Source organism: Scyliorhinus torazame, chromosome 2 (genome assembly GCF_047496885.1).
Source record: "Scyliorhinus torazame isolate Kashiwa2021f chromosome 2, sScyTor2.1, whole genome shotgun sequence".
In the NCBI taxonomy this organism is placed as follows: Eukaryota; Metazoa; Chordata; class Chondrichthyes; order Carcharhiniformes; family Scyliorhinidae; genus Scyliorhinus; species Scyliorhinus torazame.
Window position 1 is genome coordinate 14,578,045 of NC_092708.1, and position 220,683 is coordinate 14,798,727.

The following is a 220,683-nucleotide window of genomic DNA, read 5'->3' on the forward strand; positions in this document are numbered from 1 at the left end:
TTCCCCAGGGTAGAGGGGTCAATTACTAGGGGGCATAGGTTTAAGGTGAGAGGGGCAAGGTTTAGAGTAGATGTACGAGGCAAGTTTTTTACGCAGAGGGTAGTGGGTGCCTGGAACTCGCTACCAGAGGAGGTGGTGGAAGCAGGGACGATAGTGACATTTAAGGGGTGTGGTAGTATGCATTAGGGGTCATGTGGGACTGTGAAGCCATGATGTCATTGGCTGACAGATCCCGGGTCCTGGTTGGACGTTGACCTCTAGCTCCGCCCTGAAGGCGGAGTATAAGTACCTGGAGTCCTCCCCCGCAGGCAGTCTACTACCGAACTGCGGGGGAAACAGTCACGCTTAATAAAGCCTCATCGACTTCACTCTATTCGTCTCTCGGAGTCTTTGTGCGCTACAATTTATTAAGCGTGACTAAAAAGGACTATGGAGCTCAGGATCATCCCGGAATGCCTGAGGATCAGCCCCCACGCAGTGAACGCAGCAGCAGCTTTCAAGCACTGGCAGACTTGTTTCGAGGCCTACCTTAGAACGGCCACCAGCCGGGTCACAGAAGACCAAAAACTACAGGTCCTGCACTCGAGGTTAAGCACGGATATTTTCTCTCTCATCGAAGACGCAGAGGATTTCCAGACGGCATTCGCAGCACTAAAAAGTCTCTATGTCCGCCCAGTAAACCAGATCTACGCTCGCTATCAACTTGCAACGAGACGGCAAAGTCCCGGAGAATCGATAGATGAATTCTACGCCGCGCTACTAATTTTGGGACGAGCCTGCAGCTGCCCGTCGGTGAATGCAAATGAACACACGGACATGTTAATGCGCGATGCTTTTGTGGCAGGTATGAACTCCTCCCAAATCCGCCAAAGACTTCTAGAAAAAGAGTCGCTAGGACTCTCAGAGGCACGGGCCCTAGCAGCCTCCCTAGACATGGCCGCGCGAAATACCCGCGCCTACAGCCCCGACCGCGCGGCAGCCCATTGGGCTCCGTACGTACCCGTCGCGACAAACCCAGCCCCCCTCCCCGGACACCCCACAGGCTTGCGCGGTCCAAACGCCAAGTCGCACCGGGGGCGCCCGCTGCTATTTCTGCGGCCAGACGAAACACCCCCGGCAGCGCTGCCCGGCCCGCGCAGCAATCTGCAAGAGCTGCGGGAAAAAGGGCCATTTCGCGGTTGTGTGCCGGTCCCGCGCGGTCGCCGCTGTCCCGGGAGAACAGGGAGCCCTGCACGCCGCTTACGCTCCCCAACCCCCCCCGCGCCCCACGTATGACCCGCCGGCGCTACCAATTTGGGTCCCGACCACCGCTGTCCCCAGGGATGAGGGAGCCCCGCGCGTTCCTAACGCTCCCCAACCCCCCCAGCGCCCCATGTGCGACCCGCGGGCGCAGCCATTTTGGGTCCCGGCCACCACAAGGGGAGGAAGGGCGCCGCCATCTTGGACCACCCCAGACCTGTACGACGCATGGGGGCTGCCATTTTGTCCACCCCCGCCGCCATCTTGTGACCTCCCAGCCATGTGCGATGCATGGGGGCAGCCATTTTGTTCACCCCCGACGCCATCTTGGACGGCAACAACGGACCTCAGTGTCGACGGCTCCACGGGGTTCGAAGAAGACGCTCAACTACTACAACCACGTCTCGCTTCAATAACGCTGGACCAAGCTCGGCCGCGGACACTCCAGACGACGACGACAACGGTGCTGATAAACGGGCACGAGACACCATGCCTAGTCGACTCCGGGAGCACGGAGAGCTTTATCCACCCCGACACGGTAAGACGCTGTTCTTTGACCACCCATCCCAGCGCACAAAAGATTTCCCTAGCTGCAGGATCCCACTCCGTACAGATCAAAGGCTTCTGCATAGTTACCCTAACGGTGCAGGGGAGGGAGTTCAAAAACTACAGGCTCTACGTCCTTCCCCAACTCAGCGCCCCCACATTACTGGGATTAGACTTCCAGTGCAATCTACAGAGCCTTACCTTCAAATTCGGCGGCCCAATACCCCCACTCGCTATCTGTGGCCTCGCAACCCTCAAGGTGCAACCCCCGTCCTTGTTTGCAAACCTCACCCCGGATTGCAAACCCGTCGCCACTAGGAGCAGACGGTACAGCGCCCAGGACCGGACCTTCATTCGGTCCGAAGTCCAGCGGCTACTAAAGGAAGGCATAATCCAGGCCAGCAATAGTCCCTGGAGAGCACAGGTGGTAGTAGTAAAGACAGGGGAGAAGCAAAGGATGGTCATAGACTATAGCCGGACCATCAACAGGTACACACAACTAGACGCGTACCCTCTCCCCCGCATATCCGACATGGTCAATCGGATTGCCCAATATAAAGTCTTCTCCACCGTGGACCTCATGTCCGCCTACCATCAGCTCCCCATCCGCCCAAGTGACCGCAAGTACACAGCCTTCGAGGCAGACGGGCGATTATACCATTTCCCAAGGGTCCCATTTGGCGTCACAAACGGGGTCTCGGTCTTCCAACGAGAGATGGACCGAATGGTTGATCAACACGGGTTGCGGGCCACGTTCCCGTATCTCGACAATGTAACCATCTGCGGCCACGATCAGCAGGACCACGACGCCAACCTCCAAAAATATCTCCAGACCGCTAAAGCCTTGAACCTCACGTGCAACGAGGACAAATGCGTTTTTAGCACCAATCGGCTAGCCATCCTGGGCTACGTAGTGCGCAATGGGATAATAGGCCCCGACCCCGAACGTATGCGCGCCCTCATGGAATTTCCCCTCCCGCACTGCTCAAAAGCCCTGAAACGCTGCCTGGGGTTTTTTTCATACTACGCCCAGTGGGTCCCCCAGTACGCAGACAAGGCCCGCCCCCTAATACAGACCACGACCTTCCCTCTGTCGACAGAGGCTCGCCAGGCCTTCAGCCGCATCAAAGCGGATATCGCAAAGGCCACGATGCGCGCCATCGACGAGTCCCTCCCCTTCCAGGTCGAGAGCGACGCCTCCGACGTAGCTCTAGCGGCCACCCTTAACCAAGCGGGCAGACCCGTGGCCTTCTTCTCCCGAACCCTCCACGCTTCAGAAATCCACCACTCCTCAGTGGAAAAGGAAGCCCAAGCCATAGTGGAAGCTGTGCGACATTGGAGGCATTACCTGGCCGGTAGGAGATTCACTCTCCTCACGGACCAACGGTCGGTAGCTTTCATGTTCGATAATGCACAGCGGGGCAAAATCAAAAACGACAAGATCTTAAGGTGGAGGATCGAGCTCTCCACCTTCAACTACGAGATCTTGTATCGTCCCGGAAAGCTGAACGAGCCGTCCGATGCCCTATCCCGCGGCACATGTGCCAACGAACAAATTAACCGCCTCCAAACCCTCCACGAGGACCTCTGCCACCCGGGGGTCACTCGGTTTTACCACTTTATCAAGTCCCGCAACCTCCCATACTCCTTCGAGGAGGTCCGTACAGTCACAAGGAACTGCCACATCTGCGCAGAGTGCAAACCGCATTTTTTTCAGGCCGGATGGTGCGCACCTGATTAAGGCTTCCCGCCCCTTTGAACGCCTTAGTCTGGATTTCAAAGAACCCCTCCCCTCCACCGACCGCAACATATACTTCCTTAATGTGGTGGACGAGTACTCCCGCTTCCCATTCGCTATCCCCTGTTCTGACATGACCGCGGCCACAGTCATTAAAGCCCTTAACACCATATTCACACTGTTCAGTTGCCCCGCATACGTCCACAGCGACAGGGGGTCCTCCTTCATGAGTGACGAGCTGCGCCAGTTCCCGCTCAGCAACGGGATAGCCTCGAGCAGGACGACCAGCTACAACCCCCGGGGGAACGGGCAAGTAGAGAGGGAGAACGGCACGGTCTGGAAGACCGTCCTACTGGCCCTATGGTCCAGGGACCTCCCAGTTTCCCGGTGGCAGGAGGTCCTTCCGGATGCTCTCCACTCCATCCGGTCACTACTGTGTACTAGCACTAATCAAACGCCTCATGAGCGCCTCCTTGTCTTCCCCAGGAAGTCCTCCTCTGAAACGTCGCTGCCGACCTGGCTGGCGGCCCCAGGACCCATCTTGCTCCGAAAGCACGTGCGGGCGCACAAGTCGGACCCGTTGGTCGAAAGGGTTCACCTCCTCCACGCGAACCCGCAGTACGCCTACGTGGAGTACCCCGACGGCCGACAGGACACGGTCTCTCCGCGAGATCTGGCGCCCGCCGGCAACACACACACCCCCCCGACACCAATCACCCAACCCCCCCCTTCCTGCCACCGCCGCACCCCGCGACCGCCCCCTTCCCAGGAGGATCAGTCCTCCTCCCAGGCCCGACCAGGAATAAAGCCCAAGCTGAAACCATAAGGCTCCCGGAGAAGACAACACCGGAACAAGCACCACCACCACCGGGGCCGAGGTGATCGACACGGACGACCAGACCGCCCGACCGACTCGTGGCGTCGATCTAACAGTACAATGTGGACTTTTTAACGAGAACATTTTGTCTTTTCCTGACGATTACTGTAAATAGTTTGAAACAAAAAAAAAAAACCTTGTACATACTGTTATAACATGTGAAAGTTTTCCTCCCAGGACCAGCCTTGTAAACCCTTACCACCATGCGAAGCATCACCCCGCCGGGTTCATTTTTAACAAGGGGTGAATGTGGTAGTATGCATTAGGGGTCATGTGGGACTGTGAAGCCATGATGTCATTGGCTGACAGATCCCGGGTCCTGGTTGGACGTTGACCTCTAGCTCCGCCCTGAAGGAGGAGTATAAGTACCTGGAGTCCTCCCCCGCAGGCAGTCTACTACCGAACTGCGGGGGAAACAGTCACGCTTAATAAAGCCTCATCGACTTCACTCTATTCGTCTCTCGGAGTCTTTGTGCGCTACAATGGGCATCTTGACAAATACATGAATAGGATGGGAATAGAGGGATACGGACCCAGGAAGTGTAGAAGATTGTAGTTTAGTCGGGCAGCATGGTCAGCACGGGCTTGGAGGGCCGAAGGGCCTGATCCTGTGCTATACATTTCTTTGTTCTTTGTTTGTTCTTTGTTCTTAAGATCTTGTCATTCTTAATTTTGCCCCGCTGTGCATTATCGAACGTAAAGGCTACCGACCGTTGATCGGTGAGGAGAGTGAATCTCCTGCCGGCCAGGTAATGCCTCCAATGTCGCACAGCTTCTACTATGGCTTGGGCTTCCTTTTCCACTGAGGAGTGGAGGATTTCTGAGGCATGGGGGGTCCGGGAGAAAAAGGCCACGGGTCTGCCCGCTTGGTTAAGGGTGGCTGCCAGAGATACATCAGATGCGTCGCTCTCGACCTGGAAGGGGAAGGACTCGTCAATGGCGCGCATCGTGGCCTTTGCGATATCCGCTTTGATGCGGCTGAAGGCCTGGCGGGCCTCTGTCGACAGGGGGAAGGTAGTGGACTGTATTAACGGGCGGGCCTTGTCTGCGTACTGGGGGACCCACTGGGCGTAATATGAAAAGAAGCCCAGGCAACGTTTCAGGGCTTTGGAGCAATGGGGGAGGGGGAATTCCATAAGGGGGCGCATGCATTCGGGGTCGGGGCCTATCACTCCATTGTGCACTACGTATCCCAGGATGGCCAACCGGTTTGTGCTAAAAACGCACTTTTCCTCGTTGTATGTGAGGTTCAGGGCGTTAGCGGTCTAGAGGAATTTTTGGAGGTTGGCGTCGTGGTCCTGCTGATCGTGGCCGCAGATGGTTACGTTGTCGAGATACGGGAACGTGGTCTGCAACCCATGCTGGTCAACCATTCGGTCCATCTCCCGTTGGAAGACCGAGACCCCGTTCGTGACACCAAATGGGACCCTTTGGAAGTGGTATAGCCGCCCGTCTGCCTCGAAGGCGGTGTACTTGCGGTCACCTGGGCGGATGGGGAGCTGGTGGTAGGCGGACTTGAGGTCCACGGTGGAAAAGTCCTTGTACTGGGCAATCCGATGGACCATGTCGGGAATGCGGGGGAGAGGGTACGCATCTAGCTGTGTGTACCTGTTGATGGTCTGACTATAGTCTACGACCATCCTTTGCTTCTCCCCGGTCTTCACGACCACCTGGGCTCTCCAGGGACTATTGCTGGCCTGGATTATGCCTTCCTTCAGCAACCGCTGGACTTCAGACCGGATAAATGTCCGGTCCTGGGCGCTGTACTGTCTGCTGCTAGTGGCGACGGGTTTGCAATCCGGGGTGAGGTTTACAAACAAGGACGGCGGTTCAACCTTGAGGGTTGCGAGGCCGCAGATAGTGAGTGGGGGTATTGGGCCGCCGAATTGGAATGTTAGGCTCTGGAGGTTACACTGGAAGTCTAATCCCAGTAATGTGGGCGCGCAGAGTTGGGGAAGGACGTAGAGCCTGTAGTTTTTAAACTCCCTCCCTTGTACCGTTAAGTTCGCAATGCAGAACCCTTTGATCTCTACGGAGTGGGATCCTACAGCTAGGGAAACCTTTTGCGTACTGGGATGGATGGTCAGAAAACAGCGTCTTACCGTGTCTGGGTGAATAAAACTTTCCGTGCTCCCGGAGTCGATCAGGCACGGCGTCTCGTATCCGTTGACCAGCACCGTTGTTGTCGTCGTCTGGAGCGTCCGGGGCCGCGATTGATCCAGTGTCACCGAAGCCAGTCGTGGCAGTAGTGTCGCGGCGTTTTCTTCGGACTCTGTGGAGCTGTCTATGCTGGGGTCCTTTGTTGTCAACCAAGATGGCGGCGTCCATGAATCGCACGCGGTCAGGGGTGGACAAAATGGCCGCCCCCATGAATCGCACGTGGCTGGGGGTCACAAGATGGCGGCGCCCATCCTCCCCTCATGGTGTCCAGAACCCAAAATGGAGGCGCCCGTGGGTCGCACATGGAACGCTGGGGGGGTTGGGGGGTGTTCGGGATCTGTTGTCCTCGTTCTTCTCCGGGGATTGCAGCGACCCCCCGGGACCGGCACACTGCCGCGTAATGGCCCTTTTTGCCGCAGCTTTTACAAGTAGCTGCGCGGGCCCTGCAGCGCTGCCGGGGGTGTTTCACCTGCCCGCAAAAGTAGCAGCGGGCTCCCGCGGGATGGTCTGGCGCTCTAACCGCGCAAGCTTGAGGGGGGGTGGGGGGTGCCAGGGAGTCGGTCGCGACGGGGGTCCATGGAGCCCAAGGGGCTGCCGCACGGTCAGGGCCGTAGGCGCGGGCGTTTTGGGAGGCCACACCAAGGGAGGCCGCAAGGGCCCGTGCCTCTGAGAGTCCGAGCGACTCTCTTTCTAAAAGTCTCTGACGAATTTGGGGAGAGTTCATACCTGCCACGAATGCGTCTCGGATTAGCAGGTCCGTGTGCTCGATCGCGCTCACCGGCGGGCAGCTGCAGTTTCGTCCCAAAATCAGCAGCGCGCCGTAGAATTCGTCGAGCGATTCTCCGGGACTTTGCCGTCTCGTCGCGAGTTGGTGGCGCGCGTAGACCTGGTTAACGGGCCGAACGTAGATGCCCTTCAGCAACGCGAGCGCCGTCGGGAAATCCTCTGCGTCTTCTATAAGCGAGTAAATATCCGGGCCTACCCTCGAATGCAGGACCTGCATTTTCTGCTATTCCGTGATCTGGCCGGGGGCCGTTCGAAGGTAGCCTTCAAAGCATGCTTGCCAGTGTTTGAATACTGCCGGCGAGTTTGCTGCATGGGGACTGATCCGCAGGCACTCCGGGGCGATCTTTAAAGCTCGCTTAATAAATTGTAGCGCACAATGACTTACGAGAAATGAGAAGCGATGAAGTCTATCAAGGCTTTATGAAGCGAGACTTGTTCCCCAGCAGCTCAGTTACAGAATGAGGCTGCGGGGAGAACTCGAGCTCTTATACTCCGCCTTCAGGGCGGAGCCAGACGTCGGCAGATCCAACCAGGACCCGGGACCTGTCAGCCAATAGCCTCTCGGCTTCACAGGTACCATATTACCCCGAATATTTACCACCACACAGCACTCCCTCAGTACTGACCCTCTGACAGTGCAGCACTCCCTCAGGACTGACCCTCTGACAGTGCGGCACTCCCTCAGTACTGACCCTCTGACAGTGCAGCACTCCCTCAGTACTGACCCTCTGACAGTGCGGCACTCCCTCAGTACTGACCCTCTGACAGTGCAGCACTCCCTCAGGACAGACCCTCTGACAGTGCGGCACTCCCTCAGTACTGACTCTCTGACAGTGCAGCACTCCCTCAGTACTGACCCTCTGACAGTGCGGGACTCCCTCAGTACTGATCCTCTGACAGTGCAGCACTCCCTCAGTATTGACCCTCTGACAGTGCGGCACTCGCTCAGTATTGACCCTCTGACAGTGCGGCACTCCCTCAGCACTGACCCTCTGACAGTGCGGCACTCCGTCAGTACTGACCCTCTGACAGTGCGGCACTCCCTCAGTACTGACCCTCTGACAGTGCAGCACTCCCTCAGTACTGACCCACTGACAGTGCAGCACTCCCTCAGTACATACCCTCTGACAGTGCAGCACTCCCTCAGTATTGACCCTCAGACAGTGCAGCACTCCCTCAGTACTGACCCTCTGAAAGTGCGGCACTCCCTCAGTACTGACACTCTGACAGTGCAGCACTCCCTCAGTACTGATCCTCAGACAGTGCAGCACTCCCTCAGTACTGACCCTCTGACAGTGCGGCACTCCTACAGTACTGACACTCTGACAGTGCAGCACTCCCTCAGTACTGACCCTCTGACAATGCACCACTCCCTCAGTACTGTTTCTCAAACAGTGCAGCACTCCCTCAGTACTGATTCTCAAACAGTGCAGCACTCCCTAAGTACTGATTCTCAAACAGTGCAGCACTCCCTCAGTACTGACCCTCTGACAGTGCAGCACTCCCTCAGTACTGACCCTCTGACAGTGCGGTGCCCTCAGTACTGACCCTCTAACAATGCAGCAATCCCTCAGTACGGACCCTCTGACAGTGCGGCACTCCCTCAGTACTGACCCTCTGAAAGTGCAGCACTCCCTCAGTACTGACCCACTGACAGTGCAGCACTCCCTCAGTACTGACCCTCTGACAGTGCAGCACTCCCTCAGGACTGACCCTCTGACAGTGCGGCACTCCCTCAGTACTGACCCTCTGACAGTGCAGCACTCCCTCAGTACTGACCCTCTGACAGTGCGGCACTCCCTCAGTACTGACCCTCTGACAGTGCAGCACTCCCTCAGGACAGACCCTCTGACAGTGCGGCACTCCCTCAGTACTGACTCTCTGACAGTGCAGCACTCCCTCAGTACTGACCCTCTGACAGTGCGGCACTCCCTCAGTACTGATCCTCTGACAGTGCAGCACTCCCTCAGTATTGACCCTCTGACAGTGCGGCACTCCCTCAGTATTGACCCTCTGACAGTGCGGCACTCCCTCAGCACTGACCCTCTGACAGTGCGGCACTCCCTCAGTACTGACCCTCTGACAGTGCAGCACTCCCTCAGTACTGACCCTCTGACAGTGCGGCACTCCCTCAGTACTGACCCTCTGACAGTGTAGCACTCCCTCAGTACTGACCCACTGACAGTGCAGCACTCCCTCAGTACATACCCTCTGACAGTGCAGCACTCCCTCAGTATTGACCCTCAGACAGTGCAGCACTCCCTCAGTACTGACCCTCTGACAGTGCGGCACTCCCTCAGGACTGACACTCTGACAGTGCAGCACTCCCTCAGTACTGATCCTCAGACAGTGCAGCACTCCCTCAGTACTGACCCTCTGACAGTGCGGCACTCCTACAGTACTGACACTCTGACAGTGCAGCACTCCCTCAGTACTGACCCTCTGACAATGCACCACTCCCTCAGTACTGTTTCTCAAACAGTGCAGCACTCCCTCAGTACTGATTCTCAAACAGTGCAGCACTCCCTAAGTACTGATTCTCAAACAGTGCAGCACTCCCTCAGTACTGACCCACTGACAGTGCAGCACTCCCTCAGTACTGACCCTCTGACAGTGCAGCACTCCCTCAGTACTGACCCTCTGACAATGCAGCACTCCCTCGGTACTGACCCTCTGACAGTGCAGCACTCCCTCAGTACTGACCCTCTGACAGTGCAGCACTCCCTCAGTACTGACCCTCTGACAGTGCGACTCTCCCTCAGTACCGACCCTCTGACAGTGCAGCACTCCCTCAGTACTGACCCTCTGACAGTGCGGCACTCCCTCAGTACTGACCCTCTGACAGTGCAGCACTCCCTCAGTACTGACCCTCTGACGATGCAGCACTCCCTCAGTACTGACCCTCTGATAGTGCAGCACTCCCTCAGTACTGACCCTCTGACAGTGCTGCACTCCCTCAGTACTGAAACTCTGACAGTGCAGCACTCCCTCAGTACTGACCCTCTGACAGTGCAGCTCTCCCTCAGTACTGACCCTCTGACAATGCAGCGCTCCCTCAGGACTGACACTCTGACAGTGCAGCACTCCCTCAGTACTGACCCTCTGACAGTGCGGTGCCCTCAGAACTGACCCTCTAACAATGCAGCAATCCCTCAGTACTGACCCTCTGACAGTGCGGCACTCCCTCAGTACTGACCCTCTGACAGTGCAGCACTCCCTCAGTACTGACCCACTGACAGTGCAGCACTCCCTCAGTACTGACCCTCTGACAGTGCAGCACTCCCTCAGCACTGACACTCTGACAATGCAGCACTCCCTCGGTACTGACCCTCTAACAGTGCAGCACTCCCTCAGTACTGACCCTCTGACAGTGCAGCACTCCCTCAGTACTGACCCTCTGACAGTGCGACACTCCCTCAGTACCGACCCTCTGACAGTGCAGCACTCCCTCAGTACTGACCCTCTGACAGTGCGGCACTCCCTCAGTACTGACCCTCTGACAGTGCAGCACTCCCTCAGTACTGACCCTCTGACGATGCAGCACTCCCTCAGTACTGACCCTCTGACAGTGCAGCACTCCCTCAGTACTGACCCTCTGACAGTGCTGCACTCCCTCAGTACTGAAACTCTGACAGTGCAGCACTCCCTCAGTACTGACCCTCTGACAGTGCAGCTCTCCCTCAGTACTGACCCTCTGACAATGCAGCGCTCCCTCAGTACTGACACTCTGACAGTGCAGCACTCCCTCAGTACTGACCCTCTGACAGTGCAGCACTCCCTCAGTACTGAACCTCTGACAGTGCAGCACTCCCTCAGTACTGACCCTCTGACAGTGCAGCACTCCCTCAGTACTGACCCTCTGACAGTGCGGCACTCCCTCAGTACTGACCCTCTGACAGTGCAGCACTCCCTCAGTACTGACCCACTGACAGTGCGGCACTCCCTCAGCACTGACCCTCTGACAGTGCAGCACTCCCTCAGTACTGACCCTCTGACAGTGCAGCACTCCCTCAGTACTGACCCTCTGACAGTGCAGCACTCCCTCAGTACTGACCCTCTGACAGAGCAGCACTCCCTCAGTACTGACCCTCTGACAGTGCAGCACTCCCTCAGTACTGACCCACTGACAGTGCGGCACTCCCTCAGTACTGACCCTCTGACAGTGCAGCACTCCCTCAGTTCTGACCCTCTGACAGTGTAGCACTCCCTCAGTACTGACCCTCTGACAGTGCAGCACTCCCTCAGTACTGACCCTCTGACAGTGCAGCACTCCCTCAGTACTGACCCTCTGACAGTGCAGCACTCCCTCAGTTCTGACCCTCTGACAGTGTAGCACTCCCTCAGTACTGACCCTCTGACAGTGCAGCACTCCCTCAGTACTGACCCTCTGACAGTGCAGCACTCCCTCAGTACTGACCCTCTGACAGTGCAGCACTCCCTCAGTACTGACCCTCTGACAGTGCAGCACTCCCTCAGTTCTGACCCTCTGACAGTGTAGCACTCCCTCAGTACTGACCCTCTGACAGTGCAGCACTCCCTCAGTACTGACCCTCTGACAGTGTAGCACTCCCCCAGTACTGACCCTCTGACAGTGCAGCACTCCCTCAGTACTGTCCCTCTGACAGTGCGGCACTCCCTCAGTACTGACCCTCTGACAGTGCGGCACTCCCTCAGTACTGACCCTCTGACAGTGCGGCACTCCCTCAGTACTGACCCTCTGACAGTGCAGCACTCCCTCAGTACTGACCGTCTGACAGTGCAGCACTCCCTCAGTACTGACCCTCTGACAGTGCGGCACTCCCTCAGTACTGACTCTCTGACAGTGCGGCACTCCCTCAGTACTGACTCTCTGACAGTGCGGCACTCCCTCAGTACTGACCCTGTGACAGTGCGGTACTCCCTCAGTACTGACCGTCTGACAGTGCAGCACTCCCTCAGTACTGACCCACTGGCAGTGCAGCACTCCCTCAGTACTGACCCTCTGACAGAGCAGCACTCCCTCAGTACTGACCCTCTGACAGTGCAGCACTCCCTCAGCACTGACCCTCTGACAGTGCGGCACTCCCTCAGTACTGACCCTCTGACAGTGCGGCACTCCCTCAGAACTGACCCTCTGACACTGCAGCACTCCCTCAGTCCTGGCCCTCTGACAGTGCAGCACTCCCTCAGTACTGACCCTCTGACAGAGCAGCACTCCCTCAGAACTGACCCTCTGACAGTGCAGCACTCCCTCAGCACTGACCCTCTGACAGTGCGGCACTCCCTCAGTACTGACCCTCTGACAGTGCAGCATTCCCTCAGTACTGACCCTCTGACAGTGTCGCACTCCCTCAGTACTGACTCTCTGACAGTGCGGCACTCCCTCAGTACTGACCCTCTGACAGTGCAGCACTCCCTCAGTACTGACCCTCTGACAGTGTCGCACTCCCTCAGTACTGACCCTCTGACAGTGTCGCACTCCCTCAGTACTGACCCTCTGACAGTGCGGCACTCCCTCAGTGCTGACCCTCTGACAGTGCAGCACTCCCTCAGTACTGACCCTCTGAAAGTGCAGCACTCCCTCAGTACTGACCCACTGACAGTGCAGCACTCCCTCAGTACTGACCCTCTGACAGTGCAGCACTCCCTCAGGACTGACCCTCTGACAGTGCGGCACTCCCTCAGTACTGACCCTCTGACAGTGCAGCACTCCCTCAGTACTGACCCTCTGACAGTGCGGCACTCCCTCAGTACTGACCCTCTGACAGTGCAGCACTCCCTCAGGACAGACCCTCTGACAGTGCGGCACTCCCTCAGTACTGACTCTCTGACAGTGCAGCACTCCCTCAGTACTGACCCTCTGACAGTGCGGCACTCCCTCAGTACTGATCCTCTGACAGTGCAGCACTCCCTCAGTATTGACCCTCTGACAGTGCGGCACTCCCTCAGTATTGACCCTCTGACAGTGCGGCACTCCCTCAGCACTGACCCTCTGACAGTGCGGCACTCCCTCAGTACTGACCCTCTGACAGTGCAGCACTCCCTCAGTACTGACCCTCTGACAGTGCGGCACTCCCTCAGTACTGACCCTCTGACAGTGTAGCACTCCCTCAGTACTGACCCACTGACAGTGCAGCACTCCCTCAGTACATACCCTCTGACAGTGCAGCACTCCCTCAGTATTGACCCTCAGACAGTGCAGCACTCCCTCAGTACTGACCCTCTGACAGTGCGGCACTCCCTCAGGACTGACACTCTGACAGTGCAGCACTCCCTCAGTACTGATCCTCAGACAGTGCAGCACTCCCTCAGTACTGACCCTCTGACAGTGCGGCACTCCTACAGTACTGACACTCTGACAGTGCAGCACTCCCTCAGTACTGACCCTCTGACAATGCACCACTCCCTCAGTACTGTTTCTCAAACAGTGCAGCACTCCCTCAGTACTGATTCTCAAACAGTGCAGCACTCCCTAAGTACTGATTCTCAAACAGTGCAGCACTCCCTCAGTACTGACCCACTGACAGTGCAGCACTCCCTCAGTACTGACCCTCTGACAGTGCAGCACTCCCTCAGTACTGACCCTCTGACAATGCAGCACTCCCTCGGTACTGACCCTCTGACAGTGCAGCACTCCCTCAGTACTGACCCTCTGACAGTGCAGCACTCCCTCAGTACTGACCCTCTGACAGTGCGACTCTCCCTCAGTACCGACCCTCTGACAGTGCAGCACTCCCTCAGTACTGACCCTCTGACAGTGCGGCACTCCCTCAGTACTGACCCTCTGACAGTGCAGCACTCCCTCAGTACTGACCCTCTGACGATGCAGCACTCCCTCAGTACTGACCCTCTGATAGTGCAGCACTCCCTCAGTACTGACCCTCTGACAGTGCTGCACTCCCTCAGTACTGAAACTCTGACAGTGCAGCACTCCCTCAGTACTGACCCTCTGACAGTGCAGCTCTCCCTCAGTACTGACCCTCTGACAATGCAGCGCTCCCTCAGGACTGACACTCTGACAGTGCAGCACTCCCTCAGTACTGACCCTCTGACAGTGCGGTGCCCTCAGAACTGACCCTCTAACAATGCAGCAATCCCTCAGTACTGACCCTCTGACAGTGCGGCACTCCCTCAGTACTGACCCTCTGACAGTGCAGCACTCCCTCAGTACTGACCCACTGACAGTGCAGCACTCCCTCAGTACTGACCCTCTGACAGTGCAGCACTCCCTCAGCACTGACACTCTGACAATGCAGCACTCCCTCGGTACTGACCCTCTAACAGTGCAGCACTCCCTCAGTACTGACCCTCTGACAGTGCAGCACTCCCTCAGTACTGACCCTCTGACAGTGCGACACTCCCTCAGTACCGACCCTCTGACAGTGCAGCACTCCCTCAGTACTGACCCTCTGACAGTGCGGCACTCCCTCAGTACTGACCCTCTGACAGTGCAGCACTCCCTCAGTACTGACCCTCTGACGATGCAGCACTCCCTCAGTACTGACCCTCTGACAGTGCAGCACTCCCTCAGTACTGACCCTCTGACAGTGCTGCACTCCCTCAGTACTGAAACTCTGACAGTGCAGCACTCCCTCAGTACTGACCCTCTGACAGTGCAGCTCTCCCTCAGTACTGACCCTCTGACAATGCAGCGCTCCCTCAGTACTGACACTCTGACAGTGCAGCACTCCCTCAGTACTGACCCTCTGACAGTGCAGCACTCCCTCAGTACTGAACCTCTGACAGTGCAGCACTCCCTCAGTACTGACCCTCTGACAGTGCAGCACTCCCTCAGTACTGACCCTCTGACAGTGCGGCACTCCCTCAGTACTGACCCTCTGACAGTGCAGCACTCCCTCAGTACTGACCCACTGACAGTGCGGCACTCCCTCAGCACTGACCCTCTGACAGTGCAGCACTCCCTCAGTACTGATCCTCTGACAGTGCAGCACTCCCTCAGTACTGACCCTCTGACAGTGCAGCACTCCCTCAGTACTGACCCTCTGACAGAGCAGCACTCCCTCAGTACTGACCCTCTGACAGTGCAGCACTCCCTCAGTACTGACCCACTGACAGTGCGGCACTCCCTCAGTACTGACCCTCTGACAGTGCAGCACTCCCTCAGTTCTGACCCTCTGACAGTGTAGCACTCCCTCAGTACTGACCCTCTGACAGTGCAGCACTCCCTCAGTACTGACCCTCTGACAGTGCAGCACTCCCTCAGTACTGACCCTCTGACAGTGCAGCACTCCCTCAGTTCTGACCCTCTGACAGTGTAGCACTCCCTCAGTACTGACCCTCTGACAGTGCAGCACTCCCTCAGTACTGACCCTCTGACAGTGCAGCACTCCCTCAGTACTGACCCTCTGACAGTGCAGCACTCCCTCAGTACTGACCCTCTGACAGTGCAGCACTCCCTCAGTTCTGACCCTCTGACAGTGTAGCACTCCCTCAGTACTGACCCTCTGACAGTGCAGCACTCCCTCAGTACTGACCCTCTGACAGTGTAGCACTCCCCCAGTACTGACCCTCTGACAGTACAGCACTCCCTCAGTACTGTCCCTCTGACAGTGCGGCACTCCCTCAGTACTGACCCTCTGACAGTGCGGCACTCCCTCAGTACTGACCCTCTGACAGTGCGGCACTCCCTCAGTACTGACCCTCTGACAGTGCAGCACTCCCTCAGTACTGACCGTCTGACAGTGCAGCACTCCCTCAGTACTGACCCTCTGACAGTGCGGCACTCCCTCAGTACTGACTCTCTGACAGTGCGGCACTCCCTCAGTACTGACTCTCTGACAGTGCGGCACTCCCTCAGTACTGACCCTGTGACAGTGCGGTACTCCCTCAGTACTGACCGTCTGACAGTGCAGCACTCCCTCAGTACTGACCCACTGGCAGTGCAGCACTCCCTCAGTACTGACCCTCTGACAGAGCAGCACTCCCTCAGTACTGACCCTCTGACAGTGCAGCACTCCCTCAGCACTGACCCTCTGACAGTGCGGCACTCCCTCAGTACTGACCCTCTGACAGTGCGGCACTCCCTCAGAACTGACCCTCTGACACTGCAGCACTCCCTCAGTCCTGGCCCTCTGACAGTGCAGCACTCCCTCAGTACTGACCCTCTGACAGAGCAGCACTCCCTCAGAACTGACCCTCTGACAGTGCAGCACTCCCTCAGCACTGACCCTCTGACAGTGCGGCACTCCCTCAGTACTGACCCTCTGACAGTGCAGCATTCCCTCAGTACTGACCCTCTGACAGTGTCGCACTCCCTCAGTACTGACTCTCTGACAGTGCGGCACTCCCTCAGTACTGACCCTCTGACAGTGCAGCACTCCCTCAGTACTGACCCTCTGACAGTGTCGCACTCCCTCAGTACTGACCCTCTGACAGTGTCGCACTCCCTCAGTACTGACCCTCTGACAGTGCGGCACTCCCTCAGTGCTGACCCTCTGACAGTGCAGCACTCCCTCAGTACTGACCCTCTGACAGTGCAGCACTCCCTCAGTACTGACCCTCTGACAGTGCGGCACTCCCTCAGTTCTGACCCTCTGACAGTGCAGCAGTCCCTCAGTACTGACCCTCTGACAGTGCGGCACTCCCTCAGTTCTGACCCTCTGACAGTGCAGCACTCCCTCAGTACTGACCCTCTGACAGTGCGGCACTCCCTCAGTACTGACCCTCTGACAGTGCAGCACTCTCTCAGTTCTGACCCTCTGACAGTGCAGCACCCCCTCAGTACTGACCCTCTGACAGTGCGGCACTCCCTCAGTTCTGACCCTCTGACAGTGCAGCACCCCCTCAGTACTGACCCTCTGACAGTGCAGCGCTCCCTCAGTACTGACCCTCTGACAGTGCAGCACTCCCTCAGTACTGACCCTCTGACAGTGCAGCACTCCCTCAGTACTGACCCTCTGACAGTGCAGCACTCCCTCAGTACTGACCCTCTGACAGTGTCGCACTCCATCCGTGCAGGTTTTTTTAATAAACATTTATTGAGGTATTTTTGGTATTATAAGAACATCTCAGTAAACAATGTACATGAAACTATAAACACAGTGCAAAACCCGTCTCCCTCCCTCACAGTTCCCACCTTTATTAACCGCCTACTCTAAACTCAACTAACTCCCCCCTCCCCCCCTGGCTGACGATTAATTTTCCGCGAAGAAGTCGACGAATGGTTGCCACCTCCGGGTGAACCCTAACATTGACCCTCTCAAGGCGAACTTGATTTTCTCCAAACAGAGAAAGCTAGCCATGTCCGATAGCCAGGTCTCCGACTTCGGGGGCTTTGAGATCCTCCAAGCTAATAGTATCCGTCTCCGGGCCAGCAGGGAAGCAAGGGCCAGAACCTCTGCCTCGTTCTCCTCCTGGATTCCCGGGTCTTCCGACACCCAGAAAATCGCCACCTCTGGACTCGGTGCCACCCTGGTTTTTAACACCGTGGACATGACATCTGCAAACCCCTGCCAAAATCCCCTAAGCTTCGCACATGCCCGGAACATGTGGACATGGTTCGCCGGTCCTCCCGCACATTTTGCACACCTGTCTTCCACCCCAAAGAATCTGCTCATCCGGGCCGCTGTCATGTGAGCCCGGTGAACGACCTTAAATTGTATCAGGCTGAGCCTGGCACATAGAACATAGAACAATACAGCGCAGTACAGGCCCTTCGGCCCACGATGTTGCACCGAAACAAAAGCCATCTAACCTACACTATGCCATTATCATCCATATGGTTATCCAATAAACTTTTAAATGCCCTCAATGTTGGCGAGTTCACTACTGTAGCAGGTAGGGCATTCCACGGCCTCACTACTCTTTGCGTAAAGAACCTACCTCTGACCTCTGTCCTATATCTATTACCCCTCAGTTTAAAGTTATGTCCCCTCATGCCAGCCATATCCATCCGCGGGAGAAGGCTCTCACTGTCCACCCTATCCAACCCCCTGATCATTTTGTATGCCTCTATTAAGTCTCCTCTTAACCTTCTTCTCTCCAACGAAAACAACCTCAAGTCCATCAGCCTTTCCTCATAAGATTTTCCCTCCATACCAGGCAACATCCTGGTAAATCTCCTCTGCACCCGCTCCAAAGCCTCCACGTCCTTCCTATAATGCGGTGACCAGAACTGTACGCAATACTCCAAATGCGGCCGTACCAGAGTTCTGTACAGCTGCAACATGACCTCCCGACTCCGGAACTCAATCCCTCTACCAATAAAGGCCAACACTCCATAGGCCTTCCTCACAACCCTATCAACCTGGGTGGCAACTTTCAGGGATCTATGTACATGGACACCTAGATCCCTCTGCTCATCCACACTTTCAAGAACTTTACCATTAGCCAAATATTCCGCATTCCTGTTATTCCTTCCAAAGTGAATCACCTCACACTTCTCTACATTAAACTCCATTTGCCACCTCTCAGCCCAGCTCTGCAGCTTATCTATATCCCTCTGTAACCTGCTACATCCTTCCACACTATCGACAACACCACCGACTTTAGTATCGTCTGCAAATTTACTCACCCACCCTTCTGCGCCTTCCTCTAGGTCATTGATAAAAATGACAAACAGCAACGGCCCCAGAACAGATCCTTGTGGTACTCCACTTGTGACTATACTCCATTCTGAACATTTCCCATCAACCACCACCCTCTGTCTTCTTTCAGCTAGCCAATTTCTGATCCACATCTCTAAATCACCCTCAATCCCCAGCCTCCGTATTTTTTGCAATAGCCTACCGTGGGGAACCTTATCAAACGCTTTGCTGAAATCCATATACACCACATCAACTGCTCTACCCTCGTCTACCTGTTCAGTCACCTTCTCAAAGAACTCAATAAGGTTTGTGAGGCATGACCTACCCTTCACAAAGCCATGCTGACTATCCCTGATCATATTATTCCTATCTAGATGATTATAAATCTTGTCTCTTATAATCCCCTCCAAGACTTTACCCACTACAGACGTGAGGCTCACCGGTCTATAGTTGCCGGGGTTGTCTCTGCTCCCCTTTTTGAACAAAGGGACCACATTTGCTGTCCTCCAGTCCTCTGGCACTATTCCTGTAGCCAATGATGACATAAAAATCAAAGCCAAAGGTCCAGCAATCTCTTCCCTGGCCTCCCATAGAATCCTAGGATAAATCCCATCAGGTCCCGGGGACTTATCTATTTTCAGCCTGTCCAGAATTGCCAACACCTCTTCCCTACGTACCTCAATGCCATCTATTCTATTAGCCTGGGGCTCAGCATTCTCCTCCACAACATTATCTTTTTCCTGAGTGAATACTGATGAAAAATATTCATTTAGTATCTCGCCTATCTCTTCAGACTCCACACACAATTTCCCATCCCTGTCCTTGACTGGTCCTACTCTTTCCCTAGTCATTCGCTTATTCCTGACATACCTATAGAAAGCTTTTGGGTTTTCCTTGATCCTTCCTGCCAAATACTTCTCATGTCTCCTCCTTGCTCGTCTTAGCTCTCTCTTTAGATCCTTCCTCGCTACCTTGTAACTATCCATCGCCCTAACCGAAAATTCACACTTCATCTTCACATAGGCCTCCTTCTTCCTCTTAACAAGAGATTCCACTTCCTTGGTAAACCACGGTTCCCTCGCTCGATGCCTTCCTCCCTGTCTGACCGGTACATACTTATCAAGAACACGCAGTAGCTGATCCTTGAACAAGCCCCACTTATCCAGTGTGCCCAACACTTGCAGCCTACTTCTCCACCTTATCCCCCCCAAGTCACGTCTAATGGCATCATAATTGCCCTTCCCCCAGCTATAACTCTTGCCCTGCGGTGTATACTTATCCCTTTCCATCATTAACGTAAACGTCACCGAATTGTGGTCACTGTCCCCAAAGTGCTCTCCTACCTCCAAATCCAACACCTGGCCTGGTTCATTACCCAAAACCAAATCCAACGTGGCCTCGCCTCTTGTTGGCCTGTCAACATATTGTTTCAGGAAACCCTCCTGCACACACTGTACAAAAAACGACCCATCTATTGTACTCGAACTATATCTTTTCCAGTCAATATTTGGAAAGTTAAAGTCTCCCATAATAACTACCCTGTTACTTTCGCTCATATCCAGATTCATCTTCGCCATCCTTTCCTCTACATCCCTAGAACTATTAGGAGGCCTATAAAAAACTCCCAACAGGGTGACCTCTCCTTTCCTGTTTCTAACTTCAGCCCATACTACCTCGGAAGAAGAGTCCCCATCTAGCATCCTCTCCGCCACCGTAATACTGCTCTTGACTAGCAGCGCCACACCTCCCCCTCTTTTGCCTCCTTCTCTGAGCTTATTAAAACACCTAAACCCCGGAACCTGCAACATCCATTCCTGTCCCTGCTATATCAATGTCTCCGAAATGGCCACAACATCGAAGTCCCAGGTACCAACCCACGCTGCCAGTTCCCCTACCTTGTTTTGTATACTCCTGGCATTGAAGTAGACACACTTCAAACCACCTACCTGAACACAGGCCCCCTCCTGCGACGTCAAATCTGTGCTCCTGACCTCTATACTCTCATTCTCCCTTACCCTAAAACTACAATCCAGGTTCCCATGCCCCTGCTGCATTAGTTTAAACCCCCCCAAAGAGCACTAACAAATCTCCCCCCCCAGGATATTTGTGCCCCTCAGGTTCAGATGTAGACCATCCTGTCTGTAGAGGTCCCACCTTCCCCAGAAAGAGCCCCAGTTATCCAAAAATCTGAATCCCTCCCGCCTGCACCATCCCTGTAGCCACGTGTTTAAATGCTCTCTCTCCCTATTCCTCATCTCACTATCACGTGGCACGGGCAACAACCCAGAGATAACAACTCTGTTTGTTCTAGTTCTGAGCTTCCATCCTAGCTCCCTGAAAGCCTGCCTGACATCCTTGTCCCCTTTCCTACCTATGTCGTTGGTGCCAATGTGGACCACGACTTGGGGCTGCTCCCCCTCCCCCCTAAGGACCCGGAAAACACGATCCGAGACATCACGTACCCTTGCACCTGGGAGGCAACATACCAAACGTGAGTCTCTCACGCTCCCACAAAATCTCCTATCTGTGCCCCTGACTATAGAGTCCCCAATTACTAATGCTCTGCTCCTCTCCCCCCTTCCCTTCTGAGCAACAGGGACAGACTCCGTGCCAGAGGCCCGTACCCCATGGCTTACCCCTGGTATGTCGCCCCCCCCACAAGTATCCAAAGCGGTATACTTGTTTCTCAGGGGAACGACCGCAGGGGATCCCTGCACTGACTGTTTTTTCCCAGTCCCTCTTACAGTTACCCACCTATCTCCAATCTTTGGTGTAACTAATTCCCTGAAGCTGCTATCTATGACCCCTTCTGCCTCCCGAATGATCTGAAGTTCTTCCAACTCCAGCTCCAGTTCCCTAACTCGGTCTTGGAGGAGCTGGAGATGGCAGCACTTCCTGCAGGTAAAATCAGCAGGGACACTAACTGCATCCCTCACCTCAAACATCCTGCAGGAGGAACATTGCACTCCCTTCCCTGCCATTCCTCTAACTTTCTACCAAGATCTGGCTAACAACTAAATTAAATTTTTATAAAAAATAATAATATAATAAAATATGGTACTTACCTCAGACCAATGGGTTTTATTATTAGGTTAGAGGAGGAGGGCGGGTGGGAGACACTACACATGTAGTGTCTCGGGTTTCCTCTCCACCAGAATTAATTGGTGAGGGTCTTCCCAGACGTCCGCGGGTCGACTTCCTGTTCCCGCCTAAAACACTAATTTAAAAAAAAAAAAAAAAATTCTCAGCTCCTGCTGAAATTGACTAACCAACCAGCTCCACTCCCGCCGAAATCGACTGGCCTGCCCCTGCAAAGACAAGTGCTTTTAAAGGTTGACTTACCTCCCAGCAACCTCCTTCTGCACTGCTCCCGCTGAAACTGACTCACCAGCTGTTCTCCCGCCGAAATCGACTGGCCTGCCCCTGCAAAGACAAGTGCTTTTAAAGGTTGACTTACCTCCCAGCAACCTCCTTCCGCAATGCTCCCGCTGAAACTGACTCACCAGCTGTTCTCCCGCCGAAATCGACTGGCCTGCCCCTGCAAAGACAAGTGCTTTTAAAGGTTGACTTACCCCCCAGCAACCTCCTTCCGCAATGCTCCCGCTGAAACTGACTCACCAGCTGTTCTCCCGCCGAAATCGACTGATGCATGTTGCAGACGCGTTGACTTTACTCAACTCGTCCACCCGTAGACCATCCTCTATCGCACCTCCCAGCTCCTCCTCCCACTTGCGCTTCAGCTCCTCAGTCTGCGTCTCCTCTGACCCCATGAGTTCCTTGTAAATGTCAGAGACGCTCCCTTCTCTTACCCACCCTCTGGAAACTACCCTGCCCTGAACCCCTCTTAGCGGTAGGAGCGGGAAGGTTGACACCTGTTTACGTAGGAAGTCCCGCACCTGCAGATACCCAAATTAGTTTCCCCTTGCCAACCCAAACTTCTCCTCCAGCGCCCTCATACTCGGAAAGCTCCCCTCTATGAACATATCCCCCATCCTCTCAATCCCCACTCTCCGCCATATCCGGAACTCCCCATCCATACTTCCCGGTACAAACCGGTGATTTTTCCGGAAACCCCCCCATCCATACTTTGCTCATGAAGTGTTAAACTGGACAATGGGCTGAATTACTGCCGTTACACCTGGACTGACAACATTTTGATGCAGCAGCGAGAATGCGAAGCATTGAGCCACAGGTGACGCTCTCAAGTAAAGTTGGACGCTATCCAGGTGGGAGGGAGCCTGATGAAAACGTTGATGTTGAATTGCTAATCTTTAATCACCTTATCCAAAGGAACTGTCGAACCTTTGAGCTCTAGGACCCTGGGGCAAACACTTGCTGCGGATCAGCTTATATTTCTGTCACGTGCAAGAATTTCAGCATTTTGTTAGTTTCTTTCAAAGCTCCAAATGTATCCCATGAAGAGATCTCTGCTAATGAGGTGGTTCCTTTTGAGGAAGGATTGTTCAGGTGGGAACGGAGGTCATCTTGTAATCTTCCACCCCTCTGTCATCAGACACTCTGCAAACATCCCGGTACCTTCCCACAGCTCAGCCACTACGGCCAAACCCCTGCAGGAAATCCCAGGACGCAGTGTGTGGAGCACATTCTACTGGCTCTTCATCAAGGGATATTTCCACAGATTGCATCTATTCCAGGTAAAGGGAAAAGTGACTTCACCTGGGGCAGGTGTCCAGGCATCGGGTACTCACCTGGGGCAGGTGAAGGGGTATCAGGAATATATGCGGCAGGTGAAGGGGGATCAGGGACTCACCTGGGGCAGGTGAAGTGGATCAGGATCACCTGGGGCAGGTGAAGTGGATCAGGATCACCTGGGGCAGGTGAAGGGGGGTCAGAGACTCACCTGGGGCATGTGTCCGGGATTAGGGACTCACCTGGGGCAAGTGAAGGGGGCTCAGGGACTTACCTGGGGCAGGTGAAGGGGGATTAGGATCACCTGGGGCAGGTGAAGTGGATCAGGATCACCTGGGGCAGGTGAAGTGGATCAGGATCACCTGGGGCAGGTGAAGCGGGTGGTGTTTGTGCAGTGTGTCCAGGAAGCTTTTCTAACACAGTATGTAGATTGTCCGACCAGAGGAGGGGCAATATTGGATTTAGTATTGGGTAATGGACCAGGGCAAGTGATAGATTTGTTAGTGGGGGAGCATTTTGGAGATAGTGACCACAATTCTGTGACTTTCACTTTAGTAATGGAGAGGGATAGGTACGTGCAACAGGGCAAGGTTTACAATTGGGGGAAGGGTAAATACGATGTTGTCGGACAAGAATTGAAGTGCATAAGTTGGGAACATAGGCTGTCAGGGAAGGACACAAGTGAAATGTGGAACTTGTTCAAGGAACAGGTGCTACGTGTCCTTGATATGTATGTCCCTGTCAGGCAGGGAAGAGATGGTCGAGTGAGGGAACCATGGTTCCTCTTGTTAAGAGGAAAAATGTGACTTATGTAAGGCTGAGGAAACAAGGTTCAGACAGGGCATTGGAGGGATACAAGATAGCCAGGAGGGAACTGAAGAAAGGGATTAGGAGAGCTAAGAGAGGGCATGAACAATCTTTGGCGGGTAGGATCAAGAAAAACCCCAAGGCCTTTTACACATATGTGAGAAATATGAGAATGACTAGAGCGAGGGTAGGTCCGATCAAGGACAGTAGCGGGAGATTGTGTATTGAGTCTGAAGAGATAGGAGAGGTCTTGATCGAGTACTTTTCTTCTGTATTTACAAATGAGAGGGGCGATATTGTTGGAGAGGACAGTGTGAAACAGACTGGTAAGCTCAAGGAAATACTTGTTAGGAAGGAAGATGTGTTGGGCATTTTGAAAAACTTGAGGATAGACAAGTCCCCCGGGCCTGACGGGATATATCCAAGGATTCTATGGGAAGCAAGAGATGAAATTGCAGAGCCGTTGGCAATGATCTTTTCGTCCTCACTGTCAACAGGGGTGGTACCAGGGGATTGGAGAGTGGCGAATGTCGTGCCCCTGTTCAAAAAAGGAACTAGGGATAACCCTGGGAATTATAGGCCAGTTAGTCTTACTTCGGTGGTAGGCAAAGTAATGGAAAGGGTACTGAAGGATAGGATTTCTGAGCATCTGGAAAGACACTGCTTGATTAGGGATAATCAGCACGGATTTGTGAGGGGTAGGTCTTGCCTTATAAGTCTTATTGAATTCTTTGAGGAGGTGATCAAGCATGTGGATGAAGGTAAAGCAGTGGATGTAGTGTACATGGATTTTAGTAAGGCATTTGATAAAGTTCCCCATGGTAGGCTTATGCAGAAAGTAAGGAGGCATGGGATAGTGGGACATTTGGCCAGTTGGATAACGAACTGGCTAACCGATAGAAGTCAGAGAGTGGTGGTGGATGGCAAATATTCAGCCTGGATCCCAGTTACCAGTGGCGTACCGCAGGGATCAGTTCTGGGTCCTCTGCTGTTTGTGATTTTCATTAATGACTTGGATGAGGGAGTTGAAGGGTGGGTCAGTAAATTTGCAGATGATACGGAGATTGGTGGAGTTGTGGATAGTAAGGAGGGCTGTTGTCGGCTGCAAAGAGACATAGATAGGATGCAGAGCTGGGCTGAGAAGTGGCAGATGGAGTTTAACCCTGAAAAGTGTGAGGTTGTCCATTTTGGAAGGACAAATATGAATGCGGAATACAAGGTTAACAGTAGAGTTCTTGGCAATGTGGAGGAGCAGAGAGATGGAGTTTAACCCTGAAAAGTGTGAGGTTGTCTATTTTGGAAGGACAAATATGAATGCGGAATACAGGGTTAATGGTAGAGTTCTTGGCAATGTGGAGGAGCAGAGAGATCTTGGGGTCTATGTTCATACATCTTTGAAAGTTGCCACTCAAGTGGATAGAGTTGTGAAGAAGGCCTATGGTGTGCTCGCGTTCATTAACAGAGGGATTGAATTTAAGAGCCGTGAGGTGATGATGCAGCTGTACAAAACTTTGGTAAGGCCACATTTGGAGTACTGTGTACAGTTCTGGTCGCCTCATTTGAGGAAGGATGTGGAAGCTTTGGAAAAGGTGCAAAGAAGATTTACCAGGATGTTGCCTGGAATGGAGAGTAGGTCTTACGAGGAAAGGTTGAGGGTGCTAGGCCTTTTCTCATTAGAACGGAGAAGGATGAGGGGCGACTTGATAGAGGTTTATAAGATGATCAGGGGAATAGATAGAGTAGACAGTCAGAGACTTTTTCCCCGGGTGGAACAAACCATTACAAGGGGACATAAATTTAAGGTGAAAGGTGGAAGATATAGGAGGGATATCAGAGGTAGGTTCTTTACCCAGAGAGTAGTGGGGGCATGGAATGCACTGCCTGTGGAAGTAGTTGAGTCGGAAACATTAGGGACCTTCAAGCAGCTATTGGATAGGTACATGGATTACGGTAAAATGATATAGTGTAGATTTATTTGTTCTTAAGGGCAGCACGGTAGCATTGTGGATAGCACAATTGCTTCACAGCTCCAGGGTCCCAGGTTCGATTCCGGCTTGGGTCACTGTCTGTGCGGAATCTGCACGTCCTCCCCGTGTCTGCGTGGGTTTCCTCCGGGTGCTCCGGTTTCCTCCCACAGTCCAAAGATGTGCGGGTTAGGCGAATTGGCCAATGATAAATTGCCCTTAATGTCCAAATTGCCCTTGGTGTTGGGTGGAGGTGTTGAGTTTGGGTAGGGTGCTCTTTCCAAGAGCCGGTGCAGACACAAAGGGCCGAATGGCCTCCTTCTGCACTGTAAATTCAATGATAATCTATGATTAATCTAGGACAAAGGTTCGGCACAACATCGTGGGCCGAAGGGCCTGTTCTGTGCTGTATTTTCTATGTTCTATGTAAGGGGGGTCAGAGACTCACCTGGGGCAAGTGAAGGGGGCTCAGGGACTTACCTGGGGCAGGTGAAGGGGGATCAGGATCACCTGGGCAGGAGAAGGGGGATCAGGGACTTACCCGGGGAAAGATAAGGGGGATCAGGGACTTACCTGGGTCAGGTGAAGGGGGATCAAGGACTTACTTGGGGCAGGTGAAGGGGGATCAGGGACTTACTTGGGGCAGGTGAAGGGGGATCAGGGACTTACCTGGGGCAGGTGAAGGGGGATATGGGACTCACCTGGGGCAGGTGAAGGGGGATCAGGGACTTACCTTGGGCAGGTGAAGGGGGATCAGGGACTCACCTGGGGCATGTGACGGAGGATCAGGAACTCACCTGGGGCAACTGAAGGGGATCAGGGACTTACCTGAGGAAGGTGAAGGGGGATCAGGGACTTACCTGGGTCAGGTGAAGGGGGATCAAGGACTTACTTGGGGCAGGTGAAGGGGGATCAGGGACTTACCTGGGGCAGGTGAATGGGGATCAGGGACTTACCTGGGGCAGGTGAAGGGGGATATGGGACTCACCTGGGGCAGGTGAAGGGGGATCAGGGACTTACCTTGGGCAGGTGAAGGGGGATCAGGAACTCACCTGGGACAGGTGAAGGGGATCAGGGACATCCCTGGGGCAGGTGGAGGGGGCAAGGGACTTACCTGGGGCAGGTGAAGGAGGATCAGGAACTCACCTGGGGCAGGTGAAGGGGATCAGGGACCTACATGCGGCAGGTGTCCGGGGATCAGGGACTTACCTGGGGCAGGGGAAGAGGATCAGAGGCTCATCTGGGGCAGGAGAAGGAGGATTATGGCCTCACCTGGGGCAGGTGAAGGGGGATTAAGGACTCACCTGGGACAGGTGAAGGGGATCAGGGACCTACCTGGGGCAGGTGTCTGGGGATTAGGGACTCATCTGGGGCAGGTGAAGGGGATCAGGGACTTACCTGCGCAGTTGTCTGGGTATTAGGGACTCACCTGGGCAGGTGAAGGGGGCTGAGGAACTTACCTGGGGCAGGTGCAGGAGGATCAGGGACTTACCTGGGGCAGGTGAAGGGGATCAGGGACTTACATGGGGCAGGTGAAGGGAGATCAGGGACTTACCTGGGGCAGGTGAAGGGGGATCAGGGACTTACCTGGGGCAGGTGTAGAGGATCAGAGGCTCACCTGGGGCAAGTGAAGGAGGATTATGGACTCACCTGGGGCAGGTGAAGGGGGTTCAGGGACTTACCTGACAGGTGAAGAGGGTTCAGGGACTTACCTGGGACAGGTGAAGGGGATCAGGATCAGCTGGGGCAGGTGAAGGTGGATCAGGGACTCACCTGGGGCAGGTGAAGGGGGATCAGGGACTTACCTGGGGCAGGTGAAGGGGGATCAGGGACTCACCTGGGGCATGTGAAGGAGGATCAGGAACTCACCTGGGGAAGGTGAAGGGGATCGGGGACTTACCTGGGGAAGGTGAAGGGGGATCAGGGACTTACCTGGGGCAGGTGAAGGGGATCAGGGACTTACTTGGGGCAGGTGAAGGGGGATAAGGGACTTACCTGGGACATGTGAAGGGAGATATGGGGCTCACCTGGGGCAGGTGAAGGGGGATCAGGGACTTACCTTGGGCAGGTGAAGGGGGATCAGGAGCTCACCTGGGACAGGTGAAGGGGGATCAGGGACATCCCTGGGGCAGGTGGAGGGGGCAAAGGACTTATCAGAGGCAGGTGAAGGAGGATCAGGAACTCACCTAAGGCAGGTGAAAGGGGATCAGGGACTTACTTGGGACAGATGAAGGGGGCAAGGGACTTACCTGGGGCAGGTGAAGGAGGATCAGGAACTCACCTAGGGCAGGTGTCCGGGGATTAGGGACTCACCTGGGGCAGGTGAAGGGGATCAGGGACTTACCTGGGGCAGTTGTCTGGGTATTAGGGACTCACCTGGGCAGGTGAAGGGGGCTCAGGGACTTACCTGGGGCAGGTGAAGGGGATTATGGACTCACCTGGGGCAGGTGAAGGGGATCAGGGACTTACCTGGGGCAGTTGTCTGGGTATTAGGGACTCACCTGGGCAGGTGAAGTGGATCAGGGACTTACCTGGGGCAGGTGAAGGGGGATCAGGGGCTTACATGGGGCAGGTGAACGGAGATCAGGGACTTACCTGGGGCAGCTGAAGGGGGATCAGGGACTTACCTGGGGCAGGTGAAGACGATCAGAGGCTCACCTGGGGCAGGTGAAGGAGGATTATGGACTCACCTGGGGCAGGTGAAGGGGATCAGGGACTTACATGGGGCAGGTGAAGGGAGATCAGGGACTTACCTGGGGCAGGTGAAGGGGGATCAGGGACTTACCTGGGGCAGGTGTAGAGGATCAGAGGCTCACCTGGGGCAAGTGAAGGAGGATTATGGACTCACCTGGGGCAGGTGAAGGGGGTTCAGGGACTTACCTGACAGGTGAAGAGGGTTCAGGGACTTACCTGGGACAGGTGAAGGGGATCAGGATCAGCTGGGGCAGGTGAAGGTGGATCAGGGACTCACCTGGGGCAGGTGAAGGGGGATCAGGGACTTACCTGGGGCAGGTGAAGGGGGATCAGGGACTCACCTGGGGCATGTGAAGGAGGATCAGGAACTCACCTGGGGAAGGTGAAGGGGATCGGGGACTTACCTGGGGAAGGTGAAGGGGGATCAGGGACTTACCTGGGGCAGGTGAAGGGGATCAGGGACTTACTTGGGGCAGGTGAAGGGGGATAAGGGACTTACCTGGGACATGTGAAGGGAGATATGGGGCTCACCTGGGGCAGGTGAAGGGGGATCAGGGACTTACCTTGGGCAGGTGAAGGGGGATCAGGAGCTCACCTGGGACAGGTGAAGGGGGATCAGGGACATCCCTGGGGCAGGTGGAGGGGGCAAAGGACTTATCAGAGGCAGGTGAAGGAGGATCAGGAACTCACCTAAGGCAGGTGAAAGGGGATCAGGGACTTACTTGGGACAGATGAAGGGGGCAAGGGACTTACCTGGGGCAGGTGAAGGAGGATCAGGAACTCACCTAGGGCAGGTGTCCGGGGATTAGGGACTCACCTGGGGCAGGTGAAGGGGATCAGGGACTTACCTGGGGCAGTTGTCTGGGTATTAGGGACTCACCTGGGCAGGTGAAGGGGGCTCAGGGACTTACCTGGGGCAGGTGAAGGGGATTATGGACTCACCTGGGGCAGGTGAAGGGGATCAGGGACTTACCTGGGGCAGTTGTCTGGGTATTAGGGACTCACCTGGGCAGGTGAAGTGGATCAGGGACTTACCTGGGGCAGGTGAAGGGGGATCAGGGGCTTACATGGGGCAGGTGAACGGAGATCAGGGACTTACCTGGGGCAGCTGAAGGGGGATCAGGGACTTACCTGGGGCAGGTGAAGACGATCAGAGGCTCACCTGGGGCAGGTGAAGGAGGATTATGGACTCACCTGGGGCAGGTGAAGGGGGATTAAGGACTCACCTGGGACAGGTGAAGGGGGATCAGGGACCTACCTCGGGCAGGTGTCCGGGGATTAGGGACTCACCTGGGGCAGGTGAAGGGGATCAGGGACTTACCTGGGGCAGTTGTCTGGGTATTAGGGACTCACCTGGGCAGGTGAAGGGGGCTGAGGAACTTACCTGGGGCAGGTGAAGGAGGATCAGGGACTTACCTGGGGCAGGTGAAGGGGGATCAGGGACTTACCTGGGGCAGGTGAAGAGGATCAGAGGCACACCTGGGGCAGGTGAAGGAGGATTATGGACTCACCTGGGGCAGGTGAAGGGGGTTCAGGGACTTACCTGGGCAGGTGAAGAGGGTTCAGGGACTTACCTGGGACAGGTGAAGGGGATCAGGATCAGCTGGGGCAGGTGAAGGTGGATCAGGGACTCACCTGGGGCAGGTGAAGGGGATCAGGGACTCACCTGGGACAGGTGAAGGGGGATCAGGGACATACCTGGGGCAGGTGAAGAGGGTTCAGGGACTTACCTGGGGCAGGTGAAGACAGTTCAAGGACTTACTTGGGACAGGTGAAGGGGATCAGGATCAGCTGGGGCAGGAGAAGGTGGATCAGGGACTCACCTGGGGCAGGTGAAGTGGGATCCGGGACTTTCCTGGGGCAGGTGCAGGGGTATCAGGATCACCTGGGGTAGGTGAAGGGGTATCAGGAACTCACCTGGGGCAGGTGAAGAGGATCAGAGGCTCACCTGGGGCAAGTGAAGGAGGATCATGGACTCACCTGGGGCAGGTGAAGGAGGATTAAAGACTCACCTGGGACAGGTGAACAGGGATCAGGAACTCACCTGGGGCAGGTGAAGAGGGATCAGGGATTTACCTGGGATAGGTGAAGGGGGATCAGGGACTTACCTGGGACAGGTGAACGGGATCAGGATCAGCTGGGGCAGGTGAAGGCGGATTAGGGACTCATCTGGGGCAGGTGAAGGGGATCAGGGACACCTCGGACAGGTGAAGGGGGATCAGGGACCTACCTGGGGCAGGTGAAGAGGGATCAGGGACTTAAATGGGGCAGGTGAAGGAGGATCAGGAACGTACCTGGGACAGGTGAAGGGGATCAGGATCACCTGGGGCAGGTGAAGGAGTATCAGGAACCCACCTGGGGCAGGTGAAGAGGATCAGAGGCTCACCTGGGGCAGGTGAAGAAGGATTATGGACTCACCTGGGGCAGGTGAAGGGGGTTTAAGGACTCACCTGGGACAGGTGAAGGGGATCAGGAACACACCTGGGGCAGGTGAAGGGGATCAGAGACTCACCTGGGGCAGGGGAAGGGGGATTCAGGACTCACCTGGGACGGGTGAAGGGGATCAGGAACTCACCTGGGGCAGGTGAAGGGGAATCAAGGACTTACCTGGGGCAGGTAAAGTGGGATCAGGATCACCTGGGGCAGGTGAAGGAGCATCAGAGACTTATCTGGGACAAGTGAGGGGGATCAGGACCTCACCTGAGGCAGGTGAAGGGGGATCAGAGACTCACCTGGGACAGGGGAAGGAGGATTATGGACTCACCTGGGGCAGGTGAAGGGGGATTGTAGACTCACCTGGGGCAGGTGAAAGGGGATCAGGGACTTACCTGGGGCAGGGGAAGAAGGATCAGGGACTTACCTGGGGCAGGTGAAGGAGGATCAGGAACATACCTGGGACAGGTGAAGAGGGATCGGGGACTTACCTGGGACAGTTGAAGGGGATCACAATCAGCTGGGGCAGGTGAAGGCAGATCAGGGACTCACCTGGGGCAGGTAAAGGGGATCAGGATCACCGGGGGCAGGTGAAGGGGGATCAGGGACATTCCTGGGGCAGGTGCAGAGGTATCAGGATCACCTGGGGCAAGTGAAGGAGTATCAGGAACTCACCTTGTTGTCAATATTTTCCTGCGTCTGTAGTAGAAAGATTCAACAACGGGTCAGTAAATTTGCAGACGATACGAAGGCTGGTGGAGTTGTGGATAGTGAGGAGGGCTGTTGTCGGCTGCAAAGAGACATAGATAGGATGCAGAGCTGGGCTGAGAAGTGGCAGATGGAGTTTAACCCTGAAAAGCGTGAGGTTGTCTATTTTGGAAGGACAAATATGAATGCGGAATACAGGGTTAACGGTAGAGTTCTTGGCAATGTGGAGGAGCAGAGAGATCTTGGGGTCTATGTTCATACATCTTTGAAAGTTGCCACTCAAGTGGATAGAGCTGTGAAGAAGGCCTATGGTGTGCTCGCGTTCATTAATAGAGGGATTGAATTTAAGAGCCGTGAGGTGATGATGCAGCTGTACAAAACTTTGGTAAGGCCACATTTGGAGTACTGTGTACAGTTCTGGTCGCCTCATTTGAGGAAGGATGTGGAAGCTTTTGGAAAGGTGCAAAGGAGATTTACCATGATGTTGCCTGGAATGGAGAGTAGGTCTTACGAGGAAAGGTTGAGGGTGCTAGGCCTTTTCTCATTAGAACGGAGAAGGATGAGGGGCGACTTGATAGAGGTTTATAAGATGATCAGGGCAATAGATACAGTAGACAGCCAGAGACTTTTTCCCCGGGTGGAACAAACCATTACAAGGGGACATAAATTTAAGGTGAATGGTGGAAGATATAGGGGGGATGTCAGAGGTAGGTTCTTTACCCAGAAAGTAGTGGGGGCATGGAATGCACTGCCTGTGGAAGTAGTTGAGTCGGAAACATTAGGGACCTTCAAGCAGCTATTGGATAGGTACATGGATTACGGTAAAATGACATAGTGTAGATTTATTTGTTCTTAAGGGCAGCACGGTAGCATTGTGGATAGCACAATTGCTTCACAGCTCCAGAGTCCCAGGTTCGATTCCGGCTTGGGTCACTGTCTGTGCGGAGTCTGCACATCCTCCCCGTGTGTGCGTGGGTTTCCTCCGGGTGCTCCGGTTTCCTCCCACAGTCCAAAGATGTGCAGGTTAGGTGGATTGGCCATGATAAATTGCCCTTAGTGTCCAAAATTGCCCTTAGTGTTGGGTGGAGGTGTTGACTGTGGGTAGGGTGCTCTTTCCGGGGGCCGGTGCAGACTCGGGGGGCCGAGTGGCCTCCTGCACTGTAAATTCAATGATAATCTATGATTAATCTAGGACAAAGGTTCGGCACAACATCGTGGGCCGAAAGGCCTGTTCTGTGCTGTATTTTTCTATGTTCTATGTTTTAACGCTCGTTGAGACAAAATAACAAGGCTTTATTTTTAAAACGACTGCATGCAGTAATGGCTGAAACCTGAGGTCAGAGGGCAGTTAGTGAAACTTGCTGATTCCTTTCCAAGTCCGCGCTTTTACAGCTTAGTCAGGACTTCGATCGGAAGTAGAAACGGAAGCAATGCCTGCTGACCTTATTGGGCTCTTTGTCGCATCACTCGTACCATTATCTTGTCCTTGGAGGGAACATTGAGAGGTCGGAGGAGACTTATTTCTTCCTGACCTTATCTTGTCTTATTCCTACGGCCCTGGGTTATGACGGGTTAGTCTTATCAGGAGTTGCCGAGGTCCGGTATTTTGGAATGGCTTGACCTTCTCTGATCTCATTCATACTTCAAGTTATGCAGAGTCGGCCTTATTAGTCTTACAGGGGTCTGAAATGGTTAGGGCAGCATTTCTTACATTGTATCAAATATTTTGACCAGTCTTCCCATTGGCCAGTTTTTCCATGATGCCATTACTTTATTCGTACCATATCACAACCTGGGGCAGGTGAAGAGGATCAGAGGCTCAACTGGGGCAGGTGAAGGAGGATTATGGACTCACCTGGGGCAGGTGAAAGGGGATTAAAGACTCACCTGGGACGGGTGAAGGGGGATCAGGAACTCACCTGGGGCAGGCGAAGGGGGATCAGAGACTCACCTGGGGCAGGTGAAGGGGGATTATAGACTCACCTGGGACAGGGAAAGGGGATTATGGACTTACTTGGGGCAGGTGAAGGGGGATCAGAGACTCACCTGGGGCAGGTGAGGGGGATCAGGAACTCACCTGGGGCAGGTAAAGGGGGACCAGAGACTCGCCTGGGGCAGGGGAAGGGGGATTATGGACTCACCTGAGACAGGTGAAGGGGGATCAGGGATTTACTTGGGGCAGGTGAAGGGGCATCAGGATCACCTGGGGCAGGTAAAGGGGATTATGGACTCACCTGGGACAAAAGAACATAAGAACATAAGAATTAGGAGCAGGAGTAGGCCACCTGGCTCCTCGAGCCTGCTCCGCCATTCATGAGTTCAATGAACCTTTACGGCTCTGAGGGATTATATCAAGTCTACAACACAGATCATTCAGCCCGAGTGCTCTGTACCGATGTTAATAGCCCGCATTAGTCGCTGCCCACATAAGAACAAAAGAATCACCTGGCCCTTTGAGCCTGCTCCACCATTCAATGAGATCATGGCTGGTCTATTGTGAACTCAGCTCCACTTTCCGGCCCGAACACCAGAACCCTTAATCCCTTTATTCTTCAAAAATCTATCTATCTTTATCTTAAAAACATTTAATGACGGAGCCTCAAATGCTTCACTGGGCAAGGAATTCCATAGATTCACAACCCTTTGGGTGAAGTCGTTCCTCTTATGCTCAGTCCTAAATCTACTTCCCCTTATTTTGAGGCTATGCCCCCTAGTTCTGCTTTCACCCGTGAGTTGAAACAACCGGCCCGCATCTATCCCATCTATTCCCTTCATAATTTTATATGTTTCTATAAGATCCCCCTTTATCCTTCTAAATTCCAACGAGTACAGTCCCAGTCTACTCAACATCTCCTCGTAATCCAACCCCTTCAGCTCTGGGATTAACCTAGTGAACGTCCTCTGCACACCCTCCAGCGCCAGTACGTCCTTTCTCAGGTAAGGAGACCGAAACTGAACACAATACTCCAGGTGTGGCCTCACTAACACCTTATACAATTGCAGCATAATCTCCCTAGTCTTAAAATCCCTCTAGCAATGAAGGACAAAATTCCATTTGCCTTCTTAATCACCTGTTGCACCTGTAAACCAACTTTTTGCGACTCATGCACGAGCACACCCAGGTCTCTCTGCACAGCAGCATGTTTTAATATTTTATCATTTAAATAATAATCCCTTTTGCTGTTATTCTTACCAAAATGGATAACGTCACATTTGTCAACATTGTATTCCATCTGCCAGACCCTAGCCCATTCACTTAGCCTATCCAAATCCCTCTGCAGACTTCCGGTATCCTCTGCACTTTTTGCTTTACCACTCATCTTAGTGTCGTCTGCAAACTTGGACACATTGCCCTTGGTCCCCAACTCCAAATCATCTATGTAAATTGTGAACAATTGTGGGCCCAACACTGATCCCAGCGGGACACCACTAGCTACTGATTGCCAACCAGAGAAACACCCATTAATCCCCACTCTTTGCTTTCTATTAATTAACCAATCCTCTATCCATGCTACTACTTTCCCCTTAATGCCATGCATCTTTATCTTATGCAGCAACCTTTTGTGTGGCACCTTGTCAAAAGCTTTCTGGAAATCTAGATATACCACATCCATTGGCTCTCTGTTATCTACCACTCTGGTAATGTCCTCAAAAATTTCCACTAAGACCCCATGCTGCATCTGCCCAATGGGACAATTTCCATCCAGAAGCTTCACTATTTCTTCCTTGATGATAGATTCCAGCATCTTCCCTACTACCACAGTTAAGCTAACTGACCTATAATTACCCGCTTTCTGCCTACCTCCTTTTTTAAACAGTGGCGTCACGTTTGCTAATTTCCAATCCGCCGGGACCACCCCAGAGTCTAGGGAATTTTGGTAAATTATCACTAGTGTATTTGCAATTTCCCTAGCCATCTCTTTTAGCACTCTCAATGCATTCCATCAGGGCTAGGAGACTTGTCTACCTTTAGCCCCATTAGCTTGCCCAACACTACCTCCTTGGTGATAACAATCAGCTCAAGGTCCTCACCTGTCATAGCCTCATTTCTATCAGTCACTGGCATGTTATTTGTGTCTTCCACTGTGAAGACCGACCCAAAAAACCTGTTCAGTTCCTCAGCCATTTCCTCATCTCCCATTATTAAATCTCCCTTCTCATCCTCTAAAGGACCAATATTTACCTTAGATGCTCTTTTTTGTTTTATATATTTGTAGAAACTTTTACTATCTGTTTTTATATTCTGAGCAAGTTTACTCTCATAATCTATCTTACTCTTCTTTATAGCTTTTTTAGTAGCTTTCTGTTGCCCCCTAAAGATTTCCCAGTCCTCTAGTCTCCCACTAATCTTTGCCACTTTATAAGCTTTTTCCTTCAATTTGATACTCTCCCTTATTTCCTTAGATATCCACGGTCGATTTTCCCTCTTTCTACCGCCCTTCCTTTTTGTTGGTATAAACCTTTGCTGAGCACTGTGAAAAATCACTTGGAAGGTTCACCACTGTTCCTCAACTGTTTCACCATAAAGTCCATGCTCCCAGTCTACTTTAGCTAGTTCTTCTCTCATCCCATTGTAATCTCCTTTGTTTAAGCACAAAACACTAGTGTTTGATTTTACCTTCTCACCCTCCATCTGTATTTTAAATTCTACCATATTGTGATCTCTCCTTCCGAGAGGATCCCTAACTATGAGATCATGAATCAATCCTGTCTCATTACACAGGGCCAGATCTAGGACCGCTTGTTCCCTCGTAGGTTCCATTATATACTGTTCTAGGAAACTATCGCGGATACATTCTATAAACTCCTCCTCAAGGCTGCCTTGACTGACCTGGTTAAACCAATCAACATGTAGATTAAAATCCCCCATGATAACTGCTGTACCATTTCTACATGCATTAGTTATTTCTTTGTTTATTGCCTGCCCCACAATAATGTTACTATTTGGTGGCCAGGTGAAGGGGATTAGGGATTGCCTGGGGCAGGTGAAGGGGGATCAGGAACTCACCTGGGACAGGTGTAGGGGATGAGGGATTCACCTGGGACAGGTGAAGGGGATTAGGGACTCACCTGGGACAGGTGAAGGGGATTATGGACTCACCTGGGACAGGTGAAGGTGGATCAGGATCACCTGGGACAGGTGAAGGGGGCAAAGGACTCACCTGGGACAGGAGAAGGGGATTAGGGACTCATCTGCGACAGGTAAAGGGGATTAGGGACTCACCTGGGACAGGTGAAGGCGGATCAGGATCACCTGGGACAGGTGAAGGGGATGAGGGACTCACCTGGGACAGATAAAGGGGGTAAGAGACTCACCTGGGACAGGTGAAGGGGATTAGGGACTCACCTGGGACAGGTGAAGGGGATTATGGACTCACCTGGGACAGGTGAAGGGGATTATGGACTCACCTGGGACAGGTGAAGGGGATGAGGGACTCGCCTGGGACAGGTGAAGGGGATTATGGACTCACCTGGGACAGGTGAAGCGGATTAGGGACTCACCTGGGACACGTGAAGGGGATTATGGACTCACCTGGGACAGGTGAAGGGGATTAGGGACTCACCTGGGACAGGTGAAGGGGATTATGGACTCACTTGGGACAGGTGAAGGTGGATCAGGATCACCTGGGACAGGTGAAGGGATGAGGGACTCACCTGGGACAGGTGAAGGTGATTAGGGACTCACCTGGGACAGGTGAAGGGGATTAGGGACTCACCTGGGACAGGTGAAGGGATTATGGACTCACCTGGGACAGGTGAATGGGATTAGGGACTTGCCTGGGACAGGTGAAGGTGGATCAAGATCACCTGGGACAGGTGAAGGGGATGAGGGACTCACCTGGGACAGGTGAAGGGGATTAGGGACTCACCTGGGACCGGTGAAGGGGATTAGGGACTCACCTGGGACAGGTGAAGGCGGATCAGGATCACCTGGGACAGGTGAAGGGGATGAGGGACTCACCTGGGAAAGGTGAAGGGGATGAGGGACTCACCCAGGACAGGTAAAGGGGATTAGGGACTCACCTGGGACAGGTGAAGGGGATTAGGGACTCACCTGGGACAGGTGAAGGGAATTAGGGACTCACCTGGGACAGGTGAAGGGGATTATGGACTCACCTGGGACAGGTGAAGGGGATGAGGGACTCACCTGGGACAGGTGAAGGGGATTATGGACTCACCTGGGACAGGTGAAGGGGATTAGGGACTTGCCTGGGACAGGTGAAGTGGGAAACAGGGATTCCATTTAATGATGTAAGCCGCCTGGGTTTAATTCGCTACCTTAAGCAGGTAACATGAAGTTGAAATAATTGTGCGTGACTAAAGGTGCTGTGTGGGAAATTAATCATCAACATTTGTTTTCTTAGATTATAGAACACAATAAGTTTGGTCCATTATGGAGAACAGGCGATGTGGTGAATGTGGCAGACAACAACTTAATAGAACAGGTTGTACGCCAGGAAGGGAAGTATCCAATGAGGGCAAATGAAAACATTTGGAAAGAACAACGCAAAGTACGGGGATTGGCAAATGGACTGATTACTGCGTAAGTCAGATCCAGTATCAGGTATCGACACCAGCAAGTGTGAATGGCTGGGAAGATGGGCGTGACCAGGGATTTGAGATCGTGGCACCCAGGAGGATTTGGCAGTTTTTGTGGGTGCATATAATCCTGGGAGCAGTGCTTTCATAGAATCATAGAATTTACAGTGCAGACAGAGGCCATTTGGCCCATCGAGTCTGCACCAGCCCTTGGAAAGAGCACCCTACTTAAACCCCACACCTCCACTCTATCTTGGGACTGAATTAATTCTGCACATTCAGGTCTAATAAACCCCATAATCACAGAAAGACTATAACTGATCTCACATAAACACAGACTCATGCACACTCACACACACACTCACACAGACTCATGCACACTCACACACACACTCACACAGACACACACTCACAAACACACTCACACAAACACTCACACACACACACTCACACACTCACACAGACACACACTCACACACACACTCACACACACACACTCACACACTCACACAGACACACACTCACACACACACACTCACACAGACTCATGCACACTCTCACAGACACACACTCACAAACACACTCACACAAACACTCACACACACACCCACACTCACACAGACACACACTCACACACACACACACACTCACACAGACTCATGCACACTCTCACAGACACACTCACGAACACACTCACACAAACACTCACACACACACACACACTCACACAGACACACTCACACACACACTCACACAGACACACTCACACACATTCACACAGACACACACTCACACACACTCACACAGACACACTCACACAGACACACACACTCTCACACAGACACACAGACACACTCACACACAGACACCTTCAGACACACACACACAAACACTCGCACACACAGACACACTCAGACACACAGACACTCGCACATACAGACACCTTCAGACATACACACACAAACACACACACATACACACACACACATTATCACTCAGACACTCACACCCAAACACACAAATACAAACACACACAGATATTAACACGCTCAGACACAGACACACACCCACACATGCTAACACATACACGCCCATTTACAGACTCACACACAGGATATACATACACAGATATACACACAGACAGCACACAGATACACACACTCACACAGACACCCAGAAAGACAGCATAGACAGATAGATACAGGCACACACTGACAGGGGCATAGGGACAAACACAATGATATGTACACTAAGGCACAGACTTACACGGCTGGATCTTATTTACCTCCGGGAATGGGAAGGAGGTGGGGGAATTGTGGGGGGAGGGGGAGGGGTTGTGTGACTGAGGGTGGGGAGGGGGAGGGGTTGTGCGACTGAGGGTGGGGTGGGAGGGGATAGCGTGGCTGAGGGTGGGGTGGGGGGTAGTTGTGTGACTGAGGGTGGGGTGAGAGGGGATAGTGTGGCTGAGGGTGGGGTGGGGGAGGGGTTGTGTGACTGAGGGTGGGGTGGGGGAGGGGTTGTGCGACTGAGGGTGGGGTGGGGGGTGGTTGTGCAACTGAGGGTGGGGTGGGAGGGGATAGTGTGGCTGAGGGTGGGGTGGGGGAGGGGTTGTGTGACTGAGGGTGGGGTGGGGGAGGGGTTGTGTGACTGAGGGTGGGGTGAGAGGGGATAGTATGGCTGAGGGTGGGGTGGGGGGTGGTTGTGTGACTGAGGGTGGGGTGAGAGGGGATAGTGTGGCTGAGGGTGGGGTGGGGGGTGGTTGTGTGACTGAGGGTGGGGTGGGGGAGGGGTTGTGTGACTGAGGGTGGGGTGAGAGGGGATAGTGTGGCTGAGGGTGGGGTGGGGGAGGGGTTGTGTGACTGAGGGTGGGGTGGGGGAGGGGTTGTGCGACTGAGGGTGGGGTGGGAGGGGATAGTGTGGCTGGGGGTGGGGTTGTGAGACTGAGGGTGAGGGGGGATAGTGTGGCTGAAGGTGGGGTGGGGGAGGGGTTGTGTGACTGAGGGTGGGGTGGGGGAGGGGTTGTGTGACTGAGGGTGGGGTGGGGGAGGGGTTGTGTGACTGAGGGTGGGGTGAGAGGGGATAGTGTGGCTGAGGGTGGGGTGGGGGAGGGGTTGTGTGACTGAGGGTGGGGTGGGGGAGGGGTTGTGCGACTGAGGGTGGGGTGGGAGGGGATAGTGTGGCTGGGGGTGGGGTTGTGAGACTGAGGGTGGGGGGGGGATAGTGTGGCTGAAGGTGGGGTGGGGGAGGGGTTGTGTGACTGAGGGTGGGGTGGGGGAGGGGTTGTGCGACTGAGGGTGGGGTGGGAGGGGATAGTGTGGCTGAGGGTGGGGTGGGGGAGGGGTTGTGTGACTGGGGGTGGCGGGGAGGGGATAGTGTGGCTGAGGGTGGGGGGAGGGGATAGTGTGGCTGAGGCTGGGGGGAGGGGATGTGTGGCTGAGTGTGGGGGGGAGGGGATAGTGTGGCTGAGGGTGGGGTGGGGGAGGGGTTGTGTGACTGGGGGTGGCGGGGAGGGGATAGTGTGGCTGAGGGTGGGGGGAAGGGATGTGTGGCTGAGTGTGGGGGGGAGGGGATGTGTGGCTGACGGTCGGGTGGAGGAGGGGTTGTGTGGATGAGGGTGGGGGAGGGAGGGGTTGGGTGGCTGACGATAGGGTGGAGGAGGGGTTGTGTGGCTGAGGCTGGGGGGAGGGGATGTGTGGCTGAGTGTGGGGGGGGCGGTTGTGTGGCTGAGTGTGGGGGGGAGGGGATGTGTGGCTGAGGGTGGGGTGGAGGAGGGGTTGTGTGGCTGAGTGTGGGGGGGAGGGGATAGTGTGGCTGAGGCTGGGGGGAGGGGATGTGTGGCTGAGTGTGGGGGGGGCGGTTGTGTGGCTGAGGGTGGGGGGGGGAGAGGAATTGACTATAAATGCCATTTTGTCAGCCGTGGCAAATGTGGACGTCCCATCCATCAGGTCGCCATTTAATGGCCTCTTCCTGTCGCCACTACCAATTTCCCAGCGGCAGGTCGGCCTTCCGCTCTGGTGGGCCACTTCCAGGTAACGTCGCGTGGCCTCCCAAGGGGCTCTGGAGGGTGTGCGAGGGCCTCTTGTTCATGCCCGCTTGCCAGGCCTCCCTGACTGGCTCTGAAGCTCCTCGACCTGATTTATCAGGTTGGGAGGGCAGCCTCCCCCAATGGCACCCTCTTTTTACAGCTGCAATCCCACGAGTGGCCACCATTTATGATGGCACTGCTGAGCTGCCAACCCTCCGATTGGCTGGCAGTCCTGGAATGGATGGATTTCCATCAATGAATGAAAATGAAATGAAAATCGCTTATTGTCACAAGTAGGCTTCAAATGAAGTTACTGTGAAAAGCCCCTAGTCGCCACACTCCGGCGCCTGTTCGGGTACACAGAGGGAGAATTCAGAATGTCCAATTCACCTAACAAGCACGTCTTTCGGGGCTTGTGGGAGGGAACCGGAGCACCCGGAGGAAACCCACGCAGACACGGGGAGATCGTGCAGACTCCGCCCAGACAGTGACTCAAGCCGGGAATCGAACCCGGGACCCTGGAGCTGTGAGGCAGCAGTGCTGACCACTATGCTACCGTGCTGCCCATATCTGTGTAACAAAATCCTTGAGAAAAAGATCAACAGGACAATGAGGAAGGATTTAAATGAGTTAGGGGGTGGGAGAAGGACTCAGTGAGGTGGATATAGGTGTATGAATTAGGAACAGGAATACGCCACTCGGCCCCTCCGCCTGTTCCACCATTCAATAAGATCATGGCTGATCCTCAACTCCGTACTCCCCACTACCCCTGATAACCTTTCACCCCCTTGCATATCAAGAATTCATCTGTGTTGTGCCTTAAAAAATTCAAAGGCCCTGCCTCAAAACCCTTTGTAGCAGAGAATTCCAAAGCCTCACAACCCTTTATGGGACATTTTCTTCCTCATCTCTGTCTTAAATAGTCTCCCAAAAGAGGAAACGCTCACTCTGCCAATCCCCCTCACCATCTTGGATTGGATTGGATTGGATTTGTTTATTGTCACGTGTACCGAGGTACAGTGAAAAGTATTTTTCTGCGAGCAGCTCAACAGATCATTAAGTACATGAGAAGAAAAGGGAATAAAAGAAAATACATAATAGGGCAACACAGCATATACAATGTAACTACATAAGCACTGGCATCGGATGAAGCATACAGGGAGTAGTGTTAATGAGGTCAGTCCATAAGAGGGTCATTTAGGAGTCTGGTGACAGTGGGGAAGAAGCTGTTTTTGAGTCTGTTCGTGCGTGTTTTCAGACTTCTGTAGCTCCTGCCCGATGGAAGAAGTTGGAAGAGTGAGTACGCCGGGTGGGAGGGATCTTTGATTATGCTGCCCGCTTTCCCCAGGCAGCGGGAGGTGTAGATGGAGTCAATGGATGGGAGGCAGGTTCGTGTGATGGACTGGGCGGTGTCGCAATCCAGTTGAATCGATGGCTGCTCACCTGGAAGCTTTTAAATCTCTGGTAATAGCAGAATACCTCAAGCAGTAAAGACAATTAATTTCTAGAAAGATTTGGGGGCAGTTTGTTTTGGGCTAGCTTAGTTTGGAACAGTTAAAGGAATGGGCCTTTCTGGATTTAACGATGAGTAATGAACTTGAATTCCATAGAATCCCTAAGGTGTATAAGGGGGCCATTCAGCCCATCGGGCTTGCACCGACCCTCCGAAAGAGCACCCCACCTAGGCCCACACCCCCACCCTACCCCGTCGCCCCACCTAACCTGTGCATCTTTGGACACTAAGGGCAATCTATCATGGTCAATCCACCCAACCTGCCCATCTTTGGACTGTGGGAGGAAACCGGAGCACCCGGAGGAAACCCACGCACACACTGGGAGGATGTGCAGACTCCGTACAGACAGTGACCCGAGGCCGGAATCAAACCCGGGTCCCTGGTGCTGCGAGGCCGCAGTGCTAACCACTATGCCTCCATGCCTCTTAATTAATTAACAATCTGAGGCAGAGGGAACATGTTGTGTACAGTGACCATAATATGAGTGAATTTGATACTGGGTCGGAGGGAAAGAATCGATTGCAGTTAATTGGGCTGATGTAGTAATGACCAAACCCATATACAAACAGAGGGAAGTTTTCAGAGAACTATTTGGCTCAAAACAACAGCAGTAAATACCCCTTAAAGACAAAAGTTCCACCTGTGTCGTAAGGGTCAACAAGTGAGGTCGGAGAGAGCAGTGAGCTGGAAGGAAAAACCTGAACAAAATTAAATCCCAGTGGACTGGGACCTGCTCTCTCCGACCTCACTTGTTGACCCTTACGACAGTTAACTGTCAGTCACTTGGTGCATTCGCCATGGAAATACATCTACCAATCAGAGTCTACTTGCCAGCCTTTCAGCACCTTCTTTTCATACGCTATAAATTGTTGTTTTCCCCTTATATCAGTATTGTTTTTCAAAAACAAAATCCAATTAAGGGGCATCTGTTCGAGCTGCTCGCAGAAAAATACTTTTCACTGAACCTCGGTACACGTGACAATAAACAAATCCATCCATCCAATTTTAGCGCGGCCAATCCACCTACCCTGCACATCTTTGGGTTGTGGGGGTGAGGCCCACGCAGACACAGAGAGAACGTGCAAACTCTACACGAACAGTGACCTGGAACTCAGGCAGGCTTGAGCACGGGGCCTCGGCATCGTGAGACAGCACTGCTCCACCGTGCCACTCCTCCTTCTATCAGTATTGTTGCGAAGTGTCTTGCTGAGTTCAAGATGAAAAGCTTCGGTGGTCTCTTCTTTTCAGCAATACTCAATACTTATATAGAAAGACTTACCCTTAAATGGACGTCGCCAAAACGACTTTGCTTAGATCTAACTTGCCCTGAAATGTATCTATGTATCCCTGTGGTAGCAAGTTCCACATTCTGACCACTCTCTGGGTGAACAGGTTTTTCCTGAATTCCTGACTGGGTTCGTTAGTGATATCTGATATTCTTGATTCTTGTTTTATGGTTGCCTGTAACACCCTCTCCACCTTCACCATATTGAACAGCTTAAGATTGTTAATGACCTCGATCGTCAACCGCAATCTTCTCCCTCCCTGCAGAAGAATGTTCCAGCTGTTCAATATTTCCTGATAATTATAACCTCACAATTCCTGTAACACTTGGAAACCTTGTTTTGTACCTTGTCCGGCCTCTGCCATTAATAGGGAGACTGGGACCCTGCAGAGCATCTCTGTGAGTGACCTAGCCAAAGTTCGGTACAAAGTTAGCGCAACGTCCCTGTCCCGTTCTAATGTTCTGGAATAAAACCCCAGTTCACCAATTTTTAATCTTATCCAGTGTCGCTGATTTTAGTGATTTGTGAATATTTTACCCCAGATCATTTTTTCTCTTCTGTTTAGACTTTTTGTTTTTAAATTCAATTTTACTTTGACTCTCCAAATTGACATTTATTTTGGGGCACATTTCTTGGTAGCACAGTGGTTAGCACTGTTGCTTCATAGCGCCAGGGACCCAGGTTCGATTCCCGGCTTGGGTCACTGTCTGTGTGGAATCTGCACGTTCTCCCTGTCTCTGCGTGGGTTTCCTCCGGGTGCTCCGATTTCCTCCCGATAGACGTGATGTTAGGTGAATTGGATATTCTGAATTCTCCCTCAGTGTACCCGAACAGGCGCCTGAATGTGGCGACTAGGGGCTTTTCACAGTAACTTCATTGCAGTGTTAACGTAAGCCTACTTGTGACAATAAAGATTATTGTTATTATTTCCAGTTTGTTAAAATGACTACGATGTGAATAAAGAAAGTAGGTTAACCTATCACAGAGAGTTAACTTTGATTAAAATATTTGTTAAAACTATTCCTTTTTTAAAATAAATCTAGAGTACCCAATTATTTTCTTCCAATTAAGGGGCAATTTAGTGTGGCCAATCCACCGACCCTGCACATCTTTTTGTGTGTGGGAATGAGACCCACGCAGACACAGGGATATTAAAACTATTCCAATGCATTCAAATAATCAGTGAGTGAATGCCACCTATCCCCATCCACACATCAAACCCCTCATGAAGGTTCTTCTGGAGAAGGCCACAAATTAGTTCAGAAACCCGTTTAATCTTGCATCTGAGGGATTGTAGCCTTTTCCCTGAATGCGACCAGCGATATTACTGGGATGGCGTGATTCCCATTGTTCATGACACTCCACTTTTAGCAAAATTCTTTGAGAGCAGATTTCATCAACAGAGACCCTTTCTGTCTGGTTCAATAATCTCTGTACCCTTAACGAATCTGCTCAAAGTTGTGGTGTACTTTGTGATTCTGTTATCAGGGCTGATGTCGTAGTGTTCACAAAGACCACAGAAGCTAAGTTCATTAACAAAGCTAACTTTTATTTACACTACTTATTAAAGCTCGACCACTTACTCCTGTAGTAAACAATAATCTAGTAATCTACACTCAACTAATACTAGTCTCTGCACTCTATAGCTGTACTCTGATCTCTCTCACTACTCCTCTCCAGCCCTCTCCCAGAAGCTCGTGAGTCAGTGCTTTATATAGTTCTGCGTCTAGCTCCATCTAGTGGTTAATTATGATATGACATTAACCCTTTGTGTTCTGAACATTTCGCATAATGTCACAGAAGTAATATTAAACTAACATGCAGGTAGCCATGTTGAATCGTTCATGTTAAGATGGAGCCTTTAGCCGACCAGCCAACCATCTCCCTGACAACCCATGATGCTTCCTTCACTCAGGGAGGGAGAGGAATGGTACAGACTGCGCGCCTTGCTGAACAAAAGGATGCTGAAACCACAGGAAGCCGCCTTGTACCAGGGCGTCATCAACCAGGTGGCCTCAGACCTCATTGAGCGAATCCGGTGGCTGCGCTCACTGGACGGGTCAGGGGTCATGGTGCACAACATCACCCAAGAGCTGCAGAGGTACACCTTCGAAGGTGAGGGCAATTCAGAGCTGGTTTATTTATTTTTGGGGTGGGGGGGGGGGGGGTGACATGGCTAGCTTCCTGGGGGAGGGGGTATTCTCCTGGGAAACTATTCAAACAGTTTTTAATGTAGGGTGTCGTGTTCTGCTTCTTCATGGAGCACAAGCCGCTTCCGTGCTGTACGCTCTGACAAAGGAAGGTTCAGACTTGGAGATAGGTTTAACACATTCACTGAACAGTTAACAATTCTCCTACTTGAGTTCGACTCTCCTGCTGATCTTGCTATAGTAACTGAGTCTAACTAACCAGTCTGCTCTAAGCCATGCGGTGGGTGTGATGCTTCTGATCTGCCCCTGTCCTACTCTCTGAGTGTCATCTGTGGAAAAGAGACAGAGCATGTGTGCCCTTTTATATGGGCTGCTCCCTCGTGGTATTGTCACCTCTGGGTGTCTTGACTGCCCATTGGGCGTGTCCTATCTTACTGACCTATTGGTTGAATGTCTGTGAGTCATGATGTGTCTGGTGCTCCCTCTAGTGTTTACCGAGTTGCAGTGTACCTACATTAACCCCTGGTGTATCTACAGTGATGCACATCACCACACAGGGAAGGGTTATTTTGCCATCACCCAGTTCCACTCCTGACAACTGCCACCCTACGTGACTGTGATGAAGGGAAACCCCTCCTCCTCGTCCTCCTCGAGCTGTCTGCAGCCTGTGACACGTTGACCACACCATCCTCCTCCGACACCCTCTCCCCTGTCCTCCAGCTGGGTGGGGCTGCTCCCCCCTACTTCCATTCTTATCCAATCCCAGCCAGAGAATCACCAAGCATGGTTTCTCTTCTTGCTCCCGCACCGTTTCCTCTGGTGTCCCCCGAAGGATCTATCCTTGTCCCCCCTCCTGTTTCTCAGCTACACACTGCCCCCCGGTGGCATCATCTGGAAACACGGCGTTAGGTTGCACAACTACACTGAGGACACCAAGCTCTACCTCACCCCCACCTCTCCCACGGCCCCGCCACTGTCTCCAATTTGTCACATCACTGAGAGACTGGCCCCAATTAAACATCGGAAAGTACCAATCCAGTGTCTTTGAATCTGCAGCACAAACTCTAACCATTGATTCCGTTCCCTGCCCGGGCCTCTCTCCGAGGCCGAACTGGACTGTTTGCAACTCGTACACTCTATTTGACCTTAATTTTGACTTCTGACAAAATACCCTCTCCCTCACCAAGATCGCTCACTTCCCTCTCCGCAGACACCTGACCTCAAGACATCCGCCGAAACTCCCAGCCGTGCCTTTGCTACCCCTCAACGTGACACTTGAAACGTCCTGAGAGGGCGGTGAAGGCAGGTTCAGTCGAGGTAGTGGAGAATTGGATGGTTATCTGAAAAGAATGACAAGGTTACGGGGATAAAGCAGGGCAGTGGGATGAGGCAGAATGTTCTTTCGGAGAGTCACTGCAGACTCGAGGGGCCGAATGGCCTCCTTCTGTGCTGTAAAGATTCTGCGACGTTCGAACCCTTAAAAAAAAACAGGGGAGGGAAATAAGTCATGGAATGTTTGAGGTGGGAGCTACGGGGGTGGAGTGTAAATTATCTGTTGCATGCTCTCTCTCTCGCTCTCTCTCTCATCCCTCCTCAGCACAGTTCGTCAATCTGTTCATTCAGTCCCTGAGGACTATGCCTGGTATTTGTGATGTCTAATGGTGATGCCTCTCTTGTTGAACAGCCATTGCTGCCATCCTGTTTGAGGTCCGACTGGGCTGTCTGCAGCAGAAGATTCCGGAGGATACGCAGAAATTCATCGATTCTGTCACCAGCATGTTCCGCGCGCTTGTATACTGTGACCTGCTGCCGAAGTGGACGCGGAACTGGCTGCCATATTGGAACCAGTACCTGCTCGCCTGGGACAACATGTTCGACTTTGGTAATCAAATCTCTTAGGGTCTTAGCACCCGTCATTGGTTAACGCCAAGGGGAATCGCCAGGTCCCGACGTGCCTCGATTTCAAAATTTACATCCTTGTTTTCAAATCCCTCCAAGGCCTCATCGCTCCCTACGTCCTCCAACCCTCTGAGATACCTGCACTCCTCTCATTCTGACCTCTTGTGCATCCCCAGGTTTCATCCACCATCGACGGCCAAACCTTGAACTGTCGGGGCCCGAGACTCTGGAAATCCCTCCCTAAACCTCTCCGCCTCTCTCTCCTCCTTTGAAACACTCCTTAAAACCCACCTCTTTGACCAAGCCTTTAGTCATCCGTCCTAACATCTCAATCTCTTGCCTTGAGGCTGTTTTTGCTTCATTAAAGGTGCTACGTTGTCCCTGAAGGCAGTTCTCAGCGAGGCCAAGTTCCATTGGCCACTTTGGATCTTGGCCCATCCTATCGCCCAATTGGAGAGCAGGATTGGCCACCCAAGTTCCCCCACCATTCTGGTACTGAGCCTCCCCATTGCCCTACCCTCCCCCTTGGCGACATGGTGGCACAGTGGTCAGCGCTGCTGCCTCACAGCTCCAGGACTAGGGTTCGATTCCAGCCTCGGGTCACTGTCTGTGCGGAGTCTGCACGTTCTCCCCGTGTCTGCGTGGGTTTCCTCCGGGTGCTCCGGTTTCCTCCCACAGTCCAAAGATGTGCAGGTTAGGTGGATTGGCCATGATAAATTGCCCCTTATTGCAGTGTTTTTCAAACTTTTTTTCCGGGGACCCATTTTTACCAACCGGCCGACCTTCGCGACCCACGCCGGCCGACCTTCACGACCCACGCTGACCGACCTTCGCGACCCACGCCGGCCGACCTTCGCGACCCACGCCGGCCGACCTTCGCGACCCACGCCGACCGACCTTCGCGACCCTCGCCGACCGACCTTCGCGACCCTCGCCGACCGACCTTCGCGACCCACGCCGGCCGACCTTCGCGACCCACGCCGGCCGACCTTCGCGACCCACGCCGACCGACCTTCGTGACCCACGCCGGCCGACATTCGCGACCCACGCCGGCCGACCTTCGCGACCCACGCCGACCGACCTTCGCGACCCACGCCGACCGACCTTCGCGACCCTCGCCGACCGACCTTCGCGACCCACGCCGGCCGACCTTCACGACCCTCGCCGACCGACCTTCGCGACCCACGCGGACCGACCTTCGCGACCCTCGCCGACCGACCTTCGCGACCCACGCCGGCCGACCTTCGCGACCCACACCGGCCGACCTTCGCGACCGACGCCGACCGACCTTCGCGACCCACGCTGACCGACCTTCGCGACCCACGCCGACCGACCTTCGCGACCCACGCCGACCGACCTTCGCAACCCACGCCGACCGACCTTCGCGACCCACGCCGACCGACCTTCGCAACCCACGCTGGCCGACCTTCGCAACCCTCGCCGACCGACCTTCGCGACCCATGTCGGCCGACCTTCGCGACCCACGCCGACCGACCTTCGCAACCCACTATTTTCTCTTACCTTGTTTGTTGCTGACAAAAATGGAGGAAATGGTTTTGGGTCCCTTTGGCCCCAATGGCCCCTTTGGCCCCCCCGAACTTGGAAAATAAAAAGGCTGCGACCATATAAAACAAATGTGGCCGCATTGCGCATGCGTGCCCGATCATCGGTGCGCAATGCGGCCAAATTGTTTTTATCTGTTCCTGGCCATTTTGAAGGCCAGGCAGCCGGCAGGGGCTGGTTTAGCACAGGGCATAATAGTTGGCTTTTAAAGCAGACCAAGGCAGGCCAGCAGCACGGTTCAATTCCCGTACCAGCCTCCCCGAACAGGCGCCGGAATGCGGCGACTAGGGGCTTTTCACAGTAACTTCATTTGAAGCCTACTTGTGACAATAAGCGATTTTCATTTCAATTTCATTTCATTATTAAAAGCCGGCTGCTGCGGCTGGTGAGCGCGGATTTGCGTGATCGGGAGCGCTGCGACGGTCGGCTCCACGACCCGCCCGACACCCGCCAACGATCCACCCGCAGGTTGCGCCCCTGAGTTTGACAATGCCTGCCTTAGTGTCGAAAGAGAAAGGTTAGGTATGGTTACGGGGATAGGGTGCAGGCGTGGGCTTAAGTAGGCTGCTCTTTCCAAGGGCCGATGCAGACTCGATGGGCCGAATGGCCTCCTTCTATACTGTAAAGTCTATGATTCTAATTCCTCCCTCCGCCATTTTCCACGCGGAGAAGCGCAGCAACAAGCACCTGCTGTAACTGAAACCCTTCCCGGTACCTCAACCCCAGAGGCCACCCTCTTGTTCAAACCCCGACACTGACTTCCAGCTGTTTGACTGCAAGAGTTATCGTACACAAAGCCAATCCTGTCCTTGCTGGGCACGCACCCAGTCCGCCCTGGTGGGGGGGGGTGGGGTGCAGGTGTAGAGGGAGTGGACGTCCATGATGGGGAGGAGATGGTCAGGGGCAGCAAATTGGAAACAATTGAAGTGACGCAGGATATCAGGAGAATCAAGGGTCTAAGTGGGAAGAGCCTGGGTAAGGGGAGAAAGATAGAGGTGCGCTCGGGAGAAATCAGCTCAGTGGGGCAGAACCAACTGAAACAAAACTCATTATCCAATTACACACTCATTCTGCACCTTTATTAATGTCCGGGCGGCAGTTAGTGTTAACCACTGCACAATGTGACATTGTCCACAAGTTAACTACGCCCCAATGTGACGTTGTCCACAAATTCTGAAGTTGCATTACCGATTCCTGGGTCAAAAATTGATGATGTAATTGTGAATAACACCACCCAATCACGGTGAAGCCCCACTTTCTGCTTCCTGGTTTGTCATTAAAAACATAATAAGAAGTCTTACAACACCAGGTTAAAGTCCAACACATTTGGGTGGGGTGGTGTTTGTGCAGTGTGTCCAGGAAGCTTTTCTAACACAGTATGTAGATTGTCCGACCAGAGGAGGGGCAATATTGGATTTAGTACTTGGTAATGAACCAGGGCAAGTGATAGATTTGTTAGTGGGGGAGCATTTTGGAGATAGTGACCACAATTCTGTGACTTTCACTTTAGTAATGGAGAGGGATAGGTGCGTGCAACAGGGCAAGGTTTACAATTGGGGGAAGGGTAAATACGATGTTGTCAGACAAGAATTGAAATGCATAAGTTGGGAACATAGGCTGTCAGGGAAGGACACAAGTGAAATGTGGAACTTGTTCAAGGAACAGGTACTACGTGCCCTTGATATGTATGTCCCTGTCAGGCAGGGAAGAGATGGTCGAGTGAGGGAACCATGGTTGACAAGAGAGGTTGAATGTCTTGTTAAGAGGAAAAAGGAGACTTATGTAAGGCTGAGGAAACAAGGTTCAGAGAGGGCATTGGAGGGATACAAGATAGCCAGGAGGGAACTGAAGAAAGGGATTAGGAGAGCTAAGAGAGGGCATGAACAATCTTTGGCGGGTAGGATCAAGGAAAACTCCAAGGCCTTTTACACATATGTGAGAAATATGAGAATGACTAGAGCGAGGGTAGGTCCGATCAAGGACAGTAGCGGGAGATTGTGTATTGAGTCTGAAGAGATAGGAAAGGTCTTGAACGAGTACTTTTCTTCTGTATTTACAAATGAGAGGGGCGATATTGTTGGAGAGGACAATGTGAAACAGACTGGTAAGCTCGAGGAAATACTTGTTAGGAAGGAAGATGTGTTGGGCATTTTCAAAAACTTAAGGATAGACAAGTCCCCCGGGCCTGGCGGGATATATCCAAGGATTCTATGGGAAGCAAGAGATGAAATTGCAGAGCCGTTGGCAATGATCTTTTCGTCCTCACTGTCAACAGGGGTGGTACCAGGGGATTGGAGAGTGGCGAATGTCGTGCCCCTGTTCAAAAAAGGGACTAGGGATAACCCTGGGAATTACAGGCCAGTTAGTCTTACTTCGGTGGTAGGCAAAGTAATGGAAAGGGTACTGAAGGATAGGATTTCTGAGCATCTGGAAAGACACTGCTTGATTAGGGATAGTCAGCACGGATTTGTGAGGGGTAGGTCTTGCCTTACAAATCTTATTGAATTCTTTGAGGAGGTGACCAAGCATGTGGATGAAGGTAAAGCAGTGGATGTAGTGTACATGGATTTTAGTAAGGCATTTGATAAGGTTCCCCATGGTAGGCTTATGCAGAAAGTAAGGAGGCATGGGATAGTGGGAAATTTGGCCAGTTGGATAACGAACTGGCTAACCGATAGAAGTCAGAGAGTGGTGGTGGATGGCAAATATTCAGCCTGGATCCCAGTTACCAGTGGCATACCGCAGGGATCAGTTCTGGGTCCTCTGCTGTTTGTGATTTTCATTAATGACTTGGATGAGGGAGTTGAAGGGTGGGTCAGTAAATTTGCAGACGATACGAAGATTGGTGGAGTTGTGGATAGTAAGGAGGGCTGTTGACGGCTGCAAAGAGACATAGATAGGATGCAAAGCTGGGCTGAGAAGTGGCAGATGGAGTTTAACCCTGAAAAGTGTGAGGTTGTCCATTTTGGAAGGACAAATATGAATGCGGAATACAGGGTTAACGGTAGAGTTCTTGGCAATGTGGAGGAGCAGAGAGATCTTGGGGTCTATGTTCATACATCTTTGAAAGTTGCCACTCAAGTGGATAGAGCTGTGAAGAAGGCCTATGGTGTGCTCGCGTTCATTAACAGAGGGATTGAATTTAAGAGCCGTGAGGTGATGATGCAGCTGTACAAAACTTTGGTAAGGCCACATTTGGAGTACTGTGTACAGTTCTGGTCACCTCATTTTAGGAAGGATGTGGAAGCTTTGGAAAAGGTGCAAAGAAGATTTACCAGGATGTTACCTGGAATGGAGAGTAGGTCTTACGAGGAAAGTTTGAGGGTGCTAGGCCTTTTCTCATTAGAACGGAGAAGGACGAGGGGCAACTTGATAGAGGTTTATAAGATGATCAGGGGAATAGATAGAGTAGACAGTCAGAGACTTTTTCCCCGGGTGGAACAAACCATTACAAGGGGACATAAATTTAAGGTGAAAGGTGGAAGATATAGGAGGGATATCAGAGGTAGGTTCTTTACCCAGAGAGTAGTGGGGGCATGGAATGCACTGCCTGTGGAAGTAGTTGAATCGGAAACATTAGGGACCTTCAAGCAGCTATTGGATAGGTACATGGATTACGGTAAAATGATATAGTGTAGATTTATTTGATTTTAAGGGCAGCACGGTAGCATTGTGGATAGCACAATTGCTTCACAGCTCCAGGGTCCCAGGTTCGATTCCGGCTTGGGTCACTGTCTGTGCGGAGTCTGCACGTCCTCCCCGTGTCTGCGTGGGTTTCCTCTGGGTGCTCCGGTTTCCTCCCACAGTCCAAAGATGTGCAGGGTAGGTGGATTGGCCATGATAAATTGCCCTTAGTGTCCAAAATTGCCCTTGGTGTTGGGTGGGTGGGGTGCTCTTTCCAAGAGCCGGTGCAGACTCAGGGGGCCGAATGGCCTCCTTCTGCACTGTAAATTCAATGATAATCTATGATTAATCTAGGACAAAGGTTCGGCACAACATCGTGGGCCGAAGGGCCTGTTCTGTGCTGTATTTTCTATGTTCTATGTTTGTTTCGAACATTAGTGATTCGAATCAAACCTGTTGAACTTTAACCTGGTGTTGTAAGACTTCTTACTGTGCCCACCCCAGTCCAACGCCGGCGTCTCCACATCATAAAAACTCATAAGAAGAGTAGAGCTGATGGTCCATTTGACCTGCTCCATCATTCAATACCGTCAAAAATACTCTTTGGCTTCAACTCCGTTTTCCTGCCCTCTCCCTGTACCCCTTGATTCGCTAGGAAACCAAAGTGTGGCGTTCTGTCTGTTGCTTATTTAGGATGATTGGCGTAGTGTTCCACAAAGACCACAGTATACCTTTTTCTTAAACAAAGCTATGATTTTATTTATACTACTAAATTGGGTTTCAACACTTAGACCTGTTAGAATACAGAATTGATCAACAACATCTAACTGCACTCACTTACTGCTCATCTCACTCACTGGTATAACTTTAATCTAACCTTCTCACACCAACTGCTCTCCTGACCTTCTCTAGCTGTCTCCTGCGTACCCCTCCCCGAAGGTCTGGTATCACTGCTTTATAGAGTTGTATCTGCAGCTCCCTCTAGTGGCTATTCATGGTACTACATTAGCCCTTGTAATGCTGATAGTTATGATACCACACAAAGATCTGCCTATCCCAGCCTTAAATGTATCTGATGATGGCGCATCCAAAACCCGATAAGTCACAACCCTTTAGCGTGAAGAAATGTCTCCTCATCTCAGTCCTGTATGATTGGTTTGAAAATGCTCCAATCATTCCTAGTCTCTGCCTCCTGTCTGTTAGCCAGGGTCCCGAGTATAATTCCGGCCTTGGGTGACTGTCCGCGTGGGTTTCCTCCGGGTGCTCCGGTTTCCCCCCACAGTCCAAAGTGCTGGTTAGGTGGACTGGCCAATGATAAAGTTGTCCCTCAGTGTCCAAAGGTTAGATGGGGTTATAGGGTTGCTGGGAGAGGGCAGGGGAGTTGGCCTGGGTCGCATGTCGCTGCAGACTTGAAGGGCTGACTGGCCTCCTTTTGCACCGTAGGGATCTTATGATTCCTGTAACCAATCATCTATCCATGCCAATATATCACCTCCAACTCCATAAACCTTTATCTTGTCAATCTTTTGTGCGGCACCTTATTAAATGTCTTCTGGAAATCTAGGTATACTACATCTACTGGTTGTCCCTTATCTACCAGTTTAGTTACATCCTCCAAAAATAAATTTATCGAACAGGATATCTCTTTTGTAAAACCCTGTTGGTTTGTTCTAATCATTCTAAACTTTGGAAAATTGTGACCACTGCCCCCACTATCTCTGCAGTTATCTCCGAAAACTCCGGGGTCAGCAGGTCCTGGGGATTTATCAGATTTTAGCCCCTCGAGTTTCACCAGTGCATTTTTTCTGCTGATAATAATTATTTTAATTTTCTTGCTCTTATTAGCACCTAGGCTACCCTCTATTTCTGGTATATGACGTGTGTCGTAAGACAGGAACAAGATATTGGGTGGGATTCAACTAATTGGGAACAAAGTCAGATAATGAGCGTGTTTAGTTGCGTTTCCCGGCGCTGGCAGCGACATGACTCGCTGTATAAGGGGCCTCAGCAGGAAACGCAGTCCGAGTCTGCACATAGCCCCGTTTTGTACACTGGGGAGCTCCGCCTGCCTGAACTCCCGAGTGCAGCGAGAAATTGGGATGCCATTTTTAAATGGCGTCCCAATCACCAAGGTCTCCAAGGCGACCCCCAACCTCCCCCCCAGTCCGAATGCACTATAGGAAGGCCCCCCCCCCCTGTGTCAATCACATGTGTGCAAAAAATACCAGCTGACAGTGTCACCTGGGTATCTTGGCAGTACCCAACTGGCACCCAGGTGGCACTGCCATGACACCAGGATGGCACTGCCAAGGTGGCACCACCTTGCCCAAAGGATACCACCCTGCCCAAAGGGCATACACTGAGGGCCTCCAATCACCTGGGAGGCCGCCACATGTGCTGTTCCGTCTGGTCTCCGTTTGTGCCGACCAGTACCAAACACACTCACCCGAGATCTCCAAAGCCAAGGGAATGAACCCCAACGCCTCGGGTACCTTGGGAATCTGCACTAGCTGTCTCGCTCTAATATGCAGCTTTGCTAAAAGGTGATCCTGCCCACAATGTATGGGGTTTACATCGCAATCACGTCGGATCTCGCGTTGCGAGCCGGGTCGATGGCTTTTTAAAATAAGTTGAGAGTACCCAATTCTTTTTTTTCCCCAGTTAAGGGGCAATTTAGCGTGGCCGACCCACCTAGCCTGCACATCTTTGTGTTGTGGGGGTGAAACCCACGCAGACACGGGGAGAATGTGCAAACTCCACACGGACAGTGACCCAGGGCAGGGGCTGGTTTAGCACAGTGGGCTAAATCGCTGGCTTGTACAGCAGACCAAGGCAGGCCAGCAGCACGGTTCAAATTCCCGTACCGGCCTCCCCGAACAGGCGCCGGAATGTGGCGACTAGGGGCTTTTCACAGTAACTTCACTGAAGCCTACTTGTGACAATAAGCGATTTTCATTTCATTTCATCAAACCTGGGACCTCGGCGCCGTGAGGCAGCAGTGCTAGCCACTGCGCCACCGTGCTGCCCGTCGTCTCTTTTATCGGCCACACTGTGCCACGAGCTGATTTACAATCTGTTTTGTACAGGGCTGGTTTAGCTCAGTGGGCTAGACAGCTGGTTTGTGATGCAGAGCAAGGCCAGCAGCGCGGGTTCAATTCCCGTACCAGCTGAGAATTCTGAATTCTCCCAGTGTGTACCTGAACAGGCGCCGGAATGTGGTGACGAGGGGCTTTTCACAGTAACCTCATTGCAGTGTTAATATTAAGTCTACTTGTGACAATAAAGATTATTTATTATTTCCGGGCGCAGGATAACCAATGGATAGCCCCCTTGGTTCCATGTCTCTGCCATTTCTTCATTACCCATGATCATTTCTTCTGCCTCTGTTCTAAGGAAAAAGCAGGTACTTTAGCTACTCTCTTCCTTATATACGTAGAAGCTTTTACAACCTGTTTTTATATTCCTGGCTAGTTTGCTCCGATTCTATTTTTTTCATTTTTCATCAGCGTTTTAGTAGCCATTCGCCGGTTTCTAAAATTCTCAGATTTACGACATTCTTTGTAACATTATTTATGTCTCTATTTTTAATCTAATACCATCCTTAAACACCTGAGTGAGCCATGCTTGGATCTTTCATAGAATTTACAGTGCAGAAGGAGGCCATTCGGCCCATCGAGTCTGCACCGGCTCTTGGAAAGAGCACCCTACCCAAGCCCAACACCTCCACCCTATCCCCGTAACCCAGTAACCCCACCCAACATTAAGGGCAATCTTGGACACTAAGGGCAATTTATCATGGCCAATCCACCTAACCTGCACATCTTTGGACTGTGGGAGGAAACCGGAGCACCCGGAGGAAACCCACGCACACACGGGGAGAACGTGCAGATTCCGCACAGGCAGTGACCCAGCCAGGAATCGAACCTGGGACCTTGGAGCTGTGACGCAACAGTGCTAAGCACCGTGCTACCCTGCTGCCCACTTTCTGCCCATCCTTCTTGTTGAGTTTTGTTTTCAATGCAATGTATTTCTGTTGAACATTTTTAATATGTAACTTTAAAACCCAATATTGATTTACCTTCATACCTTTTAGTTATTTACCCAGTCAACATTAACAGTGTTAATGTAAGCCTACTTATGACAATAAAGATTATTATTGTAGCTACATTTTCCTCCAAATCGTTTATGTGTACTACAAACAACAGAGGCCCCAGCACAGATCCCTGTGGAATACCACTAGTCACAACCTTCCATTCAGAAAAACACCCTTCTACTGCTACCCTCTGCCTTCTGTGACCTAACCATTTCTGTGTCTATCTTACCACCTCACCTTTGATCCCGTGTGACTTTACCTTTTGTACCAGTCTGCCATGAGGCACCTTGTCAAAGGCCTTACTGAAGTCCATGTAAACAACATCCAGCGCCCTCCCTTCATCAATCATCTTTGTCACCTCCTCAAAAAACTCGATCAAGTTAGTGAGGCACGACTCCCCTTCACAAAACCACGCTGTCTATCGCTAATGAGTCCATTTGTTTCCAAATGGGTATAAACCCTGTCCCTGAGAATTCTCTCCAATAATTTACCTACAACCGACGTGAGGCTCACCGGCCTATAGTTTCCAGGATTATCCCTGCTACCTTTCTTAAACAGCGGTACCACATTAGCTATTCTCCAGTCCTCTGGGATCTCACCTGTAGCCAATGAGACCTCAGCAATTTCCTCCCTTGCTTCCCTCAGTATTCTGGGGTAAATCCCATCCGGCCCAGGAGACCTATCTACCTTAATATCTTTTAAAAGACCCAATACCTCCTCCTTTTTGATGTTAACATGATCCAGACTGTCCGCACACCATACCCAAGAATCATCATTCACAAGATCATCCCAGCAAACCATTTCAGTGCTGCCTCCAATGATAATATATCTTTCATTAAATAAGGGGACTAAGTATTCTAAATGTGGCCCCACTAGTACCGTGCACAGTTGCAGGAAAACCTCTTCATTTTTACACTCCAGGCTCCTTGAAATAAAAGCCAGCATTCCATGTGCCTCCTCTATAACTTTCTGGGTTTCATGAACAAGGACCTCCAAGCCTCAGCTTTCTGCAATCTCTCTCCATTTAAATAATAACCCGCCTTCTTTCTTCCAATATGAACAATCTCACACTGAATTCCATTTGCCAATTTTCTGCCCACTCACTGAACCTGTCAATGTCTCTCTGTAAAAGTGCAGAAGGAGGCCATTCGGCCCATCGAGTCTGCACCGACTCTTGGAAAGAGCACCCTACCCAAGGTCCACACCTCCACCCTATCCCCATAACCCAGTAACCCCACCCAACACTAAGGGCAATTTTGGACGCTAAGGGCAATTTAACATGGCCAATCCACCTAACCTGCACATCTTTGGACTGTGGGAGGAAACCGGAGCACCCGGAGGAAACCCACGCACACACGGGGAGGATGTGCAGACTCCGCACAGACAGTGACCCAAGCCGGAATCGAACCTGGGACCCTGGAACTGTGAAGCAATTGTGCTATCCACAATGCTACCGTGCTGCCCTTCACACAACCTGCCTTCCCTCCCACCTTTGTATAATCCACTGCTTTAGTAAGTCTGTTCCTTCCTTCAAATCATTCATATGTATTGTGAAGAGCTGCGGCCCCAGCACTGATCGCTGTGGAACTCCAAGGGTTACTGCCATAGACATATAGGCACAGAATTTACAATGCAAAGGAGGCCATTCAGCCCATCGAGTCTGCACCGACTCTTGGAAAGAACTTCCCACACCTTCACCCTATACCCGTTACCCAGTAACTCCACCTAACCTTTTTGAATGCTAAAGGCAATTTATCATGGCCAATCCACCTAAACTGCACATCTTTGGACTGTGGGAGGAAACCGGAGTACTCCAACCTGGAAAAGACCCTGCTGCTTCCTGTTAGTTAATGATTGGAATATATTGTTTTCAAACTTAGTGTGGAATTTATTATATTATTGGGACCATTTCCCAGTTAATCTTTTACTAGGACATTACTAATTACCCTGCCTCATTGCAAAACACGAGATCTCAAATAATTTAATCCATAATTGGCTCCACAAAACTTTGCTCCAGGAAACTGTCACAAACTCAACTTCCAGACCCTTTGCCAATGTGATTGCTCAAGTCTATATGAAGATTAAACTCCTCCACAGCTACCAGATTGCCTTTGTTACATTGCAATAATTTCTTGTTCAATGCTTTGTCCTGTAACCACTCCCAGCAGCTCTTGCTATTCTGGTTCTGCACTCACACTGATTCGACTTCTTGATTTGCTTTTTTTAAAATTTAGAGTACCTAATTCATTTTTTCCAATTAAGAGACAATTTAGCATGGCCAATCCACCTACCCTGCACATCTTTTGGGTTGAGGGGGTGAAACCCACCCAAACACGGGGAGATTGTGCAAACTCCACAGGGACAGTGACCCAGAGCCGGGATCGAACCTGGGACCTCGGCGCCGTGAGGCAGCAGTGCTAACCCACTGCGTCACCGTGCTGCCCGACTTCCCGATTTTCTGAGCCAAGATCCTTTCTCATTGATGTCCCTATGTCATCCTTCACTATCAGGGTTGCTCTCCTTCTTTTCCCTTCTGCCTGTCTTTTTGAAATTTTGTGTATCTTGGAATGTTGATTTCCCAACCTTGGTCACCTTGTAACCATGTGTGTGCAATAATGAATAGACGTAAATTATTCATCTCTAACCATTTATCTCTATTTGGACCAATAGTTCATCTATCTTATTGCAGATCCTACATGCAATCCAGATAAAGTGACTTCAGTTTGATTTTTTCCTACTACTCCCTACATGGCTGGCCCTTACTCTCAGATGCACTATTACCGTTGAACTCTGTCCCTTCCTGTCACACTCAGTTTGTCTTTACCCACATCGGTAAACTTTTCCATTCCCTCAACTTTTGGCTGTGGATTTCTAAATTTCCCTTGACCCAAATCCTCCTCCCTCTGTTAGTCTAAACCCATTTTCCCTAATTTCCCCAAATTTGTTGTACTACCCTGTACTATCACCTCGATCCTTTTCGTTAACTTTCCAAATCTCCCCTCGCAAGAACCCTCCCCTGCACTATTCACTTTAAACCATCGCCACAGCCCTTGCTATGCATATTGCTCACTGGGAAACTGGTCCCATTTCATATTAATTGGCACCTTTGACCCCTGACAACAAGAAGGCTGAGGGGGGACCTGATTGAGGTGTATAAAATTATGAAGGGGCAGAGATAGAACATAGAACATAGAACATTCCAGCGCAGTACAGGCCCTTCGGCCCTCGATGTTGCGCCGACCTGTGAAACCACTCTAAAGCCCATCTACACTATTATAGATAGGGTAGATAGGAAGGCTCTTTTACCCTTAGCAGAGGGGTCAATAACCAGGGGGCATAGATTTAATGTAAGGGGCAGGAGGTTTAGCGGGGATTTGAGGAAGACATTTTCACCCAGAGGGTGAAGTCTGGAACTCGCTGCCTGAAAGGGTGGTGGAGGCCGGAATTCTTTACCGCAGAGAGCAGTAGAGGCCGGGTCATTAAGTATGTTCAAGGCTGAGACAGACAGATTTTTAATCAGTGAGGGAATCAAGGGTTAAGGGGATAAGGCGGGAAAGTGGAGTTGAGGATTATATCAGATCGGCCATGATCTCATTGAATGGCGGAGGAGACTCGATGGGCTGAATGGCCTCCTTCTGCTCCCGTGTCTCACGGTCTTATGTCTGGTGTGAGTTGACACATGTGCATCTTGTGACAGAAGCGGCCCTTGCAGCAGGTGTTGACAATTCTGACCTTCTCTTTCCCTTCCATTCTCGGTAGCTATAAAGGCTGTGGACAAGAAGATGGCCCAGATTAAGGAGCTCCTGGACACAGGGCAGTCGGTGGAGGGGCAGTACCTGACCTACATACTGGCCAGTGGACAGATGAGCCAGTCAGAGATGTACAGCAGCATCACTGAGCTCTTGTTGGGTGGAGTGGACACGGTTAGTGTAAAACACCCGCTTGATATTCGGATTTCAGATCGTTCTCGGGAATGGCCTTTGCTGCAAGGAGCGGGATTATAAAAGTCAGGAATTGTTGTGTTGCGATCCCGGATGAGAACCAACTATTTGCAATTAGTAAAACTTACTAAGGAGACTTCACCCCAAGATTGATGACTCTTTAAATTGTAAACACAGAATTAACCACATTAGCAACAAAGAAATAGCCTTACAGTTACACCAGTCCTTTAGTAAAAAGGAAAGCTTTAATTTCCTCCCTACACCTGCCACTATATATTCCAATTAAGCAAACCAATATAGTTCAAATACCACTTATAAATAAAGTTAACAGTCAGCTTTTTTCTCTGCAGAGCCCTTGAAATTAAAATTGCTTATTGTCACAAGTAGGCTTCAAATGAAGTTACTGTGAAAAGCCCCTAGTCGCCACATTCCGTCGCCTGTTCGGGGAGGCTGGTATGGGAATTGAACCGTGCTGCTGGCCTGCTTTAAAAGCCAGCGATTTAGCCCTGTGCTAAACTCCTCTCACAAGTTGTCCCATGACCTGGTTAGCCAGGACCAAATGCAATGGGCGGGATTCCCAATCCCGCTAGACCCGTTTTCTGGCGTGGTGCGCCCCCACTGGCATTGGGCCAATGGAGTTTCCCATTGTGACTACTTCATGCCGTCGGGAAACCCGTGGGTGTGAGTGCGCTGCCGGCGAAGCAGAGGATCCCGCCGACAGAGAATCCCGCCCATTATCTTTCATAAAATTATCTACACACCAGGGACCTCCAAACCAAAACGATATCCCATTAGCCATTTATCTGCAAACATTTGAATGTTTCTCAAATCTCCCTCTGCAAAAGCAAGGATTACTTCACTTTTATGACCCCTGAATCACAGCTTTAGCGGACATGCTGGCTGTATGCATCATGAACCCGTTTTTAAAATAACATTAGCGCAACAATTATAAAATATAACAAATTCATCACACTTGATATGGGACTTTGGTGAGACCTGGAGTGCTGTGTTCAGAGGGACCTGGGGGTACATGTGCATTCATCCTGCAGCTGGGAAGGCAGCTTGAGAGAAGAGTTAAGAAAGCTTAAGGCAGCAGTTCCCAAACTTTGCCAGCTGCTGAACCATTCGGACCTCGGGAGGGTACTGACGGAACCCAAAGAAACATTCTGATTATGTTGAAGATTTAAACCACGAAAATATATATTTTTTGCACAATCGGTCCAGACTTACAGAAACAGCGAAAAGGCTTTTATATTTATTTTGCGGATGCATTTATTATAATTAAAATGTTCTCTTATTCAACAAATACTTGTGTCTCACCTTCTCTTTATCATTTTTAATGGGAGTGATATTCCTTCTCCCACAAATTCATTTCATATTCGGAGTGTCGCTCACGCCCAAGACTCACTCCCAGAGCCATCATGGAGACGATGGGTCAAATGGTCTCCATTTGCTGCAACTATTCTATGACTTTATAAAGGCGGCAGGGTGCGTTCAGGTCGCAGGCTCCTCTGGAGGTGTGGGTTCAAATCTAACTCCTGACATTGACTTAAGGGCTGGTTTAGCTCAGTGGGTTAGACAGCTGGTTTGTAATGCAGAACAAGGCCAGCAGCGTGGGTTCAATTCCCGTAGCCTGCTTACCTGAACAGGTGCCGGAATGTGGCGACTAGGGGCTTTTCAGAGTAATTTCATGTTTCTGACAATAAAAGATTATTATTATTAAATAAGAGTTGGTTGCTCCTTGTTCCCCATTCCCTGTCGCCTCTTCGGGCCTGTGCATATTGTGGGATTGACTGGATAGAAGTGTTTTTACATTGCAGACATCAAACACCTTGTCCTGGGCCCTGTACCATCTGGCTAAAGACCAGGAGCTTCAAGACTCTGTCTTCAGGGAGATTTGCAGCATCAGCCCAGCTGAGGAAATACCAACAGCCCAGGATGTCAGCAAAATGCCCCTGCTGAGGGCAACCATCAAAGAGACGCTGAGGTGAAAGAGGAGCCTGGGAAGGTGCAATTCAGGGAGGGACGCTGGGCTACAAAGTTAAAAGATGGAAATATTAGGAGAATTCAGGTTGATCAAAACTGGTCTCAAAGGAGGAGGAGGGATGTGGAGAGGGGAACCTCCAGCTGGTGGGGTTCCCAGGTATCTGCTGCCCTTGTCCTTCTAGATGGGAGTGGTGGTGGGTTTGGAAGGTGCCTTGGTGAGTTGCCGCAGTGCATCCTGCAGACGGTGCACATGGCTGACACTGTTAGTCAGTGGTGGAGGGAGTGAATGTTTGTGGAAGGGGAGCAATCAAACGGGGCTGCTTTGTCCTGGATGGTGTTGAGCTTCTTGAGTGTTGTTGGAGCTGCGCTCATCCAGGCAAGTGGAGAGTATTCCATCACACTCCTGACCTGTGCCTTGTAGATGGTGGACAGGCGTTGGGGGGGTCAGGAGGTGAGTTACTCGCTGTAGGAATTCTAGCCTTTGACCTGCCCTGGTAGCCACAGTATTAATGTGGCTGGGTCCAGTTCAGTTTCTGGTCAACGGTAACCCCCAGGATGCTGATAGTGGGGGACTCAGCGATGGTAATGCCATTGAATGTCAAGGGGAGATGGATAGATTCTCTTTTAAATCATGTGTCGTGCTGAAGTAGGCCATTCAGCCCATCGAGTCTGCTCCACCGTTCAATGGGATCATGTCTCAACATCCCATTTTCCCACCTTATCCCCATAACTCTTGATTCCCATCTCTTCCTGGAGACAGATGGTCACTGCTGGGAACTTGTGTGGCGCGAATGTAACTTGCCACTTGTCAGCCCGAGCCTGGATATTGTCCGGGTCTTGCTGCATTTGGACACGGACTGCTTCATTATCTGAGGAGTCGCGAATGATGCTGAACATTGTGCAGTCACCCGCAAACATCCCCACTTCTGACCTTATGATGGAAGGGAGGTCATTGATGAAGCAGCTGAAGGTGGCTGGGCCGAGGACACGACCCTGAGGAACTCCTGCAGTGATGTCCTGGAGCTGAGCTGATTGACCTCCAACCCCCACAACCATCAGTTGATTTATTATTTCCCAGCACTGGTGCCAAAGTCCCTCTTTCTTCACCCCCAATCTCTCCATCCCTGTGCCAATCTACACAGGGTTCAGGTACAGAATCTGGGCTGGTTTAGCACAGGGCTAAATCGCTGGCTTTGAAAGCAGACCAAGGCAGGCCAGCAGCACGGTTCAATTCCTGTAACAGCCTCCCTGAGCAGGCGCCGGAATATGGCGACTAGGGGCTTTTCACAGTAACTTCATTTGAAGCCTACTTGTGACAATAAGCGGTTTTCATTTTCATTTCATTAAAATCCTGATTCTTACCCTGGGGAACCTGACGCTATTCCGGGAATTACATTTTAAACTTACATCTTCGGCTGTGAAGAGTTTTGAGAGGTCTGGAGTTTCTGAAAGATGCGATAGAAACACTCGTATTATTTATTACATTTAGCTCCCAGCTCTGGATAACTCCCTCAGCAGCACCTCCTCCCTGTTCTTTGCTACGTTAGTGATTCTCACTTGCATCACATGAACAAAGGATCTTCCTTCCCAGATTCCCTTCCAGCTCTTCCAAGGTATCTTTTCAGACGCTTGGTGAGTGCAGGAGATTACACCTAACCCCCCCCAGATTATTGACATCTGTAAAACTATCACATCAGTCGTGATCTTTACTCCTTTGGGCAGGCTCTTGCTCCACAGAGCCATTATCCTCATCCTTCCTCTCCACATCCCCTCAGACAGCAAGTACGTCGACAGGACCGACGCCTGTCGGATCCCGTTCACTGCCTCCCCCAGGTTTAACCCAACCTGCTGATGGCCGACCCTGACCAGCCCCCGTGCAAGTGGCTTCTGAAATGTGACCACTTTAGAGAAAGCGATGCAGAAATTCCTCCTCCTTTCCGATGTTGTTACTGATCATCTCCGACCTACATTCAGGCTCAGTGTCTGCAGCGACAGGGGCCGGAGGAAAGTGGAGGGAAAGGCAAGTGAAGGTGGTGTAGAGGATGGGTGGGGGGTATAGGACGGGTGGGGGATATAGGACGGGTGGGAGGGTATAGGACGGGTGGGGGTGTATGGGATGGGTGGGAGGGTATAGGACGGGTGGGAGGGTATAGGACGGGTGCGGGTGTATAGGACGGGTGGGGGTGTATAGGACGGGTGGGAGGGTATAGGACGGGTGGGGGTGTATAGGACGGGTGGGAGGGTATAGGACGGGTGGGGGTGTATGGGATGGGTGGGAGGGTATAGGACGGGTGGGAGGGTATAGGACGGGTGCGGGTGTATAGGACGGGTGGGGGTGTATAGGACGGGTGGGAGGGTATAGGACGGGTGGGGGTGTATAGGACGGGTGCGGGTGTATAGGACGGGTGGGGGTGTATAGGACGGGTGGGGGGTGTATAGGACGGGTGGGGGTGTATACGACGGGTGGGCGTGTATAGGATGGGTGGGGGGTGTATAGGACGGGTGGGGGTGTATAGGACGGGTGGGGGTGTATAGGACGGGTGGGGGTGTATAGGACGGGTGGGGGTGTATAGGACGGGTGGGGGTGTATACGACGGGTGGGCGTGTATAGGATGGGTGGGGGGTGTATAGGACGGGTGGGGGTGTATAGGACGGGTTAGGGTGTATGGGACGGGTGGGAGGGTATCGGGCGGGTGGGGGTGTATGGGACGGGTGGGAGGGTATAGGACGGGTGGGAGGGTATAGGACGGGTGGGGGTGTATAGGACGGGTGGGGGTGTATAGGACGGGTGGGGGTGTATAGGACGGGTGGGGGTGTAATAGGGTGGGTGGGGGGTGTATGGGACGGGTGGGGTGTATGGGACGGGTGGGGGTGTATAGGACGGGTGGGGGTGTATAGGACGGGGGGGGGGTGTATAGGGCGGGTGGGGTGTATGGGACGGGTGGGGGTGTATAGGACGGGTGGGGGTGTATAGGATGGGTGGTGGTGTATTGGACGGGTGGGGGTTGTATGGGACGGGTGGGGGTGTATGGGATGGGTGGGAGGGTATAGGATGGGTGGAGGTGTATAGGACGGGTGGGGGTGTATAGGACGGGTGGAGGTATATAGGACGGGTGGGGGTGTATAGGACGGGTGGGAGGGTATAGGACGGGTGGAGGTATATAGGACGGGTGGGGGTGTATAGGGCGGGTGAGTGTGTATAGGATGGGTGGGGTGTATAGGATGTGTGGGGTGTATAGCACGGGCGGGAGGGTATAGGATGGGTGGGGGTGTATAGGACGGGTGGGGGTGTATAGGACAGGTGGGGGTGCATAGGGTGGGTGGGGGGTATAGGACATGTGGGGGTGTATAGGACGGGTGGGAGGGTATAGGACGTGTGGGGGGATATAGGATGGGTGGGGGGTATAGGACGGGTGGGGTGATATAGAACGGGTGGGGGTGTAGAGGACGGGTGGGAGGGTATAGGATGGGTGGGGGTGTATATGACAGGTGGGGGGTATAGGACGATTGGGGAGGGTATAGGGCGGGTGAGGGGGTATAGGACGGGTGGGGGTGTATAGGATGGGTGGGGGTGTATAGGACGGGTGGGGGTGTATAGGACGGGTGGGGGTGTATAGGACGGGTGGGGGTGTAATAGGGTGGGTGGGGGGTGTATGGGACGGGTGGGGTGTATGGGACGGGTGGGGGTGTATTGGACGGGTGGGGGTGTATAGGACGGGTGGGGGTGTATAGGGCGGGTGGGGTGTATGGGACGGGTGGGGGTGTATATGACGGGTGGGGGTGTATAGGACGGGTGGTGGTGTATTGGACGGGTGGGGGTTGTATGGGACGGGTGGGGGTGTATAGGATGGGTGGAGGTATATAGGACGGGTGGGGGTGTATAGGATGGGTGGGAGGGTATAGGACGGGTGGAGGTATATAGGACGGGTGGGGGTGTATAGGATGGGTGGAGGTATTTAGGACGGGTGGGGGTGTATAGGGCGGGTGAGTGTGTATAGGATGGGTGGGGTGTATAGGATGTGTGGGGTGTATAGCACGGGTGGGAGGGTATAGGATGGGTGGGGGTGTATAGGACGGGTGGAGGTATATAGGACGGGTGGGGGTGCATAGGGTGGGTGGGGGGTATAGGACATGTGGGGGTGTATAGGACGGGTGGGAGGGTATAGGACGTGTGGGGGGATATAGGATGGGTGGGGGGTATAGGACGGGTGGGGTGATATAGAACGGGTGGGGGTGTAGAGGACGGGTGGGAGGGTATAGGATGGGTGGGGGTGTATATGACAGGTGGGGGGTATAGGACGATTGGGGAGGGTATAGGGCGGGTGAGGGGGTATAGGACGGGTGGGGGTGTATAGGATGGGTGGGGGTGTATAGGATGAGTGGGGGGTATAGGACGGGTGGGGGCGTATAGGACGGGTGGGGGTATAGGACGGGTGGGGGGTATAGGACGGGTGGGGGGTATAGGACGGGTGGGGGGGTATAGGACGGGTGGGAGGGTATAGGACGGGTGGGGGTGTATGGGACGGGTGGGAGGGTATAGGACGGGTGGGAGGGTATAGGACGGGTGGGGGTGTATAGGACAGGTGGGGGTGTATAGGACGGGTGGGAGGGTATAGGACGGGTGGGGGTGTATAGGACGGGTGGGGGTGTATAGGACGGGTGGGGGTGTATAGGACGGGTGGGAGGGTATAGGACGGGTGGGGGTGTATAGGACGGGTGGGGGTGTATAGGACGGGTGGGGGTGTATAGGACGGGTGGGAGGGTATAGGACGGGTGGGGGTGTATAGGACGGGTGGGGGTGTATAGGACGGGTGGGGGTGTATAGGACGGGTGGGAGGGTATAGGACGGGTGGGGGTGTATAGGACGGGTGGGGGGTGTATACGACGGGTGGGCGTGTATAGGATGGGTGGGGGGTGTATAGGACGGGTGGGGGTGTATAGGACGGGTGGGGGTGTATAGGACGGGTGGGGGTGTATAGGTAGGGTGGGGGGTGTATGGGACGGGTGGGGTGTATGGGACGGGTGGGGGTGTATAGGACGGGTGGGGGTGTATAGGACGGGTGGGGGTGTATAGGACGGTTGGGGGTGTATAGGACGGGTGGGGGTGTATAGGACGGGTGGGGGTGTATAGGACGGGTGGGGGTGTATAGGTAGGGTGGGGGGTGTATGGGACGGGTGGGGTGTATGGGACGGGTGGGGGTGTATAGGACGGGTGGGGGTGTATAGGACGGGTGGGGGTGTATAGGGCGGGTGGGGGGTGTATGGGACGGGTGGGGTGTATGGGACGGGTGGGGGTGTATAGGACGTGTGGGGGTGTATAGGATGGGTGGGGGGTGTCGGGGACGGGTGGGGAGATATAGGACTGGTGAGGGTGTATAGGACAGGTGGGGGTGTATAGGATGGGTGGGGGTGTATAGGATGGGTGGAGGTGTATAGGATGGGTGGAGGTGTATGGGACGGGTGGGGGGTATAGGACGGGTGGGGGTGTATAGGACGGGTGGTGGTGTAGAGGACGGGTGGAGGTGTATAGGACGGGTGGAGGTGAGGGTATAGGACGGGCGGGGGTGTATAGGACGGGTGGAGGTGTATAGGACGGGTGGGGTGGTATAGGACGGGTGGGGGTTTATAGGACGGGTGGGGGTGTATAGGACGGGTGGTGGTGTAGAGGACGGGTGGGGGTGTATAGGATGGGTGGGGGTGTATAGGATGGGCGGGGGTGTACAGGATGGGTGGAGGTGTATAGGATGGGTGGGGGTGTACAGGGTGGGTGGGGGTGTACAGGATGGGTGGGGGAATATAGGACAGGTGGGGTTGTATAGGGTATGTGGGGGTGTATAGGACGGGTGTAGGTGTATAGGATGGGTGGGGGGTATACGATGGGTGGGAGGGTATAGGACGGCTGGGGGTTTATACGATGGGTGTGGGGGTGTATGGGACGGGTGAAGGTGTATAGGACGGTTGGGGGTGTATAGGACGGGTGGAGCGGTAAAGGATGGGTGGGGGTGTATAGGGTGGGGGGTATAGGACGGGTGGAGGTGTATAGGACGGGTGAGGGTGTATGGGAAGGGTGGGGGTTATAGGATGGTTGAGGGTGTATAGGACGGGTGGGGGTGTATAGGATGGGTGGGGGCTGCATGGGATGGGTGGAGGTGTATGGGACGGGTGGGGGGGGTATAGGACGGGTGACGGTGTATAGGACGGGTGGGGTGGTATAGGACGGGTGGGGGTGTATAAGACGGGTGGGGGTGTATAGGACGGATGGCGGTGTATAGGATGGGTGGCGGTGTATAGGACGGGTGGAGGTGTATAGGACGGGTGGAGGTGAGGGTATAGGACGGGCGGGGGTGTATAGGATGGGTGGAGGTGTATAGGACGGGTGGAGGTGTATAGGACGGGTGGCGGTTTATAGGACGGGTGGGGGTGTATAGGATGGGTGGTGGTGTACAGGACGGGTGGGTGAGTGTATAGAACGGGTTGGGGGGTATAGGACGGGTGGAGGTGTATAGGACGGGTGGAGGTGTATGGGACGGGTGGGGGGGGTATAGGACGGGTGACGGTGTATAGGACGGGTGGGGTGGTATAGGACGGGTGGGGGTGTATAAGACGGGTGGGGGTGTATAGGACGGATGGCGGTGAGGGTATAGGACGGGTGGGGTGGTATAGGACGGGTGGGGGTTTATAGGACGGGTGGGGGTGTACAGGACGAGTGGGTGAGAGTATAGGGCGGGTGGGGGGGTATATGACGGGTGGAGGTGTATAGGACGGGTGGAGGTGAGGGTATAGGACGGGTGGAGGTGTATAGAACGGGTGGAGGTGAGGGTATAGGACGGGTGGAGGTGTATAGGACGGGTGGAGGTGTATAGGACGGGTGGCGGTTTATAGGACGGGTGGGGGTGTATAGGATGGGTGGTGGTGTACAGGACGAGTGGGTGAGGGTATAGGACGGGTGGGGGGTATAGGACGGGTGGAGGTGTATAGGACGGGTGGGGGGTATAGGACGGGTGGAGGTGTATAGGATGGGTGGAGGTGTATGGGACGGGTGGGGGGTATAGGACGGGTGGAGGTGTATAGGACGGGTGGGGGGTATAGGACGGGTGGAGGTGTATAGGACGGGTGGAGGTGTACAGGACTGGTGGGTGAGGGTATAGGACGGGTGGGGGGGTATTGGACGGGCGGAGGTGTATAGGATGGGTGGGGGGGTTTAGGACGGGTGAGGGTGTGTAGGACGGCTGGAGGGTATAGGATGGGTGGGGGTCTAGAGGACGGGTGGCGGTGTATAGGATGTGTGGGGGTGTATAGGATGGGTGGAGGTTTATGGGACATGTGGGGGGTATAGGACGGGTGAGGGTGTATAGGATGGGTGGGGGGTATAGGACGGGTGGGGGTTTATAGGACGGGTGGGTGAGGGTATAGGACGGGTGGGGGGTATAGGACGGGTGGAGGTGCATAGGACGGGTGGGGGTGTATAGGACGGGTGGGGGGTATAGGACGGGTGAAGGTGTATAGGACGGGTGGGGGTGTATAGGACGGTTGGGGGTGTATAGGACGGGTGGGGGTGTATAGGACGGGTGGAGCGATAAAGGATGGGTGGGGGTGTATAGGACGGGTGAGGGTGTATGGGAAGGGTGGGGGTTATAGGATGGTTGAGGGTGTATAGGACGGGTGGGGGTGTATAGGACGGGTCGGTGAGGGTATAGGACGGGTGGGGGGGGTATAGGACGGGTGGGTGAGGATATAGGACGGGTGGAGGTGTATAGGATGGGTCGGTGAGGGTATAGGACGGGTGGGGGGTATAGGACGGGTGGGGTGGTATAGGACGGGTGGAGGTGTACAGGACGGGTGGGGGTGTATAGGACGGGTGGGGGTGTATTGGACGGGTGGGGGTGTATAGGACGGGTGGGGGTGTATAGGACGGGTGGGGGTGTATAGGACGGGTGGGGGTGTATAGGACGGGTGGGGGTGTATAGGTAGGGTGGGGGGTGTATGGGACGGGTGGGGTGTATGGGACGGGTGGGGGTGTATAGGACGGGTGGGGGTGTATAGGACGGGTGGGGGTGTATAGGGCGGGTGGGGGGTGTATGGGACGGGTGGGGTGTATGGGACGGGTGGGGGTGTATAGGATGGGTGGGGGTGTATAGGACGGGTGGGGGTGTATAGGACGGGTGGGGGTGTATTGGACGGGTGGGGGTTGTATGGGACGGGTGGGGGTGTATAGGACGGGTGGGAGGGTATAGGACGGGTGGCGGTTTATAGGACGGGTGGGGGTGTATAGGATGGGTGGTGGTGTACAGGACGGGTGGGTGAGTGTATGGAACGGGTTGGGGGGTATAGGACGGGTGGAGGTGTATAGGACGGGTGGAGGTGTATGGGACGGGTGGGGGGGGTATAGGACGGGTGGGAGGGTATAGGACGGGTGGAGGTATATAGGACGGGTGGGGGTGTATAGGGCGGGTGGGGGTGTATAGGACGGGTGGGAGGGTATAGGACGGGTGGAGGTATATAGGACGGGTGGGGGTGTATAGGGCGGGTGAGTGTGTATAGGATGGGTGGGGTGTATAGCACGGGTGGGAGGGTATAGGATGGGTGGGGGTGTATAGGATGGGTGGGGGTCTAGAGGACGGGTGGCGGTGTATAGGATGTGTGGGGGTGTATAGGATGGGTGGAGGTTTATGGGACATGTGGGGGGTATAGGACGGGTGAGGGTGTATAGGATGGGAGGGGGGTATAGGACGGGTGGGGGTTTATAGGACGGGTGGGTGAGGGTATAGGACGGGTGGGGGGTATAGGACGGGTGGAGGTGTATAGGACGGGTGGGGGTGTATAGGACGGGTGGGGGGTATAGGACGGGTGAAGGTGTATAGGACGGGTGGGGGTGTATAGGACGGTTGGGGTGTATAGGACGGGTGGGGGTGTATAGGACGGGTGCAGCGGTAAAGGATGGGTGGGGGTGTATAGGACGGGTGAGGGTGTATGGGAAGGGTGGGGGTTATAGGATGGTTGAGGGTGTATAGGACGGGTGGGGGTGTATAGGACGGGTCGGTGAGGGTATAGGACGGGTGGGGGGGTATAGGACGGGTGGGTGAGGGTATAGGACGGGTGGAGGTGTATAGGACGGGTCGGTGAGGGTATAGGACGGGTGGGGGGGTATAGGACGGGTGGGGTGGTATAGGACGGGTGGAGGTGTACAGGACGGGTGGGGGTGTATAGGACGGGTGGGGGTGTATTGGACGGGTGGGGGTGTATAGGACGGGTGGGGGTGTATAGGACGGGTGGGGGTGTATAGGACGGGTGGGGGTGTATAGGACGGGTGGGGGTGTATAGGTAGGGTGGGGGGTGTATGGGACGGGTGGGGTGTATGGGACGGGTGGGGGTGTATAGGACGGGTGGGGGTGTATAGGACGGGTGGGGGTGTATAGGGCGGGTGGGGGGTGTATGGGACGGGTGGGGTGTATGGGACGGGTGGGGGTGTATAGGACGGGTGGGGGTGTATAGGGCGGGTGGGGGTGTATAGGACGGGTGGGGGTGTATTGGACGGGTGGGGGTTGTATGGGACGGGTGGGGGTGTATGGGATGGGTGGGAGGGTATAGGATGGGTGGAGGTGTATAGGACGGGTGGGGGTGTATAGGACGGGTGGAGGTATATAGGATGGGTGGGGGTGTATAGGACGGGTGGGAGGGTATAGGACGGGTGGAGGTATATAGGACGGGTGGGGGTGTATAGGGCGGGTGAGTGTGTATAGGATGGGTGGGGTGTATAGCATGGGTGGGAGGGTATAGGATGGGTGGGGGTGTATAGGACGGGTGGAGGTATATAGGATGGGTGGGGGTGTATAGGTCAGGTGGGGGTGCATAGGGTGGGTGGGGGGTATAGGACATGTGGGGGTGTATAGGACGGGTGGGAGGGTATAGGACGTGTGGGGGGATATAGGATGGTTGGGGGGTATAGGACGGGTGGGGTGATATAGAACGGGTGGGGGTGTAGAGGACGGGTGGGAGGGTATAGGATGGGTGGGGGTGTATATGACAGGTGGGGGGTATAGGACGATTGGGGTGGGTATAGGGCGGGTGAGGGGGTATAGGACGGGTGGGGGTGTATAGGATGGGTGGGGGTGTATAGGATGAGTGGGGGGTATAGGACGGGTGGTGGCGTATAGGACGGGTGGGGGTATAGGACGGGTGGGGGGTATAGGACGGGTGGGGGGGTATAGGACTGGTGGAGGTGTACAGGACGGGTGGGGATGTACAAGAGGGGTGGGGGGTATAGGACGATTGGGGGTATAGGACAGGTGGGGGTGTATAGGACGGGTGGAGGTGTATAGGACGGGTGGGGGGTATAGGATGGGTGGGGGTGTGTAGGATGGGTGGAGGTGTATAGGACAGGTGGGGGTGTATAGGATGGGTGGGGGTGTATAGGACAGGTGGGGGTGTATAGGGCAGGTGGGGGTGTATAGGATGGGTGGGGGCATATAGGACAGGTGGGAGGGTATAGGACGGCTGGGGGTGTATAGGATGGGTAGGGGGGTATAGGATGGGTGGGGGTGTATAGGATGGGTGGGGGGGTATAGGACGGGCGGAGGTGTATAGGACGGGTGGGGGTGTATAGGACGGGTGGAGCAGTAAAGGACAGATGGAGGTGTATAGGATGGGTGAGGGTGTATGGGACAGCTGGGGGTATATGGGATGGGTGGAGGGGTATAGGATGGGTGGTAGTGTACAGGACGGGTGGGTGAGGGTATAGGGCGGGTGGAGGTGTATAGGATGGGTGGAGGTGTATGGGAGGGGTGGGGTCGGTATAGGACGGGTGAGGGTGTATAGGATGGGTGGGGGTGTATTGGGAGGGTGGGGTGGTATAGGATGGCTGGGTGTGTATAGGACGGTGGGGTGTATAGGACGGATGGGGGTGTATAGGACGGGTGGAGGTGAGGGTATAGGACGGGGGGAGGTGTATAGGACGGGTGGGGGGGGTATAGGACGGGTGGGGGTGTACAGGATGAGTGGGGATGTATAAGACACTTGGGGGTGTATAGGATGGGTGGGGCGTATAGGATGGATGATGGCGTATAGGACGGGTGGGGGGCATAGGATGGGTGATGGTGCATAGGATGGGTGAGTGTGTATAGGACGGGTGGAGGTGTATAGGATGGGTCAAGATGTATAGGACGGGTGGGGTGTATACGACGGGTGGGAGGGTATAGGACAGGTGGGGGTGTATAGGGTGGGTGGCGGGTTATAGGATGGGTGGAGGTGTATAGGGCGGGTGGGGGTGTATAGGACGGGTGGGGTGTATAGGACGGGTGTGTGGTATAGGACAGGTGGGAGGGTATAGGACGAGTGGGGGTGTATAGGACGAGTGGGGGTGTATAGGACGGGTGGGTGTATGTAGGACGGGTAAGGGGGTATAGGATGGGTGGGGTGTATAGGACGGGTGGGGGGTATAGGACGGGTGGGGTGTATAGGACGGGCGGGGGGTTATAGGATGGGTGGAGGTGTATAGGGCGGGTGGGGGTGTATAGGATGGGTGGGGTGTATAGGACGGGTGGGGGGTATAGGATAGGTGGGGGGTATAGGGCGGGTGGGGGTGTAGAGGGCGGGTGTAGGGATATAGGACGGGTGGGGTAGTATAGGATGGGTGGGGTAGTATAGGAAGGTTGGGGGTTATAGGACAGGTGCGGGATATAGGACGGGTGGGGGTTTATAGGATAGGTGGGGTGTATAGGATGGGTGGGAGGTATAGGACGTGTGCGGGGTATAGGGCGGGTGGGGGTGTAGAGGGCAGGTGGGGGGTATAGGATGGGTGGGGGTGTACAGGACGGGTGTCGGGATATAGGGCGGGTGGTGGTGTATAGGATGGGTGGGGGGTATAGGATGGGTGGGGGGATATAGGACGGGTAGGGGTTTATAGGATGGGTGGGGGATATAGGATGGGTGGGGGGTATAGGACATGTGCGGGGTATAGGGCGGGTGGGGGTGTAGAGGACGGGTGGGGGGTATAGGACGATTGGGGGTATAGGACGGGTGGGGGTGTATAGGACTGGTGGAGGTGTATAGGGCGGGTGGGGGTGGATAGGACGGGTGGGGGGGTATACGATGGGTGGGGGTGTACAGGATGGGTGGAGGTGTATAGGACAGGTGGGGGTGTATAGGATGGGTCGGGTGTATAGGACAGGTGGGGGTGTATAGGGCAGGTGGGGGTGTATAGGATGGGTGGGGGCATATAGGACAGGTGGGGTTGTATAGGATGGGTGGGGGTGTATAGGACGGGTGTAGGTGTATAGGATGGGTGGGGGGTATACGACGGGTGGGAGGGTATAGGACGGCTGGGGGTGTATAGAATGGGTGTGGGGGTATAGGACAGGTGAGGGTGTATAGGACGGGTGGGGGGTATAGGATGGGTGGGGGTGTATAGGATGGGTGGGGGGGTATGGGACGGGCGCAGGTGTATAAGACAGGTGGGGGTGTATGGGACGGGTGGGGGGTATTGGATGGGTGAGGGTGTATAGGACGGGTGGGGGTGTATAGGATGGGTGGGGGCTGCATGGGATGGGTGGGGGTGTATAGGACGGGTGGGGGGTATAGGACGGGTGAAGGTGTATACGACGGTTGGGGGTGTATAGGACGGGTGGAGCAGTAAAGGACGGGTGGGGGTGTATAGGTGGGGGGTATAGGACGGGTGGAGGTGTATAGGACGGGTGAGGGTGTATGGGACGGGTGGGGGGTATAGGATGGGTGGGGGCTGCATGGGATGGGTGGGGGTGTATAGGATGGGTGGAGGTGTATAGGATGGGTGGAGGTGTATGGGACGGGTGGGGGGTATAGGACGGGTGAGGGTCTATAGGACGGGTGGGGGTGCATAGGACGGATATGGGTGTATAGGATGGGTGGTGGTGTATAGGACTGATGGAGGTGAGGGTATAGGACGGGTGGGGGTGTATAGGACGGGCGGAGGTGTATAGGACGGGTGGGGTGGTATAGGACGGGTGGGGGTTTAGGACGGGTGGGGGTGTATAGGACGAGTGGGGTGGTATAGGATGGGTGGGGGTTTATAGGATGGGTGGGGGTGTATAGGATGGGTGGTGGTGTACAGGACGGGTGGGTGAGTGTATAGAACGGGTTGGGGGGTATAGGACGGGTGGAGGTGTATAGGATGGGTGGAGGTGTATGGGACGGGTGGGGGGGTATAGGACGGGTGACGGTGTATAGGACGGGTGGGGTGGTATAGGACGGGTGGGGGTGTATAAGACGGGTGGGGGTGTATAGGACGGATGGCGGTGAGGGTATAGGACGGGCGGGGGTGTATAGGACGGGTGGAGGTGTATAGGACGGGTGGGCTGGTATAGGACGGGTGGGGGTTTATAGGACGGGTGGGGGTGTACAGGACGAGTGGGTGAGAGTATAGGACGGGTGGGGGGGTATATGACGGGTGGAGGTGTATAGGACGGGTGGGTGGTATAGGACGGGTGGAGGTGTATAGGACGGGTGGAGGTGTACAGGACTGGTGGGTGAGGGTATAGGACGGGTGGGGGGGTATTGGACGGGTAGAGGTGTAGAGGATGGGTGGGGGGGTATAGGACGGGTGAGGGTGTGTAGGACGGCTGGAGGGGTATAGGATGGGTGGGGGTGTATAGGACGTGTGGGGGTGTATAGGATGGGTGGGGGGTGTCGGGGACGGGTGGGGAGATATACGACGGGTGAGGGTGTATAGGACAGGTGGGGGTATATAGGATGGGTGGGGGTGTATAGGATGGGTGGAGGTGTATAGGATGGGTGGAGGTGTATGGGACGGGTGGGGGGTATAGGACGGGTGGGGGTGTATAGGACGGGTGGTGGTGTAGAGGACGGGTGGAGGTGTATTGGACGGGTGGAGGTGAGGGTATAGGACGGGCGGGGGTGTATAGGACGGGTGGAGGTGTATAGGACGGGTGGAGTGGTATAGGACGGGTGGGGGTTTATAGGACGGGTGGGGGTGTATAGGACGGGTGGTGGTGTAGAGGACGGGTGGGGGTGTATAGGATGGGTGGGGGTGTATAGGATGGGCGGGGGTGTACAGGATGGGTGGAGGTGTATAGGATGGGTGGGGGTGTACAGGGTGGGTGGGGGTGTACAGGATGGGTGGGGGAATATAGGACAGGTGGGGTTGTATAGGGTATGTGGGGGTGTATAGGACGGGTGTAGGTGTATAGGATGGGTGGGGGGTATACGATGGGTGGGAGGGTATCGGACGGCTGGGGGTTTATACGATGGGTGTGGGGGTGTATGGGACGGGTGAAGGTGTATAGGACGGTTGGGGGTGTATAGGACGGGTGGAGCGGTAAAGGATGGGTGGGGGTGTATAGGGTGGGGGGTATAGGACGGGTGGAGGTGTATAGGACGGGTGAGGGTGTATGGGAAGGGTGGGGGTTATAGGATGGTTGAGGGTGTATAGGACGGGTGGGGGTGTATAGGATGGGTGGGGGCTGCATGGGATGGGTGGAGGTGTATGGGACGGGTGGGGGGGGCATAGGACGGGTGACGGTGTATAGGACGGGTGGGGTGGTATAGGACGGGTGGGGGTGTATAAGACGGGTGGGGGTGTATAGGACGGATGGCGGTGTATAGGATGGGTGGCGGTGTATAGGACGGGTGGAGGTGTATAGGACGGGTGGGGGTGTATAGGATGGGTGGAGGTGTATAGGACGGGTGGAGGTGTATAGGACGGGTGGAGGTGTATAGGACGGGTGGAGGTGTACAGGACTGGTGGGTGAGGGTATAGGACGGGTGGGGGTGTATAGGACGGGTGGAGGTGTATAGGACGGGTGGAGGTGTACAGGACTGGTGGGTGAGGGTATAGGACGGGTGGGGGGGTATTGGACGGGCGGAGGTGTATAGGATGGGTGGGGGGGTTTAGGACGGGTGAGGGTGTGTAGGACGGCTGGAGGGTATAGGATGGGTGGGGGTCTAGAGGACGGGTGGCGGTGTATAGGATGTGTGGGGGTGTATAGGATGGGTGGAGGTTTATGGGACATGTGGGGGGTATAGGACGGGTGAGGGTGTATAGGATGGGTGGGGGGTATAGGACGGGTGGGGGTTTATAGGACGGGTGGGTGAGGGTATAGGACGGGTGGGGGGTATAGGACGGGTGGAGGTGTATAGGACGGGTGGGGGTGTATAGGACGGGTGGGGGGTATAGGACGGGTGAAGGTGTATAGGACGGGTGGGGGTGTATAGGACGGTTGGGGGTGTATAGGACGGGTGGGGGTGTATAGGACGGGTGGAGCGGTAAAGGATGGGTGGGGGTGTATAGGACGGGTGAGGGTGTATGGGAAGGGTGGGGGTTATAGGATGGTTGAGGGTGTATTGGACGGGTGGGGGTGTATAGGACGGGTCGGTGAGGGTATAGGACGGGTGGGGGGGTATAGGACGGGTGGGTGAGGGTATAGGACGGGTGGAGGTGTATAGGACGGGTCGGTGAGGGTATAGGACGGGTGGGGGGGTATAGGACGGGTGGGGTGTATAGGACGGGTGGGTGAGGGTATAGGACGGGTGGAGGTGTATAGGACGGGTCGGTGAGGGTATAGGACGGGTGGGGGGGTATAGGACGGGTGGGGAGGTATAGGACGGGTGGAGGTGTACAGGACGGGTGGGTGAGGGTAGAGGACGGGTGGGGGGTAGAGGACGGGTGGAGGTGTATAGGACGGGTGGATTTGTATAGGACGGGTGGGTGAGGGTATAGGACGGGTGGGGGGAGGGTGAAGAGGGTGATGAGTGGACAGTGAGGTGGAACGCGTGGGCATGATGGTCAGATTTGCTCCTGTGTTTTAACCCTCAGGAAGTACCCTGTGGTTCCCAGTGGTTACCGCGTGCTGGACACCGACGTGGTGCTGGGCGGATACAATATTCCGCGGAGGGTAAGCAAACCTGAAACTGAACCACAGATCATCATCATATGTACACAGCAAGTGACACAGTGCTCACACCATGTGTGACACAGTGCTCACACTGAGTGTGGCACGGCCCAGCGCTCACACCGTGTGTGACACAGTGCTCACACTGAGTGTGGCACAGCCCAGCGCTCACACCGAGTGTGACACAGAGCTCACACTGAGTGTGGCACGGCCCAGCGCTCACACCGTGTGTGACACAGTGCTCACACTGAGTGCGGCACAGCCCAGCGCTCACACCGAGTGTGACACAGAGCTCACACTGAGTGTGGCACGGCCCAGCGCTCACACCGTGTGTGACACAGTGCTCACACTGAGTGTGGCACGGCCCAGCGCTCACACCGTGTGTGACACAGTGCTCACACTGAGTGTGGCACGGCCCAGCGCTCACACCGTGTGTGACACAGTGCTCACACTGAATGTGACACAGTGCTCACGCTGAGTGTGACACAGCCCATCGCTCACACCGAGTGTGACACAGTGCTCACACTGAGTGTGGCACAGCCCATCGCTCACACCGAGTGTGACACAGAGCGCACACTGAGTGTGGCACAGCCAATCGCTCACACCGAGTGTGACACAGTGCTCACACTGAGTGCGGCACAGCCCAGCGCTCACACCGAGTGTGACACAGTGCTCACACTGAGTGCGGCACAGCCCAGCGCTCACACCGAGTGTGACACAGTGCTCACACTGAGTGCGGCACAGCCCAGCGCTCACACCGAGTGTGACACAGTGCTCACACTGAGTGCGGCACAGCCCAGCGCTCACACCGAGTGTGACACAGTGTTCACACTGAGTGTGACACAGCCCATCGCTCACACCGAGTGTGACACAGTGCTCACACTGAGTGTGGCACAGCCCATCGCTCACACCGAGTGTGACACAGTGCTCACACTGAGTGCGGCACAGCCCAGCGCTCACACGGAATGTGACACAGCGCTCACACTGAATGTGACACAGTGCTCACACTGAGTGTGACACAGTGCTCACACTGAGAGTGACACAGCCCAGCGCTCACACGGTATGTGACACAGCACTCACACAGAATGTAACACAGCACTCACACTGAGTGTGACACAGCACTCATGCTGAGTGTGACACAGCAGTGCTCACACTGGGTGTGGCCCAGCACAGTGCTCACACTGAATGTGACACAGCGCTCAAACTGAGTGTGACACAGCACTCACATTGAGTGTGACACAGCACTCACACTGAGTGTGACACAGCACTCAAACTCGGTGTGAGACAGCGCTCACACTGAGTGTGACACAGCGCTCAAACTGAGTGTGACACAGCCCTCACACTGAATGTGACACAGCGCTCACACTGAATGTGACACAGCGCTCACACTGAATGTGACACAGCACAGCTCACACAGAGTGTGACACAGTTCTCAAACTGAGTGTGGCGCAGCCCAGCGCTCACACCAAGTGTGACACAGAGCTCACACTGAGTGTGGCACAGCCCAGCGCTCACACCAAGTGTGACACAGAGCTCACACTGAGTGTGGCACAGCCCAGCACTCCCACTGAGAGTGACGCAGCCCAGCAATCACACTGCGAGTGACACAGCCCAGTGCTCACATTGAGAGTGACACAGCCCAGTGATAACACTGAGAGTGACACAGCCCAGCGCTCACACCAAGTGTGACACAGAGCTCACACTGAGTGTGGCACAGCCCAGCGCTCACACCAATTGTGACACAGTGCTCACACTGGGTGTGACACAGCGCAGTACTGACACTGAGTGTGACACAGCACAGCGCTCACACTGAATGTGACACAGCGCTCGCACTGAGTGTGATGCAGCGCTGACACAGAATGTGACACAGTGCTCACACTGAGTGTGACACAGCCCAGCGCTCACACGGAATGTGACACAGCGCTCACACTGAATGTGACACAGAGCTCACACTGAGTGTGGCACAGCCCAGCGCTCACACCAATTGTGACACAGTGCTCACACTGGGTGTGACACAGCGCAGTACTGACACTGAGTGTGACACAGCACAGCGCTCACACTGAATGTGACACAGCGCTCGCACTGAGTGTGATGCAGCGCTCACACAGAATGTGACACAGTGCTCACACTGAGTGTGACACAGCCCAGCGCTCACACGGAATGTGACACAGCGCTCACACTGAATGTGACACAGTGCTCACACTGAGTGTGACACAGTGCTCACACTGAGTGTGACACAGCCCAGCGCTCACACGGAATGTGACACAGCACTCACACAGAATGTAACACAGCACTCACACTGAGTGTGACACAGCACTCATGCTGAGTGTGACACAGCAGTGCTCACACTGGGTGTGGCACAGCACAGTGCTCACACTGAATGTGACACAGCGCTCAAACTGAGTGTGACACAGCACTCACATTGAGTGTGACACAGCACTCACACTGAGTGTGACACAGCACACGTTCACACTGAATGTGACACAGCACTCAAACTCGGTGTGAGACAGCGCTCACACTGAATGTGACACAGTGCTCACACTGAATGTGACACAGCGCTCACACTGAATGTGACACAGCACAGCTCACACAGAGTGTGACACAGTTCTCAAACTGAGTGTGGCGCAGCCCAGCGCTCACACCAAGTGTGACACAGAGCTCACACTGAGTGTGGCACAGCCCAGCGCTCACACCAAGTGTGACACAGAGCTCACACTGAGTGTGGCACAGCCCAGCACTCCCACTGAGAGTGACGCAGCCCAGCAATCACACTGCGAGTGACACAGCCCAGTGATAACACTGAGAGTGACACAGCCCAGCGCTCACACTGAGAGTGACACAGCGCTCACACCGAGAGCGACACAGCCCAGTGCTCACACTGAGAGTGACACAGCCCAGTGTTCATACTGAGAGTGACACAGCCCAGCGCTCACACTGAGAGTGACACAGCGCTCACACTGAGAGTGACACAGCCCAGTGCTCACACCGAGAGTGACACAGTGCTCACACCGAGAGTGACACAGCACTCACACTGAGAGTGACACAGCCCAGCGCTCACATTGAGAGTGACACAGCACTCACACCGAGAGTGACACAGCACTCACACTGAGAGTGACACAGCACTCACACAGAGAGTGACACAGCGCTCACATTGAGAGTGACACAGCACTCACACCGAGAGTGACACAGCACTCACACTGAGAGTGACAAAGCACTCACACTGAGAGTGACACAGCACTCACACTGAGAGTGACACAGCCCAGTGTTCACACTGAGAGTGACACAGCGTTCACATTGAGTGACACAGCGCTCACACCGAGAGTGATACAGCGATCACACCGAGAGTGATACAGCCCAGCGCTCACACCGAGAGTGACACAGCGCTCACACCGAGAGTGACACAGCGCTCACACCGAGAGTGAGACAGCGCTCACACTGAGAGAGACACAGCACTCACACTGAGAGTGACACAGCCCAGCGCTCACACTGAGAGTGACACAGCGCTCACACTGAGAGTGACACAGCCCAGCGCTCACACCGAGAGTGACACAGCGCTCACAGTGAGAGTGACACAGCGCTCACACCGAGAGTGACACTGCGTTCACATTGAGTGACACAGCACTCACACCGAGAGTGACACAGCCTAGCAGTCACACTGAGAGTGACACAGCCCAGCGCTCACACCGAGAGTGACACAGCGCTCACACTGAGAGTGACACAGCTGAGCGCTCACACTGAGAGTGACACAGCACAGCGCTCACATCGAGACTGACACAGCGCTCACACCGAGAGTGACACAGTGCTCACACCGAGAGTGACACAGCACTCACACCGAGAGTGACACAGCCCAGCAGTCACACTGAGAGTGACACAGCCCAGCACTCACATTGAGAGTGACACAACGCTCACACCGAGAGTGACACAGCCCAGCAGTCACACTGAGAGTGACACAGCCCAGCGCTCACACTGAGAGCGACACAGCGCTCACACTGAGAGTGATACAGCGCTCACACTGAGAGTGACACAGCTGAGCGCTGACACTGAGAGTGACACAGCCCAGCGCTCACACCGAGAGTGACACAGCGCTCACACTGAGAGTGACACAGTGCTCACACTGAGAGTGACACAGCCCAGCACTCACACTGAGAGTGACACAGCACTCACACCGAGAGTGACACAGCCCAGCAATCACACTGCGAGTGACACAGCCCAGTGCTCACATTGAGAGTGACACAGCACTCACACTGAGAGTGACACAGCCCAGTGATAACACTGAGAGTGACACAGCCCAGCGCTCACACTGAGAGTGACACAGCGCTCACACCGAGAGCGACACAGCCCAGTGCTCACACTGAGAGTGACACAGCCCAGTGTTCATACTGAGAGTGACACAGCCCAGCGCTCACACTGAGAGTGACACAGCGCTCACACTGAGAGTGACACAGCCCAGTGCTCACACCGAGAGTGACACAGTGCTCACACCGAGAGTGACACAGCACTCACACTGAGAGTGACACAGCCCAGCGCTCACATTGAGAGTGACACAGCACTCACACCGAGAGTGACACAGCACTCACACTGAGAGTGACACAGCACTCACACAGAGAGTGACACAGCGCTCACATTGAGAGTGACACAGCACTCACACCGAGAGTGACACAGCACTCACACTGAGAGTGACAAAGCACTCACACTGAGAGTGACACAGCACTCACACTGAGAGTGACACAGCCCAGTGTTCACACTGAGAGTGACACAGCGTTCACATTGAGTGACACAGCGCTCACACCGAGAGTGATACAGCGATCACACCGAGAGTGATACAGCCCAGCGCTCACACCGAGAGTGACACAGCGCTCACACCGAGAGTGACACAGCGCTCACACCGAGAGTGAGACAGCCCAGTGCTCACACTGAAAGTGACACAGCACTCACACTGAGAGTGACACAGCCCAGCGCTCACACTGAGAGTGACACAGCGCTCACACTGAGAGTGACACAGCCCAGCGCTCACACCGAGAGTGACACAGCGCTCACAGTGAGAGTGACACAGCGCTCACACCGAGAGTGACACTGCGTTCACATTGAGTGACACAGCACTCACACCGAGAGTGACACAGCCTAGCAGTCACACTGAGAGTGACACAGCCCAGCGCTCACACCGAGAGTGACACAGCGCTCACACTGAGAGTGACACAGCTGAGCGCTCACACTGAGAGTGACACAGCACAGCGCTCACATCGAGACTGACACAGCGCTCACACCGAGAGTGACACAGTGCTCACACCGAGAGTGACACAGCACTCACACCGAGAGTGACACAGCCCAGCAGTCACACTGAGAGTGACACAGCCCAGCACTCACATTGAGAGTGACACAACGCTCACACCGAGAGTGACACAGCCCAGCAGTCACACTGAGAGTGACACAGCCCAGCGCTCACACTGAGAGCGACACAGCGCTCACACTGAGAGTGATACAGCGCTCACACTGAGAGTGACACAGCTGAGCGCTGACACTGAGAGTGACACAGCCCAGCGCTCACACCGAGAGTGACACAGCGCTCACACTGAGAGTGACACAGTGCTCACACTGAGAGTGACACAGCCCAGCACTCACACTGAGAGTGACACAGCACTCACACCGAGAGTGACACAGCCCAGCAGTCACACTGCGAGTGACACAGCCCAGCGCTCACATTGAGAGTGACTCAGCACTCACACTGAGAGTGACACAGCCCAGCAGTCACACTGCGAGTGACTCAGCACTCACACTGCGAGTGACACAGCCCAGTGCTCACACTGAGAGTGACACAGCGCTCACACTGAGAGTGACACAGCCCAGTGCTCACACTGAGAGTGACACAGCCCAGCGCTCACACTGAGAGTGACACAGCGCTCTCACTGAGTGACACAGCCCAGTGCTCACACTGAGAGTGACACAGCACTCCAACTGAGAGTGACACTGCGTTCACACCGAGAGTGATTCAGCGCTCACACCGAGAGTGATACAGCCCAGTGCTCACACCGAGAGTGACACAGCGCTCACACTGAGAGTGACACAGCCCAGCGCTCACACCGAGAGTGACAAAGCCCAGCGCTCACACCGAGAGTGACACAGCGCTCACACCGAGAGTGACACAGCCCAGCGCTCACACCGAGAGTGACACTGCGTTCACATTGAGTGACACAGCCCAGCGCTCACACCGAGAGTGACACAGCACTCACACTGAGAGTGACACAGCCCAGCAGTCACACTGAGATTGACACAGCCCAGCGCTCACACCGAGTGACACAGCGCTCACACTGAGAGTGACACAGCGTAGCGCTCACACTGAGAGTGACACAGCCCAGCGCTCACACCGAGAGTGACACAGCGCTGACACCGAGAGTGACACAGCCCAGCGCTCACACTGAGAGTGCCACAGCCCAGCGCTCACACCGAGAGTGACACAGCCCAGCGCTCACACCGAGAGTGACACAGCGCTCACACCGAGAGTGACACAGCGCTCACACTGAGAGTGACACAGCCCAGCGCTCACACTGAGAGTGACACAGCGCTCACACTGAGAGTGACACAGCCCAGCGTTCACACCGAGAGTGACACAGCGCTCACACCGAGAGTGACACAGCCCAGCACTCACACCGAGCGTGACACAGCGCTCACACCGAGAGTGACACAGCCCAGCGCTCACAGTGAGAGTGACTCAGCACTCACACTGAGAGTGACACAGCCCAGCGCTCACACCGAGAGTGACACAGCGCTCACACCGAGAGTGACACAGCGCTCACACCGAGAGTGACACAGCCCAGCGCTCACACCGAGAGTGACACAGCGCTCACACTGAGAGTGACACAGCCCAGCGCTCAGACTGAGAGTGACACAGCGCTCACACTGAGAGTGACACAGCCCAGCGTTCACACCGAGAGTGACACAGCGCTCACACCGAGAGTGACACAGCCCAGCGCTCACACCGAGCGTGACACAGCGCTCACACCGAGAGTGACACAGCCCAGCGCTCACAGTGAGAGTGACACAGCCCAGCGTTCACACCGAGAGTGACACAGCGCTCACACCGAGAGTGACACAGCCCAGCGCTCACACCGAGAGTGACATAGTGCACACACTGAGTGTGACACAGCCCAGTGCTCACACTAAGAGTGACACAGCACTCACACTGAGAGTGACACAGCCCAGCGCTCACACCGAGAGTGACACAGCGCTCACACCGAGAGTGACACAGCGCTCACACCGAGAGTGACACAGCCCAGCGCTCACAATGTGAGTGACACAGCCCAGCGCTCACACCGAGTGTGACACAGCGCTCACACCGAGAGTGACGCAGCCCAGCGTTCACACCGAGAGTGACACAGCGCTCACACCGAGAGTGACACAGCCCAGCGCTCACACCGAGAGTGACACAGCGCACACACCGAGAGTGACACAGCACTCACACCGAGTGTGACACAGCCCAGTGCTCACACTGAGAGTGACACAGCCCAGCGTTCACACCGAGAGTGACACAGCGCTCACACTGAGAGTGACACAGCCCAGCGCTCACACCGAGAGTGACAGAGCCCAGCGCTCACACTGAGAGTGACACAGCCCAGCGCTCACCCCGAGAGTGACACAGCGCTCACACTGAGAGTGACACAGCGCTCACACTGAGAGTGACACAGCGCTCACACTGAGAGTTACACAGCTGAGCGCTCACACCGAGAGTGACACAGCCCAGCGCTCACATTGAGAGTGACACAGCGCTCACACTGAGAGTGACACAGCGCTCACACCAAGAGTGACACAGCCCAGCGCTCACACCGAGAGTGACACAGCCCAGCGCTCACACCGAAAGTGACACTGCCCAGCGCTCACACCGAGCGTGACACAGCGCTCACACTGAGAGTGACACAGCACTCACACCGAGAGTGACACAGCCCAGCAGTCACACTGAGAGTGACACAGCCCAGCGCTCACACCGAGAGTAACACAGCCCAGCTGTCACACTGAGAGTGACACAGCCCTGCGCTCACACTGAGAGTGACACAGCGCTCACAGTGAGAGTGACACAGCCCAGCGCTCACACTGAGAGTGACACAGCGCTCACACCGAGAGTGACACAGCCCAGCGCTCACACCGAGCGTGACACAGCACTCACACCGAGAGTGACACAGCCCAGCGCTCACACTGAGAGTGACACAGCCCAGCGTTCACACCGAGAGTGACACAGCGCTCACACCGAGAGTGACACAGCCCAGCGCTCACACCGAGAGTGACACAGTGCACACACTGAGTGTGACACAGCCCAGTGCTCACACTGAGAGTGACACAGCACTCACACTGAGAGTGACACAGCCCAGCGCTCACACCGAGAGTGACACAGCGCTCACACCGAGAGTGACACAGCGCTCACACCAAGAGTGACACAGCCCAGCGCTCACAATGTGAGTGACACAGCCCAGCGCTCACACCGAGTGTGACACAGCGCTCACACCGAGAGTGACACAGCCCAGCGTTCACACCGAGAGTGACACAGCGCTCACACCGAGAGTGACACAGCCCAGCGTTCACACCGAGAGTGACACAGCGCACACACCGAGAGTGACACAGCACTCACACCGAGTGTGACACAGCCCAGTGCTCACACTGAGAGTGACACAGCCCAGCGTTCACACCGAGAGTGACACAGCGCTCACACTGAGAGTGACACAGCCCAGCGCTCACACCGAGAGTGACAGAGCCCAGCGCTCACACTGAGAGTGACACAGCCCAGCGCTCACCCCGAGAGTGACACAGCGCTCACACTGAGAGTGACACAGCGCTCACACTGAGAGTGACACAGCGCTCACACTGAGAGTGACACAGCCCAGCGCTCACATTGAGAGTGACACAGCGCTCACACTGAGAGTGACACAGCGCTCACACCAAGAGTGACACAGCCCAGCGCTCACACCGAGAGTGACACAGCCCAGCGCTCACACCGAAAGTGACACTGCATTCACATGGAGTGACACAGCACTCACACTGAGAGTGACACAGCACTCACACCGAGGGTGACACAGCCCAGCAGTCACACTGAGAGTGACACAGCCCAGCGCTCACACTGAGAGTGACACAGCACTCACACCGAGAGTAACACAGCCCAGCTGTCACACTGAGAGTGACACAGCCCTGCGCTCACACTGAGAGTGACACAGCGCTCACAGTGAGAGTGACACAGCCCAGCGCTCACACTGAGAGTGACACAGCTGAGCGCTCACACCGAGACTGAAACAGCGCTCACACCGAGAGTGACACTGCGCTCATATTGAGAGTGACACAGCACTCACACCGAGAGTGACACAGCACTCACACTGAGAGTGACAAAGCACTCACACTGAGAGTGACACAGCACACACACTGAGAGTGACACAGCCCAGTGCTCACACTGAGAGTGACACAGCGCTCTCACTGAGAGTGACACAGCCCAGTGCTCACACTGAGAGTGACACAGCGCTCACACTGAGAGTGACACAGCGCTCACACCGAGAGTGACACAGACCAGTAGTCACACTGAGAGTGACACAGCCCAGCGCTCACACTGAGAGTGACACAGCGTTCACACTGAGAGTGACACAGCTGAGCGCTCACACCGAGAGTGACACAGCCCAGCGCTCACACTGAGAGTGACACAGCGCTCACACTGAGAGTGACACAGCGCTCACACTGAGAGTGACACAGCTGAGCGCTCACACCGAGAGTGACACAGCCCAGCGCTCACACCGAAAGTGACACAGCCCAGCGCTCACACTGAGAGTGACACAGCACTCACACCGAGACTGATACAGCCCAGCGCTCACACTGAGAATGACACAGCTGAGCGCTCACACTGAGAGTGACACAGCACTCACACTGAGAGTGACACAGCCCAGCGCTCACACTGAGAGTGACACAGCTGAGCGCTCACACCGAGAGTGACACAGCCCAGCGCTCACACCGAAAGTGACACAGCCCAGCGCTCACACTGAGAGTGACACAGCACTCACACCGAGAGTGATACAGCCCAGCGCTCACACAGAGTGACACAGCTGAGCGCTCACACTGGGAGTGACACAGCGCTCACAGTGAGAGTGACACAGCCCAGCGCTCACACTGAGAGTGACACAGCTGAGCGCTCACACCGAGACTGAAACAGCCCAGCGCTCACACCGAGAGTGACACAGCACTCACACTGAGAGTGACACAGCACTCACTCCGAGAGTGACACAGCGCTCACACCGAGAGTGACACAGCCCAGTGCTCACACTGAGAGTGACACAGCACTCACACCGAGAATGACACAGCTGAGCGCTCACACCGAGAGTGACACAGCGCTCACACTGAGAGTGACACAGCCCAGCGCTCACACCGAGAGTGACACAGCGCTCACACCGAGAGTGACACAGCGCTCACACCGAGAGTGACACAGTGCTCACACCGAGAGTGACACAGTGCTCACACCGAGGGTGACACAGCACAGCAATCACACTGAGAGTGACACAGCCCCGCGCTCACACTGAGAGTGACACAGCGCTCAAACCGAGAGTGACACTGCGCTCACACTGAGAGTGACACAGCACTCACACTGAGAGAGACACAGCCCAGTGCTCACACTGAGAGTGACACAGCCCAGTGCTCACACTGAGAGTGACACAGCGCTCACACTGAGAGTGACAGAGCCCAGCGCTAACACTGAGAGTGTCACAGCACTCACACTGAGAGTGACACAGCCCAGCGCTCACACTGAGTGTGACACAGCGCTCACACTGAGAGTGACACAGCCCAGTGCTCACACCGAGAGTAACACAGTGCTCACACCGAGAGTGACACAGCACTCACACTGAGAGTGACACAGCCCAATGCTCACATTGAGAGTGACACAGCACTCACACCGAGAGTGACACAGCACTCACACTGAGAGTGACACAGCACTCACACCGAGAGTGACACAGCGCTCACACCGAGAGTGACACTGCGCTCATATTGAGAGTGACACAGCAGTCACACCGAGAGTGACACAGCGCTCACACCGAGAGTGACACAGCGCTCACACTGAGAGTGACACAGCCCAGCGCTCACACTGAGAGTGACACAGCGCTCACACTGAGAGTGACACAGCCCAGCGTTCACACCGAGAGTGACACAGCGCTCACACCGAGAGTGACACAGCCCAGCGCTCACACCGAGCGTGACACAGCGCTCACACCGAGAGTGACACAGCCCAGCGCTCACACTGAGAGTGACACAGCCCAGCGTTCACACCGAGAGTGACACAGCGCTCACACCGAGAGTGACACAGCCCAGCGCTCACACCGAGAGTGACATAGTGCACACACTGAGTGTGACACAGCCCAGTGCTCACACTGAGAGTGACACAGCACTCACACTGAGAGTGACACAGCCCAGCGCTCACACCGAGAGTGACACAGCGCTCACACCGAGAGTGACACAGCGCTCACACCGAGAGTGACACAGCCCAGCGCTCACAATGTGAGTGACACAGCCCAGCGCTCACACCGAGTGTGACACAGCGCTCACACCGAGAGTGACACAGCCCAGCGTTCACACCGAGAGTGACACAGCGCTCACACCGAGAGTGACACAGCCCAGCGCTCACACCGAGAGTGACACAGCGCACACACCGAGAGTGACACAGCACTCACACCGAGTGTGACACAGCCCAGTGCTCACACTGAGAGTGACACAGCCCAGCGTTCACACCGAGAGTGACACAGCGCTCACACTGAGAGTGACACAGCCCAGCGCTCACACCGAGAGTGACAGAGCCCAGCGCTCACACTGAGAGTGACACAGCCCAGCGCTCACCCCGAGAGTGACACAGCGCTCACACTGAGAGTGACACAGCGCTCACACTGAGAGTGACACAGCGCTCACACTGAGAGTTACACAGCTGAGCGCTCACACCGAGAGTGACACAGCCCAGCGCTCACATTGAGAGTGACACAGCGCTCACACTGAGAGTGACACAGCGCTCACACCAAGAGTGACACAGCCCAGCGCTCACACCGAGAGTGACACAGCCCAGCGCTCACACCGAAAGTGACACTGCATTCACATTGAGTGACACAGCACTCACACTGAGAGTGACACAGCACTCACACCGAGAGTGACACAGCCCAGCAGTCACACTGAGAGTGACACAGCCCAGCGCTCACACTGAGAGTGACACAGCACTCACACCGAGAGTAACACAGCCCAGCTGTCACACTGAGAGTGACACAGCCCTGCGCTCACACTGAGAGTGACACAGCGCTCACAGTGAGAGTGACACAGCCCAGCGCTCACACTGAGAGTGACACAGCGCTCACACCGAGAGTGACACAGCCCAGCGCTCACACCGAGCGTGACACAGCGCTCACACTGAGAGTGACACAGCCCAGCGTTCACACCGAGAGTGACACAGCGCTCACACCGAGAGTGACACAGCCCAGCGCTCACACCGAGAGTGACACAGTGCACACACTGAGTGTGACACAGCCCAGTGCTCACACTGAGAGTGACACAGCACTCACACTGAGAGTGACACAGCCCAGCGCTCACACTGAGAGTGACACAGCGTAGCGCTCACACTGAGAGTGACACAGCCCAGCGCTCACACCGAGAGTGACACAGCGCTCACACCGAGAGTGACACAGCCCAGCGCTCACACTGAGAGTGACACAGCCCAGCGCTCACACCGAGAGTGACACAGCCCAGCGCTCACACCGAGAGTGACACAGCGCTCACACCGAGAGTGACACTGCGCTCACACTGAGAGTGACACAGCCCAGCGTTCACACCGAGAGTGACACAGCGCTCACACCGAGGGTGACACAGCCCAGCGCTCACACCGAGAGTGACACAGCGCTCACACCGAGAGTGACACAGCCCAGCGCTCACACCGAGAGTGACACAGCGCTCACACCGAGAGTGACACAGCGCTCACACCGAGAGTGACACAGTGCTCACACCGAGAGTGACACACTGCTCACACCGAAGGTGACACAGCACAGCAATCACACTGAGAGTGACACAGCCCCGCGCTCACACTGAGAGTGACACAGCCCAGCGCTCACACCGAGAGTGACACAGTGCTCACACCGAGAGTGACACACTGCTCACACCGAGGGTGACACAGCACAGCAATCACACTGAGAGTGACACAGCCCCGCGCTCACACTGAGAGTGACACAGCCCAGCGCTCACACCGAGAGTGACACACTGCTCACACCGAGGGTGACACAGCACAGCACTCACACTGAGAGTGACACAGCGCTCACACCGAGAGTGACACTGCGCTCACACTGAGAGTGACACAGCACTCACACTGAGAGAGACACAGCCCAGTGCTCACACTGAGAGTGACACAGCCCAGTGCTCACACTGAGAGTGACACAGCGCTCACACTGAGAGTGACACAGCCCAGCCCTCACACTGAGAGTGTCACAGCACTCACACTGAGAGTGACACAGCCCGGCGCTCACACTGAGAGTGACACAGCGCTCACACTGAGAGTGACACAGCCCAGTGCTCACACAGAGAGTGACACAGTGCTCACACCGAGAGTGACACAGCACTCACACTGAGAGTGACACAGCCCAATGCTCACATTGAGAGTGACACAGCACTCACACCGAGAGTGACACAGCACTCACACTGAGAGTGACACAGCACTCACACCGAGAGTGACACAGCGCTCACACCGAGAGTGACACTGCGCTCATATTGAGAGTGACACAGCACTCACACCGAGAGTGACACAGCACTCACACTGAGAGTGACAAAGCACTCACACTGAGAGTGACACAGCACTCACACTGAGAGTGACACAGCCCAGTGCTCACACTGAGAGTGACACAGCGCTCTCACTGAGAGTGACACAGCCGAGTGCTCACACTGAGAGTGACACAGCGCTCACACTGAGAGTGACACAGCGCTCACACCGAGAGTGATACAGCACTCACACCGAGAGTGACACAGCCCAGCAGTCACACTGAGAGTGACACAGCGCTCACACTGGGAGTGACACACGCTCACACTGAGAGTGACACAGCACTCACACTGGGAGTGACACAGCACTCACACTGGGAGTGACACAGCGCTCACACTGAGAGTGACACAGCACAGTGCTCACACCGAGAGTGACACAGCGCTCACACCGAGAGTGACACAGCCCAGCACTCACACTGAGAGTGACACAGCACTCACACCGAGAGTGACACAGCACTCACACTGAGAGTGACACAGCACTCACACCGAGAGTGACACAGCCCAGCAGTCACACTGCGAGTGACACAGCCCAGCGCTCACATTGAGAGTGACACAGCGCTCACACCGAGAGTGACACTGCGTTCACATTGAGTGACACAGCACTCACACCGAGAGTGACACAGCCCAGCAGTCACACTGCGAGTGACACAGCCCAGCGCTCACATTGAGAGTGACACAGCACTCACACCGAGAGTGACACAGCCCAGCAGTCACACTGCGAGTGACACAGCACAGCGCTCACAATGAGAGTGACACAGCACTCACACTGAGAGTGACACAGCCCAGCAGTCACACTGCGAGTGACACAGCCCAGCGCTCACATTGAGAGTGACACAGCACTCACACTGAGAGTGACACAGCCCAGTGCTCACACTGAGAGTGACACAGCGCTCACACTGAGAGTGACACAGCCCAGCGCTCACATTGAGAGTGACACAGCGCTCACACTGAGAGTGACACAGCACTCACACCAAGAGTGACACAGCCCAGCGCTCACACCGAGAGTGACACAGCCCAGCGCTCACACCGAAAGTGACACTGCATTCACATTGAGTGACACAGCACTCACACTGAGAGTGACACAGCACTCACACCGAGAGTGACACAGCCCAGCAGTCACACTGAGAGTGACACAGCCCAGCGCTCACACTGAGAGTGACACAGCACTCACACCGAGAGTAACACAGCCCAGCTGTCACACTGAGAGTGACACAGCCCTGCGCTCACACTGAGAGTGACACAGCGCTCACAGTGAGAGTGACACAGCCCAGCGCTCACACTGAGAGTGACACAGCTGAGCGCTCACACCGAGACTGAAACAGCGCTCACACCGAGAGTGACACTGCGCTCATATTGAGAGTGACACAGCACTCACACCGAGAGTGACACAGCACTCACACTGAGAGTGACAAAGCACTCACACTGAGAGTGACACAGCACTCACACTGAGAGTGACACAGCGCAGTGCTCACACTGAGAGTGACACAGCGCTCTCACTGAGAGTGACACAGCCCAGCGTTCACACCGAGAGTGACACAGCGCACACACCGAGAGTGACACAGCACTCACACCGAGTGTGACACAGCCCAGTGCTCACACTGAGAGTGACACAGCCCAGCGTTCACACCGAGAGTGACACAGCGCTCACACTGAGAGTGACACAGCCCAGCGCTCACACCGAGAGTGACAGAGCCCAGCGCTCACACTGAGAGTGACACAGCCCAGCGCTCACCCCGAGAGTGACACAGCGCTCACACTGAGAGTGACACAGCGCTCACACTGAGAGTGACACAGCGCTCACACTGAGAGTGACACAGCCCAGCGCTCACACCGAGAGTGACAGAGCCCAGCGCTCACACTGAGAGTGACACAGCCCAGCGCTCACCCCGAGAGTGACACAGCGCTCACACTGAGAGTGACACAGCGCTCACACTGAGAGTGACACAGCGCTCACACTGAGAGTGACACAGCCCAGCGCTCACATTGAGAGTGACACAGCGCTCACACTGAGAGTGACACAGCGCTCACACCAAGAGTGACACAGCCCAGCGCTCACACCGAGAGTGACACAGCCCAGCGCTCACACCGAAAGTGACACTGCATTCACATGGAGTGACACAGCACTCACACTGAGAGTGACACAGCACTCACACCGAGGGTGACACAGCCCAGCAGTCACACTGAGAGTGACACAGCCCAGCGCTCACACTGAGAGTGACACAGCACTCACACCGAGAGTAACACAGCCCAGCTGTCACACTGAGAGTGACACAGCCCTGCGCTCACACTGAGAGTGACACAGCGCTCACAGTGAGAGTGACACAGCCCAGCGCTCACACTGAGAGTGACACAGCTGAGCGCTCACACCGAGACTGAAACAGCGCTCACACCGAGAGTGACACAGCACTCACACTGAGAGTGACACAGCACTCACACTGAGAGTGACAAAGCACTCACACTGAGAGTGACACAGCACACACACTGAGAGTGACACAGCCCAGTGCTCACACTGAGAGTGACACAGCGCTCTCACTGAGAGTGACACAGCCCAGTGCTCACACTGAGAGTGACACAGCGCTCACACTGAGAGTGACACAGCGCTCACACCGAGAGTGACACAGACCAGTAGTCACACTGAGAGTGACACAGCCCAGCGCTCACACTGAGAGTGACACAGCGTTCACACTGAGAGTGACACAGCTGAGCGCTCACACCGAGAGTGACACAGCCCAGCGCTCACACTGAGAGTGACACAGCGCTCACACTGAGAGTGACACAGCGCTCACACTGAGAGTGACACAGCTGAGCGCTCACACCGAGAGTGACACAGCCCAGCGCTCACACCGAAAGTGACACAGCCCAGCGCTCACACTGAGAGTGACACAGCACTCACACCGAGACTGATACAGCCCAGCGCTCACACTGAGAATGACACAGCTGAGCGCTCACACTGAGAGTGACACAGCACTCACACTGAGAGTGACACAGCCCAGCGCTCACACTGAGAGTGACACAGCTGAGCGCTCACACCGAGAGTGACACAGCCCAGCGCTCACACCGAAAGTGACACAGCCCAGCGCTCACACTGAGAGTGACACAGCACTCACACCGAGAGTGATACAGCCCAGCGCTCACACAGAGTGACACAGCTGAGCGCTCACACTGGGAGTGACACAGCGCTCACAGTGAGAGTGACACAGCCCAGCGCTCACACTGAGAGTGACACAGCTGAGCGCTCACACCGAGACTGAAACAGCCCAGCGCTCACACCGAGAGTGACACAGCACTCACACTGAGAGTGACACAGCACTCACTCCGAGAGTGACACAGCGCTCACACCGAGAGTGACACAGCCCAGTGCTCACACTGAGAGTGACACAGCACTCACACCGAGAATGACACAGCTGAGCGCTCACACCGAGAGTGACACAGCGCTCACACTGAGAGTGACACAGCCCAGCGCTCACACCGAGAGTGACACAGCGCTCACACCGAGAGTGACACAGCGCTCACACCGAGAGTGACACAGTGCTCACACCGAGAGTGACACAGTGCTCACACCGAGGGTGACACAGCACAGCAATCACACTGAGAGTGACACAGCCCCGCGCTCACACTGAGAGTGACACAGCGCTCAAACCGAGAGTGACACTGCGCTCACACTGAGAGTGACACAGCACTCACACTGAGAGAGACACAGCCCAGTGCTCACACTGAGAGTGACACAGCCCAGTGCTCACACTGAGAGTGACACAGCGCTCACACTGAGAGTGACAGAGCCCAGCGCTAACACTGAGAGTGTCACAGCACTCACACTGAGAGTGACACAGCCCAGCGCTCACACTGAGTGTGACACAGCGCTCACACTGAGAGTGACACAGCCCAGTGCTCACACCGAGAGTAACACAGTGCTCACACCGAGAGTGACACAGCACTCACACTGAGAGTGACACAGCCCAATGCTCACATTGAGAGTGACACAGCACTCACACCGAGAGTGACACAGCACTCACACTGAGAGTGACACAGCACTCACACCGAGAGTGACACAGCGCTCACACCGAGAGTGACACTGCGCTCATATTGAGAGTGACACAGCAGTCACACCGAGAGTGACACAGCGCTCACACCGAGAGTGACACAGCGCTCACACTGAGAGTGACACAGCCCAGCGCTCACACTGAGAGTGACACAGCGCTCACACTGAGAGTGACACAGCCCAGCGTTCACACCGAGAGTGACACAGCGCTCACACCGAGAGTGACACAGCCCAGCGCTCACACCGAGCGTGACACAGCGCTCACACCGAGAGTGACACAGCCCAGCGCTCACACTGAGAGTGACACAGCCCAGCGTTCACACCGAGAGTGACACAGCGCTCACACCGAGAGTGACACAGCCCAGCGCTCACACCGAGAGTGACATAGTGCACACACTGAGTGTGACACAGCCCAGTGCTCACACTGAGAGTGACACAGCACTCACACTGAGAGTGACACAGCCCAGCGCTCACACCGAGAGTGACACAGCGCTCACACCGAGAGTGACACAGCGCTCACACCGAGAGTGACACAGCCCAGCGCTCACAATGTGAGTGACACAGCCCAGCGCTCACACCGAGTGTGACACAGCGCTCACACCGAGAGTGACACAGCCCAGCGTTCACACCGAGAGTGACACAGCGCTCACACCGAGAGTGACACAGCCCAGCGCTCACACCGAGAGTGACACAGCGCACACACCGAGAGTGACACAGCACTCACACCGAGTGTGACACAGCCCAGTGCTCACACTGAGAGTGACACAGCCCAGCGTTCACACCGAGAGTGACACAGCGCTCACACTGAGAGTGACACAGCCCAGCGCTCACACCGAGAGTGACAGAGCCCAGCGCTCACACTGAGAGTGACACAGCCCAGCGCTCACCCCGAGAGTGACACAGCGCTCACACTGAGAGTGACACAGCGCTCACACTGAGAGTGACACAGCGCTCACACTGAGAGTTACACAGCTGAGCGCTCACACCGAGAGTGACACAGCCCAGCGCTCACATTGAGAGTGACACAGCGCTCACACTGAGAGTGACACAGCGCTCACACCAAGAGTGACACAGCCCAGCGCTCACACCGAGAGTGACACAGCCCAGCGCTCACACCGAAAGTGACACTGCATTCACATTGAGTGACACAGCACTCACACTGAGAGTGACACAGCACTCACACCGAGAGTGACACAGCCCAGCAGTCACACTGAGAGTGACACAGCCCAGCGCTCACACTGAGAGTGACACAGCACTCACACCGAGAGTAACACAGCCCAGCTGTCACACTGAGAGTGACACAGCCCTGCGCTCACACTGAGAGTGACACAGCGCTCACAGTGAGAGTGACACAGCCCAGCGCTCACACTGAGAGTGACACAGCGCTCACACCGAGAGTGACACAGCCCAGCGCTCACACCGAGCGTGACACAGCGCTCACACTGAGAGTGACACAGCCCAGCGTTCACACCGAGAGTGACACAGCGCTCACACCGAGAGTGACACAGCCCAGCGCTCACACCGAGAGTGACACAGTGCACACACTGAGTGTGACACAGCCCAGTGCTCACACTGAGAGTGACACAGCACTCACACTGAGAGTGACACAGCCCAGCGCTCACACTGAGAGTGACACAGCGTAGCGCTCACACTGAGAGTGACACAGCCCAGCGCTCACACCGAGAGTGACACAGCGCTCACACCGAGAGTGACACAGCCCAGCGCTCACACTGAGAGTGACACAGCCCAGCGCTCACACCGAGAGTGACACAGCCCAGCGCTCACACCGAGAGTGACACAGCGCTCACACCGAGAGTGACACTGCGCTCACACTGAGAGTGACACAGCCCAGCGTTCACACCGAGAGTGACACAGCGCTCACACCGAGGGTGACACAGCCCAGCGCTCACACCGAGAGTGACACAGCGCTCACACCGAGAGTGACACAGCCCAGCGCTCACACCGAGAGTGACACAGCGCTCACACCGAGAGTGACACAGCGCTCACACCGAGAGTGACACAGTGCTCACACCGAGAGTGACACACTGCTCACACCGAAGGTGACACAGCACAGCAATCACACTGAGAGTGACACAGCCCCGCGCTCACACTGAGAGTGACACAGCCCAGCGCTCACACCGAGAGTGACACAGTGCTCACACCGAGAGTGACACACTGCTCACACCGAGGGTGACACAGCACAGCAATCACACTGAGAGTGACACAGCCCCGCGCTCACACTGAGAGTGACACAGCCCAGCGCTCACACCGAGAGTGACACACTGCTCACACCGAGGGTGACACAGCACAGCACTCACACTGAGAGTGACACAGCGCTCACACCGAGAGTGACACTGCGCTCACACTGAGAGTGACACAGCACTCACACTGAGAGAGACACAGCCCAGTGCTCACACTGAGAGTGACACAGCCCAGTGCTCACACTGAGAGTGACACAGCGCTCACACTGAGAGTGACACAGCCCAGCCCTCACACTGAGAGTGTCACAGCACTCACACTGAGAGTGACACAGCCCGGCGCTCACACTGAGAGTGACACAGCGCTCACACTGAGAGTGACACAGCCCAGTGCTCACACAGAGAGTGACACAGTGCTCACACCGAGAGTGACACAGCACTCACACTGAGAGTGACACAGCCCAATGCTCACATTGAGAGTGACACAGCACTCACACCGAGAGTGACACAGCACTCACACTGAGAGTGACACAGCACTCACACCGAGAGTGACACAGCGCTCACACCGAGAGTGACACTGCGCTCATATTGAGAGTGACACAGCACTCACACCGAGAGTGACACAGCACTCACACTGAGAGTGACAAAGCACTCACACTGAGAGTGACACAGCACTCACACTGAGAGTGACACAGCCCAGTGCTCACACTGAGAGTGACACAGCGCTCTCACTGAGAGTGACTCAGCCGAGTGCTCACACTGAGAGTGACACAGCGCTCACACTGAGAGTGACACAGCGCTCACACCGAGAGTGATACAGCACTCACACCGAGAGTGACACAGCCCAGCAGTCACACTGAGAGTGACACAGCGCTCACACTGGGAGTGACACACGCTCACACTGAGAGTGACACAGCACTCACACTGGGAGTGACACAGCACTCACACTGGGAGTGACACAGCGCTCACACTGAGAGTGACACAGCACAGTGCTCACACCGAGAGTGACACAGCGCTCACACCGAGAGTGACACAGCCCAGCACTCACACTGAGAGTGACACAGCACTCACACCGAGAGTGACACAGCACTCACACTGAGAGTGACACAGCACTCACACCGAGAGTGACACAGCCCAGCAGTCACACTGCGAGTGACACAGCCCAGCGCTCACATTGAGAGTGACACAGCGCTCACACCGAGAGTGACACTGCGTTCACATTGAGTGACACAGCACTCACACCGAGAGTGACACAGCCCAGCAGTCACACTGCGAGTGACACAGCCCAGCGCTCACATTGAGAGTGACACAGCACTCACACCGAGAGTGACACAGCCCAGCAGTCACACTGCGAGTGACACAGCCCAGCGCTCACATTGAGAGTGACACAGCACTCACACTGAGAGTGACACAGCCCAGCAGTCACACTGCGAGTGACACAGCCCAGCGCTCACATTGAGAGTGACACAGCACTCACACTGAGAGTGACACAGCCCAGTGCTCACACTGAGAGTGACACAGCGCTCACACTGAGAGTGACACAGCCCAGCGCTCACATTGAGAGTGACACAGCGCTCACACTGAGAGTGACACAGCACTCACACCAAGAGTGACACAGCCCAGCGCTCACACCGAGAGTGACACAGCCCAGCGCTCACACCGAAAGTGACACTGCATTCACATTGAGTGACACAGCACTCACACTGAGAGTGACACAGCACTCACACCGAGAGTGACACAGCCCAGCAGTCACACTGAGAGTGACACAGCCCAGCGCTCACACTGAGAGTGACACAGCACTCACACCGAGAGTAACACAGCCCAGCTGTCACACTGAGAGTGACACAGCCCTGCGCTCACACTGAGAGTGACACAGCGCTCACAGTGAGAGTGACACAGCCCAGCGCTCACACTGAGAGTGACACAGCTGAGCGCTCACACCGAGACTGAAACAGCGCTCACACCGAGAGTGACACTGCGCTCATATTGAGAGTGACACAGCACTCACACCGAGAGTGACACAGCACTCACACTGAGAGTGACAAAGCACTCACACTGAGAGTGACACAGCACTCACACTGAGAGTGACACAGCGCAGTGCTCACACTGAGAGTGACACAGCGCTCTCACTGAGAGTGACACAGCCCAGTGCTCACACTGAGAGTGACACAGCGCTCACACTGAGAGTGACACAGCGCTCACACCGAGAGTGACACAGACCAGCAGTCACACTGAGAGTGACACAGCCCAGCGCTCACACTGAGAGTGACACAGCGTTCACACTGAGAGTGACACAGCTGAGCGCTCACACCGAGAGTGACACAGCCCAGCGCTCACACTGAGAGTGACACAGCGCTCACACTGAGAGTGACACAGCGCTCACACTGAGAGTGACACAGCTGAGCGCTCACACCGAGAGTGACACAGCCCAGCGCTCACACCGAAAGTGACACAGCCCAGCGCTCACACTGAGAGTGACACAGCACTCACACCGAGACTGATACAGCCCAGCGCTCACACTGAGAGTGACACAGCTGAGCGCTCACACTGAGAGTGACACAGCACTCACACTGAGAGTGACACAGCCCAGCGCTCACACTGAGAGTGACACAGCTGAGCGCTCACACCGAGAGTGACATAGCCCAGCGCTCACACCGAAAGTGACACAGCCCAGCGCTCACACTGAGAGTGACACAGCACTCACACCGAGAGTGATACAGCCCAGCGCTCACACAGAGTGACACAGCTGAGCGCTCACACTGGGAGTGACACAGCGCTCACAGTGAGAGTGACACAGCCCAGCGCTCACACTGAGAGTGACACAGCTGAGCGCTCACACCGAGACTGAAACAGCCCAGCGCTCACACCGAGAGTGACACAGCACTCACACTGAGAGTGACACAGCACTCACTCCGAGAGTGACACAGCGCTCACACCGAGAGTGACACAGCCCAGTGCTCACACTGAGAGTGACACAGCACTCACACCGAGAGTGACACAGCTGAGCGCTCACACCGAGAGTGACACAGCGCTCACACTGAGAGTGACACAGCCCAGCGCTCACACCGAGAGTGACACAGCGCTCACACCGAGAGTGACACAGCGCTCACACCGAGAGTGACACAGTGCTCACACCGAGAGTGACACAGTGCTCACACCGAGGGTGACACAGCACAGCAATCACACTGAGAGTGACACAGCCCCGCGCTCACACTGAGAGTGACACAGCGCTCACACCGATAGTGACACTGCGCTCTCACTGAGAGTGACACAGCACTCACACTGAGAGAGACACAGCCCAGTGCTCACACTGAGAGTGACACAGCCCAGTGCTCACACTGAGAGTGACACAGCGCTCACACTGAGAGTGACACAGCCCAGCGCTCACACTGAGAGTGTCACAGCACTCACACTGAGAGTGACACAGCCCAGCGCTCACACTGAGAGTGACACAGCTGAGCGCTCACACCGAGAGTGACACAGCCCAGCGCTCACACCGAAAGTGACACAGCCCAGCGCTCACACTGAGAGTGACACAGCACTCACACCGAGAGTGATACAGCCCAGCGCTCACACAGAGTGACACAGCTGAGCGCTCACACTGGGAGTGACACAGCGCTCACAGTGAGAGTGACACAGCCCAGCGCTCTCACTGAGAGTGACACAGCTGAGCGCTCACACCGAGACTGAAACAGCCCAGCGCTCACACCGAGAGTGACACAGCACTCACACTGAGAGTGACACAGCACTCACTCCGAGAGTGACACAGCGCTCACACCGAGAGTGACACAGCCCAGTGCTCACACTGAGAGTGACACAGCACTCACACCGAGAGTGACACAGCTGAGCGCTCACACCGAGAGTGACACAGCGCTCACACTGAGAGTGACACAGCCCAGCGCTCACACCGAGAGTGACACAGCGCTCACACCGAGAGTGACACAGCGCTCACACCGAGAGTGACACAGTGCTCACACCGAGAGTGACACAGTGCTCACACCGAGGGTGACACAGCACAGCAATCACACTGAGAGTGACACAGCCCCGCGCTCACACTGAGAGTGACACAGCGCTCACACCGATAGTGACACTGCGCTCTCACTGAGAGTGACACAGCACTCACACTGAGAGAGACACAGCCCAGTGCTCACACTGAGAGTGACACAGCCCAGTGCTCACACTGAGAGTGACACAGCGCTCACACTGAGAGTGACACAGCCCAGTGCTCACACCGAGAGTAACACAGTGCTCACACCGAGAGTGACACAGCACTCACACTGAGAGTGACACAGCACTCACACCGAGAGTGACACAGCGCTCACACCGAGAGTGACACTGCGCTCATATTGAGAGTGACACAGCACTCACACCGAGAGTGACACAGCGCTCACACCGAGAGTGACACAGCGCTCACACTGAGAGTGACACAGCCCAGCGCTCACACTGAGAGTGACACAGCGCTCACACTGAGAGTGAAACAGCCCAGCGTTCACACCGAGAGTGACACAGCGCTCACACCGAGAGTGACACAGCCCAGCGCTCACACCGAGCATGACACAGCGCTCACACCGAGAGTGACACAGCCCAGCGCTCACACTGAGAGTGACACAGCCCAGCGTTCACACCGAGAGTGACACAGCCCAGCGCTCACACCGAGAGTGACATAGTGCACACACTGAGTGTGACACAGCCCAGTGCTCACACTGAGAGTGACACAGCACTCACACTGAGAGTGACACAGCCCAGCGCTCACACCGAGAGTGACACAGCGCTCACACCGAGAGTGACACAGCGCTCACACCGAGAGTGACACAGCCCAGCGCTCACAATGTGAGTGACACAGCCCAGCGCTCACACCGAGTGTGACACAGCGCTCACACCGAGAGTGACACAGCCCAGCGTTCACACCGAGAGTGACACAGCGCTCACACCGAGAGAGACACAGCCCAGCGCTCACACCGAGAGTGACACAGCGCACACACCGAGAGTGTCACAGCACTCACACCGAGTGTGACACAGCCCAGAGCTCACACTGAGAGTGACACAGCCCAGCGTTCACACCGAGAGTGACACAGCGCTCACACTGAGAGTGACACAGCCCAGCGCTCACACCGAGAGTGACAGAGCCCAGCGCTCACACTGAGAGTGACACAGCCCAGCGCTCACCCCGAGAGTGACACAGCGCTCACACTGAGAGTGACACAGCGCTCACACTGAGAGTGACACAGCGCTCACACTGAGAGTTACACAGCTGAGCGCTCACACCGAGAGTGACACAGCCCAGCGCTCACATTGAGAGTGACACAGCGCTCACACTGAGAGTGACACAGCGCTCACACCAAGAGTGACACAGCCCAGCGCTCACACCGAGAGTGACACAGCCCAGCGCTCACACCGAAAGTGACACTGCATTCACATTGAGTGACACAGCACTCACACTGAGAGTGACACAGCACTCACACCGAGAGTGACACAGCCCAGCAGTCACACTGAGAGTGACACAGCCCAGCGCTCACACTGAGAGTGACACAGCACTCACACCGAGAGTAACACAGCCCAGCTGTCACACTGAGAGTGACACAGCCCTGCGCTCACACTGAGAGTGACACAGCGCTCACAGTGAGAGTGACACAGCCCAGCGCTCACACTGAGAGTGACACAGCGCTCACACCGAGAGTGACACAGCTCAGCGCTCACACCGAGCGTGACACAGCGCTCACACTGAGAGTGACACAGCCCAGCGTTCACACCGAGAGTGACACAGCGCTCAGACCGAGAGTGACACAGCCCAGCGCTCACACCGAGAGTGACACAGTGCACACACTGAGTGTGACACAGCCCAGTGCTCACACTGAGAGTGACACAGCACTCACACTGAGAGTGACACAGCCCAGCGCTCACACCGAGAGTGACACAGCGCTCACACCGAGAGTGACACAGCGCTCACACCGAGAGTGACACAGCCCAGCGCTCACAATGTGAGTGACACAGCCCAGCGCTCACACCGAGTGTGACACAGCGCTCACACCGAGAGTGACACAGCCCAGCGTTCACACCGAGAGTGACACAGCGCTCACACCGAGAGTGACACAGCCCAGCGCTCACACCGAGAGTGACACAGCGCACACACCGAGAGTGACACAGCACTCACACCGAGTGTGACACAGCCCAGTGCTCACACTGAGAGTGACACAGCCCAGCGTTCACACCGAGAGTGACACAGCGCTCACACTGAGAGTGACACAGCCCAGCGCTCACATCGAGAGTGACACAGCCCAGCGCTCACCCCGAGAGTGACACAGCGCTCACACTGAGAGTGACACAGCGCTCACACTGAGAGTGACACAGCCCAGTGCTCACACCGAGAGTAACACAGTGCTCACACCGAGAGTGACACAGCACTCACACTGAGAGTGACACAGCACTCACACCGAGAGTGACACAGCGCTCACACCGAGAGTGACACTGCGCTCATATTGAGAGTGACACAGCACTCACACCGAGAGTGACACAGCGCTCACACCGAGAGTGACACAGCGCTCACACTGAGAGTGACACAGCCCAGCGCTCACACTGAGAGTGACACAGCGCTCACACTGAGAGTGAAACAGCCCAGCGTTCACACCGAGAGTGACACAGCGCTCACACCGAGAGTGACACAGCCCAGCGCTCACACCGAGCATGACACAGCGCTCACACCGAGAGTGACACAGCCCAGCGCTCACACTGAGAGTGACACAGCCCAGCGTTCACACCGAGAGTGACACAGCCCAGCGCTCACACCGAGAGTGACATAGTGCACACACTGAGTGTGACACAGCCCAGTGCTCACACTGAGAGTGACACAGCACTCACACTGAGAGTGACACAGCCCAGCGCTCACACCGAGAGTGACACAGCGCTCACACCGAGAGTGACACAGCGCTCACACCGAGAGTGACACAGCCCAGCGCTCACAATGTGAGTGACACAGCCCAGCGCTCACACCGAGTGTGACACAGCGCTCACACCGAGAGTGACACAGCCCAGCGTTCACACCGAGAGTGACACAGCGCTCACACCGAGAGAGACACAGCCCAGCGCTCACACCGAGAGTGACACAGCGCACACACCGAGAGTGTCACAGCACTCACACCGAGTGTGACACAGCCCAGAGCTCACACTGAGAGTGACACAGCCCAGCGTTCACACCGAGAGTGACACAGCGCTCACACTGAGAGTGACACAGCCCAGCGCTCACACCGAGAGTGACAGAGCCCAGCGCTCACACTGAGAGTGACACAGCCCAGCGCTCACCCCGAGAGTGACACAGCGCTCACACTGAGAGTGACACAGCGCTCACACTGAGAGTGACACAGCGCTCACACTGAGAGTTACACAGCTGAGCGCTCACACCGAGAGTGACACAGCCCAGCGCTCACATTGAGAGTGACACAGCGCTCACACTGAGAGTGACACAGCGCTCACACCAAGAGTGACACAGCCCAGCGCTCACACCGAGAGTGACACAGCCCAGCGCTCACACCGAAAGTGACACTGCATTCACATTGAGTGACACAGCACTCACACTGAGAGTGACACAGCACTCACACCGAGAGTGACACAGCCCAGCAGTCACACTGAGAGTGACACAGCCCAGCGCTCACACTGAGAATGACACAGCACTCACACCGAGAGTAACACAGCCCAGCTGTCACACTGAGAGTGACACAGCCCTGCGCTCACACTGAGAGTGACACAGCGCTCACAGTGAGAGTGACACAGCCCAGCGCTCACACTGAGAGTGACACAGCGCTCACACCGAGAGTGACACAGCTCAGCGCTCACACCGAGCGTGACACAGCGCTCACACTGAGAGTGACACAGCCCAGCGTTCACACCGAGAGTGACACAGCGCTCAGACCGAGAGTGACACAGCCCAGCGCTCACACCGAGAGTGACACAGTGCACACACTGAGTGTGACACAGCCCAGTGCTCACACTGAGAGTGACACAGCACTCACACTGAGAGTGACACAGCCCAGCGCTCACACCGAGAGTGACACAGCGCTCACACCGAGAGTGACACAGCGCTCACACCGAGAGTGACACAGCCCAGCGCTCACAATGTGAGTGACACAGCCCAGCGCTCACACCGAGTGTGACACAGCGCTCACACCGAGAGTGACACAGCCCAGCGTTCACACCGAGAGTGACACAGCGCTCACACCGAGAGTGACACAGCCCAGCGCTCACACCGAGAGTGACACAGCGCACACACCGAGAGTGACACAGCACTCACACCGAGTGTGACACAGCCCAGTGCTCACACTGAGAGTGACACAGCCCAGCGTTCACACCGAGAGTGACACAGCGCTCACACTGAGAGTGACACAGCCCAGCGCTCACATCGAGAGTGACACAGCCCAGCGCTCACCCCGAGAGTGACACAGCGCTCACACTGAGAGTGACACAGCGCTCACACTGAGAGTGACACAGCACTCACACTGAGAGTTACACAGCTGTGCGCTCACACCGAGAGTGACACAGCCCAGCGCTCACATTGAGAGTGACACAGCGCTCACACTGAGAGTGACACAGCGCTCACACCAAGAGTGACACAGCCCAGCGCTCACACCGAGAGTGACACAGCCCAGCGCTCACACCGAAAGTGACACTGCATTCACATTGAGTGACACAGCACTCACACTGAGAGTGACACAGCACTCACACCGAGAGTGACACAGCCCAGCAGTCACACTGAGAGTGACACAGCCCAGTGCTCACACTGAGAGTGACACAGCACTCACACCGAGAGTAACACAGCCCAGCTGTCACACTGAGAGTGACACAGCCCTGCGCTCACACTGAGAGTGACACAGCGCTCACAGTGAGAGTGACACAGCCCAGCGCTCACACTGAGAGTGACACAGCTGAGCGCTCACACCGAGAGTGACACAGCCCAGCGCTCACACCGAAAGTGACACAGCCCAGCGCTCACACTGAGAGTGACACAGCACTCACACCGAGAGTGATACAGCCCAGCGCTCACACAGAGTGACACAGCTGAGCGCTCACACTGGGAGTGACACAGCGCTCACAGTGAGAGTGACACAGCCCAGCGCTCACACTGAGAGTGACACAGCTGAGCGCTCACACCGAGACTGAAACAGCCCAGCGCTCACACCGAGAGTGACACAGCACTCACACTGAGAGTGACACAGCACTCACTCCGAGAGTGACACAGCGCTCACACCGAGAGTGACACAGCCCAGTGCTCACACTGAGAGTGACACAGCACTCACACCGAGAGTGACACAGCTGAGCGCTCACACCGAGAGTGACACAGCGCTCACACTGAGAGTGACACAGCCCAGCGCTCACACCGAGAGTGACACAGCGCTCACACCGAGAGTGACACAGCGCTCACACCGAGAGTGACACAGTGCTCACACCGAGAGTGACACAGTGCTCACACCGAGGGTGACACAGCACAGCAATCACACTGAGAGTGACACAGCCCCGCGCTCACACTGAGAGTGACACAGCGCTCACACCGATAGTGACACTGCGCTCTCACTGAGAGTGACACAGCACTCACACTGAGAGAGACACAGCCCAGTGCTCACACTGAGAGTGACACAGCCCAGTGCTAACACTGAGAGTGACACAGCGCTCACACTGAGAGTGACACAGCCCAGCGCTCACACTGAGAGTGTCACAGCACTCACACTGAGAGTGACACAGCCCAGCGCTCACACTGAGAGTGACACAGCGCTCACACTGAGAGTGACACAGCCCAGTGCTCACACCGAGAGTAACACAGTGCTCACACCGAGAGTGACACAGCACTCACACTGAGAGTGACACAGCACTCACACCGAGAGTGACACAGCGCTCACACCGAGAGTGACACTGCGCTCATATTGAGAGTGACACAGCACTCACACCGAGAGTGACACAGCGCTCACACCGAGAGTGACACAGCGCTCACACTGAGAGTGACACAGCCCAGCGCTCACACTGAGAGTGACACAGCGCTCACACTGAGAGTGAAACAGCCCAGCGTTCACACCGAGAGTGACACAGCGCTCACACCGAGAGTGACACAGCCCAGCGCTCACACCGAGCATGACACAGCGCTCACACCGAGAGTGACACAGCCCAGCGCTCACACTGAGAGTGACACAGCCCAGCGTTCACACCGAGAGTGACACAGCGCTCACACCGAGAGTGACACAGCCCAGCGCTCACACCGAGAGTGACATAGTGCACACACTGAGTGTGACACAGCCCAGTGCTCACACTGAGAGTGACACAGCACTCACACTGAGAGTGACACAGCCCAGCGCTCACACCGAGAGTGACACAGCGCTCACACCGAGAGTGACACAGCGCTCACACCGAGAGTGACACAGCCCAGCGCTCACAATGTGAGTGACACAGCCCAGCGCTCACACCGAGTGTGACACAGCGCTCACACCGAGAGTGACACAGCCCAGCGTTCACACCGAGAGTGACACAGCGCTCACACCGAGAGAGACACAGCCCAGCGCTCACACCGAGAGTGACACAGCGCACACACCGAGAGTGACACAGCACTCACACCGAGTGCGATACAGCCCAGTGCTCACACCGAGAGTGACACAGCGCTCACACTGAGAGTGACACAGCCCAGCGCTCACACCGAGAGTGACAGAGCCCAGCGCTCACACTGAGAGTGACACAGCCCAGCGCTCACCCCGAGAGTGACACAGCGCTCACACTGAGAGTGACACAGCGCTCACACTGAGAGTGACACAGCGCTCACACTGAGAGTTACACAGCTGAGCGCTCACACCGAGAGTGACACAGCCCAGCGCTCACATTGAGAGTGACACAGCGCTCACACTGAGAGTGACACAGCGCTCACACCAAGAGTGACACAGCCCAGCGCTCACACCGAGAGTGACACAGCCCAGCGCTCACACCGAAAGTGACACTGCATTCACATTGAGTGACACAGCACTCACACTGAGAGTGACACAGCACTCACACCGAGAGAGACACAGCCCAGCAGTCACACTGAGAGTGACACAGCCCAGCGCTCACACTGAGAGTGACACAGCACTCACACCGAGAGTAACACAGCCCAGCTGTCACACTGAGAGTGACACAGCCCTGCGCTCACACTGAGAGTGACACAGCGCTCACAGTGAGAGTGACACAGCCCAGCGCTCACACTGAGAGTGACACAGCGCTCACACCGAGAGTGACACAGCCCAGCGCTCACACCGAGCGTGACACAGCGCTCACACTGAGAGTGACACAGCCCAGCGTTCACACCGAGAGTGACACAGCGCTCACACCGAGAGTGACACAGCCCAGCGCTCACACCGAGAGTGACACAGTGCACACACTGAGTGTGACACAGCCCAGTGCTCACACACACTGAGAGTGACACAGCACTCACACTGAGAGTGACACAGCCCAGCGCTCACACCGAGAGTGACACAGCGCTCACACCGAGAGTAACACAGCGCTCACACCGAGAGTGACACAGCCCAGTGCTCACAATGTGAGTGACACAGCCCAGCGCTCACACCGAGTGTGACACAGCGCTCACACCGAGAGTGACACAGCCCAGCGTTCACACCGAGAGTGACACAGCGCTCACACCGAGAGTGACACAGCCCAGCGCTCACACCGAGAGTGACACAGCGCACACACCGAGAGTGACACAGCACTCACACCGAGTGTGACACAGCCCAGTGCTCACACTGAGAGTGACACAGCCCAGCGTTCACACCGAGAGTGACACAGCGCTCACACTGAGAGTGACACAGCCCAGCGCTCACACCGAGAGTGACACAGCCCAGCGCTCACCCCGAGAGTGACACAGCGCTCACACTGAGAGTGACACAGCGCTCACACTGAGAGTGACACAGCACTCACACTGAGAGTTACACAGCTGTGCGCTCACACCGAGAGTGACACAGCCCAGCGCTCACATTGAGAGTGACACAGCGCTCACACTGAGAGTGACACAGCGCTCACACCAAGAGTGACACAGCCCAGCGCTCACACCGAGAGTGACACAGCCCAGCGCTCACACCGAAAGTGACACTGCATTCACATTGAGTGACACAGCACTCACACTGAGAGTGACACAGCACTCACACCGAGAGTGACACAGCCCAGCAGTCACACTGAGAGTGACACAGCCCAGTGCTCACACTGAGAGTGACACAGCACTCACACCGAGAGTAACACAGCCCAGCTGTCACACTGAGAGTGACACAGCCCTGCGCTCACACTGAGAGTGACACAGCGCTCACAGTGAGAGTGACACAGCCCAGCGCTCACACTGAGAGTGACACAGCTGAGCGCTCACACCGAGACTGAAACAGCGCTCACACCGAGAGTGACACTGCGCTCATATTGAGAGTGACACAGCACTCACACCGAGAGTGACACAGCACTCACACTGAGAGTGACAAAGCACTCACACTGAGAGTGACACAGCCCAGTGCTCACACTGAGAGTGACACAGCGCTCTCACTGAGAGTGACACAGCCCAGTGCTCACACTGAGAGTGACACAGCGCTCACACTGAGAGTGACACAGCGCTCACACCGAGAGTGACATAGACCAGCAGTCACACTGAGAGTGACACAGCCCAGCGCTCACACTGAGAGTGACACAGCGTTCACACTGAGAGTGACACAGCTGAGCGCTCACACCGAGAGTGACACAGCCCAGCGCTCACACTGAGAGTGACACAGCGCTCACACTGAGAGTGACACAGCGCTCACACTGAGAGTGACACAGCTGAGCGCTCACACCGAGAGTGACACAGCCCAGCGCTCACACCGAAAGTGACACAACACAGCGCTCACACTGAGAGTGACACAGCACTCACACCGAGACTGATACAGCCCAGCGCTCACACTGAGAGTGACACAGCTGAGCGCACACACTGAGAGTGACACAGCACTCACACTGAGAGTGACACAGCCCAGCGCTGACACTGAGAGTGACACAGCTGAGCGCTCACACCGAGAGTGACACAGCCCAGCGCTCACACCGAAAGTGACACAGCCCAGCGCTCACACTGAGAGTGACACAGCACTCACACCGAGAGTGATACAGCCCAGCGCTCACACAGAGTGACACAGCTGTGCGCTCACACTGGGAGTGACACAGCGCTCACAGTGAGAGTGACACAGCCCAGCGCTCACACTGAGAGTGACACAGCTGAGCGCTCACACCGAGACTGAAACATCCCAGCGCTCACACCGAGAGTGACACAGCACTCACACTGAGAGTGACACAGCACTCACTCCGAGAGTGACACAGCGCTCACACCGAGAGTGACACAGCCCAGTGCTCACACTGAGAGTGACACAGCACTCACACCGAGAGTGACACAGCTGAGCGCTCACACCGAGAGTGACACAGCGCTCACACTGAGAGTGACACAGCCCAGCGCTCACACCGAGAGTGACACAGCGCTCACACCGAGAGTGACACAGCGCTCACACCGAGAGTGACACAGTGCTCACACTGAGAGTGACACTGCGCTCACACTGAGAGTGACACAGCACTCACACTGAGAGAGACACAGCCCAGTGCTCACACTGACAGTGACACAGCCCAGTGCTCACACTGAGAGTGACACAGCGCTCACACTGAGAGTGACACAGCCCAGCGCTCACACTGAGAGTGTCACAGCACTCACACTGAGAGTGACACAGCCCAGCGCTCACAGTGAGAGTGACACAGCGCTCACACTGAGAGTGACACAGCCCAGTGCTCACACCGAGAGTAACACAGTGCTCACACCGAGAGTGACACAGCACTCACACTGAGAGTGACACAGCCCAATGCTCACATTGAGAGTGACACAGCACTCACACCGAGAGTGACACAGCACTCACACTGAGAGTGACACAGCGCTCACACCGAGAGTGACACTGCGCTCATATTGAGAGTGACACAGCACTCACACCGAGAGTGACACAGCACTCACACTGAGAGTGACAAAGCACTCACACTGAGAGTGACACAGCACTCACACTGAGAGTGACACAGCCCAGTGCTCACACTGAGAGTGACACAGCGCTCTGACTGAGAGTGACACAGCCAGTGCTCACACTGAGAGTGACACAGCGCTCACACTGAGAGTGACACAGCGCTCACACCGAGAGTGATACAGCACTCACACCGAGAGTGACACAGCCCAGCAGTCACACTGAGAGTGACACAGCGCTCACACTGGGAGTGACACACGCTCACACTGAGAGTGACACAGCACTCACACTGGGAGTGACACAGCACTCACACTGGGAGTGACACAGCGCTCACACTGAGAGTGACACAACACAGCGCTCACACCGAGAGTGACACAGCGCTCACACCGAGAGTGACACAGCCCAGCGCTCACACCGAGAGTGACACCGCGCTCACACCGCGAGTGACACAGTGCTCACACCGAGACTGAAACAGCCTAGCGCTCACACCGAGAGTGACACAGCACTCATACTGAGACTGACACAGCCCAGCGCTCACACCGAGAGTGACACAGCGCTCACACCGAGAGTGACACAGCCCAGCGCTCACACCGAGAGTGACACAGCGCTCACACCGAGAGTGACACAGCCCAGTGCTCACACTGAGAGTGACACAGCACTCACAATGAGAGTGACACAGCCCAGCGCTCACACTGAGAGTGACACAGCGCTCACACTGAGAGTGACACAGCCCAGCGCTCACACCGAGAGTGACACAGCGCTCACACCGAGAGTGACACAGCGCTCACACCGAGAGTGACACAGTGCTCACACCGAGAGTGACACAGTGCTCACACCGAGGGTGACACAGCACAGCAATCACACTGAGAGTGACACAGCCCCGCGCTCACACTGAGAGTAACACAGCGCTCACACCAGGAGTGACACTGCGCTCACACTGAGAGTGACACAGCACTCACACTGAGAGAGACACAGCCCAGTGCTCACACTGAGAGTGACACAGCCCAGTGCTCACACTGAGAGTGACACAGCGCTCACACTGAGAGTGACACAGCCCAGCGCTCACACTGAGAGTGTCACAGCACTCACACTGAGATGACAAAGCCCAGCGCTCACACTGAGATTGACACAGCGCTCACACCGAGAGTGACACAGTGCTCACACCGAGAGTGACACAGCACTCACACTGAGAGTGACACAGCCCAATGCTCACATTGAGAGTGACACAGCACTCACACCGAGAGTGACACAGCACTCACACTGAGAGTGACACAGCACTCACACCGAGAGTGACACAGCGCTCACACCGAGAGTGACACTGCGCTCATATTAAGAGTGACACAGCACTCACACCGAGAGTGACACAGCACTCACACTGAGAGTGACAAAGCACTCACACTGAGAGTGACACAGCACTCACACTGAGAGTGACGCAGCCCAGTGCTCACACTGAGAGTGACACAGTGCTCACACCGAGAGTGACACAGCGCTCACACTGAGAGTGACACAGCCCAGCGCTGACACTGAGAGTGACACAGCTGAGCGCTCACACCGAGAGTGACACAGCCCAGCGCTCACACCGAAAGTGACACAGCCCAGCGCTCACACTGAGAGTGACACAGCACTCACACCGAGAGTGATACAGCCCAGCGCTCACACAGAGTGACACAGCTGAGCGCTCACACTGGGAGTGACACAGCGCTCACAGTGAGAGTGACACAGCCCAGCGCTCACACTGAGAGTGACACAGCTGAGCGCTCACACCGAGACTGAAACAGCCCAGCGCTCACACCGAGAGTGACACAGCACTCACACTGAGAGTGACACAGCACTCACTCCGAGAGTGACACAGCGCTCACACCGAGAGTGACACAGCCCAGTGCTCACACTGAGAGTGACACAGCACTCACACCGAGAGTGACACAGCTGAGCGCTCACACCGAGAGTGACACAGCGCTCACACTGAGAGTGACACAGCCCAGCGCTCACACCGAGAGTGACACAGCGCTCACACCGAGAGTGACACAGCGCTCACACCGAGAGTGACACAGTGCTCACACCGAGAGTGACACTGCGCTGACACTGAGAGTGACACAGCACTCACACTGAGAGAGACACAGCCCAGTGCTCACACTGACAGTGACACAGCCCAGTGCTCACACTGAGAGTGACACAGCACTCACACTGAGAGTGACACAGCCCAGCGCTCACACTGAGAGTGTCACAGCACTCACACTGAGAGTGACACAGCCCAGCGCTCACACTGAGAGTGACACAGCGCTCACACTGAGAGTGACACAGCCCAGTGCTCACACCGAGAGTAAAACAGTGCTCACACCGAGAGTGACACAGCACTCACACTGAGAGTGACACAGCCCAATGCTCACATTGAGAGTGACACAGCACTCACACCGAGAGTGACACAGCACTCACACTGAGAGTGACACAGCGCTCACACCGAGAGTGACACTGCGCTCATATTGAGAGTGACACAGCACTCACACCGAGAGTGACACAGCACTCACACTGAGAGTGACAAAGCACTCACACTGAGAGTTACACAGCACTCACACTGAGAGTGACACAGCCCAGTGCTCACACTGAGAGTGACACAGCGCTCTGACTGAGAGTGACACAGCCCAGTGCTCACACTGAGAGTGACACAGCGCTCACACTGAGAGTGACACAGCGCTCACACCGAGAGTGATACAGCACTCACACCGAGAGTGACACAGCCCAGCAGTCACACTGAGAGTGACACAGCGCTCACACTGGGAGTGACACACGCTCACACTGAGAGTGACACAGCACTCACACTGGGAGTGACACAGCACTCACACTGGGAGTGACACAACACAGCGCTCACACCGAGAGTGACACAGCGCTCACACCGAGAGTGACACAGCCCAGCGCTCACACCGAGAGTGACACCGCGCTCACACCGCGAGTGACACAGTGCTCACACCGAGACTGAAACAGCCTAGCGCTCACACCGAGAGTGACACAGCACTCACACTGAGACTGACACAGCCCAGCGCTCACACCGAGAGTGACACAGCGCTCACACCGAGAGTGACACAGCCCAGCGCTCACACCGAGAGTGACACAGCGCTCACACCGAGAGTGATACAGCCCAGTGCTCACACTGAGAGTGACACAGCACTCACAATGAGAGTGACACAGCCCAGCGCTCACACTGAGAGTGACACAGCGCTCACACTGAGAGTGACACAGCCCAGCGCTCACACCGAGAGTGACACAGCGCTCACACCGAGAGTGACACAGCGCTCACACCGAGAGTGACACAGTGCTCACACCGAGAGTGACACAGTGCTCACACCGAGGGTGACACAGCACAGCAATCACACTGAGAGTGACACAGCCCCGCGCTCACACTGAGAGTAACACAGCGCTCACACCAGGAGTGACACTGCGCTCACACTGAGAGTGACACAGCACTCACACTGAGAGAGACACAGCCCAGTGCTCACACTGACAGTGACACAGCCCAGTGCTCACACTGAGAGTGACACAGCGCTCACACTGAGAGTGACACAGCCCAGCGCTCACACTGAGAGTGTCACAGCACTCACACTGAGATGACACAGCCCAGCGCTCACACTGAGATTGACACAGCGCTCACACTGAGAGTGACACCGCCCAGTGCTCACACTGAGAGTGACACAGTGCTCACACCGAGAGTGACACAGCGCTCACACTGAGAGTGACACAGCCCAGCGCTGACACTGAGAGTGACACAGCTGAGCGCTCACACCGAGAGTGACACAGCACAGCGCTCACACCGAAAGTGACACAGCCCAGCGCTCACACTGAGAGTGACACAGCACTCACACCGAGAGTGATACAGCCCAGCGCTCACACAGAGTGACACAGCTGAGCGCTCACACTGGGAGTGACACAGCGCTCACAGTGAGAGTGACACAGCCCAGCGCTCACACTGAGAGTGACACAGCTGAGCGCTCACACCGAGACTGAAACAGCCCAGCGCTCACACCGAGAGTGACACAGCACTCACACTGAGAGTGACACAGCACTCACTCCGAGAGTGACACAGCGCTCACACCGAGAGTGACACAGCCCAGTGCTCACACTGAGAGTGACACAGCACTCACACCGAGAGTGACACAGCTGAGCGCTCACACCGAGAGTGACACAGCGCTCACACTGAGAGTGACACAGCCCAGCGCTCACACCGAGAGTGACACAGCGCTCACACCGAGAGTGACACAGCGCTCACACCGAGAGTGACACAGTGCTCACACCGAGAGTGACAATGCGCTGACACTGAGAGTGACACAGCACTCACACTGAGAGAGACACAGCCCAGTGCTCACACTGACAGTGACACAGCCCAGTGCTCACACTGAGAGTGACACAGCACTCACACTGAGAGTGACACAGCCCAGCGCTCACACTGAGAGTGTCACAGCACTCACACTGAGAGTGACACAGCCCAGCGCTCACACTGAGAGTGACACAGCGCTCACACTGAGAGTGACACAGCCCAGTGCTCACACCGAGAGTAAAACAGTGCTCACACCGAGAGTGACACAGCACTCACACTGAGAGTGACACAGCCCAATGCTCACATTGAGAGTGACACAGCACTCACACCGAGAGTGACACAGCACTCACACTGAGAGTGACACAGCGCTCACACCGAGAGTGACACTGCGCTCATATTGAGAGTGACACAGCACTCACACCGAGAGTGACACAGCACTCACACTGAGAGTGACAAAGCACTCACACTGAGAGTTACACAGCACTCACACTGAGAGTGACACAGCCCAGTGCTCACACTGAGAGTGACACAGCGCTCTGACTGAGAGTGACACAGCCCAGTGCTCACACTGAGAGTGACACAGCGCTCACACTGAGAGTGACACAGCGCTCACACCGAGAGTGATACAGCACTCACACCGAGAGTGACACAGCCCAGCAGTCACACTGAGAGTGACACAGCGCTCACACTGGGAGTGACACACGCTCACACTGAGAGTGACACAGCACTCACACTGGGAGTGACACAGCACTCACACTGGGAGTGACACAACACAGCGCTCACACCGAGAGTGACACAGCGCTCACACCGAGAGTGACACAGCCCAGCGCTCACACCGAGAGTGACACCGCGCTCACACCGCGAGTGACACAGTGCTCACACCGAGACTGAAACAGCCTAGCGCTCACACCGAGAGTGACACAGCACTCACACTGAGACTGACACAGCCCAGCGCTCACACCGAGAGTGACACAGCGCTCACACCGAGAGTGACACAGCCCAGCGCTCACACCGAGAGTGACACAGCGCTCACACCGAGAGTGATACAGCCCAGTGCTCACACTGAGAGTGACACAGCACTCACAATGAGAGTGACACAGCCCAGCGCTCACACTGAGAGTGACACAGCGCTCACACTGAGAGTGACACAGCCCAGCGCTCACACCGAGAGTGACACAGCGCTCACACCGAGAGTGACACAGCGCTCACACCGAGAGTGACACAGTGCTCACACCGAGAGTGACACAGTGCTCACACCGAGGGTGACACAGCACAGCAATCACACTGAGAGTGACACAGCCCCGCGCTCACACTGAGAGTAACACAGCGCTCACACCAGGAGTGACACTGCGCTCACACTGAGAGTGACACAGCACTCACACTGAGAGAGACACAGCCCAGTGCTCACACTGACAGTGACACAGCCCAGTGCTCACACTGAGAGTGACACAGCGCTCACACTGAGAGTGACACAGCCCAGCGCTCACACTGAGAGTGTCACAGCACTCACACTGAGATGACACAGCCCAGCGCTCACACTGAGATTGACACAGCGCTCACACTGAGAGTGACACCGCCCAGTGCTCACACCGAGAGTGACACAGTGCTCACACCGAGAGTGACACAGCACTCACACTGAGAGTGACACAGCCCAATGCTCACATTGAGAGTGACACAGCACTCACACCGAGAGTGACACAGCACTCACACTGAGAGTGACACAGCACTCACACCGAGAGTGACACAGCGCTCACACCGAGAGTGACACTGCGCTCATATTAAGAGTGACACAGCACTCACACCGAGAGTGACACAGCACTCACACTGAGAGTGACAAAGCACTCACACTGAGAGTGACACAGCACTCACACTGAGAGTGACGCAGCCCAGTGCTCACACTGAGAGTGACACAGTGCTCACACCGAGAGTGACACAGCGCTCACACTGAGAGTGACACAGCGCTCACACCGAGAGTGATACAGCATTCACACCGAGAGTGACACAGCCCAGCAGTCACACTGAGAGTGACACAGCGCTCACACTGGGAGTGACACACGCTCACACTGAGAGTGACACAGCACTCACACAGGGAGTGACACAGCACTCACACTGGGAGTGACACAGCGCTCACACTGAGAGTGACACAGCACAGCGCTCACACCGAGAGTGACACAGCGCTCACACCGAGAGTGACACAGCCCAGCACTCACACCGAGAGTGACACCGCGCTCACACCGAGAGTGACACAGTGCTCACACTGAGAGTGACACAGCCCAGCACTCACACTGAGAGTGACACAGCACTCACACCGAGAGTGACACAGCACTCACACTGAGAGTGACACAGCACTCACACCGAGAGTGACACAGCCCAGCAGTCACACTGCGAGTAACACAGCCCAGCGCTCACATTGAGAGTGACACAGCGCTCACACCGAGAGTGACACTGCCCAGCACTCACACTGAGAGTGACACAGCACTCACACCGAGAGTGACACAGCCCAGCACTCACACTGAGAGTGACACAGCACTCACACCGAGAGTGACACAGCACTCACACTGAGAGTGACACAGCACTCACACCGAGAGTGACACAGCCCAGCAGTCACACTGCGAGTAACACAGCCCAGCGCTCACATTGAGAGTGACACAGCACTCACACTGAGAGTGACACAGCCCAGTGCTCACACTGAGAGTGACACAGCGCTCTCACTGAGAGTGACACAGCCCAGCGCTCACACCGAGAGTGACACTGCGCTCACACCGAGAGTGACACAGCCCAGCGCTCACACCGAGCATGACACAGCCCAGCGCTCACATTGAGTGACACAGCACTCACACCGAGAGTGACACAGCCCAGCAGAGTCACTGCGAGTGACACAGCCCAGCGCTCACATTGAGAGTGACACAGCACTCACACTGAGAGTGACACAGCCCAGTGCTCACACTGAGAGTGACACAGCGCTCACACTGAGAGTGACACAGCCCAGTGCTCACACTGAGAGTGACACAGCCCAGCGCTCACATTGAGAGTGACACAGCGCTCACACCGAGAGTGACACTGCGTTCTCATTGAGTGACACAGCGCTCACACCGAGAGTGACACAGCCCAGCACTCACACCGAGAGTGACACCGCGCTCACACCGAGAGTGACACAGTGCTCACACTGAGAGTGACACAGCCCAGCACTCACACTGAGAGTGACACAGCACTCACACCGAGAGTGACACAGCACTCACACTGAGAGTGACACAGCACTCACACCGAGAGTGACACAGCCCAGCAGTCACACTGCGAGTGACACAGCCCAGCGCTCACATTGAGAGTGACACAGCACTCACACTGAGAGTGACACAGCCCAGCAGTCACACTGCGAGTGACACAGCCCAGCGCTCACATTGAGAGTGACACAGCACTCACACTGAGAGTGACACAGCCCAGTGCTCACACTGAGAGTGACACAGCGCTCACACTGAGAGAGACACAGCCCAGTGCTCACACTGAGAGTGACACAGCCCAGTGCTCACACTGAGAGTGACACAGCGCTCACACTGAGAGTGACACAGCCCAGCGCTCACACTGAGAGTGTCACAGCACTCACACTGAGAGTGACACAGCCCAGCGCTCACACTGAGAGTGACACAGCGGTCACACTGAGAGTGACACAGCCCAGTGCTCACACCGAGAGTGACACAGTGCTCACACCGAGAGTGACACAGCACTCACACTGAGAGTGACACAGCCCAATGCTCACATTGAGAGTGACACAGCACTCACACCGAGAGTGACACAGCACTCACACTGAGAGTGACACAGCACTCACACCGAGAGTGACACAGCGCTCAAACCGAGAGTGACACTGCGCTCATATTGAGAGTGACACAGCACTCACACCGAGAGTGACACAGCACTCACACTGAGAGTGACAAAGCACTCACACTGAGAGTGACACAGCACTCACACTGAGAGTGACACAGCCCAGTGCTCACACTGAGAGTGACACAGCGCTCTCACTGAGAGTGACACAGCCGAGTGCTCACACTGAGAGTGACACAGCGCTCACACTGAGAGTGACACAGCGCTCACACCGAGAGTGATACAGCACTCACACCGAGAGTGACACAGCCCAGCAGTCACACTGAGAGTGACACAGCGCTCACACTGGGAGTGACACACGCTCACACTGAGAGTGACACAGCACTCACACTGGGAGTGACACAGCACTCACACTGGGAGTGACACAGCACTCACACTGAGAGTGACACAGCACAGCGCTCACACCGAGAGTGACACAGCGCTCACACCGAGAGTGACACAGCCCAGCACTCACACTGAGAGTGACACAGCACTCACACCGAGAGTGACACAGCACTCACACTGAGAGTGACACAGCACTCACACCGAGAGTGACACAGCCCAGCAGTGACACTGCGAGTGACACAGCCCAGCGCTCACATTGAGAGTGACACAGCGCTCACACTGAGAGTGACACAGCCCAGTGCTCACACTGAGAGTGACACAGCACTTACACTGAGAGTGACACAGCCCAGTGCTCACACTGAGAGTGACACAGCACTCCCACTGAGAGTGACACTGCGTTCACACCGAGAGTGATACAGCGCTCACACCGAGAGTGATACAGCCCATCGCTCACACCGAGAGTGACACAGCGCTCACGCTGAGTTTGACACAGCCCAGCGCTCACACCGAGAGTGACAAAGCCCAGCGCTCACACCGAGAGTGACACAGCGCTCACACCGAGAGTGACACAGCCCAGCGCTCACACCGAGAGTGACACAGCACTCACACTGAGAGTGACACAGCCCAGCAGTCACACTGAGATTGACACAGCCCAGCGCTCACACCGAGTGACACAGCGAACACACTGAGAGTGACACAGCGTAGCGCTCACACTGACAGTGACACAGCCCAGCGCTCACACCGAGAGTGACACAGCGCTCACACCGAGAGTGACACAGCCCAGCGCTCACACTGAGAGTGACACAGCCCAGCGCTCACACCGAGAGTGACACAGCCCAGCGCTCACACCGAGAGTGACACAGCGCTCACACCGAGAGTGACACTGCGCTCACACTGAGAGTGACACAGCCCAGCGTTCACACCGAGAGTGACACAGCGCTCACACCGAGGGTGACACAGCCCAGCGCTCACACCGATAGTGACACAGCGCTCACACCGAGAGTGACACAGCCCAGCGCTCACACCGAGAGTGACACAGTGCTCACACCGAGAGTGACGCAGCGCTCACACCGAGAGTGACACAGTGCTCACACCGAGAGTGACACACTGCTCACACCGAGGGTGACACAGCACAGCAATCACACTGAGAGTGACACAGCCCCGCGCTCACACTGAGAGTGACACAGCCCAGCGCTCACACCGAGAGTGACACAGTGCTCACACCGAGAGTGACACACTGCTCACACCGAGGGTGACACAGCACAGCAATCACACTGAGAGTGACACAGCCCCGCGCTCACACTGAGAGTGACACAGCCCAGCGCTCACACCGAGAGTGACACACTGCTCACACCGAGGGTGACACAGCACAGCACTCACACTGAGAGTGACACAGCGCTCACACTGAGAGTGACACTGCGCTCACACTGAGAGTGACACAGCACTCACACTGAGAGAGACACAGCCCAGTGCTCACACTGAGAGTGACACAGCCCAGTGCTCACACTGAGAGTGACACAGCGCTCACACTGAGAGTGACACAGCCCAGCGCTCACACTGAGAGTGTCACAGCACTCACACTGAGAGTGACACAGCCCAGCGCTCACACTGAGAGTGACACAGCGGTCACACTGAGAGTGACACAGCCCAGTGCTCACACCGAGAGTGACACAGTGCTCACACCGAGAGTGACACAGCACTCACACTGAGAGTGACACAGCCCAATGCTCACATTGAGAGTGACACAGCACTCACACCGAGAGTGACACAGCACTCACACTGAGAGTGACACAGCACTCACACCGAGAGTGACACAGCGCTCAAACCGAGAGTGACACTGCGCTCATATTGAGAGTGACACAGCACTCACACCGAGAGTGACACAGCACTCACACTGAGAGTGACAAAGCACTCACACTGAGAGTGACACAGCACTCACACTGAGAGTGACACAGCCCAGTGCTCACACTGAGAGTGACACAGCGCTCTCACTGAGAGTGACACAGCCGAGTGCTCACACTGAGAGTGACACAGCGCTCACACTGAGAGTGACACAGCGCTCACACCGAGAGTGATACAGCACTCACACCGAGAGTGACACAGCCCAGCAGTCACACTGAGAGTGACACAGCGCTCACACTGGGAGTGACACACGCTCACACTGAGAGTGACACAGCACTCACACTGGGAGTGACACAGCACTCACACTGGGAGTGACACAGCGCTCACACTGAGAGTGACACAGCACAGCGCTCACACCGAGAGTGACACAGCGCTCACACCGAGAGTGACACAGCCCAGCACTCACACTGAGAGTGACACAGCACTCACACCGAGAGTGACACAGCACTCACACTGAGAGTGACACAGCACTCACACCGAGAGTGACACAGCGCTCACACTGAGAGTGACACAGCCCAGCGCTCACACCGAGAGTGACACAGCACTCACACTGAGAGTGACACAGCCCAGCAGTCACACTGAGATTGACACAGCCCAGCGCTCACACCGAGAGTGGCAAAGCCCAGCGCTCACACCAAGAGTGACACAGCGCTCACACCGAGAGTGACACAGCCCAGCGCTCACACCGAGAGTGACACAGCACTCACACTGAGAGTGACACAGCCCAGCAGTCACACTGAGATTGACACAGCCCAGCGCTCACACCGAGTGACACAGCGAACACACTGAGAGTGACACAGCGTAGCGCTCACACTGACAGTGACACAGCCCAGCGCTCACACCGAGAGTGACACAGCGCTCACACCGAGAGTGACACAGCCCAGCGCTCACACTGAGAGTGACACAGCCCAGCGCTCACACCGAGAGTGACACAGCCCAGCGCTCACACCGAGAGTGACACAGCGCTCACACCGAGAGTGACACTGCGCTCACACTGAGAGTGACACAGCCCAGCATTCACACCGAGAGTGACACAGCGCTCACACCGAGGGTGACACAGCCCAGCGCTCACACCGATAGTGACACAGCGCTCACACCGAGAGTGACACAGCCCAGCGCTCACACCGAGAGTGACACAGTGCTCACACCGAGAGTGACGCAGCGCTCACACCGAGAGTGACACAGTGCTCACACCGAGAGTGACACACTGCTCACACCGAGGGTGACACAGCACAGCAATCACACTGAGAGTGACACAGCCCCGCGCTCACACTGAGAGTGACACAGCCCAGCGCTCACACCGAGAGTGACACAGTGCTCACACCGAGAGTGACACACTGCTCACACCGAGGGTGACACAGCACAGCAATCACACTGAGAGTGACACATCCCCGCGCTCACACTGAGAGTGACACAGCCCAGCGCTCACACCGAGAGTGACACACTGCTCACACCGAGGGTGACACAGCACAGCACTCACACTGAGAGTGACACAGCGCTCACACCGAGAGTGACACTGCGCTCACACTGAGAGTGACACAGCACTCACACTGAGAGAGACACAGCCCAGTGCTCACACTGAGAGTGACACAGCCCAGTGCTCACACTGAGAGTGACACAGCGCTCACACTGAGAGTGACACAGCCCAGCGCTCACACTGAGAGTGTCACAGCACTCACACTGAGAGTGACACAGCCCAGCGCTCACACTGAGAGTGACACAGCGGTCACACTGAGAGTGACACAGCCCAGTGCTCACACCGAGAGTGACACAGTGCTCACACCGAGAGTGACACAGCACTCACACTGAGAGTGACACAGCCCAATGCTCACATTGAGAGTGACACAGCACTCACACCGAGAGTGACACAGCACTCACACTGAGAGTGACACAGCACTCACACCGAGAGTGACACAGCGCTCAAACCGAGAGTGACACTGCGCTCATATTGAGAGTGACACAGCACTCACACCGAGAGTGACACAGCACTCACACTGAGAGTGACAAAGCACTCACACTGAGAGTGACACAGCACTCACACTGAGAGTGACACAGCCCAGTGCTCACACTGAGAGTGACACAGCGCTCTCACTGAGAGTGACACAGCCGAGTGCTCACACTGAGAGTGACACAGCGCTCACACTGAGAGTGACACAGCGCTCACACCGAGAGTGATACAGCACTCACACCGAGAGTGACACAGCCCAGCAGTCACACTGAGAGTGACACAGCGCTCACACTGGGAGTGACACACGCTCACACTGAGAGTGACACAGCACTCACACTGGGAGTGACACAGCACTCACACTGGGAGTGACACAGCGCTCACACTGAGAGTGACACAGCACAGCGCTCACACCGAGAGTGACACAGCGCTCACACCGAGAGTGACACAGCCCAGCACTCACACTGAGAGTGACACAGCACTCACACCGAGAGTGACACAGCACTCACACTGAGAGTGACACAGCACTCACACCGAGAGTGACACAGCCCAGCAGTCACACTGCGAGTGACACAGCCCAGCGCTCACATTGAGAGTGACACAGCGCTCACACTGAGAGTGACACAGCCCAGTGCTCACACTGAGAGTGACACAGCACTCAAACTGAGAGTGACACAGCCCAGTGCTCACACTGAGAGTGACACAGCACTCCCACTGAGAGTGACACTGCGTTCACACCGAGAGTGATACAGCGCTCACACCGAGAGTGATACAGCCCATCGCTCACACCGAGAGTGACACAGCGCTCACGCTGAGTTTGACACAGCCCAGCGCTCACACCGAGAGTGACAAAGCCCAGCGCTCACACCGAGAGTGACACAGCGCTCACACCGAGAGTGACACAGCCCAGCGCTCACACCGAGAGTGACACAGCACTCACACTGAGAGTGACACAGCCCAGCAGTCACACTGAGATTGACACAGCCCAGCGCTCACACCGAGTGACACAGCGAACACACTGAGAGTGACACAGCGTAGCGCTCACACTGACAGTGACAGAGCCCAGCGCTCACACCGAGAGTGACACAGCGCTCACACCGAGAGTGACACAGCCCAGCGCTCACACTGAGAGTGACACAGCCCAGCGCTCACACCGAGAGTGACACAGCCCAGCGCTCACACCGAGAGTGACACAGCGCTCACACCGAGAGTGACACAGCGCTCACATTGAGAGTGACACAGCACTCACACCGAGAGTGACACAGCACTCACACTGAGAGTGACAAAGCACTCACACTGAGAGTTACACAGCACTCACACTGAGAGTGACACAGCCCAGCGCTCACACCGAGAGTGACACTGCGTTCACATTGAGTGACACAGCCCAGCGCTCACACCGAGAGTGACACAGCGCTCACACCGAGAGTGACACAGCCCAGCGCTCACACCGAGAGTGACACAGCGCTCACACCGAGAGTGACACAGCACTCACACTGAGAGTGACACAGCACTCACACCGAGAGTGACACAGCCCAGCAGTCACACTGCGAGTGACACAGCCCAGCGCTCACACCGAGAGTGACACAGCGCTCACACTGAGAGTGACACAGCACTCACACCGAGAGTAACACAGCCCAGCGTTCACACCGAGAGTGACACAGCCCAGCACTCACACCGAAAGTGACACAGCCCAGCGCTCACACTGAGAGTGACACAGCACTCACACCGAGAGTGACACAGCCCAGCGCTCACACTGAGAGTGACACAGCTGAGCGCTCACACCGAGACTGAAACAGCCCAGCGCTCACACCGAGAGTGACACAGCACTCACACCGAGAGTGACACAGCGCTCACACTGAGAGTGACACAGCACTCACACCGAGAGTGACACAGCCCAGCAGTCACACTGCGAGTGACACAGCCCAGCGCTCACACCGAGAGTGACACAGCGCTCACACCGAGAGTGACACAGCACTCACACTGAGAGTGACACAGCCCAGCGCTCACACCGAGAGTGACACAGCGCTCACACCGAGAGTGACACAGCCCTCACACCGAGAGTGACACAGCACTCACACTGAGAGTGACACAGCACTCACACCGAGAGTGACACAGCCCAGCAGTCACACTGCGAGTGACACAGCCCAGCGCTCACATTGAGAGTGACACAGCACTCACACTGAGAGTGACACAGCCCAGCAGTCACACTGCGAGTGACACAGCCCAGCGCTCACATTGAGAGTGACACAGCCCAGTGCTCACACTGAGAGTGACACAGCGCTCACACTGAGAGTGACACAGCCCAGTGCTCACACTGAGAGTGACACAGCGCTCTCACTGAGAGTGACACAGCCCAGTGCTCACACTGAGAGTGACACAGCACTCCCACTGAGAGTGACACTGCGTTCACACCGAGAGTGATACAGCGCTCACACCGAGAGTGATACAGCCCAGCGCTCACACCGAGAGTGACACAGCGCTCACACTGAGTGTGACACAGCCCAGCGCTCACACCGAGAGTGACAAAGCCCAGCGCTCACACCGAGAGTGACACAGCGCTCACACCGAGAGTGACACAGCCCAGCGCTCACACCGAGAGTGACACTGCGTTCACATTGAGTGACACAGCCCAGCGCTCACACCGAGAGTGACACAGCACTCACACTGAGAGTGACACAGCCCAGCAGTCACACTGAGATTGACACAGCCCAGCGCTCACACCGAGTGACACAGCGCTCACACTGAGAGTGACACAGCGTAGCGCTCACACTGAGAGTGACACAGCCGAGCGCTCACACCGAGAGTGACACAGCGCTCACACCGAGAGTGACACAGCCCAGCGCTCACACGGAGAGTGACACAGCCCAGCGCTCACACCGAGAGTGACACAGCCCAGCGCTCACACCGAGAGTGACACAGCGCTCACACCGAGAGTGACACTGCGCTCACACTGAGAGTGACACAGCCCAGCGCTCACACTGAGAGAGACACAGCGCTCACACTGAGAGTGACACAGCCCAGCGTTCACACCGAGAGTGACACAGCGCTCACACCGAGAGTGACACAGCCCAGCGCTCACACCGAGAGTGACAAAGCCCAGCGCTCACACCGAGAGTGACACAGCGCTCACACCGAGAGTGACACAGCCCAGCGCTCACACGGAGAGTGACACAGCCCAGCGCTCACACCGAGAGTGTCACAGCCCAGCGCTCACACCGAGAGTGACACAGCGCTCACACCGAGAGTGACACTGCGCTCACACTGAGAGTGACACAGCCCAGCGCTCACACTGAGAGTGACACAGCGCTCACACTGAGAGTGACACAGCCCAGCGTTCACACCGAGAGTGACACAGCGCTCACACCGAGAGTGACACAGCCCAGCGCTCACACCGAGAGTGACACAGCGCTCACACCGAGAGTGACCCAGCCCAGCGCTCACACTGAGAGTGACACAGCCCAGCGTTCACACCGAGAGTGACACAGCGCTCACACCGAGAGTGACACAGCCCAGCGCTCACACCGAGAGTGACACAGCACTCACACTGAGAGTGACACAGCCCAGCGCTCACACCGAGAGTGACACAGCACTCACACCGAGAGTGACACAGCGCTCACACCGAGAGTGACACAGCCCAGCGCTCACAATGTGAGTGACACAGCCCAGCGCTCACACCGAGTGTGACACAGCGCTCACACCGAGAGTGACACAGCCCAGCGTTCACACCGAGAGTGACACAGCCCAGCGCTCACACCAAGAGTGACACAGCGCACACACCGAGAGTGACACAGCACTCACACCGAGTGTGACACAGCCCAGCGCTCACACTGAGTGACACAGCCCAGCGTTCACACCGAGAGTGACACAGCGCTCACACTGAGAGTGACACAGCCCAGCGCTCACACCGAGAGTGACAAAGCCCAGCGCTCACACTGAGAGTGACACAGCCCAGCGCTCACCCCGAGAGTGACACAGCGCTCACACTGAGAGTGACACAGCGCTCACACTGAGAGTGACACAGCTGAGCGTTCACACCGAGTGACAAAGCACAGCGCTCACATTGAGAGTGACACAGCGCTCACACTGAGAGTGACACAGCGCTCACACCAAGAGTGACACAGCCCAGCGCTCACACCGAGAGTGACACAGCCCAGCGCTCACACCGAAATTGACACTGCATTCACATTGAGTGACACAGCACTCACACTGAGAGTGACACAGCACTCACACCGAGAGTGACACAGCCCAGCAGTCACACTGAGACTGACACAGCCCAGCGCTCACACTGAGAGTGACACAGCACTCACACCGAGAGTAACACAGCCCAGCTGTCACACTGAGAGTGACACAGCCCAGCGCTCACACTGAGAGTGACACAGCGCTCACACTGAGAGTGACACAGCGCTCACACCGAGAGTGACACAGACCAGCAGTCACACTGAGAGTGACACAGCCCAGCGCTCACACTGAGAGTGACACAGCGCTCACACTGAGAGTGACACAGCGCTCACACTGAGAGTGACACAGCTGAGCGCTCACACCGAGAGTAACACAGACCAGCAGTCACACTGAGAGTGACACAGCCCAGCGCTCACACTGAGAGTGACACAGCGCTCACACTGAGAGTGACACAGCTGAGCGTTCACTCCGAGAGTGACACAGCCCAGCGCTCACACTGAGAGTGACACAGCGCTCACACTGAGAGTGACACAGCTGAGCGTTCACTCCGAGAGTGACACAGCCCAGCGCTCACACTGAGAGTGACACAGCGCTCACACTGAGAGTGACACAGCGCTCACACTGAGAGTGACACAGCCCAGCGCTCACACCGAAAGTGACACAGCCCAGCGCTCACACTGAGAGTGACACAGCACTCACACCGAGAGTGATACAGCCCAGCGCTCACACTGAGAGTGACACAGCTGAGTGCTCACACTGAGAGTGACACAGCACTCACACTGAGAGTGACACAGCCCAGCGCTCACACTGAGAGTGACACAGCTGAGCGCTCACACCGAGAGTGACACAGCCCAGCGCTCACACCGAAAGTGACACAGCCTAGCGCTCACACTGAGAGTGACACAGCACTCACACCGAAAGTGATACAGCCCAGCGCTCACACTGAGAGTGACACAGCTGAGCGCTCACACTGGGAGTGACACAGCGCTCACAGTGAGAGTGACACAGCCCAGCGCTCACACTGAGAGTGACACAGCTGAGCGCTCACACCGAGACTGAAACAGCCCAGCGCTCACACCGAGAGTGACACAGCACTCACACTGAGAGTGACACAGCACTCACTCCGAGAGTGACACTGCGCTCACACCGAGAGTGACACAGCCCAGTGCTCACACTAAGAGTGACACAGCACTCACACTGAGAGTGACACAGCCCAGCGCTCACACCGAGAGTGACACAGCGCTCACACCGAGAGTGACCAGCGCTCACACCGAGAGTGACACAGTGCTCACACCGAGAGTGACACAGTGCTCACACCGAGGGTGACACAGCACAGCAATCACACTGAGAGTGACACAGCCCCGCGCTCACACTGAGAGTGACACAGTGCTCACACTGAGAGTGACACTGCGCTCACACTGAGAGTGACACAGCACTCACACTGAGAGAGACACAGCCCAGTGCTCACACTGAGAGTGACACAGCCCAGTGCTCACACTGAGAGTGACACAGCGCTCACACTGAGAGTGACACAGCCCAGCGCTCACACTGAGAGTGTCACAGCACCCACACTGAGAGTGACACAGCCCAGCGCTCACACTGAGAGTGACACAGCGCTCACACTGAGAGTGACACAGCCCAGTGCTCACACCGAGAGTGACACAGTGCTCACACTGAGAGTGACACAGCACTCACACTGAGAGTAACACAGCCCAATGCTCACATTAAGAGTGACACAGCACTCACACAGAGAGTGAGACAGCACTCACACTGAGAGTGACACAGCACTCACACCGAGAGTGACACAGCGCTCACACCGAGAGTGACACTGCGCTCATATTGAGAGTGACACAGCACTCACACCGAGAGTGACACAGCACTCACACTGAGAGTGACAAAGCACTCACACTGAGAGTGACACAGCACTCACACTGAGAGTGACACAGCCCAGTGCTCACACTGAGAGTGACACAGCGCTCTCACTGAGAGTGACACAGCCGAGTGCTCACACTGAGAGTGACACAGCGCTCACACTGAGAGTGACACAGCGCTCACACCGAGAGTGATACAGCACTCACACCGAGAGTGACACAGCCCAGCTGTCACACTGAGAGTGACACAGCGCTCACACTGGGAGTAACACACGCTCACACGGAGAGTGACACAGCACTCACACTGGGAGTGACACAGCACTCACACTGGGAGTGACACAGCGCTCACACTGAGAGTGACACAGCACAGCGCTCACACCGAGAGTGATACAGCGCTCACACCGAGAGTGACACAGCCCAGCACTCACACCGAGAGTGACACCGCGCTCACACCGAGAGTGACACAGTGCTCACACTGAGACTGAAACAGCCTAGCGCTCACACCGAGAGTGACACAGCACTCACACTGAGACTGACACAGCCCAGCGCTCACACCGAGAGTGACACAGCGCTCACACCGAGAGTGACACAGCCCAGCGCTCACACCGAGAGTGACACAGCGCTCACACCGAGAGTGACACAGCCCAGTGCTCACACTGAGAGTGACACAGCACTCACACTGAGAGTGACACAGCCCAGCGCTCACACTGAGAGTGACACAGTGCTCACACTGAGAGTGACACAGCCCAGCGCTCACACCGAGAGTGACACAGCGCTCACACCGAGAGTGACACAGCGCTCACACCGAGAGTGACACAGTGCTCACACCGAGAGTGACACAGTGCTCACACCGAGGGTGACACAGCACAGCAATCACACTGAAAGTGACACAGCCCAGTGCTCACACTGAGAGTGACACAGCGCACTCACTGAGAGTGACACAGTCCAGTGCTCACACTGAGAGTGACACAGCGCTCACACTGAGAGTGACACAGCGCTCACACCGAGAGTGACACAGCCCAGCGCTCACACTGAGAGTGACACAGCCCAGCACTCACACAGAGTGACACAGCACTCACACTGAGAGTGACACAGCCCAGCGCTCACACTGAGAGTGACACAGCCCAGCGCTCACACAGAGAGTGACACAGCCCAGCGCTCACACTGAGTGTGACACAGCCCAGTGCTCACACTGAGACTGACACAGCACTCACACTGAGAGTGACACAGCCCAGCGCTCACACTGAGAGTGACAGAGCCCAGCACTCACACAGAGTGACACAGCACTCACACCGAGAGTGACACAGCCCAGCGCTCACATTGAGAGTGACACAGCCCAGCGCTCACACTGAGAGTGACACAGCCCAGCGCTCACACTGAGTGTGACACAGCCCAGCGCTCACACTGAGAGTGACACAGCCCAGCGCTCACACTGAGAGTGACACAGCGGACACACTGAGAGTGACACAGCCTAGTGCTCACACTGAGAGTGACACAGCGCTCACACTGAGAGTGACACAGCCCAGCGCTCCCACTGAGACAGACACAGCACTCACACTGAGAGTGACACAGCCCAGCGCTCACACTGAGAGTGACACAGCCCAGCACTCACACAGAGTGACACAGCCCAGCGCTCACACCGAGAGTGACACAGCCCCGCGCTCACACTGAGAGTGACACAGCGCTCACATTGAGAGTGACACAGCCCTGTGTCCACACCGAGAGTCACACAGCCCAACGCTCACATTGAGAGTGACACTAGCCCAGTGTCCACACCGAGAGAGACACAGACAGCTCCCCTAATTGTGTTAGTGAATATAGACACCAGGCAGACAGGAATGATGAGGGAAACACATTCTCTGCTGTCCGTTGTGGAACATTGGAAACACAGTAAGAAGTCTTATAACACCAGGTTAAAGTCCAACATGTTTGTTTTGAATCACTAGCTTTCGGAGCGCAGCTCCTTCCTCAGGTCCAAACATAGATAGGTTGTAGAGACCGGTAGTATTTCTGATACTGTACGCTGGAGCTCAATTCTTTTTTCCTGTAGACACAGCTGATCCTTTGCCACTATGCGATGTCCCACAATGAGGAGGACTTCCCCAGTCCTCACCTGTTCCAGCCTGACCGCTGGGTCCGAGGAGCAGAAAGACTCAAACACCATCCGTTCAGCTCAATACCGTTTGGATACGGTGTCCGGGGCTGCCCGGGGAGACGAATCGCCGAGCTGGAGGTGCACCTGACGTTAGCCAGAGTAAGTAACGGCTTTAGCCAGAGCAAGTACAGCTGTTAGCCAGAGCAAGCACTGGTGTTGGACAGAGTGAATAATGCTGTTAGCCAGATTGAGCACTGGCGTCAGACAGGGTGAATAATGCTGTTAGCCAGAGAGAGCACTGGCGTTAGACAGGGTGAATAATGCTGTTAGCCAGAGCAAGCACTGGCGTCAGACAGGGTGAATAATGCTGTTAGCCAGAGTGAGCACTGGCGTCAGACAGGGTGAATAATGCTGTTAGCCAGAGAGAGCACTGGCGTTAGACAGGGTGAATAATGCTGTTAGCCAGAGCAAGCACTGGCGTCAGACAGGGTGAATAATGCTGTTAGCCAGAGTGAGCACTGGCGTCAGACAGGGTGAATAATGCTGTTAGCCAGAGAGAGCACTGGCGTTAGACAGGGTGAATAATGCTGTTAGCCAGAGCAAGCACTGGCGTCAGACAGGGTGAATAATGCTGTTAGCCAGAGTGAGCACTGGTGTTAGACAGGGTGAATAATGCTGTTAGCCAGAGAGAGCACTGGCGTCAGATTGGGTGAATAATGCTGTTAGCCAGAGAGAGCACTGGCGTTAGACAGGGTGAATAATGCTGTTAGCCAGAGCAAGCACTGGCGTCAGACAGGGTGAATAATGCTGTTAGCCAGAGAGAGCACTGGCGTCAGACAGGGTGAGGACTGGTTTTAGCCAGAGAGAGCACTGGCGTCAGACAGGGTGAATAATGCTGTCAGCCAGAGAGAGCACTGGCGTTAGACAGAGTGAGGACTGGTTTTAGCCAGAGACAGCGCTGGCGTCAGACAGGGTGAATAATGCTGTTAGCCAGAGTGAGCACTGGCGTCAGACAGGGTGAATAATGCTGTTAGCCAGAGAGAGCACTGGCGTTAGACAGAATGAGGACTGGTTTTAGACAGAGTGAGCACTGGCGTTAGACAGGGTGAATAATGCTGTTAGCCAGAGAGAGCACTGGTGTCAGACAGGGTGAATAATGCTGTTAGCCAGAGTGAGCACTGGCGTTAGACAGGGTGAACAATGCTGTTAGCCAGAGAGAGCACTGGTGTCAGACAGGGTGAATAATGCTGTTAGCCAGAGTGAGCACTGGCGTTAGACAGAGTGAATAATGCTGTTAGCCAGAGAGAGCACTGGTGTCAGACAGGGTGAATAATGCTGTTAGCCAGAGTGAGCACTGGCGTTAGACAGGGTGAATAATGCTGTTAGCCAGAGAGAGCACTGGCGTTAGACAGAGTGAACAATGCTGTTAGCCAGAGTGAGCACTGGCGTCAGACAGGGTGAATAATGCTGTTAGCCAGAGAGAGCACTGGTGTCAGACAGGGTGAATAATGCTGTTAGCCAGAGAGAGCACTGGCGTCAGACAGGGTGAATAATGCTGTTAGCCAGAGTGAGCACTGGCGTTAGACAGAGTGAATAATGCTGTTAGCCAGAGTGAGCACTGGCATCAGCCAGATTGAACAATGCTGTTAGCCAGAGTGAGGACTGGTTTTAGCCAGAGTGAGGACTGGTTTTAGCCAGAGTGAGGACTGGTTTTAGCCAGAGTGAGGACTGGTTTTAGCCAGCGTGAGCACTGGCGTTAGACAGAGTGAATAATGCTGTTAGCCAGAGAGACCACTGGCATCAGCCAGATTGAACAATGCTGTTAGCCAGAGTGAGGACTGGTTTTAGCCAGAGTGAGGACTGGTTTTAGCCAGAGTGAGGACTGGTTTTAGCCAGAGTGAGCACTGGCGTTAGACAGGGTGAATAATGCTGTTAGCCAGAGTGAGCACTGGCGTCAGACAGGGTGAATAATGCTGTTAGCCAGAGAGAGCACTGGCGTCAGACAGAGTGAATAATGCTGTTAGCCAGAGAGAGCACTGCATTAGACAGAGTGAATAATGCTGTTAGCCAGAGAGAGCACTGGCGTCAGACAGGGTGAATAATGCTGTTAGCCAGAGAGAGAACTGGCATCAGACAGGGTGAATAATGCTGTTAGCCAGAGGGAGCACTGGCGTTAGACAGGGTGAATAATGCTGTTAGCCAGAGAGAGCACTGGCGTCAGACAGGGTGAATAATGCTGTTAGCCAGAGAGAGCACTGGCGTCACACAGAGTGAATAATGCTGTTAGCCAGAGAGAGCACTGGCGTTAGACAGAGTGAATAATGCTGTTAGCCAGAGTGAGGACTGGCATTAGACAGAGTGAATAATGCTGTTAGCCAGAGAGAGCACTGGCGTTAGACAGAGTGAATAATGCTGTTAGCCAGAGAGAGCACTGGCGTCAGACAGGGTGAATAATGCTGTTAGCCAGAGAGAGCACTGGCGTCAGACAGGGTGAATAATGCTGTTAGCCAGAGAGAGCACTGGCATCAGACAGGGTGAATAATGCTGTTAGCCAGAGTGAGCATTGGCGTCAGACAGGGTGAATAATGCTGTTAGCCAGAGAGAGCACTGGCATCAGCCAGATTGAACAATGCTGTTAGCCAGAGTGTGGACTGGTTTTAGCCAGAGTGAGGACTGGTTTTAGCCAGAGTGAGGACTGGTTTTAGCCAGAGTGAGGACTGGTTTAAGCCAGAGTGAGGACTGGTTTTAGCCAGAGTGAGCACTGGCGTTAGACAGAGTGAATAATGCTGTTAGCCAGAGAGAGCACTGGCATCAGCCAGATTGAACAATGCTGTTAGCCAGAGTGAGGACTGGTTTTAGCCAGAGTGAGGACTGGTTTTAGCCAGAGTGAGGACTGGTTTTAGCCAGAGTGAGCACTGGCGTTAGACAGAGTGAATAATGCTGCTAGCCAGAGAGAGCACTGGCGTCAGACAGGGTGAATAATGCTGTTAGCCAGAGTGAGCACTGGCGTTAGACAGGGTGAATAATGCTGTTAGCCAGAGTGAGCACTGGCGTCAGACAGGGTGAATAATGCTGTTAGCCAGAGAGAGCACTGGCGTCAGACAGAGTGAATAATGCTGTTAGCCAGAGAGAGCACTGCATTAGACAGAGTGAATAATGCTGTTAGCCAGAGAGAGCACTGGCGTCAGACAGGGTGAATAATGCTGTTAGCCAGAGAGAGAACTGGCGTCAGACAGAGTGAATAATGCTGTTAGCCAGAGAGAGCACTTGCGTTAGACAGAGTGAATAATGCTGTTAGCCAGAGAGAGCACTGGCGTCAGACAGGGTGAATAATGCTGTTAGCCAGAGAGAGCACTGGCGTCACACAGAGTGAATGATGCTGTTAGCCAGAGAGAGCACTGGCGTTAGACAGAGTGAATAATGCTGTTAGCCAGAGTGAGGACTGGCATTAGACAGAGTGAATAATGCTGTTAGCCAGAGAGGGCACTGGCGTTAGACAGAGTGAATAATGCTGTTAGCCAGAGAGAGCACTGGCGTCAGACAGGATGAATAATGCTGTTAGCCAGAGAGAGCACTGGCGTCAGACAGGGTGAATAATGCTGTTAGCCAGAGAGAGCACTGGCATCAGACAGGGTGAATAATGCTGTTAGCCAGAGTGAGCACTGGCGTCAGACAGGGTGAATAATGCTGTTAGCCAGAGAGAGCACTGGCGTTAGACAGGGTGAATAATGCTGTTAGCCTGAGAGAGCACTGGCGTCAGACAGGGTGAATAATGCTGTTAGCCAGAGAGAGCACTGGCATTATACAGGGTGAATAATGCTGTTAGCCAGAGAGAGCACTGGCGTTAGACAGAGTGAATAATGCTGTTAGCCAGAGAGAGCATTGGCGTCAGACAAAGTGATTAATGCTGTTAGCCAGAGAGATCACTGGCGTCAGACAGAGTGAATAATGCTGTTAGCCAGAGAGAGCACTGGCGTCAGACAGAGTGAATAATGCTGTTAGCCAGAGCAAGCACTGGCATCAGACAGGGTGAATAATGCGGTTAGCCAGAGTGAGCACTGGCGTTAGACAGGGTGAATAATGCTGTTAGCCAGAGAGAGCACTGGTGTCAGACAGGGTGAATAATGCTGTTAGCCAGAGTGAGCACTGGCGTCAGACAGAGTGAATAATGCTGTTAGCCAGAGAGAGCACTGGCGTCAGACAGGATGAATAATGCTGTTAGCCAGAGTGAGCACTGGCGTCAGACAGGGTGAATAATGCTGTTAGCCAGAGTGAGCACTGGCGTTAGACAGAGTGAATAATGCTGTTAGCCAGAGAGAGCACTGGCGTTAGACAGAGTGAACAATGCTGTTAGCCACAGTGAGCACTGGCGTTAGACAGAGTGAGAACTGGTTTTAGCCAGAGTGAGCACTGGCGTCAGACAGAGTGAACAATGCTGTTAGCCAGAGGGAGCACTGGCGTTAGACAGAGTGAGCACTGGTTTTAGCCAGAGTGAGCACCGGTGTCAGACAGAGTGAATAATGCTGTTAGCCAGAGTGAGCACTGGCGTTAGACAGAGTGGGCACTGGTTTTAGCCAGAGTGAGCACTGGTTTTAGCCAGAGTGAGTACTGGTTTTAGCCAGAGTGAGCACCGGTGTCAGACAGAGTGAATAATGCTGTTCGCCAGAGTGAGCACTGGCGTTAGACAGAGTGGGCACTGGTTTTAGCCAGAGTGAGCACTGGTTTTTGCCAGAGTGAGCACTGGTTTTAGCCAGAGTGAGCACCGGTGTCAGACAGAGTGAATAATGCTGTTAGCCAGAGAGAGCACTGGCGTCAGACAGAGTGAACAATGCTGTTAGCCAGAGGGAGCACTGGCGTTAGACAGAGTGAGGACTGGCTTTAGCCAGAGTGAGCACTGGTTTTAGCCAGAGTGAGCACTGGTTTTAGCCAGAGTGAGCACCGGTGTCAGACAGAGTGAATAATGCTGTTAGCCAGAGTGAGCACTGGCGTTAGACAGAGTGGGCACTGGTTTTAGCCAGAGTGAGCACTGGTTTTAGCCAGAGTGAGCACTGGTTTTAGCCAGAGTGAGCACCGGTGTCAGACAGAGTGAATAATGCTGTTAGCCAGAGAGAGCACTGGCGTCAGACAGAGTGAACAATGCTGTTAGCCAGAGGGAGCACTGGCGTTAGACAGAGTGAGGACTGGCTTTAGCCAGAGTGAGCACTGTTTTAGCCAGAGTGAGCACTGGTTTTAGCCAGAGTGAGCACCGGTGTCAGACAGAGTGAATAATGCTGTTAGCCAGAGTGAGCACTGGCGTTAGACAGAGTGGGCACTGGTTTTAGCCAGAGTGAGCACTGGTTTTAGCCAGAGTGAGCACTGGTTTTAGCCAGAGTGAGCACCGGTGTCAGACAGAGTGAATAATGCTGTTAGCCAGAGAGAGCACTGGCATCAGCCAGATTGAACAATGCTGTTAGCCAGAGTGAGGACTGGTTTTAGCCAGAGTGAGGACTGGTTTTAGCCAGAGTGAGGACTGGTTTTAGCCAGAGTGAGCACTGGCGTTAGACAGGGTGAATAATGCTGTTAGCCAGAGTGAGCACTGGCGTCAGATAGGGTGAATAATGCTGTTAGCCAGAGAGAGCACTGGCGTCAGACAGAGTGAATAATGCTGTTAGCCAGAGAGAGCACTGCATTAGACAGAGTGAATAATGCTGTTAGCCAGGGAGAGCACTGGCGTCAGACAGGGTGAATAATGCTGTTAGCCAGAGAGAGAACTGGCGTCAGACAGGGTGAATAATGCTGTTAGCCAGAGAGAGCACTGGCGTTAGACAGAGTGAATAATGCTGTTAGCCAGAGAGAGCACTGGCGTCAGACAGGGTGAATAATGCTGTTAGCCAGAGAGAGCACTGGCGTCACACAGAGTGAATAATGCTGTTAGCCAGAGAGAGCACTGGCGTTAGACAGAGTGAATAATGCTGTTAGCCAGAGTGAGGACTGGCATTAGACAGAGTGAATAATGCTGTTAGCCAGAGAGAGCACTGGCGTTAGACAGGGTGAATAATGCTGTTAGCCAGAGAGAGCACTGGCGTCAGACAGGGTGAATAATGCTGTTAGCCAGAGAGAGCACTGGCGTCAGACAGGGTGAATAATGCTGTTAGCCAGAGAGAGCACTGGCATCAGACAGGGTGAATAATGCTGTTAGCCAGAGTGAGCACTGGCGTCAGACAGGGTGAATAATGCTGTTAGCCAGAGAGAGCACTGGCATCAGCCAGATTGAACAATGCTGTTAGCCAGAGTGTGGACTGGTTTTAGCCAGAGTGAGGACTGGTTTTAACCAGAGTGAGGACTGGTTTAAGCCAGAGTGAGCACTGGTTTTAGCCAGAGTGAGCACTGGCGTTAGACAGAGTGAATAATGCTGTTAGCCAGAGAGAGCACTGGCATCAGCCAGATTGAACAATGCTGTTAGCCAGAGTGAGGACTGGTTTTAGCCAGAGTGAGGACTGGTTTTAGCCAGAGTGAGGACTGGTTTTAGCCAGAGTGAGCACTGGCGTTAGACAGGGTGAATAATGCTGCTAGCCAGAGAGAGCACTGGCGTCAGGCAGGGTGAATAATGTTGTTAGCCAGAGTGAGCACTGGCGTTAGACAGGGTGAATAATGCTGTTAGCCAGAGTGAGCAGTGGCGTCAGACAGGGTGAATAATGCTGTTAGCCAGAGAGAGCACTGGCGTCAGACAGAGTGAATAATGCTGTTAGCCAGAGAGAGCACTGCATTAGACAGAGTGAATAATGCTGTTAGCCAGAGAGAGCACTGGCGTCAGACAGGGTGAATAATGCTGTTAGCCAGAGAGAGCACTGGCGTTAGACAGAGTGAACAATGCTGTTAGCCACAGTGAGCACTGGCGTTAGACAGAGTGAGAACTGGTTTTAGCCAGAGTGAGCACTGGCGTCAGACAGAGTGAACAATGCTGTTAGCCAGAGGGAGCACTGGCGTTAGACAGAGTGAGCACTGGTTTTAGCCAGAGTGAGCACCGGTGTCAGACAGAGTGAATAATGCTGTTAGCCAGAGTGAGCACTGGCGTTAGACAGAGTGGGCACTGGTTTTAGCCAGAGTGAGCACTGGTTTTAGCCAGAGTGAGTACTGGTTTTAGCCAGAGTGAGCACCGGTGTCAGACAGAGTGAATAATGCTGTTCGCCAGAGTGAGCACTGGCGTTAGACAGAGTGGGCACTGGTTTTAGCCAGAGTGAGCACTGGTTTTTGCCAGAGTGAGCACTGGTTTTAGCCAGAGTGAGCACCGGTGTCAGACAGAGTGAATAATGCTGTTAGCCAGAGAGAGCACTGGCGTCAGACAGAGTGAACAATGCTGTTAGCCAGAGGGAGCACTGGCGTTAGACAGAGTGAGGACTGGCTTTAGCCAGAGTGAGCACTGGTTTTAGCCAGAGTGAGCACTGGTTTTAGCCAGAGTGAGCACCGGTGTCAGACAGAGTGAATAATGCTGTTAGCCAGAGTGAGCACTGGCGTTAGACAGAGTGGGCACTGGTTTTAGCCAGAGTGAGCACTGGTTTTAGCCAGAGTGAGCACTGGTTTTAGCCAGAGTGAGCACCGGTGTCAGACAGAGTGAATAATGCTGTTAGCCAGAGAGAGCACTGGCGTCAGACAGAGTGAACAATGCTGTTAGCCAGAGGGAGCACTGGCGTTAGACAGAGTGAGGACTGGCTTTAGCCAGAGTGAGCACTGTTTTAGCCAGAGTGAGCACTGGTTTTAGCCAGAGTGAGCACCGGTGTCAGACAGAGTGAATAATGCTGTTAGCCAGAGTGAGCACTGGCGTTAGACAGAGTGGGCACTGGTTTTAGCCAGAGTGAGCACTGGTTTTAGCCAGAGTGAGCACTGGTTTTAGCCAGAGTGAGCACCGGTGTCAGACAGAGTGAATAATGCTGTTAGCCAGAGAGAGCACTGGCATCAGCCAGATTGAACAATGCTGTTAGCCAGAGTGAGGACTGGTTTTAGCCAGAGTGAGGACTGGTTTTAGCCAGAGTGAGGACTGGTTTTAGCCAGAGTGAGCACTGGCGTTAGACAGGGTGAATAATGCTGTTAGCCAGAGTGAGCACTGGCGTCAGATAGGGTGAATAATGCTGTTAGCCAGAGAGAGCACTGGCGTCAGACAGAGTGAATAATGCTGTTAGCCAGAGAGAGCACTGCATTAGACAGAGTGAATAATGCTGTTAGCCAGGGAGAGCACTGGCGTCAGACAGGGTGAATAATGCTGTTAGCCAGAGAGAGAACTGGCGTCAGACAGGGTGAATAATGCTGTTAGCCAGAGAGAGCACTGGCGTTAGACAGAGTGAATAATGCTGTTAGCCAGAGAGAGCACTGGCGTCAGACAGGGTGAATAATGCTGTTAGCCAGAGAGAGCACTGGCGTCACACAGAGTGAATAATGCTGTTAGCCAGAGAGAGCACTGGCGTTAGACAGAGTGAATAATGCTGTTAGCCAGAGTGAGGACTGGCATTAGACAGAGTGAATAATGCTGTTAGCCAGAGAGAGCACTGGCGTTAGACAGAGTGAATAATGCTGTTAGCCAGAGAGAGCACTGGCGTCAGACAGGGTGAATAATGCTGTTAGCCAGAGAGAGCACTGGCGTCAGACAGGGTGAATAATGCTGTTAGCCAGAGAGAGCACTGGCATCAGACAGGGTGAATAATGCTGTTAGCCAGAGTGAGCACTGGCGTCAGACAGGGTGAATAATGCTGTTAGCCAGAGAGAGCACTGGCATCAGCCAGATTGAACAATGCTGTTAGCCAGAGTGTGGACTGGTTTTAGCCAGAGTGAGGACTGGTTTTAGCCAGAGTGAGGACTGGTTTAAGCCAGAGTGAGGACTGGTTTTAGCCAGAGTGAGCACTGGCGTTAGACAGAGTGAATAATGCTGTTAGCCAGAGAGAGCACTGGCATCAGCCAGATTGAACAATGCTGTTAGCCAGAGTGAGGACTAGTTTTAGCCAGAGTGAGGACTGGTTTTAGCCAGAGTGAGGACTGGTTTTAGCCAGAGTGAGCACTGGCGTTAGACAGGGTGAATAATGCTGCTAGCCAGAGAGAGCACTGGCGTCAGGAGGGTGAATAATGCTGTTAGCCAGAGTGAGCACTGGCGTTAGACAGGGTGAATAATGCTGTTAGCCAGAGAGAGCACTGGCGTCAGACAGAGTGAATAATGCTGTTAGCCAGAGAGAGCACTGCATTAGACAGAGTGAATAATGCTGTTAGCCAGAGAGAGCACTGGCGTCAGACAGGGTGAATAATGCTGTTAGCCAGAGAGAGAACATGCGTCAGACAGAGTGAATAATGCTGTTAGCCAGAGAGAGCACTTGCGTTAGACAGAGTGAATAATGCTGTTAGCCAGAGAGAGCACTGGCGTCAGACAGGGTGAATAATGCTGTTAGCCAGAGAGAGCACTGGCGTCACACAGAGTGAATAATGCTGTTAGCCAGAGAGAGCACTGGCGTTAGACAGAGTGAATAATGCTGTTAGCCAGAGTGAGGACTGGCATTAGACAGAGTGAACAATGCTGTTAGCCAGAGAGAGCACTGGCGTTAGACAGAGTGAATAATGCTGTTAGCCAGAGTGAGCACTGGCGTTAGACAGAGTGAATAATGCTGTTAGCCAGAGAGAGCACTGGCGTTAGACAGAGTGAACAATGCTGTTAGCCACAGTGAGCACTGGCGTTAGACAGAGTGAGAACTGGTTTTAGCCAGAGTGAGCACTGGCGTCAGACAGAGTGAACAATGCTGTTAGCCAGAGGGAGCACTGGCGTTAGACAGAGTGAGCACTGGTTTTAGCCAGAGTGAGCACCGGTGTCAGACAGAGTGAATAATGCTGTTAGCCAGAGTGAGCACTGGCGTTAGACAGAGTGGGCACTGGTTTTAGCCAGAGTGAGCACTGGTTTTAGCCAGAGTGAGTACTGGTTTTAGCCAGAGTGAGCACCGGTGTCAGACAGAGTGAATAATGCTGTTCGCCAGAGTGAGCACTGGCGTTAGACAGAGTGGGCACTGGTTTTAGCCAGAGTGAGCACTGGTTTTTGCCAGAGTGAGCACTGGTTTTAGCCAGAGTGAGCACCGGTGTCAGACAGAGTGAATAATGCTGTTAGCCAGAGAGAGCACTGGCGTCAGACAGAGTGAACAATGCTGTTAGCCAGAGGGAGCACTGGCGTTAGACAGAGTGAGGACTGGCTTTAGCCAGAGTGAGCACTGGTTTTAGCCAGAGTGAGCACTGGTTTTAGCCAGAGTGAGCACCGGTGTCAGACAGAGTGAATAATGCTGTTAGCCAGAGTGAGCACTGGCGTTAGACAGAGTGGGCACTGGTTTTAGCCAGAGTGAGCACTGGTTTTAGCCAGAGTGAGCACTGGTTTTAGCCAGAGTGAGCACCGGTGTCAGACAGAGTGAATAATGCTGTTAGCCAGAGAGAGCACTGGCGTCAGACAGAGTGAACAATGCTGTTAGCCAGAGGGAGCACTGGCGTTAGACAGAGTGAGGACTGGCTTTAGCCAGAGTGAGCACTGTTTTAGCCAGAGTGAGCACTGGTTTTAGCCAGAGTGAGCACCGGTGTCAGACAGAGTGAATAATGCTGTTAGCCAGAGTGAGCACTGGCGTTAGACAGAGTGGGCACTGGTTTTAGCCAGAGTGAGCACTGGTTTTAGCCAGAGTGAGCACTGGTTTTAGCCAGAGTGAGCACCGGTGTCAGACAGAGTGAATAATGCTGTTAGCCAGAGAGAGCACTGGCATCAGCCAGATTGAACAATGCTGTTAGCCAGAGTGAGGACTGGTTTTAGCCAGAGTGAGGACTGGTTTTAGCCAGAGTGAGGACTGGTTTTAGCCAGAGTGAGCACTGGCGTTAGACAGGGTGAATAATGCTGTTAGCCAGAGTGAGCACTGGCGTCAGATAGGGTGAATAATGCTGTTAGCCAGAGAGAGCACTGGCGTCAGACAGAGTGAATAATGCTGTTAGCCAGAGAGAGCACTGCATTAGACAGAGTGAATAATGCTGTTAGCCAGGGAGAGCACTGGCGTCAGACAGGGTGAATAATGCTGTTAGCCAGAGAGAGAACTGGCGTCAGACAGGGTGAATAATGCTGTTAGCCAGAGAGAGCACTGGCGTTAGACAGAGTGAATAATGCTGTTAGCCAGAGAGAGCACTGGCGTCAGACAGGGTGAATAATGCTGTTAGCCAGAGAGAGCACTGGCGTCACACAGAGTGAATAATGCTGTTAGCCAGAGAGAGCACTGGCGTTAGACAGAGTGAATAATGCTGTTAGCCAGAGTGAGGACTGGCATTAGACAGAGTGAATAATGCTGTTAGCCAGAGAGAGCACTGGCGTTAGACAGAGTGAATAATGCTGTTAGCCAGAGAGAGCACTGGCGTCAGACAGGGTGAATAATGCTGTTAGCCAGAGAGAGCACTGGCGTCAGACAGGGTGAATAATGCTGTTAGCCAGAGAGAGCACTGGCATCAGACAGGGTGAATAATGCTGTTAGCCAGAGTGAGCACTGGCGTCAGACAGGGTGAATAATGCTGTTAGCCAGAGAGAGCACTGGCATCAGCCAGATTGAACAATGCTGTTAGCCAGAGTGTGGACTGGTTTTAGCCAGAGTGAGGACTGGTTTTAGCCAGAGTGAGGACTGGTTTAAGCCAGAGTGAGGACTGGTTTTAGCCAGAGTGAGCACTGGCGTTAGACAGAGTGAATAATGCTGTTAGCCAGAGAGAGCACTGGCATCAGCCAGATTGAACAATGCTGTTAGCCAGAGTGAGGACTAGTTTTAGCCAGAGTGAGGACTGGTTTTAGCCAGAGTGAGGACTGGTTTTAGCCAGAGTGAGCACTGGCGTTAGACAGGGTGAATAATGCTGCTAGCCAGAGAGAGCACTGGCGTCAGGAGGGTGAATAATGCTGTTAGCCAGAGTGAGCACTGGCGTTAGACAGGGTGAATAATGCTGTTAGCCAGAGAGAGCACTGGCGTCAGACAGAGTGAATAATGCTGTTAGCCAGAGAGAGCACTGCATTAGACAGAGTGAATAATGCTGTTAGCCAGAGAGAGCACTGGCGTCAGACAGGGTGAATAATGCTGTTAGCCAGAGAGAGAACATGCGTCAGACAGAGTGAATAATGCTGTTAGCCAGAGAGAGCACTTGCGTTAGACAGAGTGAATAATGCTGTTAGCCAGAGAGAGCACTGGCGTCAGACAGGGTGAATAATGCTGTTAGCCAGAGAGAGCACTGGCGTCACACAGAGTGAATAATGCTGTTAGCCAGAGAGAGCACTGGCGTTAGACAGAGTGAATAATGCTGTTAGCCAGAGTGAGGACTGGCATTAGACAGAGTGAACAATGCTGTTAGCCAGAGAGAGCACTGGCGTTAGACAGAGTGAATAATGCTGTTAGCCAGAGTGAGCACTGGCGTTAGACAGAGTGAATAATGCTGTTAGCCAGAGAGAGCACTGGCGTTAGACAGAGTGAACAATGCTGTTAGCCACAGTGAGCACTGGCGTTAGACAGAGTGAGAACTGGTTTTAGCCAGAGTGAGCACTGGCGTCAGACAGAGTGAACAATGCTGTTAGCCAGAGGGAGCACTGGCGTTAGACAGAGTGAGCACTGGTTTTAGCCAGAGTGAGCACCGGTGTCAGACAGAGTGAATAATGCTGTTAGCCAGAGTGAGCACTGGCGTTAGACAGAGTGGGCACTGGTTTTAGCCAGAGTGAGCACTGGTTTTAGCCAGAGTGAGTACTGGTTTTAGCCAGAGTGAGCACCGGTGTCAGACAGAGTGAATAATGCTGTTCGCCTGAGTGAGCACTGGCGTTAGACAGAGTGGGCACTGGTTTTAGCCAGAGTGAGCACTGGTTTTTGCCAGAGTGAGCACTGGTTTTAGCCAGAGTGAGCACCGGTGTCAGACAGAGTGAATAATGCTGTTAGCCAGAGAGAGCACTGGCGTCAGACAGAGTGAACAATGCTGTTAGCCAGAGGGAGCACTGGCGTTAGACAGAGTGAGGACTGGCTTTAGCCAGAGTGAGCACTGGTTTTAGCCAGAGTGAGCACTGGTTTTAGCCAGAGTGAGCACCGGTGTCAGACAGAGTGAATAATGCTGTTAGCCAGAGTGAGCACTGGCGTTAGACAGAGTGGGCACTGGTTTTAGCCAGAGTGAGCACTGGTTTTAGCCAGAGTGAGCACTGGTTTTAGCCAGAGTGAGCACCGGTGTCAGACAGAGTGAATAATGCTGTTAGCCAGAGAGAGCACTGGCGTCAGACAGAGTGAACAATGCTGTTAGCCAGAGGGAGCACTGGCGTTAGACAGAGTGAGGACTGGCTTTAGCCAGAGTGAGCACTGTTTTAGCCAGAGTGAGCACTGGTTTTAGCCAGAGTGAGCACCGGTGTCAGACAGAGTGAATAATGCTGTTAGCCAGAGTGAGCACTGGCGTTAGACAGAGTGGGCACTGGTTTTAGCCAGAGTGAGCACTGGTTTTAGCCAGAGTGAGCACTGGTTTTAGCCAGAGTGAGCACCGGTGTCAGACAGAGTGAATAATGCTGTTAGCCAGAGAGAGCACTGGCATCAGCCAGATTGAACAATGCTGTTAGCCAGAGTGAGGACTGGTTTTAGCCAGAGTGAGGACTGGTTTTAGCCAGAGTGAGGACTGGTTTTAGCCAGAGTGAGCACTGGCGTTAGACAGGGTGAATAATGCTGTTAGCCAGAGTGAGCACTGGCGTCAGATAGGGTGAATAATGCTGTTAGCCAGAGAGAGCACTGGCGTCAGACAGAGTGAATAATGCTGTTAGCCAGAGAGAGCACTGCATTAGACAGAGTGAATAATGCTGTTAGCCAGGGAGAGCACTGGCGTCAGACAGGGTGAATAATGCTGTTAGCCAGAGAGAGAACTGGCGTCAGACAGGGTGAATAATGCTGTTAGCCAGAGAGAGCACTGGCGTTAGACAGAGTGAATAATGCTGTTAGCCAGAGAGAGCACTGGCGTCAGACAGGGTGAATAATGCTGTTAGCCAGAGAGAGCACTGGCGTCACACAGAGTGAATAATGCTGTTAGCCAGAGAGAGCACTGGCGTTAGACAGAGTGAATAATGCTGTTAGCCAGAGTGAGGACTGGCATTAGACAGAGTGAATAATGCTGTTAGCCAGAGAGAGCACTGGCGTTAGACAGAGTGAATAATGCTGTTAGCCAGAGAGAGCACTGGCGTCAGACAGGGTGAATAATGCTGTTAGCCAGAGAGAGCACTGGCGTCAGACAGGGTGAATAATGCTGTTAGCCAGAGAGAGCACTGGCATCAGACAGGGTGAATAATGCTGTTAGCCAGAGTGAGCACTGGCGTCAGACAGGGTGAATAATGCTGTTAGCCAGAGAGAGCACTGGCATCAGCCAGATTGAACAATGCTGTTAGCCAGAGTGTGGACTGGTTTTAGCCAGAGTGAGGACTGGTTTTAACCAGAGTGAGGACTGGTTTAAGCCAGAGTGAGGACTGGTTTTAGCCAGAGTGAGCACTGGCGTTAGACAGAGTGAATAATGCTGTTAGCCAGAGAGAGCACTGGCATCAGCCAGATTGAACAATGCTGTTAGCCAGAGTGAGGACTGGTTTTAGCCAGAGTGAGGACTGGTTTTAGCCAGAGTGAGGACTGGTTTTAGCCAGAGTGAGCACTGGCGTTAGACAGGGTGAATAATGCTGCTAGCCAGAGAGAGCACTGGCGTCAGGCAGGGTGAATAATGCTGTTAGCCAGAGTGAGCACTGGCGTTAGACAGGGTGAATAATGCTGTTAGCCAGAGTGAGCACTGGCGTCAGACAGGGTGAATAATGCTGTTAGCCAGAGAGAGCACTGGCGTCAGACAGAGTGAATAATGCTGTTAGCCAGAGAGAGCACTGCATTAGACAGAGTGAATAATGCTGTTAGCCAGAGAGAGCACTGGCGTCAGACAGGGTGAATAATGCTGTTAGCCAGAGAGAGCACTGGCGTTAGACAGAGTGAACAATGCTGTTAGCCACAGTGAGCACTGGCGTTAGACAGAGTGAGAACTGGTTTTAGCCAGAGTGAGCACTGGCGTCAGACAGAGTGAACAATGCTGTTAGCCAGAGGGAGCACTGGCGTTAGACAGAGTGAGCACTGGTTTTAGCCAGAGTGAGCACCGGTGTCAGACAGAGTGAATAATGCTGTTAGCCAGAGTGAGCACTGGCGTTAGACAGAGTGGGCACTGGTTTTAGCCAGAGTGAGCACTGGTTTTAGCCAGAGTGAGTACTGGTTTTAGCCAGAGTGAGCACCGGTGTCAGACAGAGTGAATAATGCTGTTCGCCAGAGTGAGCACTGGCGTTAGACAGAGTGGGCACTGGTTTTAGCCAGAGTGAGCACTGGTTTTTGCCAGAGTGAGCACTGGTTTTAGCCAGAGTGAGCACCGGTGTCAGACAGAGTGAATAATGCTGTTAGCCAGAGAGAGCACTGGCGTCAGACAGAGTGAACAATGCTGTTAGCCAGAGGGAGCACTGGCATTAGACAGAGTGAGGACTGGCTTTAGCCAGAGTGAGCACTGGTTTTAGCCAGAGTGAGCACTGGTTTTAGCCAGAGTGAGCACCGGTGTCAGACAGAGTGAATAATGCTGTTAGCCAGAGTGAGCACTGGCGTTAGACAGAGTGGGCACTGGTTTTAGCCAGAGTGAGCACTGGTTTTAGCCAGAGTGAGCACTGGTTTTAGCCAGAGTGAGCACCGGTGTCAGACAGAGTGAATAATGCTGTTAGCCAGAGAGAGCACTGGCGTCAGACAGAGTGAACAATGCTGTTAGCCAGAGGGAGCACTGGCGTTAGACAGAGTGAGGACTGGCTTTAGCCAGAGTGAGCACTGTTTTAGCCAGAGTGAGCACTGGTTTTAGCCAGAGTGAGCACCGGTGTCAGACAGAGTGAATAATGCTGTTAGCCAGAGTGAGCACTGGCGTTAGACAGAGTGGGCACTGGTTTTAGCCAGAGTGAGCACTGGTTTTAGCCAGAGTGAGCACTGGTTTTAGCCAGAGTGAGCACCGTTGTCAGACAGAGTGAATAATGCTGTTAGCCAGAGAGAGCACTGGCATCAGCCAGATTGAACAATGCTGTTAGCCAGAGTGAGGACTGGTTTTAGCCAGAGTGAGGACTGGTTTTAGCCAGAGTGAGGACTGGTTTTAGCCAGAGTGAGCACTGGCGTTAGACAGGGTGAATAATGCTGTTAGCCAGAGTGAGCACTGGCGTCAGATAGGGTGAATAATGCTGTTAGCCAGAGAGAGCACTGGCGTCAGACAGAGTGAATAATGCTGTTAGCCAGAGAGAGCACTGCATTAGACAGAGTGAATAATGCTGTTAGCCAGGGAGAGCACTGGCGTCAGACAGGGTGAATAATGCTGTTAGCCAGAGAGAGAACTGGCGTCAGACAGGGTGAATAATGCTGTTAGCCAGAGAGAGCACTGGCGTTAGACAGAGTGAATAATGCTGTTAGCCAGAGAGAGCACTGGCGTCAGACAGGGTGAATAATGCTGTTAGCCAGAGAGAGCACTGGCGTCACACAGAGTGAATAATGCTGTTAGCCAGAGAGAGCACTGGCGTTAGACAGAGTGAATAATGCTGTTAGCCAGAGTGAGGACTGGCATTAGACAGAGTGAATAATGCTGTTAGCCAGAGAGAGCACTGGCGTTAGACAGAGTGAATAATGCTGTTAGCCAGAGAGAGCACTGGCGTCAGACAGGGTGAATAATGCTGTTAGCCAGAGAGAGCACTGGCGTCAGACAGGGTGAATAATGCTGTTAGCCAGAGAGAGCACTGGCATCAGACAGGGTGAATAATGCTGTTAGCCAGAGTGAGCACTGGCGTCAGACAGGGTGAATAATGCTGTTAGCCAGAGAGAGCACTGGCATCAGCCAGATTGAACAATGCTGTTAGCCAGAGTGTGGACTGGTTTTAGCCAGAGTGAGGACTGGTTTTAGCCAGAGTGAGGACTGGTTTAAGCCAGATTGAGGACTGGTTTTAGCCAGAGTGAGCACTGGCGTTAGACAGAGTGAATAATGCTGTTAGCCAGAGAGAGCACTGGCATCAGCCAGATTGAACAATGCTGTTAGCCAGAGTGAGGACTGGTTTTAGCCAGAGTGAGGACTGGTTTTAGCCAGAGTGAGGACTGGTTTTAGCCAGAGTGAGCACTGGCGTTAGACAGGGTGAATAATGCTGTTAGCCAGAGTGAGCACTGGCGTCAGATAGGGTGAATAATGCTGTTAGCCAGAGAGAGCACTGGCGTCAGACAGAGTGAATAATGCTGTTAGCCAGAGAGAGCACTGCATTAGACAGAGTGAATAATGCTGTTAGCCAGGGAGAGCACTGGCGTCAGACAGGGTGAATAATGCTGTTAGCCAGAGAGAGAACTGGCGTCAGACAGGGTGAATAATGCTGTTAGCCAGAGAGAGCACTGGCGTTAGACAGAGTGAATAATGCTGTTAGCCAGAGAGAGCACTGGCGTCAGACAGGGTGAATAATGCTGTTAGCCAGAGAGAGCACTGGCGTCACACAGAGTGAATAATGCTGTTAGCCAGAGAGAGCACTGGCGTTAGACAGAGTGAATAATGCTGTTAGCCAGAGTGAGGACTGGCATTAGACAGAGTGAATAATGCTGTTAGCCAGAGAGAGCACTGGCGTTAGACAGAGTGAATAATACTGTTAGCCAGAGAGAGCACTGGCGTCAGACAGGGTGAATAATGCTGTTAGCCAGAGAGAGCACTGGCGTCAGACAGGGTGAATAATGCTGTTAGCCAGAGAGAGCACTGGCATCAGACAGGGTGAATAATGCTGTTAGCCAGAGTGAGCACTGGCGTCAGACAGGGTGAATAATGCTGTTAGCCAGAGAGAGCACTGGCATCAGCCAGATTGAACAATGCTGTTAGCCAGAGTGTGGACTGGTTTTAGCCAGAGTGAGGACTGGTTTTAGCCAGAGTGAGGACTGGTTTAAGCCAGAGTGAGGACTGGTTTTAGCCAGAGTGAGCACTGGCGTTAGACAGAGTGAATAATGCTGTTAGCCAGAGAGAGCACTGGCATCAGCCAGATTGAACAATGCTGTTAGCCAGAGTGAGGACTGGTTTTAGCCAGAGTGAGGACTGGTTTGAGCCAGAGTGAGGACTGGTTTTAGCCAGAGTGAGCACTGGCGTTAGACAGGGTGAATAATGCTGCTAGCCAGAGAGAGCACTGGCGTCAGGAGGGTGAATAATGCTGTTAGCCAGAGTGAGCACTGGCGTTAGACAGGGTGAATAATGCTGTTAGCCAGAGTGAGCACTGGCGTCAGACAGGGTGAATAATGCTGTTAGCCAGAGAGAGCACTGGCGTCAGACAGAGTGAATAATGCTGTTAGCCAGAGAGAGCACTGCATTAGACAGAGTGAATAATGCTGTTAGCCAGAGAGAGCACTGGCGTCAGACAGGGTGAATAATGCTGTTAGCCAGAGAGAGAACTGGCGTCAGACAGAGTGAATAATGCTGTTAGCCAGAGAGAGCACTTGCGTTAGACAGAGTGAATAATGCTGTTAGCCAGAGAGAGCACTGGCGTCAGACAGGGTGAATAATGCTGTTAGCCAGAGAGAGCACTGGCGTCACACAGAGTGAATAATGCTGTTAGCCAGAGAGAGCACTGGCGTTAGACAGAGTGAATAATGCTGTTAGCCAGAGTGAGGACTGGCATTAGACAGAGTGAACAATGCTGTTAGCCAGAGAGAGCACTGGCGTTAGACAGAGTGAATAATGCTGTTAGCCAGAGAGAGCACTGGCGTCAGACAGGATGAATAATGCTGTTAGCCAGAGAGAGCACTGGCGTCAGACAGGGTGAATAATGCTGTTAGCCAGAGAGAGCACTGGCATCAGACAGGGTGAATAATGCTGTTAGCCAGAGTGAGCACTGGCGTCAGACAGGGTGAATAATGCTGTTAGCCAGAGAGAGCACTAGCGTTAGACAGGGTGAATAATGCTGTTAGCCTGAGAGAGCACTGGCGTCAGACAGGGTGAATAATGCTGTTAGCCAGAGAGAGCACTGGCATTATACAGGGTGAATAATGCTGTTAGCCAGAGAGAGCACTGGCGTTAGACAGAGTGAATAATGCTGTTAGCCAGAGAGAGCATTGGCGTCAGACAAAGTGAATAATGCTGTTAGCCAGAGAGAGCACTGGCGTCAGACAGAGTGAATAATGCTGTTAGCCAGAGAGAGCACTGGCGTCAGACGGAGTGAATAATGCTGTTAGCCAGAGCAAGCACGCTGTTAGCCACAGTGAGCACTGGCGTTAGACAGAGTGAGAACTGGTTTTAGCCAGAGTGAGCACTGGCGTCAGACAGAGTGAACAATGCTGTTAGCCAGAGGGCGCACTGGCGTTAGACAGAGTGAGCACTGGTTTTAGCCAGAGTGAGCACCGGTGTCAGACAGAGTGAATAATGCTGTTAGCCAGAGTGAGCACTGGCGTTAGACAGAGTGGGCACTGGTTTTAGCCAGAGTGAGCACTGGTTTTAGCCAGAGTGAGCACTGGTTTTAGCCAGAGTGAGCACCGGTGTCAGGCAGAGTGAATAATGCTGTTCGCCAGAGTGAGCACTGGCGTTAGACAGAGTGGGCACTGGTTTTAGCCAGAGTGAGCACTGGTTTTTGCCAGAGTGAGCACTGGTTTTAGCCAGAGTGAGCACCGGTGTCAGACAGAGTGAATAATGCTGTTAGCCAGAGAGAGCACTGGCGTCAGACAGAGTGAACAATGCTGTTAGCCAGAGGGAGCACTGGCGTTAGACAGAGTGAGGACTGGCTTTAGCCAGAGTGAGCACTGGTTTTAGCCAGACTGAGCACTGGTTTTAGCCAGAGTGAGCACCGGTGTCAGACAGAGTGAATAATGCTGTTAGCCAGAGTGAGCACTGGCGTTAGACAGAGTGAGGACTGGCTTTAGCCAGAGTGAGCACTGTTTTAGCCAGAGTGAGCACTGGTTTTAGCCAGAGTGAGCACCGGTGTCAGACAGAGTGAATAATGCTGTTAGCCAGAGTGAGCACTGGCGTTAGACAGAGTGGGCACTGCTTTTAGCCAGAGTGAGCACTGGTTTTAGCCAGAGTGAGCACTGGTTTTAGCCAGAGTGAGCACCGGTGTCAGACAGAGTGAATAATGCTGTTAGCCAGAGAGAGCACTGGCATTTACCCGGCAATGTGGAAAATTGCCCAGGTGTGTCATTTACTCAAGAAACAAGACCAATTCTGGCCAATTACCGCCCCATCAGTCTACTCGCCATCATCAGCAAAGTGATGGAAGGGGTCATCAAGCTTTACACAGAGTGAGCACTGGCTTTACACAGAGTGGACAATGCTGTTAGCCAGAGTGAGCACTGACTTTAGCCAGAGTGAGCACTGGGTTTAGCCAGAGTGAGCACTGGGTTTAGCCAGAGTGAGCACTGACTTTAGCCAGAGTGAGCACTGACTTTAGCCAGAGTGAGCACTGGGTTTAGCCAGAGTGAGCACTGACTTTAGCCAGAGTGAGCACTGGGTTTAGCCAGAGTGAGCACTGACTTTAGCCAGAGTGAGCACTGGGTTTAGCCAGAGTGAACAATGTTGTCAGCCAGAGTGAGCACCAGTGTTAATCAGAGCAGCTCTATGGTGTCACGTCCACACAATACATTTGTTTTCACCATTTTAAATCTCTTTCTGATTACAGTTGCTGAAACATTTCCAACTGAAGCTGGATTCTGGAACAGAGGAGATTCCCGCAAGGACCAGGATTATTATGATTCCGGAGAATCCCATAAACATGCAGTTCCTGGACCGTCACTGACATTCCAGGGGACGGAATAAGTGACCAGGCTCAGGTCTAGCACACTCGCTCAGATCACTCCCAACATACCTGTCTTCTCATTGCTTCACTCAGTAGTTTGGCTGTCCCTCGCTTAGTTACACCCTTAGCTTCAGCAGCATTCCACATAACACACTTCACAAATAGTCAATTCCCTTTCTTCCTGACTTATCAAGCTCCAACCTTATCCTGCGGGATTTGAACCCTGGAGTGTCAATAGCCTCCTCCAGAGATCCCCAACGTCACAGATGCCAGTCTTCAGATCACTCCACGTGATATCGAGAATAGGCTGAAGGTACTGGATATTACAAAGACCATGGGCCCTGACAATATCCCGGCAATAGTACTGAAGACTTGTGCTCCAGAACTGACCGTACCCCTAGTCAAGCTGTTCCAGTACAGCTACAACACTGGCATCTACCCGGCAATGTGGAAAATTGCCCAGGTGTGCCATTCACTCAAGAAACAAGACCAATTCTGGCCAATTACCGCCCCATCAGTCTACTCGCCATCATCAGCAAAGTGATGGAAGGGGTCATCGACAGTGCTATCAAACGGCACTTACTCTATAAACTACTCACTGACGCTCAGTTTGGGTTCCGCCAGGGTCACTCAGCTCCTGACCTCATTACAGCCTTGGTTCAAACAGGGACAAAAGAGCTGAATGCCAGAGGTGAGGTGAGAGGGACTGCCCTCGACATCAAGGCAGCATTTGCCTTAATATGGGATCAAGGAGCCTTAGCCCCATCATAAGGTCAGAAATCAGGATGTTTACTGATGCAGCTCCAACAACACTCGAGAAGCTCGACACCATCCAGGACAAAGCAGCCCCGCTTGATTGCTCCCCCTTCCACAAACATTCACTCCCTCCACCACCGACGCACAGTAGCAGCCGTGTGTACCATCTACAAGATGCACTGCAGCAACTCACCAAGGCTCCTTAGGCAGCACCTTCCAAACCCACGACCACGACCATCTAGAAGGACAAGAGCAGCAGATACCTGGGAACCCCACCACGTGGGGGTTCCCCTCCGAGTCGCTCACCGCCCTGATTGGGAAATATATCGGCCATTCCATCCTCATTGGACCAAAAATATATGAATCAAGAAGAGAAACACATGCCCCTCCCTGCCTTTTACAATACTAATGTCCCCGGCAATATACAGATGAAGTCCTCCACTCGCATTACACTATGAACTTTGCCTCTCTGGTGGCCTGCAGACTACAAATCACACAATTACTCCTTGGCTCCAACCAAGGAGATTCTAGCCTTGGCCCCTGTGGGACATTCTCTCCAGCTCTGTAATGTTCTCCTCAATCGATGTTGCTGCCCCTCCCTCTCTCTTTCCTTCCCCCTTGGGCAGGACTCCCCGGCTTGCCCGGGCGCGGGTTCCTGGGTGCCGCGCCCTCGCCCGGGCGCGGGTTCCTGGGTGCCGCGCCCTTCTCCGTTCCCGCCACCTGCCAATGGGGTTTCCCATTGTGGCCACCCCACACGGCCGGCAAACCTGGGGGTGTGGGAGCGCCGCCCACGCAACGGAAAACAATAATAATCACAATCGCTTATTGCCACACTGAGTGAAAAGCCCCTAGTCGCCTCTATCAGGCGCCTGTTCGGGGAGGCTGGAATGGGAATTGAACCCGCGCTGCTGGCCTCGTTCTGCATTACAAGCCAGCTGTTTAGCCCACTGTGCTAAACCAGCCCCACCAGAACATTCCGCCAGCAGAGAATGCAGCCCCTGGGGTTTAAGAATTTATAGCCACCCAGCATGCCAATGAGGCTACTGCAGCTGCAGCCAAACAACCTGATTTACCAATGCCCATCCTGCTGCCCTCTGCCATCCCAACCAATGCCCACCCTGCCATCCAAACCAATGCCCATCCTGCTGCCCTCTGCCATCCCAACCAATGCCCACCCTGCCATCCAAACCAATGCCCATTCTGCTGCCCTCTGCATTCCCAACCAATGCCCACCCTGCTGCCCTCTGCCATTCCTACCAATGCCCAATTCGCTCTCTTTGCCATTCTTACCAATGCCCATCCTGCTCTCTGCCATCCCAACCAATGCCCATCCTGCTCTCTCTGCCATCCCAACCAATGCTCACCCTGCTGCCCTCTGCCATCCCAACCAATGCCCATCCTGCTGCCCTCTGCCATTCCTACCAATGCCCAATTCGCTCTCTCTGCATTCCCAACCAATGCCCATCGTGCTGTCCTCTGCCATCCCAATCAATGTCTTTCTTGCTGCCCCCTGCCATCCCAACCAATGCCCATCCCACTGCTGTCCTCTGCCATCCCAACTAATGTCTATCCTGCTCTCTGCTAATCCAACTAAAGCCATCCCAACCTGGCCCTTGGAAAGAGCACCCTACTTAAGCCCACACATCCATCCTATCCCCGTAACCCGACCTATCCGATTGGACACTAAGAAGCAATTTATCATGGCCAAATCACCTAACCTGCACATCTTTAGACTGTGGGAGGAAACCGGAGCACCCGGAGGAAACCCACACAGACACGGGGAGAACATGCAGACTCCACGCAGTCACCCAAGGCTGGAATTGAACCCGGGTCCCTGGAGCTGTGCGGCAGCAGTACTAACCACTGTGCCAACGTGCTGCCCACTAAAGCACACAGCAAGATGAGGCTTCCTGCAGTCTGGCAGAATCAAACCTGTCCCAACATTGTGTTCCAGAGTTTAGGTTCAATTTTCCTGGATCTGAGGTTAAGCTGTGGAGGTTCTCGACCTGCAGTCCCGGCTACCCCATTACGCGGTTCAGTAAGGAATTCGAGCATGAATGAAATGAAAAATGAAATGGCACCAGAGATGGCTACGACTCCTGTTTAAAATTCCCTTCCTTGTTTCCAACCCCTCGCATGTTCTCACCCCTCCCCATCTCTGCAATCAACTCGACCCTATAACTCTTCGAGGTCTGTGCTCCTCCTATTCTGGCTTCTTGCGCATCTTCCATTTCCTTCGCTCCACCATTGGTGGCCATGCATTCAGTGCCTGAGCCCTCGACTTCAGAATTCCCCACCTAACCCTCACCTTATCTGAAGAAATAAATTTTGAACGTGTGAAACTTTGTTTGTGAGAGTATTGCCTGAACATCATTGACCGAGTTCACATTAACTGGTTAACACAAGGTGTCGAGTCTCACACACTCAGGTTGCCATTTGATCCGTGTCAGTCCACAGTAAAGGTCCCAGGTTGTGCAAGGTACCACACTTCAAAGTCACACTGTAAATGGTCTGTTGGCCTTTATTGCATGGGGAATAGAAGACAAGAGTCAAGGAAGTCTTGCTACAATTGTATGGGGCGTTGTTGAGGCCACACCCTGAGCAGGTTTGGTCCCCATGTTTAAGGAAGGAGCTACTTGCATTGGAGCAGATTCACTGGAATGGTCCGAGATGTGGGGGGTGTCCTGCGATGAGAGGCTGAGTAAATTGGGCTTAGTTCTCTGGGGTTTAGAATGAGAGGATATCTCATTGAACCGTTCAAGATTCTGAAGGAGTTCTATAATCATAATTTTTATTAGTGTCACAAGTAGGTTTGCATTAACACTGCAATGAAGTTACTGTGAAAAGCCCCTAGTCTATTTGCTCTGTTTCGGTCACCTTTGCTCATGAGTCGCCAGGTATCTTTCTGATACCGCCACGTGGTTCAAGTTCAGGTTATGATTAATAATACCGCTTAGTAATGATTAAAACAACGGTCATTTATTATATACAACAAGCAATATAAATACCCTAATACTACTTTCTATATAATAAACCTATCACTACTGGCCAATACTTAACTTAGGAAGAGCCCACCAGGTCAGGGAAACAAATGGCTTGTCCAATCAAATCTGGCCTGCGGGATTCAAAAGGCTGCTACAGGTCGGTGGCTAGGTGTCTCTCCCGGATAGCGATCGTTGGATTCAAACTTACGATACACGGTGGCTGGTCTTGCGAAGGTCTCGAGCAGGCGAAGATGAGAGAGAGAGCGATCTGAACTTGGACCTTTACTTTTATAGGGCCCAGGGGCTTCCCGCCTCCCGGGGCGGCCCTTGACCCTGAGTCCCAAGTGATTGGATTTTGTCCCCAATCTCTGGGGTCGATGTGTCCAATGGTGAGGCGATTCCTCGATCGGGGAGGGGGTGGTCGTTCACCTGTCTTTGTTTCGGCCACTGCAGGCGCCAACAGGTCTGGCCCGGTATTCAATTGGTAATATGTTGCAATTGTTCCCGGGGATAGCCGATTTAACTGTGGATGTCTGAATAGATGGGCTGCAAACAGTCCTGAATGCAACTGCGGATACTTGGGTTGATGGGCTGTTGATAGCCCTGAGTATTGATCTGGGCTACGTTCCCAGAGCTGAAGCTGCAAACCTGTCTGCAGCTGCCTGCTTGTGTCTTCTTGGCTGCTTTTCCCAGCAGTCTTTCGGTTTAGCCATTTTAAACTGGGTTTTGGCCAGATTAATCGGAACGCAGCCATTTTACATGGCTACATGCCACATTCCGGCGCCTGTTCGGGTACATAGAGGGAGAATTCAGAATGTCCAATTCACCTAACAAGCACGTCTTTTGGGACTTGTGGGAGGAAACCGGAGCGCCCGGAGGAAACCCACGCAGACACGGGGAGAACGTGCAGACTCCGCACAGACAGTGACCCAAGCCGGGAATCGAACCCGGGACCCTGGCGCTGTGAAGCAACAGCGCTAACCACTATGCTACCTGTTTGACACGGTGGATACCGAGAGATTACTTCCCCCTGGCTGGAGAATCTAGAACACTGGGTGGTGGGGCACAGTCTCAGGATGAGGGCTGGGCGGGGGAGGGGGAGATTTAGGACTGAGATAGGTAAAATCTTTCTTAATTCAGAAAGTTGTGAATCTCTGCGGCATTTTCTACCACAAAGCTCTCTGGATGCTTAGTCATTTGCTCTATTCGAGACTGATAAAACATTGGACTCTCCGAGAATGAAGTGTCCATAGAATTTACAATGCAGAAGGAGGCCATTCGGCCCATCGAGTCTGCACCGGCTCTTGGAGAGAGCATCCCACACCTCCAACCTATTCCCCTAGCCCAGTGACCCCACCTAACCTTTTTTGGACACTAAGGGTAATTTATCATGGCCAATCCACCTAACCTGCACATCTTTGGACTGTGGGAGGAAACCGGAGCACCCGGAGGAAACCGGAGCACCCGGAGGAAACCGGAGCACACACGGGGAGAACGTGCAGACTCCACAGTGACCCAAGCCGGGAATCGAACCTGGGACCCTGGCGCTGTGAAGCAACAGTGCTAACCACTGTGCTACCGATGTGGCTTATGGTTATGGGCTGGGAGAGAAGTAGTTCATCTGGGATTATACTGACCGGCAGATCTGGTTTGACAGGATGCGTGGCTTCCAGTCTTATTTCTTATGAGCCTCATCTTTTACTCACCTCGTAAAATTATTAATTCTTGGAATGTGAACATTTATTGCCAATCCTGCTGATTGACAGTCTCTCTGCCACGGACTGGGTAACATTCTATTGTCACCGAGTTAATAATTGTGCTTTCGCTATTTCACCCAGGACACGGGTGGGCCAAGGACATTGTGTCAAAATATAGCCATCTAAGATGGCCACCTGCAAAGGACCATGGGAATTATGGCCAACCCAGGACTCAGATACAGAGCCTATGTGTATCTGAAACACAGGTAACCAGACCTGACTGAAACCCCGCTCGTTTGCATTTCAAAGGCCCATTTTCCCAGGACAATAGAACTCCAATCAAGCAACCGGTACAGCCCCAGACTGATCGGCAACACTCCCCTTACTCAGAAAGCCCAACTGTCAAGGTCAATGACCGCTAAGGACCCGCCCAGCTACCAAGGCACCCGCCTCTTTATTGGCCGAAATCGAAGACAGTGATCAGAGCCCTGTCGAACTATTGGGTCCAAGGTTATGGACCGCCCCAAAGAGCGCAAAGTCCCAGGGGGATAACAGAGAGCACAGCCATGTGTTCTGTCTCTTTTGGATCCGGCCTGTGCCAACCCAATTGCAGCTAGAACAGCCGGCCAAGTTCAAGACCAACGATCGCTACCTGACGGCTGAGCCCAGCAGAGACAGAGCCACTTTCTTCCACCCAGCCACGTGAGATCCAGATAAAGGCCTTTATCCATTTGCACAGTGCCGGTTGCCCTGAAGTACAGGTTATTGTAGCTGATAGGTGTAGTTTAACTCGTAGTAGACATTGTGTTTGCATGTTGAGATAACTCTTGTGTCTGTAAATAAACCATCTTTTGAACGAACTAACTGGTTGTGTGGTCATTTGATCGATATAAGGGAAGGCTTGTGGTTCACCGAGATAAATAAACAGAGCAACAAAACACGGTCCCGGAGGCCCCAATGACGCCCTGTCCACCCAGACAGGGGACAGGAGACAAGCGGTCACCGTGATTCTCAGGGTGGGAGCAACACAGATTCATCATGGTGCCAACACTGAATTCTGAGAACAGGTTGCAGAGAACGGGCTTGTGCTGCCAGAGGGGTGGTCTAATCGAGGTGCTTGAGGGTAATTAAAGGGTTTGATAGTTCTCCCAGTGAGCCAGAGAAGACACAGCCAGAGTGAGACAGAACCAAGAGTGAGTTTGGGAATTTGAATCTAGGTGGGAATTCGAAGCTGGGTGGGAAGTGCTTTTGATCCCTGGTAAGTGACTGGTAAGTAGTGTTTCTGTTTTCTTTTCATTGGTATATGTATTAATTTTTTTCTTCGTTGTTTATTTATTTTGGGAAATTTTAATTGTTGAAGTTCAATTGTAAGAGGAATAGACAGGCGGTTCTGCGGACGCAATTGAGACTCCAGGATGGTATGTTGCCTCCCTGGTGCAAGGGTCAAGGATGTCTCGGAGCGGCTGCAGGACATTCTGGGGGGGGGGGGGGGGGGGGGGGGAGGGTGAACAGCCAGCTTTCGTGGTGCACATAGGCACCAACGATATAGGTAAAAAATGAAACGAGGTCCAACAAGCTGAATTCAGGGAGTTAGGAGTTAAACTAAAAAAATAGGACCTCAAAGGTAGTAATCTCAGGATTGCTACCAGTGCCACGAGCGAGTCAGAGTAGGAATGTCAGGATAGATAGGATGAATGCGTGGCTCGAGAGATGCCTAGGGCATTCGAACCGGTTCTGGGGGAGGTGGGACCAGTACAAACCAGACGGTCTGCACTTGGGCAGGACTGGAACCGATGTCCTAGGGGCTGTTTGCTAGAGAGTTTAAACTAATGTGGCAGGGGGATGGGAACCGATGCAGGAAGTTGGAAGGTCGTATAACAGGGACAGAAACAAAAGGCAGTAAGGGGGAAAGTGTAAGACAGAGAAGCCATAGTCAAAAATCAAAAAGGGCGACAGTACAAGGTACAGTGACTGAGGGGAGCTCAGTGAATAGGACCAGGAATACTAAAAGGAATAAAACGGGAAGCGAAAACATTAATGGTAAGCGACGCGGCAGGTTGTTACATGAAGATATGGGTTCAACGACAAGGAAAATTAAGAGAAAGGTTAAGAGGAAATAGAAGTTAGGCGAGGTTACTGATCGAGGTGTTAAGATTCAGAACAGAGGTAAAAAAGCCAACATAAGTGTGTCATGATATTCAAACACACACATCATGATGGACACACTAACAGGCAAATCAGAGTACACAACACCACAACCAATCACAGACAAGAACACCAACCACATAAAAAGCACGAGCACGACACCTGGTGGTCAGTAGGTCTGGGGAGAAGGGAACAAGAAAGAGCTGTTAAAACATCACAAGCAGGGAACCCCCACGTGCAGAGTGCAAAGACCAAACTGTAAATAGTAAGTTTAAATAAAATAGCGTTGTACCATATACAACCGTGTTGGCTCATCTGTGTGTCAGAACACCCAACACCACATGGTACAGGAGTGGATCGATACCTGCCTACTAACCTGCCATTCTGGACATGGACCACACCGACAAACCGCAGCCGATGCAAGTCGCGGGGAACCTAGGTACCAATTGGAAGCTCTACAGGCAGCGATTTGACCTGGACATCCGTGCCACCGAAAAACAGAATGCCTCGGATGACACGAAGATTGCAATGCTCCTCTTCTACGCAGGTCCGCACGCCACCAACGTCTTCAACTCACTGGTGTTTGAAGAAGGCGAAAACCAATCCAAATATGACACGGTCATCCTCAAACTGGACCAGCACTTTCAAGTTGAAGTAAATGAAAGTTTTGAAAGATACCTCTTTCAGCAACGCCTGCAAAGTAAGGAGGAGCTTTTTCAACCCTTCTTGACGCACCTCCGGATTCTAGCGCAGTCCTGCGGTTACGGCACCACCACAGAGTCCATGATCAGGGACCAGATTGTTTTTGGCGTTGCCTCTAGTGGCCTACGCCAGCAGCTTCTTAAAATGAAAAGCCTCACCTTAGCGTCTGCTGTGGAAGCCTGTGTCCTCCACGAAAATGCTACCTGCCGTTTTGCCCGATTTCAGGCATCCGAGTTGGCACGGAGGGGGTCCCCAGCCGTCGAATCGGCAAGCCAGGCCGCCCACGACGTCGAACGCATCCAGGCCGTCGATTACTTCCCGACCCACGGCCCGGACGACAGCGGCCGCTTCCCGCGCTTTTTGCGGTCTCCCGCGCAGGTGCGCGCCAAAAATAACGGCCACAACGAGGGACGCACTGCGCAGGCGCGCCCACCGCAAGATCGCACTGCGCATGCGCAGTGGCGCAACGAACGCCGTGACGTCATGACGTGCGGCAATTGTGGAGCTCTACATTTAAAAGGGCAATGTCCTGCAAAAAACCGACAGTGCCTCAGATGTGGCAAGATGGGCCACTACGCAGCCCACTGTCGTTCGGCTCAACCCATGGATCCGGCGCATCCTCGACAATCTCGCAGACAAGTCAGGACCGTCCAGCCCACGCATCAAGACTTCCAGTTAAGTGATGCAGATGACCAGGATGCCTTCCGCGTTTCCGTCATTGATGTCAACAAGGTCAATGCCATCAATCCAGCCGATGAGTGGTGTGCCACCCTGACGGTCAACCGATCGCGCGTCGCCTTCCGTCTGGACACCAGCGCATCCGCCAACCTGATTGCTTACTCTGCAGTCCAGGCCATGAAGGTCAAACCACCCATCACGCCATCCCGGCTCAAGGTGGTTGACTATAACGGGAACGTCATCCCGTCCATAGGATCTTGCCAGCTACAGGTGACTCACAAGATGTACACGGCCACACTCCCCTTCGAAGTTGTCGGCTCATCAAAGGACTCGTTACTGGGCGCACAGGCGTGTAAGGTCCTTCACCTGGTACAGCGCATTATGTCTCTCTCTCCAGATGAGATATCCGACTTCCCGGATGCTGAGTTCCACGCAAATCTCCATTCCCTCCTTGCTCACAACCAGGAGGTTTTTGAAGGCATGGGGACATTGCCATACACGTACAAGATTCGACTCAGACCGGACGCCATCCCTGTCGTTCACGCACCTCGCAGGGTTCCTGCGCCACTCAAAGACCGCCTCAAGGCACAACTGCAGATTCTTCAGGACCAAGGGGTCCTATCCAGGGTCACGGAGCCCACGCCATGGGTCAGCTCCATGGTCTGTGTAAAGAAGCCCTCTGGCGAGCTCCGTATATGTATAGATCCTAAAGATCTGAATAACAACATCATGCGGGAACACTATCCCATCCCGAAACGAGAAGACCTCACCAGCGAGATGGCGCGAGCCAAAATATTCACTAAATTGGATGCGTCCAAAGGATTCTGGCAGATCCAACTGGACCCGGCCAGCCGAAGACTATGCACATTCAACACCCCTTTTGGCAGATTCTGCTACAACCGGATGCCATTCGGCATCATTTCAGCATCTGAAGTTTTCCACCGCATTATGGAGCAGATGATGGAAGGCATCGAAGGGGTACGTGTATATGTGGACGATATCATCATTTGGTCCACCACTCCGCAGGAACACATGCATCGTCTACGACGTGTCTTTACCCGCATACGACAAAATGGCCTGCGTCTCAACCGTGCGAAGTGTGCCTTCGGCCAGACGGAGCTGAAATTCCTCGGGGACCACATCTCAAGGTCAGGGGTCCGTCCCGATGCAGACAAGGTTAGCGCCATCACAGCCATGCCACGACCGGCTGACAAGAAGGCTGTCTTAAGATTCCTGGGCATGGTCAACTTCCTTGGGAAGTTCATTCCCAACCTGGCTTCTCATACAACAAATATGCGCCATCTCGTAAAAAAATCGACAGAATTCAACTGGCACCAATCGCATCAGCGGGAATGGGAGGAGCTCAAGCACAAACTGGTCACGGCACCAGTGCTGGCCTTCTTTGACACGACTCGCCCTACAAAGATCTCAACAGACGCCAGCCAATCTGGTATTGGAGCGGTACTCCTGCAAAAAGACAGCACGTCGTCATGGGCCCCGGTTGCATATGCCTCACGAGCCATGACCCCTACCGAACAGCGCTACGCGCAAATCGAAAAAGAATGCCTGGGTTTGTTAACTGGACTGGACAAGTTCCACGACTATGTGTATGGCCTGCCACGATTTACGGTCGAAACTGACCACCGCCCCCTGGTCAACATCATTAACAAAGACCTGAATGACATGACTCCTCGCCTCCAGCGCATCTTACTTAAACTCAGGAGGTACGATTTTGAACTGATCTACACTCCGGGGAAGGAGCTCATCGTGGCGGACACTCTTTCCCGAGCAGTGAGCACACCACCAGATGCGGAGGGGTTCGTGCGTCAAATTGAGGCACACGTAACTCTGACAGCAGCAAATCTGCCAGCTGATGATCCTAGTCTGGCCCACATACGCGCAGAGACGGCGACTGACCCCCTTCTGCAGCGAGTGATGCGCCACATGACGGAAGGGTGGCTAAAAGGGCAGTGCCCCCAGTTTTATAATGTGCGAGATGATCTCACCAACATAGACGGGGTCCTTATGAAATCACACAGGATCGTTATTCCGCACAGCGTGCGCCAGATGATTCTTCATCAACTACATGAAGGCCACTTGGGCGTCGAAAAATGCAGACGAAGGGCCCGGGAGGCGGTATATTGGCCGGGTATTAATGAAGACATAGCCAACATGGTGCTCAACTGCACAACCTGTCAGAGGTTTCAGCCGACGCAACCTCCGGAAACACTTCTACCACACGAGATGGTGACGTCCCCCTGGGCGAAGGTGGGTGTTGACCTATTTCACGCGCTCGGCAGAGATTACATCGTTATTATAGACTACTTCTCAAACTACCCGGAAGTCATGCCTCTCCATGATCTGACGTCGTCCGCAGTCATTGGGGCCTGCAAGGAAACATTTGCTCGCTATGGCATTCCAAGGACTGTCATGTCAGACAATGGACCCTGTTTCGCCAGCCGTGAATGGTCGTCCTTTGCCGCAGCATATGGTTTCACTCATGTGACATCCAGCCCTCTGCATCCACAATCGAACGGGAAGGCTGAAAAGGGTGTCCACATCGCCAAGCGGCTCCTGTGCAAGGCGGCTGCTGCCGGATCGGACTTTAACCTCGCCTTGCTGGCCTATCGATCGGCCCCGCTATCCACGGGTCTCTCGCCAGCGCAGCTACTAATGGGTCGCTCCCTCAGGACGACGGTACCTTCCATCCTGGCACCAACAACAGACCATGAGGCGGTTCTTCGGAACATGCAACTGCAGCGTGATCGCCAGAAAAGTCGGTACGACACACGAGCGACGGACCTGCCCCCCCTGTCCTCCGGAGACAAAGTACGCGTCCATCAACCGTATGGTGGCTGGTCAGCACCGGCCGAAGTCCTCCGACAAGTGGCTCCCCGCTCGTTCCTGGTTCGCATGCCGGATGGTTCCGTGCGTCGCCGCAATCGGCGCGCCCTTCGCCGACTTCCACGCTCACAGCCACACAGTACGCACACGCCAGATCCTCAACAGGCTTCCGAGGATGACTTTGTGGAGCTGCCGCACATCACGCCCTTTCCATCGCCACCCATGGCCATGCCTGCACAGCAGCCGGTGGTTCTTGATCCACCCTTGAGGCGGTCAACCCGAACTCGTCGCAAGCCCATTAGACTGGACTTATAATACCGTTCATATGTTTAACAAGTTGCACAATTTTACATGATAACCTGTTGTTGTTTATCGTTCCAGATGTCGTCTGACTGGACAACTGTTCAAGTTTTTTTTTCTCTTCTTCTCTCGTTCGCATTTATGTTATGTTATGGTACAACTTGGTTCATGTGACGCACCCGACATCGCCCCATGTACATAGTTCCGTCATATGCACATGCTGCACACGACACACACACACTCTTAGATGCACTCACGACACGATCATATTTATTACCACGTAGGCACATATCTTTGTAAAAAGGGGGGATGTCATGATATTCAAACACACACATCATGATGGACACACTAACAGGCAAATCAGAGTACACAACACCACAACCAATCACAGACAAGAACACCAACCACATAAAAAGCACGAGCACGACACCTGGTGGTCAGTAGGTCTGGGGAGAAGGGAACAAGAAAGAGCTGTTAAAACATCACAAGCAGGGAACCCCCACGTGCAGAGTGCAAAGACCAAACTGTAAATAGTAAGTTTAAATAAAATAGCGTTGTACCATATACAACCGTGTTGGCTCATCTGTGTGTCAGAACACCCAACACCACAAAGTGTACTTTACCTGAATGCCATTGCTGAAACATGGTTAAAGGATGGTCACGACTGGGCGTTAAATATCCGAGGGTATCAAGCTATTCGGAAGGACAGAGTGGATGGTAAGGGAGGTGGTGTAGCTCTGTTATTTAAGGATGACATCCGGGCAACAGTAAGGGATGACATCAGTGCTATGGAGGATAAGGTTGAATCCATTTGGGTGGAAATCAGGAATAGTAAGGCGAAAAAGTCACTGATAGGAGCAGTCAATAGGCCACCAAATAGTCACATTATGGTGGGGCAGGCAATAAAAAAAGAAATAACTGATGCATGTAGAAATGGTACAGCAGTTATCATGGGGGATTTTAATCAACATGTCGATTGGTTTAACCAGGTCGGTCAAGGCAGCCTTGAGGAGGAGTTTATAGAATATATCCGCGATAGTTTCCTAGAACAGTATGTAATGGAACCTACAAGGTGACAAGCGGTCCTAGATCTGGTCCTGTGTAATGAGACAGGATTGATTCAGGATCTCACAGTTAGGGATCCTCTCGTAAGGAGCGATCACAATATGGTGGAATTTAAAATACAGAAGGTAAAATCAAGCTCTCGTGTTTTGTGCTTGAACAAAAGAGATTACAATGGAATGAGAGAAGAACTAGCTAAGGTAGACTGGGAGCAAAGACTTTATGGTGAAACAGTTGAGGAACAGTGGAGAACCTTCCAAGCAATTTTTCACAGTGCTCAGCAAAGGTTTATACCAACAAAAAGGAAGGATGGTAGAAAGAGGGAAAATCGACTGTGGATATCTAAGGAAATAAGGGAGAGTATCAAATTGAAGGAAAAAGCATACAAAGTAGCAAAGATTAGTGGGAGACCAGAGGACTGGGAAATCTTTAGGGGGCAACAGAAAGCTACTAAAAAAGCTATAAAGAAGAGTAAGATAGATTATGAGTAAACTTGCTCAGAATATAAAAACAGATAGTAAAGGTTTCTACAAATATATAAAACAAAAAAGAGTGGCTAAGGTAAATATTGGTCCTTTAGAGGATGAGAAGGGAGATTTAATAATGGGAGATGAGGAAATGGCTGAGGAACTGAACAGGTTTTTTGGGTCGGTCTTCACAGTGGAAGACACAAATAACATGCCAGTGACTGATGAAAATGAGGCTATGACAGGTGAGGACCTTGAGAGGATTGTTATCACCAAGGAGGTAGTGATGGGCAAGCTAATGGGGCTAAAGGTAGACAAGTCTCCAGGCCCTGATGGAATGCATCCCAGAGTGCTAAGAGATGACTAGGGAAATTGCAAATGCACTAATGATAATTTACCAAAATTCACTAGACTCTGGGGTGGTCCCGGCGGATTGGAAATTAGCAAACGTGACACCACTGTTTAAAAAAGGAGTTGGCAGAAAGCGGGTAATTATAGGCCAGTGAGCCTATAACTTCGGTAGCAAGGAAGATACTGGAATCTATCATCAAGGAAGAAATAGCGAGGCATCTGGATGGAAATTGTCCCATTGGGCAGACGCAGCATGGGTTCATAAAGGGCAGGTCATGCCTAACTAATTTAGTGGAATTTTTTGAGGACATTACCAGTGCGGTAGATAACGGGGAGCCAATGGATGTGGTATATCTGGATTTCCAGAAAGCCTTTGACAAGGTGCCACACAAAAGGTTGCTGCATAAGATAAAGATGCATGGCATTAAGGGGAAAGTAGTAGCATGGATAGAGGATTGGATAATTAATAGAAAGCAAAGAGTGGGGATTAATGGGTGTTTCTCTGGTTGGCAATCAGTAGCTAGTGGTGTCCCTCAGGGATCAGTGTTGGGCCCACAACTGTTCACAATTTACATAGATGATTTGGAGTTGGGGATCAAGGGCAATGTGTCCAAGTTTGCAGACGATACTAAGATAAGTGGTAAAGCAAAAAGTGCAGAGGATGCTGGAAGTCTGCAGAGGGATTTGGATAGGTTAAGTGAATGGGCTAGGATCTGGCAGATGGAATACAATGTTGACAAATGTGAGGTTATCCATTTTGGTAGGAATAACAGCAAAATGGATTATTATTTAAATGATAAAATATTAAAATATGCTGCTGTGCAGAGAGACCTGGGTGTGCTAGTGCATGAGTCGCAAAAAGTTGGTTTACAGGTGATTAAGAAGGCAAATGGAATTTTGTCCTTCATTGCTAGAGGGATGGAGTTTAAGACTAGGGAGGTTATGCTGCAATTGTATAAGGTGTTAGTGAGGCCACACCTGGAGTATTGTGTTCAGTTTTGGTCTCCTTACTTGAGTAAGGACGTACTGACACTGGAGGGTGTGCAGAGGAGATTCACTAGGTTAATCCCAGAGCTGAAGGGGTTGGATTACGAGGAGAGGTCGAGTAGACTGGGACTGTACTCGTTGGAATTTAGAAGGATGAGGGGGGATCTTATAGAAACATATAAAATTATGAAGGGAATAGATAGATGCGGGCAGGTTGTTTCCACTGGCGGGTGAAAGCAGAACTAGGGGGCATAGCCTCAAAATAAGGGGAAGTAGATTTAGGACTGAGTTTAGGAGGAACCTCTTCACCCAAAGGGTTGTGAATCTATGGAATTCCTTGCCCAGTGAAGCAGTAGAGGCTCCTTCATTAAATGTTTTTAAGATCAAGATAGATAGTTTTTTGAAGAATAAAGGGATTAAGGGTTATGGTGTTCGGGCTGGAAAGTGGAGCTGAGTCCACAAAAGATCAGCCATGATCTCATTGAATGGTGGAGCAGGCTCGAGGGGCCAGATGGCCTACTCCTGCTCCTAATTCTTATGATAGGGTCGAGGAAGAGAAACAACTTTTGTCTTTTGGGAGGAGTCCAGAATCTTAAAATTGGAGCCAAGCCATCCATGGAGGTCAGGAAGTGCTTCTTCACACAGAGGGGAATGAAAATCTGGAACTCCACCCCCCACTTTCTCTGCCAAATGCTATTGCAGCAGGAGGTCAACTGTTTGATCAATATTTGTTAAGGATCACCTGGGTGGGGGAGGGGAAGGTGTCGGATGTCTACCAGGAAATACAGGAGGCGGAGGAAACCCCTGTGGAGGAGCTCAAGGGCAAGTGGGAGGAGTTAGGTGAGGAGTTGGAGGAGGAGTTAGGTGAGGAGTTGGAAGCGGGTCTGTGGGCAGAGGTCCTGGGCAGGATTAATTCCTCATCATGTGCCAGGCTCAGTCTAATTCAATTTAAGGTGGTCCACCGGGCACACACGACGGCAGCGAGAATGAGCAAGTTTTTTGGAGTAGAAGACAGTTGTATGAGGTGCAAGGACAGCCCTGCAAACCATGTCCACATGTTTTGGGCATGCCCGGAGCTTAGAGAGTTCTGGCAAGGGTTCGCGAGGGCAATGTCCAAGGTGCTTAACACACGGGTGGTGACGAGTCCAGAGATAGCGATCTTTGGAGTGTCGGAAGAGCCGGGAGTTCAGGGGGCGAAAGAGGCCGACGTTTTGGCCTTTGCCTCCCTGGTAGCCCGGAGACTGATCTTGTTAATGTGGAGGGACTCGAAGCCCCCGAGTGTGGAGACCTGGGTTAGTGACATGGCTGGGGTTCTCAGTCTTGAGAAAATATAGTTTGCCTTAAGAGGGTCAATGTTCGGGTTCTCTCGGAGGTGGCAGCCGTTCGTCGACTTTCTCGGGGAAAATTAAAATGTCAGCAGCAGCAGCAATCCGTAGGGGGGTGAGTGCCTCATTGGGATGGTGTGGGAAGACTGAGTCGCGTGGGGTAATGTCTATTTAATTGTTATTGTATATTCTCTCTTTTTGCACTATGTTAATGTTCACTCTATTTTGTTTTATTATTGTTACTACGGTTTTATTATGAAAAATTCTGCAAAACCTTAATAAAAATATTTTTTAAAAAAATATTTGTTTAGGATGGAGGAATCAAGGTGTAGGATGGAGTTAAGATACAGAACAGCCCTGACCTAACTGAATGGCGGACAGGATTCCCATTCCGCTAATAAGAGGTGGGAAAGGTGATGGAACCCCCCCATCAAGTTCTAATCCAGGGACTGCTCCATTTAACCCTGGGCTTTGAGTGCTCTGATTAATCCCTAAACTGGAATCTGGGTCTGTCGGGGATTGCTGAAAGTCGCAGAGATACAAATTCAATCTTCAGCGGAAGACCTGGGGCAGGTTTTATTTACCCCCCTGGTCATGGACTGTCACACATGATGCAGCACAACACCACTTTTCTCTGTTCACAGAGCGTTTCGCTCCATCCCGAATGTCTGCCAAGCTGGTTAGGGGCTGGCTCAGCACAGGGCTAAATTGCTGGCTTTGAAAGCAGACCAAGGCAGGCCAGCAGCACGGTTCGATTCCCGTACCAGCCTCCCTGAACAGGCGCCGGAATGTGGCGACTGGGGGCTTTTCACAGTAACTTCATTTGAAGCCTACTTGTGACAATAAGCGATTTTCATTTAATTTCATTTCACTGCCTCCACCTGAGCCCTCGGTTCAGGTGCGGCTCAGTACGTGGAGCTCTCATCCCCGAGTCAGACATCCTGAGCTCAGGCTCTACGCCGGGGACTGCAGTATAATGTCGGTGAAAGAACAAATAAAAAAAGACTGGAGCACATAATCCAGGCTGACCCGCCAGTGCCAGTGCTGCACTGTTCGAGGCACCACCTTAAACAAGACTCTATTGCTCTCTCGTATGAACATTAAAGGTTTCATGGCCATTATTTAGAAAACCAGAGGTAGTCATTTGGTAATACAGGACGTGAGCATTGCCAAAAAAAGACATGTTGTTATCTTGCACTGATCAGGGCAGATACAAGAATACCAAATTTCAAAGACAGCAACAATTTATACTGCATGAGAAAAGGGTGCGGATTGGTCGAGGCATTGCTAACCAATCAAGGGTTGGCTTGCCAATCAATCTGTACCCTTTTCTCATGCAGTATACATTCTTGCCCTATTTGAATTCTGGTGTTCCCGCATCTGTCCTGTTGAGTACAGAATGAAAATCTTTGACAGCACCTCTCCTTCCTCAGCAATACTCAAGAGCAGGAGGTGTCTGGTCAATATCAATACTGTAGCAGGCTAACGGGCACTTTGGCATAATTGCTTGTTGCTTCGTGTGCGAAGGCATCACAACAGCAGGGTCCCATAAAACAGAAACATGTGATTAAAGGCCAATTTATCTGCCGATGTTAGCCCTCTATTCAGGGCGGTAAACGAGGGCCTGTCTCCCCACACATGGAGCACCGAGGGTAGTCATCATACTGAGGTTTTATTTGCATAAATATAGTGGGGGAGTTTCAGTGCTGGGGAAACCCAGTCCTCTTTCCGCCCCCCAGGGCTAAGTGGGTTCACTCCGTCCGGCCCTCACACGATGATCTGCTGGATGTCCTCAATGGCTTTGCGGGGTTCCAGTTTATACAGCAAGAAGTGCCCCTGCACCTGGGCGGCACTGATCCTGTCAGAGAGGGACAGCGCTTTCTCTGCAAATTCTTCTGCCATGGCCACTGCCTGCTCTGGGTAGAATCGCTGGTACATCTGGGACAGCTGCCAGTGGGAACAGTAGCCAACAAACTGCTTGTGGTCCACTCGTCCCGGACGGATCAGAGCAGGATCCAGCCTGTGGAGAGATACAAGCAGACAAACAATCGTTACCGAGGGGGGAGTGGCTGCGAATGTGGGGGAGGGCAATTCTGGGAAGCAAAGGAAGCCAAGACATTTCACAGGAGATTACTGAGCAGAATTTGACACCAGCCCCATGAAGACGAGTTCTCGGTCAAAGAGGAAAGTTTTAAGGAGCATCTTAAAAGTTTAGGGAGGTAAGGCAGCAGATGGTGGGCTAATTACAACTGGGGATGCTTCAGAATGGGAGGAGCAGACGGTGAGGACAGGGGGATCAGGATGCTGGAATGGGTAATCAGCCTTTTAATAATAATAATAATAATAATAATAATAATAATAATAATAATCGCTTATTGTCACAAGCAGGCTTCAGTGAAGTTACTGTGAAAAGCCCCGAGTCGCCACATTCCGGTGCCTGTTCGGGAAGGCCGGTACGGGAATTGACCTCAATCTGCATTACACGTCAGCTGTTTAGCCCACTGTGCTAAACCAGCCCCTTTTGCTCCGTCACTAAGTGTTTAATTAGGCGAGGATGGCCGGGTCAGTCAGCAAAGTTGGCTTTTATTTGCTCAAGTTTAAAAGATTGAGGGGTAATGTTTAAATGTCCCAAGAACTTAAAGAGGGGAGACAGCATAGAACAAAGAACAAAGAAAAGTACAGCACAGGAACAGGCCCTTCGGCCCTCCAAGCCCGTGCCGACCATGCTGCCCGTCTAAACTAAAATCTTCTACACTTCCTGGGTCCGTATCCCTCTATTTCCATCCTATTCATGTATTTGTCAAGATGCCCCTTAAACGTCACTATCGTCCCTGCTTCCACCACCTCCTCCGGCAGCGAGTTCCAGGCACCCACTACCCTCTGTGTAAAAAACTTGCCTCGTACATCTACTCTAAACCTTACCCCTCGCACCTTAAACCTATGTCCCCTAGTAATTGACCCCTCTACCCTGGGGAAAAGCCTCTGACTATCCACTCTGTCTATGCCCCTCATAATTTTGTAGACCTCTATCAGGTCTCCCCTCAACCTCCGTCGTTCCAGTGAGAACAAACCGAGTTTATTAAACCGCGTCTCATAGCTAATGCCCTCCATACCAGGCAACATTCTGGTAAATCTCTTCTGCACCCTCTCTAAAGCCTCCACATCCTTCTGGTAGTGTGGTGACCAGAATTGAACACTATACTCCAACTATGGCCTAACTAAGGTTCTATTCAGCTGCAACATGACTTGCCAATTCTTATACTCAATGCCCTGGCCAATGAAGGCAAGCATGCCGTATGCCTTCTTGACTACCTTCTCCACCTGTGTTGCCCCTTTCAGTGACCTGTGGACCTGTACTCCCAGATCTCTCTGACTGTCAATACATTTGAGGGTTTTACCATTCACTGTATATTCCCTACCTGCATTAGACCTTCCAAAATGCATTACCTCACATTTGTCCGGATTAAACTCCATCTGCCATCTCTCCGCCAAAGTCTCCAAGCGATCTAAATCCTACTGTATCCTCTGACAGTCCTCATCGCTATCCGCAATTCCACCAACCTTTGTATCGTCTGCAAACTTACTAATCAGACCAGTTACATTTTCCTCCAAATCATTTATATATATTACAAAAAGCAAAGGTCCCAGCACTGATCCCTGCGGAACACCACTAGTCACAGCCCTCCAATCAGAAAAGCACCCTTCCATTGCTACTATCTGCCGTCTATGACCTAGCCAGTTCTGTATCCATCTTGCCAGCTCACCCCTGATCCCGTGTGACTTCACCTTTTGTGCCAGTCTATCATGAGGGACCTTGTCAAAGGCCTTACTGAAGTCCATATAGACAACATCCACTGCCCTACCTGCATCAATCATCTTAGTGGCCTCCTCGAAAAACTCTATCAAGTTACTGAGACACGACCTCCCCTTGACAAAACCATGCTGCCTCTGACTAATACGTCCATTTGCTTCCAAATGGGAGTAGATCCTGTCTCGAAGAATTCTCTCCAGTAATTTCCCTACCACTGACGTAAGGCTCACCGGCCTGTAGTTCCCTGCATTATTCTTGCTACCCTCCTTAAACAAAGGAACAACATTGGCTATTCTCCAGTCCTCCGGGACATCACCTGAAGACAGCGAGGATCCAAAGATTTCTGTCAAGGCCTCAGCAATTTCCTCTCCAGCCTCCTTCAGTATTCTGGGGTAGATCCCATCAGGCCCTGGGGACTTATCTACCTTAATATTTTTCAAGACGCCCAACACCTCGTCTTTTTGGATCTCAATGTGACCCAGGCTATCTACACACCCTTCTCCAGACTCAACATCCACCAATTCCTTCTCTTTGGTGAATACTGATGCAAAGTATTCATTTAGTACCTCGCCCATTTCCTCTGACTCCACACATAGATTCCCTTGCCTATCCCTCAGTGGGCCAACCCTTTCCCTGGCTACCCTTTTGCTTTTTATGTACGTGTAAAAAACCTTGGGATTTTCCTTAACCCCATTTGCCAATGACTTTTCGTGACCCCTTTTCGCCCTCCTGACTCCTTGCTTAAGTACCTTCCTACTTTCCTTATATTCCACACAGGCTTCGTCTGTTCCCAGCCTTTTAGCCCTGCCAAATGCCTCCTTTTTCTTTTTGACGAAAACTACAATATCTCTCGTTATCCAAGGTTCCCGAAATTTGCCATATTCATCCTTCTTCCACACAGGAACATGCCGGTCCTGAATTCCTTTCAACTGACATTTGGAAGCCCCCCACATGTCGGAATCTATACAGTGAATGGTCGAACCATCAAGAGTATTGACAGTCAGAGAGATCTAGGTGTACAGGTCCACAGGTCACTGAAAGGGGCAACACAGGTGGAGAAGGTAGTCAAGAAGGCATGCTTGCCTTCATTGGCCGGGGCATTGAGTAGAAGAATTGGCAAGTCATGTTGCAGCTGTATAGAACCTTAGTTAGGCCACACTTGGAGTATAGTGTTCAATTCTGGTCGCCACACTACCAGAAGGATGTGGAGGCTTTAGAGAGGGTGTAGAAGAGATTTACCAGGATGCTGCCTGGTATGGAGAGCATTAGCTATGAGGAGCGGTTGAATAAACTCGGTTTGTTCTCACTGGAACGACAGAGGTTGAGGGGCGACCTGATAGAGGTCTACAAAATTATGAGGGGCATAGACAGAGTGGATAGTCAGAGGCTTTTACCCAGGGTAGAGGGGTCAATTACTAGGGGGCATGGGTTTAGAGGAGAAGTACGAGGCAATTTTTTTACGCAGTGGGTGCCTGGAACTCGCTGCCGGAGGTGGTGGTGGAAGCAGGGACGATAGTGACATTTAAGGGGCATCTGGACAAAAACATGAATAGGATGGGAATAGAAGGATACGGACCCAGGAAGTGTAGAAGATTTTAGTTTAGACAGGCAGCTTGGTCGGCACGGGCCTGGAGGGCCGAAGGGCCTGTACTTTTCTTTGTTCTTTGTAGATGTTGATTTACCCTCAAACATCCGCCCCCAATCTAGGTTCTACAGTTCCCGCCTAATATTGTTATAATTAGCCTTCCCCCAATTTAGCGCATTCACCCTAGGACCACTCTTATCCTTGTCCACCAGCACTTTAAAACATACTGAATTGTGGTCCCTGAGAAACTATTTCCTCTGTGGGACTATCAAGAACAAGGGCGAATCTAGAACTACGGGGTAAATAAAAAAAGGGGGTCACTCATTAAAGACGGAGATGATGAGAATTTTTCTCCCTCAGAGTGTCGCGAGTCTCGGGAACGTTCTTCCCCAAAAGGCAATGGACGCGGAGTCTGTGAATATTTTTAGGACGGAGCTGGATCGATCCTTAACACGGGGGTGAAAGGTTATAGGGGTGGGCAGGAATTGGGGCTGAGGTTGCAACCAGATCAGTTCTGATCTAACACAATGGCTAAACAGGTTTGAGAGGATGAATGGTATTTGGAAGGACATTTGGAAGGTCAAGTCAATTCCGCCTGCTCCTGTGAAACAGGCGAGTGTTAAGTCACAGGTTCACAGAATAGTTACAATGCAGGAGCCCACTCAGTCTGCTCTGTATCTGCTATCTCTCTGCAAGAACAATTCATTTAGTCCCCCTCCAGTCCGCCATTCAGCCCTCTTTTGAAAGCCCCGATTAAAGCTGTCTCCAGCGCACACTCAGGCCGTACAGTCCAGATCCTCACCACTCACTGCGTGATCAGGTTTCTCCTCATGTCACCATTGCTTCTTTTACCAATCACCAGAAAGCCTCCGTGCCCTCCTGGTCCTTTCACTATCTCCCCTGTACAGGCCACTCACGAGTTTGAAGACCTCGATCAAATCTCCTCAACCTCCACTCCTCCGAGGAGAACGGTCCCAGCCTCTCCAATCCATCCCACATAACTGAGGTTCCTCATCCATTGAACCATTCAATCCCTGCAGTGCAGGAGGCCATTTGGCCCATTGAGTCCTTACCGGCCCTCTGAAAGAGCGCCCTACCTAGGCCCACTCCCCCGCCCTATCCCCGTAGCCCCACACCTTGATCACGGCCAATCCACCAAACTTGCACAGCTTTGGAGCAATTCACGGAACATTTCTCTTGAATCTTTGCTGCACTGTTTCAGATGTCTTCACGTCTTCTTAAAGTGCGGCAGCCAGAAGTGGACACATTATGGGCAGCAAGGTAGCACAGTGGTTAGCACTGTTGCTTCACAGCTCCAGGGTCCCGGGTTCGATTCCCGGCTTGGGTCACTGTCTGTGTGGAGTCTGCACCTTCTCCCCGTGTCTGCGTGGTTTTCCTCCGGGCGCTCCGGTTTCCTCCCACAAGTCCCGAAAGACGCGCTGTTAGGTGAATTGGACATTCTGAATTCTCCCTGTGTACCCGAACAGGCGGCGGAATGTGGCGACTAGGGGCTTTTCACAGTAACTTCATTGCAGCGTTAATGTAAGCCGACTTGTGACAATAATAAAGATTATTATTATCCTCATAACCCCACACAACCTTCGCCAGGCCAATCCACCTAACTTGCACGTCTTTGGACTGTGGGAGGAAACCGGAGCGCCCGGAGGAAACCCACGCACACACGGGGAGGATGTGCAGACTCCGCACAGACAGTGACCCAAGCCGGGAATCGAACCTGGGACCCTGGAGCTGTGAAGCCACAGTGCTAACCACCCTATTCCCATAACCCAGTAACCCCACCAAACACTAAGGGCAATTTTGGACACAAAGGGCAATTTATCATGGCCAATCCACCTAACCTGCACATCTTTGGACTGTGGGAGGAAACTGGAGCACCCGGAGGAAACCCACGCACACCCGGGGAGAACGTGCAGACTTTGCACAGACAGTGACCCAAGGCCGGAATCGAACCCGGGTCCCTGGCGCTGCGAGGCAGCGGTGCTAACCACCATGCTCCCCATTCCAACGTGTTTACAAGATTGAGGAGTGGGCAGCACGTTGGTTTGTGACAATAATAAAGATACTTCTTATAAAATCCTGCCGTTGAGGCGCACCGGCGTTCCGAACAGGTTTATCGTAACTCCCCTGATTTTGAACTCTGTGTCCCTCTTGGTAAAGCCCAGGGTCCCGTGAGCTTTTGTAAATCACTCTCCCAACCCGCTCGGCCACCTTCAGTGATTTGTTCACATGAACCCCGGCGATCCCTCCTGCAGCTCGAATGACCTCTTCCGCTTCCTATCCCAGTCACTACTTTTGGAGACTCCCTCACGGGCAGAACACCTTCCCTTTATCAAACCCCATCATGATTTTAAAGATCTGCATTAGGTCGCGAGAGATTTTTAAAAATGCCCCAATCCTGCTCGTTCTTTCCTGATAGGCTGAGCACTGATATCATCCCTGTGCCTCAGTATTGCACATCCTCCTCTGCCTCTATGTCGAGGACAGATCTGTTCACAGTTCCCCGACGGTGGTCCAGCCAAGATTCTGCCCAGGTTTAGCATAACCGCTCAGCTTTCCAATTCAATCCCTTCAGAAATGAATCCTACTGCTTTTATATTTGAGACTGGCCGGTGTTTATTGATTGGTGTACCTGCACTACCACGTGCCCCTGCTCCTGTGTCCATTTCCACAGCTATTTGAAAAACCGCTTATTGTCACAAGTAGGCTTCAAATGAAGTTACTGTGAAAAGCCCCTAGTCGCCGCATTCCGGCGCCTGTTCGGGGAGGCTGGTACGGGAATCGAACCGTGCTGCTGGCCTGCCTTGGTCTGCTTTAAAAGCCAGCGATTTAGCCCTGTGCTAAACCAGCCCCTCCAGTTGATACGTCACCTCCTCATTCCGCCAGCCGCTTGTCTGTCTGTCTGGGCTCCTGGCCAAGGGGGGTATCATGACGGGTACAGGCTTGGAGGGCCGAAGGGCCTGTTCCCGTGCTGTATCGTTCTTTGTTCTTTATTCTCTTCACATCAGCGGAGATTTAAAGGTGGCCTGATAGGGGTCTATAAAATAATGAGAGGGTTTGCGTGCCAATTGATGGATTATTCCAGTTTGGTGGATTGGCGAGGACATGGGTGCAATCTGGGCAGGGGTTGATTAGATTGGGCGTCGAGTGTTTCCCCTCTCGCTGGGGAGCAGTGAGCCTCTGGAATGTGTAGCTGGCTGCAGTGGTTATTGATCCCGACCAGAACTGAGATTCAATCATTTTGAAAATATGCATCCTTATAGAGATCACGTAAAATGTTTGATCGGGAGTGGGTTCCCCAGTGGGGATAGAGGGGGATTTTCCAAATTATTTTTGCATTATTGGCCCGGAATTTTCTTTGTATCTCCCAGGAGGTTCCAAGACTGTGGGAGGGGCGGAAGGCAGTGGTTTATGATGGTCCAGATACTTTATTGATGTATCAATTTTACCCGGTAGCTCTTCAGTGAATGGGAAATGATGCAGACAGAAGAATGGTCTGTACCTGTCCAAGTAGTTTGTCGTCATAAACACCAGTCTGGCCTCCGCTGATGCTACGCCATCGAGAGCATTTAGCAAACCGCTGAATGTCAGGCGGCCCATTCCTTGGTACACTGTGGGGTCTGTAACACAAAACAGCCAGCGTTTGACATCTCTCAGTCTGGACAGAGTCAGCGGTTCCTGGGTACAAGCCCCACTCCAGCACATGGTCCAAGCCGAGGGTGATTGCCCTGTCGGAGCTGTCGCCTTCCAGGCGAAGCTTTAACCCAAGGCCCTAACTACCCTCTCAGGGGAAACGTAAAAGATTACAGGACAGTATTCAAAGAAGAGCAAGGGAGTTGTCCTCAATGCCCTAGGGACAACATATATCCCTCAACCAACGCCACTGAAACCGATATGATCAGATCACTGTGTGTGGTGTCTTGCTGTGCACCAACCGGCGGCCGCATTTCCTGCATTACAACAGTGACACTTCTAAAGTTGGCTGCAATTGTTGTCCCACCTGGACCTTCCCCAGCCAGGATCAAAGCCCTGGGGCCTGAACCTTGGCTGTTGGGTCTCCAATGGGCTTTGATTAGAGGTGGGGACATCTGCCAAACGGCACCGAGAACAGGGTCTGATCTCTGTTTCTGTGATGCTCACCACGACATCTTTAGGGAACCCAAAATTCCAGTGACAGAGAGAGACAGAGACAGAAAGAGGCACACACAGCGAGAGACGGAAAGAGACTGCGCATGAAATCGTCCCACCATCTGGTGAATCAGTGCTTCCTCCATGTGGAACACACGATGGAGGAAGCACTGAGGGTGGCAAGTGTGTACTTCTGAATCCATCCCCGAGAGTGGCTCGGTAGTACCACCACAGAGCTGGCCGGGTCCTAAAGGACAGAGCTGCTAGACTGGGACTGCAGCAGGTGGTGACGGACCCGACAAGAGGGAAAAACATACTTGACCTCATCCTCACCAACCTACCTGCTGCATGACAGTATCAATAGGAGTGACCCAGCGCACAGTCCTTGTGGAGATTTCACATTGAGGATACCCTCCACCGTGCTGTGTGGCACGTACTGAATGGGATAGACTTTGAACAGATCTAGCAGCTCAAGACTGGGCATCCATTTTTTTAAATAATTTTTTTATTCTCCTTTTTCACATTTTCTCCCACATTTACATCCATCAACAATAAATAATCAGCAAGATATGTCAGTCCCCATAATAACAACGATCCCATCCACCCACCAACCCCCGAACCTCAACCCGCCTGTTTACATAAACAAATGACAAACAGGAATCAGGGATTATCCGTAGTTACCCTTAATCTTCCACAGCTCCCCCACCCCAGGTCTCCAGCTCCTCCCGTCCACTGCCTCTTGTAAAACTCCTCCTCCCAACCTCGGTTCCTTCCCCCCAACTTTCCACCCCGGCTAGACCACTCGGACCCTGTTCTGCCAGGCTCCGATGGCCGCAGCCCCTCCCCCCACCTCACTCCCGTTCACTGGCCGGCTTAAATCGGCCAGCGTGGAGGCCCCCGCCCGGGTCCCTTTCCCCCTTGCCCGGCCCTAGGAAAGCCCAAACATCCCCTTTTAGCACACAAACCCCGCATATCCACCTACACCCCAAAGAGCCCTCATTTCGAGTGAAAGTCCCGTCCCTTCCCTTGTCCAAATATATACCACATTGGCTCCTTTAATCTACACCCGCGCGCAGTGAAACAAAAAAGAAGAAAATACAGTCATGAGGTTACATCGGCACATGGCCATTCCTCAGTTTGTCAGTTCTGCCACAGTCCTTCTGCTTTCGCAAACTCCTCCGCTGCTTCCGCCGTTCCAAAATAAAAGTCCCTGAGCTTGTAAGTCACCCTCAGCTTCGCTGGATATACAATGCCGCACCGCACCTTGCTAATGTACAGTGCCCTCTTCACCCGGTTGAAAGCAGCCCGCCTCCTCGCCAGCTCCACCGTAAAGTCCTGGTATACACGTATACCAGCTCCAGCCCACTGCACCACCCGCTTCTGCTTGGCCCAGCTCAGGACCTTCTCCTTCACACTGTACCTACGGAAGCACAGAGTCACTGCCCTTGGCGGCTCACTCGCCTTTGGTACAGGCCTCCACGACCGATGAGCCCGATCCAGTTCATATCGGGAGGGATCCTCCCCCTCCCCCAATAGTTTTGCCAGCATCGCGGCAAAATACTCAGTCGACTTCGGTCCTTCAACTCCTTCGGGCAGCCCCACAATCCTCAAATTCTGTCGCCTGGATCTATTTTCCAGGTCTTCCATTTTTCCTCGCAGATCCTAGTTAGTATCCATCACCTTCCGCATCTCCTTCCCCATCGAGGTAAGTTGATCACCGTGCTGCAATAACATCCCCTCCACTTCCTTCAGCGCCTCCCCTTGCTCTCGCACCTCCGCCACTACGCTCGTCACCTCCGTCCTCACCGGGAAAACCGCCTCCTCCACCAGCGCACTCAAAACCTCCCTCATCTCCTTCCTCACCGTCTCCATGCATTTCGCAATCTGCGCCAACTGCTTTTCAAATTCCGCAGCCATCACCTTAGTTGTTTCTTCACCCGTAAGCAGTGCGGCCTTCCCTGGTGCTCCAGCCTCCAGTTTTCCTGGTGACCTCGCGGTGACCTTTCCACTCCCCGACGGACCTTCAGCTGTTTTTTTTTAACGGCCGTTTTTTTGCTCACCCTCAACATTTTTCCTCCTGTGCCTTCACTGTGCCTCCTCCCTTCTTCTGCCGCCTCCGCGGACCCTGGGACTGGGCTTAAAGCCCCGAAAATGCCGTTCCCGAACGGGAGCCCTCCATTGTGCGGCCGCCTCCCGCCCGCCGTCACCGGAAGTCAAGACTGGGTATCCATGAGGCGCTGTGGGCCATCGGCAACTGCAGAATTGCCTTCAACCACAATCTGCACCCTCATGGCCCGGCACATTACGAGGCGAGGTTGAGTAGACTGGGACTGTACTTGTTGGAATTTAGAAGGATGAGGGGGGATCTTATAGAAACATATAAGATTATGAAGGGAATGGATAGGATAGATGCGGGCAGGTTGTTTCCACTGGCGGGTGAAAGCAGAACTAGGGGGCATAGCCTCAAAATAAGGGGAAGTAGATTTAGGACTGAATTTAGGAGGAACTTCTTCACCCAAAGGGTTGTGAATCTATGGAATTCCTTGCCCAGTGAAGCAGTAGAGGCTCCTTCATTAAATGTGTTTAAGATAAAGATGGATAGTTTTTTGAAGAATAAAGGGATTAAGGGTTATGGTGTTCGGGCCGGAAAGTGGAGCCGAGTCCACAAAAGATCAGCCATGATCTCATTGAATGGTGGAGCAGGCTCGAGGGGCCAGAGGGCCGACTCCTGCTCCTCGTTCTTATATCCCCCACTCTGCCATTACCACCAAGGCTCTGGTTCAATGAAGAGTGCAAGAGAGCGTGCCAGGAGCACCATCAGGGTTACTGAAAAATGAGGTGTCCGCCTGGTGAAGCTACAACACGGGACTACTTGTGTGTCACACAGCATAAGCAGCAAGTAACAGACAGAGCCAAGCGATTCCACAATGAACGCATCAGATGTAAGCTCTGCAGTCCCACATCCAGCCGTGAATGGCGGTGGACAATTAAACAACTCACTGGAGGAGGAGGCTCCGCAAGTATCCCCATCCTCAATGATGGAGGAGCCCAGCACATCAGTGCAAAAGACAAGGCTGATCCATTCGCAACAATCTTCAGCCAGAAGTGCCGAGTGGATGATCCATCTCGGTCTCCTCCGGAGGTCCCCAGCATCACAGATGTCAGTCGTCGCCCAATTCAACTCACTCCACATGATATCAAGGAACGGCTGAAGGCACTGACACTGCAAAGGCTATGGGCCCTGACAATAACCCAGCAAAAGAACTGAAGACCTGTGCTCAAGAACTTGCCGCACCCCTAGCCAAGCTGTTCCAATACAGCTGCAACACTGGCATCTACCCGGCAATGTGGAAAATTGCCCAGGTGTGTCCTGTACACAAGAAACAGGACAAATCCAACCCAGCCAATTTCCACCCTATCAGTCTGCTCTCCGTCATCAGCAAGGTGATGGAAGGAGTCATCAACAGTGCTATCAAGCGGCACTGACTCAGCAATAACCTGCTTTCGGACGCTCAGTTTGGGTTCCGCCAGGGTCACTCAGCTCCTGACCTCATTACAGCCTTGGTTCAAACATGGACAAAAGAGCTAAATGCCAGAGGTGAGGCGAGAGTGACTGCCCTCGACATCAAGGCAGTATTTGACTGAGTGTGGCATCAAGGAGCCCGAGCTAAACTGGAGTCAATGGGAATCAGGAGGGAAAACTCTCCGCTGGTTGGAGTCATACCCGGCACAAAGGAAGATGGTTGTGGTGGTTGGAGGTCAATCATCTCAGCTCCAGGACATCACTGCAGGAGTTCCTCAGGGTAGTGTCCTCGGCCCCAACCATCTTCAACTGCTTCATCAATGACCTCCCTTCCATCATAAGGTCAGAAGTGGGGATGTTTGCGGGTGCCTGCACAATGTTCAGCACCATTCGCGACTCCTCAGATACTGAAGCAGTCCCTGTCCAAATGCAGCAAGACCCGGACAATATCCAGGCTCGGGCTGACAAGTGACAAGTTACATTCGCGCCACACAAGTGTCAGGAGTGAGACCGAGAGAGAGAGAGCGAGAGGGAGAGAGAGCGAGAGGGAGAAACCGAGAGAGACCGAGAGGGAGTGAGACCGAGAGGGAGTGAGACCGAGAGAGAGAGAGCGAGAGGGAGTGAGACCGAGAGGGAGTGAGACCGAGAGAGAGTGAGACCGAGAGGGAGAGAGACCGAGAGGGAGAAACCGAGAGAGACCGAGAGGGAGTGAGACCGAGAGGGAGTGAGACCGAGAGGGAGTGAGACCGAGAGGGAGAGAGACCGAGAGGGAGAGAGACCGAGAGGGAGAGACCGAGATGGAGAGAGACCGAGAGGGAGTGAGTCCGAGAGGGAGAGAGACCGAGGGGGAGAGAGACCGAGGGGGAGAGAGACCGAGAGAGAGAGACCGAGAGGGAGAGAGACCGAGAGGGAGTGAGACCGAGAGGGAGAGAGACCGAGAGGGAGAGAGACCGAGAGGGAGAGAGACCGAGAGGGAGAGAGAGCGAGAGGGAGTGAGACCGAGAGGGAGAGAGACCGAGAGGGAGAAACCGAGAGAGACCGAGAGGGAGTGAGACCGAGAGGGAGAGAGAGCGAGAGGGAGAGAGAGCGAGAGGGAGTGAGACCGAGAGGGAGTGAGACCGAGAGGGAGTGAGAGCGAGAGGGAGTGAGACCGAGAGAGAGAGACCGAGATGGAGAGAGACCGAGAGGGAGTGAGACCGAGAGGGAGAGAGAGCGAGAGGGAGTGAGACCGAGAGAGAGAGACCGAGAGGGAGAGAGACCGAGAGGGAGTGAGACCGAGAGGGAGAGAGACCAAGAGGGAGTGAGACCGAGAGGGAGTGAGACCGAGAGGGAGTGAGACCGAGAGGGAGTGAGACCGAGAGGGAGTGAGACCGAGAGGGAGAGAGACCGAGAGGGAGTGAGACCGAGAGGGAGAGAGACCGAGAGGGAGAGAGCGAGAGGGAGAGAGAGCGAGAGGGAGAAACTGAGAGAGGATGAAACCGAGAGTGAGTGAGACCGAGAGGGAGAGAGACCGAGAGGGAGAAACCGAGAGAGACCGAGAGGGAGTGAGACCGAGAGGGAGTGAGACCGAGAGAGAGTGAGACCGAGAGGGAGAGAGACCGAGAGGGAGAGAGAGCGAGAGGGAGAGAGAGCGAGAGGGAGTGAGAGCGAGAGGGAGTGAGACCGAGAGGGAGTGAGACCGAGAGGGAGTGAGAGCGAGAGGGAGTGAGACCGAGAGAGAGAGACCGAGATGGAGAGAGACCGAGAGGGAGTGAGACCGAGAGGGAGAGAGAGCGAGAGGGAGTGAGACCGAGAGAGAGAGACCGAGAGGGAGAGAGACCGAGAGGGAGTGAGACCGAGAGGGAGAGAGACCGAGAGGGAGTGAGACCGAGAGGGAGTGAGACCGAGAGAGAGTGAGACCGAGAGGGAGAGAGACCGAGAGGGAGAGAGAGCGAGAGGGAGAGAGAGCGAGAGGGAGTGAGACCGAGAGGGAGTGAGACCGAGAGGGAGTGAGAGCGAGAGGGAGTGAGACCGAGAGAGAGAGACCGAGATGGAGAGAGACCGAGAGGGAGTGAGACCGAGAGGGAGAGAGAGCGAGAGGGAGTGAGACCGAGAGAGAGAGACCGAGAGGGAGAGAGACCGAGAGGGAGTGAGACCGAGAGGGAGAGAGACCGAGAGGGAGTGAGACCGAGAGGGAGTGAGACCGAGAGGGAGAGAGACCGAGAGGGAGTGAGACCGAGAGGGAGTGAGACCGAGAGGGAGTGAGACCGAGAGGGGGTGAGACCGAGAGGGAGAGAGACCGAGAGGGAGTGAGACCGAGAGGGAGAGAGACCGAGAGGGAGAGAGCGAGAGGGAGAGAGAGCGAGAGGGAGAAACTGAGAGAGGATGAAACCGAGAGGGAGTGAGACCGAGAGGGAGTGAGACCGAGAGAGAGTGAGGCCGAGAGGGAGAGAGACCGAGAGGGAGAGAGACCGAGAGGGAGAGAGACCGAGAGGGAGAGAGACCGAGAGAGAGAGACCGAGAGGGAGAGAGACCGAGAGGGAGTGAGACCGAGAGGGAGTGAGACCGAGAGGGAGAGAGAGCGAGAGGGAGTGAGACCGAGAGAGAGAGAGACCGAGAGGGAGAGAGACCGAGAGGGAGAGAGACCGAGAGGGAGTGAGACCGAGAGAGTGAGACCGAGAGGGAGAGAGACCGAGAGGGAGTGAGACCGAGAGGGAGTGAGACCGAGAGGGAGAGAGACCGAGAGGGAGAGAGAGCGAGAGGGAGTGAGACCGAGAGAGAGAGACCGAGAGGGAGAGAGAGCGAGAGGGAGTGAGACCGAGAGGGAGAGAGACCGAGAGGGAGTGAGAGCGAGAGGGAGAGAGAGCGAGAGGGAGTGAGACCGAGAGAGAGAGAGAGCGAGAGGGAGTGAGACCGAGAGGGAGTGAGACCGAGAGGGAGTGAGACCGAGAGGGAGAGAGACCGAGAGGGAGAGAGACCGAGAGGGAGAGACAGAGAGAGAGAAACCGAGAGAGGATGAAACCGAGAGGGAGTGACACCGAGAGGGAGTGAGACCGAGAGAGAGTGAGGCCGAGAGGGAGAGAGACCGAGAGGGAGAGAGAGCGAGAGGGTGGGTGACCGAGAGGGAGAGAGACCGAGAGGGAGTGAGACCGAGAGAGAGAGACCGAGAGGGAGAGACAGAGAGAGAGAAACCGAGAGAGGATGAAACCGAGAGGGAGTGACACCGAGAGGGAGTGAGACCGAGAGAGAGTGAGGCCGAGAGGGAGAGAGACCGAGAGGGAGAGAGAGCGAGAGGGAGAGAGACCGAGAGGGAGAGAGACCGAGAGGGAGTGAGACCGAGAGAGAGAGACCGAGAGAGAGTGAGACCGAGAGGGAGAGACAGAGAGAGAGAAACCGAGAGAGAGAGAGAGACCGAGAGAGAGAGAGAGAGAGAGGCCGAGAGAGAGAGACCGAGAGGGAGTGAGACCGAGAGGGAGAGACCGAGAGAGAGAGAGAGAGAGAGAGAGAGACTGAGAGAGCGAGAGGGAGTGAGACCGAGAGAGAGAGACCGAGAGGGAGAGTGAGAGAGAGACCGAGAGAGAGAGGCCGAGAGAGTGAGACCGAGAGGGAGTGAGACCGAGAGGGAGAGACCGAGAGAGAGAGGCCGAGAGAGAGGCCGAGAGGGAGTGAGACCGAGAGGGAGTGAGACTGAGAGGGAGTGAGACCGAGAGGGAGTGAGACCAAGAGGGAGAGAGAGCGAGAGGGAGAGAGAGCGAGAGGGAGAGAGAGCGAGAGGGAGAGAGAGCGAGAGGGAGAGAGAGCGAGAGGGAGAGAGAGCGAGAGGGAGAAACCGAGAGAGAGACCGAGAGGGAGTGAGACCGAGAGGGAGAGACCGAGAGGGAGTGAGACCGAGAGAGAGAGACCGAGAGGGAGAGAGAGCGAGAGGGAGTGAGACCGAGAGGGAGTGGGACCGAGAGGGAGAGAGACCGAGAGAGAGAGACCGAGAGGGAGAGAGACCGAGAGGGAGTGAGAGCGAGAGGGAGTGAGACCGAGAGAGAGAGACCGAGAGGGAGAGAGACCGAGAGGGAGTGAGACCGAGAGGGAGTGAGACCGAGAGAGAGAGAGACCGAGAGAGAGAGACCGAGAGAGAGAGACCGAGAGGGAGAGAGACCGAGAGGGAGTGAGACCGAGAGGGAGTGAGACCAAGAGGGAGAGAGAGCGAGAGGGAGAGAGAGCGAGAGGGAGAGAGAGCGAGAGGGAGAGAGACCGAGAGGGAGAGAGAGCGAGAGGGAGAGAGAGCGAGAGGGAGAGAGAGCGAGAGGGAGAGAGAGCGAGAGGGAGAAACCGAGAGAGAGACCGAGAGGGAGTGAGACTGAGAGAGAGAGACCGAGAGGGAGAGAGACCGAGAGGGAGTGAGAGCGAGAGGGAGTGAGACCGAGAGAGAGAGAGACCGAGAGGGAGAGAGACCGAGAGGGAGTGAGACCGAGAGGGAGTGAGACCGAGAGAGAGAGAGACCGAGAGAGAGAGACCGAGAGGGAGAGAGACCGAGAGGGAGTGAGACCGAGAGGGAGTGAGACCAAGAGGGAGAGAGAGCGAGAGGGAGAGAGAGCGAGAGGGAGAGAGAGCGAGAGGGAGAGAGAGCGAGAGGGAGAGAGAGCGAGAGAGCGAGAGGGAGAGAGAGCGAGAGGGAGAGAGAGCGAGAGGGAGAAACCGAGAGAGAGACCGAGAGGGAGTGAGACTGAGAGAGAGAGACCGAGAGGGAGAGAGAGCGAGAGGGAGAAACCGAGAGAGAGTGAGACCGAGAGGGAGTGAGACCGAGAGGGAGTGAGACTGAGAGGGAGAGAGACCGAGAGGGAGTGAGACCGAGAGAGAGAGACCGAGAGGGAGTGAGACCGAGAGAGAGAGACCGAGAGAGAGAGACCGAGAGAGACCGAGAGCGAGAGAGAGCGAGAGGGAAAAACCGAGAGAGAGAGACCGAGAGGGAGTGAGACCGAGAGAACGAGACCGAGAGGGAGAGTGAGTGAGACCGAGAGAGAGAGAGACCGAGAGGGAGTGAGACCGAGAGAACGAGACCGAGAGGGAGAGTGAGTGAGAGACCGAGAGTGAGAGTGGGGAGGGGACACCTGTATGACCTGTGGCCCTCAGTTTCAGTGGGCTGTTAGTGGTGTGCGCAGCTGCGTGGCTGCCTTGCCGGTTGTGGCAATGGCGTACCCTGCCCATCGATCCCGACCTCTCCGCCCACCTCCTGGCCACCCCCCACCACTCCCCCCCCCCCCGGCCCTGACAGAAGCCTCCGGCCAGCGACATAACTGTCAGCAAACGATGGCGATGTTGGACACTTTCTGTACCCCTCCCCCTCGCTCTCCCTCAGCAGCCATGACGGCAGTTTCACGATTTTTAAAAACACAAATGAACCGCGGCGTTGGGGACTCGGTCCATCGGAGGCCCTGGAGAATACCGGGTCGGGCCCGCTAATGATATGTAAACGGCGTGTACTGCACATGCGTTCTGGAACGCATTGACGCCGCTGATGAGGTGACGGAAAATTGCGATTTGGCGTCAAATTGGTGCCGCCGCGATTTTGACGCGGAACCTATTCGCCCAATCGCGTGTCCTGATTTAGGCATCAGCCAAAGGAGAATCCCGTTGCCGAAGACAGAGAGAATTACACACACACACAGAGCGAGGCGCAGCAAAACCGAGGGCCACAGAGAGAGGGAGAACTCAGGAATAAATGTTGCAACAAATTATATTGAATAGAAACTTTAACGTCATGAAACATCTCAAGAGCATTGTGGGAATGTTTTAAAATATGGTCTGACACTGTGACACATAAGGCGATCTAATAATGATGATATATTGAAGGGGGGAGATTGCGAGTCAGAGCCAGAGCACAGTCGGTTGTGCAGAGTGGTGATGGGGTGGGGCGTGGACTCACTTTCTTTGACCAGGTCTCGGTTGACAAAGGCTGCGTCCACATCCTCCAACAGGACGATGCTCTGCTGCGGCGCCATGCTGAGCAGGTGGTTGAGCCGGTCATCAGTCAGGGTCCTGTCACTCAGGCTCATTAGACAGATGCTGTATTGGAGCTCGCCAGCTAGCGCTGTGCTGAGGGTGCAGGGGGCAGAGGAAGGCTCACATTAATCCAGTAACAGCAATCAACCCACACACACCCACCCACCCCGGTGAGACACCAGCTAGCGCTGTGCTGAGGGTGCAGGGGGGAGAGGAAGGCTCACATTAATCCAGTAACAGCAATCAACCCACACACACCCACCCACCCCAGTGAGACACCAGCTAGCGTTGTGCTGAGGGTGCATGGATGGAGGATTGGTTAATTAATAGAAAGCAAAGAGTTAATGGGTGTTTCTCTGGTTGGCAATCAGTAGCTAGTGGTGTCCCTCAGGGATCAGTGTTGGGCCCACAATTGTTCACAATTTACATCGATGATTTGGAGTTGGGGACCAAGTGCAATGTGTCCAAGTTTGCAGAATACACTAAGATGAGTGGTAAAGCAAAAAGTGCAGAGGATTCTGGAAGTCTGCAGAGGGATTTGGATAGGTTAGGTGAATGGAATACGATATTGACAAATGTGCGGTTATCCATTTTGGTAGGAATAACAGCAAAAGGGATTATTATTTAAATGATAAAATAGTAAAACATGCTGCTGTGCAGAGAGACCTGGGTGTGCTAGTGCATGAGTCGCAGAAAGTTGGTGTGCAGGTGCAACAGGTGATTAAGAAGGCCAATGGAATGCTGTCCTTCATTGCTAGAGGGATGGAGTTTAAGACTAGGGAGATTATGCTGCAATTGTATAAGGTGTTAGTGAGACCACACCTGGAGTATTGTGTTCAGTTTTGGTCTCCTTACTTGAGAAAGGACGTACTGGCGCTGGAGGGTGTGCAGAGGAGATTCACTAGGTTAATCCCAGAGCTGAAGGGGTTGGATTACAAGGAGAGGTTGAGTAGACTGGGAATGTACTCATTGGAATTTAGAAGGATGAGGGGGGATCTTATAGAAACATATAAGATTATGAAGGGAATAGATAGGATAGATGCGGGCAGGTTGTTTCCACTGGCGGGTGAAAGCAGAACTAGGGGGCATAGCCTCAAAATAAGGGGAAGTAGATTTAGGACTGAGTTTAGGAGGAACTTCTTCACGCAAGGGGTTGTGAATCTATGGAATTCCTTGCCCAGTGAAGCAGTAGAGGCTCCTTCATTAAATGTTTTTAAGATAAAGATATAATTTTTTGAAGAATAAAGGGATTAAGGGTTATGGTGTTCGGGCCAGAAAGTGGAGCTGAGTCCACAAAAAATCAGCCATGATCTCACTGTGGTGGAGCAGGCTCAAGGGGCCAGATGGCCTACTCCTGCTCCTAGTTCTTATGTTCTTATTAATCCAGTAACAGCAATCATCCCACACGCACACTCGCCCAGGTGAGACACCAGCTAGCGCTGTGCTGAGGGTGCAGGGGGGAGAGGAAGGCACACATTAATCCAGTAACAGCAATCATCCCACACACACACACACACACACACACACACACACACACACTCCTGTGAGACACAGGCCTCAGGCAGCTTACAGATGCTCCGTGACTCGCTCATTGGTCCAATTCCAATATCCGTTAGTGTCAATGTTGGTGGGACTCTGGGACAATGGACAACCTTATCCAGAATCGGGGAATTTGCAACTGTTACATCTGAACCCTGCGGTGAGTAACTCACCTCCTGACTCCCCAAAGCCTGTCCACCATACACTAGGCACAAGTCAGGAGTGTGATGGAATCCTCTCCACTTGCCTGGGTGAGTGCAGCTCCCAACATCACTCAAGAAGCTCAACACCATCCAGGACAAAGCAGCCCCGCTTGATTGCTCCCCTTCCACAAACATTCACTCCCTCCACCACCGACAAACAGTGGCAGCCATGTGTACCATCTACAAGATGCACTGCAGGAACTTACCACCTTAGACAGCACTTGCCAAACCCACCACTCCCATCTAGAAGGACGAGAGCAGCAGATACCTGGGAACCCCACCACCTGGAGGTTCCCCTCCAAGTCACTCACCACCCTGACTGGGAAATATATCGCTGTTCCTTCACTGTCGCTGGGGCAACATCCTGGAACTCCCTCCCTAACAGCACAGTGGGTGTGCCTACACCTCAAGGACTGCAGCAGTTCAAGAGGGCAGCTCACCACCACCTTCTCAAGGGTAATTAGGGATGGGCAATAAATGCTGGTCTAACCAGTGACGCCCACATCCCGTAAATTAATTTTTAAAAATATTTTATTTTAAATCTGAAGTTTGTTGCTCAATGTAGCACACTGTACCATCTGCTGTGGCTCCAATCTGTCTGCTGATAAGAGCGGGGAGGATAGATGCATTACATCCATGCCTTAACAGGAGCTATTGAGCGCCAGGGGAGGGATGGCTACACCCCAGAAATCAGACCACCGATATCACTAATTGTCAAACAACCGACATGCCTTTGCAATGATTGGATAGTTTAATTAAGGATACGGCCCCTCAATGTGATTGGTTAATTATTCTCATATACTATGCATGATGTAACCTTGATCAATAATCCTGATTGGACATAGATAACTAGTAACGAATGACTGGTATATGCTAATTTCTTGTAATTAAATCTTGAAGTATAACTGTCTGTATTCTCATTAAATCCGCATGTCTCTGATCTCCCACTTGGAATACCACGAGTCCTCGCTTTAGCTCGTGCCCTTTACTCCAAGAATCTTCCCCTGGTTTCTCATGAGCGCAAAAGTGAAGCACACTGAGGTCGAACGGCTGGAGTTTTCTCCGCAACACCGTGCAGATCAGATGACAGGGGCTGGTTTAGCACAGGGCTAAATCGCTGGCTTTGAAAGCAGACCAAGGCAGGCCAGCAGCACGGTTCGATTCCCGTACCAGCCTCCCCGAACAGGCGGCGGAATGTGGCGACTAGGGGCTTTTCACAGTAACTTCAATACTTGTGACAATGAGCGATTTCCATTTCATTTCATCTATCGAAGCAGGAAACAAATACAGTGCCGGTAATTCCAGACCCACTTCCATAGAGCAAGTCGTGGGAAAGGGATCAGGACAAACGGTGGCTCAGTGAGAAATCTCACCCTAACGCTGGCACCTTGATCCCTGCAATCAGACTAACCTGCCCAGGGAGAAATAATTCCTTCTTGATAAGAGAACGTTAAAGCATCGAAACACGTCCTCAACCTTCATGAGGCTAATTACTTTTCTTTGGGAGAATATAGAGGTGTCGTCTGTTTCTGTGGGTAGCACTCTTGGCCTCACGTTCCAATCTGGGCTGACATTCGCTGTATAGCACGGAGAGACTGTCGCATTGTAGGCGGGGCTGAACTGAGAGGGTGCTGCATTGTCGGGTGTACTGTCTTTTGGAGAAGACATTGAACCGACGCCTATCCTGTCCCCTGTGGGGGGAGTAAAAGATCGCACAGCCACTATTTCGAAGGGGAGCTGAGGGTGGTTCTCCCCAGTCAGCTAGGGGCCCATCTTTATCCCTCAACCAACGTCACTAAAAACAACCAATCTGGTCACAATTACGCCACTATCTGTGGGATCTTCCTCTGCAAATTGCCTGCTGCACTTCCTACTTTGCAGCAGTGAATACACCTCATTGTACTTTCAATTTGAATATCCCAAAGTCATGAAAGATGCAGAAGAAATTGGAGTGAGCTCTGTAATGAGACCTGTGCTGAAAGGGGGGGGGGGGGGCGTGGGGGGAAGGTGGTTGCTGTCCTGGCAACCTACCAGCCAGGTTCCATGTCATTTGCTTTCTCAGTATCTTACTGACTAGCAGAATGTGCCACGACAATCACCCTCCTGCCGCAGTTAAATACTCACATGAAACTGCTCTTCCCACATCCGGGTGGTCCGTACAGCAAATACCCTCGTCGATATGGGATCCCTGCAGAAATACCACTCAATCACATGGGTGGGTAACACACGGCATCATCAATGAACTGCGAGAGCGAGAGCCTGGCTCCACCACAGACTGTCAGATGGGGAGAGGCAGGGGAATAATGGTCAAGAGCACCCGGCCTAGGAGACTGAGTTCAGGGTTAGGCCCCCCAGCATAGGGAATACCAAGCCACACCCCACCCAAGCCCACAACCAACAGCGCATCACCCGCTTTCACACCTACACAGGGTAACATATCCCGCCCGCCGAGAGTCACAAATGCCCCCCCCCCCCCCCCCCCCCCCCCCCCGCCCACCCCACTCCCGCTTCGGCCTGGAGACATGGAACATACAGTGCAGAAGGAGGCCATCGGCCCATCGAGTCTGCACCGACCCACTTAAGCCCTCACTTCCACCCTATCCCCGTAACCCAATAACCCTTCCGAACCTTTTTGGTCACTAAGGGACAATTTAACATGGCCAATCCACCTAACCTGCATGTCTTTGGACTGTGGGAGGAAACCGGAGCACCCGGAGGAAACCCACGCAGACACGGGGAGGATGTGCAGACTCCGCACAGACAGTGACCCAGCGGGGAATCGAACCTAGGACCCTGGCGCTGTGAAGCCACAGTGCTAGCCACTGTGCTGCCGTGCTGCCCCTCAGGCTTTAGTCCATACACCCACTCACTCTGTCCCGTGGACGACACTGACCACAGAGAAGGTCCCATTTCATTGAAATCGTTGAATATCATCGGAGAATTTCATAGAATTCCGACAGTGCAGAAGGAAGCCATTTGGCCCATCGGGTCTGCACCGTCCCTCTGAAAGAGCACCCTACCTAGGCCCACACCCCCACCCTATCCCTGTAACCCCACCTAACCTGCACATTTTTGGACACCTACGGTCAATTTATCATGGCCAATCCACCTAACCTGCACATCTTTGGACTGTGGGAGGAAACCGGAGCACCCGGAGGAAACCCACGCAGACACGGGGAGAACGTGCAGACTCCGCACAGGCAGTAACCCAGCGGGGAATCAAACCTGGGACCCTGGAGCTGTGAGGCAGCAGTGCTAACCACTGTGCCGCCCATGAGGGGGGGGGGGGGTCACAATCCAGTGACCAACCAGGATTATTTCAAAGTCAGCTGCCTCCTCGGGCCAGGAGGAGCAATTTTGTGGGAAGGACATCACAGAAAGGCCACACACACCATCCTGACTTGGAGCCAGAATTGCCGTTCCTCCACTGTCAAAATCCTGGCACTCTCCTTAACAGGGTGCAGCGGTTCAAGAGAGGGGCCACTTGCCACCACCTTCTCGAGGGAGATGAGGGTTCGGTAATAAATGATGGTTCTGCCATCGACGCCCACATTCTGGCAATGAAACTCACACTGACTTGGTCAAGGTTGCTATCCCACCCCTTACCCCGGTCTGTATACCACTTGGGATTCCCGATGAAATCTTTGACATCCTGCACGATTTTCTCGGAGATTCCTTTCTCCAGCACGACGGAGTTGAGGGGGCGCCTGCGCCTCGGGAATCCAAACGGCCGCCACTCTGCCCCCATTGCTGTGTACATCACCGTTTTCCCTTCTTGCTGTTTGAGGGCCAGGTTCTTTGCTGGAGAGAACAGAACAGAAACAAAAAGGCCAGATGAAGCTCTCCACCAAATATTACTGAGCAAACAGTGCTGGCTCTTTGAAAGAGTTAATCCTTCTCTCCTGCTCTCTCCCCAGAGCCGAGCAATTATTTTCCCTTCAAATATTTCTCCAATTCCCTTTCGAAAGTTCCTGCTGGATCTCCTTCCACCACCCTTTCAGACAGCACCTTCCAGATCACAGCAACTCGCTCAAACACATTTCTCCTCATCTCCCCCCTCTGGTTCTCTTGCCGATTGGTCTGTCTCCTCTGGTCACCCAGCCTCCTTATTTACTCTGACAAAACGCCTCACCGTATTGAACGCCTCGATTAAACCTCCCCTTAACCTTCTCTCCTCCAAGGAGAACAATCCCGGCTTCTCCAGTCTCTCCACGTTCCCTGAAGTCTCTCATCCCCGGGGAACATTCAAGTCAATCTCCCGTCGCCCCCTCTCCAAGGCCCTGACATCCTTCCAAAAGTGTGGGACCCAGAATTGCACACAATCCCCCAGCGGGGGGCTAACCAGTGATTTTTAAAGATTCAACATAGATTTCATGCTTTTGTACCTCAGACCTCCATAAAGCCAAAGATTCCTGGTGCTTTTTAATAAAAATAATAGTCGTCAAATCTTATTTGGAGATTTTTTTTAAAAAAAACATTTTATTGAGGTATTTATGGTTTTATAACAGTAACAGAAGAAACAGTGTCCATACAAATGTAAACATAGGTCCCACCTTTTCTAACCCCCTACTCTAAACTAAACTAAACCCCAACCCCCCCCATTTCTGCTGACGATTAATTTTCCGCGAAGAAGTTGACAAACGATTGCCACTTCCGGGTGAACCCTAACAGTGACCCTCTCAAGGCGAACTTGATTTTCTCCAAAGAGAAAGCTAGCCATGTCCGATAGCCAGGTCTCCGACTTCGGGGGCTTTGAGTCCCTCCGAGCTAATAGTATCCGCCTCCGGGCTACCAGGGAGGCAAAGGCCAGAACGTCTGCCTCTTTCTCCTCCTGGATTCCCGACACCCCGAAAATCGTCACCTCTGGACTTAGCGCCACCCTGGTTTTCAACACTTTGGACATGACGTACGCAAACCCCTGCCAGAATCCCCTAAGCTTCGGGCATGTCCAGAACATATGGACATGGTTCGTTGGTCCTCCCGCACACATTGTGCACCTGTCTCCTACCCTAAAGAACCTGCTCATCCGGGCCACTGTCATGTGACCCCGGTGAACGACTTTAAATTGTACCAGGCTGAGCCTGGCACACATTGTGGATGCGTTGACCATAGACCATAGACCATCCTCTATCTCTTCTCCCAGCTCCTCCTCCCACTTGCGCTTCAGCTCCTCGATCTGTGTTTCCTCTGACCTCATAAGCTCCTTGTAAATTTCTGAAACCCTCCCTTCTCCCACCCACACTCTGGAAATTACCCGATACTGTACCCCACTTGGTGGTAGTGAGAGTTTGGCTGATGATCGATAAATGAGAGTTTGGCTCAAGATGGATTGGAACTTTATGGGAAAAACAAAATGTTAGATAAAGCTTTGTGTGGAGAAATGTCAAGACAGGCTTCTGGTAGCAAAATGTATCACTTGTTTTTGAACCAGACAAATTGCAGTAACGGGCTTGGGAATGGGTGCACTAGGCTTAAAGATAATTACAATTGAGGGGGGCTGAATTATAATTGAGCTGAGAGCACAGACAGGAATGCGAGGGAGCTGCCCTCAGAAATGAGCCCAAAACTGTATAAGAACTGCTGTTAGATGTATTGACTTTGGCTTGCTGGTGTAACTCTAAAGAGATACAGTGGTTTTAGCCCCGGCCGAGAAATAAACATGTTAAAGTAACGAGGTGTTCGACTGATCATTTCATCCGGACTGGCTGCAAAAGAATCCTCAGTAGGAGCGGGAAGGTTGAGACCCGCCTGCGTAGGAAGTCCCGTGCCTGCAGGTATCTACATTCATTCCCTCCCGTCAGTTCAAATTTCACCTCCAGTTCCTTCAAGCTGGGAAAGCTCCCTTCTATAAACATATCGCCCATCCTCTCGATCCCTGCTCTCTGCCACCTCCGGAACCCCCCATCTAACCTCCCCGGGGGAAACCAGTGATTATTACAGATTGGGGACCAGACCGATGCTCCCTCTGCTCCCACATGTCTCCTCCATTGCCCCACACTCTCAGGGCCACGACCACCACGGGGCTGGTGGAGTAGCGTGCCGGCGGGAATGGCAACGCCCCCAAACTAGTGCCCTTACAAGATGCTGCCTCTACTCGCTCCCACATCGAACCCCCCCACCACCCACTTCCTAATCATGGCTATATTCGCCGCCCAGTAATAATTACTAAAGTTTGGCAGCGCCAGCCCGCCCTCCCCCCCCCCCCCCCCGGCTGCTCTCCAACATCCCCTTTTTAACTCACGGGTTCTTACCCGCCCATACAAAGCCCAAGATCACCTTGATGACCCGTTTAAAAAAGGACCGAGCAATAAAGATGGGGAGACACTGAAACACAAACAGGAATCTCGGGAGAACCGTCATTTTTACTGTCTGTACCCTCCCAGCCAGTGACATCGGGAGCACATCCCATCTTCGGAAATCCTCCTTCATTTGGTCTACTAGTCGGGCCAGATGTAGCTTGTGCAGCCGTTCCCATTCCCGCGCCACCTGGATGCCTAGGTACCGAAAGCTTCCTCCTACCACTCTAAACAGCAGCTCCCCCAACCGCCTCTCCTGCCCCCCCAATCGCCTCTCCTGCCCCCCCAACTGCCTTTCCTGCCCCCCCAACCGCCTCTCCTGCCCCCTTGCCTGGATCGCGAACATCTCGCTTTTCCCCATGTTCAATTTGTAGCCCGAAAACCGGCCAAAATCCCCATAATTTCTTCCATCCCTTCCAATGGGTCCGACATATATAAGAGCAGATCGTCCGCGTATAGCGAGACTCTGCGTTCCACGCCGCCCCCCCACCCCCCTCCCCAGATCAGCCCCTTCCAGCCCTTTGAGGCTCTCAACGCAATTGCCAGCGGCTCTATGGCCAGTGCGAACAACAGTGGGGGCATCCCTGTCTCGTCCCCCGGTGTAGCCTAAAATAGCCCGAAGTCAACCTGTTTGTCCGTACGCTCGCAACAGGAGCCTGACGCAGCAGCCTAACCCAGTTATTGAAGCCCCGCCCAAATCCAAACCGCCCCAGCACCTCCCACAGATATTCCCATTCCACCCGATCAAATGCCTTCTCTGCGGCCATTGTGACCACTACCTCCACGTCCCTACCCTCTGGGGGCATCATGATCACATTCAGCAACCTTCTAATGTTGGCCGCCAACTGCCTCCCCTTAACAAATCCCGTCTGGCCCTCCCCAATCACGTCTGGGACGCAGTCAATTCTTGAGGACAAGATATTAGCCAACAGTTTGACATCTACATTTAGTAGGGAGATCAGTCTGTAGGACCCGCATAGCTCCAGGTCCTTATCCCGTTTCAGGATCAATGAGATAGTGGCCTGTGACATCGTCGGGGGGAGCACCCCTCTCTCCCTTGCCTCATTCCGGTGCCTGTTCGGGGAGGCTGTTACGGGATTGTGGGTTATGGGGTAGGGCGAGGGAGTGGGCCTAGGTAGGGTGCTCTTTTGGAGTTTGTCTTTTGTTTGTTGGTCGAGGGTGGGACAGTTAAAGTGGGTAATAGGTATTAGCTGGTCGTTAACCAGTTGCATTTACTGCATATTTCAATGATGGTCCTGGTTATAAATAATCAGTAATTGTGATTCAACTTACAAACCTGGTGACTGGAATTATTGGGCAGCCAAGGGGCCAACGATGGCTGGCACGGCAGCACAGTGGTTAGCACTGTTGCTTCACAGCTCCAGGGTCCCGGGTTCGATTCCCGGCTTGGGTCACTGTCTGTGTGGAGTCTGCACGTTCTCTCCGTGTCTGCGTGGGTTTCCTCCGGGTGCTCCGGTTTCCTCCCACATGTCCCGAAAGACGTGCTGTTGGGTGAATTGGACATTCTGAATTCTCCCTCAGTGAACCCGAACAGGTGCCAGAATGTGGCGACTAGGGGCTTTTCACAGTAACTTCATTGCAGCGTTAATGTAAGCCTACTTGTGACAATAATAACAATATTACTCAGAATTATTGGTTAATTCACTTGTGTTGTAACTCTTGCATCTGGACAGATACATGAATAGGATGGGAATAGAGGGATACAGACCCAGGAAGTGTAGAAGATTTTAGTACTTCGGCCCTCCACGCCTGTGCTGACCATCGGGGAAAAAGGTCCAAAGTTCCGACCCGAGCGGGAGCGTGGTCGGCAGAGGCGTGGGGGGCCGAAAGGCCTGTTCCTGTGCTGTACTTTTCTTTGTTCTTTGTTCCGGGGCCTGTGGGGCTGTAATTGACCGTGCACTAGCCCAGGGTGTCGTAACACCGTGTGCGGCGACCGCCGTTCTTGGAAGGACTTTACGATGCTTCAAAGTTCAACTTATACGCTGCAATCAATGGTGAGTCTATAGGTCAGTGCCCACGGGGGTGTAAGTTGCTGACAGGTGGGGAACTCGGGGACCTTCAGGAAAAGAGGGGAGAAAAACTCACAGTAAGCCAGAAACGTGCAACGTTATAAAAGAAACTTGTACCTTCACTCAGAATATCAAAGAAGATCTGGCGGTTGCTGCCCAGCGAGGTCAGCATGACCGTCTCCCATGGGATGCCCGTCTGCAGGTCAATCATCTGCTTCTCCCGGTTTCTCTCAACCCGAAGCCACTTGGTGTTGTACCTGTGGAAATAGCGGCACATTGTGAACATCCAGAATAACCGGGCTTTCCAAAACAGTGAGGCTGCGTAATTCTGAGTCATTGTTTCCAAACACCGAGACAGAGTGCAGTCCCAGCACCGGAATCTCCAATAGGAGCCAATCTGTGGAAAGATGTCTACAGCCATAGGGACAGGATCCCTGCTTCACCCTGACGTCCCCATCAAACACTCCCAGGGCAGGTACAGCACGGGATTAGATACAGAGTAAAGCTCCCTCTACACGGTCCCCATCAAACACTCCCAGGACAGGTATAGCACGGGGTTAGATACAGAGTAAAGCTCCCTCTACACTGTCCCCATCAAACACTCCCAGGACAGGTACAGCACGGGGTTAGATACAGCGTAAAGCTCCCTCTACACGGTCCCCATCAAACACTCCCAGGACAGGTACAGCACGGGGTTAGATACAGAGTAAAGCTCCCTCTACACTGTCCCCATCAAACACTCCCAGGACAGGTACAGCACGGGGTTAGATACAGCGTAAAGCTCCTTCTACACTGTCCCCATCAAACACTCCCAGGACAGGTACAGCATGGCGTTAGATACAGAGTAAAGCTCCCTCTGCACTGTCCCCATCAAACACTCCCAGGACAGGTACAGCACAGGGTTAGATACAGAGTAAAGCTCCCTCAACACTGTCCCCATCAAACACTCCCAGGACAGGTACAGCACGGGGTTAGATACAGAGTAAAGCTCCCTCTACACTGTCCACATCAAACACTCCCAGGACAGGGACAGCACGGGGTTAGATACAGAGTAAAGCTCCCTCTACACTGTCCCCATCAAACACTCCCAGGACAGGTACAGCACAGGGTTAGATACAGAGTAAAGCTCCCTCTACACTGACCCCATCAAACACTCCCAGGACAGGTACAGCACGGGGTTAGATACAAAGTAAAGCTCACTCTACACTGTCCCCATCAAACACTCCCAGGACAGGTACAGCACAGGGTTAGATACAAGAGTAAAGCTCCCTCTTCACTGTCCCCATCAAACACTCCCAGGACAGGTACAGCACGGGGTTAGATACAGAGTAAAGCTCCCTCTACACTGTCCCCATCAAACACTCCCAGGACAGGTACAGCACAGGGTTAGATACAGAGTAAAGCTCCCTCTTCACTGTCCCCATCAAACACTCCCAGGACAGGTACAGCACGGGGTTAGATACAGAGTAAAGCTCCCTCTACACTGTCCCCATCAAACACTCCCAGGACAGGTACAGCACAGGGTTAGATACAGAGTAAAGCTCCCTCTACACTGACCCCATCAAACACTCCCAGGACAGGTACAACATGGGGTTAGATACAGAGTAAAGCTCCCTCTAAAAGAATGACCAGGGTGAGGTTAGGGCCGGTCAAGGACAGTAGTGGGAACTTGTGCATGGAGTCATAAGAAATAGGAGAGGTGTTGAAGGGATACCTTTGTTCAGCGTTCACAAAGGAGAGGGGCCATGTTTATGAGGATGAGAGTGTGATTCAGGCGGGTAGGCTGGAGGAAGTAGATGTTCTGAGGAAGGATGTATTAGCAATTTTGAAAAACCTGAGGGTCGACAAGTCCCCTGGGGAAGATGGGATATACCCAAGGATTCTTTGGGAGGCAAGGGATGAGATTGCAGAGCCTTTGGCTTTGATCTTTGGGTCCTCGCTGTCCACGGGGATAGTGCCAGAGGACTGGAGAGTGGCGAATGTTGTTCCTCTGTTCAAGAAAGGGAATAGGAATGACCCTGGTAATTATAGGCCAGTTAGTCTTACTTTGGTGGTCGGGAAGATAATGGAAAAGGTCCTGAAGGATAGGATTTATGACCATTTGGAAAGATGCAGCTTAATCCGGGAGAGTCAACACGGATTCGTGAAGGGTAGGACTTGTACAGCGCGGGGTTAGATACAGAGTAAAGCTCCCTCTACACTGTCCCCATCAAACACTCCCAGGACAGGTACAGCACAGGGTTAGATACAGACTAAAGCTCCCTCTACACTGTCCCCATCAAACACTCCCAGGACAGATACAGCATGGGGTTAGATACAGAGTAAAGCTCCCTCTACACTGTCCCCATCAAACACTCCCAGGACAGATACAGCATGGGGTTAGATACAGAGTAAAGCTCCCTCTACACTGTCCCCATCAAACACTCCCAGGACAGATACAGCATGGGGTTAGATACAGAGTAAAGCTCCCTCTACACTGTCCCCATCAAACACTCCCAGGACAGATACAGCATGGGGTTAGATACAGAGTAAAGCTCCCTCTACACTGTCCCCATCAAACACTCCCAGGACAGGTACAGCACAGGGTTAGATACAGAGTAAAGCTCCCTCTACACTGTCCCCATCAAACACTCCCAGGACAGGTACAGCGCGGGGTTAGATACAGAGTAAAGCTCTCTCTACACTGTCCCCATCAAACACTCATTACTGGTAAATTTGAGATTTAAAGAAGAGACGTACAAATTAGCAATATAAGCAATAGCCCCGAGAATTGGGAACAATTTAAAATTCAGCAAAGGTGGACCAAGGGATTAGAACAAAGAACAAAGAAATGTACAGTACAGGAACAGGCCCTTCGGCCCTCCAAGCCCGTGCCGACCATGCTGCCCGACTAAACTACAATCTCCTACACTTCCTGGGTCCGTATCCCTCTATTCCCATCCTATTTATGTATTTGTCAAGATACCCCTTAAATGTCACTATCGTCCCTGCTTCCACCACCTCCTCCGGCAGCGAGTTCCAGGCACCCAATACCCTCTGTGTAAAAAACTTGCCTCGTACATCAACTCTAAACCTTGCCCCTCTCACCTTAAACCTATGCCCCTTAGTAATTGACTCCTCTACCCTGGGGAAAAGCCTCTGACTATCCACTCTGTCTATGCCCCTCATAATTTTGTAGACCTCTATCAGGTCGTCCCTCAACCTCCTTCATTCCAGTGAGAACAAACCGAGTTTATTCAGCTCCTCATAGCTAATGCCCTCCATACCAGGCAACATTCTGGTAAATCTCTTCTGCACCCTCTCTGAAGCCTCCACATCCTTCTGGTAGTGTGGCGACCAGAATTGAACACTATACTCCAAGTGTGACCTAACTAAGGTTCTATACAGCTGTAACATGACTTGCCAATTCTTATACTCAATGCCCCGGCCAATGAAGGCAAGCATGCCGTATGCCTTCTTGACTACCTTCTCCACCTGTGTTGCCCCTTTCAGTGACCTGTGGACCTGTACTCCCAGATCTCTTTGACTTTCAATACTCTTGAGGGTTCTACCATTCACTGTATATTCCCTACCTGCATTAGACCTTCCAAAATGCATTACCTCACATTTGTCTGGATTAAACTCCATCTGCCATCTCTCCGCCCAAGTCTCCAAACAATCTAAATCCTGCTGTATCCTCTGACAGTCCTCATCGCTATCCGCAATTCCACCAACCTTTGTGTCGTCTGCAAACTTACTAATCAGACCAGTTACATTTTCCTCCAAATCATTTATATATACTACAAAGAGCAAAGGTCCCAGCACTGATCCCTGTGGAACACCACTGGTCACAGCCCTCCAATTAGAAAAGCATCCTTCCATTGCTACTCTCTGCCTTCTATGTCCTAGCCAGTTCTGTATCCACCTTGCCAGCTCACCCTGATCCCGTGTGACTTCACCTTTTGTACTAGTCTACCATGAGGTACCTTGTCAAAGGCCTTACTGAAGTCCATATAGATAACATCCACTGCCCTACCTGCATCAATCATCTCTGTGACCTCCTCGAAAAACTCTATCAAGTTAGTGAGACACGACCTCCCCTTCACAAAACCATGCTGCCTTTCACTAATACGTCCATTTGCTTCCAAATGGGAGTAGATCCTGTCTCGAAGAATTCTTTCCAGTAATTTCCCTACCACTGACGTAAGGCTCACCGGCCTGTCGTTCCCGGGATTATCCTTGCTACCCTTCTTCAACAGAGGAACAACATTGGTTATTCTCCAGTCCTTGATTAAGAAGGGGAAAATACAATATGAAAGTAAGCTAGCGGGAACATGAAAACTGACTGGAAAAGTTTCTATGGGTGTGTAAAGAGAAAAATACTGATAAAAACTAATGTCGGCCCCTTACAGTCAGAAATGGGAAAATTCATAACAGGAAACAAAGAAATGGCTGAGGAACTAAATTCATACTCTGCTTCTGTCTTCACAAAGGAAGACATGAATAATGTACCGGAAGTTCTAAGAAATACAAGTTTCAGTGAGGAGCTGAAGGAAATTAGTATTAGGAAAGAAATGGTTTTGGGGAAATAAATGGATAAATCTCCAGGGCCTGATAATCTTCATCCCGGAGTTCTTGAGGAAGTGGCCCTAGAAATAGTAGATGCATTGGTGGTCATTTTCCAAAATTCTTTGGACTCTGGAATTGTTCCTACAGATTGGACGGTAGAGAATGTAACCCCGCTATTCAAAAAGGGAGGGAGAGAGAAAACAGGGACCTATAGACCAGAGAGCCTAACGTCGGTAGTAGGGAAGTTGCTAGAGTCCACTATCAACGATTTCAGAGCACAGCATTTGGAATATGGATAATCAGACAAAGTCAGCATGGATTTACGAAAGGGAAATCATGCTTTGAAGAATAGGGAGGCACGGTGACGCAGTGGTTAGCACTGCTGTCTCACGGCGCCGAGGACCCGGGTTCGATTCCGGCTCTGGGTCACTGTCCGTGTGGAGTTTGCACATACTCGCCGTGTCTGCGTGGGTCTCGCCCCCACAACCCAAAGATGTGCTGGCTAGGTGAACTGGCCACGCTGAATTGTCCCTTAATTGGAAGAGAAATTTGGGTACTCTAAATTTATTTTGAAAAAATAATTATTTGAAGATGTAACTAGTAGAGTTGACCAGGGAGAACCGGTGGATGTGGTCCTATATAAATGATCTGCAGGCAGTGTAACATTGTGCAGATGATACTAAATAAGTTCGAAAGCAGGCAGTGAAGAGATGTAGGCCGGCGATTCTCCGGGCCCCGATGGGATCCGATTCGGGGGGTGGGGCCCTCACTGTGGCCTGGCCCGCAATCGGGGCCTGCCAATCGGTGGGCGGGCTGGTCCCGTGGGGGCCTATTTTACTCCGCGCCGGGCCCCTATAGGGCTCCGCCATATTGCCCGGGGGGCCGGCGCGGAGAAGGGAACCCCCGCGTATGCGCGGAAATACGCCGGCCGTTCCGCGCGTGCGCGAACTCCGCGGGCCGTTCCGCGCCGGCTAGAGCTGCGGAGAACACTCAGGCGCCAACCTACCCCCCTAGGAAGGGGAGCATTCCCCATTATCGGGGACTGTTGACGCCGGAGTGGTTGGTGCCGCTTTTCACGCCGGCGTGGGGGACATAGCCCCATTATCGGAGAATCCTGCCCATAGATTTTCCAGACTGATAGAGATAGGCTAGGAGATTGGGCCAAGAGTTGGCAGATGGAGTTTAATGTGGATAAGTGTGAGGTTATCCATTTTGGTGGAAAAAAGGAGAAAGGCAAATTATTATCTTAATGGAAAACAGATTCAAGATGCATCTGGGCAGAGGGATTCTGGGGTCTTTGGTCATGAATCACAGAAAGTCGGTATGCAGGTACAGCCTGTAATTAAAAAGGCAAATGGAATGTTAGCGTTTATTACAAAAGGATTGGAGTATAAAGGTAGAGAAGTGTTGTTGCAATTGTATAGGGTGTTGGTGAGACCACATCTGGAGTACTGGGTCCAGTTTTGGACTCCTGATTTGAGGAAGGGTGTGGTGACATTGGAGGCAGTTCAGAGGAGGGTCACCAGATTGATTCCGGGGATGAAAGGGTTGACGCATGGGGAGAGATTAAACAGTTTGGACTTCTACTCGCTGGAGTTTAGAAGAATGAGAGGGGATCTGATCGAGGTGTATAAAATACTAAAAGGAATTGAGAAAGTAAATGTAGACCAAATGTTCCCCCCTTGTGGTTTAGCTCACTGGGCTAAATTGCTGGCTTTGAAAGCAGAGCAAGGCAGCCAGCAGCACGGTTCAATTCCCGTACCAGCCTCCCCGAACAGGCGCCGGAATGTGGCGACTAGGGGCTTTTCACAGTAACTTCATTGAAGCCTACTCGTGACAATAAACAATTTTTATTTCATTTTTCATTTCATCCAGAACGAGAGGTCACGGATAGAGGTTGAGAGACAGTAGATTTAAAACTGAGATGAGGAGGAACTACTTCTCGCAGAGGGTGGTGAATCTGTGGAACTCGCTGCCCCATAGTGCGGTGGAGTCCGGATCAAGGAGATAGACATATATCTGATAAAGAAACGGGTTAAAGGGATATGGGAAACAGGTGGAAAGGTGGATTTGAGACCATTAATGATAATAATGAATGGTGGAGCAGGCTAGAAGGGGTGAATGGCCTCCTCCTGCTTCTATTTTTGATGTTTCTATGTCGGTAAAGCACAGGGTTAGATACAGTGGAACTAATAATCATTATGAATCTTTGGATTTCTCTATCCCAGAGAGCTATGGATGTTCAGTTCTGGAGTATATTTAGACTGGGTTTCATTGCTGCTTTGGGAATAAAAGCAGCTGCCCTTACCGCTGGGGGTGGTGCCCTTACCGCTGGGGGTGGTGTCCGTACCGCTGGGGGTGGTGCCCGTACCGCTGGGGGTGGTGCCCGTACCGCTGGGGGTGGTGCCCGTACCGCTGGGGGTGGTGCCCGTACCGCTGGGGGTGGTGCCCGTACCGCTGGGGGTGGTGCCCTTACCGCTGGGGGTGGTGCCCGTACCGCTGGGGGTGGTGTCCGTACCGCTGGGGGTGGTGCCCGTACCGCTGGGGGTGGTGTCCGTACCGCTGGGGGTGGTGTCCGTACTGCTGGGGGGGGTGTCCGTACCGCTGGGGATGGTGTCCGTACCGCTGGGGGTGGTGTCCGTGCCGCTGGGGGTGGTCCCCTTCCGCTGGGGGTGGTGTCCGTACCGCTGGGGGTGGTGCCCGTACCGCTGGGGGTGGTGCCCGTACCGCTGGGGGTGGTGTCCGTACCGCTGGGGGTGGTGTCCGTACCGCTGGGGGTGGTGTCCGTGCCGCTGGGGGTGGTCCCCTTCCGCTGGGGGTGGTGTCCGTACCGCTGGGGGTGGTGTCCGTACCGCTGGGGGTGGTGCCCGTACCGCTGGGGGTGGTGTCCGTACCGCTGGGGGTGGTGCCCGTACCGCTGGGGGTGGTGCCCGTACCGCTGGGGGTGGTGCCCGTACCGCTGGGGGTGGTGCCCTTACCGCTGGGGGTGGTGCCCTTACCGCTGGGGGTGGTGCCCGTACCGCTGGGGGTGGTGTCCGTACCGCTGGGGGTGGTGCCCGTACCGCTGGGGGTGGTGCCCGTACCGCTGGGGGTGGTGCCCGTACCGCTGGGGGTGGTGTCCGTACCGCTGGGGGTGGTGTCCGTACCGCTGGGGGGGGTGCCCGTACCGCTGGGGATGGTGTCCGTACCGCTAGGGGTGGTGTCCGTGCCGCTGGGGGTGGTCCCCTTCCGCTGGGGGTGGTGTCCGTACCGCTGGGGGTGGTGTCCGTACCGCTGGGGGTGGTGTCCGTACCGCTGGGGGTGGTGCCCGTACCGCTGGGGGTGGTGCCCGTGCCGCTGGGGATGGTGTCCGTGCCGCTGGGGGTGGTGCCCGTACCGCTGGGGGTGGTGTCCGTACCGCTGGGGGTGGTGCCCGTACCGCTGGGGATGGTGCCCTTACCGCTGGGGGTGGTGCCCGTACCGCTGGGGATGGTGCCCGTACCGCTGGGGGTGGTGTCCGTACCGCTGGGGGTGGTGACCGTACCGCTGGGGGTGGTGCCCGTACCGCTGGGGGTGGTGCCCGTACCGCTGGGGGTGGTGTCCGTACCGCTGGGGATGGTGCCCGTACCGCTGGGGGTGGTGCCCGTACCGCTGGGGGTGGTGCCCGTACCGCTGGGGGTGGTGCCAGTACCGCTGGGGATGTTGCCCTTACCGCTGGGGGTGGTGCCCGTACCGCTGGGGGTGGTGCCCGTACCGCTGGGGGGGGTGCCCGTACCGCTGGGGGTGGTGCCCGTACCGCTGGGGGTGGTGCCCGTACCGCTGGGGGTGGTGCCCGTACCGCTGGGGGTGGTGCCCTTACCGCTGGGGGGGTGCCCATACCGCTGGGGGTGGTGCCCGTACCGCTGGGGGTGGTGCCCGTACCGCTGGGGGTGGTGCCCGTACCGCTGGGGGTGGTGCCCGTACCGCTGGGGGTGGTGCCCGTACCGCTGGGGGTGGTGTCCGTACCGCTGGGGGTGGTGCCCGTACCGCTGGGGGTGGTGCCCGTACCGCTGGGGATGGTGTCCGTACCGCTGGGGGTGGTGCCCTTGCCGCTGGGGGTGGTGCCCGTACCACTGGGGGTGGTGCCCTTGCCGCTGGGGGTGGTGTCCGTACCGCTGGGGGTGGTGCCCTTGCCGCTGGGGGTGGTGCCCTTGCCGCTGGGGGTGGTGTCCGTACCGCTGGGGGTGGTGTCCGTACCGCTGGGGGTGGTGTCCGTACCGCTGGGGGTGGTGCCCTTGCCGCTGGGGGTGGTGTCCGTACCGCTGGGGGTGGTGTCCGTACCGCTGGGGGTGGTGCCCGTACCGCTGGGGGTGGTGTCCGTACCGCTGGGGGTGGTGCCCGTACCGCTGGGGATGGTGTCCGTACCGCTGGGGATGGTGTCCGTACCGCTGGGGGTGGTGCCCGTACCGCTGGGGGTGGTTCCCGTACCGCTGGGAGGGGTGCCCGTACCGCTGGGGGTGGTGCCCGTACCGCTGGGGGTGGTTCCCGTACCGCTGGGGGTGGTGCCCGTACCGCTGGGGGTGGTGCCCGTACCGCTGGGGGTGGTGTCCGTACCGCTGGGGGTGGTGCCTGTACCGCTGGGGGTGGTGCCCTTACCGCTGGGGGTGGTGTCCGTACCGCTGGGGGGGGTGCCCGTACCGCTGGGGGTGGTGCCCGTACCGCTGGGGGTGGTGCCCGTACCGCTGGGGGTGGTGCCCGTACCGCTGGGGGTGGTGTCCGTACCGCTGGGGGTGGTGCCCGTACCGCTGGGGGTGGTGTCCGTACCGCTGGGGATGGTGCCCGTACCGCTGGGGGTGGTGACCGTACCGCTGGGGGTGGTGCCCGTACCGCTGGGGGTGGTGTCCGTACCGCTGGGGGTGGTGCCCGTACCGCTGGGGGTGGTGTCCGTACCGCTGGGGGGGGTGCCCGTACCGCTGGGGGGGGTGCCCGTACCGCTGGGGGTGCTGCCCGTACCGCTGGGGGTGGTGCCCGTACCGCTGGGGGGGGTGCCCGTACCGCTGGGGGTGGTGCCCGTACCGCTGGGGATGGTGCCCGTACCGCTGGGGGTGGTGTCCGTACCGCTGGGGGTGGTGACCGTACCGCTGGGGGGGGTGCCCGTACCGCTGGGGGTGGTGCCCGTACCGCTGGGATGGTGCCCGTACCGCTGGGGATGGTGCCCGTACCGCTGGGGATGGTGTCCGTACCGCTGGGGGTGGTGTCCGTGCCGCTGGGGATGGTGTCCGTGCCGCTGGGGGTGGTGTCCGTGCCGCTGGGGGTGGTGTCCGTGCCGCTGGGGATGGTGCCCGTACCGCTAGGGGTGGTGCCCGTACCGCTGGGGGTGGTGCCCGTACCGCTGGGGGTGGTGTCCGTGCCGCTGGGGGTGGTGCCCGTACCGCTGGGGGTGGTGCCCGTACCGCTGGGGGTGGTGCCCGTACCGCTGGGGGTGGTGCCCGTACCGCTGGGGGTGGTGCCCTTGCCGCTGGGGGTGGTGCCCGTACCGCTGGGGGTGGTGCCCGTACCGCTGGGGGTGGTGCCCTTGCCGCTGGGGGTGGTGCCCGTACCGCTGGGGGTGGTGCCCGTTCCGCTGAGGTAGTGCCCTTACCGCCGGACCACAAGCTCTGGGTTCGAGCCCAACATGAGGATTGGTTGCCCACGAAAAGGGCGTTGATAACGTGGTTGAATGGGCTGATAGCTCGGGAATCCTTGCCCCACTTCCCCACTATTCCTCAAGGCAAAGAAGTGTCCGTGCGTGTAAAATCAACTGAGGGAATGATGGGATCTGGGGCTAGTGTGGGAAGGCAGGCTTGATCATATTCACTGGCAGAACAGGCTGGAGGGTCCCAATGGCCTACTGCTATACTTCGACAAGCACTGTTTAGCACCCTGGCCATCCTGTGCTGCTGTGGGCGTCGGTGCTCATGAACACGGGCTGACATGGCTGGCAGCCGCTGCCTATAGGACTCAGACTGATGGCGGCCTTTCGACCAGAGATCTGAGGGCTCGATTGCCATACTCACCAGATGAAGTGGTTTCCTGGACTGGGAACAAAGGAGAAGGTGGTGCTGATCCTGCCACTTTCGTGCTGGACGTAGGATGTCTCGACACTGAGGTGCTGCGTCCGTTTCGCCTGGTGTGTGATCCAGTTGAGCAGCCAGTGGTAGCTCTTGTCTCGACTCGTCACCTCCAGCGTGATCATACAATGCCTCCTGAAAGCGACCATCCCAAACTGTGCCCCCTTGCGAGCAAGCGCCAGCGCTGTGCCCACCCCAACCAGCCCAAAACCCGCCCCAAAGTAGGGGTTGTCCTTCAGGGTCAAAACAAAGTCCGACAACGACATCTTTTTACCAATTCACCAGTGCCTGTGGTACATGATGTAGGCGGCGAGATCTGCACAAGAGAATACAACAGCAAACACTCAGCTACAACGTAACCCAGCTGTGAGCATAAAAGTCTGTATTATATAGGAATTACCCCTGTGCATGTACGATACTGGAAATAGCTACTGATCACTCACATCAATTAATAATAATATCCTTTTATTGTCACAAGTATGAAGTTACTGTGAAAAGCCCCAAGTCGCCACATTCCGGCGCCTGTTCGGGTACACAGGGAGAATTCAGAATTCTCAGCTGGTACGGGAATTGAACCCGCGCTGCTGGCCTTGTTCTGCATCACAAACCAGCTGTCTAGTCCACTGAGCTAAACCAGCCCAAATTACATGTTGATTACTGCCTGCGAATAATCCCCAGCCTTTGACTTAAGTACCATATAAGGGGATCAAGGATTATGGGGAGAAGGCAGGAAAATGGGGTTGAGAAAAAATATCAGCCATGATTGAGTGGCGGAGCAGACTCGATGGGCCGAGCGGCCTAATTCTGCTCCTGTGTCTTATGGTCTCTTCACCAGGAGCCAATGGACACTGTGTTTCGCAGTGAGTCAAGGCATCGAGAATGGTGGAAGGGTACAGAATACAAAGGAAGAACTTTATATCGGGGACAGATACACTCATGTCGAAACTAGAATAGGGCAGATACACTGAGGGTATGGAGATAGTGGGGCAGATACACGGATGATATAGGGAAAGAGAGGCAGAGACATTGAGGAAAAAGAGAGAGCGGATAGATTCACTGAGGATATAGAGAAAGAGGGGACAGATACACTGAGGATATGGCAAAAGGGGGGCAGATACACAGTACAAAACTTCGGTGAGGCCACAGCTGGAGCACTGTGTGCAATTCTGGTCGCCACATTTTAGGAAGGATGTGATTGTACTGGAGGGGGTGCAGAGGAGATTCACCAGGATGTTGCCTGGAATGGAGTGTTTGAGCTTTGAAGAGAGGCTGGATAGGCGGAGGTTGTTTTCTTTGGAGCAGAGAAGGCGGAGAGGGGACCTGATTGAGGTGGATACGATTATGAGGGGCATGGGCAGGGTGGATAGGGAGCAGCTGTTCCCTTTAGTTGAAGGGTCAATAATGAGAGGGCATAATTTTAAAGTGAGGGGTGGGAGGTTTAGAGGGTATTTGAGGAAACCTAGAGGGCGGTGAGAGTCTGGAATGCGTGGCCTGGAGGGTAGGAGAGGCAGAAAACCTGACAACCTCTAAAAGGTGCGCGGACGAGCACTTGAAGTGTCAGAACATTCAGGGCTCTGGGCCAATTGCTGGGAAGTGGGATCCGTGTAGATTTAGTTTGGTTTTAGTGTAGATTTAGTGTGGTTTTTCAGTGCGGACCCAATGGGCCTCTTCTGGACTGGATGACTCTGTGACACTGAATGTATGGAGATACATTCGACGGTGCCCACTCTGAGCTCTGGAAAAGATTTGGATCTTCTCTCGCACATGGCCTCCAAATTCTTGGGACTTCTGAACCTCAAAATGACACTTTAACACTGGATTACACAGTAAGACCCAGCGGCTATCTCTGATCTGCTGCTCTGTTGTTTATATCTGAACATAATTTTCATCAGCTCACAGCCATACCCTCGCTGTTGCTTTGTGAGGGCTTAAATCTCCCGCTGTGCCTGTGACTGGCCATTGGTTCCTCTGACTAGCTCAGCTGGGAAAATGTCCAACCTCTGGACCTGATGGTGTCCTCCACCTTTTTGGTCCATAGCCATGTAGGTTACAGTATCTCAAGTGCAGATTCAATTATTTTACCCCTTGAATCCCTTCTAATCTTTCCCCAGATTATGTGAAAGTCTATGCCCCCCCGATGAGGGTAACACAGTGGTTAGCACTGTTGCTTCACAGCGCCACGGTCCCGGGTTCGATTCCCGGCTTGGGTCACTGTCTGTGCGGAGTCTGTACGTTCTCCCCGTGTCTGCGTGGGTTTCCTCCGGATGCTCCGGTTTCCTCCCACAAGTCCCGAAAGACGTGCTGTTCGGTGAATTGGACATTCTGAATTCTCCCTGTGTACCCGAACAGGCGCCGGAATGTGGGGACTAGGGGCTTTTCACTATAACTTAATTGCAGCGTTAATGTAAGCCTACTTGTGGCACTAATAATTATGATTCTGCTAACGTGCACTAACGCCCTCACATTGCTTGACTGTGCCCCCCCAACCCCCCCCACTCATCTGCTACTGAAACCCTCGATGTCAGCCGCCACTACCCTCTGAAGAGACCCCAGTCTGAAACACCCCCCCCACGCCCTTTCTCCCCTCCCCCAACATGCCCTCTCTCCCCTCCCCCCCAACACCCTCTGTCTCCCCCCTCCCCCTCAATGCCCTCTCTCTCCCCTCCCCCAACGCCCTTTCCGCCTCCCCCTCCCCAACGCCCTCTCTCCCCTCCCCCCAGCGCCCTCTCTCACCCCTCCCCCCAACGCCCTCCTCCCCACTCCCCCGAACCCCTCTCCCTCCCCCCAAAACCCCCTCTCTCCCCTCTCCCCCGCCCCCTAACCCCTCACGCCCCCACCCCTCGCCCAACGCCCTCTCTCCCCTCGCCCCCAACCCCTCTCCCCTCCCCCAACGCCCACTCTCCCCTCCCCCAACGCCCCTCTCTCCCCCTCCCCCCAACGCCCCTCTCTCCCCTCCCCACCCCCAACGCCCTCTCTCCCCCCTCCCCCAACACCCTCTCTCTCCCCTCCCCACGCCCCAACCCCCTCTCCTCCCCTCCCCCACCCCCCACCACCCCTCTCCCCCCCCCACCCCCAACACCCTCTCTCTCCCCTCCCCCACCCCCAACCCCTCTCCCCTCCCCCCCAACGCCCCTCTCTCCCCCTCCCCCCACCCCCAACACCCTCTCTCTCCTCCCTCCCCCACCCCCAACACCCTCTCCTCCCCTCACCCCAACGCCCCTCTCCCCTCCCCCACCCCAACACCCTCTCTCTCCCCCACCCCACGCCCTCTCTCCCCTCACCCCACGCCCCTCTCCCACTCCCCCTCTCTCTCCCCTCCCCCACCACCCTCTCACCCCTCCCCCCACCCCTCTCTCCCCCTCCCCCAACCCCTCTCTCCCCTCCCCCACCCCAAACACCCTCTCTCTCCCCTCCCCCACCCCCAACACCCTCTCTCTCCCCTCCCCCACCCCACACCCTCACTCACCCCCCCCACCCCCAACACCCTCTCTCCCCCTCCCCCACCCCACACCCTCTCTCCCCTCCCACCCCACCCCTCTCTCCCCTCCCCCACCCCCACCCCTCTCTCTCCCCCTCCCCCAACACCCTCTCCTCTCCCCTCCCACACCCCCAACACCCTCTCTCTCCCCTCCCCCACCCCCAACACCCCTCTCTCTCCCCCTCCCCCACCCCCAACCACCCTCTCACCCTCGCCCTCCCCCCACCCCCAACGCCCTCTCGCTCCCCTCCCCCCCAACGCCCTCTCTCTCCCCTCCCCCACCCCCAACACCCTCGCTCTCCCCTCCCCCACCCCCAAACCCTCTCTCTCCCCTCCCCCCAACCGCCCTCTCTCTCCCCTCCCCCACCCCCAACACCCTCTCTCTCCCCTCACCCCAACGCCCTCTCTCCCCTCACCCCAACCCCTCTCTCCCCTCCCCCTCTCTCTCCCCTCCCCCACCACCCTCTCTCTCCCCTCCCCCCACGCCCTCTCTCTCCCCTCCCCCAACACCCTCTCTCTCCCCTCCCCCACCCCAAACACCCTCTCTCTCCCCTCCCCCACCCCCAACACCCTCTCTCTCCCCTCCCCCACCCCAACACCCCTCTCTCCCCTCCCCCACCCCCAACACCCTCTCTCTCCCCTCCCCCACCCTCAACACCCTCTCTCTCCCCTCACCCCCCCAACGCCCTCTCTCTCCCTCACCCCCCCCGCCCTCTCTCTCCCCTCACCCCCCCCAACGCCCTCTCTCTCCCCTCCCCCCCAACGCCCTCTCTCTCCCCTCCCCCCCAACGCCCTCTCTCCCCTTCCCCCCAACGCCCTCTCTCTCCCCTCCCCCCAACGCCCTCTCTCTCCCCTCCCCCCAACGCCCTCTCTCTCCCCTCCCCCACCCCCAACACCCTCTCTCTCCCCTCCCCCCACACCCCAACACCCTCTCTCTCCCCTCCCCCACCCCCAACACCCTCTCTCTCCCCTCCCCCACCCCCAACACCCTCTCTCTCCCCTCCCCCACCCCCAACACCCTCTCTCTCCCCTCCCCCACCCCCAACACCCTCTCTCTCCCCTCCCCCACCCCCAACACCCTCTCTCTCCCCTCCCCCACCCCCAACACCCTCTCTCTCCCCTCACCCCAACGCCCTCTCTCTCCCCTCCCCCACCCCCAACACCCTCTCTCTCCCCTCACCCCCCCCAACGCCCTCTCTCTCCCCTCCCCCCAACGCCCTCTCTCTCCCCTCCCCCACCCCCAACACCCTCTCTCTCCCCCCCCCCACCCCCTCTCCCCTCACCCCCCCCCCAACCCCCTCTCTCTCCCCTCCCCCCAACGCCCTCTCTCTCCCCTCCCCCACCCCCAACACCCTCTCTCTCCCCTCCCCCACCCCCAACACCCTCTCTCTCCCCACCCCCAACACCCTCTCTCTCCCCTCCCCCACCCCCAACACCCTCTCTCTCCCCCTCACCCCAACGCCCTCTCTCTCCCCTCCCCCACCCCCAACACCCTCTCTCTCCCTCACCCCAACGCCCTCTCTCTCCCCTCCCCCACCCCCAACACCCTCTCTCTCCCCTCACCCCCCCCCAACGCCCTCTCTCTCCCCTCCCCCAACGCCCTCTCTCCCCCTCCCCCCCCCCCAAACCCCCCAACCCCAACAACCCACCCACCCTCTCAGTCACTTGCCCCAAATGTCTCCCCCTGTGAGCAGGGTTTATTGGAGTTCCATTGGTGTGAGGCAGCCTGGCTGAGAGGTGCTACATGAATGTAAGTTGTTGTTGTCTGGGGGAGAGGGGAGCCGGGGGGCTGATCAGCGGGTGACACACTTCCAAATGGGACTCGTCTGCCGTTCAGTGAACAGTGTCACACACGCGTTTGCACACTCACACTCCCATTTACACACTCACATTTACACACTCAGTCGCGCCATTTGCACGCTCCCGGTTCCCACAATCACTTCCGATCCCTACAGTGCTTCCGTCCGCCGACTCCGCTCCTCCGGCCGCCGCTCGGTGCCCCGCGGATAGGTTCCGCCCCCAGAACTCAGAGACCCTCAGACCCAGACTGGAGAGAGACAGAGTCAGGCCCCTCCCCCCCTCCCCCTCCCCCCCCCCCCCAACCCCCCCCCCAACCCCCCCCTCCCCCCACCCCCCCCAACTCCCCCCCCCCCTCCCCCCCCCTCCCCCCCCCCCCAACCTCCCCCCCCCAACTCCCCCCCTCCCCCTCCCCCCCAACCCCCCCCCCCCTCCCCCCAACCTCCCCCCCCAACCCCCCCTCCCCCCCCAACTCCCCCCCCCCCCCCCAACCCCCCCTCCCCCCCACCCCCCCTCCCCCCCCAACCCCCCCCCTCCCCCCCCAACTCCCCCCCCTCCCCCCCCAACCCCCCCCCCCCAACCCCACCCCCCACCCCCCCCTCCCCCCCCACTCCCCCCACCCCCCCCCCAACTCCCCCCCCCCCCCCCCCAACTCCCCCCCCCCCCCCCAACTCCCCCCCCCCCCCCCACACCCCCCACCCCCCCCCCAACTCCCCCCCTCCCCCCCCCCCCAACTCCCCCCCTCCCCCCCCCAACTCCCCCCCTCCCCCCCCCCCCCCCCCAACCCCCCCCCCCCCCCAACCCCCCCCCCACCCCCCCCTCCCCCCCCCCAACTCCCCCCCCCCCCCCAACTCCCCCCTCCCCCCCCCCAACTCCCCCCCCCCCCCCACTCCCCCCCCCCCCCCAACTTCCCCCCTCCCCCCCCCAACTCCCCCCTCCCCCCCCCCAACCTCCCCCCTCCCCCCCCCAACTCCCCCCCCCCCCCCAACCCCTCCCCCCCCCCCCCCAACTCCCCCCCTCCCCCCCCCCCAACTCCCCCCCCCCCACCCCCCCACTCCCCCCCCCCCCCAACTCCCCCCCTCCCCCCCCAACCCCCCCCCCCCCCCCAACTCCCCCCCTCCCCCCCCCCAACTCCCCCCCCCCCCCCCCCCAACTCCCCCCCCCCCCCCCCCACTCCCCCCCCCCCCCCACCCCCCCCCCCCCCCACTCCCCCCCACCCCCCCCCCAACCCCCCCACCCCCCACCCCCCCTCCTCCCCCCCCCCCACCCCTCCCCCCCCCCCCCCCAACTCCCCCCCTCCCCCCCCCAACTCCCTCCCCTCCCCCCCCCAACTCCCCCCCTCCCCCCCCCACCCCCCCCCCCCCCCCCACTCCCACCCCCCCCCCCCCCCAACCCCTCCCCTCCCCCCCCCCCCCAACTCCTCCCCTCCCCCCCCCAACCCCTCCCCCCCCCCCCCAACCCCCCCCACCCCCCCCCAACTCCCCCCCCCCCCCCCCAACCCCCCTCCCCCCCCACCCCCCCCCCCCCCAACCCCCCCCCCCCCCCCCAACTCCCTCCCCCCCCCCCCCCCCAACTCCCCCCCCCCCCCCCCACCCCCCCTCCCCCCCCCAACTCCCTCCCCCCCCCCCCCCCAACTCCCCCCCTCCCCCCCCCCCCAACCCCCCCCCCCCCCCCCCCAACTCCCCCCCCCCCCCCCCCCCACCCCTCCCCTCCCCCCCCCCCAACCCCCCCCTCCCCCCCCCCCACTCCCCCCCCCCCCCCCCCCCAACTCCCTCCCCTCCCCCCCCCCCAACTCCCTCCCCTCCCCCCCCCACCCCACCCCTCCCCCCCCCCCCCAACCCCCCCCCCCCCCCCCAACCCCCCCCCCCCCCACTCCCCTCCCCCCCCCCAACTCCCCCCCCCCCCCCCCCCAACTCCCTCCCCTCCCCCCCCCCAACACCCTCCCCTCCCCCCCCCAACCCCACCCCCCCCCCCCCCCAACTCCCTCCCCTCCCCCCCCCCAACTCCCTCCCCTCCCCCCCCCAACTCCCACCCCTCCCCCCCCCAACTCCCTCCCCTCCCCCCCCCCCAACTCCCTCCCTCCCCCCCCCCCAACTCCCTCCCCTCCCCCCCCCCCAACTCCCTCCCCTCCCCCCCAACTCCCTCCCCTCCCCCCCCCCAACTCCCTCCCCTCCCCCCCCCAACTCCCTCCCCTCCCCCCCCCCCAACTCCCTCCCCTCCCCCCCCCCCAACTCCCTCCCCTCCCCCCCCCCAACTCCCTCCCCTCCCCCCCCCAACTCCCTCCCCTCCCCCCCCCCAACTCCCTCCCCTCCCCCCCCCCAACTCCCTCCCCTCCCCCCCCCCAACTCCCTCCCCCCCCCACTCCCTCCCCTCCCCCCCCCCAACTCCCTCCCCTCCCCCCCAACTCCCTCCCCTCCCCCCAACTCCCTCCCCTCCCCCCCAACTCCCTCCCCTCCCCCCCCCAACTCCCTCCCCTCCCCCCCCCCCAACTCCCTCCCCTCCCCCCCCCCCAACTCCCTCCCCTCCCCCCCCCCCAACTCCCTCCCCTCCCCCCCAACTCCCTCCCCTCCACTCCCTCCCCCCCCAACTCCCTCCCCTCCCCCCAACTCCCTCCCCTCCCCCCAACTCCCTCCCCTCCCTCCCAACTCCCTCCCCTCCCCCCCAACACCCTCCCCTCCCCCCCCCCCAACACCCTCCCCTCCCCCCCCCCCAACACCCTCCCCTCCCCCCCCCCCCAACACCCTCCCCCCCCCCCCAACACCCTCCCCTCCCCCCCCCCAACACCCTCCCCTCCCCCCCCCCCAACACCCTCCCCTCCCCCCCCCCCAACACCCTCCCCTCCCCCCCCCCCCAACACCCTCCCCTCCCCCCCCCCAACACCCTCCCCTCCCCCCAACACCCTCCCCTCCCCCCAACACCCTCCCCTCCCCCCAACACCCTCCCTCCCCCCCCCAACTCCCTCCCCTCCCCCCCCCAACTCCCTCCCCTCCCCCCCCCCAACTCCCTCCCCTCCCCCCCCCCAACTCCCTCCCCTCCCCCCCCCAACTCCCTCCCTCCCCCAACTCCCTCCCCTCCCCCCAACTCCCTCCCCTCCCCCCCAACTCCCTCCCCTCCCCCCCAACCCCTCCCCTCCCCCCCAACTCCCTCCCCTCCCCCCCCCCAACTCCCTCCCCTCCCCCCCCCCCAACTCCCTCCCCTCCCCCCCCCAACTCCCTCCCCTCCCCCCCCCCAACTCCCTCCCCTCCCCCCCAACTCCCTCCCCTCCCCCCCAACTCCCTCCCCTCCCCCCAACTCCCTCCCCTCCCCCCCAACTCCCTCCCCTCCCCCCCAACACCCTCCCCTCCCCCCCCCAACACCATCCCCTCCCCCCCCCCAAACACCCTCCCCTCCCCCCCAACACCCTCCCCTCCCCCCCAACTCCCTCCCCCCCCCCCAACTCCCTCCCCCCCCCCAACTCCCTCCCCCCACCCCCCCCCCAACTCCCTCCCCTCCCCCCCAACTCCCTCCCCTCCCCCAACTCCCTCCCCTCCCCCCAACTCCCTCCCCTCCCCCCCCCCAACTCCCTCCCCTCCCCCCAACTCCCTCCCCTCCCCCCCAACTCCCTCCCCTCCAACTCCCTCCCCTCCCCCAACTCCCTCCCCTCCCCCCCAACTCCCTCCCCTCCCCTCCCAACTCCCTCCCCTCCCCTCCCAACTCCCTCCCCTCCCCCCCAACACCCTCCCCTCCCCCCCCCAACACCCTCCCCTCCCCCCAACTCCTCCCCTCCCCCCAACTCCCTCCCCTCCCCCCAACTCCCTCCCCTCCCCCCCCAACTCCCTCCCCTCCCCCCAACTCCCTCCCCTCCCCCCACTCCCCCTCCACTCCCTCCCCTCCCCCAACTCCCTCCCCTCCCCCCAACTCCCTCCCCTCCCCCCAACTCCCTCCCCTCCCCTCCCAACTCCCTCCCTCCCCCCCCAACTCCCTCCCCTCCCCCCCAACACCCTCCCCTCCCCCCCAACACCCTCCCCTCCCCCCAACTCCCTCCCTCCCCCCAACTCCCCCCCTCCCCCCCAACTCCCCCCCTCCCCCCAACTCCTCCCTGCCCCCAACTCCCTCCCCCCTCCCCCCCAACTCCTCCCCCTCCCCCCCAACTCCCTCCCCCCCCCCAACTCCCTCCCCTCCCCCCCCAACTCCCTCCCCTCCCCCCCCAACTCCCTCCCCTCCCCCCCCAACTCCCTCCCCTCCCCCCCAACTCCCTCCCCTCCCCCCCCAACTCCCTCCCCTCCCCCCCCAACTCCCTCCCCTCCCCCCCAACTCCCCCCCTCCCCCCCCAACTCCCCCCCTCCCCCCCAACTCCTCCCCCCTCCCCCCCAACTCCCTCCCCCCCTCCCCCCCCAACTCCCTCCCCCCCCAACTCCCCTCCCCTCCCCCCCCCAACTCCCTCCCCTCCCCCCCCAACTCCCTCCCCTCCCCCCCCAACTCCCTCCCCT

At 54.7% G+C, this 220,683-nt stretch overlaps 2 protein-coding genes across 2 annotated transcripts; one reads left to right on the top strand and one right to left on the bottom strand.

Moving 5' to 3' along the window:
• The first annotated feature begins 23,203 nt into the window (after positions 1 to 23,203).
• LOC140386305 (sterol 26-hydroxylase, mitochondrial-like) lies at positions 23,204 to 158,022 on the top strand. The gene is made up of 9 exons (XM_072468686.1): positions 23,204 to 23,526; positions 38,493 to 38,671; positions 46,408 to 46,607; positions 48,327 to 48,524; positions 61,581 to 61,744; positions 63,583 to 63,749; positions 79,554 to 79,632; positions 134,096 to 134,299; positions 154,803 to 158,022. Exons 1-9 carry the CDS (start codon positions 23,278 to 23,280, stop codon positions 154,917 to 154,919), a joined length of 1,557 nt encoding a protein of 518 aa, XP_072324787.1. The 5' UTR covers positions 23,204 to 23,277; the 3' UTR covers positions 154,920 to 158,022.
• Positions 158,023 to 172,870: 14,848 nt separating this feature from the next.
• Positions 172,871 to 216,447, bottom strand: bcs1l (BC1 (ubiquinol-cytochrome c reductase) synthesis-like). Its single transcript, XM_072468687.1, has 8 exons — positions 216,308 to 216,447; positions 210,886 to 211,255; positions 200,441 to 200,580; positions 195,604 to 195,798; positions 194,122 to 194,185; positions 190,179 to 190,348; positions 180,134 to 180,251; positions 172,871 to 173,237 (listed from the first exon to the last, which is right to left on the bottom strand). The coding sequence occupies exons 2-8, from the start codon at positions 211,203 to 211,205 to the stop codon at positions 172,985 to 172,987; spliced, it is 1,260 nt and encodes a 419-aa protein (XP_072324788.1). The 5' UTR covers positions 211,206 to 211,255; positions 216,308 to 216,447; the 3' UTR covers positions 172,871 to 172,984.
• Positions 216,448 to 220,683: the final 4,236 nt, after the last annotated feature.

Excerpts from the sequence above, each read along its gene's own strand:
- LOC140386305 (XM_072468686.1), top strand. The coding sequence starts at position 23,278 with ATGTATCCCATGAAGAGATCTCTGCTAATGAGGTGGTTCCTTTTGAGG. Across the intron at positions 23,527-38,492 it reads ACAGATTGCATCTATTCCAG|ATTATAGAACACAATAAGTT; the intron begins GTAAAGGGAAAA and ends TTGTTTTCTTAG. Across the intron at positions 134,300-154,802 it reads TGCACCTGACGTTAGCCAGA|TTGCTGAAACATTTCCAACT; the intron begins GTAAGTAACGGC and ends TTCTGATTACAG.
- bcs1l (XM_072468687.1), bottom strand. The coding sequence starts at position 211,205 with ATGTCGTTGTCGGACTTTGTTTTGACCCTGAAGGACAACCCCTACTTT. Across the intron at positions 200,581-210,885 it reads CCAGGAAACCACTTCATCTG|GTACAACACCAAGTGGCTTC; the intron begins GTGAGTATGGCA and ends CTATTTCCACAG. Across the intron at positions 190,349-194,121 it reads TGTGGGAAGAGCAGTTTCAT|CACAGCGCTAGCTGGCGAGC; the intron begins GTGAGTATTTAA and ends CTGCACCCTCAG.